At 43.2% G+C, this 236,599-nt stretch overlaps 7 protein-coding genes across 41 annotated transcripts; all 7 read right to left on the bottom strand.

The window, feature by feature from the left end:
- Positions 1-40,824: 40,824 nt before the first annotated feature.
- Positions 40,825-50,384, bottom strand: LOC139416495 (uncharacterized). Of its 2 annotated transcripts, XR_011635103.1 has the most exons (6): positions 49,727-50,384; positions 49,033-49,427; positions 47,488-47,648; positions 43,441-43,573; positions 43,007-43,307; positions 40,825-42,960 (listed from the first exon to the last, which is right to left on the bottom strand). XR_011635103.1 is itself a non-coding variant. In XM_071165168.1 (5 exons), exons 1-5 carry the CDS (start codon positions 50,040-50,042, stop codon positions 43,131-43,133), a joined length of 1,182 nt encoding a protein of 393 aa, XP_071021269.1. In that variant the 5' UTR covers positions 50,043-50,384; the 3' UTR covers positions 40,825-43,130. The 2 variants fall into 2 exon arrangements, 1 of the variants encoding a protein (XP_071021269.1); XM_071165168.1 differs by having other exon boundaries at positions 40,825-43,307.
- A 212-nt stretch (positions 50,385-50,596) lies between these two features.
- On the bottom strand, positions 50,597-92,150 carry LOC139416492 (ubiquitin specific peptidase 19). Of its 33 annotated transcripts, none has more exons than XM_071165144.1 (25): positions 91,804-92,150; positions 87,209-87,506; positions 76,092-76,220; positions 74,039-74,175; positions 73,326-73,850; positions 72,867-73,206; positions 72,483-72,642; positions 72,312-72,383; positions 72,086-72,201; positions 71,092-71,279; positions 70,717-70,912; positions 70,442-70,575; positions 70,113-70,286; positions 69,894-70,004; positions 69,262-69,372; positions 68,921-69,163; positions 68,690-68,808; positions 68,378-68,521; positions 58,714-59,054; positions 58,446-58,556; positions 58,074-58,290; positions 57,729-57,881; positions 56,205-56,371; positions 55,411-55,586; positions 50,597-52,122 (listed from the first exon to the last, which is right to left on the bottom strand). In XM_071165144.1, the coding sequence occupies exons 2-25, from the start codon at positions 87,360-87,362 to the stop codon at positions 51,982-51,984; spliced, it is 4,359 nt and encodes a 1,452-aa protein (XP_071021245.1). In that variant the 5' UTR covers positions 87,363-87,506; positions 91,804-92,150; the 3' UTR covers positions 50,597-51,981. The 33 variants fall into 33 exon arrangements, with proteins under 33 accessions (XP_071021245.1, XP_071021243.1, XP_071021240.1 ...); XM_071165142.1 differs by having other exon boundaries at positions 58,074-58,317; positions 91,804-92,146; XM_071165139.1 differs by having other exon boundaries at positions 50,597-54,241; positions 70,128-70,286; positions 91,804-92,146.
- A 398-nt stretch (positions 92,151-92,548) lies between these two features.
- On the bottom strand, positions 92,549-138,354 carry LOC139416490 (laminin, beta 2 (laminin S)). The gene is made up of 34 exons (XM_071165130.1): positions 138,126-138,354; positions 137,805-137,885; positions 116,612-116,781; positions 116,377-116,512; positions 113,895-113,968; positions 112,949-113,137; positions 112,668-112,731; positions 108,564-108,763; positions 108,279-108,399; positions 107,938-108,126; positions 107,508-107,687; positions 107,202-107,314; positions 106,596-106,675; positions 106,363-106,498; positions 106,102-106,260; positions 103,323-103,450; positions 103,027-103,162; positions 102,246-102,438; positions 101,991-102,134; positions 101,513-101,744; positions 101,244-101,413; positions 98,708-98,932; positions 98,356-98,573; positions 98,102-98,198; positions 96,414-96,786; positions 96,078-96,262; positions 95,669-95,910; positions 95,334-95,537; positions 95,034-95,178; positions 94,638-94,845; positions 93,961-94,102; positions 93,693-93,869; positions 93,453-93,612; positions 92,549-93,195 (listed from the first exon to the last, which is right to left on the bottom strand). The coding sequence occupies exons 2-34, from the start codon at positions 137,833-137,835 to the stop codon at positions 93,059-93,061; spliced, it is 5,358 nt and encodes a 1,785-aa protein (XP_071021231.1). The 5' UTR covers positions 137,836-137,885; positions 138,126-138,354; the 3' UTR covers positions 92,549-93,058.
- A 1,595-nt stretch (positions 138,355-139,949) lies between these two features.
- On the bottom strand, positions 139,950-193,413 carry LOC139416489 (laminin, beta 2-like). Its single transcript, XM_071165129.1, has 35 exons — positions 193,366-193,413; positions 181,475-181,546; positions 167,877-168,046; positions 165,217-165,352; positions 164,985-165,058; positions 164,594-164,782; positions 164,410-164,473; positions 164,066-164,268; positions 163,622-163,742; positions 163,275-163,463; positions 162,912-163,091; positions 162,697-162,809; positions 162,471-162,550; positions 161,929-162,085; positions 159,667-159,807; positions 158,945-159,106; positions 156,746-156,867; positions 154,581-154,701; positions 154,115-154,307; positions 153,277-153,420; positions 152,172-152,403; positions 151,633-151,796; positions 151,287-151,511; positions 150,852-151,066; positions 150,663-150,759; positions 149,590-149,962; positions 149,192-149,376; positions 145,933-146,180; positions 144,133-144,348; positions 143,797-143,941; positions 143,489-143,696; positions 143,147-143,288; positions 142,841-143,017; positions 141,203-141,368; positions 139,950-140,859 (listed from the first exon to the last, which is right to left on the bottom strand). The coding sequence occupies exons 2-35, from the start codon at positions 181,536-181,538 to the stop codon at positions 140,723-140,725; spliced, it is 5,553 nt and encodes a 1,850-aa protein (XP_071021230.1). The 5' UTR covers positions 181,539-181,546; positions 193,366-193,413; the 3' UTR covers positions 139,950-140,722.
- A 2,004-nt stretch (positions 193,414-195,417) lies between these two features.
- Positions 195,418-198,765, bottom strand: LOC139416488 (uncharacterized). Of its 2 annotated transcripts, none has more exons than XM_071165127.1 (5): positions 197,843-198,765; positions 197,411-197,530; positions 196,926-197,023; positions 196,270-196,367; positions 195,418-196,088 (listed from the first exon to the last, which is right to left on the bottom strand). In XM_071165127.1, the coding sequence occupies exons 2-5, from the start codon at positions 197,515-197,517 to the stop codon at positions 195,864-195,866; spliced, it is 528 nt and encodes a 175-aa protein (XP_071021228.1). In that variant the 5' UTR covers positions 197,518-197,530; positions 197,843-198,765; the 3' UTR covers positions 195,418-195,863. The 2 variants fall into 2 exon arrangements, with proteins under 2 accessions (XP_071021228.1, XP_071021229.1); XM_071165128.1 differs by having other exon boundaries at positions 195,770-196,088; positions 197,411-197,554; positions 197,843-197,937.
- Positions 198,766-203,115: 4,350 nt separating this feature from the next.
- LOC139416487 (phosphatidylinositol 4,5-bisphosphate 3-kinase catalytic subunit gamma isoform) lies at positions 203,116-210,611 on the bottom strand. The gene is made up of 11 exons (XM_071165126.1): positions 210,481-210,611; positions 208,272-210,279; positions 207,826-207,891; positions 207,429-207,654; positions 207,134-207,228; positions 206,123-206,269; positions 205,895-205,985; positions 205,677-205,807; positions 205,352-205,463; positions 203,960-204,117; positions 203,116-203,805 (listed from the first exon to the last, which is right to left on the bottom strand). Exons 2-11 carry the CDS (start codon positions 210,264-210,266, stop codon positions 203,548-203,550), a joined length of 3,279 nt encoding a protein of 1,092 aa, XP_071021227.1. The 5' UTR covers positions 210,267-210,279; positions 210,481-210,611; the 3' UTR covers positions 203,116-203,547.
- An 8,185-nt stretch (positions 210,612-218,796) lies between these two features.
- Positions 218,797-222,513, bottom strand: LOC139417565 (olfactory receptor 5AN1). Its single transcript, XM_071166803.1, has 2 exons — positions 221,553-222,513; positions 218,797-218,813 (listed from the first exon to the last, which is right to left on the bottom strand). The coding sequence occupies exons 1-2, from the start codon at positions 222,511-222,513 to the stop codon at positions 218,797-218,799; spliced, it is 978 nt and encodes a 325-aa protein (XP_071022904.1).
- Between the last annotated feature and the right edge of the window lie 14,086 nt (positions 222,514-236,599).

Raw genomic sequence — 236,599 nt, 5'->3', positions numbered from 1 at the left:
GCCTGTGGCAAATAAAAGAGCCAGCCCTGTGACCCTGTGGACGATTCAGCCGTGGGCAGCCGGCGCCGTGACATTTACAGCCAAGGCCAATGACAGGGGGTACTGGGGGGTGGGGGGTTGGAGGTCTAGGACAGCACGATCCACACACCAGCAGTACACCAAAGGTCCCTGCTTCCACTGGGGCTCTCAGGGTTCGGGTCGCACCGACTGAATGTCTAATTGGTACACAAGCATCGTTAATTATAAGAACAGAGAGAGCATGTGACAGAAATGGGTGTTGTGGAAAAGGAGAAAAATAGAATGAATGGGGAGGAGGAGAGAAATTGAGAGAGGGCAAAGTGAAGTAGACAGGTGAAAAAGAAAGATAGAGAGAAAACAGACAGAGATAGACAGATATGGGGAGATGTAGAGCAATCGTTAGAGGCCCGGAGGTGTGACGCTGGCTGAGTGCAGGAAGGGGTTTCTCCACCCAGAGAGAAAAGATGGACAGATATCTCTTCAGAGAGACCCTGTGTTTTTACAGTTCAGGAAGGATCAGGTCTTCTTCTGCAGAGCCTCTTATAAGTCCACAGGTGTATCTTCCACTAGCTCTAACACACCACCCACTGGGCACACACTGGTTGAATTAATGTTGCTTCCACGTCATTCCAATGAAATTAGGTTGAACCAACGTGGAAAAGACATTGAATTGACATCTGTGCCCAGTGGGCACACTCCAAGATGGGCCTCTCCTATTTACCTCTTCTGATAGGGCTTGTTGTTAGGTTACAATGTACCAATGTATCCCTGCAGCAGAGTACTAGATTTGTGTTAGTTCCTGAAAGTGTTCAGTAGAAACACACCAGATGGGCCGAGTCAGCTGAAGGAATGCAGGCTCAAAACTAGAACAGTTCCCACAGGATCGATTCCAAGAGGCCAGAGATGCTAGCAAACGCTTTTCCCCCCCTCGTAATCAGAGTAGGTGGATTTGAAATTAAGGATGAAAAGTGTAAAAGGATGCACACTTGTTGGTATTCCAGGGGCAGGAATCTGACTCTCCCGGTAGTCTCCTGAAGCTCTTCCTCAGTGGTAGGTGTAGTCCAGGGGTGATTGGAGGAGAAGCGGGGAGTTGTGTTGTGGCAGAAAAGGTCCTGGAGGAGCTTACCTAAGCTCTTACTCCTGCAGGAGGGTAAATCAAACAAGACAGAACAAGAGAAAAACAATCAATTAACTTGCAGGTAAACCGTGGAGAGATAAAATGAGGGAGAGAGATAGAATGAGAGAGAAAGAGAGCACCAGTAATTGAGTGCCTCCTCAGGTGGGACTACCTGTCATGTAATTAAATCAAGCTAAACAAATCCCAACAGAACGAACCACAGTGGAATAAACTCCCTTGACGACAACAGTCAGATGCACTTTTATGATTTCCCCACACAGATTGAAAAAGACATCAAAACACAATAGTAACGGGAAATAGTCTTGACTTCGTTCATTGGTACATATTTATTGCAACAATGTTCACGTGCCACTATATTTCCCGGTGGAGTGGGTCCTGGATATCACTGTTGGTTTTTTCACAAACCTTTTGAGCTGCTGTGTGTGACCTACTAGATAGATTGTCTTTGATGTGTCTCAATAGGTGAATTCAAAGCACTTGACTCTGCAGGCTCAGTCAAGGCCACTGATACTGAGATCAGTGCCATGACAACAACACTACCATTATGCCTTTTATATCTGCCTGGATCACTTAACATCTATTTATATGTCAGTTTATTTTACTCTTCAAAAAGAATATGTACTGTATATTATTACTGAAGAAATGTAATGTAAACAGTATCTTTAAAATGGCAGCTATTGCATTAAGAATCCCAGAGACTGTGGCGTGTGGAGTATGTATGGTACATTGGTTTGGATGTGCAAATACAAAACTTTGAGGGTCTTTAATGTGTAAATTCACCCTTTCAGGACTATACTCCTTTTGTTATCTTCGGACGCCCTTTCCCTCTCTCTTTTCATCCCTTTCTTTCTCTTCCTCCTTGCGCCGGCTGTGAACTCCCCCTCTCTGTTTGAGCAGACAGACAGCAGATAAAGACCCTCTGAAACGGGGAGAGAGTGAAAGAGAGACAGAGAAAGAGACAGGGAGAGAGATAGCTAGAGACAGAGGCAGGCTTCAGACCCAGAGAAGTCACACTTCCAACCGCTGAAACCCCATCAGACCCCAGCAGGGCGGCTCAGCTGCATATGATGTCAATGCCACAGTAATAAGCTGCGAGGCGACCCATACGGCGGGCCCATACGACAGGCCCAGCATACCCCTGGGCCCCTCCTGAGCATCACATCAAACTCATTCAGTCACGCATGCAGTTGATATTTTACCACTAGTACGGTTTTGTCAGGAGTACTCGACTCATATTTAGAGGGGAGCTTTGATATTCACACAAAAGACAAGAGTCAGTAGCCAGGATTGTGAAACAAATATGCATATTAATCTTGGTTCTGATTAATATTATCAATATGTACATTTGAATTGAGTTAAATGTTGAACTAATGATTAACTAATTGATGTGTATCTGAATTGCAGAGTGACTTGTTAATCAGGGGATCACTAAGTGAACCAGTATTATGAATCTCTTATTATTACTATTATGAGTCAGAATCTGGTCAACGGTATAAGCCATAATAATGTGCTATTGTTCATGTTGCCTCAGCCCTTGAAACCTCTTGTAGGCTACAGCAGGAGTAGAGGTCTTACTAAGCAGCCTCAGGAGGAGGATGTGTTTCACTTCCTGCCATAGACACAGAAAGTAGGGGTGCTGAGGCAGCTGCAGCACCCCCTGAAAAATCTAACAAATATACAGTACCAGTCAAATGGTTTGGAGACACCTACTCATTCAAGGGTTTTTCTTTATTTTGATTATTTTCTACATTGTAGAATAAAAGTGAAGACATCGAACCTATGAAATAACACATATGGAATCATGTACTAAGCAAAAAAGTGTTAAACAAATCAAAATATATTTTATATTTGAGATACTTCAAAGTAGCCACCTTTTGCCTTGATGACAGCTTTGCACACTCTTGGCATTCTCTGAACCAGCTTCACAATGTGGAAAATAGTACAAATAAAGACAAACACACCTCAACATCAACTGTTCAGAGGAGACTGTGTGTATGAGCAATGGACGTTAGACTGGTGTAAAGCTGTACTTTGGTCTGGAGTCCAAATGTGAGATTTTTGGTTCCAGCTGCTGTGTCTTTGTCAGACGCGCTGTGGGTGAATGGATGATCTCCTCATGTGTAGTTCCCACCGTAAAGCATGGAGGAGGTGGTGTGATGGTGCTTTGCTTTTGACCCAGTCTGTGATTTATTTAGAATTTAAGGCACACTTAACCAGCATGCTACCACAGCATACTGGCGCTTTACGGCATCCCATCGGGTTTGGACTTAGTGGGACTATCGTCTGTTTTTCAATAGGATAATGACCCAACTCACCTCCAGGCTGAGTAAGGACTATTTGACCAAGAAGGAGAGTGATGGAGTGCGGCATCAGATGATCTGGCCTCCACAATCACCCGACCTCAACCCAATTGAGATGGTTTGGGATGAGTTGGACCGCAAAGTGACGGAAAAGCAGCCAACAAGTGCTCAGCATATGTGGGAACTCCTTCAAGACTGTAGGAAAAGCATTCCAGGTGAATCTGGTTGAGAGACTGCCAAGAGTGTTTAAAGCTGTCATCAAGGAAAAGGGTGGCTACTTATCTCAAATATATTTAGATTTGTTTAACACTTTTTGTTACTACATGATTCCATGTGTGATATTTCATAGTTTTGATGTCTTCATTATTATTCTACAATTTTAGAAAATAGTAAAAAATAAAATAAAAACTTGAATGAGTAGGTATGTCCAAACATTTGTATATACAGTACCAGTCAAAAGGGGCAGCAGGTAGCCTAGTGGTTCGAGCATTGGGCCAGTAACCGAAAGGTTGCTGGATCGAATTCTCGAGCTGAAAAGGTAAAAATGTGTCATTCTGCCCCTGAGGTGTGCCACCTTAACCCACTGTTCCCCAGGCACCGAAGATGTGGATGTCGATTAAGGCAGCCCCCCGCACCTCTCTGATTGAGAGGGTTTGGGTTAAATGCGGAAGACACATTTCAGTTGAAGGCATTCAGTTTTTACAACTAAAAAGTTGTGCACTGGGCCTGTAATCGTCCTGTATTAGAGGACCGATATAGCCATCTGCAGCTTGGGAAAACTACTTCCCCCGGCTGTGGTTCCTGGTTAGGTTTTGTGAGGGCTTTTCTGTCTTCTCTTCAGAAAATGCACCCAGAGACAATTGCATAATTACTACAGCTGGCACCTTTCAAGACTAAAACTCAAAACGGTTAAACATTTTTACAACCACCTCATCATGGTTCTCCTCTGTCCCTCTGCAACAAACACCCCTCTCCTGTCCCTGCGTCCCTGCTGAGAGTCGTCTTACACAAGCCCCCCCCCCCCCCCCCCCCCCCGTGTCCCAGAGGGACTGAGCACAGCAAGGATCTGAGAGGAAGAAGAGCTTAAAAAAACAGTATCAAGAGAACAAGCCACAGGCAATACCAAGCTCAGAATATATCATATACAGATAAAACCTCAATAGTAATGATAGCCTACATGCGGTAACTTGAAAATTACACACACATTGACAGAGATATGCATGAGGGTTAAGTTCATTATGGAATGGTAGTAGAACACTGAAATGTGTTGCATATTGAAATCATTTGGGGGTAAATTATTTTCCACTGATCTGTGCAAATGAATGCGGAGAGACGGTAAATAGCTTCTTCTTTGAGTATGCATGCCTACAAGCTTGGTAGCTCTTCAGTTTCACAGGAGGTCCAAATATTGCAATCAAAGGAAATGTTAATGTTGCCAGCAAAAAAACACTTTATATCAACCCTGAAATGACAAAAAAATGTGATGGTATCTTTATAAATAACAAAAATGTCTATCTACATTGTCAGAAACCCTTTAACAGTTGGTATTACAGCATGTCCAAGAGCCTTCTGGTTCTCTGGGCTTGGCAACTAACATGCTGATGAGACAATCACAACCACTCTGGTCGATTTGGCTAAATGGAGATGCCCATGGAGGACTAATGTCTGTCAACTGTCTGGGCAGATCCAGCACATCGTAGAACTAATCAAAGCGTCTTCACAACGATCAGGCTGCCTCTTCCCCAAAGAAAAGAGTGATTAACAAATGGAGGGAACCAGCAGACACACACAAAGAGGATGGAGAATTTCAATTGAGATTAAAGTAGCGTGTGAAAAATCATTTACAGTCTGACAGTACACACACACACATGCATACACACACTAATTTATATTGTGAACGAGAGAAAGAGAGAAAGAGGAATGGAGGAGGGATATATGGAGAGAGACAGAGAGGGAATGAGTACAGGGGGAGGAAGAATGTGAGAGCTAAATACAAAGTGAGAGAACGTGTGAGAGAAAAAGATAGTGAGAGAGAGAGAAAGAAAGAGGAAAAGAGAGTGATATGATGAATGGTGAATTTGCAATTGAATTTGAGATAGAGAGAGGGACAGGGTTGTGACTATAGGAATTACAGCTATGGCCGGAAGTGACTCTTCGTAGAAAGTTAGGAGAGCATTTTAGCTACCCCTAACCTTTTTCCTAACCTGAACCTAATTCTCCTAAACTGCCACAAGAATTATCCTAACCTGCTACGAAAAAGTAACTTCCGGTCGTTGCTGTATTCCACCTAATCAGAACTGAGGAAGAGGTGGGAAGAAAGAAAGAAAAACATTTCTGATCACTGGACTCAGCTGTCACTCTAATGAAACAGCAGGAAAAATGGCCACTGGTACCCCTTAGGTCAACTGTCCAATCAGATGCTCCACTGACCAACACCATGAAGACAGCCCAATCCAGCCTTGGATAATCAGAACTGAAGGCCCTGGTATAACTCGCACCAAAGCAGCCACACAACAGCCTCATGACCCTCTAGGCTCACATACCGGCTGACAAATACCCATGAGCCAGAATAACACCTACGAGGGTTCACCCACCATCCCCATGATCCTAATCTCATCCGAAGTAAAGTAAAGTTTGCTGTGCAATCTACAGTATATCCCAGAATATAACAGTATTTCACTGAAGTCAATCAATCAAATGTATTAATCTATTTTTACACAAGCAGATGTCACAAAGTGCTATACAGAAACCCAGCCTAAAATCCTAAACAGCAAGCAATGCTGTTAGGTGTCAGGAAACAAACTTAGCTGAGAGAGAGATGGTCATTCTAAAAGTGCCCTCCTCTCAGTCCTGTATGTACAGCTGCAGGGGTCCTGATCCAACCCAGGATAACAAGAGGTATTTCCTACTGAGCCACTGAGACAGCCAAGAGATTAATCTCACTAAAAGAGGCTAAGAGAGAAAATGTAACATGTGCCCCAGCAAATATAAACTGTGATAGATACATCAGCAGGTTTGGCCATTTTCAGAGAACGATCCATTTATACAACCATGATATAGACTACAAGCTGTAACGTTAACCCCTCTCCTTATTCCACCTAATCAGATGTAGATTTACCTACTGACTTCATATCAAGTCTCATCGATCCCCTATCACTTGCATTGTGCGGTCTTTGTCATATTTGCTGTCATGGCATAGAGTGCAAGACTGAGACTTCACTGCTAACTGCATACGTATCAGACAGAGAGACAGGGAGAGAGAGAGGAAATAGGAGCTGTCATGTCTATGATACCACCACAGCTAAATATGTGGCCAACAGGGCACTTGCGGAGACAAAACACATTCCCTTCCACTGATCAAAATCTCTCTACAGAGAGCAAGCAGAACAGCACTGGCACTTTCTCTCTCGGCTGCAGCTTTTTGACATGACTGGGTGTCTAGGGACCTCAGATGTATTCCATTCAGATCATCTACTTCTGAACCTTGATATCCTAGATCTCATGTCCTCATTAAATAGATACAGGGAGGAAGGGGAGTGAGAAAGGAAGGGAGAGAAGAGAGAGGTGGACAAAGAGAGATAGAGGGAGGAATGATTTAGAAACAGCTGAAACCAACAGAGAGATACAGTAAGGATGGAATAGGAAAAGCAATGGGAGTCAACAAAATAGATGCATGAATCATCTTCTGTCTCCATAGTGTAGTGGGCTGGGGCTGTTAACCAAACACCACTAACGTTCTACTTTTACTACCCAGGCGAGAACGTACCCCCTCACCCTCTCGCTCACTCACTCTCGGGGCACTTTCTAATGGAACCCTAGGCTCCCAATGGGACTACCAACAAGCTGTCTAAGAGCAGCACAGAAACGCTGTATGCCTCTTGATTAATGAAGTTACCGGAGTTCCTGAGGGGAGGGGGGATAAAGAGCAAAATAAAGTGATGAAGCAAGCAGTTTTCTAACAACATTAATAATCACGCTGGGTTGAGCATATGCCCTGACAAACCTCATTTGAGAGGTAAAATATGCTATGGGAGAATTCAGTCCCCTCCTCTTTACAGCGTATCAATTCATTGGATACTGCATAACAATACACCTCACACCATCTGCAGCAGGGCAATTACACATTTCCCCAACAGATTGTACTGATAAACCAACTGAGATGTGTGTGTGTGTGTGTGTGTGTGTGTGTGTGTGTGTGTGTGTGTGTGTGTGTGTGTGTGTGTGAATGTTCATCTAAACCCGAGCAGTGTGTAGTAATTAAGAAGTCATGTTATAGGATTATCTTTTTAGAAACAGGTGTCATTCCTGATCGGGAAGGCAGAAATTACCATCTGCAACAGGCCCCTTTAAACCTTCTTTTAGCGGCTTCAAATAAAATAACATGTATTTGTAAAATACACAGTTTAAAATCAAATCAAAGTTTATTGGTCCTGTACTCAGATTTGCAGATGTTATTGTAGGTACAGCTAAATGCTTATGTTTCTAGCTCCAACAGTGCAGCAATACCTAGCAATACAAACATAATCCAAAAAAAATAAGAAACTGGAAATTAAGAAACATCAGAATGAGCCATGTCATAGTCTGGAATATAAATATACTGTATATACATATAATGGTGTGTATAGACAGTATGGACAATATATGAATAGAAAAGGTGTGCAAAGCAGTAGTTATTTAGGATGAGCCATGACTAGAATACAGTATATACAGTCGTGGCCAAAAGTTTTGAGAATGACACAAATATTCATTTTCACAAAGTCTGCTGCCTCAGTTTGTATGATGGCAATTTGCATATACTCCAGAATGTTATGAAGAGTGCTCAGATGAATTGCAATTAATTGCAAAGTCCCTCTTTGCCATGCAAATGAACTGAATCCCCAAAAAAACATTTCCACTACATTTCAGCCACAAAATGACCAGTTGACATCATGTCAGTGATTCTCTAGTTAACACAGGTGTGAGTGTTGACGAGGACAAGGCTGGAGATCACTCTGTCATGCTGATTGAGTTCGAATAACAGACTGGAAGCTTCAAAAGGAGGGTGGTGTGGAATCATTGTTCTTCCTCTGTCAATCATGGTTACCTGCAAGGAAACACGCACCGTCATCATTGCTTTGCACAAAAAGGGCTTCACTGGCAAGGATATTGCTACCAGTAAGATTGCACCTAAATCAACCATTTAGCGGATCATCAAGAAATTCAAGGAGAGCGGTTCAATTGTTGTGAAGAAGGCTTCAGGGCGCCCAAGAAAGTCCAGCAAGCGCCAGGACCGTCTCCTAAAGTTGATTCAGCTGCGGAATCGAGGCACCACCAGTACAGAGCTTGCTCAGGAATGGCAGTAGGTAGGTGTGAGTGCATCTGCACGCACAGTGAGGCAAAGACTTTTGGAAGATGGCCTGGTGTCAAGAAGGGCAGCCAAGAAGCCACGACTCTCCAAGAAAACATCAGGGACAGACTGATATTCTGAAAAAGGTACAGGGATTGGACTGCTGTGGACTGGGGTAAAGTCATTTTCTCTGATGAATCCCCTTTCCGATTGTTTGGGGCATCCGGAAAAAAGCTTGTCTGGAGAAGACAAGGTGAGCGCTACCATCAGTCCTGTGTCATGCCAACAGTAAAGCATCCTGAGACCATTCATGTGTGGGGTTGCTTCTCAGCCAAGGGAGTAGGCTCACTCACAATTTTGCCAAAGAACACGACCTTGAATAAAGAATGGTACCAACACATCCTCCAAGAGCAACGTCTCCCAACCATCCAGGAACAGTTTGGTGATGAACAATGCCTTTTCCAACATGATGGAGCACCTTGCCATAAGGCAAAAGTAATAACTAAGTGGCTCAGGGTACAAACATCGATATTTTGGGTCCACGGCCAGGAAACTCCCCAGACCTTAATCCCATTGAGAACTTTTGATCATCCTCAAGAGACAGGTGGACAAACAAAAACCCACAATTTCTGACAAACTCCAAGCATTGATTATGCAAGAATGAGCTGCCATCAGTCAGGAAGTGGCCCAGAAGTTAATTTACAGCATGCCAGGGCGAATTGCAGAGGTCTTGAAAAAGAAGGGTCAACACTGTAAATATTGACTCTTTCCATCAACTTCATTTAATTGGTCAATAAAAGCCTTTGACACTTATGAAATGCTTGTAATTATACTTCAGTATTCCATAGTAACATCTGACAAAAATATCTAAAAACACTGAACCAGCAAACTTTGTGGAAATTAATATTTGTCATTCTCAAAACTTTTGGCCATGACTGTACATAGTGGGTAAAACAGTATGTAAACATTATCCAAGTGACCAGTGTTCAATTACTCTATGTACAGTGCATTCGGAAAGTATTCAGACCCCTTGACTTTTTTCACAATTTGTTACGTTACAGCCGTGTTCATATACAAAAACAGGTTTTTAGAAATGTTAGCAAATGTATAATAAAAATTGAAATATGACATTTACATAAGTATTCAGACCCTTTACTCAGTACTTTATTAAAGCACCTTCGGTAGCAATAACAGCATAGAGTCTTCTTGGGTATGATGCTACAAGCTTGGCACACCTGTATTTGAGGAGTTTCTCCCATTCTTCTCTGCAGATCCTCTCAAGCTCTGTCAGGTTGGATTGGGAGCGTCGCTGTTTTTTCAAGTCTCCTCAGAGATGTCTGATCGGGTTCAAGTCCAGGCTCTGGCTGGGCCACTCAAGGACATTTAGAGACTTGTGCTGTGTCGTGGAAAATCAGTACTGAGAGAGACTTGGTCTTGGTCATTTCTTCAAACAATCATCTTTATTTAATATCGATTAATTATTGCAATAACGAGACCGTCAGCCCACCAATCTTGACTGACTGTTAGGCTGAGAGTCTAGCCTTTACAGACTATGCACTGTTTTTATATACCAAGATTGGGAAGGTTAGAAGTGACTGACTAAGCATAAGCCACCTCGGTTATCTACACAGGATGGTATTTTACTTAGTTTCCCAGATGCCAGGAAGATGAGACAATGAGGCATTGTTCTTAACTCTTCCAGGCTCTCTCTATCTCGAGTCACACACACCACATCTTCTCAATAGAATGCTAGCTTTCAGGATTTTATCACCAACACAAGTCAATTGTCAGCTTCAAGCTCTCTCTAGTAGAACCCATGTCCTCAACACCCAGACAAGCTGCAGGGTGTTAGAGTGGAGACCATAAAACCCAGCATTAGCAGGACAGAAATGTCTTACTGTTCAAACTTCTTGAGTGTAGGGGGCAGGATTTTCGTTTTTGGCAACAACAAAAAAACGTACCCATTTGAAACTGCCTATTTCTCAGGCCAAGAAACTAGAATATGCATATAATATAATGGGATAGAAAACACTCTAAAGTTTCCAAAACTGTCAAAATATTGTCTGTGAGTATAACAGAACTGATATTTCAGGCGAAAACCTGAGGAAAATCAAACCAGGAAGTGCAGTTTTTCCTGAAAGCTTTCTGTTCCATTGGATACCTTGCCTCCATTTAAAGGGATATCAACCAGATTCCTTTTCCTATGGCTTCCGCAAGGTGTCAACAGTCTTTAGACATAGTTTCAGGCTTTTATTTTGAAAAATGAGCAAGAAAGATAACATCGCATCAGTGGATAGTTGGGTGTTCGCAGAGTTTTGCTTGCGCAACAGAGTCGGGCAGCCATTGTCTCTCCCTCTCCTATTGAAAAAGTGACAGTCCCGGTTGATATATTATCGATTATATATTTTTAAAACAACCTGAGGATTGAGAATAAAAAAAACGTTTGACATGTTTCTGTGGACATTACGGATACTATTTGGAATTTTTGTCTGCGATGTCGTGACCGCTCGAGCCTGTGGATTTCTGAACATAACGTGCCAAACAAATGGAGGTATTTTGGATATAAAAATAATCTTTATGGAACAAAAGGAACATTTATTGTGTAACTGGGAGTCTCTTGAGTGCAAACATCTGAAGATCATCAAAGGTAAGCGATTAAATCTATTGTTTTTCTGACTTTCGTGACCAATCTACTTGGCTGCTAGTGTTTATAATATTTTGTCTACTGAAAGAGATGTTCTTACATAAACGCTTGTTATGCTTTCGCCGAAAAGCTGTACTGAAATCTGACACGCCAGGTGGATTAACAACAATCTAAACTGTGTTTTGCTATATTGCACTTGTGATTTCATGAAAATTAAATATTTTTTGTAATTTAATTTGGCGCGCTGCAATTCAGCGGGTGTTGATGAAAATGATCCCGCTAAAGGGATGGGTGCGTCAAGAATTAAGTAAATAATTGTTAAACAGTCAAGAAATAAAAGGTGAATACATCATTTTTCCATCACACCCAAAGCAACTCCTGCTTTGTCTTGGCTGTGTGCTTAGGGTCGTTGTCCTGTTGGAAGGTGAACCTTCGCAACAGACGGAGGTCCTTAGCACTCTGGAGCACGTTTTCATAAAGGATCTCTCTGTACTTCGCTTCATTTATCTTTGCCTCTGACTAGTAAGCATGATGCACCATGCTTCACCATAGCATTCCTTCAGACACAGCGTTCCTTCAGACGTGACACTTGGCATTCAGGCCAAAGAATTCAATCTGGGTTTCATCAGACCAGAGTTTCTCATGGTCTGAGAGTCTTTATGTGCCTTTTGACAAACTCCAAGCGGGCTGTCGTGCCTTTTACTGAGGAGTGGCTTCCATCTGGCCAATCTACCATAAATGTCTGATTGGTAGAGTGCTGAAGAGATGGTTGTCCTTCTGGAAGGTTCTCCCATCTCCACAGAAGAACTCTGGAGCTCTGTCAGAGTGACCATCGGGTTCTTGGTCACCTTTTGTTTGAAAAGTTTGTTGTTTGAAAGTGTATTGGAAAGCTAGCTAGCTTCTTAGTTTGGATCACACAAAGCAGTTGGCATCAGTTGCTGGGACTGCTGGTCTCTTTCCAGTGATCCTGCCGACCAAGGACCGGTCTGAGGAGCTATTTGGCGTTGCAGCTAGCCTAGCTGCTAGCTAGCTGCATATCAAGCTAGCGGGGTTTTCTTGAACGCAGCCCGCGACGTGGTTAGCCATCGTGGCTGGGACCGCAGATTGTCCCGGGTGTGTGGCTGTCTAGATCCGTGCTGTTTGTGGTTTTCAATTTTCCTCATGACCTGCCCTGTCTTGAACTGCGAGGAGTAACAGCGTAAACCTACGTTGCTAGCTACCATGACAAAGACCAAAGCTGACGGGAGTTACGTTGAGTACAGTGGTGTCTATCACACGTGAAGTATATTTTATTAAATTAACAAAAAGAGTCCTACAAGCATTTGTTTCAACAACAAGAAAATAGCTTCAAGTGTTTTGTCCAGTGGATTTTATTTATTAGTGGATTCTACTAATAAAAGCATGGACGACCTGACCAGAGGTACAGGACCTGAAGAACAGAATGTAGTTCTGTAAGTCATTGAGAAAGGTAAATCGGTTCTGTGTGTGAATCCATAATAACAATGACAGATAAATCAGACTAAAGGGACAATCAAGGCAGAACAACATGGTTTTGTTCGAAATTGCAGAATCTCCACATGAGACCTGCAGGACAAAGTGTCTGAGGACAAAGTGAGTCTGAGGACAAGGTGAGGGAAATGATCTCTGAGAAATTGAAGATGGAGCACAGGAAGATTGAGGTGGAGCGTGCCTAAAGTACTGGAAAACCCACCACCGGCCCAGGCCGATAGTGGTCAAGTTCCTGAGGTTCAAGGACAAGGTAGATGTTCTGGAAAGAGCCAAGAACTTGAGAGAAAAGTATATCTTCCTCAATGAGGACTATCCTGAAGCTGTGCGCCAGAAAAGGAAAGAACTGATCCCAGCCATGAAAGCTGCCAGAGTGCGTGGAGACATTGCTTACATCCGCAATGACAGGCCCAAGCCTATGGGTTCGTAGCTTCAACCCTGCAGCAAACACACACACACAAATGGATTAATAGACTACTGAATGTATATATTTTTCTCTTGCTTTATTTGCTCTTTTCAGTATTATGTCTATCTCTGATAAGCTACCCAGGAAAGGGCTGAAAATAGCCCATAATAAAATATGCAGCCTTAGAAATTAGGTTCATGAAATCAATAACTTGCTAACATCAAGAAACATTCGTATATTAGACATTTCCGAGACTCACTTAGATAATTAATGTGATGATACAGTTGAAGTTGGAAGTTTACATACACCTTAGCCAAATACATTTAAACTCAGTTTTTCAAAATTCCTGACATTTAATTCTAGTAAAAATTCCCTGTCTTAGGTCAGTTAGGATCACCACTGTATTTTAAGAATGTGAAATGTCAGAATAAGAGTAGAGAGAATGATTTCAGCTTTTATTTATTTCAACAAATTCCTAGTGGATCAGAAATGTACATAAACTCAATTCGTATTTGGTAGTATTGCCTTTAAATTGTTTAACTTGGGTCAAACGTTTTGGGTAGCCTTCCACAAGCTTCCCACAATAAGTTGGGTGCATTTTGGCCCAATCCTCCTGACAGCTGGTGTAACTGAGTCAGGTTTGTAGGCCTCCTTGCTCACACACGCTTTTTCAGTTCTGCCCACACATTTTCTATAGGATTGAGGTCAGGGCTGTGTGATGGCCACTCCAATACCTTGACATCGTTGTCCTTAAGCCATTTTGCCACAACTTTGGAAGTATGCTTGGGGTCATTGTCCATTTGGAAGACCCATTTGCGACCAAGCTTTAACTTCCTGACTGATGTCTTGAGATGTTGCTTCACAATATCCACATAATTGTCCTTCCTCATGAAGTCATCTATTTTGTGAAGTGCACCAGTCTCTCCTGCAGCAAAGCACCCCCACAACATGATGCTGCCACCCCCGTGCTTCACGGTTGGGATGGTGTTCTTCGGAGCACTCAAGCCTCCCCCTTTTTCCTCCAAACATAACGAGGGTCATTTTGGCCAAACAGTTGTTTTTTTGTTTCATCAGACCAGAGGACATTTCTCCAAAAAATACAATCTTTGTCCTCATGTGCAGTTGCAAACCGTAGTCTGGCTTTATTATGGAGGTTTTGGAGCAGTGGCTTCTTCCTTGCTGAGCGGCCTTTCAGGTGATGTCGATATAGGACTCATTTTACTGTGGATATAGATGATTTTGTACCTGTTTCCTCCAGCATCTTCACAAGGTCATTTTCTGTTGTTCTGGGATTGATTTTCACTTTTCGCACCAAAGTACGTTCATCTCTAGGAGACAGAACACGTCTCCTTCCTGAGCGGTATGACGGCTGCGTGGTCCCATGGTGTTTATAATTGTGTACTATTGTTTGTACAGACAAACGTGGTACCTTCAGGCGTTTGGAAATTGCTCCCAAGGATCAACCAGACTTGTGGAGGTCAACAATGTTTTTCCTGAGGTCTTGGCTGATTTCTTTGGACTTTCCCATGATGTCAGGCAAAGAGGCACTGAGTTTGAAGGTAGGCCTTGAAATACATCCACAGGTACACCTCCAATTGACTCAAATTATGTTAATTAGCCTATCAGAAGCTTCTAAAGCCATGACATTATTTTCTGGAATTTTCCAAGCTGTTTTAAGGCACAGTCAACTTAGTTTATGTAAACGTGTGACCCTCTGGAATTGTGATACAAGTGATTTATAAGTGAAATAATCTGTCTGTAAACAATTGTTGTAAAAAATACTTGTGTCATGCACAAAGTATAGGCCCTAACTGACTTGCCAAAACTATAGTTTGTTATCAAGAAATTTGTGGATTGGTTGAAAAACGAGTTTTAATATCTCCAACCTAAGTGTATGTAAACTTCCGACTTCAACAGTACATCAGTAGCAATACAAGGATATAACACCTAAAGAAGAGACAGAAACGCTTATGGGGGAGGTGTTGCTGTATATATTCAGAGCAACATCCCTGTAATGCTTAGAGAAGATCTTATGTCAAGTGTTACTGAAGTGTTGTGGTTGCAGGTTCACTTGGCACATTAAAAGCATTTTATTTTGGGGTGTTGCTATTGGCCACCAAGTGCTAACAGTCAGTATCTAAATAATGTGTGTGAAATGCTTGATAGTGTATGTGATGTAAACAGTGAGGTTGACTTACTTGGGGACCAAAACCATTGGATGGTTTTCATCAAGCTGTCCGCTCGAGAGGAAGCAGTGCCTGTAATCTGGTTCAGGCTATTAATCAACCTACCAGGGTGTTTACAAACACTACAGGAACAAGATCATCCACATGTATTGATCACATTTTAACTAATGCTGTAGAACTTTGTTCTCAAGCTGTATCCGTACCCATTGGATGCAGTGATCACAACATTGTGGGTATATCCAGGAAAGCTAAAATTCCAACAGCTGGTCCTAAAATAGTATATAAGAGATCATACAAAATATTTTGCTGTGACTCTTATGTGGATGTTAAAAATATTTGCTGGTCTGATGTGATTAATGAGGAGCATCCAGATGCTGCACTTGATGAATTTATGAAATGGCTTCTTCCAATTATTTATAAACATGCACCTGTTAAGAAACTGACTGTTAGAACTGTTAAGGCTCCATGGATTGATGAGGAATTTAAAAACTGCATGGTTGAAGGAGAAGGGGCAAAAGGAGTGGCTAATAAGTCTGCTTCACATCTAACTGGCTGATTTACAGCAAATTGAGAAATTATGTGAATAAACTTTATTATGAAGCCATGATCAATGATATAAAGAATGATGGAAAAATAAACTCCTTTATAACACTTTAAATTAAATGATGGGCATAAAGAAAAATTAAACTCCATCTTTCATCGAATCAGATGGCTTATTCATCACAAAACCATTTGATGTTGCCAATTATTTCAATTATTATTTCATAGGCAAGGTGGGCAAACCTAGGCAGGAAATGCCAAAAATGAACAGTGGGCAATTTTATTTATGCATTAAAAAAACAAATAATGAAAGAAAAGCATTGCAAGTTTGAATTTTGTAATGGTAGTGTGGGAGAGGTGGGGAAATTATTGTTATTAATCAATAATGACAAACCTCCTGGCATTGACAACTTAGATTGAAAGCTGCTGAGGATGGTAGCTGACTCTATAGCCATTCCTATCTGTCATATTTTTAATCTGAGCCAGGCCTGGAGAGAAGCCCAAGGATTGCTGCTACCCAAAAGTGATAAAGTGGCCTTTACTGGTTCTAACAGCAAACCTATAACCTTGCTGCCAGCTCTTAGCAAACTGCGAGAAAAATTGTGTTTGACCAAATACAATGCTATTTCTCTATAAACAAATTAACAAAATACTTTCAGCATGCTTATAGAGAAGGGCACTTAACATGTACTGCACTGAAAAAATTGACTGATGATTGGTTGCAAGAAATTGATAATAAGAAGATTGTAGGAGCTGTACTGTTAGATGTCAGTGCATCCTTTGATATTATTGACCATAACCTGTTGTTGAAAAAAACGTGGATTCGTATATTGTGGATTTAGAGCTATCTAATAGAACTGAAAGAGTTTCCTTTAATGTTTAATGCTTCTATAATGTCAAACGTGCAAAGTGTGGTGTACCGCAGGGCAGCTCTCTAGGGCTATTTTCTTTTTTTTTACCAATGACCTGCCACTGGCATTAAACATTTGTCCATGTTTGCTGATGATTCAAACATACACACATCAGCAACCACAGCTAATGAAGTCACTCCAACCCTTCAAGAGTTGCTGTCTGTTTTGGAATGAGTGGCCAGTAATAAACTGGTCGTGAACATCTCTAAAACTAAGAGCATTGTATTTGGTACCAATCATTCCTTAAGTGGAAATGAAAGGTGTGGCTGTTGAACAAGTTGAGACTAAATTACTTTGCGTTACCTTAGATTGAAAACTGTCATGGTCAAAACATATAGATTCAATGGTTGTAAAGATGGGGAGAGGTCTAGACGTAACAAAGAGATGCTCTGCTTTTTTGACACCACACTCCAAAAAGAAAGTTCTGTAGGCTTTAGTTTTGTCTAATCTTGATTATTGTCCAGTCATGTGGTCCAGTGCTGCAAGGTAAGACCCAGTTAAGGTGCAGCTGGCCCAGAACACAGCGGCATGTTTTGCTCTTAATTGTAATCAGAGGGCTGATATAAATACTATGCATGAATGTCTCTCTTGGCTAAGAGTTGAGGAGAAACAACTTACACACAGCTTTGACACACACTTATCCCCCCAGACATGCCACCAGGGGTCTTTTCACAGTCCCCAAATCCAGAACAAATTCAAGAAAGCGTACAGTATTATATAAAGCTATATATATATATATATATATATATATATATATATAAATAAAACTTCCTTCCATTGCATATTGCTCAAATAAACAGCAATCCTGGTGTCAAAAAACAGATAAAGCAACACCTCGCAGCACAAAGCCTCTCCACTTTTTGACCTAGATAGTTTGTGTGTATGCATTGATATGTTGGCTGTGTGTGCCTGTCCTTGAGAACTACTTTAATGAATATTTTACAGGCAAAGTGGACAAGTTGAGGAATGCTTTGATTCCAACTGATGGCTCCGTGTTATATACCCTTGTAAAATAATGTATCATGAAGGAGAGGCAATGCATCTTTGAATTTAATCAAGTAGAAAGGGAAGAGTTAGAAAGGATGCTGTTGTCTCTTTCGGATGGCAAGTCACCTGGTCCAGATAATCTTGATGCCAAATTGCTTAGAGTTACAGCCTATCAAATATCTACCCCAATCTCTCATATTTTTAATAAGAGCTTGATGTATGGGGTGTGCCCAGAAGTCTGGAAAGAGTCAAAGGTTATTCGACTACCTAAGGATAAAAAAAAATCTGCATTCACTGGTCCTAATAGTCGTCGTTTAAGCTTTCTGCCTGTGGTAAGTAAATTATTGGAAAGAAATGTATCTGTACAAATTAAGGATTATTTCTTATGTAATTGTCTGACAACGGGTTTCCAGCATGCATACAAAGGGCATTCTACGAGTACGGCCTTAGCACAAATGACAGATCCGTGGTTAAAGAGTATGGATGACAGGAAGTTAGTTGGTGCATTGTTGCTAGATTTCAGTGCCGCTTTTGACGTAATTGATCATGAACTGTTACTAGGTAAACTCAAATGTTATGGTTTTAAGTCTGCAGCTCTATCCTGGATGGAAAGCTATTTATCCAGGAGAAGGCAAAAAGTGTTCTTTAATGGTAGTTTTAAAAAAGTGAAGATATACACTGTGGAAGTTGCCTAGGCCCACTTCTCTACACTACCTTCACTAATGATTTACCTTCAGTAATGAACAAAGATGACTCCACAATGTATAGTGCAGCATAAGAATATAATGAGGTAACAGATGTAGCAGTGAGTGGGTTGGTGTCTGAGTGGGTTGATTTGAACACATTTCTAAAACTACATTTTGGTTCAAGATATATGCTTGTGTTAGCTAATGGTGATTCTAATAAAAATTACAATTGAATTTGTAGATGAATAGAACACTTTTTTTTACCTTTATTTACCTAGGCAAGTCAGTTAAGAACAAATTAGTATTTACAATTGTGTCCTAGGAGTGGGTTTGTTCAGGAGCAGAACGACAGATTTTTACCATGTCAGCTCAGGGATTTGATCTAGCAACCTTTCGGTTACTGGCCCAATGCTCTAACCACTAGGCTACCTGCCGCCCCACGCATATAGAGCAAGTGAAAAAAATGAAACTACCAGGCATTGCTTTATCTTGGTCCGAACACATAGATAATATAGTTATTAAGATGGTTAAGGGAATTGCTGTTACAAGAAAATGTTCAGAGGATGTAACATTCAGCACACTGAATCAGGTGATTCAATCCCTGGTCCTATCACACTTAGAGTACTGTCCAGTTATATGGTCATCTGCAGCAAAGAAAGATATCAAAAAGCTCCAAATGGCTCAGAACAGGGCTTCCAGATTATCTCTTCATTGCTCTATCCGTATGAATATTACCCAAATGCATCAGAATCTCTCATGGCGTCACGTTAAAAACAAATTACTATCCAGTCTTCTGATTTTCTTTCGGAATGTTATATTTAAAAAAAACTATTTTTCAGTCCAGTTAGTACATACTAGCAACATGCATAACCACCAAACCATACAGGCAAATTCAGGGCAGCTAAGACAACCCAAGTCAAGGACAAATCGGCCTTAAATCTACAGTTTTATATAGAACTATAGCTGAATGGAACTCTTTACCAATCCATATTTCTCATGCAAAAAGTAAACTGTCTACTTGTTGAATGTTTGAAGTCTTGATTGTGGTTGGTTGTAATGTCTTGTTAATTGGTGTTGGACCCCAGGAAGATCAGCTAGCGTTACGGTGTTAGCTAATGGTGATTCTAATAAAAATTACAAATTGTCTATTGATGTTCTGTATTATGTTTCATGTTTTGTGTGGACCCCAGGAAGAGTAGCTGCTGCTTTTACAACAGCTAATGAGGATCCTAATAAAATACCAAATACCAATTCCTCCCTGACCAAGACCCTTCTCCCCCGAATGCTCAGTTTGGCCGGAATGCCAGTCTAGGAAGAGACTTGGTGGTTCGAAACATCTTCCATTTAAGAATGATGGATGACACTTTGTTCTTGGGACCTTCAATGCTGCAGACATTTTTTGGTACCCTTCCCCAGATCTGTGCCTCGACACAGTCCTGTCTCGGAGCTCTACGGACAATTCCTTCGACGTCATGGCTTGGTTTTTGCTCTGACATGCACTGTCAACTGTGGAATTGTTGTGTGCCTTTCCAAATCATGTCCAATCAATTGAATTTACCAAATATGGACTCCAATCAAGTTGTAGAAACATCTCACGGAAGATCAATAGAAACAAGATGCACCTGAGCTCAATTTTGAGTCTCATAGCAAAGAGTCTGAATACTTATGTAAATAAGGTATTTCTGTTTCTCCAATGCAGCCTTGTCGATGACAGTAGGGGCGTGCTCCCCTGTTTCCTGTAGACCATGATCAGCTCCTTGGTTTTGCTGATGTTAAAGGAGAGGCTGTTTCCCTGGTGCCAGGGATCTGACCTCCCTGTAGGCTGTCTCGTTTTGCATTCAACGATCAGGCCCACCATCGTCTCATCTGCAAACTTAATGACGGTGTTGGAGTCATGTTTGGCCACGCAGTCATGGGTGTACAGGGAGTACTAACCCATTCCTTGGGGATTTCAATCAGGAAATTACAAGATCATCAGGAAATCCTTACAGGGAAAGCCTGGAATGTATCCACAATGGAGGGACATCTAACCATTCCTGTTGCAAACCCTCCAGCTGCTAAAAAGGATATGGTTGGCCACAGATATCCCTTTTAATTGGTTAAGCAATAAATTATGGCTGCATTTACAACCGATACGTCACAGTTTAACGCCACAATCTCAGCTACTATACCCGTTTCCCATGCCATGACTGAGCCTGAACACTATCTGCCCCTGACATCCTTGAAATTGGCATCAAAGCATCAGAGCATGGCTTCTAACAGAACTGTTATTAACGTGATGGGTTTGGGGTTCCGGTGGGTCACCGAGGGCTGGCAGAGACCAAGGGAGGGCAGGGTGGCAGGGTTAAGTGAGGGATGTGTACAGCCATACACCAGACCTCTCATACAGCCAGGAAGAGGCTTCACTAGAGGAGAGAGTCTGCTGTTCCTCTCTCTCACACACCACTAGGAATCACTAATTATGGTTCCTGGGTTTGGGCTCCTCTCGATAATCAAACCTGTTACTCATGTATTTATCCTAACAAAGAAAAAAGCATTTACTAAATGGCATATATTATATTACATCTCTATCTGTTGTGAGCAGATTTAATCACTACATTAATTAAGAGTAAGCAGAAAGTCTCTACTGAAAAACTATTTAGGGAAAAAATGTTTTTACTTAATCAGAAACCAAATTTTTCAACAAACAGGTTTTAAAGTGATTGTGATGCATCTCCATTTAGCAAGGATGTGGTGTACGAAAACTTACATCTCTCTCGCTCTCTCTCTCAGCGGTACCCACTATTTTTGTTCAAAGTTAGGGAGGAAGGGGACGGAGTTTTAGTTTCCTAAAAATCTAATCAAATGACATTTTATTGGTCACATACACGTGTTTAGCTGATATTGCGGGTGTAGCGAAATGCTTGTGTTTCTAGCTCCGACAGTGCAGTAATATCTAAGAAGTAATATCTAACAATGTCAGAACATATACCCAATACACACAAATATAAGTAAAGGAATGGAGTATATAAATATACAGAAGAGCAATGTCAGAGCTGCATAGAGATACAGTAGAATAGTACATACATATGAGATGAGTAATGCAAAATATGTAAACATTATAAAATGACGGGTGTTGACTAGTGTTCCATTTATTAAAGTGCCCAGTGATTTCAAGTCTATGTATATAGGCAGCAGTCTCTAATGTGCTAGTGATGGCTATTTAACAGTCTGATGGCTTTGAGATAGAAGCTTTTTTGCAGTCTCTCGGTCCCAGCTTTGATGCTGGGACCGAATGGTGTGGTGTGTGCGATGGCTTTGCAGCCTAGCGCAGAGACAACGCTGTCATTACAGCATGGATTCAGGTGTGTTCCTGAGAATGGAGTTAAGGTGGAGGAGGTTCTGCTTGTGGTTGGCGAACAGGTAGGAGCTGAATTTATACATTCTGCATCCAGAACGAACAAAGCTGTGGTTGTGTTCAAGAAAAGAGTACATTTAGTGGTTAGGCTAATTACTAGTGGAATATTTGTAAGGGACGTGTTGGTGCCAATTTCCCCTCTTTCAACTCCTTCGACAAGAGCGGTAGTTGCCAATCTGCCTCCATTTATTATAGATGTTCAAATCCGGAAAGAGTTGCTGTCGGCAGGTTTTCAGGAGCAGATGCCGTTAAGCATGTTGTTTAGTTCCAGAGGCAAATATTAATGTTTCTGAATAACATTGAGCAACAGTTAAACGTGCATTTTAAAGTGAGACATGGGGAGGGGCTCTACGCGAGGTTTGCTAGCACAGATAGTCTGCAGTGGATTGAGTGTGGGGATTTGGAGCATAAGAGGTTTGTGTGCCCACATAAAGGCCGTAGACAAGGTGAGGGTACAAGCGCCAGTGGGCAATATCGAGGTCAACATGCAGGGGGCCATGAGACGCAGGCAGCAGAGGTTGGGCCTAGTCATGCTATAGATGTTGGTGTAGATGAGGCTGGGTCAGGTCATGCTATCCACAAGTTTCCTGGGGAGGTTACTGGGGAAACGATTATGGGTGGCACTTCCGGCAGAAGTAGCTGTGGTATTTTTGGTTTTAGAAGCTAGCTAACTGGGATAAGCAATAATAAGATATTCACTCGCTGGATGATGAAATGTTACAGAGCTCGGGGACAACGTGGTTGTACATACAACCAGACAAAACTTAATGATTGGCTTAAATTGGAGTGTGTCGACCATAAACGTAAAACTAAATCACAATGTTCCTGTCAGATGGTACAGTTTCCATCACCTCCCAAAAGACGATGAAGCGAAAAGAAATTGGCTCAAAAATGTAAACTTAAAAAAGCCCCCGAAAAATGTGTGTGTTTGCTCGTTTCACTTTGTTGATAAGACGCCAACACAGGATAACACATACCCAATGCTCTTTCTGGGTTATGAGAGGCCACCAGAGAAGAGACGCCCCCTTAGCAGGAGGGCTGACAAACATATCACAAGAATAGGTAGGTCGACTAGTTTTGATCGTGTTTGTCTTCAGTTTTTGTTACTAGAATGTGACCACGGTCAAGGTCCTAAAAGATATCATAACCGCCATTGATAAGAGACATTACTGTGCAGCCGTATTCATCGACCTGGCCAAGGCTGTCGACTCTGTGAATCACCACATTCTTATCGGCAGATTCAACAGCCTTGGTTTCTCAAATGATTGCCTCGCCTGGTTCACCAAGCTACGGATTCAACAAAGTAAGTAAATATGCTACCGTACGTGACACGAGGACACTTCTTCACGTCATCTTCCCAACCATCACTTACGGAGGGTAAAGGTTGGCTAATATTACCCTTCTTGATCTCTGTCAGGTTGTGTTCCCACATCATTATTAGTTTGGCAAGCTCTTCATGAACGAATGAAGAAACCGTTTACTTCTGACCGGAAATAACACCCATAATTCACGCAAGGCATCATGGGACATGGGAAACTCACGGACAGATGGTGGTGTAGCTGAGTCTGGGTCTAGTCATGCTATAGATGGTGTTCGACAAAATGATAAAAAGTGTGGAGATGTTGCAGGAGATAAGGTGTGTCGGGGGGGGGGGGGGGGGGGGGGGGGGGGTCTGTATAGCTGGGGAAGATGGTTGGATATACGGTTGTAGAAGTGGTGAGGTTTTGGTTATTGTAATGTGTGGTGGTGTTGGTTATTGTAATGTGTGGAAGTATCATTAAAGAAAGACAAAAAGTCTCTCTCTCTCAGCATTAGACCATTCCATGGACATGTGTGACAGAAGATTTTGAGTGTCCCAGACTCCATCCTAGTGAATCCAATGATGGATATATAGGCCCAGCTCCATACAAGGGAATACCGTCACTCTTGATAAAAACAGCATTTACTACTGGCAATCTTCCCTGCATGGAGACTTCCACTGGAGTCTTACATCTAATGTCCATATGAAATAGGTTTGAACAGTCTGAAGACAACATTTAGAACATAAAACACCAGAGGGACTGAATCTTTCTACACCAGTGGAATAAGACTAAAATGTCATCTTTGAGGACACATCGGTTTCTGTCGTTTATCTGACAAGGGTATTTATAAAAACAAGACTAAAGTCTAGACATTAAGGCAGCTGTAGCATTTAAATAATCAACATACCCTAATTATAAAGTTTATCGTCAACATTTCGGAGATATATATATATATATATATATACAGTACCAGTGAAAAGTTCGGACATACATACTCACTTAAGTTTTTTAAAATTACTATTTCTACATTGTAGAATATAATAGAGGACATCAAAACTATGAAATAACACATATGGAATCATGTAGTAACCAAAATAATGTTAAACAAATCAACATATATTTAATATTTGAGATTCTTAAAAGTAGCCACCCTTTGCCTTGATGACAGCTTTGCACACTTTTGGCATTCTCTCAACCAGCTTCATGAGGCAGTCACCTGGAATGCATTTCAATTAACAGGTGTGTCTTGTTAAAAGTTAATTTGTGGAATTTCTTTCCTTCCGAATGCCAATCAGTTGTGTTGTGATAAGGTAGGGGAGGTATACAGAACTAGCCCTATTTGGTAAAAGACAAAGTCCATATTATGGCAAGAACCGCTAAACCAAGATGGCGTAGCAGTCAGACGTATTTGTCCTTCGTCTTGTCGTGTCCCATGTATATATCTTTTAATACATTTTTCTTCGCATATCTTTTTATATTTTTTCTAAATCTCAACTTCAAAAAAACTCTCCTGCAACCCGCCTCACCCAATGTGGTGTGGACCTGTTTTTCCTAAAGTATTTTTATTTACCTTGGAACCGGAATCCCCCAACAGAAGCTAGCCAGCTCACTAGCTACTAGCTAGTAGTCAACTAACCACTGCTAGCGGTCATCAGCTAACCTTTAGCTCGTAAAGCTCTCGGCAGTTTGTACAACGCGACTCAAACCAGAGCATTCCCGGACCTATTTTCTCAACATATCCCCGGATTCCTACCGCATACTCTGGACCTTTTCTGGATCACCGTAGCTAGCTAGCTGCTATCCGAGTGCCTACTCCTGGCTGACGTCGGTCCCGAAGCAAGCACCAATTAGCCTGGAGCAAGCCCATGCTAGGACCTCTCTCCCGGCTAAAGAGGCCCATCAGCCACTCCTGGACTACAATACCCGGACCCCTTCTACTGCCGGTACAGGGCATGGGACCCCGCCGATCCGTCACGACTGGACTACGACGTAATCTGCTCGAGGGGGTACTCAACTGGCCCCTACATCGCGACGTCCCCTGAATGCCCATCTGCTAGCTGCAGCCTGCTAGCTGTCTAGAGCATATTGGACTGTTAGCTGTAAAGATCCATCCAAGTTCTTGGGCCACTATACCCATTTTGCCAATTGGACTTGGACCCCTCTGCTACTGGGAACCCTACTAACCCATCACGACTGGTCTATCGACGTCACCGCACGTGGAGGCTAAAACAGACTTTCCTCCGTTGAGACGTCCCTCTAAGCCCTTATGCTAGCTTGCTAGCCCCGGCCTGCTAACTGTCTGAATCGCCGTGTCTCCAGCCAGCCCAACCACTCACTGGACCCCTACGATCAGCCGGCTACGCATGCCTCGCCCTAATATCAATATGCCTTGTCCTTTACTGTCCTGGTTAGTGATTATTGTCTTATTTCACTGTAGAGCCTCTAGCCCTGCTCAATATGCCTTAACCAACTATTTAGTTTCACCTCCCACACATGCGGTGACAATGCCTGGTTTAAACGTCTCTAGAGACAATATCTCTCTCATCATTACTCAATGCCTAGGTTTACCTCCAATGTATTCACATCCTACCTTCCCTTTGTCTGCACATTATGCCTTGAATCTATTCTATCGCGCCCAGAAACCTGCTCCTTTTACTCTCTGTTCCGAACGCACTAGGCGACTAGTTCCGATAGACTTTAGCCGTACCGTACCCTTATCCTACTCCTCCTCTGTTCCTCTGGTGATGTAGAGGTTAATCCAGGCCCTGCAGTGCCTAGCTCCACTCCTACTCCCCAGGTGCTCTCATTTGTTGACTTCTGTAACCGTAAAAACATTGGTTTCATGCATGTTAACATTAGAAGCCTCCTTCCTAAGTTTGTTTATTTCACTGCTTTAGCACACTCTGCCAACCCAGATATCCTAGCAGTGTCTGAATCCTGGCTTAGGAAGACCACCAAAAACCCTGAAATTTCCATCCCTAACTATAACATTTATAGGCAAGATAGAACTGCCAACGGGGGCGGTGTTGCAATCTACTGCAGAGATAGCCTGCAGAGTTGTGTCTTGCTATCCAGGTCTGTACACAAACAATTCAAGCTTCTACTTTTAAAAATCCACCTTTCCAGAAACAAGTCTCTCAACGTTGCCACTTGCTATAGACCATCCTCTGCCCCCAGCTGTGCCCTGGACACCATATGTGAATTGATTGCCCCCCATCTATCTTCAGAGCTGCTAGGTGACCTAAACTGGGACATGGTTAACACCCTAGCCATCCTGCAATCTAAGCTTGATGCCCTCAATCTCACACAAATTATCAATGAACCCACCAGGTACAACCCCAAATCCGTAAACATGGGCACCCTCATAGATAACATCCTAACCAACTTCCACTCCAAATACACCACTGTTGTTTTCAACCAAAATCTCAGCGATTTTCTCCAATCCCACCTCTACGCAGATGACACCATTCTGTATACTTCTGGCCCTTATTTGGACACTGTGTTAACAACCCTCCAGGCGAGCTTCAATGCCATACAACTCTCCTTCCATGGCCTCCAACTGCTCTTAAATGCAAGTAAAACTAAATGCATGCTCTTCAACCGATTGCTGCCCACACTTGCCTGCCCATCCAGCATCACTACTCTGGACGGTTCCGACTTAGAATATGTGGACAACTACAAATACCTAGGTGTCTGGTTAGACTATAAACTCTCCTTCCAGACTCACATTAAGCATCTCCAATCCAAAAGTAAATCTAGAATCGGCTTCCTATTTCGCAACAAAGCATCCTTCACTCATGCTGCCAAACATACCCTCGTAAAACTGACCATCCTACCGATCCTCGACTTTGGCGATGTCATTTACAATATAGCCTCCAACACTCTACTCAACAAATTAGATGCAGTCTATCACAGTGCCATCCGTTTTGTCACCCACCCATAGCATGCACTCCAGCAGGAATATCCCACTGGTCACCCCCAAAGCCAATTCTTCCTTTGGCCGCCTTTCCTTCCAGTTCTCTGCTGCCAATGACTGAAACTAACTGCAAAAATCCCTGAGATGGAGACTTATCTCCCTCACTAGCTTTAAGCACCAGCTGTCAGAGCAGCTCACAGATCACTGCACCTTTACATAGCCCATCTGTAAATAGCACATCCAAATACCTCATCCCCATACTGTATTTATCTTGCTCCTTTGCACCCCAGTATCTCTAGTTGCACATTAATCTTCTGCACACACTTCTACCATTCCAGTGTTTAATTGCTATTTTGGAATTACTTTGCCACCATGGCCTATTTATTGCCTTACCTCCCTTATCTTACCTCATTTACACATGCTGTATATAGACTTTTTCTACTGTATTATTGACTGTATGTTTGTTTATTCCGTGTGTAACTCTGTGTTGTTGTATGTGTCAAACTGCTTTGCTTTATCTTGGCCAGGTCACAGTTGCAAATGATAACTTGTTCTCAACTAGCCTACCTGGTTAAATAAAGGTGAAATAAAATAAAGAAATAAGCAAAGAGAAATGGCAATCCATTATTACTTTAAGATATTAAGGCCAGCCAATATGGAGCATTTCAAGAACTTTGAAGTTTCTTCAAGTGCAGTCGCAAAAACCATCAAGCGCTATGATGAAACTGGCTCTCATGATGACCGCCACAGGAAAGGAAGACCCAGAGTTACCTCTGCTGCTGAGGATAGGTTCATTGGAGTTAACTGCATCTCCAATTGCAGCCCAAATAAATGCTTCAGAGTTCAAGTAACGGTCACATCTCAACAGCAACTATTCAGAAGAGACTGCATGAATCAGGCCTTCATGGTCAAATTGTTGCAAAGGAACCACTACTAAAGGACACCAATAAGAAGAAGAGACTTGCTTGGGCTAAGAAACATGAGCAATGGACATTAGACCGGTGGAAATCTGATCTTTGGTCTGATGAGTCCAAATTTGAGATTTTTGTTTCCAACCGCCCTGTCTTTGTGAGACGCAGAGTATGTGAAAAGATCCTCTCTGCATGTATCGTAACCACCGCCAACAAGTGCTCAGCATATGTGGGAACTCCTTCAAGACTGTTGGAAAATCATTCCAGGAGAAGATGGTTGAGAGAATGCCAAAAGTGAGCAAAGCTGTCATCAAGGAAAAGGGTGACTACTTTGAAGACGATAAAATATAAAATGTAAAATTTAGATTTGTTTAGCACTTTTTTGGTGAAAAAAAACATGATTCCATGTGTGTTATTTCATAGTGATGTCTTCACTATTATTCTACAATGTAGACAACAGTACAAATAAAGAAAACCCCTTGAATGAGTAGGTCAGTCCAAACTTTTGACTGGTACTGTATATACAGGCTTTCCAAATACAAATGATACAGCAAAAGGTTCCTTGATTTGGACAATTTCACCATTTGCATTCACTGAATAACATGTATATAGTGTAGGAACTATGAACTTTTTTTAGAAAGCGTCATGATTGCACTGATTATAAGTACACAACAATGATTCTCCTTTTCTACCACAGAAGCAGTTTGGGACAGAACAGCAGGAACAGGTCCTATTCTGTGGCACACTCAGGCATTGTGCCATCCAGTTCTAGACTGATTGAGGGTGGTATTTAACAGCACAATGGGGACTCAGACACAACAATGCTTCTCTCCTACTATGTAAGACGGGCAGGAAAGCTGCGTGTCAAACTGTAGAAATAATTATGCAAATAAGGACAGTCTGAGCAGGTTATCATTACAGAACAGAACATATGGCAATTATCACAATGCGCTGACACTGTTACAGTAAAAGGTGCAATCTGTAACTGTTGTTGACAAATATTGCAATTGACTGAGTAAAAATAGCAGCGAGTGGCATTGATTGTGCTTACATAATGTAGTAGGAACATTGTCAATAGAAAACAATGGCCGCGTCCGAATACCCATACTAGCGTACTACATACTTAAACTATGCCTATGTACTCATCATTGCATACTATTTAGCACAAACCGTTTAGTAAAACGTATGCAGTATGCTACAGCCGCAATGCAGTAGCGACTCCTGACTGGCCGAGTAGGTGGGGCGGGGCTGAGTGCGGGTGGATTTGATCAAATTCAACAGACATGCGTCACATTAACCAGCCTGATAATGGCTCATTTTCAATTTGATTATTATTTTTTACTCTGAATAGAATAGGAATGGAGTTATAGGCCTACTCAGGCTGGTTATAGGCAGACTATCACATTGGACCTAAACCTTAGCCCATAGGGCCCATCTATTCTATTTAAAAAGGGCTGAAGATAGAAACCGATCATTTGGTTCCATTTCAACACAATTATTAGTGAAACCAAAGTGCTGTAACATATATGAATGCAATCAAATAGCCCAGTACACACACCAAAACTTTTCAAATGTTCAAATCAAAAGGCTATTGCACAGAAAAAAGTGGACAGTTCGGTGCATCGCAAATTCAAAACCGCTGGACTGGCTGTTTGAGAAGATTTGAATCTGAAGTAAATACCAAGATAGCGACTGTAGGTCAAAGCTGTGTGCTGGAAAACCTTGGTAGACATGGAGAAATAGGCATTTTTGTGCTCATGTGAATTTCCTTTTTTTTTTCCCCGGCTTCAGACCAATACCTATTCTCACTTAAAAAGTTTTGGGGTTTATAATAAACTAAAGCACTCATCATTGGGAACGAGATCATAATCACTGCTAAGGCTTGATCCATAATTTAGATGGTTAAATAGGTAGCGTAGCCTACTAAACTAAAACAATCCATGTATTCAAATCAAAACGCCTGATTAACATGACATCAGTAACACAAGCCAGAGTCCCCAATGAGAAAACACAAGCCCACTTTGGGTTGTGCCACTCATAGGAACTTCAAAAGTAGAGCAGTGCAGGCTGTGCATGAAGGTCAGAGATCATTGGACATTGTTTTTGATCAGATCATTACTGAGCCTGGCTGGGATAAAGATTAAATCACCCACAGCAGTGCTCTGAAACAGAAAATTAAGGATTTCATGTTACAAGTACATCAGCTGAAAGGTCATTTCCTGTAAAAACCTACCTATGCAATAGTCGTAGACGAGAGAGACTCAAAACTGTAAATGGAAACGTGTGTGCTGCATAGACTTAAGTCCAGTGGAGTAGACTACTGTATGACAGAGTCATTTACCAATTTGTCAGCATGAAAGAGAGGATGGTGGCATTCCTCTCCAAGTAGGGTGAGTCAACATGTTTTTCTCTTTGCACGCACGCACACACACACTGATTGATTGAACTGAAATGTTTTTGGTGTTTTAACATTTCTATTGTATTAGGCTGGGCATGTAGTTAATGTTTGTGTTGTCATCTTCGCTGTAAGATTATCCATTTCTGTCTGCGCACGATGATATTCATTGTTTTAGCTCGGTTTGTTTCATGTTTGCTTCCATCTTCGCCGCAAGATGGTCATATTTAACTATTTATCTAGCCTGAACTGTTGGCATATATTCTCCACATTTCTTCTAAATTGCACATATTATTTTTATGAGTCAGTGTGAATGTGCTCATTGAGATGCTGCCTCTGCCAGAGAAGTGCTGTCCAACTGTTGGTGCTGATAGCGGTAGGCCACGCTCTCCAGTAACTCTCCATGGTTCTGAATATATATTTAGAGTGCACTGTTTTTATGCACATCTTGGGGATACCACAGATTAACATGAGTATTCTGGTGGCTTCTCTATAGTTAGCCTACAACATCTCAAAGTAGAAGGGCATTGCGGTTACATTTCCCATAGGCTATTTTAATCTTGCTGCTTCAGAAACATTTTAGTAATGACATTATTACAACTTGAGCAAACAGGTGGGGAAATGAACTTTCCCAAATAACTAACTTGCATTTGACTGTGCTGTGTAGGTCATGTAACTGTTTGTTACATACAATATTACCTTTGTGGACTTAAATAAGACATATGTTACTCTCCGGTTTTAACTGTGATGAAACACAAAGGTACGAGGTTGATTTATTCCTCCACGGTGTGACGGTTGTCTTTTGGAACTGTTTTTAAACGAGGTAGACTGTGGCTTATCAGCCTTGTATTGGCTATCACAGTGCCCAATACATGCATTTCTAACGGGTTAGAGAGCAAACAACGCAATATCACAACATAGGCTGTAAAAAAATCTATATTCTGCTTGGCTTCCCCATTGATTTTACCGACTCACAGCTACTGGAATGGAAAGAGACAAACGTTACAAAACACCCAAAAGTTGAATGACATTCTGAGATTGTCAAGCCAAGCCTTCGATACTGGGTAAACCTACAAGGTAGGGAGGGATGTATGTTCTGTTTGTAGAGATTGTCCTAGTCTATTTATTGTGGTGTTGAAAACGCAAACCATGATATACTGCCCTTAGTCAGTATGCTTTGTTTATTGGTTGTGTGGTGCATTGGCACAGAAACCTGTTGGTGGAAAACTTGTTACATATATTTTATACAATTCTAAATATGGCATCAACATGTAGAACAGCTGACCTCCTTCTAGCTGATCATTGTGTGCAGCCGGCGCTGATCGTAGTGTAATGAAACAGGCAGGGAGAATGAGCTCGTCTGTGCTGGTCGGCGAACCCTCAACCTTCTGGCCTGTAGCCCTGTGTGGCATCGACTGTGCCACAAAAGCATGCTGAAGTGGCAATGTCGATATCCACATTTATAAACACAGAGTTACTAGAGTTATTGTTCTATGAGGGGGAGGGTGTGCAATTGATTTTGAAGTACATGGGGAGGGTCATGTGAAAATATTTGTAATGTTGGGGAGGGGGGTGCATTTTATTATGACACCTTGAGTTGTACCAGCCCCCCGCCCCCCAGTAAATGTCGATATGTCCCTAATCAGTGCAGAATCTCAAACAGCATTGATCCCTTTCACCATGTACATTTAATGTAACCTCAACTGCAAACCAGGTCATTTGGTTCTGCTATTAGATCAAGAAGTGATAATACATTAATGTTTTGTAGAAATATACCAAATATCTGACATTGTATTCCTATTTGAACTTTGCTCTGCTTTTAAATGGTTTAAAACGCATTGATAGACATTTGACAATTTAACCAAAAATACAACACTGTTTTTCCATTGTAATGTGGATGGGCTTTTAGATGGTGGTTGAAAAGACAGCGATAACACGTTGTAAATTCAACTAACTTGTGTCTGTCTTTTTGAGTGGGTGAATAGATGTCTCATTGATCAACGTCTCAACCAAATATTACCCAATTATCAGAGTTGAAATGGCATGGTGTGCCCAGTGGGCCACGATCCATCAAATCTCTCTAAAGCAGACAACGATGTGTGTATTTCACACCACGATCATTTTTCACAAGGGATGAAAAACACACGCCCAAGTTTTGTATTGTCAAAGTGCCCTAAGAGTGGCGCGGTTGCCAAAAAACGCACACATCGAATGCGTCTGCGCGTGAAATGTGGACAATGCTCATCACCAAATGTATAATGGATTCACGTTGCAGTTATAGCCTACCCTCGCATCAGAAGTCAAGCATAGCCTATTTGCGGCACACATACAATACAGAGATATATTAGCCATTTAAAACATGCAATTACACTGTGGGCTATAGCAGCTGAGTGTCACCTGAAACCTATTTTCCATTACTAAAGTAACCTAATAAAACACGAACTATAAGAAAAGTAGACAGGAAACAAAAATACAAAAGTTAAAACGCACAATACCGTGTTCGACTGCAAGGATATAAACCCAGTCACTGAGATGGTGAGTCCTCTGGACTCCACACTCGAAGAAGACAGTATGCGCCTGACAGAAATATTGTTCCCGTTTTAGTCTTCAGCAAAACCGACAGTGAGCAAGTCTTGGGCGCCTTTCCATTGGCTCACTATCGCTCGCTCTGCCCTCCTCCCAACTTCGTGCGCAACAGTATCTGAAAGGCGCTCTCGAGTTAATTAATATAAAACACATTTGTTGACCCTCTTCAACATTTACTCGTTATTTACTTTTCTTTATATTATTGTTCTCTCTGAATTGTCGGGAAGAGCCCCTAAGTAAGCATTTCACTCACTACACCTGTTGTTTACGAAGCACGTGACAAATAAAATTGGATTTGATCAGTCTGATACTTCAGGTGCAATTTATAGGCTACTCTCACCTAAACGTATTCTTTGGTTGGGAATTCCACATCAATGCGCAAAAGTTCGTGGTTTCCTCATAGTGATTGGTGTTACCTTATAATTTTTTTGAAATAGCTTATCAATAACAAAGACCATCGTGCATTGTTCTTTCAATCAATGATTGAATCTGTGAGTATATAACCTGAGCTATAGCGTGGGTCAGCTAACATTGTAGGTTATTGAGTCGCCATGAACATGCACAAACACAATCCATATTGTCATTTCCTTTAGCCTGGGGTGCATTTTGGAATGTCTACACAACCTTGGAGAGCAACAGTGAGCAATTCCATTCTTAGAATAATAATAAGCTACAACAAATGTATTCCCTGTGGTGATTCTCTGATGCTCAATAACTTCTACTTCAATCATACATTTTACTAGTTTGAAATCCGTTTTGCACATCTCATTTACAAAGTATACATTCACATGAGATTGATGAAAAGATATATAGCAAAATATCCATAATCTCCACTGCCCTCTTGAGGAAGTTAAAACCATGAGGTGGAGACCGGGGTAGGCTTTATAATGTTTCAGATCAACCCGTGTGTGTGTGTGTGTGTGTGTGTGTGTGTGTGTGTGTGTGTGTGTGTGAGATCGGAAAGATGGCGGAAGCGGTTGATGAAGTGGACTCAATCTAATGGCGGTATAATCAAGGAGAATTGGAATAATGTCCAAAAGAAAGGAAAACAGAGCAAAGTAGAGTACAGGGATGAGAATGTCACTTGGAGTGTACAGTCTGTAGATGAGGAGCAGCTGATCGAATTAACAATATTGAGGAATCCATGAGAGATTTCTAAACTGGTGGAGAAAATGCTGAGTCAAGTGAAGGCTGTGAGGATCAAGAGAGGCGGGCTTGTTTAGATGTTTTGTGCTTCTGAGGATCAGAAGAAATGTGTGTTGCATCTCACCCGATTTGATCAATTTGAAGTGTTGTGTGTGTCTCTTAGGAACAGGGCACCCCTCAAGGGGGTTATATCTGGAGTCTCATGGGAAGTAGATGTTGAAGAGATGAAAACTATTCCTGGTGTGTTTCATGCACATCGGATGAATCGTGTGGTGCATGAAGAAAAAGTCAATCTGTTCTTTAATTTTTTGATATGGAGTCTCTCCCTACTCAAGTGCAGTTAGGGTATATTAACTACAGAGTCAGAGCATTTATCCCAAGACCAATGCAGTGGGATCATTGTAAAGCTTTTGGTCATGTTTCAAGTGTTTGCAGAAGGGAGAAGCCGAGATTGTGCAAGTTGTGGAAAAGATCATGTGTTATAAAAGAGATGAAAATGTGACCTGTTGTGGTGGGAACCATGAAGCGTCCCCCCCCCAATGGTGAAAGAGAATGACGTGTCCAAAGTCAGGGCTTTCCAAAGCATATGCAGCAGCTGTTAAAAGGGTTGAAGGCGTGAATGCTGCACTTGAAGAGTCCAGGTGGTGGATAGGCTGCAGGGTTTGCCTTTCACCAGCAGGATCCTGACATTTTAAAGGTTAAGAAAGTGGACTTTGTGGCCTTTATAGCTATAGTGATGAATGGCACTGCCAAGGTAGAAAGAAGGTCCAGGAAGATATAAATCATTGTGGAAGCGGCGGAGCGATTCCTGGGGCACAAGCCAGGCCCTAATGCCTGAGAAGGGAGATATGGAGATTTAAAAGGAGGAAGAAGTGGGAGTTTTGTATTTGTCAATGTACTATTTTTATTTGGGTGGATTAAGTTAGTTTCACTATCACGTATGGATTTTCTTTTTACCTTGTTTTGGTTTCCACCCGTCCAGTTGGTGGCGGCAATACACCTTTTTGGGTTGTAGTCCGTCGTAAACCCACAGAAGAAGAAGAATGTGTGTGAGATGGAACAGTACTGTGTGGCTTGCGAGCTCTGACCCAACTTTTCTAATTTTGTGATTATTTTGCTGTTTATCTTAACTTTTTTTGCACAAACTGTATCTGCTATTAATTTCTTATGATCGAACAATAACTTTTGAACATCAATTCGGCAGATACTAACCTCAATTAGACTGCCTTGTGTAATTCCAACTCAATTTTCTGTCTACCCAAGAGGAAACACCGGCATTACAGAGGCAGAAGGGGAGTCCTGGTGGGAAAACTAGCCACCTCTTCCCTCCATTCTATTGGCCAATCAGTCACTTGATAATAAGATGAATGACCTCGAATTGCAGATTTGCTATCAACAGGACTCTCGTAACTGAAATATAATTTTATTTTCTGAAACATGGCTTTCGGACAAGATACCCCCATGGCCATCCAACCCCATGTATTCTCCATTCACCGAGCGGACAGGGCATTGCATTCAGGTAAATCGAGAAGAGGAGGGGGTATGCCTCTTCATCAACAGCAAATCGTGCACTGACTAGCGCAATAGATCTCTCGACCCATTGTTCACCCATCTTGGAATACCCGATGGTTAAACGCCAACCCTTCTACCTCCTGAGAGAGTTTTCAGCTGTTATTGTGACTGCTGTAAATATTCCACCCCAGGACAAGAAAAATAACAAGCTGGCATGTAAACTGTACCAGACTCTAAACAACCAGGAAACCACGCAACCAGGTTAGGGTTTGGCCGGGGTAGGCCGTCATTGTAAATTACAAATTTGTTCTTAACTGACTTGCCTAGTTAAATAAAGGTTGAATGAAAAATAAATAAATAAATAAAACCGGAGGTTGCTTTCCTTGTTGCTGGTGATTTGAATTCCTCAGCATTAAGACACCTGAGGCCAAACTTCCATCAATATGTCTCTGCCACTAGGGGCGATAAAGTCCTAGACCACTGTTAATATATCTAGAAGCAAGCATACAAGGACCTCCCTTGTCCCTCCTTCAGCAAATCAGATCATGACTCTATACTCCTGATCCTGTCTACAAGCAGAAGCTCAAAACAGGAAGTACCCATGACGTGCTCCATATAGAGAAATTGTCCTCCATATCAGAGGCTATGCTACAGGACTGCTTTGCTAATGCTGACTGGAATATGTTCCCGGACTCCGCCGATAGCATTGACGAGCTAACCACCTCAGTCACGGCTTCATTTGAAAATGCATCGCCGACGTTGTCCCCACTGTGAATGTTTGCTGCTTCCCAAGTCAAAAGCCCAGGGCTACCTATGGCTGAGGACACAAACAAGTACAAGAAGTCCCGCTACGACCTCCGCAGAGCCATCAGAAGGACAATATAGGAAGGAACAAGATGGAATCATGCTCCACTGCCCGCTGCATGTGGCAAGTGCTACAGTCCATTATGGTTTAAAGGATGACCCAGCCTTGATCTGCCCAACAATGCCTTCCTTACCAGACAAACTCAATGCATTTTATGCATACTTTGACAAAAACCATCCCCAGCATCTCGCTCTCCAAGGCCGTCGTGAGTAAAGGTTTAAAAATCAGGTCAACAGTCGGAAGGCTGCAGGGCCGGTATTTCAGGGCGTGTTTTCAGTGGGGTAGCCTAGTGGTTAGAGCGTTGGACTAGTAACTGAAAGGTTACAAGATCAAATCCCCAAGCTGACAAGGTAAAAATCTGTTGTTTTGTCCCTGAACATGGCAGTTAACCTACTGTTCCTAGGTCGTCATTGAAAATAAGAATTTGTTCTTAACTGACTTGCCTAGTTAAATAAAGATGACAAAAAAGAGCATGCGCAAAACAGCTGGCAGGCATATTCAAAGTTATTTTCAAACTCTACTTGTCCCAGTTTGTAATTCCTACATGTCTCAAACTGATCACCATCATTCCTGCTCCCAAGGAAAACTGCCACAATGACTACCAACCTGTAGCACACATCTGTAATCATGAAGTGATTTAAAAAGGCTGGTTATGGCACACATCAACACCATCATCCCAGACCAGGGATCATCAACTAGATTTAGCCGCAGGCCAATTTTTTCTTGAGCAGATGGTTGGGGGGGGGGGGCAGAACATAATTACAAAGAATTAGCAAATTGACCGCAAGAGTAGCAAACAGATATTTGACTAAAACAACATTTCAAACCTTGCTGACGTTATTGTACCTCTCTATTATGCGTGGGAATACTTGGGCACAGATTTCCAAAATCAAAATCACTTGGAACGGAAGCCCTGGTGTTTTTACAATCTTTCATGTCCAACAATGAAAACTGATATTTTTTTTTAAATACTTGAAAGAAAAAAAAATGCCCTGGAAACTTGGAGGGCCAAATAAAACCACAGCCAGTTGGGGAACCCTACCCAAGACACACTTCAATTTGCACACCGCCCCAACAGATCCATGGACGACACAATCTCAATTGCACTCCACACTGCCCTCACCCACCTGGATAAGAGGAATACCTATGTGAGAATGCTGAAAATCGACTACAGCTCTGCAGTCAACACCATAGTCCCCTTCAAGCTTGTCACCAAGCTTCTGACCTTTGGACTAAAAACTACCCTCTGCAACTTGATTCTGGACTTCCTGACTGGCCGACCCCAGGTGGTGAGGGAAGGCAACATCACTTTTGCCACACTGACCATCAACATGGGGGCCCCACAAGGGTGTGTGCTTAGTCCCCGACTGTACTCCCTGTTCACCCACGACTGCTTGGCCACGCACGACTCCAGCACGATCATCAAGTTTGCTGATGACGCAACAGTGGTAGACCTGATCACCTACGACCAGTGATCACTGGTCAGTGAAATGGCAGTGTGGTGCCAGGACAACAACCTCTCCCTCAACACCAGTAAGACCATGGAGCTGATTGTGGACTACAGGAAACGGGGGTGTGAACATACCCACATGGACCGGGCTACAGTGGAGTGGATCGAGAGCTTCAAGTTCCTCGGTGTCCAAATCACTAAGTTTTGGACAGCGCCTCTTCCCCCTCAGGAGGTTGAAAAGACTTGGAATAAGCCCTCAAATCCTCATAAATTCTACAGCTGCACCACAGAGCATGTTAGCTGGCTGCATCACTGCTTGGTATGGAAACTGCACTGCCCTCGATCGCATGGTGCTATAGAGGGTACGGACAGCCCAGTACATCATTTGGGGCTCCCTGCCATCCAGGACCTCTGTATCAGGCGTTGTGAAAGAAAGGCCTGAGAAATTGTTAAAGACTCCAGCCACCCAAACCATAGACTGTTCTCTCTGCTTCCGCATGGCAAGCGGTACTGGAGCAACAAGTTCTCTGCTGCCAATGACTGGAACGAACTACAAAAATCTCTGAAACTGGAAACACTTATCTCCCTCACTAGCTTTAAGCACCAACTGTCAGAGCAGCTCACAGATTACTGCACCTGTACATAGCCCACCTATAATTTAGCCCAAACAACTACCTCTTTCCATACTGTATTTAATTAATTTATTTATTTTGCTCCTTTGCACCCCCATTATTTTTATTTCTACTTTGCACATTCTCCCATTGCAAATCTACCATTCCAGTGTTTTACTTGCTATATTGTATCTACTTTGCCACCATGGCCTTTTTGCCTTTACCTCCCTTATCTCACCTCATTTGCTCACATCGTATATAGACTTGTTTATACTGTATTATTGACTGTATGTTTGTTTTACTCCATGTGTAACTCTGTGTCGTTGTATGTGTCGAACTGCTTTGCTTTATCTTGGCCAGGTCGCAATTGTAAATGAGAACTTGTTCTCAACTTGCCTACCTGGTTAAATAAAGGTGAAATAAAATAAATAAAAAAAACAAACAAGTCTGACACCAACAGGCTCTTGAACAGCTTCTATCCCCAAGCCAAGTAGCTAACTAAATAGCTAACAAAATGGATACAGACGGTCTGCATTAACCCTTCTATTTTTGCTCTGACTCTATGCACTCACAGATTCCTACACACTCCCACCCACACACAATTTGCTCTCTCACACACACACACACAACACGCACAAACATTCCTACTGACTCTACACACACTCACATACAATCATAATATATACTGCTGCTACTCTGTTTATCATGTATACTGATGCCTAGTCACCCTACCCCTATACATACAGTAACTACCCCTACCACTCCAGTATCCCTGCACATTGTAAATATGGTATTGGAACTGACCCTGTATATAGCTATTGACCCTGGAACTGACTGTATATAGCTTACTTACTTTCTTGTGTACTTTTTTTTATAATACTACTGATTACTGCATTGTTGGGAAAGAGCTTGAAAGGTTTCTTCACTGTACTTGCACATGACAATAACTTTAAACTTGAACCTAATGACACTCAAATGAAATGCGTCTCTAAATTCTCTTCCACATGGTAGCTTGTGTCAGTTCCAAACATTTTAAATTGCAAAATTTTTACCATTTCAAACCTAGTGCTAAATAAGCCCCTGTGCATTTTTTTATTTGGGCCTAAAATAAACAGCATAAAAGAAAGGCAAATCTTTCAAAGGGAAAACATGTACTGTAATGTATGTGATAGGCTATCATGCCATTTAGGTTTTATATTTATAAAGTTAATCTGACACAGGCTACAACTCAAATCTAATGATTTCCCTGGAGACCTTTACTTGGGAGTCAGGAGTTAAATGCAACCTCGTATTGTGAACAGACCATAAACCACAATGACCACAATGAGCACACTGGACATGCACACTCTACTGTACTCTGAGTGAGGGAGTCTCCCTACTGTACACACTATATCCTTATGTACATATTCTTTATCCCCTCACACTGTGTACAAGACAGTAGTTTTGGAATTGTTAGTTAGATTACTTGTTGGTTATTACTGCATTGTCGGAACTAGAAGCACAAGCATTTCGCTACACTCGCATTAACATCTGCTAACCATGTGTATGTGACAAATTTTTTTTGATTTGATTTGATTTGTTCTGCCCCATTTGGCTTGTAATGAAAGGACATAGCGTCTGCTGCTGCAATCAGGCAACAACAATGTCCATTACATCACATTAGCCAACCCTGTACATATTGTGCTGGAGATCAGAGAGGATGATTGGGTAAGCCCAGGCTGAAGAGTCTGCAGAGATAGGACCACAGTATTTCTTTCCAGTAACCAGGCAGTCAACTCCACAATAATGTTCCTTTCAGGTTACAAGTGTCCAGTCACATGTAGTGAGCTAACTATGTATTACAATGCCATTACTAATCTGTCTAAACTATTTTCCAGACTAAAATGCTCTAAGAACTATGTTTCACTAGCCTACACACACTTTGTTACCCAATGTACATTATTCGTGTTCACCATGTAGGCTGTTAATTGATTTTACATGTTCACTTAACTGTATCCAAAAGGCCTGAGGGGAAATCAATAGTGCTTTTAGATGACAGTAATACTCTGATCAATACTTGGTCAGTACACACACACACACACATACATTTTCTTCCACTCATGAGGTTTATTGAACACCACACAAGCTGATTGTTCAGAATGTTCATAATGAAACATACAAACATCGTCTTGCGTCAGGTGGCGTCACGCATACGCGTTACTCGTCCCCCAACTGACACTCAGTGCAGACGATTAGTCACGCTATCTGACGTAAGACAATGACATAAAAAAAGACACTAAGTATATTCAGATTCAAGCATTCAGACTGACTTTGTGAGTGCATGATAAGGTAACAGGTCAGTCGGTCCAACAGACAATCTGGCATCTGAATCGATCTCCCATCAAATGTGACTTTGCCTTAGCAACAATGCCCCATGTCACTTTTTGTATAATTGCAGTCAAAGGCCTGATTGTGCTTTTAAAAGGCGTCTGCATGCTTCCCAGCCAAAACAGTTTGTGCATATATAATGACGGCACTGGGGTGTTTTTGTTCGTTTTGGACATCAATTACGTTTTTTTTTCGGCTGTTCGGACACACAAAACAATGTTCTAGAGGCAAGCCAAAGTCAGTAGCCGAAGTCTACGCCTCTTGGTCGGTGATTGGTCAACTATAGGGACTCTAAGTCTTTGTTGTCATTCAACGAGACGACTCGTTTTCATGAAAAAAATTCTCATTGAAAAATACTGCACCAAACAGTTAAATGTAAAATTGCATGACTAAGATCTCCTTGGCAAAAACATAAAAATGAATGAACAATTTTTTTTTAGTTATTCTGACCAGTTTGAGGAAGTATATACAACTAGTGTCTCAAAATGGACAAAATACTATTGTTGCTTTTTTCAAGCAAAGGTCTTTTAAGGGAGTATGCGAGCACACTCATTCGGTTCTCCAAGCTGAGTTTGGCTAGGTGCTAGCTGAACTGAAGCATGCTGACGCCTTTATCTTCCACAATTACCCACATCCTGGTGATTGTGATGTGCTACTTTGAAAAGGTGTCTCAAATTTGCAGTAGTCAAACGCCACACTCCCTTCAAGCTTAAAAATATGCTAATACGAATCATTGATTCAACTTATATACTGAGTAAAAAACATTAAGGACACCTGCTCTTTCCATGAGACTGACCAGGTGAATGCTATGATCCATTATTGATGTAACTTAGGTTAAAGAAGGATTTTTAAGCCTCGAGACAATTGAGACATGGATTGTGTATGTGTGCCATTCAGAGGGTGGTGAAGTGCCTATGAACGGGGTATGGTATTAGATGCCAGGCGCACCATTTGGGTCAAGAACTGCAACGCTGCTGGGTTTTTCCAAGCTCAACAGTTTCTCGTGAGTATCAAGAATGGTCCACCACCTAAAGGACATCCAGAAAATTTGACAACTGTGGGAAGCATTGGCGTTCACATGGGCCAGCATCCCTGTGGAACACTTTTGACACCTTGTAGAGTCCATGCCCCGAGGGAAGGTGTCCTTAGTGTTTTGTACAGTCAGTCGGTGTATAGCGCTTTTCTAGACACCCAGAGAGCTTTACATTGTAACGGGGCCACTCACCTCATCCACCACTATGACAAACCTTCAAGAGAAAGCGTGACACACATTCCCTGGATATATACTTTTTATCCACATGAGAGCGCTTCAAAGAAAGTAAAGTCATTTTCAGTGCAAATAAACTCCAAACCACATAAACCCAAATTATATTAGGTCAAACTCATCCATTGTTTTGCCATGATAAATAGTCAAACAGTAATACTAATTGTGGTTAATATTAAAGTAATTTGTCTGTAGACTAGAGTATGGTTTAAGTTGTAACAGTTAGTCTTACTGCTCAACCACGCAGCTCTCTCTCTTTGTAATATTAGAAACATTCAAGTATGACCATTCAAGTCTTTTCTGAACACATTTTGGTATACATAAACAATGCCTTTATATCAATTACCATTTTTTTGTTTAAATATATATTAGAATTTAAAAACAGCAGCAAAATAATGCCTTCTACATATGCAATATATTGGTTGCCAGTGTCACACACCCTGAGAATATTGACCTTAGAGGACGAGTTGGAGCAACTGCAGGAGCTCCCCTTTACCTTCCACCTCCAGTCTACAGACCTGAGTTGTCCCAACCCCTTCTCACCCTGGACCTCTAGGCTACAGACCTGAGTTGTCCCAACCCCTTCTCACCCTGGACCTCTAGGCTACAGACCTGAGTTGTCCCAACCCCTTCTCACCCTGGACCTCCAGTCTACAGACCTGAGTTGTCCCAACACCTTCTCACCCTGGACCTCTAGGCTACAGACCTGAGTTGTCCCAACCCCTTCTCACCCTGGACCTCTAGGCTACAGACAAACCACTCTAGCCTGCCCCCTGCTGAAGGTTCCTGTCATAGTTCTCCTGGCAGATGCTGATGCGCTGGGTGAAGTACTCTGGGTTTGAGATGGCCTTGAGCAGGTCGTTCTGGACCAGACAGAGGTCATACAGCTCTGAGGTGGAGGCTGTGCGGGTCTCTGAGCCGTCTCGGTCTAGAAACACCTTCAGAACCATGGAACAAGAACAGAAACATGATATTTAAGGCAAAAAAATGATCGACAAGGGGAAACTAATCCACATCCATATGAGTATGCATAAACCATCCAAAAGCACATTAACCGAGGCAAAAACACACCTTTGGGTGGACAATGGTGTCTTTGTCATTCTGTCGAATGTTGTCATCGATGAAGATGTGCTGGACATCCTGGTCGAAGGGGTCCACCCACAGAGGTTTCCCTCCCAGGATGGAGTAGGTGTTCCTGGCCCACCTACAGATAGAGAGCCCAGTGTCCTGACTAGAGGTCGACCGATGAATCGGAATGGCCAATTAATTAGGGTCGATTTCAAGTTTTCGTAACAATCGGTAATCTGCATTTTTGAACACCGATCACGGCCGATTACATTCCACAAGGAGACTGCATGGCAGGCTGACTATGTGTTATGTGAGTGCAGCAAGAAGCTAGCTAGCATTAAACGTATCTTATAAAAACAATCAATCTTAACATAATCACTAGTTAACTACACATGGTTAATGTTGATGATATAACTAGTTTATCTAGCTTGTCCTGCGTTGCATATTAATTTATCATTGAATCACAGCCTTCTTCGACAAACGGGTGATTTAACAAGCGCATTCACGAAAAAAGCACTGTTGTTGCACCAATGTGTACCTAACCATAAACATCAATGCATTTCTTAAAATCAATACACAAGTATATATTTTTAAACCTGCATATTTAGTTAATATTGCCTGCTAACATGAATTTCTTTTAACTAGGGAAATTGTGTCTCTTCTCTTGCGTTCTGTGCAATAGAGTCAGGCTATATGCAGCAGTTTGGGCCGCCTGGCTCGTTGCAAACTGTGTGAAGACCAACTTCGCCAAACGGGGGATGATTTAACAAAAGCACATTTGCGCAAAAAGCGCAATCGTTGCACGAATGTACCTAAACATAAACATCAATGCCTTTCTTAAAACCAATACACAGTATATTTTTTCAAACCTGCATATTTAGTTAAAAGAAATCCAAGTTAGCAGGCAATATTAAACTAGGGATATTGTGTCACTTCTCTTGCGTTAATTGCAGAGTCAGAGTCAGGGTATATGCAACAGTTTGGGCCGCCTGGCTCGTTGCGAACTAATTTGCCAGAATTGTACGTAATTATGACATAACATTGAAGTTACATCAATAAGGGATCATAGCATTCACCTGGTCAGTCTGTTATGGAAAGAGCAGGTGTCCTTAATGTTTTTTACTCAGTATATAAGTCGAATCAATGATTCGTATTAGCATATTTTTAAGCTTGAAGGGAGTGCAATGTAACAGGCATATTCAGACTTATGGATGCCACCCGTTAGATAAAATACGGAACGGTTCCGTATTTCACTGAAAGAATAAACGTTTTGTTTTCAAAATGATAGGTCATTAATATGGTCAAATCCGGAAACTAAGGCTCGTATTTCTGTGTGTTATTATGTTATAATTAAGTCTGATTTGATATTTGATAGAGCAGTCTGACTGAGCGGTGGTAGGCAGCAGCAGGCTCATAAGCATTCATTCAAACAGCACTCTCGTGCGTTTGCCAGCAGCTCTTCCCTGTGCTTCAAGCATTGAGCTGTTTATGACTTCAAGCCTATCAACTCCCGAGATTAGGCTGGTGTAACCGATGTGAAATGGCTAGCTAGTTAGCGGGGTGCGCGCTAATAGCGTTTCAATCGGTGACGTAACTCGCTCTGAGACCTTGAAGTAGTTGCCGCGGCTTTTGTGGAGCGATGGGTAACGATGCTTCGAGGGTGGCTGTTGTCGATGTGTTCCTGGTTCGAGCCCAGGTAGTGGCGGGGAGAGGGACGGAAGCTATACTGTTACACTGGCAATACTAAAGTGCCTATAAGAACATCCAATAGTCAAAGGTACAGTGCCTTGCGAAAGTATTCGCCCCCCTTGAACTTTGCGACCTTTTGCCACATTTCAGGCTTCAAACATAAAGATATAAAACTGTATTTTTTTGTGAAGAATCAACAACAAGTGGGACACAATCATGAAGTGGAACGACATTTATTGGATATTTCAAACTTTTTTAACAAATCAAAAACTGAAAAATTGGGCGTGCAAAATTATTCAGCCCCTTTACTTTCAGTGCAGCAAACTCTCTCCAGAAGTTCAGTGAGGATCTCTGAATGATCCAATGTTGACCTAAATGACTAATGATGATAAATACAATCCACCTGTGTGTAATCAAGTCTCCGTATAAATGCACCTGCACTGTGATAGTCTCAGAGGTCCGTTAAAAGCGCAGAGAGCATCATGAAGAACAAGGAACACACCAGGCAGGTCCGAGATACTGTTGTGAAGAAGTTTAAAGCCGGATTTGGATACAAAAAGATTTCCCAAGCTTTAAACATCCCAAGGAGCACTGTGCAAGCGATAGTATTGAAATGGAAGGAGTATCAGACCACTGAAAATCTACCAAGACCTGGCCGTCCCTCTAAACTTTCAGCTCAAACAAGGAGAAGACTGATCAGAGATGCAGCCAAGAGGCCCATGATCACTCTGGATGAACTGCAGAGATCTACAGCTGAGGTGGGAGACTCTGTCCATAGGACAACAATCAGTTGTATATTGCACAAATCTGGCCTTTATGGAAGAGTGGCAAGAAGAAAGCCATTTCTTAAAGATATCCATAAAAAGTGTCGTTTAAAGTTTGCCACAAGCCACCTGGGAGACACACCAAACATGTGGAAGAAGGTGCTCTGGTCAGATGAAACCAAAATTGAACTTTTTGGCAACAATGCAAAACGTTATGTTTGGCGTAAAAGCAACACAGCTCATCACCCTGAACACACCATCCCCACTGTCAAACATGGTGGTGGCAGCATCATGGTTTGGGCCTGCTTTTCTTCAGCAGGGACAGGGAAGATGGTTAAAATTGATGGGAAGATGGATGGAGCCAAATACAGGACCATTCTGGAAGAAAACCTGATGGAGTCTGCAAAAGACCTGAGACTGGGACGGAGATTTGTCTTCCAACAAGACAATGATCCAAAACATAAAGCAAAATCTACAATGGAATGGTTCAATAATAAACATATCCAGGTGTTAGAATGGTCAAGTCAAAGTCCAGACCTGAATCCAATCGAGAATCTGTGGAAAGAACTGAAAACTGCTGTTCACAAATGCTCTCCATCCAACCTCACTGAGCTCGAGCTGTTTTGCAAGGAGGAATGGGAAAAAATGTCAGTCTCTTGATGTGCAAAACTGATAGAGACATACCCCAAGCGACTTACAGCTGTAATCGCAGCAAAAGGTGGCGCTACAAAATATTAACTTAAGGGGGCTGAATAATTTTGCACGCCCAATTTTTCAGTTTTTGATTTGTTAAAAAAGTTTGAAATATCCAATAAATGTCGTTCCACTTCATGATTGTGTCCCACTTGTTGTTGATTCTTCACAAAAAAATACAGTTTTATATCTTTATGTTTGAAGCCTGAAATGTGGCAAAAGGTCGCAAAGTTCAAGGGGGCCGAATACTTTCGCAAGGCACTGTATATGAAATACAAATGGTATAGAGAGAAATAGTCCTATAATTCCTATAATAACCTCAACCTAAAACTTCTTACCTGGGAATATTGAAGACTCATGTTAAAAGGAACCACCAGCTTTCATATGTTCTCATGTTCTGAGCAAGGAACTTAAACGTTAGCTGTTTTACATGGCACATATTGCACTTTTACTTTCTTCTCCAACACTTTGTTTTTGCATTATTTAATTGAACATGTTTCATTATTTATTTGAGGCTAAATTGATTTTATTGATGTATTATATTAAGTTAAAATAAAAGTGTTCATCGTATTGTTGTAATTGTCATTATTACAAATAAATAAATAAATAAATAAATCGCCCGATTAATCGGTATCGGCTATTTTTGGTCCTCCAATAATTGGCATCGGCGTTGAAAAGTCCTAATCGGTCGACCTCTAGTCATGACTACATCAACGAGACTGAAACTTTCACTGAGGACAATACAGAAAGAACTTCTCCATTAAAACTCAAACTTGGACTAAATTACTTATTGAAAGATGGATTTATGAGCTTGCCCGAAAACTAGGGCACCTCCAATACTCGAGTGCCTTCATTGGTGTGATTAGGCTAGCCACTAGTCTTTTGGGGAAAAAAGTCCACCTACCAGTCAAAATGGTCCTGGAAGCCCCCCAGGCACTGGACAGAGCTGAGGTACTGGTACAGGGCTCGCTCCCCGTCACGGGTCGACAGACGCTCCTCTGCCCGGGTCAGGACAGCCCCCTTCTTACTGCAGCGGATCTGGCCTGGCGTCTCATTCACACTCAGCTGAGGAGGGAGCAGAAAGAACACAGCTGGCTTTAGCATCTGTTATCTCTCTCTGACCAGCAGCGTATTAGAGATGTATCAGGTATCAGGTATCTAGCAGAAATGATGGAAATCCTCTAATTCAGCATAGCTATAATTTTAGAATCAGAGGAAACAATTAAGCTTACAGGTCATGCAAGTTCCAAACCTGCTAAATCAAATGATCTTCTTTCACAATCAATCTCTTCACCCTCAATCTCTTCACCCTCAATCTCTTCACCCTCAATCTCTGTGCCTTACACAAATAGCCCTTGACAGGAGACAGTTTGAATAAGTCATCATCTGGATGCTTCTTTTTTTATTGCAGCTAACTGTGTGTGCCGTAGCAGCCTTTGAGCCTCCTCCTAGCAGAAATCGATGTGTTCTGCTCCAGTAAACGAACAGGTACAAGATCACACTGAGGGGGCTGAGAAGAGACTGCAGGCACACTCTATACCCAGGGGAGTCGCACCACCCACCCTACATCTTACTGTGAATGACTTTCTGAACAGGGCACTGTTCCAACATCTGGGAACAAGTTTACAGATCAGATTTTTGACCCCTATATCCCACTGCCACAACCTCACAAACACAAGCCCAGATGCGCACACACACTAACTGTAGTCTTTCAGATGAAACAGACTTGGCCCAAGCTTAAAAATGGGTCTATAATTGTGATTGCGGTTGACCTCTTAAAATCAGGCAGAGGAGGAAGAACATAATTTCTCTCAAAGGACTATGACTCACTCTCAGTAGCACATCCACCTGTAACAGGGTGTCACCCTCTCAATGACAAGCTGCAACAGAGAGCAGCCCACAATGAGTAATGATTGCAAGTACTGGGCTATTTGCAGGTTAGATTACAGTAGTGATTATGATAAGAGCAATGTGCCCATTTAATATGGTAGCCTGTGAGTAAGAGCTTGGTAAAATGCCAGGACAACAGTCATTATTGCTATTGTCCTAGTGACACCACATCCAGCATCACACCCACAACCCAAAGCACTCATCAAAATGGTCAAAGACTCCAGTCACCCAAGTCACAGATATAGACTCTCTGCTACCGCACAGCAAGCGGTACCGGAGCGCCAAGTCTAGGTTCAAAAGGTTCCTTAACAGCTTCTACCCCAAGCCATAAGAACAATTAATCAAATGGCCACTATTTGCATTAACCCCCCTTTTTGTTTTTTTTCACTGATGCTACTTGCTGTTTATTATGCATAGTCACTTTAACCATACCTACATGTACAAATTACCTCAACTAACCTGTACCCCACCACATTGACTCGGTACCGGTATCCCCTGTATATAGCCTCATCATTGTTATTTTATTGTCACTTTTATTTTTTACTTTAATTTGATTTACCTTAAGTGCTGGAAGGTCAGGGAAGAGTGGGTGGGAGCCCTGAGTGAGGGCACGGGACACTGCAGACAGCACGCGGGGAAGGTCGGAGCCAAAAGTGCGGAACAGGATAGCAAAGTCCCTCCCTTCCGTCACCAGGTCTTTCAGTAGCTGGAAGAAAGAGGGCAAGATCCAGTGGTACAGCTGCCCATCCTCCCCCTTCACAGCCAGCTCCTTGTCCCCCTTCAGCTCCTTCGGCCATCGCAGCATCGCCAGGTGCTCATCCAGCACGCCCCGGAACCGCCGACCTGCAGTGGAGCTGGTGAAACCTGCCACCCGGCCAAACTGGGAGTAGTAGCTGACAGCGCCCTCACATGGTGGAAGTAGGGAAGGTGAGTCACTCATCCACATCCACTTACCTACAGAGCAGATAAAGAAGCAGGTGTTAAGCAATTGCACACAACAATGACATCACCATGGCAGGTAGGCACAGTAGTGACTCCACTTATTGAATTCTCATGTCATTTATAGAAAAAGGATAGAGGTGTGCCACTACATTGTAAGTGGTGCATTTGCTCCTTGAGAAATATGTTGTTTAATTTTCATAGACCACTACTTCAAATAAAAAACTGTCTACATGTAGGAACTAAGTGACCTTTTAGACTGAGGTCGCCTGGCCACTCAGAGGCTTGTTACTTATATTGCAACCTGGCCTTACCTTGTTTACTCATTTGTCCCCATGTCACTGTGGAAATAAAGTAATCCAAAGCTGCAATAGTTCCTTGACTTGTCACAGCATCAGACACCAAGATGGTGTTATTGAGGTCAACGTGAAGGACAAGCTTTTTCTTCTTTACACACAACCCATGAGGGACAGACACTGTTCGGGCTTCTTCAGTGGCACAGCAATCGTTCGCATTTCCTTTGGAGTGTGGAGTCGGGTGCTTATCTGTCGCCGGGTCATGTCCATTACGACTGTCCTCATTGTTTAGAGAAGCTGAGGGATGATCACCTGTCTTGTCGCAGTATGCCATTATGTGGCTCCACTCTCGAATTATCGGTTGTGGAAACCTGATTTTCTTTGACTAACGTTGGCTTGCTAACCAAGTTGTCATTGATAATAGCCAGAGGGTTAAGGCAAGTGACTGAAACCAGAACCTCTTCGTCCACACGGTAGCTGTATTTGTAGCTAACTAGCTACATGGCTATAAGACAGCTATTACACTTGTCAAAACAGGTTCTTTTTGCAAAACATATTTTAAAAGAGCTGTCTAAGTTGGTACAACTAGTCACATATAAATACCACACTCCGGCTTTTCCGTCGACGCCAGAAAATGTTTTTTACTTCCTTATTCTTTAACGCCGTTTCTTCTTCTCTTACTGTAGTGTGGCGTCTGCAAGTAAATACAGCAAGAAGCGCCATCTAGAGGAGCAGTGCAGGTTGGAGTACCAACAACTTCACAAAACATACACATACTGAGGCTAAAAAGAAATATCTGATTTGGTGAAAAATTAAACGTTCCCAAACTATTCTCTGCCAGGAAACTTCATTCACGTTACTACTGAATCAGTGTGTACACAAACAACCTTTTAGCGCTTCTCAAAAAAGGGTTTTATTTATATTAAACCATTTATTATATTCACAGCAGCATTCTCATTAATCCCAACTTTATATATGCAGTCCATTACAAAGGAAGGGAGGAGAGGGGTGTACAAGACAGTCCACTCAAACAGAAATAAAGATATGTAGCAGGAGAGGTAACCGCATTCTATTCTAGTGCTACTGTGTATCAACATGCACATTTCAGTGTATATCAAGCCGGTATCTTGCCAAAAATTGCATCCACAGGATTGGATAATTTACCAAGTAAAAATAAAATAAATCTAAAGGAAAGCAACTAAATCCAGGGGAGTATGAAAGTAGTAAACAGAAAGACAGTAACGTGTTAACTTAAAATGGTAGACTCGGTGAAATGACGTGGCCATAAGCAGCACCAGAGAGATGAGCGAGATGCAACACTTTAGTATTTATTAGGGACCCCACCATGCAACACTTTGCTCTCACACGGTCACACTGTATCTGCACGGGTTCGCTTCAGGCTGTTCACAGTGTGGTAGCCAAGGCCCCAAAACAGCAGAGAAACTTAGCCTAGTGCGGCCACACTCAGTTTCAGAATTAGACCCACTATGCCATTTACTCTCTGCATCTGTCACACCGCTGAGTCTACCTTAAATTTCTGCACCGTTACACTTTTACATCAATTGCTACAATTTCAACCCAGTTTACAGAATCCAACAGAAATTACAAAACACATCAGACCAGGCAATACCTCAATGAGAAGTATCAAATAAAAACAAATGCTTACACACACACACACACACACACATCTCCCATCCTCCCACCTCACGGTTTCCCCTCATTCACAACAGGTTGTTGTTCTGGGGGGGAAATTAGTTTGGTGTTGGCGACTTCCCTTTGTGACCTCTGAGCCAAAGCATGATCATGGGATAAATAGGTGTCATTTAAAGTGGCATTTTAGGGGATACCCAAACAAAGGTGCATTCTATCAGCCAACAATGGGCTGCAACCCAGAGGCTCTAGGACAACAGGAGTGTGGAGGCTTTTGTTGTATGTGCAAACATGCCATTTGTATGCGTGTGTGCGCTTAGTATGTGTAAGGAAATACATTGCATGGATATTACTACATTTACAGTATGAGTTGGTCTGGATCGGTTGTTGTGTAAATACAGATGAACGTGGAAAATGTGTGAGTCTGTCCACCGCATCTGTGGTGACGGGTACATGTGCTGGTCTTTCGGCCACAGAACCAGTTCTTTAATTTCTAGCATTGCACCAGTGAGGGACACCCTAAAGATGCCGAGTTAATTAGTAAGCACTGAAGTGTCTTTTACTGAGGAGAATATTTCCACAACTGGAACTTTACGCCGTGTCGGTGGCGCCTCAGCTATGCCCTAGTCCACCTCCTCCATGTTGCTGTAGGACGGAGTAGCACATTCTCCAGAGTGTGCAAACAGCTCAGAGGTCACTTCTGGGATCAGCGGCGGGGGTCCTTCAGGGTCCAGGTCTGTCCCAAAGAGGGCCTGGCTAGAGGCCTGTAAAATAAACCAGTGTAAATCAATCATGCCTTTTCTGGACCAGCTCCCTGACAGGAAGACCAGACCTGTCTGTAAACAATGCAAAAGCAAAAACACTGGACTGACAGTCTGACCACTCCTTGCAGCAAAAATAAAAGCTGGGAAAACATAATTTCCCTGTTTGAAATAATATCTGAAAGATTCCCGACAGTAACTGATTGAAAAATAATATTAATTAACACAGCATAAGGTTGACAATTTAAGTGCTTGTTTATTGGAGCATCATTGAGATTGAAGTACCTGAACAAATTGCCGGGGAAATGCATTTCTTTTTAAATAATAGCAACTATTCCAATGACAGAGCGCTCTTAAAAGGAAAAATCTACCTAAAATCTATCTTTTGGCATTTATTTCATTCGTCCATTGTTGATATAGTCCCAAAATGTTTTGCATGTCAGCGATTACATTTTCAAGATGCATCTTTCAAAATACAGCCAGTATAATTCATTGTAAGAATGAGATGAAATACATACTGCATACCATCACGGTTGCATAAATCAATGTATATGTGCCCGGACACATACTGGGAATTTAAAGCAGATATAGTGACTAGACTCAGCTCTGAAAACACACCTACAAGGGAGAGACATGACAGAATGCACTGTGAAATCCCTAAGACTTGAACATATCACTACAACACTGTTACAGGGCGTAGTCTATATACCAGCAGCACCGATAATCATGAAACGTTGGAGCAACTTATATTGAGAGACGGAAAGCCTCTGTCCTAGTGTCATTAAATCCCTGCTAAGCTAGGAACTGTTTAAACTGTACATTAGTGCACTTTAGAGGGTGCTTCTCAAACAGTCATACAGCTCGGACATAGCTAGCTACTTCAAAGTGTAATGCAAAGCAGCACATTAAAAAGGTTGCTTCTGCTTTAATGGCTTTCATGAAACAAAGAGAAAACAGTTCCAATACAAGTATGACAGGGATAAGTCAAATTAATGGGCAGAAATAAACAAACCTGCTGAATTAAGAGCTGTTGACTACATATAATCAGCAACGTGACAAACAGGAAAAAGCTAAGGCATTTAATAGCTTAGTGAGTCTATAACACTATTCATTGAGAAGGCAAAAACACAATGTTAACTGTCTTCAGGCTACAGTACAAAGTCATGATTGTTCAAGCAAGCAGATATCGCCAACATACAAATGACCAGGGTGGTGTTAAGGAGGACATTTCTGAGTGCAGTTCTACCCCTTATTATTACAGTAGTACTTCAACGCTATAGCCTTCAAGTCATCTCAGCAGCATTACTTGTGCAAAAGATGGGCCTATCCATTTCTAAATGTGCATTTCAAATTTTAGTACAAAAAAACCTACATGGTGAGAGACTTGGGAGGAACACAAATAAAGGGGAGAGTACAGTTGAGACCTGTTTTGGTATGTTGAACTAGAATATAGGGTAGTTTAGAAGGGCCTAAATTATGGACTGCAGTACGCAACAAAAAAAGTCAACTAGGCAAAGCCATGCTGAGCAAAGTAACTATTTTGTTTAATTGAACCTTTATTTAACTAGGCAAGTCAGTTAAGAACAAATTCTAGTAGCAGCTCAGTCGGTTTCTCTTTAACGATGCATAGAATTGATTAAAGGATATCATGTGTATACTTTTGTTTAATTTCAAAGTGTTTAGCAGAATGTTAATTTATAGGCCATCTACAAATACTAAACAATAAAACAAATATATAAATAATGGCATAGACAATTTAAAGTGCAATAAATTTGACTTAATTTCTCAGTGTATAAGCTTTCATGTGCATCTGTATTGGGGTGTGAATGTAATGGGGTGTGAGACTGGCCACTTAGCCCCAGTTGGCTCAGTAGAGCAGGGGGTAGATCAGGTCCAGGAACAACGCTAGCAGAGCAGCCAAGGTGCCCAGGACCAAATATCGTACGCAGTCATCATCGGAATAATCTGAGATCCTTTGGCGCCGCCGTCGCACCTGCCCCTCCACCCCCTCCTCCTCCCTCCTCCTGGCTGCTCTTCTCCCCAGGCTGGTGCGGAACAGGCCCCGGGGGCCCTCTTCAAGACCCTCTTCTTCCTCCTCCAGTTCCTGCCATATTAGAGAGGCCTGCGATGGCGGAAACCTGTGTCAGCTTCTGGGAAAGGCTTGGTTCTAAAGCACAGTCCCCTCACCACAGCCAGACTTCCAGGGGCAGGGGTCGGCAACAGGTGGTTTCTTTTGGCCACCCAAAGGGGAGGGGGGGAATTCAGCATAATCAATGATTGAAATGATTGTTTGAAAAGAACAATCTCTTTGTGGACTTAGTTGTAGTCAATTTGCTTTGTAAATTATGTTCCGGCCCCCCGACCATCCACTTTGTCAAAAATCGTCCAGCAGCTGAATGGAGTTGCCTACCCCTGCCATAGGGTCAAGGACAAGCCAGACTCTTTCAAGGAATACATTACTGCGGTTCTGACTAATTAACCAAGACGCCCCTCACTCATTCACATGGCATACACAGCATGAGGACAGCTCAGAGCGATGTGAGAGGGGTGCTTTTCTCATAAGAGTTAGCCAATATATTAATTAAATCACACATATTTAGACAGATTCCAACCCCCCAATATAAACTAATGAGTTCAAGAGAAAATGTACCATACACCCAATCTTTCTCATAGGCATGAACAGACCACTTGCACAAAAGTTTGACTTGATGGTGAATACACACAGCCCCAACTTATTAATTCTGGCAATGAACTTCGTTTTCAGCATTTGGACAGAATACAATACATCTTAAATGCCAATACAGATCAGACCAAAGAGTCAGGAGAAAGCCAATGTCTGTCACTTCAAAATTGTGCATAGGACAATAAGTTGTTAGTGTGAACAGATTTTTCTCCAAGCACCTATTCAACTTAGAAACAGCTGGTCTTGTATCAAACACTTTTGATGAACAAACCAATGGCCTTGAGAGCAATGAAATTAGATTAAACCTCTTACTCTCATCCATAGCTTTAGAAGCAGACACACACATTATCCCCTTGGCATCGGAGATCATTTCTCTAAAAGGACCACAAGCAAGCGATCAAATATCTCCCCATGAAGAGGAATAGATTAACACAGTACTACATTTCTTACTCAAGTGGTGAACATGTAATAAAAAAATGACAATATACCCCAAGAAAGTTTCATTGAATATACTCCTGCTGCACTACACCTTGAAGATGCTTTCCTCCTACCACCATATAGTGGATCCTGGGGAGGGGTCTCTGAAAGGTAAAGATGGGCACTCTCACCTGGCTGGCGGTGGCTCCTGCAGCGGTGGGGGACTCGACCCCGAGGGGCCCTAGGAAGCGAGGTGGTCGTTCCACGGGGGAGTTGCGGCGGCGGTAGAACAGCACGTAGGCGTAGCGTGTCACCACCTGGTTCTCCTCAACTGTCGTCACTGTGCTGTCATCAAACAGACGCCAGCCTGGGCAAGAGAAAGGACGAGGAGTTTAGTTTAGTTCTCCCCCCCCCCCCAAGTACATTAGTATGAACAAAACACAAGAAACATATGTTTAAACCAATGTTTGCCATGGACAGAAATACAATATACACCGAGTATACAGTACCAAACATTAGGTACACCTTCCTAGCAGAGTTGCACCCCCCCTTTGCTCTCAGAACAGCCTCAATTCATCAGGGCATGGACTCTAAATGGTGTTCCACAGGGATGCTGGCCAATGTTTACTCCAATGCTTCCCACAGTTGTGTCAAGTTGGCTGGATGTCCTTTGGGTGGTGGACCATTCTTGATACACACGAGAAACTGGTGAGCTTGAAAAAACCCAGCAGCGTTGCAGTTCTTGACACAAACCGGTGCGCCTGGCACCTACCCTGTTCAAAGGCACTTAAATCTTTTCTCTTGCCCCTTCATGTCTCAAGGCTTAAAAATCCTTCTTTAACCTGTCTCCTCCCCTTCATCGACACTGATTTAAGTGGATTTAACAGGTGGTCTGAGTATCCCTCACCTGGTCTGAGTATACACTGACAATTTGTTGTATCCTCAGTGTATACTAATGTGAAGCCTATTTCAGTCAACCACTCACCGACATCACTGCGCTGGCTGTTCTGGGCACTGGGCAGGCGTGCGTAGGCTGTGTAGTGACCTCCGATCATACCCCCGTAGTGATTAATGACAGCATAGAGGTCATAGATTGGCGGCTGCTGCATGTCATCCTTCTGACCAATACAGAACTTACTGAGGTCCAGGTTCCTGAAAGACAAGAAAACATGCCGTGAAACCTTGTCGTATGAGGGAATTCAACCCAAGTCATCGAGTAGTGTGAAGGGTAGTATAAAGGGTGTGATATATTAAAGGGATAGTTCACCCAAATTACACAATTATATATCGGTTTCTTACCCTGTAATCTATGGACAAGGTATGACAGCAATCCATGCTTTGGTTTAGTTTCCCTGGCACCGTTTCCACGTGCTAAAGTTTTAGCATTTGTGGCACAAATCCCATTCAAGTCATGGGACAGATGAGAGCATTTTTTTATGCATTATCTTCAAATAATCTCTCCACAATCAATGAGACACTTTTGGATGATTTAGACATGAGCAAAAAATGCTAGTAGCAGTCCCACGGCTTGAATGGGATTCGTGCCACAAATGCTAAAACGTTAGCGTGTGGAAGTGCCAGAAAACTAAACCAAAGCATGGATTGCTGTAATACCTTGTCCATAGACTGCTTACAGGGAAATTAACTAAATATCTTGGAATTTTAATTGATGACGGCCTCTCTTTTAAATTGCATATTCAACAACGTACAAAAAAAAGTGAAGCTGAAATTGGGATTTTATTTTAGGAATAAGGCATATCTTTATTTTGAAGCCAGGAGGCGGCTAGTATCAGCTACATTTATACCTTTACTAGACTATGGGGATATTTTATATATGAATGCTTCCTCTCAGTGTTTGAGATCAATTGACACTCTTTACCATGGCACTTTGAGATTTATTTTAAACTGCAAAATCCTTACGCACCACTGCACTTCGTATACCAGGGTTGGCTGGCCTTCTCTAGTCACTCGTAGGCTCAGTCACTGGTATACTTTTATTTACAAAGCCATTTTGAATTTACTACCTTATTATTGTTCAGAAATGTGGTGGGTACTCTCTTCGTTCGCTGTACGTTATCCTGCTAACTGTTCCAAATGTCCCAAACTGAATTTGGTAAAAGGGCTTTTATGTACTCTGAGCCATCTTCTGGGAACACCTTCCAAAATACTTTTAAACTGGAAGAACTTGTCCCGAATGGTGTTTTTAAATCACTGATGAAGGATTTTGAGGCTGATTCCCTGACCTTTTAATTTGCTGTTTTATACTCTTGTGAATTCAATGGTTTTTACTAGATTACTTGTAGTTTTTTCATGTTGTCTGTCTGTAATCATTTGTAATGACTTGGTGCTGCCTATCTTGGCCAGGGCGCTCTTGAAAAATAGATTTTAATCTCAATGAGCCCTTCCTGGTTAAATAAAGGTAAAATAAAATAAATAAAAAAGGAAACCAATGAGTAATTTTGTTATTTGGGTGAACTGACCCTTTAACGTCTGTGTATGTCATTTTTACCTGACAGGGAAGTCGACCATGTCGTTAATCTTGTCCCTCCAGATGAAGCTGCGGAAGGAGAAGCGCTTGAGCTGGATGATGAGGACGTTGGGCAGACGCCACAGCAGCAGCTGCTTGGAGGCTTCCCTGTGCTGCTGGCACTTTGGACAGTACCTGAGAGAGAGAGAGAGAGAGAGAGAGGAGCGGGAGAGTTCCTGTTAGCTTTGTAATCCATCAAAACAATTGCGAAATCAGTAAGAGAACAATGACGATGTTCACTGTGCATCATCACTTTATGTGACTGTAGGGCCACATTTGAGTATGTGCGCGTGTTAGTGTATGTTGATATGTGTGTGTTGTTCCTACCATGCCTCCTCTGGTGCCAGCACCTCAGGCCTAGTGAAGAGGTTAAGGCACTGCTCCAGGGTGAAGTGTCCAGCCCTGGCCGTCTCACTGACCGACCCAGGGTCCTCCTTAAAGTCCAGCTCCTTGGACCGGACCAGCACATACTCCTTGAGACGCTCGTTGTTCTTCCACACTAGTGCCAGGGTGGATTCGTCAGGGAGGTCCAGAACAGCCTCTTCTGGAGGAGGGACAGACATGACAAACACTGAAAAATACATATTGTAAACGGAATAATGTTGAATAATACACAGCAGATCAATGCGTTTCTGCTTTGTCTTACATTAGGAGTAAAGGATGGGTATGGGATAGTGACCTATCAGGCCCTTGTCTTACCCCTTTCCTCCAGTTTCTGCTCCTTGCTGTTGGAGTCGAGGATGGAGATGTAGAACTGAGAAACGTGGCTGGATGCAGATTCTGATGGTTGCTGGTAGCCTGTCACTGCAGCTAGACACACAAACAGTAGAAAACACAGTCACAAATCACAGAGTGACAGGATTAAACAATGAAAGATATCTATGGTCAGGTGAAAAATCGCATGGAAAAAGTGGAAGTTAAAAACAATATTATCGATAACTCAATGACAGACTATGCTTGCCTTTACCTTCTGGCCTGACAGCCTTCTCACAGGAGGTCTCCTTCTCTCCCTCGGGGTCCTGGGAGCAGGAGGAGGGCTCAGAGAAGCCAGAGTCTATGGTGCTGGTGGAGAGGGCGTCTGGATCTCCGGCTGGGTGTGCTGAAGCCTGGGCTGTTTCTAATGGAGACTCAGGGACCAGAAAGGGGCTCTCCTGATCAGAGTCCCCCACCCCATCGCCCCTAGCTTCATCCCCTGGCCCCACACCATCATGGGTCTCTGCTGGAGGGGGGAGGTCAACACGGCACTGGGTGCCCTCTGGGGACGTTCTGCCAGACTGGAAGGGAGGCTGGAACACGTTCACTGAATACCTACACAGAGAGATGGGGAAAGGGGTGTGAACATAGGAATCAGTGACAGTCCAACAATGACACAATTAGCATGTTGTATTGACTAGGGATGTGACAAATGTAAAAATGTTAAAATGTTTAAACTGCCATTTTTGCATTATTTAACCACCTAGAGTTGACCTCCATGCCCCCGCTGAAATCTAATTAGCATAATAAAAATATGTCTGATTAAGCTAGAGGTATGTTTTTGTATGGGCTCATCTAAAAACGGTACAACCAATCAACCTGTCTGCAGCATCCGAACAGTTTGGCTACACTCTAATAAGACCACTCTATGGAAGTCTGAGACTGACGAACGCGCGTACGTGTCGGTTGTTTTGCTTTAGGACCCCCAAAGTCTCACAAAACTCATCTGTAGGTAGCCCGGTACCACGGATTACAAAGGAAAAACCAGACACGTCGCAGACTCCGACATCTTCCTCCTGGACAAGCTAAACACATTCTTTGCCCGCTTTGATGAAAACACAGTGCCACCGACGCGGCCCGCTCCCGAAGACTGTGGGCTGTCATTCTCCGTGGCCGACTTGACTAAGCCATCGGAGTGTTTAGGGACATATTCAATCTCTTCCTATCCCAGTCTGCTGTCCCCACTTCAAAATGTCCACCACTGTTCCTGTACCCAAGAAAGCAAAGGTAACTCAACTAAATGACTATCGCCCCATAGTACTCACCTCTGTCATCACAAAGTGCTTTGAGAGGCAAGGATCATATCACCTCTACCTTACTCCATAGACCCACTTCAATTTGCATACCGCCCCAATAGATCCAAAGACTACGCAATCGCCATCACACTGCCCAATCCCATCTGGACAAGAATGCGGTTCATGGACTATAGCTTAGCATTCAACACCATACTACCCTCCAAGCTCATCATTAAGCTTGGGGCCCAAGGTCTGAACCCCGCCCTGCACAAATGGGTCCTGGACTTCCTGACAGGGCACCCCTAGGTGGTGAAGGTTGGAAACAACACCTCCACTTCGCTGATCCTCAACACAGGGGCACCCTCCTGTACTCCCTGTTCACCCATTACTGCGTGGCCAAGCACACCTCCAACTCAATCGTCAAGTATGCAGACGACAACAGTAGCAGGCCTGATTTCCAACAATGACGAGACAGCCTACAGGGAGGTGAGGGCCCTGGGAGTGTAGTGCCAGGAAAATAACCTCTCACTCAACGCCAACAAAACAGCAGAGGGAGTACCCCCCTGTCCACATCGATGGGACCGCAGTGAAAAATGTGGAACGCTTCCGTGGCGTACACATCCCTGACAATCTGAAATGGTCCACTCACACAAACAGTGTGGTAAAGAACGCACAACAGCGCCTCTAACCTCTGGAGGCTGAAGAAATTCACCTTAGCCCCTAAGACCCTCACAAACTTTTACAGATGCACCATTGACAGCATCCTGTCGGCTGTATCACCACCTGGTACTGCAACTGCACTGCCCGCAACCACAAGGTTCTGCAGAGGGTGGTGCGTCTGTCCAACGCATCACCGGGGGCAAACTACCTGCAGCACCCGATGTCACAGGAAGGCAAAAAAGATCAACTACTCGAGTCACGGCCTTCTCACCCAGAATGCGAGGTCAGAACAGGTGCATCAAAGCTGGAGCCAAGAGACTGAAAAACAGCTCCTATCTTAAGGCCATCAGACTGTTAAATAGCCATCACTAGCCAGCTACCAAAAAGTTACTCAACCCTGCACCTTTAAGGGCACTGCCCTAAGGATATAGACATGGAATCACTGGTCACTTTAATAATGTTTACATACTGTTTTACTCCTTCATATGTATTTACTGTATTCTAGTCAATGCCATTCCAATATTACTCGTCCTAATATTTATGTATTTCTTAATTCATGTTTTTTTCTTTTACTTTGAGATGTGTATTGTTAGATACTACTGCACTGTTGGAGCTTGGAACACAAGCGCTTCGCTATATTTGCAATAAAACCTGCTGAATATGTGTATGTGATCAATAACATTTTATATGGATTTACTAGTTAAAACATTTAATGGAAGTATTTTTGGAAGTAGTTTGGTGCCAAAACAATTGGTTAAATATGGAGTAGAAAATTAACAATTCCAGACAATTAAAATAAATATATATATATTTTTTTTATATACACTAGAGTCAAAAGTTTGGACACAACGACTCAAAGGTTTTTCAATATTTTTTCTACATTGTAGAATAATAGTGAAGACATCAAAACAATGAAATAAAAAATCATGTAGTGACCAAAAAAAGTGTTAGATATAAATATATTTTATATTTGAGATTCTTCACAGTAGCCACCCTTTGCCTTGATGACAGCTTTGCACACTCTTGGCATTCTCTGAACCAGCATGGCTACCACAGCATTCTGCCATCCCATCTGGTTTGCGCTTAGTGAGACTATCATTTGTTTTTCAACAGGACAATGACCCAACACACATCCAGGCTGTGTAAGGGCTATTTGACCAAGGAGGAGAGTGATGAGTGCTGCATCAGATCACCTGGCCTCCACAATCACCTGACCAAATTGAGATCGTTTGGGATATTGGACTGCTGAGTGAAGGAAAAGCAGCCAACGAGTGCTCAGCATATGTGGGAACTCCTTCAAGACTGTTAGAAGAGTATGCCAAGTGAAGCTGGTTGAGAGAATGCCAAGAGTGTGCAAAGCTGTCACCAAGGCAAAAAAAATGATTTTGCTTCCATCTGTCAATTTTCAGATTGAAATATTTTGCAACTATAACTTCCATAAAATGTACAAATAAATTGGCAATATTGTATATAAATACTTTATTTGTAAAATTTGATCTCAACTCTGTCAACTACACCTACCTTATACGTCGTTCTTGATAGCATGTTTCATGCGGAACTTCAACTACTATTTTTTTTTCTAAAACTCTCCATGTTGAATCATATCATTCAAAAGCTTGTTTAGCGGAGCATAGCGTTAACTAGTCCATACATGGCTATCCTTTGTAGACGTAGTGTGTCGCGCTAAAAGATGAGTAATTTCCTGACATTAGGTCCTTGTGTAATGTGATATTGTACCTCCTAGCCCAATTGTCCTTTGTTTATTATTTATATATACACACACTTGTGTTCCCACATGTACTTCCTATATTGATTGGTTGTTCATAAAAAAGAAAAAAAGAAAAAAAATCCTGACATCTGATTGGTTACTGGTATTTAAAGACCCTATCCGGCAACCTGATTGGTTCCTCCGTGAAGAAGAATCAACGTAAAGAGAGACAAAATCTCAAAGAATATACCTACAGTATGTGAATAAAAATAGGCTCGCTCCGTTAGCCAATGTCAGAAAAGCAGTTAATGAAAGAAAAAATGAGCCTGATCCGCTGATTGAGGCAGTGGCAGTACAGGTAGAGGAGGAAAATGGAAGTAGCCCGCAGCAACGCATTGAGACGCAAATGAGTTGAGATGAAGATGACAACTAGCAGCGATCAACCAGACAGCCAACAGTGGCTTTTATTCCACATCTCAAATAAATCAACTTGTACATGATTTGATTTGCCCTAAGTGTCTAAACACTGGACTGAAAATCACCATAGACTTCACCAACCAGTGATTCTGTAATTCTGTCATGATAGAATGTGCAGACTGAAGTTGATCGTGATACATTTAGGAGGAGTGTTTACACTTTCTCCAGGCTACAGGAGTGCTCCAGGGGAGATGTAGCATTACAAATATAAATATGTGAGGATGGTTCTTCTAGCCCACAAACTTGGACTTGGTCATGCAGCGCTGATGAAAATAAGCAAAGTCCTAGGGATTCCTTCCCTGCGTCTCAGCTCATATGAGAGAAATGAGAGGTAAATACAACGGGAGAGTGGCCCATTATTGTCAGGTGACTTGCTGTGTATACATAATATTTATTTCCTTGCTCCAGCAAATCTATTCAAAGTTAATAAAACAGAGTGATAGGAAAACAAACTATACAATGAGACTGTCACATAGGCCTACAGTGTCATAGGGCTGAAGCCTAATGCAGGGATGCAAACTGGTGAGGGCCCAAAAAGGTGACCCCCTTATTTTTGCGCTGAAACATCCCTACTAAACAAATCCCTACTAGGGGGAAGTGCAGGTTTTAACTAATTAAACAAAGAATATTATATACATGATCAGTCTGTATAAAATAGTGGTTAAGGTGAACCTAACTCAAAACCAACAAAATTAAAGAAAGCAATCCAATATTTGTTGCCTAGACTTTACTGCAAATGACAAGTCTTGAGAAGAAAAAAAACAATACACTAATATTGCAGTTAGCCATGACAGCCTAATACAATATAACACTTGTGACCACACAAATATTGCACAAACATTTTAAAAAGTATAAATTGTCTCATTCTAACAAGCATTCTATTTTCACTCTATTATAGTGGCCACTATAGACAACGATCAAGTGCACAAGGGTACACGTGTGCAAAAATAACATTCACAGAGTTTTAAAAAGTGGATAATCCCCCCCTCACACGTGTTAATGTCTAGTTCAACACAACAAAAACAAAATCTTTGGGCTACACTGCACATTATACACTTTCTGCCTGTGGACATCTGTTCTACAATGTGCCAGCAAAAGTGAGAAAGAGGGAAAGTGTGTGGTGGTCCTTTCACCTATATAGAGGCATCCAGCTTAAACTTCGAGGCCCCTTTTTTCTCCACTTCCTGTCTGAATAACTTTCCCAAAGTAAACTGCCTGTATCTCAGGCCCTGAATCCAGGATATGCATATAATTGGTACCATTGGAAAGAAAACACTTTGAAGTTTGTAGAAATGTTAAAATAATGTAGGAGAATATAACAATAGAAAAACCAACCGGAATCTTTTTTTTGGGGGGGGGGGGGGGGACCATCCTCTTAGAAATGCAAGAGTAAGGTTAGCTCCCTGGATGCAAATCCTATGGCTTCCACAGGGTGTCAGCAGTCCATGTTCAAGGTTTCAGGCTTGAAATATTAGTTTAGCAGAAGGACAGTCTTGGAAAGTTGTGTTTGCGGGCGCCATTAAGAAATTACGCAGCTGCTAAAATCGGTTTCCTATTGAACATACTTCTTTCCGTAAGAAATATTATAGTTTGATTACATTTTAGGGTATCTGAGGAGTCAATATAAACGTATTTTGACTTGTTGAAACAAAGTTTAGGGGACTTTTTGGGATATAAAGAAGGATTTTATCTAACTAAATGACACTACATGTTATGCTGGGACCCTTTGGATGATAAATCAGAGGAAGATTTTCAAAAAGTAAGTGAATATTTAAATCGTTATTTGTGAATGTATGAACCCTGTGCAGGTGGAAAAATATTTTAATGTGGGGCGTCGTCCTCTACTGTAAATCGGAATTTCAGCCGATAGACACTTATATGTACCTAAATGTTTAATATCCATAATTTCTATGATTATTTATTTGAATTGCCAGCCCTCCAGTTTTACCGGAAGTTCTCCCGCTAGCGGGACTCCTATCCCTAATTAAGCCAGGCCCAGCACCAGCTAAACTTGATCCCCGAATCCACTTGTTTAACAAGCAACGTCTCATTTTCACCTAATTCTTTCATTCTGAAAATTAACCAAATTAACCACATACTGTTAGTTAACAGATAGTGGTTAGTTCGTTAGCTAGTTAACATTTCACACAGATTGCCAGGGTCCAGTAAGCAACTAATGCGTTATAACTTGAGGAACGGCAAGGAGTCATATACCAGTTAATACTATAGCGAATTGGTTAGATTACTAATGTTAGCTTATCTGATGTTGTAACTTCAGCTAGCTAATGTTAGCTGTGTGGCTTTATTAGCAAGCAAATTTTCACACCATAAACTCAATTATTTGATCAGGTGAGTTGGTTAATGTTGCTCAAAATGTATCTGGCTAGCTAACAGAGAATTCGATCCAGCTAGCAAGATACTTAACAATGCTAATACTTGTTCCACCACACTTTCTCCCTCACCTCAAACTTTCCAAATGCCAGATGTTTTTCGGTTACAGCTCTCCGTGGTCAGGCTTCTTACCTACCTCTTCGTTATCGTTCAGGGATCGCGCTGCTGTAACTGCCTTTCTACTCTATGCTGTCTTTCCAGAGTGCGCTCTGATGCTGTAACTAGCAAATTGGTCGTCTCTTCTCTCTTCAGTCACTTGTTGCGCTGCATTCTGTTGTTAAGTAAACGATTGGCTGAGCCTTAGATACAGCCAGTACTGCTCCAAACGCTCATCACTCGTTAGCTTACAACCAGTAGTGATCCAACCCCCCCCCACAAAAAAAACTTTTCTCATGGGATCTACACGAATCAGGTAGGTCACATAATTTTGGATTCAAAATGGCGAATTTCGCCGAAAGGTGACTAGTTTGCATCCCTACTAATGTGATTAGTGAGAAATTAGCTTTACATAAAGTAAATACATGCTGATATGCTAATATTTAGTCCTGCAGTTATGTCTGTAATGTTGACAGACATGAGTACTGTTCCCCCCCACGTTAGTTGCAGAGATTCAGAGAGGGCTAGTCAATGGAGAGCGCTGCAAAGATAATTAGAAGAGCATACACAGATATAGACCCAGACAGACAGCAGGTAGCCTAGTGGTTAGAGCGTTGGGCCAGTAACCGAAAGGTTGCTAGATCGAATCCCCAAGCTGAAAAGGTAGAAATCTGTCGTTCTGCCCTGGAACAAGGCAGTTAACCCACTGTTTCTAGGCTACCATTGTAAATAAGAATTTGTTCTTAACTGACTTGCCTAGTTAAATAAAAGGTTAAATAAAAAAATACATTAAAAAAATTGCAGAGTTGCTGAAGGAGGATGACAATGCCATCATAGACATGAATGTATCCTTTGATGGCACTTGGCACAAGAGAGGATTCACTTACAACTGCGGGATAGGTCTGTGCATTGGTGCTGGTACCAGCGAGCCATGGAAAACGGTGAATATCCACCCTATCACTAAAACTTTCGTATCCATCAATTTTTTTTTATAGATGTTGCACAGAAAATGGTCCCTGTTAATCATAGGATGTCAAATCATAACGTCCTCAAAAGAATGTAGCGCGGAGGAACCCAGAATGTAAATGAATGTCTGAACTTTGTAATATGGTCGCGATGCCCCAAAACTGTCTTTGTGGGCAAAACCCGCATTGACAGGGCAGCCAGTACGGCAGTAGCCACATTCAATGAGGGAGTCACTGCTATAACAAATGCAATGAATACAATTGTGCATTGACAGCACTTTGGTGACACTGGAGCAATCAGAGAGGAGTTGTGAGAGCCGATGCTGCTTCAATGGAGTGTGCCAAGCGTAGGAACAGGTCCCATGACTCAGTCAAGCAAGTAAAGCGTCACCAGCAACAACTCATTGGGCCTTACATATGGGGCAGGCATAGACAATTAATGTTCTGCACATTTCAACAGCCATACAAAATCCTTGTATGTGACAAATTGAGCAAAGTGATGAGAATTTGCCCAAAACTTCATATTTGCCCAACAGACCAGTATTCAAAGCATATGCTCTATTGATTGAAACAAATGTATTAAACGTGCCAATGTATTTGTAAAAGGTATATTTGATGTTTATTTGTCAGTTTAGAAGTGATCTATGAATAAGAGTTTAATTAAAATGTGACATATTTATGGAAAGTACCATTTTAATTGCATTAGCCTATCTTTATTGGACGTACATTCCCATTATTCCACACACAGGTTCTTAGGTCTTATACAGTGGGGCAAAAAAAGTATTTAGTCAGCCACCAATTGTGCAAGTTCTCCCACTTAAAAAGATGAGAGAGGCCTGTAATTGTCATCATAGGTACACTTCAACTATGACAGACAAAATGAGAAAAGAAAATCCAGGAAATCACATTGTAGGATTTTTAATGAATTTATTTGCAAATTATGGTGTAAAATAAGTATTTGGTCAATAACAAAAGTTTATCTCAATACTTTGTTATATACCCTTTGTTGGCAATGACAGACAGCGGTCAAATGTTTTCTGTAAGTCTTCACAAGGTTTTCACACACTGTTGCTGCCCATTCCTCCATCATCCATTCTGGTGTCCTTTGACAGCTCTTTGGTCTTGGCCATAGTAGAGTTTGGAGTGTGACTGTTTGAGGTTGTGGACAGGTTTCTTTTATACTGATAACAAGTTCAAACAGGTGCCATTAATGCAGGCCTCTTAAAGAAGAAGTTACAGGTCTGTGAGAGCCAGAAATCTTGCTTGTTTGTAATTGACCAAATACTTATTTTCCACCATAATTTGCAAATAAATTTATTAAAAATCCTACAATGTGATTTTCTGGATTTCTTTTCTCATTTTGTCTGTCATATTTGAAGTGTATCTATGATGAAAATTACAGGCCTCATCTTTTTAAGTGGGAGAACTTGCACAATTGGTGGCTGACTAAATACCTTTTTGCCCCACTGTAGGCAGACTTTACGAGGCTCTAAAAAAATATATATTGTGTCATTTTGTGTAAATATATGCAAAATATGCATCCGTCATACATACATGAAGTGTTTTTTAAATAATTCCATGAAATGACAATATTTTGATAAAATGATCTGTAAAAGCCTGACCATTGATTGTCTTATCACAAAAGCATTCTGCCTTGAAGCAATATGTTAAAAACGGATTCCCATAATAAGCAAATTAGCGCATATTTAAGGGCAGTTTGTCTCATTTGCATAAAACTTGTAATACAATAATATATTGTATTTGTGTATACTTTCAACTGGTAAAGATTCAGTCTGATGAGAGTAAAGAAAAAAAATCCCTATTAGCCTATGGTGCCTGGCCTTAACACTTTTTTGGCTACTACATGATTGCATGTTGATTTATTTCATAGTTTATGTCGTCACTATTATTCTACAATGTATTGCCATACAGAACTTCAATGCTGTCGCTTCACTGTCTAACTCTCTGCCATTCTTCCAACTTAACGATGAAGTGCGGATCGCTTTCTATCCCTGGCAACTATTAACAACGATGACATGCTTTCTATCCCTGGTAACTCATTTGAAAGATGCATATCTTCTCCTACTAACATACAGCATTGTTGTGTTAGGCATTTCTTACGATGTACATATGATGATAATCGGGACCTGTTAATGGTATTTTGCAATAACTGCACTGTGATTTTACATTTGTAAAAAAATGTTTTATCAGTTTCAGGCTAAGAATTTTGTTCTTTCTTTCTTCAAATTAATTTAAATGTCACACCCCCAGTATTGGCATCTATATTTGGTTTTTATAAAGAGCAGCATTCATATCATCCATCGACTGGGGAGATCCCAGTGGTACCTTGAGTATCCTTCCAGCAGCTGGGACAGACGGGCGTAGGTGAGTCTGGACTCAGGGACGCTGACCAGGAAAGGAAGCCCCACGTTCTCCATGTTGGGGTGACACAGACTCTTGTGGTTGGACCAGTGATTTTTCTGGCAAGCCCTGAAACATGAAGAAAAAAAGTTTGGTTTTTCATGAGTTAGGAATAATTTAGGAGACAAAGGGAAATAGTTGTGAAATAGTTATCCTGTGTCATTGTGTTTTTATTGGTAGAGAAACTCAATTGCCTCGCAACATTAGTGCCAGCTGACATTTAGTGTGTTGACTCACTGATTGCAGTAGCCCACGCGGTAGCAGCGGGTGCAGCGTTTCAGCTTCTCCTCCTCTGAGAGGGGAGGCTTCAGGCAGGCAGCACACTTCGAGATGGGGATACTGGGGACCTGAGGCCTCTGGAGGGGGGACAGACCCACAGATGTGACTTAAACACAGATACTAGGTACTTCTGTCATAGTTACGTATGGCTTAAAATAGGAAGGCTAGGGAATTGAAGGTTCCGTTTACCTGCTGGACTCTGAGCACCACCACCCTCTCCTTGGCCAGCTCTTTAGACAGCACCTCAAAGCAGAAGAGCATGTCTGAGGAGGAGACCGTGTCCAGGGAGTGGGAGGGAAGGAAAATCCTGTGGAAGCGACTCTTCACCACCTCTGCCAGTCTCAGGTTCTCTGCCTTGATCCTCACACTCCGAGAGATCGACTCCAGGACCTCGGCTGTGCTCGAGTTCTCTTTACTCACACTCACCAGGAACTGACACACACAAGGTACGAGAATCAGAGTAAAAAGAGAGTAATGAAATAAATCTGTAAAATAAAATAAACTGAAACCATCTGAACAACTCATCTTACCTTGATGGGTTTCTTATGAGGCTCTTTAGCAAAGTAGAACACGGTGAGGACCTTCTGCTTCTGGGGCAGGGGCACGGGCAGGTAGAGGAAGGGGTCAAAAGTTATGGAAACCTTGAGAGAGGGAGAGGAGAAAGACATATGACCTTTACAAAACATACAGGTCAGAACAGTAGCACTGGGAATTAGATTACTGAGTTTTAGTGCTCCCTATCGCACCACTGAAGAAATAAGTTAGTTCCACTCTGCCACACAGCCAGCCAGCCATCCACACAGTAAATGCTTCTGATGGGTCCATTTCCTCTATTATTAAATCAGGTTTTCCTGCATCTCAGCCTGATAGCCAGGCCCCCCGAGTCTCTCATTATCTGCATCATATTAAAACTGCCATTATCACGGTGCCTTTGGAGCAGACATGCCTAAAACAACAGTCAGGGTATGTATTCAGGAGTGGACGGTCGCAGCAACAGAGGTACTATAGTATCATCCCTGTGAGTTTGAGTGATGTATTCTAAGACTAACAAAAAAAATCCCATCTCCAGCCTCAATACGAAACACACTTCAATACAAACACCTAGATATGTTCAGACAGGTGAGTGTTGCTTGGGAATTGCAATAATTCCTCTGTCTCTTACCTTGGAGCACATAGGGCAGACAAGCTTGGACTTGTACTGGCCCTGGAAGAGGTCCACAATGAACGAATCGTTCCTCATCTTGTGCCTCTGCCACGCCTCCTCCGCCACCACCTATTACGTCACAACCACACCATCATGTCATTTTCCAGGACAATTGACCTCAAGGGAACAGTGACACAGCAGTCATCAATGTGGATATGCAAATGGTGCTGCTCAAACCTCTATTTCACCCACCTCGTCCAGCCGTCCGTCTGAGTCCACCGTCTCTGTGTAGGGCTTGTTCTGGATGCGGTTCAGGTCCTCATGGAGACCATCCAGGAGGAAGGCCATGAACTCTTGGGCATCGTGCTGGGCATAGCCTGTGAACTGGCTGGCCTTACTGGCCACGATCGCCTGGGGGATAAAAGATAAAACATCAAGTTGAGAAGACTAAAGGGAGAGGCTGTACTAAACCCGAATACTGCCGGTGTTAATCCATGTAGAAGGCATGATGGTTAAAATAACAAGAGGGGGTTAAAGATGGGACTCTCAAAAGAGTGGATTGTCACCTTTAACTTGGAGGGCTGGAAAGCATGGTGGGTACCCTTCCACAGAGCCCGCAGCAACACAGCGAACCCGATGGCCAGCCGACCACCCGTCCCCAATGGGTTATTACAGTTGATCTCAGTTTCAAACGCCCGGTCTGCACATAGGGGGAAGAGAACACAGTTCATTGTTTAATATCAATCTACAGCAACAGATACTAGCATATGCACATTACAAGATATATTTCATAAAAGTAAAATGTGATCAACTTAAAGAATGAAGAGTAGGGAAGACTGACCATGAAAGTAGTCCCTGAGTTCACGGGTGTTTGACAGAGACTGGATGACGCTGTTCATGAAGCATGTGTTGCCCAGGTTAACCAGGCCTGTGAAGCCTGGCACACACACCTTCTCCTCCTCCTCCTCCTCAACACTGCGCTCGCTGCCAGCAGGAGGCGCGTGGGTCATGGGCTGGACCATACACGTGGGCTTGGGCTGAGGGGGAGAGGCCGAGAAACAAAGGGATGAAATACCAACCTTCAAGGCTCAAAGGATAGCGTGATAAAGAAAACAAATTCCTTCCCCCTACTCATTTCCAAATCACCACCTCAATCACTTCAAACAGTTTCCCTTTTTGGCCCATTCTCTCACCATCTCGTCCTTGTCCAACTCACCGTGACTGCAGGCTCCTGTTTGATAGGGGCATGGTCTGAGACGGTACGGGCGGACACATTGTCCAGGCCTCCGTCTTCTGCCCGGGGGGGCTCCTCCTTGGCAGGGAGGGTGTGCTGGCTGCTGCCCGGCTGACTAGTCTGAGATGACGGCCCGGAGGGCACAGCAACCTTGGCGCCCCCCACTGCACCTTAAACAGAGGGGGATGGAGCTTGTGGTCAACGACAAACGACTGTCAGGACCAAGAGAAGAACAATTGCATACGGCCGATGAACTGAGTATTCATTCATCGAAGTACAAACATTATATTGTCTGCTTGCTGTGTATAGATAAGAGCAACTTGTACAAGTACCACCAACTGCATCTAGGCCTACTAGTATTGTAAACTATATCAAAATATACCAGTGCCAGCACAACAACAGATATTAGAAGTTAAGGACATAGAGCAACACTGCAGTGCCTAGGCTAAGACACCCAGAGACCCGTTGGGTTGGGAGAGCAGCAGACGGGACTGAGGCACACATATTGAGTTACTGGATTAGTTTCAGTGCTCAGATTCCTGTCTGGAAGTGCTGTCTTGAGTGTACACACCCACACGCCTGCCTATCACCCTAATGAACACACAGTCAGGCATGGCACACATACCCATATACACACAAGGTCCACACACAAATCCTGGTATCAACCCTCCCATGTAATTCACATGCTTACAGACATATCAGGATTAGCCTTAATGCTTTACTAGAATATTGGTTCAACTGAAAACGTATCCGTGTGCTTTCCAAAACAGCGATATAAAGTAAGTCAGTGAATACATTTGTGTGGAAGTAATTTTGTACCAACATAAAGTATTGTAAGTCAGTGAATAAATGTGTGTGAAAGTAACTGTGTGTAATGTTTATAAGGGATGCTATATTTCAAACTGTGTGATAGCTAGTGTAATAGATGTGTGTATAGTGGTTGCAGTGTGCAGTAGAAGCCAGGCAGCAGGAAGACCTTGTGTAGCGGGGGCCTCTAGGCCCCCCCAGCGCTGGCTGTGTCTCTTCTTCAGAGTGATGTCTATCCGGGACGGGGTGAAGGAGTACGTGGACTGCTCAGGCTGGATGAGGTTCCTGCAACATTGGATCACCGCTTGTGAAAGTCATGATCTCATTGAGAGCCAAGGGCCCAATTCACATATCAATAGAAACTCCACACACCAAATTCAACTTAAAAGTCTTACCTGAGTTTGACTTGCCACTTAAAAACTGTATTCGCTCCACAGTCAGCATGAAGGCGCAAGAAATTTGCATCGCTGTTAGAAAGGGAAGATAATTCAGTAAACCAGAAATGCCACTAAAATCCCATTAAATTTGCAAAGGCCACAGGTGAAAAGTCAAAAGGACCAAGTTACCTGGTCTGGAAGAGTAGGGTGAAGTCCTGTTCTCTGAAGATCACCCTGGCCGTCTCTCTGCAGATGCTCTTCATGTAAACGTTGACCACCATTAGGTCTGTGCCTTTCTCGTACGAGTCGTTCTTCACAAAATTGAGGTTCACCATTGGCTCTGGAACTGCTAAAAGATAACCGCAGGCAGGCTACGTTTCAGATCACTTCGGACCTCAAACCTCAGTCCAGAATTTATCCTCACTGCAACTGATCTGTCCATTTCACTTACAAACCACAGTTCTATAGTCATCTTCTGCCTAGAGCTATCCTGACGAATGAATGACGTGACAAAAAGCACATTTCAATCATATTTGTGAAATACCAGTTTCCTTTTGACCCCAGTCTACTGACCTTCCAGCTGCTTAATCTCCAGAGATTCCTCTTTAGACTGGTCCTTCTTCTCCTCCTCTGTACTGCTGGTGAACTCTGCCTGCTTGCTTGGTGTTGCAGTCACAGGCGCCCCTGATCCTGACTGCTGGGTTGGTGTTAGAGTGGCCTGGTCAGCCCCATCCTTGGACTTTCTCACTACAGTAGAGGATTCGGTCCTCTCAGCCTCAGCCTCCCCTTGCCTCTCTGTTCTGTTTGTGGAGTCTTCAGCCTTGTGGCTGCTCACAGCACTGGACACAGTGGCTGACGGTATGCGTTCCTCTCCTGCCCGAGCCTTGAAATCAGACTCTGGGGACTTCTCCAGCTGAAACAAGAATGGGCTTTACAAATCAGATCGAGAGCAGCAGATACTCAAACACATTTGAACCCACACAGTACTCGGTGCCTGGTGAGATGCTACAGTTTAGAGAAACGGGGACTAACCTGAACTTTCATGTCCTGCTGTGTGTGGGTGACGGCTATCTCGGGTGTTGTACACTCATGAACGTTGCCTAGCCTCTCAGCACGATTGTCACCAGCTGTATACGTCTGGGGGTCCCGGCCAGTGGGAGTAGTGGTGTGCGGTTTCCCATTGGCTGTGGACTTGGGGTGTGTATCCCTGGGTGTCTGTGAAGTAGGATCCTTGGAGGGACAGACGGTGCGCTTGGCACTAGGCTCCTGAAGCAGGTCCCCTTTACTGAGAGGCTTGGTCTCCTCATCTTCTGTAGCCTTCACCCCAGATTCTGGTCTGTCTGCTGCTGGTTTGTTCTTCATGGTGCGTTTGACACCTCGCTCAACTTTGCCACGTCTCTGTTCGCTCTGTGCCGGCGGAGCAGACGGCTGGGTGGACAGTTTGGGCTTATCTGCCGTCTCAGGGACAGATTTCTCTGGCTTTACCACAGGCGGTGGTTTCTGCTCTTTGCCGTTCTTGGCTTGCACGTTCACAGGCTCCTTCTCCTTTTTAGTTTGCTACAGGGAGAAGAGACAAAATAGTTTTTTTGTACGCATTTATTTTGAAATTGTGTTGAAACCGTCGCAAGGGATAGGCAATAGGCACATTTAAGGTTGGCAGCTGATGCTTTTCAATGAAAGAACCATAAAGCTAAACGACAGGAAGGAGACAAGAAGGAGGCAGGGAGGGCAGCAGGCAGACTCACCTTAAGGGAGGGCCAGGAGTGAAAGGGGATCTTCTTGTGCATGACCAAAAGCAGGAAGCCGTACTTCTCTTTGTACTGCACTTTGCTGCAGGAGCCCTCAATCTCCTCATGCAGGTGACAGTCCCACTGGCGCCCATCTGAAGAGAGAGCAGTGGGCCATCAGACTTGTGCTAATGCTGCACGTTCACAGTGAAAGACTAATGCCACGCAAGCACACGCAGCTCAAACACACACAAACACGTAAAAACACTAAAATAATAATTCAAACACCATCTTAGCACACGCAGCTCAAACACACACACACACACACGTAAAAACACTAAAATAATAATTCAAACACCATCTTAGCACACGCAGAAAGGTACACTGCCTTGCACAAGTATTCATCCCCATTCGTGTTTTTCCTATTTTGTTGCATTACAACCTGTAATTTAAACAGATCTTCATTTAGATTTCATGTAATGGACATACACAAAATAGTCCAAATTGGTGAAGTGAAAATGTGAAAAAATAACATTTGTAAAAATTCTAAAAAAATTAAAACAGAAAAGTTGTGCGTGCATATGTATTCACCCCTTTGCTATGAAGCCCCTAAATAAGATCTGGTGCAACCAATTACCTTCAGAAGTGACATAATTAGTTAAATAAAGTCCACCTGTGTGCAATCTAAGTGTCACATGATTTGTCACACGATCTCAGTATATATATATACACCTGTTCTGAAAGGCCCCAGAGTCTGCAACACCACTAAGAAAGGGCACCACCAAGCAAGTGGACCATGAAGACCAAGGAGCTCTCCAAACTGGTCAGGGACAAAGTTGTGGAGAAGTACAGATCAGGGTTGGGTTATAAAAAAATATCCGAAACGTTGAACATCTCACATCAGCCATTATTTAAAAAATTGAAAGAATATGGCACCACAACACACCTGCCAAGAGAGGGCTGTGCACCAAAACTCACTGACCAGGCAAGGAGGGCATTAATCAGAGAGGCAACAAAGAGCCCAAAGATAACCCTGAAGGAGCTGCAAAGCTCCACAGCGGAGATTGGAGTATCTGTTCATAGGACCGCTTTAAGCCGCACACTCCACAGAGCTGGGCTTTACGGAAGAGTGGCCAGACAAAAGCCATTGCTTAAAAATAAGCAAACACGTTTGGTGTTCGCCAAAAGCCATGTGGGAGACTCCCCAAACATATGGAAGAAGGTACTCTGGTCAGATGAGACCAAAATGTATCTTTTTGGCCATCAAGGAAAATGCTTTGTCTGGCACAAACCCAACACCTCTCATCACCCCGAGAACCATATCCCCACAGTGAAGCATGGTGGTGGCAGCGTCATGCTGTGGGGATGTTTTCATCGTCAGGGACTGGGAAACTGGTCAGAATAGAAGGAATGATGGATGGCGCTAAATACAGGGAAATTATTGAGGGAAACCTGTTTCAGTCTTCCACAGATTTGAGACTGGGATGGAGGTTCACCTTCCAGCAGGACAATGACCCAAAGCATACTGCTAAAGCAACACTTGATTGGTTTAAGGGGAAACATTTAAAATGTCTTTGAAGCCCAGACCTCAATCCAATTGAGAATCTGTGCTATGACTTAAAGATGGCTGTACACAAGCGGAACCCATCCAACTTGAAGGAGCTGGAGCAGTTTTGAAGAAGGGACAAAAATCCCAGTGGCTAGATGTGCCTAGCTCATAGAGACATACCCCAAGAGACTTGTAGCTGTAATTGCTGCAAAAGGTGGCTCTACAAAGTATGGACTTTGGGAGGGTGAATAGTTATGCATGCTCAAGTTGTTTGTCTTATTTTGCATCTTCAAAGTGGAAGGCATGTTGTGTGAATCAAATGATAACACCCCCCCCCCCCCCCAAAAAAGAATAATATTTGAATTCTAGATTGGAAGGGAACAAAATAGGAAAAATGCCAAGGGGGTGAACACTTTTGCAAGCCACTGTCTTACATGTACAATCGTCACATACACTTAAGCAGAAGACATGTAGGCGGCCTAGTTAGTTTCAGATGTGTGTTTGTATAGCTTGTTATCTCACCTGGGAAGCAGGCCTGACAGTCTGTGTCAGTGAAGGTAGTGGTGACGTCCTCCACACTCTGAACCCCCTCTCCACAGCGCAGCCTCACTGTCACCTCATTCGCATTCTGCTTCCAGTCCACAAACACATCTACACAGCACCGAGCAGACAGAAAATCTATCAGAGGAATAATTGCACACTCAGCATATCAGAGAGCACCTTCAAAATAGATTCTGTAAGAAGAACAGCATGTCCTGTGACTGTGCTCGGCAAATAAACAAATCAAAAAGCAAGTCAGCCTACAATGGTCTACAACAGATGAACAGACTTTGTTGGAGGACTACATTGATACCTTTACAATTACCACTAGATCAAGATCAAAGTAATTTATTCATCAGAAAAAAAACTCCTAAATATACTGCATCTACACAAGAGACAGATCTACAGAAATGCACACAACACTGAATCAACTTCTTGGGACAATATAGGCCTTAGACAAAGAGGAACCTACTACTAAATAGTAAACTAAGCCTTAAAGATGCTGCCGCCCCCCGAAATGACAGCTGGTCAAAACACTCAAAATAAGATTTGAATAATCATCTTTCTGGCAACGACAAACCGGAATCAGAAATGACAACAAACATTGGAAATGCCTTGGCTTGTCTACACTGTACCTTTCGTCATAGTGAAGCTAGAGTGTCGTCGGTCATGCATGTGCCATGTATGAGTTCAATTCAGTCCAAGGTGCTCACGTTCACCACTACTACAGACTATGCCTTGTTTATTCTCCCTCTCTATGGCTCTCACACACACACACACCTCTCTCTCCCTCACGCTCTCTCACACACACAGCTGCTGTAAATAAAAAGGTCACAGGCAACACCAAACCCTCTACAGCTGGGCTCCTAGTCGGGTTGTATTCCATGCGACACTAAACTCTGCTACGGTCCACTATGAGATCACTGTAGCATTGACATTTTTTGTTCTAATTTGAACTGCCAACCCACTTTACCAATTGGCTAGTCTGTGGTGTCATTTGTATTTTCTGTACATTTTTGAATGGCCTGTCACTGATTATCAGGGCCTGTCTACCAGCCACAGTGGTAGCTAGGTTTTTTACCAAGCAAAGAATTATTTTTCAAACTAACTATAAAAAAAATATATATATATATTTTTTTTAAAGGAGGAGCAGGCTTAGTAACGTTTCTAAAACCAGGAATGTATTACTAATAAGAAGTTATATGGTATATCGCTCAATTTAATATTTTGTGAACCGAGTCTTTTAGCCAAAATATCAGACAAAAATGTTCAGCCGCCCCTTTAAGGTTACCATGACACCGGGGCCACTCCGGCAGTGTAGGATTATATTTAGAGAGTTTTAGACCCTCCAGCGACTTTTAACGGTATATGATTCTTGCGACAAATTCAGCTACTTTTCAGCAGACCCGGAGCCAGAACGAATCTACGTGGCAGTTATGAAGCACTAGCCCCTGCCATATGAACACACTGATACACTGCGATCCATTCAGTGGTGGCTAAAGAAATTAACATATAACCCAGAGATACGCTTACTGCTGCATTGACCTATAGGCTATAACTTCTATAATCAACTAAGTAAAATACATAAGCCTGAAAGCCGACTAATAAAAACTGCTAAAAAAATAACCTGAAAAAAAAATAGTCTGCCTCCCTTTCCGTCGGTTCTGACTTAGCTATTGGTAGTGAAGTTCAACATGGTATTAAATCACCACAGGGTCCGGCCCAAAGCGGTGCTAACGAACTTTCAAGATTGTATCAACTAACCTATTCCGGGTCCTCAAAGTTTCCTGCGCCAGTGAGCTCAGGACAGAAAGCTGTTTTATGACATTTCCACTGGATATTGTGATCATCAGATCATGATATTCTTCTATTTACATTTAATATTTTAGTCATTTAGCAGATGCTCTTATCCAGAGCAACTTACATTAATGAAGTCATATGTTTTCATACTTTTCATACTGTGGGAATCGAACCCACAAACTTGGCGTTGCAAGAGCCATGCTCTACCAACTGAGCAACACACGGCACACCGAAGCTTGGTGATTATCAAGGCCAGAAGTGTTGGCAAGATTTTTCAAATTCTGAGAAATGATTCCATGTGTCATTTCAGTTTTTTATGTCTCCACTAATTATTATACAATGTAGAAAATAGTACAAATTAAGAAAAACCCTTGAATGAGTATGTGTGTCACCAGAGAAAGCATCCGAGCAGCGGAACAGCGCCCTTCTATACGTAGCCCATGTACCTGATGCGGTCACGCCAGAAAGAGCATGACATGCCATACTCTTTTGGTCCGGACAGCATCAAATACATGGTCTACACATACTGAGACAGAGAGGCGCTGTTTAGCTCGCTAGGATGATTTAATTGAGTGATTGGCCTTTGTTGACGAGCGTCTCGGTCAAATAAATAATCATTATTATGTTTGGACTGGCAAGGTGGTACGGTAGGGCGGGCCAGGCCCCTTAAGGCGCGCCCATAACGCTGGCCCTGCTTTTCAGGCTTTCTTTGGAGAGTTTTAGCACAGAGGCTTTCTATGGTTTTGATTGCATTTAGTGACTTTTCCCACTCAAATCTGCTGCAAACGAGAGTGTGAGAAGCTGTCTGTGCAACAGAAGTCACAGCAACGGTGCACACACAGGCAGAGAAGTACAAGGCGAGGGGGTATGTGGTGGGAGAGTGGGTAGAAAACGCTATGCCGGGGACCACAGTAAGGAAAATGTGTGCGGTGATGTTGGAGCAACAAAACCTCATCTAGCGACAAATAAAGGAGCCAATAGCGGATCTCATTGAAAAATAGTTGGTAACACTGCACTTGAGTCATCACATGTGCCTGTAAAAAATCTGACTAGTAGATGTCAACGACATCTTCACCAGCAGTGGAAGCAAACTCAAATGCAACCTAACTTGTGATCAAAAAGTAGATGTACAAGAACATAAGGATAAAGTCTCACTTGAGTAGTTTTCCAACTTATATCCCTGTGCGCATTGGTTCTAAAAACAAATGGTTTAGCACTTCACTCACAGTGAGCACACCCCCCCCAAACAGTCAGTGTTGCTGTGCGAGGTGGGATACAACCGTAGGATTCATATTTCTTAGTGCATTTACCAGATATGAAACAAAATGTCAGAAATACTTTGAAAACAGCTACTGCTGCTATAAAATCACAACTCTCACATGTGACCATACTTGACTTTTAAAATGTTATTGACATTTTATGAAATGCTTGCACTCCAGACCCGTCAACGTGGCTGGTGAATAAGACATTCTTACCCACCAATGACAAAATCGACCAGTGAGTGGCAGGTGTTCATTTTAGGCCCAGCTTACTAGGCACATAGTGCCAGATAGATAGACAGTAATACGTGTGTTACTCCAAGAACATGACAGAAATAGGGAATGTGCTTGGTGAGAATCAGTGAATGGCATAGACCGGCTATTCTCAAACGGGGGTACGCGCAATGCCGTACCTTGTCAAATAATTATCACGCAATCACATTAACTGTTACTCTCTCACTCTTGCACAGACGTTTAGAAACGGAACATGACAATTTGAAAAATAAGCCACGGAAGTTTTTTGAGCGAGAATTTAGACGACTTTCGAGTAGTAAAACAAATCTAATTTTATTGGTCACATACACATGTTTAGCAGATGTTAATGCAAGTGTAGCTAAATACTTGTGCTTCTAGTTCTGACTGCGCAGTAAAATCTAACAAGTAATCTAAGAATTTCACAACAACTACCTTATACACACACACATACAAGTGTAAAGGAATGAATAAGAATATGTACATATAAATATATGTATGAGCGATGGCCGTGCGGCAAGATGCAGTAGATGGTAGAGAGTACAGTATATACATATGAGATGAGTAATGTAGGGTATGTATATATTATATAAAGTGGCATTGTTAAAAGTGACTTGTTATACATTTATTACATCCAATTTTGAATTATTAAAGTGTCTAGAGATTTGAGTCAGTATGTCAGCAGCAGCCAATCAATATTAGTGATGGCTGTTTAACAGTCTGATGGCCTTGAGATAGAAGCTGTTCTTCAGTCTCTCGGTCCCAGCTTTGATGCACCTGTACTGACCTTGCCTTCTGGATGATAGCAGGGTGAACAGGCAGGGACTCGGGTGGTTATTGTCCTTGATTATCTTTTTGGCCTTCCTGTGACATCGGGTGGTGTAGGTGTCCTGGAGGACAGGTAGTTTGCCCCGGCTGATATGTTGTGCAGACCTCACTACCCTCTGGAGAGCCTTACGGTTGTGGGCGGAGCAGTTGCCTTACCAGGTGGTGATACAGCCCGACAGGATGCTCTCGATTGTGCATCTGTAAAAGTTTGTGAGTGCTTTTGGTGACAAGCCAAATTTCTTCAGCCTCCTGGAGGTTGAAGAGGTGCTGTTGCGCCTTCACCACACCGTCTGTGTGGGTGGACCATTTCAGTTTGTCTGTGATGTGTACGCCGAGGAACTTAAAACATACTACCCTCTCCACTACTGTTCCATTGATGTGGATAGGGGGGTGTTCCCTCTGCTGTTTCTTGAAGTCCACAATCATCTCCTTAGTTTTGTTGACGTTGAGTGTGAGGTTATTTTCCTGACACCACACTCCGAGGGCCCTCACCTCCTCCCTGTAGGCCGTCTCATCGTTGTTGATACCAAGCACGCAGTCATGGGTGAACAGGGAGTACAGGAGAGGGCTGAGAACGCACTCTTGTGTGGCCCCAGTGTTGAGGTTGAGCGGGATGGAGATGTTGTTTCCTAGACTCACCACCTGGGGGCGGCCCGTCAGAAAGTCCAGGACCCAGTTGCACGGAGCGGGGTCGAGACTAGAGGTCGACCGATTAATCGGAAGGCCGATTTCAAGTTTTCATAATCGGAAATCGGTGTTTTTGGACACCGATTTGGCAGATTGTTTATTTTATATCCTTTAGTTAACTACGCAAGTGAGTTAACCTCTCTGCGCACGGAACCCGGTAGCGGGATGAAATTTGACAACATACGGTGATCGCTACATAAATAGTCATATTAAACATTCATGAAAATACAAGTGTCTCACATGTTTCGAAAGCCTAGAATCTAGCAAATCAGATTTAAAAAAGGATTGACTGCGAAAGAATACGATGCGATTATCCGAGGATAGAGCCCCATAAAAAACAACTATTTCAACCAGCACAGGCGTAACAAAATCAAACTGTTTAAATAAATTAAATAAATCGTTTACCTTTGACGATCTTCCTCTGTTTGCAATCCCAATGCTCATTGTTACACAATGAATGGTCTTTTATTTGATAAAATAAATTTTTATAGCCTAACACGAAGCATTTTGTGAACCGCTTGTGTCGTGAATTCCGTCTCATTCCAATTTCGACAACAGACTCGAGGTAAATACACACAAAAAACGTGACTTTTCCAGTCATGTTTGGTTTCATTGCAATCAACTGGTTTGTTTGTAACACAACCAAAACTGATGGGTCATTTCGCGGGACGTATTGACTGAAAGAAACCGATTTGAAGACAACAAGTAATGACATCATTGTGCACCAATGATTTGCCCGCTGTTTCGTTGATTGACTGTATTTCAACCCAATGACCACTGATCGTCTTGAAATCTAGCTGGGTAGATAGCCAATGAGCTGAGGTAAACGGCAATATGTAATGTTTGTGTGTTGGAAGACCAACCCATGTAGTAAACTCCGGCATAAAGAGGGTCATTCGCCATTGAAGTTTCATACTGGAAAGAGCAACACATGTTGCACACAGCATTGTTTTGGTAAAGCGCATATTCAGCTGTTTATATATCGATCAGTAAGGCGACTAAATCAGGGAAAGCTAAATCTAGATATACACACAATTTTAGAAGAAATTGATCGAGGACGATTCATTTAGCGACTCCCAAATGGAGGAATATTTTTTTAACAGAGGGGACATCGTTTTGGACTGGTAAGTTCTTCTCATGCTAATGCCGTTGTTTGAAATTAATAATATAGAATATTATTTGTGAAATGAAATAGCCTATTTGAGGCTGTTGATGGGATGGCAGGCCCACAACAATGGCCAAAGTTAGAAAACTATACACAAAATACCAAAATGGTTATTCCATTCAAAATGCATAACTTCACCAATTTGGCCACTTGGGTACATTTGGGCTACTTGTGTGGGACACCTGGGTGACTTCATGATAAATGTCATGTAGCACACTCATTTTGGAAGTTATCATTCTGAAACTTTGCACAAGTACTGTTGCCCTCTTATGTTTTTCACTGAATTGTCCCCATCATCCTATCTGAATGTTTGTTTTATCTTGTTCATTTTAAAGATGATAATACAATGAAAAAAAACATACGTATTTTTATTGTATTATCTAAACCAGATCTATTGTGTTATATTCTCTTACATTCTATTCACATTTACACATACTTCAGAGTGTTTTCTTTCAAATGGTACCAAGAATATGCATATCCTTGGTTCTGTGCCTGAGCTACAGGCTGTTAGATTTGGGTATGTCTTCAGGCGGAAATTGAAAAAAGCAGGGGGTAGCTCTAAGAGGATTTATTAATAAAGAACTTATTTTCAATGGCGGCCTAGGAACGGTGGGTTAACTGCCTTGTTCAGGGGCAGAACGACAGATTTTTACCTTGTCAGCTCAGGGGATTCAATCTTGCAACCTTACAATTAACTAGTCCAACGCTCTAACCACCTGATTACATTGCACTTCACGAGGAGACTGCCTGTTACGCGAATGCAGTAAGAAGCCAAGGAAAGTTGCTAGCTAGCGTTAAACTTATCTTATAAAAATCAATCAATCATAATCACTAGTTAAACTAGTAATATCATCAACCATGTGTTATCTAGTGTATTGTTGCTCCAATGTGTACCTAACCATAAACATCAATGCCTTTCTTAAAATCAATACACAAGTATATATTTTTAAATCTGCATATTTAGTTAATATTGCCTGCTATCCTGGCTCGTTGCGAACTCTGTGAAGACTATTTCTTCCTAACAAAGACAACCAATATCGCCAAACGGGGGATGATTTCACAAAAGCACATTTGAGAAAAAAACACAATAGTTGCACGACTGTACCTAACCATAAACATCAATGCCTTTCTTAAAATCAATACACAGAAGTATATTTTTAAACCTGCATATTTTGCTAAAAGAAATCCAGGTTAGCAGGCAATATTAACCAGGTGAAATTGTGTCACTTCTCTTGCGTTCATTGCACGCAGAGTCAGTGTATATGCAACAGTTTGGGCCGCCTAATTTGCCAGAATTGTACGTAATTATGACATAACATTGAAGGTTGTGCAATGTAACAGGAATATTTAGATTTATGGATGCCACCCGTTAGATAAAATACTGAACGATTCCGTATTTCACAGAAAGAATAAACGTTTTGTTTTCGAGATTATAGTTTCCGGGTTCAACCATATTAATGACCTAAGGCTCATTTCTGTGTGTTATTATGTTATAATTAAGTATATGAATTGATAGAGCAGTCTGACTGAGTGATGGCAGGCACCAGCAGGCTCGTAAGCATTCATTCAAACAGCACTTTTGTGCGTTTTGCCGGCAGCTCATCGCTGTGCTTCAAGCATTGTGCTGTTTATGACTTCAAGCCTATCAACTCCCGAGATTAGGCTGGTGTAACCGATGTGAAATGGCTAGCTAGTTAGCGGGGTGCGCGCTAATAGCGTTTCAATCGGTGACGTAACTCGCTCTGAGACCTTGAAGTAGTTGCCGCGGCTTTTGTGGAGCGATGGGTAACGATGCTTCGAGGGTGGCTGTTGTCGATGTGTTCCTGGTTCAAGCCCAGGTAGGGGCGAGGAGAGGGACAGAAGCTATACTGTTACACTGGCAATACTAAAGTGCCTATAAGAACATCCAATAGTCAAAGGTATATGAAATACAAATGGTATAGAGAGAAATTGTCCTATAATTCCTATAATAACTACAACCTAAAACTTCTTACCTGGGAATATTGAAGACTCCTGTTAAAAAGGAAACACCAGCTTTCATATGTTCTCATGTTCTGAGCGTTAGCTTTTTTACATGGCACATATTGCACTTTTACTTTCTTCTCCAACACTTCGTTTTTGCATTATTTAAACCAAATTGAACAAGTTTAATTTATTTGAGGCTAAATTGATTTGATGTATTATATTAACTTAAAATAAGTGTTCATTTAGTATTGTTGTAATTGTCATTATTACAAATAAATAAATAAATACATTCGGCCGATTAATCGGTATTGGCTTTTTTGGTCCTCCAATAAATGGGTATCGGCGTTGAAAGATCATAATCGGTCAACCTCTAGTCAAGACCCAGGGTCTTGAGCTTAATGACGAGTTTGGAGGGTACTATGGTGTTAAATGCTGAGCGGTTGTCGATGAACAGCATTCTCACATGGGTATTCCCCTTGTCCAGATGGGTTAGAGCAGTGTGATTGCGTCGTCTGTGGACCTATTGGGGCGGTAAGCAAATTGGAGTGGGTCAGGTAGGGTGGAGGTGATATGATCCTTAACTCGTCTCTCAAAGCACTTCATGATGACGGAAGTGAGTGCTATGGGGAGATAGTCGTTTAGCTTTCTTGGGAACATGAACAATGGTGGCCCTCTTGAAGCATGTGGGAACAGCAGACTGGGATAAGGATTGATTGAATATGTCCGTAAACACACCTGCCAGCTGGTCTGCGCATGCTCTTGAGGATGCGGCTAGGGATGCCGTCTGGGCCGGCAGCCTTGCAAGGGTTAACATGTTTAAATGTTTTACTCACGTTACTCATGTTGCGGTGAAGGAGAGCCCTTTGGTTTTGTTTGGGCCGTGTCATTGGCACTGTATTGTCCTCAAAGCGAGCAAAATAGTTTTTTAGTTTGTCTGGGAGCAAAACATAGTGGTCCATGACGGGGCTGGTTTTCTTTTTGTAATCTGTGAGTGACTGTAGACCCTGCCACATACGTCTTGTGTCTGAGCCGTAGAATTGCGACTCTACTTTGTCTCTATACTGACGCTTAGGTTGTTTGATTGCCTTGCGGAGGGAATAGCTACATTGTTTGTATTCAGTCATGTTTCCGGTCGCCTTGCCATGATTAAAAGCAGTAGTTTGCGCTTTCAGTTTTACGCGAATGCTGCCATCAATCCACGGTTTCTGGTTGGGTAAGATTTTAAATAGTCACCGTGGGTACAACATCACCGATGCACTTGCAAATAAACTCGCTCACCGAATCAGCGTATACATCCGTTGTTGTTGTCGGAGGCTATCCGGAACATGTCCCATTCCACGTGATCGAAGCAATCTTGAAGCGTGGAACCAAATTGGTGAGACCAGCGTTGAATAGACCTGAGCACGGGCGTTTCCTGTTTTAGTTTCTGTCTATGGGCTGGGAGCAACAAAATGGAGTAGTGGTCAGATTTGCCGAAAGGGGGGTGAGGGATGGCTTTGTATGCGTCGCGGAAGTTAGAGTAGCAATGATCCAGAATAATGCCAGCCCGGGTAGTGCATTTGATATGCTGATAAAATATAGGGAGCCTTGTTTTCAGATTAGCCTTGTTAAAATCCCCAGCTACAATAAATGCAGCCTCAGGATATGTGGTTTCCAGTTTACATAGAGTCCAATGAAGTTCTTTCAGGGCCGACAAGGTGTCTGCTTGGGGGGGAAAAACACGGCTGTGATTATGCGGTCAGCATTTGATTGTAAGGAACAAAAAGGACTTGAGTTCCTGTATGTTGTTATGATCACACCACGACTCGTTAATCATAACAGAGATGTTTGTTTCTGTCGGAGCGATGTGTGAAGAAACCGGGTGGCTGTACAGACTCTGATAACGTATCCCGAGTGAACCATGCTTCCGTGAAACAGAGAATGTTGCAATCTCTGATGTGATACAACCTGGAATCGAACCAGGGTCTGTAGTGACGCCTCTAGCACTGAGATGCAGTGTTTTAGACCACTGCGCCACTTGGGAGCCCCAAATGTACTGTGTAAATTGTTCAAAGTAGTAATTGTGCATAGTGTTCTAATGGTTTGTTAAACTTTGAAAACATCTGGGAGTTTTTTGGCATACATTTTCAAGTAAAAAAACTTCAGAGTCTCAGCGTAATACCGTTTCTGTGGAATTGCCTGTAGCTAGATGAGGCAATAGAGGAGGACACTGTGTGGGTAGGTAGAGACTCACACTGGCCGGCCCTCTGAATTGATTGGGCTCATGTTCTGGTTGGAGAGAGCTGACCAGAGAAGCACAGCAGCTCTTGTGACCTTGACAAGGCATGTTTCCCTGTGGCCGGCCTTACACCAGCTAGGATTACAAATCTTCAGCATTAAGCAGAGAGCAGCAACATAAACGGCCAGTGACCATGCATGAGCTCACAACATCAGCACTCACATCTTACTTTCAAACACAATACATAGGCAAAAGCTGCTGTACATTTGTTTCCTCAGCTGTGTGTCTTGTACTAGACATCATTCGTACTCAGTATAATATTTTCACGTTCTTCTTCAAGTGGTTATGGGAAAAGTGATAATTCCTGCATTAGCATTTTTACCTCTTAGTAAACAGATGATCTTATAAATATTAAAGCATTATATTTTCTACATACATTATATCTGGTTTTAGGCGTTTAAGTTTATACTGAAAACATTTTTTTTGTCCGATTTTGGGAGTGGCAGAAACAATTTAGCTAAATGAATATTGGAGAAACACTGGAAAGTGACACCTTGTAAGACAAAGAAAATACCTCCAAGGCCCATAACACATTATGTTCTGTTCTATATACTACAATAAAAGAGAAGGCTGCAAATGACAAACAACTTACTGGAGGATGCAAAAATATATACATATTTAGCCAAATGTAATGTATCAAAAGTCCTTTAGGAACCACAAACGGGGAACTAAGCAGCACTCCCCATAGATGACACAAAGTAAACCTGAAGTACCCTTCACCACCACTAGTTATCCCCATTGTATAGTCAGGTTTATGCATTGAGGCTCAACACAACAAATAGGCTTGCTCACAGCAAACACTGCACACATTGCTAATAAAGCAACACCTCCTGCTTTACCACACCGAAAATATCTAATCTCCAACCTTTCTTGTGCTCTGCATTGTCCCCTGCTGCTGCTGCTCGCTTGGCCTCCCTGCTCTCTTGGTTGGCCCTGTCCTTCTGCTTCTTCTTACTGGTGGTGTCATCGGGGCTGCGCTGACCCCCATTCCGCCGGCCTGATTCAGTGCTGCTGGCCATCTTCAGGCACTTAGCGCTCACGGGACGCCCGTCGCCTGCGTCGCTGCTGCTGGGGTCTGGTTCTGAGGTGTGCCGCTTTCTGCCCGGTCCAGCTATCTTGGCGATGTAACAAGTTAGAACTCTCCCAAAACAGAATCAAGGGGCCTGAATAGAGTCAGGAGACCAACACAGTTATCAATGAGTGTTGCAGAGCTACATCATGAATAGAGGTCGACCAACTAAACGGAATGTCAGATTAATTAGGGCCGACTAAGTTTTCATAACAATCGGAAATCTGTATTTTTGGGGCGCCGATTTTTTTTATACCTTAATTTAACTAGTCAAGTCAGTTAAGAACACATTCTTATTTTTAATGACAGCCTAGGAACGGTGGGTTAACTGCCTTGTTCAGGGGCAGAACGACAGATTTTCACCTTGTCAGCTCTGGGATTCAATCTTGCAACCTTACGGTTAACTAGTCCAACGCTCTAACCACCTGCCTCTCATCACTCCACAAGGAGCCTGCCTGTTACGCGAATGCAGTAGAAGCCAAGGTAAGTTGCTAGCTTATAAAAATCAATCAATCATAATCACTAGTTATAACTACACATGGTTGATGAGATACTAGTTTATCGAGCGTGTCTTGCGTTGCATATAATCGATGCAACACTAATTTAACAAAAGCGCATTTGCGAAAATCGTATCAATCGTTGGACGACTGTACCTAACCATAAAACACCAATGCCTTTCTTAAAATCAATACACAAAAGTATATATTTTTAAACCTGCATATTTAGCTAAAAGAAATCCAGGTTAGCAGGCAATATTAACCAGGTGAAATTGTGTCACTTCTCTTGCGTTCATTGCATGCAGAGTCAGTGTATATGCAACAGTTTGGGCAGCCTGGCTCATTGCAAACTAATTTGCCAGAATTTTACATAATTATGACATAACATTGAAGGTTGTGCAATGTAACAGGAATATTTAGACTTATGGGTGCCACCCGTTAGATAAAATACCGAACGGTTACGTATTTCACTGAAATAAAATGTTTTTTTTCCCCGGAAATGATAGTTTCCGGATTAAACCATATTAATGACCAAAGGCTCGCTCTGAGACTTGGAGTAGTTATTCCCCTTGCTCTGCAAGGGCCGCGGCTTTTGTGGAGCGATGGGTAACGCTGCTTCGAGTGTGGCGGTTGTCGATGTGTTCCTGGTTCGAGCCCAGGTAGTGGTGAGGAGGGGGACGGAAGCTATACTGTTACACTGGCAATACTATAGTGCCTATAAGAACATCCAATAGTCAAAGGTATATGAAATACAAATGGTATAGAGAGAAATAGTCCTATAATTCCTATAATAACCTCAACCTAAAACTTCTTACCTGGGAATATTGAAGACTCCTGTTAAAAAGGAACCACCAGCTTTCATATGTTCTCATGTTCTGAGCGTTAGCTTTTTTACATGGCACATATTGCACTTTTACTTTGTTTTTGCATTATTTAAACCAAATTGAACATGTTTCATTATTTATTTGATTTACATTGATGTATTATATTAAGTTAAAATAAGTGTTCATTCAGTATTGTTATAATTGTCATTATTACAAATAAATAAATAAAAAATAAATGTATATTTTTTTTGCCTATTAATAGGTATCGGCCTTTTTTGGTCCTCCAATAATCGGTATCGGTGTTGAAAAATCATAATCGGTCGACCTCTAGTCATGAAGAGTGTCATTTATGCAGTTGGGCCCCAAGTTCAGACCCCGTTTAAAGACATGTTCCAGTACTTTGGCGACTAGTAGGTATTTTTTTACCTCCTGATTTGGGCTGGATGTGTCAACACGTAGTTCATATATGCATAATCTATAAGCAGAATTACAGTCTTACCTCAATTAGCCACAGAATCTGTAGTTTAAAGAGTGTTTTATGGAAGCAGTGAGCCGCCGTTTTCCCTACATTTAACCCCACGTGGGCCAGCCCACAAGCAATTGAAGTTTCAGCCTCTTGCCATTTGAGTGACAGCTAGCAAGATACACACACAGTAGTGTGAGATAGAAAGCAATGACATGGTGCACATATCTGCATGTTTGTGATGTAATAGCACAGAGTTTCTAAACCCAGAAGCGCAACATCGTCAATAAGAGAAGTGAAAAATTCTTCATTAGTTGTTCATTTTCTCAAAATCTAAAAGGCACAACCTAGATTCAAGACAATGTCTTAAGTAGTTGAACATGTTAATACTCCAAAAGTGTTAAAGTTACACCTTTTTATTTTCGTCACAAACAACTTTGTATTGAAGGAGTGCCTTTGATTTGACGGCCTGCACATTAAATCAAATTTTGTTGGTCACATACACAGTATAGCGCGAGACGACCATTAGACTCAATGATGCATTTCTGCACATGAGCTTAGGTAACCAATGTCGCCATGACATTGCCTACAAGTGTGATCATGGATTTCTATTGGAGAAGCAATTTCTGCCCATCTTCAATAGTAGGCCATTTTCACAGACCCCCTTTGGCTACTTTCAGAACTACTGGCTAAAAAGTATACAAAAGTACCGGATAATATCTTTAAGTTGAATGCACTAACTGTAGCTAAGTCACTCTGGAGAAGAGCTCCTGCTAAATTACTTAAATGTAAATGAAGTGTAAAATGAACCCTCACCCCTTTCAGATTAAACTATTTAATTCCAAACATTTCCTTTATATTAATCAGATTGCATTATCTCTGCAAACATTCCTTGCATCCATTATTTTATTTAACTAGGCAAGTCAATTAAGAACAAATTCTTATTTTCAATGACAGCCTACCAAGAGGCAAAACACCTCCTGTGGGGACAGAGGCTAGGATTAAAAATGTAAATGTTGGACAAAACACACATCACGACAAGAGGCACCACAAGCGCACAACACTACATAAAGAGAAACCTAAGACAACGCCACAACATGGCAGCAGCACAACATGGTACAAACATTGTTAGGCTCAGACAAAAGCACAAAGGGCAAAAAGGTAGAGACAACAATACAACTGTCAGTAAAAGTGTCCATGATTGGGTCTTTGAATGTAGAAATGGTGATAAAACAGTCAATTGTTTGTGTTTCTTGCAGCTCGTTCCAGTCGCTATCTGAAGCGAACTGAAAAGAGGAGCGAAACTGGGATGTGTTCGCTTTGGGGACCTTCACAGAATGTGACTGGCATCACGATCGCTGTATGTGGAGGATGAGGGTATTAGTAGGTATCTCAGAGGGGAGTGAGGCCGAAGAAGGTTTTTATAAATAAGCATCAACCAGTGGGTCTTGCGCCAGGTATACAGATATGTCCAGTTTACAGAGGAGTATAGAGTGCAAAGACGAGTCCTATAAGGTGCATTGGTGGAAAATCTGATGTCCCGAATGGTAAAGAACATCTAGTCTCTCAAGCATAGTCACTTTAATAACTCTACCTACATATTACCTCAACTAACCAGTGCCCATTGACTCTTTACCGGTGCTCCCTGTATATAGCCTCGCTATTGTTATTTTACTGCTGGTCTTTAATTATTTGTAACTTTTTTTCTTCTGATTATTATTTTTTTACTGCATTTTTGGTTAGGGGGCTTCTAAGTAAGCATTTCACTATATGGCTACACCGGTTGTATTTGGCGCACGTGACATAACATTTGATTTCATCTGTAAATTATGTCTCCGTAATCTAGCATGGGTAAAATTAATCAGGATTAGTTAGTATTATCTAGCTACTAGAAAGTTAAACCGATTGGTGGTGGCTGTCTAATTTTGCTACAAAAAAAAAAAACAATGTCACATATCTAGCTAACGTTAAATATCTTGAACGTTTTGCCTTGGCTGTTGCAACCTGGATTGTTAACGTCAGTCAATGTGGCTAGCAAATCTCTACCTTTTTGGTACAATGCTGGCTAACTACAATATCTAAAAAGTAACTAGTTATGTTTAACTTTACAAATTGCATTTGGCTATAGCTAGCTCCCTAGTTAACGTTACACCTTGATGTACATTTCTGCCACAGCCTATTTATCCTCAATGTAATGGCGTCATGTTGCTGCGGCAAGTCAGCTAGCTACTGTAGCTACATCACGTTAGCTATCTAGCATACTAAAATAAGTTACTTGGCTGTCAATGATCATTGGCAAGTCAAGTTGTTCAATAATCAGATAATTCAACATTAAAATGTGAACATGTGATCTCTCATGTCATTAATGACAGGAATAGCTAAATTGCCAATGTAACGTGAGTCGGCTAACGACGTTACTAGCCAACGTAGCTCGTTAACGTTACTCAACTAACAGTTTAACGTTAGCTAAGCTAACAACAGTTAGCCATCTTTAGTTTGTTGGCCAGCTAACGTTCGTTATGTTGACAAGCTAGATAAACAATGCATATTGACAATATCACCTCATGCCTTGTTATAATAAAATGTAAATTGTGGCGGACTACTTACAAAACGTGTATAATTTGGAGTATGGTCTCCGGGTCTTTGGACACAATGCCGGTGAGTCCGTAACGTTACTTCTTCAGTCCTCGCTAAGCTTAATGCAACAGCCGCGGGCCTCTGCTCATCCCTGCTTGCAATCGAAACCCCGTACTCCGGTGTTTCTCGAAAATTCTCTTTATCCAGGACCCATTATATATATACCGAATATATAAATCAAATAAATGTGACGTAAATTACAACAAATCTATCAATCGCTTCAACCTACTTTACCGGCCCCCGCGCAATGACTCGCACTTTGTTTAGGAACAAAAACAGTCCAAACCGAAATCCACTCTGAAGACTAGGCACTTCCTGAAGGCAGCACTGTAGCTACCAAACCCTCACCATGTGATCAAGGTTTTCTTGGTTAGTTCTACAGACGGCTATGCAAGCAGGGAATGCGATTACTAACACATTATTCTTCTTCTATCATGGCGGTTCACAAACAATCGCTTAAATGAATTTCGCCGTAACACATGATTATTATAGGGAGGTTATTATAAGGGGATATTTAATAGGATATGACATTTGTTGACATCTTCTCCTCAGGGGATCAATACCGCTCTCCCCACCATGGCAATGTATGTTGAATGTGTGTAGCGATGGTGTTCCGGTCACACAATTTCAGTTTCTCGAATGGAGGGTGGAAATGTTTTTTCAATGTCTATTTTCAGAACAGTTCTGTCCATTACAAAAAAAAATATACAAACCATTTAATGTATGTAGGTTTTAATGAGCATATTCATCCATCATTGATCCAGGTGAGATATCAGAAACTATGTCAAAGTGACCTTTCATCCAGTGGGTAGGGTACACAACTTTTATTCATTTTTTTTGTTTATCCAGAACAAAGTATTCATACATATTTTTTTGGGCTTCTTTATATTATGAATGTGTCAGGGTTTTGGGGGGTGATCTGAGTTTTGGGCCAAACATGTGCAAAGGTCTGTAACTTGCATGCACACATTAACACATTTTAATTGAAATGTCACGTGGAGGCACTTCTATCCTTCAGTTGAAAGTCACACAGTAATACACAATGTGGCCACACAATGTTATATTAGTTGTGTGAAATCTCACAATCAAAAAGGCACGGTTACACAGTGTAGTCGGACAGGCACCTCCAGGGCGAGGTGCATAGTGTACAGGCTCAGCGGTGTGAAACAGGAGTAGTTTCATATAGTGTCTGTCAGTGTTGGTTTGACCAGCCAGGTCCTGGCTGTTACTGACAGGTGTTGTAGATCTGGATCTGTTTGTTGATGTCGTTGAGGATAGCCTTCATCTTGTCTTCTAGGCCGTCCAGCTGCTGGGCTTTGCCCTCCAACGTTTTCTGGTTCTCTTCATAGTCTTTCTCTAGCTCTGTGGATATAAAGTATTGTCAAGTTTATATTTTAAATGTTTCGTCTTAGAATAACCAGGACTGCTGGCTGACAGACCTACATTTTGGTCTCTGGTCAAAGAACAATCAGACAAATTCAGACAATACAGTGACACTTTTTAACCACAAGAGGGCAATGTTGCCTTCGCTATTCTCCAAGGTTAGAGTGTGAAAATCGAAAGTAACGCTGCTTTAAAACAAAGGCGGCCCAGTTCCCTCCAGGGTCCCTCCTACACACCTGCTAGTCTCTGGAGCTTGTTCTGGGCGTCCTTCAGTAGCTCTTTGGCTTCGTCTCTTAGGCGCTCTGCTTTCTTCTTCGCCTCCTGGACGGTCTTGGCTTTCGTGTCCACCAACTCCTGCACTGTGTGATACTTATCCATCAGCTCGCCATCTAAAATCTGAGAGAAAGAAGACTGCATAATCAGTAACAGACACGGTATTACAGTCACAAATATACACAAATAAACAACACACACACCTGCTTAGCCTCATTGGCTTTGTCCCGTGCCATAGTGGCTGTCTCCTCAGCTCGAGCTGCTGCCACGCTGTTGTGGGCACGTTTGAGCTTCAGAGCATTAATCTCCCGACCTAGGTTGCCCATGCGGTCCATGGCATCATTCAAGTCATGTTCACTGCTGGAGGTCTCAGACTCAATCTAAAAGCAGGGGAAACATCAGGAATGTATTCTCTTTTGATCCCTTCATCACATCAAACTGCATGCAGATGGTGTCCACACACTTGAGTACCTGTGCTAGTCGAGCTTCCGTTTCCCCAATGTCAGCCCGAGCCCGCTGTATGGCCTTCTCTGCTGTGGCCTGGGCCTTCTTAGCATCCTCAAGTGCCTGTTTTACTGTCTCTGCTGTGGATTTCACCCCCTCTGCCCGATTCCTACATAACGGAAACACATGTCAGAATCAGGAGCGTCTTGCTCTGCTGAAACATTTCCTTTGACATGCCACAGCTATAATCTACACAGTGTACAAAACATTAAGAACACCTTCCTAAGATTGAGTTGCACCCTTTTGCCCCGAGAACAGCACAATTCGCCGGGGCATGGACTTATAAGATGTCAAAAGCATTTCACATGGATGTTGGCCCACGTTGGGTGGTGGACCATTCTTGATACACACGTGGAAGTTGCAGTTGCAGCACTTACTACCGTACCCCGTTCAAAGGCACTTAAATCTTTTGTCTTACCCATTCACTCTCTGAATGGCACACATACACAATCCATGTCTCAAGGTTTAAAAATCCTTCTTGAACCCGTCCCCTTCCATTCATCTGCAATGATTGAAGTGGATTTAACAAGTGACATCAATAAGGGATCATAGCTTTCACCTGGATTCACCTGGTCAGTCTATGTCATGGAAATGTTGTGTACCTTCAGTGTATAACCCTCTACATACAAGGCACACACACACACCTGGCCTTCTTGGCCTCCTGCAGCAGCTGCTCTGCTTTGCGCACATCATCCTGTGTCTGTTGCAGAATGGCGTCTACGTTGGAGAGGCTCCGGACCCGGTCCTTGATCTCCTCTGCCAGGTGTCTGATCTGCTGTGGTGAGGCTGGGATGGACAGCTCCAGGACACGGTTGGCAACCGTCTCAATGCTGTCTGGATCCGCACCCTCCTCTGCAAGGAGATGGATAGTCAGATCAGCACAGATATTTTTGATGTTGATTGGGAAGTTAACACTTAGTGATGATGCTGATCATGATGATGATCCCGAGTTTAAGATAAATTGCTTTTATGATCCCATGTAGACAAGGACCTTACTGTTCCTCGAACATCTGAATTTTCTATCACTTTAGCCAACTCACGCATGAGGAAGTCCCGGATCTGCTTGATGAGGTCCCGCAGGTCATTGTTGGAGCGCTCCACCTTGTTCTTGGTGTTGGTGGCCTTGTCCAGAGCTGCCTGGGCTTTACTCTTCGCCTCCTCTGCCTTGGTCTTGGCATCTGCAACCTGAGAAGCCCTCAGAATCAGGGATAACTGTTAACAAGTACCCTTATGCTGTAGGTCATACAGTTGTATGCATTAGTGGCATGCCGCAATAGATTTTCCAGGTCTCCATTTCCTGTCAAGACAGTGTTGGTTTAGGTACACTTAGTGTAACTGACCTTGTGGAAGAGCTCCTCTACCTCCCCCATGGCTTTGTTCAGCTCTTTCTCTGCGTGCTTGGACCTCTCCAGGGCGTTATCTGCCATTGCTACGGCACCGTTGCAGTTCAGGCCTCCGCAGTGCCTATTCCCCCCATCGTCACGGCAACCTGCTCCTCCGCAAAGGCTCTCTGCACAGGGGGCATCGCCAGGGGTCCCACAGACCTGATCAAAGGTGGTGAGGGTGGAACATGTATCAGATTACTACATTTGTTTATAACTTTGCCTGAACTCTTCTTCTGATCTTGTGCTGTTTAAGGGGTTTAATCCAATCAGACAGATGATGCATGCTTCACCTTCTCATTGATCTTCTTCATGTCCAGGGTCTGAGCCTTGGCATTGAGGTCCCCCAGGGCTCGCTTGTTGGCAGCGTTCTTACGGTTGAAGTCATCTTTCTTGGCAGAGATGAGGCGTTCTGTCTTGCGGCGTGTGTCTGCTGATTGGCTAACAGTGCTGGGCGTGGTGGTGGTGGACTGGTTGGCTCGCCGCTCTGCATCACGGGACTTGTTATAGGAGCTGCGGATGCTGTCATATGCACCTGGAGGAAAGAGAGTGCCAAATAATAATAACAACACATTTAATACTACATTTAACTAATATTTTTTAAGTATTTCAAAAAAATATAACATTAATAACATCAGTCATTAGGGCATTTTGTATCCCAGAAACCCTATGTTGGAAGGGGGAAATGAAGTCTCTGCTCACCCAGGAAGTTGGAGTTCTTGAGGATGTCCAGTTGACGGTGGAGCTGATCTGAGGTTAGGTTTAGCTGTTTGGCCTCTCTCTCCAGAGCACTGAGCTCATTACTGGCCTCAACGTTGCTGTTCTGCACACTGGTCAGGTCTCCCTCCAGACGATTCAGTGTGTCTGTGGTCTCACCTATCTGAGACCTGCAGGAGAAAGGGATAGGAAATTACAGTTAAACTCCAAAACTGGAGGAGAGGCATATTTATGGTGAATCTTTATGCAAACTGAAAGTCTATCTGTGTATGTGTATTGTTATGTACAGTATAATACAGTGTCTGTGTGTATGTCTTGTACCTGAGGTCTTCAATGAGCTCCATCAGGCTGCTGACTGCCTCTGCGGTGGTGTTGCGGGCGTTGACGATGCCCTGGGCCTGTGCCAGCTTCTTCTCCAGGTCTCTGAAGGCCTTCTCATAGGCTCCAGTCAGGCCCGTGGTCTGGATCTCTTGAGCCCGCTCCGACAGGGTCTTGGTTCGGACAGCCAGGTCCTGCACCACCCGGTCCCAGTCCCCAAAGCACTGATGGCAGGGCTGGCAGTTAGGGAACTGGCCTGAGAAGCCCCTCGCACACTGGTCACAACGCACACCTGACACCCCCTGCTGACACACACAGTGGCCTGACTTCTGGTCACACTGGGATGTCTCTATGCCCCTGGGGTCACAGTCACAGACTGAGCGAGATAGAGAGAGAGAAAGTGAGGGACTGTTAGTATACAATGCATTTGGAAAGTATTCAGACCCCTTGACTTTTCCACATTTTGTTATGTTACAGCCTAGGTTTTTAGAAAGTTTAGCAAATTTATTTAAAAAAAATTAAATAATAATACTTATGTAAATAAGGTATTCATACTCTTTGCTATGAGACTCGAAATTGAGCTCAGGTGCATCCTGTTTTCATTGGTCATCCTTAAAATTGGAGTCCACCTGTGGTAAATTCAATTGATTGGACATGATTTGGAAAGGCACACACCTATCTATTTAAGGTCCCACAGTTGACAGTGCATGTCAGAGCAAAAGCCAAGCCACGAGGTTGAAGAAATTGTCCGTAGAATTCCGAGACAGGATTGTGTCGAGGCACAGACTTGGGGAAGGGTAACAAAAAATGTCTGCAGCATTGAAGGTCCCCAAGAACACAGTGGCCTCCATCATTCTTAAATGGAAGAAGTTTGGAACCACCAAGACTCTCCCTAGAGCTGGCCGCCCGGCCAAACTGAGCAGTCAGGGGAGAAGGGCTTTGGTCATGGAGGTGACCAAGAACCCGATGGTCACTCTGACAGAGCTCTACAGTTCCTCTGTGGAGATGGGAGAACCTTCCAGAAGGACAACCATCTCTGCAGCACTTCACCAATCACGCCTTTATGGTAGAGTGGCCAGACAGAAGCCACTCCTCAGTAAAAGGCACATGACAGCCCAAGAAGACTTGGGGCTGTAATCGCTGCCAAAGCTGCTTCAACAAAGTACTGAATACTTATGTAAATGTGAAATTTACAGTTTTTATTTTGAATAAATTTGCACAAATTTCTAAAAACCTGATTTTGCTTTGTCCTTATGGAGTATTGTGTGTATAGATTGATGTGGGGGAAAAAACTATTGAACACATTTTAGAATAAGGCTGTAACATAACAAATGTGAAAAAAAGTAATGGGGTCTGAATACTTTCCAAATGCACTGTATGTCAACTGCTGATATTTTGATGCCACACTTATAACACGTTCCATGACTCATGAATAACACCTTCCATGACTCATGAATAACGCCTTCCGTGACTCATGAATAACACCTTCCATGACTCATGAATAACACCTTCCATGACTCATGAATAACACCTTCCATGACTCATGAATAACACCTTCAATGATTCATGAATAACACCTTCCATGACTCATGAATAACACGTTCCATGACTCATGAATAACACCTTCAATGATTCATGAATAACACCTTCCATGACTCATGAATAACACCTTCCATGACGTTAAAGCTGACCTCTGCACTGGATCCTGGGGTCTCCCCAGTAGTTCTCTTGGCAGTCTGTGCAGGTCTTTCCACCGAATCCATCACGACACTGACACTTTCCAGTGAACTGGGGCACAGGGAGGTCAAACATGAGCATGAGGTCACAGAAGAGGTCTGTCTCATAATTACACTATAATCATTTCGCTACACTCACAATAACATCTGCTAACCATGTGTATGTGACCAATAAAATTTGATTTGATAATGGAACCACACACACACACCTCGTTGCAGGCCGAGTTGACAGCATTGTTGGGGTCACAGCCGCAGGCCTCACAGCCCCGCCCACTAGCCAGGTTCCAGTAGTTGGGCTTACAGTGGTCACATGTCAGGCCGATGGTGTTGGGTAAACACTGGCACTGCCCCGTGGCACGCTGGCAGACACACTCATCCCGCGCTGTACACTGGGTATGCTCTGTGCCCAGGAAGCTACAGGTGCACTCTGGGGAAGCATACAGAAGAAAATAGATTGAACCTTTACTAGGGTGCACAACACATTGTTTCAATGCAACATTCCTAAAATGAATGGTTCTTAGGTTTTCTGGTGTGTCACGTGATGTGTCAACAGAGACTCACTTCTGCAGTTGCGTCGCGAGGCGTCTCCATAGTAACCGCTCTTGCACACGCCACAGTCCGGTCCCTCTGTGTTGTAGAGACACTTCTTACACTCTCCTGTCCGCCGGTCACACGCATCCAGATCTGACATGTCAATGTTATTACTGCACCTGCACGGCTGGCACCGCCCACCTGGCTGGGAGGGGTTACCGTAGTAACCAGGGGCGCACTCCTCACACCGGGAACCTGTGACCAATAGGAAAAAAGGTTGAGGGAGAAGGTGTGACATTTTTGAAAAGAAAGAGTACTTCAGTGGAATATCTCATGTTGAGATTGAGGTATTTATTGGCTGGGTGATGGATATAAATTACTTCATATTTCCAAGTATTTCCAAACTGTTTTCCAGTGGATTTAAGTGAGAGGGTTACAGTGTGACAGCTTCTGCGAACAGAGAGTCATGTGCTGTGTGTGATACCTACCTCAGTGACTATCAGTAAAGTGATTATCAGAATGTTACTCAAACTGTACACATCATGTTATAAACTTAATTCGTTTTGATATTTTATTATTGTGCAATGGTATTATATCTTGGGTTAAAAGGGAGTTGGTTACCCAGGAGATTAACAGTGATTAGTGAGGATCTCTGTGATCACACTGTTGCAAAGTGGATTATGTTCAGTCTTTCGGCAGACATCGTGAACAATTAGCTTTTCTCACAAAGAGCCTGTCAGGATTTGGCCAGGATTGTTCCGGTTTTGGCCACTAGATGCCCCCATTGTGCTTTTTGACCCTTTTGTTTTCCCTTTTTTCCAGTTATTATTTGCACCTGTGCCTCGTTTCCCTTGAATGTATTTAAACCCTTAGTTTTCCTCAGTTCTTTGCTCTGTGTTTGAATGTTAGCACCCAGCCCCAGCGATGCTGTGAACATTTGTTGCTCCAGTTGGACTCGCTTGTGGTACTCTGTTTTTGTTCTAGTTGATTTATTTTTGATTATCTTTTGAGGCTTTTTCCTGCTGTACCTACCACCTTGTGGATTTACCTTTTGACTTGGATTACCTTTTTCTCTTGGAATTACTTTTGACGTTGTGGATTTATATTTTTGCCTGAAGAACTTTCCTTTTTACTTAAAACACCGTCTCAAGTACTGCTGTGTCTGCCTCATCTTCTGGGTTCTGCCGACTATTAGTTTGCTAAGTGACTGTTTCTCACACCGGAGACCCGAGTTCATAACCGGGTCGTGACAGAGCCCATATCATCTTAAGATGGATTCAGAGGAAGGGAGACATACTTGCAATTTTTGAGTCCAGCTGACGGCTGCAGGGGGCAGAGTATGCTGGTGTGGGAGGGGGCTGACTTTTGGGTCTGAGACAACTTACAGCTGCTGGTCTTGTGGTCTCTCCAGCATACTCTTCCCCCTGCAGCCATTAGCTGGACAAAAAAATGGGAAGTACTGTATTCTAAACCATTTAACAGACAAGATTTCCTCAACTGATTGATAAAGGGGCATTGTGATACTATTTTGTTTTTAGGTGATTCATTGTGTCTTTGTTTCTTTGTGTCTTTGCGGAGCCAACTAAATATATTGAATAAAAGGATATGACACAGACGGGGCTGTTGATGGTAAGTAGGTTTACAGTAAAGCACATCATATTGAGCTCATTGCAGCAAAGCTGTCTAAAGCAGAGTAGGCAGAATGCTTGTTTGTCTTTCTGTCACAGGCTCACAGTGGATGTGAATGTACAATAGGTTGGCGTAATCTCACAGCTTCAGCTTGTCTACTATGACTGATATACCTGTTACTGTCTTTTGTGTCTGCAACAGAGGCAGAGAATCACAAGGCAAAAGGCAGCGTGGCAGAGATGTTGTTGTTATCAGCTGGTTGACTGTTTGGCTGCTTTAGTGCCTGTGTAAGCCAGCAGGAGTACCAAGCACTGACTGTATGTGCCCAGTATAACATTATAGTTGCTATACACAGGAGACACTGTAGAAGTTGACCCAGACCCAGTGTCGGCCATCCAACTCAAACACAGTTATTTGTGTTATACAATCAGCCAACTTATTCTTGGTCAGTTCTTGGGAGCTCCATATACTCTGAGGCAGGAATGCACTGTGGCACAGCACCATAGGTGGGTGGGGTGCTGAAGCCATGCAGGTGGCAGGGGGGGGGGGGTTGGTAAGGAGGGTGGGGTCACCATCACTACTCACGCTTGAAAGAACCCTCGGAGCGCTTAACCATCCCCCCTGTGCCAAGTTGGGTAAGGGAGGAAACAACACACATTATCATTCCACATTTTTCAGGGTAGGATAAACGTTCTACGAGAGAAGTGTCTATTTGTCTCACCAAAAGACCCACCCTGGTGAATGACTTGGAATGTCACACCATGGACATTTCCCTGAGTTAAATCACAGTACATCATCAACCCTAGGAAGCATCTGCTCATTCATGCAGACATGATCAAACTGTTCTTTGTCCACTTGTCTGGCTGACAAAGAGGAGGAAGAACAGTAAGGAGAGAGAGAAGACACCTCAATGGAGAAATGGAGGTGTGGGTTGTACCTGTGTATCCTTGGTTACAGTTGCAGACCACCTGTCTGTTGCGGTTGTCCTGGTAACAGGAGGCAGCGAAGTGGCGTCCGCTGTTTGGGCCATCTGGGCAAGGGCAGGCCCGACATTGGTTACCCATACCTGTGCCCAACACTGGGTTGCCGTAGTAACCGTTGGCACACCTTGAAATACAGCAATAGCAGTATGCTTGTCAATAACATTACATTGGCTACCTTAATACTTATTCAAGATTCCCCACTGTCCCCGTGGTGAAGCCTAACCTGTCACATTTGTCCCCTCCAGTGTTGTCCCTGCAGTTGAGACAGGCTCCGGTCCTCTGGTGGCACTCCTCAGCATGTCCATTACACAGGCATCGCTTACAGTTGGGGAAGCCCCAGTGTCCTGCCTGGCAGCCATCGCACCGCTGGCCGAACGCACCCGGGCGGCACGGGCACTGCCCAGTCAACTGGTCACAGGACCGAGTGACCGCACCTTCCAGATTGCACTCACATGCTAGAGAGAGGGAGGGTGGGAGGGAGAGAGAGAGATTTATTGGAAAGTATAAATCAAGAGAGGAGTGGGTCAGTAGGTAATGAGGCAGCAGGGGGCGCCACCAGTACAGTTGTTCACATAAGTGGGATAGACAGACTGTACAATCCAATGCACCTTTGCAGAATAAACTATTTGTGTACCCTACAGGATAACACCAGGAGTTTTGCCCTTACTCTTTGTGCGGTTGACTGGGGTTACGACACTAACCGTTACATCCTGCAGGTCCAAAGCCGTACGTCCCAGGAGCACACTGGTCACAGCGAAGTCCAATCACGTTTGGCCTACAGCGACACTGACCTCCGTGCGTGTCACACACTGAGCTGACTGAGCCCTGGGGGTCACACAGGCAAGCTGTGAAGAAGAAAGACGTGATGAAAACGTTTTCATTTCATTGTGAAAATAATTACCAGGCATCCTTGATGATAGCAGATCGTGATTATGTGTACCCCTGAAATGACTTACGCAGGGCTCCATGGTTAATGATGGCTGACATGCTGGTGATGAGTTTGGCACAGACGTTGCTGATCTGGGGGCGTGTCACGCTCTTGGCCCCCTCGTGGCAGCGGTAGCGCTCGTAGCTCTGCTTCCTAGCGATGGAGGCGGGGTCACCGCCAATGAACATCTCCAGGGAGGAGTAACGAGGGATCAGGGAGATCTGGAGAGGAAGCAGGGAGGAGTATTAGCTGGATTGCATAAGAAGAACACAATTAGAGAGAGAGGGAGAGAGATAAAGAGAGAGATGTGCAGACAAGCATAATTTATTGAGTACGTTTCTTAAAATGTTATATCATTTACTTTGTAATTGTTGCCCTTTTTTAATTGATAGTTACAATCTTGTCTCATCACTGCAACTCCCCAACGGGCTCGGGAGAGGCGAAGGTCAAGTCATGTGTCATTCGAAACATGACCCGCCAAGCCGCGCTGCTTCTTAACACACTGCTCACTTAACCCGGAAGCTAGCTGCACCAATGTGTCAGAGGAAACACTGTTCAACTGATGACCGAAGTCAGCTTGCAGGTGCCCGGGCCGCCACAAGGAGTCGCTAGAGCACGATGAGCCAAGGAAAGCCCCCCCAGCCAAACCTTCACCGAACCCAGACGACAGTGGGCCAATTGTATGTCGCCCTATAGGCTCCCAGTAACGGCCAGCTGTGACACAGCCTGGGATCGAACCCCCGACTGTTGTGGAGCCTTAGACCGCTGCACCACTCAGGAGGCTCAATTTGTTGAGTCTTGATACTCACAGAGTCCACTAAAATGTTGGCAGCGGTTGTACCAAGAATGAGAATACTGTTCCCATCCAGATAGCGACTGAACTCAAAGCGAAGAGTGTAGCTCACTCCTCTCTCCATGCATACAGGTGGAGGCAGCACGACAAACCTGCAGCAAACACACACACCACACACAAGAAAATACTAACTTTTAGGAAAAGCAAAATCCACCATGTAGTAACATCCAATTACGCAAGTGTATCACCGTCACCTGAGCCAGACACAAGGGCACTGTATATTCCGTAGTGAGGTGTGTGTGAGTTTCTCACCTGGATCCTGCAGGCAGGGACACAGTGAGCATGTCGTCTGCAGGGATGGTGTTTCCACAAGGGCTGCTGGTGGGAATGGGCCCTGGCCGAATGATCGTCACACGGACCTCCCCCCAGTCCCGTGGCATCTAACACAAGACATACACACACCACAATAACAGTCATATACAGTTACACACTGTGCACATCCAGAAAACAGAGGGGTGTGTGTGTGTGTGTGTGTGTGTGTGTGTGTACACGTATGCACAGTTGAAGTCTGAAGTTTACATACACTTAGGTTGGAGTCATTAAAATAAGTTTGTCAACCACTCCACAAATTTCTTGTTAACAAACTATGGTTTTGGCAAGTCGGTTAGTTCATCTACTTCATGCATGACACAAGTAATTTTTCCAACGATTGTTTACAGATTATTTCACTTATAATTCACTGTATCACAATTCCAGTGGGTCAGACGTCTGGTTCATCCTTGGTAGCGATTTCCAAATGCCTGAAGGTACCACGTTCAGCTGTACAAACAATAGTACGCAAGCATAAACACCATGGGACGGCACAGCCGTCATACCGCTCAGGAAGGAGACGCATTCTGTCTCCTAGAGATGAGTGTACTTTGGTGCAAAAAGTGCAAATCAATCCCAGAACAACAGCAAAGGACATTGTGAAGATGTTGGAGGAAACAGGTACAAAAGTATCTATATCCACAGTAAAACGAGTCCTATATCGACATAACCTGAAAGGTCGCTCAGCAAGGAAGAAGCCACTGCTCCAAAACCACCATAAAAAACCCAGACTACGGTTTGCAACTGCACATGGGGACAAAGATCGTACTTTTTGGAGAAATGTCCTCTGGTCTGATGAAACAAAAATAGAACTGTTTGGCCATAATGAACATCGTTATGTTTGCATTCGTTATGTTTGGAGGAAAAAGGGGGAGGCTTGCAAGCCGAAGAACACCATCCCTACTGTGAAGCACGGGGGTGGCAGCATCATGTTGTGGGGGTGCTTTTCTCCAGGAGGGACTGGTGCACTTCACAAAATAGATGGCATCACGAGGGAGGAAAATTATTTTGATATATTGAAGCAACATCTCAAGACATCAGTCAGGAAGTTAAAGCTTGGTCGCAAATGGGTCTTCCAAATGGACAATGACCCCAAGCATACTCACAAAGTTGTGGCAAAATGGCTTAAGGACAACAAAGTCAAGGTATTGGAGTAGCCATCATAAAGCCCTGTCCTCAATCTTATAGAACATTTGTGGGCAGAACTGAAAAAGCGTGTGCAAGGAGGCCTACAAACCTGACTCAGTTACACCAGCTCTGTCAGGAGGAATGGGCCAAAATTCACCCAACTTATTGTGGGAAGCTTGTGGAAGGCTACCAGAAACGTTTGACCCAAGTTAAACAATTTAAAGGCAATGCTACCAAATACTAATTGAGTGTATGTAAACTTCTGACCCACTGGGAATGTGATGAAAGAAATAAAAGCTGAAATAAATCATTATCTCTGCTGTTATTCTGACATTTCACATTCTTAAAATAAATTGGTGATCCTAACTGACCTAAGTCAGGGAATTTTTACTAGGATTAAATGTCAGGAATTGTGAATTGTTTAATTGTATTTGGCTAAGGTGTATGTAAACTTCCGACTTCAATTGTATATGTGTATGTGTTAGGCTTGGGCGGTATACCATATATTGTCTCCTTGTTCGGGCGGCGTTTGGCGGTTGACGTCACCGGCTTTCTAGCTACCACCGATCCACTTTTAATTTTCCATTTGTTTTGTTTTGTTTCACACACCTGTTTTCAATCCCACAATCACCTGTTCATTATTTAACCCTCTGTTCCCCCCCCATGGTTTTTGTGAGTGATTGTTTATTTGTATTTTCAGTCTGTCATGGTGTACGTGGATTTGTTACTTTGTATATTTTACCTTTTGAGTAAAGTACGTTTGATTACTCATTTCTGCTGTCCTGCGCCTGACTCTCTACACCAGCTACACCCAGGGCCCATTACATATATACCATATGTTTTTCAATAAAATATTACATTTGCAGCTACTTTTTTATTTAATATCTGCAGTGCAATACGGATATAAAGCAGATTGCGTTCTTCATTTCACCTGTCACATTATTTTAAATGATGAAGCTTACCATAGTTCTCCAGAACAGTTGAGCCAGTCCCATGTTTGTTTGTAAGCAGCACAACGGGAGAAGGTGAGCTGGTGAGTCCACAGCGCTCTCTCGGCGAGTCTCTGTTGTGCAGCGCACATGAGGTGATGAGCAATTCATTACTACATTACATGTTTGCCATCAGTTATCTTATAATGGCTTTCTGCCAGAAGTCATTTTTTTCCTACTCGCCTTTTCTTCTCCTCCGTTCTTCTCCCATCTGCTCTGTGTACACATGCTGCTCTTCCTTCCGAAAAGCATGCATCACAACTTTTTTCATTTGCAATTTCTCTCGTTCACTTCAGCTTGTAAATGTCCACACTACTACTAGCTATGCTTGTATAACTTTACGAGCTGGATTTGCCTGTCTTTGCAATTCATTTATGTTAGTTTTCGCTCGTTAGCATTTAGCATCTACGTGATTTTGCTATTCGTTCTGTGCAAATTTTGTTAGCATTCTGGTAATAGAGGCCCAAGGGCTTTTCTTGCGTTTTACCTCCCCCGCGTGTGCTATGCTCGTAACAGCGTAAATCCTGGTATGAGAGAAGGACGGTATGACGATTTGAACATCTGAATACCGCCCAAGCCCAGTATGTGTGTGACTAGGCACTAACCTGTGGCTCATAGCGGATGAGGAGGTCGTACTCCATGGAGTAGGGGATGTTGTTGATGGAGAACTCCAGGCTGCTGCCCTCTGGGACCTTGGCAAACCCAGTGCCAGTCCAGGTGGCAGGGCGCCCAGGCTGGTGCTCCCTCTGTTCCACACTGCAGCCCTGGACACACACAAATACCATCAAGCATTCACACAAAGTAGACAGTATAAACAATGCAAATAAGGGTCCACCCCAGTCTTATCTATAACAAGAAGTAGTTACCTGTCCCAATATGGCCAGCTCAGCCTCATAGGTATAGTGGTCCAGAGCCATGAAGTACCACCCAGACTCCACCTGGGTACATTGACGGCCCATCATATGACTACGACAGCGGCACTGGCCATTCTCCATAGAGCAGCTGGGGAAGACGCATAAGAAATCTATGCAGTAAGCATGTAACCCGTCGACAGCACCCCCAACCCAAAACATCTTCCCGCGGCCACTCTGTCACTTACTGGTTATCTGTGGCTCCGCCCACATCACAGTCACAGTCTCTGCAGCCATTCATGTCATGACTCAGTGCCCAGTGTTCTGGCTGTGGGTAGACAGACAGGCAGCTGTTAGCACCAGACAGATGACATTCCTGACGACATCAGCCAGGGTTACTGGACCTTACATCATAGGTAACTACTCAGATACCTCAACCAGGTGTTCCTAGCTCCAAAATGAGATACTGTAGATACATGCTGCCTATCAAAGTACAGGCTGGTAGAGCTTAAGTTATGGGTGCAAAATAGTGGTTGTCTGTTCATGACTTTAAAACAAGCCTTTATGCAGCTTATGAGAGTTTAGGATCCACTTCGTCCGGACTACAGCTGACCATTTTTAGCATGCTGTAACCTACACCAACCGGAGAGGCCTGACATCCCTGGGCTACATTTAGATATGAAGCCCCAAGCAGGGCTTTACATTCCTGGGTATTGTTACTGGCACGGCAAGGAAGTTATGTGAGTGACAGGGGGATGTGAATGTACGTATGAATGAATGAATGAATGGAAAGAGAGAGAGAGAGAATCTCTGTGTGTTATGGTTAGGAGAAGGAGGCTCTCCTGGAGCCTTACCAGACACAGGTCACAGCTGCGTCCGGTGACCAGTCGCTTGCAGAAGCAGTCCCCGCTCACAGGGTCACATTTTGGGCTCTCTGACACAGTACCCCTGGGGTCACACTGGCAGGCTGAGGGGGGCAGAGCAGGAATTATAGGGGCATGGGAACACAGAAATGTGGCACATGATTTTATTCAAAGCACTGAGAGAGATTAACAAAAGATTGCTCCAAAATCTCTAACATAACCACACAAAATGAGGGTCATTTGGACAATCAGTTCAATTTGTTAGAATGATTCATGATTATGCTCCTCTCCACTCACGTTGGCAGCCGCGGGGGTTTGCTGCACTCAGGCCAAAGAAGCCAGACTTGCATTTGTCACAGCGATGCCCTTCCACGTGGTCCTTACAGCGGCACTGCCCAGCGATCATGCCCAGGGATGGCTCGTCATGCCCGTCACAGATGCCCCCATTCAGGGAACCATCAGGATCACAGTCACAGGCTGGTAGAAGGAAGACAACAAACATCCTGTTAAACTTAACAAACATAACCTTACAGTAGTACGTACTACCTAGAAAACATGTACACACTCACATCTAATGGACATAAAGTGGTACCAGGGTTTCAAACGTGAAAATAACCTGTACACGTACATACCTATGCCATCACTCATACACAGTATGATATTGTGAGAAATACACACACAGTTCCTGTGCCCCAGTTCTGAGAAGCGGTCGACACCCTCTACTCACCAGTACAGACCCCGGGGTCTCTGATGTCCCTACTGAGGTCCTTGTAGTAAAATGGTTTACACATCTCACAGTTGCGTCCCATGGTGTTGTGGAGACAGTGGTCACAGACGCCACCGCCGGCATTGCCCGTGGCCAAGTAAACCGCCATGTCAAAGTGACAGTGGTTGGAGTGGCCGTTACAGTTACATTCTAAGAGAGACCAAGGGTACAGATAACAACATAGTCAAGATTCTCATTCCTTTGATTATGACCTATGACTGGTGTGTTCATAATAATAATCAGTGATGTTAGGAGAGGAGTAAGAGACGTTTCTTGTTATGGTGTGGTACACCACCACTCACTCTTGCAGGCGTTGGTGTTGCGTCCCTCAGCCGGTCTCCAGGGCATGTCACTATGGAAGTCATCACACAGCTCACAATTCAGACCCTTCGTGTTGTGCTTGCAGACACACCTCCCATGGACCTGGGGGACAGGGAGGCTGAATTACACAAATCACAGAGAATTCTAAACAAAACCTCCCATTCTAACTCCCCTCTGCACAGATGCCTCTGCTTTCATACACAGCAATCTATATAGGGCAGTCTTCCTCCATACAACTAAGGGCAGTTCTGTGTCCCTTTACTCACCATGCCCTCCTCATCCTTGATCCCATCGATGGGGGCACACTCGGAGGCGTGGCCATAGCAGAAGCAGTTGCCGCGGACGACCAGCTCGTACATGGCATAGTAGTACTTCTCCTTGATCTCCACGCGGGAGTCCAGCAGGTTATCTCCCAGAGTGTGCAGCTTGGTGAAGTTCACACGCAGGTTAGTGATCTTCAGCTGGTCTTCAGGATGCAAGAGGAAGAGAAGAGAGGAAGGGGGGGGAGAGATTAGGAGATATACAACAAGCTATTTGAACATCCAAATGAATACTTCAAAGTCAAAAGGAAAGGTTCCAGATACACCATTAATTATCCATTAACCCCAACCCCCACCACAGACATAAGCAGAGACACTCTCCCCCGTAAAAGGAAGAAGTCAAGGCCAGCCGAGCATGACATCGCTGAAGGGGGCCGGGGGGGGGGGGGGGGGGGGGGGGACTGAAAGGGGCATGGAGGGTGTTGTTAGGAGACTTGAGTTGCGTCCCAAATGGTACCCTATTTCCTAAATACTGCACTACTTTTGACCAGAGCCTTATGGGCCCTGGTCAACAGTAGTGCACTAGAAAGAGAATCAGGTGCCATTTGGGACGCACCCTTGATAAACTCTCACAGAGGGGCGGTAGGTTGCTACTGTGCACAGAACATTCCCTGCTGTCAGTCACATTCCAGCTGTTCACTAGGAAACAATACACAAAATGTATAATTTGACCAAATATTTATGAAGAGGTCATCACTTCATGGAGTCTATGAAGGAAGAAACCACATGGAAGAGTGGAAAGCAAGTTAGGTCCAAAAAAACGGATTTTCCCCAATGGCTCATCTTACCCCTACAGACTAGAGAGAGATGCGCTGCAGACAGCATGTGGAATCAATCAGCACTCTCTCTCTCTCCACTTAGTGCTTATCTCTCTCCACACAGTGGTTCAACACAAACAAATGGAGAACAAGTCACACCTCTATGCGAAAAAGCGGTGTTTTGGGGGCGGCTACCTTCACTGTACTCCTAAGAAACACTTAGTATTCTTTGTGTTGTTACTTCCATTACCTACCTTCATTTGACTCACATACAGTGCAGGAGTTATTGTTTCATTCAACTAATGTTAGAGAAGAACATAGAAAGAGATTAGTGGAGTTCCTCTGTTATATTCTTCTACACTGAAAATGAGAGAGAGGGGAGAGCGGCAGAGCAGCCTCAAATCCGGGCCCTATCAGTACTCCTGGCCTCTGTTATCTGAGCGTATCCTTTCTCACACACAGAAGGGCCCTGTTCTCTAGACCTTGACAGGAAAAACACCACTCCCTTTCTCACAAACCAGTGGGACAATAAGTTCCACTGTTCCACAGGACTTTGGGGAATATCAGGCTGTTGCCAGGGCCACAATATGCCATGTCCAACTCTTATGAGTATCAGTCAAGCCACTGGCAAAGTCATTTCATTGTTATTATTAACATACTAATGTACCTCCTGCTAACAGCTCCCCCAACTTCCCTGACAGGATTACCTCTATCAGGACAGAGCCGTCCGTCTTTAAACTCTCTAGCTGTGGATGAGCTCTGCATTGGAAAGTGCTCAAACTAAATCATAGGCATTCTGTAACGGTATACACCCGACATCCAGGCTTCATTTTAACTCCCTCCTCTCAGACATCCTCCCTCCATGTCGATATTCTGTGGCACACTAGCAGATTAAACTGCCTCCTTTACAGCAGGAACACATCAGGTTTCAGCACTTTAATTACTAAACCCCCTCAAAATGTGTCTCTCTGTCAAACCCGAGCTAAAGCCGATACAGAGTGAGAGCTCTTTATCTATGCATAGTCACTTTACCTGTAAGGTTCTGCTTTTCTTTTCTTAGTCAACCTTGTGTTCTGTTTCTTTGTGTTCTGGAACGTAGCCCTGTTTCTTTGTGTTCTGGAACGTAGCCCTGTTTCTTTGTGTTCTGGAACGTAGCCCTGTTTCTTTGTGTTCTGGAACGTAGCCCTGTTTCTTTGTGTTCTGGACCGTAGCCCTGTTTCTATGTGTTCTGGAACGTAGCCCTGTTTCTTTGTGTTCTGTAACGTAGCCCTGTTTCTTTGTGTTCTGGAACGTAGCCCTGTTTCTTTGTGTTCTGGAACGTAGCCCCGTTTCTTTGTGTTCTGGAACGTAGCCCCGTTTCTTTGTGTTCTGGAACGTAGCCCTGTTTCTTTGTGTTCTGGAACGTAGCCCTGTTTCTTTGTGTTCTGGAACGTAGCCCTGTTTCTTTGTGTTCTGGAACGTAGCCCTGTTTCTTTGTGTTCTGGAACGTAGCCCTGTTTCTTTGTGTTCTGGAACGTAGCCCTGTTTCTTTGTGTTCTGGAACGTAGCCCTGTTTCTTTGTGTTCTGGAACGTAGCCCTGTTTCTTTGTGTTCTGGAACGTAGCCCTGTTTCTTTGTGTTCTGGACCGTAGCCCTGTTTCTTTGTGTTCTGGAACGTAGCCCTGTTTCTTTGTGTTCTGGAACGTAGCCCTGTTTCTTTGTGTTCTGGAACGTAGCCCTGTTTCTTTGTGTTCTGGACCGTAGCCCTATTTCTTTGTTCTGGAACGTAGCCCTGTTTCTTTGTGTTCTGGAACGTAGCCCTGTTTCTTTGTGTTCTGTAACGTAGCCCTGTTTCTTTGTGTTCTGGAACGTAGCCCTGTTTCTTTGTGTTCTGGAACGTAGCCCTGTTTCTTTGTGTTCTGGAACGTAGCCCTGTTTCTTTGTGTTCTGGAACGTAGCCCTGTTTCTTTGTGTTCTGGAACGTAGCCCTGTTTCTTTGTGTTCTGGAACGTAGCCCTGTTTCTTTGTGTTCTGGAACGTAGCCCTGTTTCTTTGTGTTCTGGAACGTAGCCCTGTTTCTTTGTGTTCTGGACCGTAGCCCTGTTTCTTTGTGTTCTGGAACGTAGCCCTGTTTCTTTGTGTTCTGGAACGTAGCCCTGTTTCTTTGTGTTCTGGAACGTAGCCCTGTTTCTTTGTGTTCTGGAACGTAGCCCTGTTTCTTTGTGTTCTGGAACGTAGCCCTGTTTCTTTGTGTTCTGGAACGTAGCCCTGTTTCTTTGTGTTCTGGAACGTAGCCCTGTTTCTTTGTGTTCTGGACCGTAGCCCTGTCTTTCATTTTTGTTCATTGATTTCACCTGTGTTCATTTCTCACCTGGTCTCATCAGCTCCCTATTTAGTTCACTTCTTTCTGTTTACATGGTTGTGAATTATTGTTTGTTTTTGACTGCATACCTGTGTTTGACCATTGCCTGCCTGTGGCCACGATTTCTGCGGACGCTTGATAAACATCTGCCGTGCTCTGTGCGTGACTCTACACCTTTTTCTCCCTGAATATTCATTGCATTACCTCTACCTACATGTACATATTACATCAATTACCTCGACTAACCTGTACCCCGGCATATTGACTCTGTACCAGTACCTCCTGTATATAGCCTCGCTATTGTTATTTTACTGCTGCTCTTTAATTATTTGTTTTTTACTTATCTAAAAAAAAAAATACTTAACACTTAAAACTGCGTTGTTTGTTACGGGCTTGTAAGTAAGAATTTCACTGTAAGGTCTACTACACCTGTTGTATTCGGCGCATGTGACAAATACATTTTGATTTGAGAGCTCCCATTAGATGTACCTTAAGGGTGCACTAATGAGTGACACAGTCTAAGGTTCCCTTAAACAAGTGCAGGGCAGTAATGAGCATGGCAGTGTGCTAGCTACTCATTCAGAGTGTCTGTCTGGACAACATGGAACATCCAGGTTAAGGGTCAGGGTCAATCCATACCTTGGTTTTATTAAGAACAGAACCTCCCCTGTCACTACTTAGGGAAGGCTGCTCTTACTCCTGGGGAAACGGTGAAGTCATACCAGTCAAAATAGAAGGGACAGCTTGTGTGGGGGAGAGAGAGCAGCTGGTCTTCACATCCCGCTAGGCTTCAGAGCGCAGACTGTCATGTGCCATTCTGTTTAGGTGTTGTGCTGTACTGAAATTATACGGTAGGGTGGCAGTCACTGTATCATGTCAGCGGTGTGAGTTTGGCTTAACATGGGGGGGGGAAGTGGTTGCTAGTTGTGGTGACTGGTGAGTGTATCTTACTCTGAATGTTGGGGCTGTAGGGGTCCTCAATGTGGATGGCAGGGTCCAGAACTCTGTAGATTGCCTGGAGGAAGAAGAGGGACAGGACAGGTGGTTGAATGCCATTTTAATGTATGTGTACAACTGTAGTAACCTAGTCAGCACAACACATTGAAATGACACATTTTCAATGTCTATTCAAACAAATGTGTCTTTTCAACCAAAAATAAGTATTTTCAACATCTTTCCAATGTCTTGTGGTCATTGGCTAGGGATAAATCCCTCTTAACTATCAGACTCACCTCTCCCTCTGTGGACGGCTCGATGTCAGAGTAGCGCGACTCACAGATGACGTCGTCTACTTTGCGTAGGGGTCCCTTAGATACCCCGGGGAAGACCGAGGCACAGTCGTAGGCAAAGTAGCGGTACACCTGCCAGTTACGTCCAAAATCTGCCGATCGCTCAATCACCATGGCTGCTGGGCGAAATGTCTGTGTGCCAGGAGAGGGATGTGATGTGTGTTGTTGCTCATTTGAAGACACAGAAAATGTTTATATACTGCATAGATTTGACACACTGTTTAAGGCAGGGGTCTCCAACAGGTTGATCGTGAGCTACCACATATGAGTAGCTCGCCAAACAATTCTGAAAGTACATGCAATTTTCATGTGTTCCACCACAAACTGTCATAAACAAATCTCACAAGTATCCCGACACCACAAGCTCCAAGCTACTATCTAACTGAACATTGACATTATCCCACCCCTGGTTAGCCACTAATGGCTTAAAAAGACCAACCTAACACTATCTGCCAATTAATTTCCAGCAATATTGCCTCTTTCTGTCTGTGTGGTGCAGGCGTTTGTCCATCACTCCATGTGTAGCCAGTTGATATGATAACCATCTTGTGGGTTGACAGAAATGGGGGAAAAAAGGGGAATTAGACAAAGTATTCTGATGTGATTTAAGCATTGACATCAACTTAGAATATCCAATTTCGCTGTTTCTCTATGAATAACTGTAATACAAAACAAAACATCATTTGGGGAAGAAATAACAGATTTTATAGGGCCCCGTTAGTTGTTTATTAATCATTATTTTACCAGGTATATTGACAGACAATACAGTGCACTACTTTCTCTTGTACACTAAAGAGCCGTAGCTAGTGACATGTTTATTAAGTAGCTGTCATGATAGAAAAAGTTGGAGACCCCTGGTCTAAGGTTTACTAAGTGCTCTATGTCTAACCTTGAAGATCATGATAAGATGAGTAAAATGGAATTCTGCCTCAAGGTCCAGCTGAATGAAGACATCAGGCTTTCCTGAAGACAAAACGAGAGGGATGGAGGGAGAGAGAGAAAGGATGAGAGAGGGCATGTCAAGCTTTATGTTGTTGCTATTACATCTATAATGTGTGCACTCAATCAACCTGTCAATCTGTCTGTTACAAGAAATGCAAACCCGTGTTTTCACCAGTGATAACTCAACTACCAGCTGTGAAGGATGCCCCTGTCCGTCTCTTGGCTTGAGTAATGGCATCTGAACAGGAAAAAGCATTCTCGTCTTGGCTGGAGATGTGGTCGTCCACATGGGTAATCCCACACACTTCCTGAGCATGATCCATCCTTTAGAACCACTCGAGTTGGGCCATTATTCACAATGAATTGGTAGAGAAGAAGTCTGAAGTTCCAATAGTAGTGTAGGGGGTTCTGCCTTCTGTCCCCTTCTAGCAGTTGGAACATTTAACTGCTACAGCATATAAATAACATAATAACCACAGTAAATAGTCCCGTCAGAAATGTCTATATGCCACAACGTAGCTCAAAGGGAAATCTCTGAGAACACCCTAAACACATGCTCATAAAGCTAAGTGTTTGAGGATCCTTTCCCCATCTCCAAATGTAGTCTGAAGTGAATACAAACAGCAGGAAGACAACAGTAAAAATCGTAACTCTGCACATGAAAAAACGAGAGAGGTAATGACAGAGTACAGCTTCCAGGGTTGGCACCTCAACATTAACATCACTAGCTATCTACCCCTCAGGCAGGCTGTGGTGTGGTGTGATGGGAGCCAGGCCTGTGGAAAAGTAACACAATAAAATAAAAAAGACTCTGGAAATAACAGAGAGAGAGTCTCACAAATCTTCTGAAGATTCATGCAATCATAAACCAACCTGACACACACACAGTGTAAATACACACAGGGACACATTGGTGAGTAAGAGGTCAAACTGGATTTCGGCCATTGGGTCTGTGCTGTAGGCTGTGAACCATAACCTGCACTCCTTAACGAAAGGCTAATCAGGAAGGAAACGGAGGCAGGGGAAAGGAGAGGCAGGGTGTGCTAGAGCCAATGAGTCAAGTTGGAGGAGAGGAAGAATGAGGAGGAGAGAGAAGCAAAGAGAGGGAAAGGGCAAAGGAAGGGAAACAGAGATAGAACTGGAGAGTGGGAGAGGGGTCACAGCAAATAGTTTAATTTGTGTTTCTCCCATTACCGCTGTTGTGAGGCTTGGCTAACGGAGAGCAATTAGTAACTGGTACACTCTACTAACGGAAACAACCCACTCGCACATCCTTCTAGTAGCCTACTTAGTACCACTTCAAACAGAGTAGAAGTGGCACAAGCTGCTCTACAGAACAGTGGATAAGGTACCCACCCAACCTAGCCTTCCACTCCAAGCCCTTAAGGAACTAAGTGAAGGAAGGGGCCTCACACCAGAGGGACACAGGGACAGTGGTCTACACACATGTAGCACAAGCAGCCCACTGTGCTCCATGTCACATACTCTAAAGCCCTGCTAGAAACGCCATGGAGACTGGGAGTAAAAATAGTGACTGTTCCCTGTCCCCCACCTCTCAGTGTTCGACATAGAGTACAGGCAGTGCTATACTGGTCCACAGTAGTCAATCACTCAGAAATAGACCTGAAATGGGGCTTTTGTTTGCAGTGATGTGGGCTCTGTATTAACAATGAAGAAGGAGAATTGCTCAGCTGGTGTCTTGAAATCCATTCTCCAAATCTAATTTTCTATCCCTCCCTCAATGTACACCCTCTCACTCTTTCTCTCACTCTTTCTCTCCGGCTCCCAATCTTCCTCTGACCCCTTCCGTCCCTCCCCACCCTCCTTTCCTTTCCTCTCTTCTCTTTCTCGTTCCTCCCTTTGTTGACGTGCCAGGGTACAGCCTGCACTGTTATTATCCCCATACAAACAGCTGTGGGCCTGTGGCTGGTCTGGGTCCGGTCCAGGCAGAGTAAAGTAGGCTACTACAGAGAACAGAGGGTGATTTAGTGTGATGGAGGCCATGGACCTCTGGGCTTTGAAGGCCCTTCAGAACAGAGCTACCAGAACTCACTGTAAGGACGCACTGTGGCTTCCAGGATCGTCGGCCCCATCTCTCTCCCCCATATCTCACCCTCTCACTACTGCTTCCTTTTATGATCCACTCATGATCTCTCCCTCTTCCACTCTCCCCTCTCTTTCTCGGTCTCTGAACAGACCTGTTATTAATAGTAGTAACCAAGATTAGGCCTCTAATAATACAGATGATATGGATTCTGTATGAGTTCATACCACTGACAGCTGCATGTTGGGGGTATGTCATGTAACCGAAGGCAGGGGACACAAATAGACGACAAATCTGTTTTAACACTGCTTCTCATAAAATCAAAGGTTCACTATTTAAACATGGATATAATTGCAACCTCTATGAATGCAATCTCAATTCTCACCATTCTCCGACTGCCACCATGACTTCTTGCGGTGTGGTTTGAACGTGGTGATGACGTTCTCAATGCGGTGACTGATGGTGTTGTAGACAGGATCATATGGGCGGCGAGAGTCACACTGGAAACATTTCTTCTCATCCTACAGGGGTCAGAGGTGACACAGGTCAGAGGTCGAACTGAAGCTCAGGACAGAGAGAGGTAGGGGGAGTGAGAGGATGTTGGAGACCCACACACACACCTGTAAGTGACTGACGATGCAGTAGGGGTCTTTCTTCCTGGAGCCGCATGTAGATGATGCCTTCAGGCTCTTCTCACGGCCCACCAACAGGTCTCCTGTTGCCGGGTAACAGCTGCCATGGGTACAGCCGTGGGCGTGGTCTGGCTCCAGGGCAGTGGCATATGCCAGGGCTGGAGAAGCGAGGAAGGAAAGGAGGTTAAGGACAGGAAACAACATCACAGCAGGGGGATGTTATTGCAGTCACTTAGAGTGAAGAAAGAAAGACAATGGTTTCGCTAGACGGATCACTCCTCTGTCTTAGAAAACAAATCACTCTCTCTCTCTCTCTCTCTTTCTACGACATTACCACAAACTCTAATCAGTACAGGAAAAGGACATCAAGAGAGGAAGCAAGCCTACGTTTAATCCTGAGACTAAAGCTGAGCCCAACTAAAGCTGCTGCTAGCCCACCTGCAGCTCAACAGTCAATGTTTAAATAATAGGAGTAACAATGTTGAAAAAACACTTAAAGAGATTATCTTTTGGGGGAATATGTTAGCAGTGCCTCTCTCTCCTGAAGTCCAAAACGGTTGACCTGACATGAAGTTGGAGACTTTTATCTCCCTCACCAACTTCAAACATCTGCTATCTGAGCAGCTAACCGATCGCTGCAGCTGTACATAGTCTATCGGTAAATAGCCCACCCAATTTACCTACCTCATCCCCATACTGTTTTTATTTATGTACTTTTCTGCTCTTTTGCACACCAGTATCTCTACCTGTACATGACCATCTGATCATTTATCACTCCAGTGTTAATCTGCAAAATGTTAATTATTCGCCTACCTCCTCATGCCTTTTGCACACAATGTATATAGACTCTCCTTTTTTTTCTTTTTTTTTCTACTGTGTTATTGACTTGTTAATTGTTTACTCCATGTGTAACTGTGTTGTCTGTTCACACTGCTATGCTTTATCTTGGCCAGGTCGCAGTTGTAAATGAGAACTTGTTCTCAACTAGCCTACCTGGTTAAATAAAGGTGAAATAAAAAATAAAAATAAATAAAATGGGGCCCTACAGCCGCTAAATCTGGAAGCGAACCCAAAGGTCAACTAGGAGGTCAACGAGGTCAGGTTCTGACAGCACAGCAGGAAAGTATGTGTGTATGGGTGTGCGTGTGAGCATGTGAGCTTGTGTGTGTCTTTTTGTGTTAGTTTGTGTGGGTGTGTCTGTGCATGCATTTTCGTGTTCGTGTGACTCAGTGGATGAACTGTGTGTGGGGTGTTTGAAAATAGCCCAACAGTCGTCAAGCAGTCCAGTCAACATCCTGAAATATATTCCTAGTGAAGCGCCAGTGGGACGGGGAGACACTCAGTCTAAAGAGCAGGGCCAGGGAGGTCTGTCTGTCTGTCTGTCTGTCTGTCTGTCTGTCTGTCTGTCTGTCCCTGTCTGTCTGTCTGTCTGTCTGTCTGTCTGTCTGTCTGTCCCTGTCTGTCTGTCTGTCTGTCTGTCTGTCTGTCTGTCTGTCCCTGTCTGTCTGTCTGTCTGTCTGTCTGTCTGTCTGTCCCTGTCTGTCTGTCTGTCTGTCTGTCTGTCTGTCTGTCTGTCTGTCTGTCTTGTCTGTCTGTCTGTCTGTCTGTCTGTCTGTCCCTGTCTGTCTGTCTGTCTGTCTGTCTGTCTGTCTGTCTGTCTGTCTGTCTGTCTGTCTGTCTGTCTTGTCTGTCTTGTCTGTACAGAAATAAATCCGTACACAATGGATCAACATTCCGTATTCTGCTGCGTTATTACGATTTTAGGACAGCTTTGGATTGTGAGTGTCCTAGGAAAAGTCCTGAGGAGATTTCACAGAGACGATCAACAAAAACATGACACTCTCTAGAGGAAACCTGTGTTTGCCTGGCATACAGACAAGTCTCACACTGGTACCACTGCCAGGCACTGAACACACACACACACACACACACACACACACACACACACACACACACACACACACACACACACACACACACACACACACACACACACACACACACACACACACTCACACTCACACTCACAAAAACACACACACACCACAGTGATACACTTGGCATTCAGTCAACGCATAATAATGACTGTACCTTCGAAAATGTCTTGGTCATATGTTTCCTATGCCAACAGTGCATTTGTGTACACAGACAATGATGGGAATATGCTCAACACTTTTCTTTGAGTAAGGATATCCCCTCAACACGGAGGACATGTTATCTGAATGCTGTAGTAATGTTATCTCAGTTCCCTTTCCTGTTGCCAGGAAACTTCTGTGGTAAATCAAGCTAGGCCTGTGTAATTATGCTGTAACCCCAAAAATCTGCCCTCAACAATTACTTAGCCAATTAACAATAGAAGAACAGAGATAAGCAAGGCTTTTTAAAACAAAAAAAGCTAAACCAAACTAAATGGCCTGAGACATAACTGCACAGGAAACTTTTCCTTATTTTTCTGAAAAGGCCAAAGTCTTCAGTCATGAGGGGTATATAGAGAGGAGGGGAGAGAGAGAGAAGAAAGAGTGAGATGTGAAAAGAAAAAGGAAGAGAGAGGGGGGAGAAGGAGAGGGAGAGAGATGGGGGGAGAGAGAGCGAGAGATGGAGAGAAAGCCGATGAGTAAATACAAAGCCTCTGTAGTGACATAGCAACATGATATCTATTTTGGTCGTTGGCACACACTCAAAGGTGTGTGTATAAAGAGAGAGAGAGGAGATGGAAGGGGGGAGCAGAGAGGGCTGATGTACAGACTATAATTTCAGGGCCTCTCCTAAACTCTTTTATCTTGTCTCTGTCTTGTCTGTCTCTGTTGGAGAGCTTTCACAGACATCCCATACCCCTGTCTCAGTCCCTGGACAGAGGCTGAGGGAGTTGACATCACAGTCCCTCCAGAACACAACAAGATTGGCTCACCAGGTTATATATAGTTATAACATCAGTCAACTGAAAGTATTTATTTCATTTCAGTATTTATTAAGGGTGAGAGTTATTTTGATCAAAGCACAACGTGTGAGAAGAGAACCTGTACGCCTATTTGATGATTAACCACCCTCTTTCTGTCAAGTAAGTCATATGGAAATTGGTTTGAACAAATTAAATTCCCACTTGATGCTTTAATAACGAGCATATTTGGAATGTTTGATTTCAACCAGAGAGGATGGAAAGGGATGGTTGACTAAGCAGCAGTGTGTCCATCTCATCTCAGCAGCTCTCTCTTACTCTCTGCCATGCTCTCCTCTTACCCATACATGGACAGGCAGTGAGGAATGCAGGCTGATCAGCTGAGAGGGGGGCGTACCTCTGAGCTAATAAAGACTAGCCTAGCCACAGACCAGGATAGGTTTTTATTTGCTTAGCCACAAAACAGGAATTGTATTAGCCTAGCCACATACCAGCAGAGGTTGTATTAGCCTAGCCACAGACCAGGAGAGGTTCTATTAGCCTAGCCACAGACCAGGAGAGGTTGTATTAGCCTAGCCACATACCAGGAGATTACACAAGTGAGCTTAGCCACAAACAATAGATTCTGCTGTACAAGTCAACTGTTGAACGTAATGCTAACAAGAAGAAACATCCTCCCCTTTTGAGCAGAAATAAGGAGATCAAATCCATTAAATGTGCTCTAAACTGACCATCGTTATAAATCTCAGTCAACATGCTGTTCCATCTTGAGTGATTCTCTCCTCTTCCCTGGGCTATGACTGGAACTCCACTGCACTATGCACTACTAATGTGATTTATTATGTGTATAATAATAGTTATTTCCATCTCTTCCCAAAACAAGTGTAATGAGTTTGGATTGGACAGCTCCCAGCATCCTCTCTGTTCTGCATTCAGCCTTGCCAAGGCTAATCTCCCTGTAATGGCCTGGACCACTACACAAAGAGAGAGGGATTTTCTCTTACCCCCTCTCTCCCTCACTGCCTCTCTCTCACAATTCTCTTCCTCAATCTCTCGATTCTTCATTCAATCTCCCTCTCCCTTTTTTCTCCCATTGTCTCGCTCTCTCATCTTCTCTCTATTTTCTCTGTCTTTCTCTCTCTCTCTGTCTGTCAGTGTGGTATGTACTGTACTATAAGCATCTATGTGAAGCCCCACTGCCTGTCCTGGCACGCTCTGGAGATATGGGATTAACACCGCTGTCAGCTTTGTTACACTGCTGTGTCTGTCAGCTTTGTTTACACTCCTGTGTCTGTCAGCTTCGTTCCACTGCTGTGCCTGTCAACGTTGTTACACGACTGTGCCTGTCAGCTTCGTTCCACTGCTGTGCCTGTCAACGTTGTTCCACTGCTGTGCCTGTCAGCTTTGTTCCACTGCTGTGCCTGTCAGCTTTGTTCCACTGCTGTGCCTGTCAACGTTGTTCCACTGCTGTGCCTGTCAGCTTTGTTCCACTGCTGTGCCTGTCAACGTTGTTCCACTGCTGTGCCTGTCAGCTTCGTTCCACTGCTGTGCCTGTCAACGTTGTTCCACTGCTGTGCCTGTCAACGTTGTTCCACTCCTGTGTCTGTCAGCTTCGTTCCACTGCTGTGCCTGTCAACGTTGTTCCACAGCTGTGCCTGTCAACGTTGTTCCACTGCTGTGTCTGTCAGCTTCGTTCCACTGCTGTGCCTGTCAACGTTGTTACACGGCTGTGCCTGTCAACGTTGTTCCACTGCTGTGCCTGTCAGCTTTGTTACACGGCTGTGCCTGTCAACGTTGTTACACAGCTGTGCCTGTCAACGTTGTTACACGGCTGTGCCTGTCAGCTTTGTTACACGGCTGTGCCTGTCAGCTTTGTTACACAGCTGTGCCTGTCAGCTTTGTTACACAGCTGTGCCTGTCAACGTTGTTACACAGCTGTGCCTGTCAACGTTGTTACACGGCTGTGCCTGTCAGCTTTGTTACACAGCTGTGCCTGTCAACGTTGTTACACGGCTGTGCCTGTCAGCTTTGTTACACGGCTGTGCCTGTCAGCTTTGTTACACAGCTGTGCCTGTCAGCTTTGTTACACAGCTGTGCCTGTCAGCTTTGTTACACAGCTGTGCCTGTCAACGTTGTTACACAGCTGTGCCTGCCAACGTTGTTACACGGCTGTGCCTGTCAGCTTTGTTACACAGCTGTGCCTGTCAGCTTTGTTACACAGCTGTGCCTGCCAACGTTGTTACACGGCTGTGCCTGTCAGCTTTGTTACACAGCTGTGCCTGTCAACGTTGTTACACGACTGTGCCTGTCAGCTTTGTTACACAGCTGTGCCTGTCAACGTTGTTACACGACTGTGCCTGTCAGCTTTGTTACACAGCTGTGCCTGTCAACGTTGTTACACGGCTGTGCCTGTCAACGTTGTTACACGGCTGTGCCTGTCAACGTTGTTACACGACTGTGCCTGTCAGCTTTGTTACACAGCTGTGCCTGTCAACGTTGTTACACGGCTGTGCCTGTCAACGTTGTTACACGACTGTGCCTGTCAGCTTTGTTACACGGCTGTGCCTGTCAACGTTGTTACACGACTGTGCCTGTCAGCTTTGTTACACGGCTGTGCCTGTCAACGTTGTTACACAGCTGTGCCTGTCAACGTTGTTACACGGCTGTGCCTGTCAACGTTGTTACACGACTGTGCCTGTCAACGTTGTTACACGGCTGTGCCTGTCAACGTTGTTACACGACTGTGCCTGTCAGCTTTGTTACACGGCTGTGCCTGTCAACGTTGTTACACGACTGTGCCTGTCAGCTTTGTTACACGGCTGTGCCTGTCAACGTTGTTACACAGCTGTGCCTGTCAACGTTGTTACACAGCTGTGCCTGTCAACGTTGTTACACGGCTGTGCCTGTCAACGTTGTTACACGACTGTGCCTGTCAACGTTGTTACACGGCTGTGCCTGTCAACGTTGTTACACGACTGTCTGCCACCGAGTCACTTTCTTCTGTTTCTTCTACTTTTCCTCAACTTTCAATAAAGATTTTTGCCACTTTGTTTTCCTAGGAAGGCTTAGCTGGAGGATTGTAAAAAAATAGACCCCCGGTCATTGTCCCCATAGTGAGAGGAACAGGGACTTGACATGTCACTGCTTTGTGTTAGGAAAGAGACAGGAGGGATGGCGATGTGACATCAAGACAACACATTCCAATCTGACTGGGTGACAGAGACAAGAAAGAGTCTGCTCTCAGCATCTTCCTAGGAGTAAACACTGGAACCAATCATGAAGACAAACACACTCGCATTCAGTACACAAATACACACTCATAGAAGATTAAAGGGAGATTTTTACCGCCAAAAAAAGAGAGCTTTGGAGATGATGCTACTGTACATCTAGAACACTTGCTTTTAGGATAGTTGATGGCAGCATTTTGAGCTGTTGGAGCACCTTGCATGGGACGTGAGGGAACAGAATCAGAATAGCACTGCAGACAGATAAACGTCCCTGCACGGCATACAGTACCTGACCTGACTGTGAGTGTGTGTTTGAGAACACAGATAAGTATAGAACTGGCCCAGAGCAAACTAGCCTCCACAGGGCAGGAGAAAGTCAACAGACTTTTATTTTTAAACCCTCCTGCTAATTAGTTTACATTCGGTCTATCCTGCTTTCTTTCCCTCCTCTCTCGCTCTCTCTGGTCTCTTCTAATGATCAGTCTACTCCCACATCCAGAGAAGGGTGACTCTCTACTCCTTCTTCTCCTCCCTTCCAGCATGGACTTCTGGATACAACAGGTCTAGCTAGACTTTACAGTGAAATGCTTACTTACAAGCCCTTAACCAACAATGCAGTTTTAAGAAATAACCTAAAAAAAGGCAAGAGATAAGAACAACAAATAATTAAAGAGCAGCAGTAAATAACAATAGCGGGTCTATATACAGGGGGTACCGGTACAGAGTCAATGTGCAGGGGCACTGGTGTCAAGGTAATTCAGGTAATATGTACATGTAGGGAGAGTTATTAAAGTGAATATGCATAGATAATAACAGAGAAGCAACTGCGTAGAATGAGGGGGGCAATGCAAATAGTCTGGCTAGCCACTTGATTAGCTGTTCAGGACTTATGGCTTGAGGGTAGAAGCCTCTTGGACCAAGACTTGGTGCTCCGGAACCGCTTGCCGTGCGGGAGCAGAGAGAACAGTCTATCACTAGGGTGGCTGGGCCTTCCTCTGACACTGCCTGGTAAAGAGATCCTGGATGGCAGGAAGCTTGGCCACAGTGATGTACTGGGCCGTATGCACTACCCTCTGTAGTGCCTTGCGGTCTGAGGCCGAGCAGTTGCCATACCAGGCGGTGATGCAACCTGTCAGGATACTCTCGATGGTGCAGCTCTAAAACCTTTTTAGGATGAGGACCCATGCCAAATCTTTTCAGTCTCCTGAGGGGGAATAGGTTTTGTCATGCCCTCTTCATGTCTGCCTTGGTGTGCTTGGGCCATGTTAGTTTGTTGGTGATGTGGATGCCAAGGAACTTGAAGCTCTCAAACTGCTCCACTACAACCCCCTCAATGAGAATGAGGGCGTGCTTGGTCCTCCTTTTCCTGTAGTCCACAATCATCTCCTTTGTCTTGATCATGTTGAGGGAGAGGTTGATGTCCTGGAACCACACGGTCAGGTCCCTGACACAGGCTGTGTCATCGTTGTTGGTGATCAGGCCTACCAATGTTGTGTCATCAACAAACTTAATGATGGTGTTGGAGTCGTGCCTGGCCATGCAGTCAGGGAGTACAGGAGGGAACTGAGCACGCACCCCTGAGGGGCCCCCGTGTTGAGGATCAGCATGGCGGATGTGTTGTTACCTACCCTTACCACCTGGGGGCGGCCCGTCAGGAAGTCCAGGATCCAGTTGCAGAGGGAGGCGTTTAGTCCCAGCGTCTTTAGCTTAGTGATGAGCTTTGAGGGAACTATGGTGTTGAAAGCTGAGCTGTCGTCAATGAATAGCATTCTCACGTAGGTGTTCCTTTTGTCCAGGTGTGAAAGGGCAGTGTGGAGTGCAATAGAGATTGCATCATCTGTGGATCTGTTGGTGCGGTATGTAAATTGGAGTGAATCTAGGGTTTCTGGGATAATGGTGTTGATGTGAGCCATGACCAGCCTTTCAAAGCATTTCATGGCTACAGATGTGAGTGCTACAGGTCGGTAGGCATTTAGGCAGGTTACCTTAGTGTTCTTGGGCACAGGGACTATGGTGGTCTGCTTGTAACATGTTGATATTCCGGACTCAGACAGGGAGAGGTCGAAAATGTCAGTGAAGACACTTGCCAGTTGGTCAGCGCATGCTCGGAGTACACGTCCTGGTAATCTGTCTGGCCCTGCGGCCTCGGCTGCGGAGAGCATGATCACACAGTTGTCCAGAACAGCTGATGATCTCATGCATGTTTCAGTGTTACTTGCCTCGAAGCGAGCATAGAAGTTATTTAGCTCGTCTGGTAGGCTCGTGTCACTGGGCAGCTCTTGGCTGTGCTTCCCTTTGTACTGTAGTCTGCAATAGTTTGCAAGCCCTGCCACATCCGACATGCGTCGGAGCCGGTGTATAACGATTCGATCTTAGTCCTATATTGACTCTTTGCCTGTTTGATGGTTCATCGGAGGGCATAGCGGGATTTCTTATAAGCTTCTGGGTTAGAGTCCCGCTCCTTGAAAGCGACAGCTCTACCCTTTAGCTCAAAGTAAATGTTGCCTGTAATCCATGGCTTCTGGTTGGGGTATGTACGTACGGTCACTGTGGGGATGACGTCCTCGATGCACTTATTGATAAAGCCAGTGACTGATGTGGTGTACTCCTCAATGGCATCTGAAAAATTCCGGAACATATTCCAGCCTGTGCTAGTAAAACAGTCCTGTAGTTTAGCATCTGCTTCACATGACCACATGAATATTTAATTTAATGTGTTATTTAAGTTTCCCTGCATTAAAATCCCTGGCCACTAGGAGCGCCGCCTCTAGATGAGCATTTTCCTGTTTGCTTATGGCGGTATACAGTTCATTGAGCGTGATTTTGGTGCCAGCATCAGTCTGTGGTGGTATGTAGACAGTTTAAAAAAGTACAGATGAAGACTCTCAGTAGATAGGGTGGTCTACAGCTTATCATGAGATACTCTACCTCAGGTGAGCAAAACCTTGAGACTTCCTTAGATATCGTGCACCAGCTGTTGCTTAAATATATGCATAGGCCTCCACCCTGTGTTTTACCAGAGGCTGCTGTTCTATACTGCCGATAGTGTATAACCCGCCAGCTGTATGTTCTTAATGTCGTCGTTCAGCCACGACTCGGTGAAACATAAGATATTACAGTTTTTAATGTCCCGTTGGTAGGATATATGTGCTTTCAGTTCGTCCCTTTTATTTTCCAGCGATTGAAGGTTAGCTGTCAGGACAGAAGGCAAAGGCAGATTAGCCAAACGTCGCCTGATCCTAACAAGGCACCCTGATCTTTTTCCACTATATCTCAGTTTCCTTCTCCTGCAAATGACGGGGATCTGGGCCTGGTCGGGTGTCTGTAGTATATCCCTCCTATCCGACTCAATGAAGAAAAACTTTTTGTCCAATTTGAGATGAGTGATCGCAGTTCTGATGTCCAGAAGCTCTTTCGGTCATCAGAGATGGTAGCAGCAACAACATTATGTACAAAATAAGTTACAAACCATGCAGAAAAACAAACAAAATAGCATAGTTGGTTAAAACCTGTTGGGGCTAGGGGGCAACATTTTCACTTTTGGATGAAAGGCGTGCCCAGAGTAAACTGCCTCCTACTCTTTCCCAGATGGGAATATATGCATATTATTATTACTGGCGGATAGAAAACACTCTGAAGTTTCTAAAACTGTTTGAATTATGTCTGTGAGTATAACAGAACTCATATGGCAGACAAAAACCTGAGAAGAAATCCAAACAGGAAGTGAGACCTCGATTTTGGAAACAGTGCCATTTGAAGTCCAGCTTAGATATGGATGAGAATGCACTTCCTAGGGCTTCCACAAGATGTCACCGTCTTTAGATTCTGGTTGTATGATTCTACTATAAAGGAGGGGCTCATAATAGCTCTTTGAGTGGGTGGTCTGGCAGAAAGCCTCGGTCTCATTGCGCACGGTCACGAGAAAGTGTTCTTCCGTTCCAATGCGTTTCTTCAGACAATGAAATTCTTCGGTTGGAACCTTATTGCTGATTAATGTTTAAAACATCCTAAATATGGATTGCATACATCATTTGACTTGTTTCTACAACCTGTAACGGAACTTTTTGAGTTTTTGTCTGGAGGAATTGCTTGTGCTTTTTGAGGATTGAATGCTGGGCTGAACAAGCTAACAACAAGTGGCTAAATGATGGGCTTTATGGAACAAATCAGTCATTTATTGTCGAACTGGGATTCTTGGAACTTCCTTCTGATGAAGATATTCAAAGGTAAGTGAATATTTATAGTGTTATTGTAGCTTCTGTTGACACCAAAATGGCGGCTATTTCTTTGGGTTCTGAGTGCCGTTCTCAGATTATTATTTTTCCGTAAAGTTTTTTTGAAATCTGACACAGCGGTTGCATAGAGGATACGTTTATCTTTAATTCTGTGAATAACACTTGCATCTTTTCTCAATGTTTATTGTGAGTATTTCTGCAAAATCACCAGATGTTTTGGAATCAAAACATTACTGCATGTAACGCGCCAATGTAAACTGAGATTTTTTATATATATGCATATATATGCATATTATCGAACAAAACACACAATACATGTATAACATGATGTCCTATGAGTGTCATCCGATGGAGATAATCAAAGGTTAGTGATTCATTTGATCTATATTTCTGCTTTTGTGACTCTATCCTTGGCTGTGAAAAATGTCTGTGTGTTTTTGAATTTGGTGGTGATCTAACATAAATATATGTTGTGTTTTTGCTGTAAAACATTTTAGAAATCGGACACGATGGGTAGATTAACAAGATGTTTATATTTCATTTGCTGTATTGGACTTGTTAATGTGTGAAAGTTAAATATTTCTAAAGAATATTTTTTGAATTTCCCGCGCCACCTTTTCAGCTGAATGGGAGGGGGTGTTCACTTTAGGGGACTCCTTGCCATAACAAGTTTAAGAGCCGATAAGACGGCAGCCATCAACACCAGCGCCGTCATCTCACTGCAGATCGTGATTCCCCAGGGGAGGGGAGAGGTGTCACAGGCAGGCAGGCAGATTGGCTGAGCGGGGATGGAAAGCAGAACTCCCGAGTGGCCCACGTTGCCACGGTGCTGCGCTGAAAGAGCCTGTCTCCTTACTTACCCAGCCGTAAGAATAACTACGCCTGCCACTGAGAAGCATCTGCTCCTACTGGGTGTAAAACACTGGTACTTCCACCTCGGGAAAAAGCCGAGGACCACCAGACAGGTGAGCATGAGAGACCAATGCTGGATACACAGCAGTTGCCCATGGTCTGGCTGCCCCGGTTCCGTTACCAGAACCTGACATAACATAAAGCCCAAGCCCCATGTCTCTGACACCAGTCCCCAGAGTCCTATGACTGCCCCAGACCTATGCCATCCCCTATGGTACTCCCAGGTCCCAGACCAACTCCCAGGCACCAGCCCCTGGCCATGTTGCTGAGTCTAACTCTAAGGCGAAGTCAGACATATGTGCAGCAGATGTTGGGTGCAGCCAGCCAGTCAAGTGGCTGTGGGTTTGATTTACATACTGATTACTGCACTTGGTTTGCCTCCTCACCAGCTGGAGTGACGAACGAAGATTCAGTCAACTTCTCCATTCGATCTAGGGACCGAGCGGATGTGAACATGAGCTAATTACACTCACATAAATGTGTTTCTACTTAGAAAGTACATAGGGGATTTGTCATTTTGTTATACTCCAGTCTCCTGATACATTTTATCAGGGAGACAATCAAAGACTTTTGTGTAAATCTGTCTGGTATTTAAATCGATTTCCTGTACAATCTTTGAATAACTATGGGATTAGATAAAGTGTGTGTGTGTGTGTGTGTGTGTGTGTGTGTGTGTGTGTGTGTGTGTGTGTGTGTGTGTGTGTGTGTGTGTGTACTGTACATCTGAGCCTGAACATAACTCCGTTCCTATGTGTAACGGTAAGAAGCCATTTCTCTTTCCCCTTAGGTTGAACCAAGATGAACAGCTGGCCCTTCCTATGCCTTGGAATGCGGCAGGTAGCCTAGTGGTTAGAGCGTTGGACTAGTAACCGAAAGGTTTCAAGATTGAATCCCCGAGCTGACAAGGTAAGATTCTGTGGTTCTGCCTCTGAACAACTAGGCCCTAGGCCCGAAATTGAAAATAAGAATTTGTTCCTAACTAACTTGCCTAGTTAAATAAAGATTAAATAAAAAAAACTGAGGAATGACCTGGGTAAGGCAAGTGTCTGACATCCAGAACGCCAGACCATTCCTGCCATTTCTGTCCAGGTAATCCCAGAAACAGTGAGATGAGAAATGGAGCAGGGAAGACCTGAGAGATCTCACTTCCAGACCACTGGAACATACAGTGACTTCGGAACGTATTCAGACCCCTTGACTTTTTCCACGTTTTGTTATGTTACAGCCTTATTCTAAAATGGACAAACAAATATATACACTACCGTTCAAAAGTTTGGGGTCACTTAGAAATGTCCTTGTTTTTTTTAAATAAATACATTTTTTTTGTCCATTAAAATAACATCAAATTGATCAGAAATACAGTCTAGACATGAAAGTTGTTTATGACTATTGTAGCTGGAAATGGCAGATTTTTAATGGAATATCTACATAGGTCGTACAGAGGCCCATTATTAGCAACCATCACTCCTGTGTTCCAAAGGCACGTTATGCTAGCTAATCCAAGTTTATCATTTTAAAAGGCTAATTGATCATTAGAAAACCATTTTGCAATTATGTTAGCACAGATGAAAACTTATAGAATTTGAAGAAGCAATAAAACTGACCTTCTTTAGACTGGTTGAGTATCTGGTACATAAGCATTTGTGGGTTCGATTACAGGCTCAAAATGGCCAGAAACAAATAACTTTCTTCTGAAAGTCGTCAGTCTATTCCTGTTCTGAGAAATTAACGCTATTCCATGCGAGAAATTGCAAAGAAACTGAAGATCTCGTACAACGCTGTGTACTACTCCCTTCACAGAACAGCGCAAACTGGCTCTGACCAGAATAGAAAGAGGAGTGGGAGGCCCCGTGCACAACTGAGCAAGAGGACAAGCACATTAGAGTGATTAGTTTGAGAAACAGACGCCTCACAAGTCCTCAACTGGCAGCTTCTTTAAGAAGTATCCGCAAAACACCAGTCTCAATGTCAACAGTGTCATGATGTGCCCTGGGGGGAGGATCATAGCCCCCCCCCTCTCTCTTTCTCTACAGTTTATGACAGTTGTAAATACTCTGCTTCTGGGTCTGTAGTATTGAGATTGGAATGTGTGATTGTGGGACACAGAGAAATCTACACACAATACCCCATAGTGACAAAGCGAAAACAGGTTTTTAGAAAGTACTTCGATCCTTTACTATGAGACTAGAAATTGAGCTCTGGTGCATCCTGTTTCCATTGATCATCCTTGAGATGTTTCTCCAACTTGATTGGAGTCCACCTGTGGTAAATTCAATTGATTGGACATGATTTGGAAAGGCACACACCTGTCTATATAAGGTACCACAATTGACAGTGCATGTCAGATCAAAAACCAAGCCATGAGGTCAAAGGAATTGTCCGTAGAGCTCCGAGGCAGGACTGTGTCAAAGCACAGATATGTGAAGGATACAAAAAGCTTTGAAGGTCCCCAAGAACACAATGGCCTCCATCATTCTTAAATTAAAGAAGTTTGGAACCACCAAGACTCTTCCTAGAGCTGGACGCCCGGCCATACTGAGCAATTGGGGGAGAAAGACCTTGGTCAGGGAGGTGACCAAGAACTCCATGGTCACACTGACAGAGCAGTTCCTCTGTGGTGATGAGAGAAACTTCCAAACATCTCTGCAGCACTCCACCAATCAGGCCTTTATGGTAGAGTGGCCAGACGGAAGCCACTCCTCAGTAAAAGCCACACGACAGCCCACTTGGAGTTTACCAAAAGGCCCCTAACGAATCTCAGACAATGAGAAACAAGATTATCTGGTTTGATGAAACCAAGATTGAACTCTTTGGCCTAAATGCCAAGCGTCACTTTGGAGGAAACCTGGCAACATCTCTATGGTGAAGCATGGTGGTGGCAGCATCATGTTGTGGGGATGTTTTTCAGTGGCAGGGACTGGGAGACTAGTCAGGATCAAGGCAAAGATGAAAGGAGCAAAGTGCAGAGAGATCATTGATGGAAACCTGCTCCAGAGCACTCAGGACCTCAGACTGAAGGTTCACCTTCCAACATGGCAACGACCCTAAGTACACAGCCAAGAAAACACAGGAGTGGCTTCGGAACAAGTCTCTGAATGTCTTTGAGTGGCCCAGCCAGAGCCTGTACTTGAACCCGATCGAGCATCTCTGGATAGACCTGAAAATATCTGTGCAGCAATGCTCCCCATCCAACCGGACATAGAGAGGATCTGCAGAGAAGAATGGGAGAAACTCCCCAAATACAGGTGTGCCAAGCTTGTAGCGTCATACCCAAGAAGACTCAAGGCTGTAATCGCTGCCAAAGGTGCTTCAACAAAGTACTGAGTAAAGGGTCTGAATACATACGTAAATGTGATATCTCAGTTTTTAATTTTGTATAAATTAGCAAACATTTCTAAAATCTGTAACCAAACAAAAGGTGAAAAAGTCAAGGGGTCTGAATACTTTCAGAAGGCACTGCACCTTTAGCCAATAGGGGAAGACATTCACCTTCTGGCCCCCTGTTCACAATTTCCCATAATCAAAATCCACATGTAATGCCAAAGTAAGCAAGCCAACTCAGCACTCCCTATGGGGGTATCTTGAAATCAGTCAATTACAGGTGAGCACTGACCTGTCTTTTTATAACCACACATAAACCTCATCTGGGTTTAAAGGTGAGTGGTTTTACGAGGCAACCGTCTGTCCCTATGATTATAACTGGGGCAGTGGAGACTGGAGACTGTGCAGGGAGAGGGAGGGCGGTGTTAGAGGGACATTGGTTGACTGACCATCCTCCTCAGGCACCATGCAATGAACTTCATGGCCACTCTTAAAGTGGCAATCAGTAGAATATATATAATGTGTGTGTGTGTATATATATATATATATATATACTGCTCAAAAAAATAAAGGGAACACTAAAATAACACATCCTAGATCTGAATGAATGAAATATTCTTATTAAATACTTTTGTCTTTACATAGTTGAATGTGCTGACAACAAAATCTAATCAAATCAAAAATTATCAATGGAAATCAAATTGATCAACCCATGGAGGTCTAGATTTGGAGTGACACTCAAAATTAAAGTGGAAAACCACACTATAGGCTGATCCAACTTTGATGTAATGTCCTTAAAACAAGTCAAAATGAGGCTCAGTAGTGTGTGTGGCCTCCACGTGCCTGTATGACCTCCCTACAACGCCTGGGCATGCTCCTGATGAGGTGGCGGATGGTCTCCTGAGGGATCTCCTCCCAGACCTGGACTAAAGCATCCGCCAACTCCTGGACAGTCTGTGGTGCAACGTGGCATTGGTGGATGGAGCGAGACATGATGTCCCAGATGTGCTCAATTGGATTCAGGTCTGGGGAACGGGCGGGCCAGTCCATAGCATCAATGCCTTCCTCTTGCAGGAACTGCTGACACACTCCAGCCACATGAGGTCTAGCATTGTCTTGCATTAGGAGGAACCCAGGGCCAACCGCACCAGCATATGGTCTCACAAGGGGTCTGAGGATCTCATCTCAGGACCTAATGGCAGTCAGGCTACCTCTGGCGAGCACATGGAGGGCTGTGCAGCCCCCCAAAGAAATGCCACCCCACACCATGACTGACCCACCGCCAAACCGGTCATGCTGGAGGATGTTGCAGGCAGCAGAACGTTCTCCACTGCGTCTCCAGACTCTGTCACGTCTGTCACATGTGCTCAGTGTGAACCTGCTTTCATCTGTGAAGAGCACAGGGCGCCAATGGCGAATTTGCCAATCTTGGTGTTCTCTGGCAAATGCCAAACGTCCTGCACGGTGTTGGGCTGTAAGCACAACCCCCACCTGTGGACGTCGGACCCTCATACCACCCTCACCGTTTGAGCAGACACATGCACATTTGTGGCCTGCTGGAGGTCATTTTGCAGGGCTCTGGCAGTGCTCCTCCTGCTCCTCCTTGCACAAAGGCGGAGGTAGCGGTCCTGCTGCTGGGTTGTTGCCCTCCTACGGCCTCCTCCACGTCTCCTGATGTACTGGCCTGTCTCCTGGTAGCGCCTCCATGCTCTGGACACTACGCTGACAGACACAGCAAACCTTCTTGCCACAGCTCGCATTGATGTGCCATCCTGGATGAGCTGCACTACCTGAGCCACTTGTGTGGGTTGTAGACACTGTCTCCTGCTACCACTAGAGTGAAAGCACCACCAGCATTCAAAAGTGACCAAAACATCAGCCAGGAAGCATAGGAACTGAGAAGTGGTCTGTGGTTACCACCTGCAGAACCACTCCTTTATTGGGGGTGTCTTGCTAATTGCCTATAATTTCCACCTATTGTCTATTCCTTTTGCACAACAGCATGTGAAATGTATTGTCAATCAGTGTTGCTTCCTAAGTGGACAGTTTGATTTCACAGAAGTGTGATTGACTTGGAGTTACATTGTGTTGTTTAAGTTTTCCCTTTATTTTTTTGAGCAGTGTGTGTATATATATATATATATATATATATATATATATATATATATATCCCAGAAGAGTGGAGGCTGTTATTGAAGCAAAGAGGGGACCAACTCCATATTAATGCCCATGATTTTGTAATAAGTTGTTCAACGAGCAGGTGTCCACATACTTTTGGTCATGTGTGTGTGAATATATAAATAATGATTTTAGTAAAAAAAAATATATATATATTTTATTTATTAATATTACTATTATGAGTTATTTTTTTTCTTCTGCATTGTTGGGAAGGACTGGTAAGTAAGCATTTCACGGCATTTCACCTGTTAACGAAGCAGGTGACAATTAAAATTAGAATGTTTATTTTAAACAAAAACAAAGTATCCTCACCACCCATTTCTGTAAAAAGCTGAGGAACGGAGCTGGAGAAATACAACCGCTCAAATGTATAGTCAGAAATATGGTTGCAAGGATTGAGCATCCACGATATCAACATTATAGTTTTAAACATGTCCTGAGGCTATATTGTGTTTGTTTATATGTACTTCGTTTACAAATATTGGAGTAAAACAACCTTATATTTTGGGTTCTGACAGGTTACAACAGTAGAACTAAACTCATGAGGCATTTATAGGTTATATTCTTCAAGAATCAATGGGTACATATCTTACATTTCTAAGTTAAAAACTGGATATACCAACTGCAGATTGCTTTAAAAACAGGTGCGTAAGTAACTGCCTGTGAGTGTTTTTTAACAAGACGCACGACAGAACCTGTCATTATGCAAAGAGCTTGGCTGTAGATATATACAGCAGTGAGATGAAGAGGCAGAAGCTGGACAGGCCTGGAGGGGCCACACAGTCCAGGCTTTCTCCTACCCTCCCCAGGGGCCTTGTCTGTTCTGTTTCTTAGAGTAAGATCAGAAGAGAAAGCAGCCCATCAGAGAACGTAGAGGAAGTGCTTCTTTCCTAGAAAAAAATGATATTTGCAGAGTAGAGAAACAGCTAATGGGAACACTGTGGGCACTGTGGTTAAAGCTTGAGAAACACACATGATCTTATCAGGTTTCACATGCAAGTCCACAGCAAGACGGGGCTATGGCCAGCGGAGAGAGTAAGGGCAAGGTAGAACATATAGAAATACTAACCTTCAAACATACACCCACTGTTTCAAGTGACAACTGGTAGGAAGCAATGCTAACTTTTACGTGTCGCATTGTGTTTACACTCTTAACTTCAAGTGCACTCACGTTGTACATCTACAAGTCTCTGCTAGGTAAAGCCCCGCCTTATCTCAGCTCACTGGTCACCATAGCAGCACCCACTCGTAGCACGCGCTCCAGCAGGTATATCTCACTGGTCACCCCCAAAGCCAATTCCTCCTTTGGTCGTCTTTCCTTCCAGTTCTCTGCTGCCAATGACTGGAACGAATTGCAAAAATCTCTGAAGCTGGAGACTCACATCTCCCTCACTAGCTTTAAGCACCAGCTGTCAGAGCAGTTTACAGATCACTGCACCTGTACCTAGCCTATCTGTAAACAGCCCATCTACCTACCTCATCCCCATACTGGTATTTATTTATTTATTTTGCTCCTTTGCACCCCAGTATCTCTACCTGCACATTCATCTTCTGCCGATCTACCATTCCAGTGTTTAATTGCTATATTCTAATTACTTCGCCACCATGGCCTATTTATTTCCTTAACTTATCTCATTTGCACTTACTGTATATAGAATTGTTGTTTTCTTTTGTTCTACTGTATTATTGACTGTATGTTTTGTTTATTCCATGTGTAACTCTGTGTTGTTGTATGTGTCGAATTGCTACGCTTTATCTTGGCCAGGTCGCAGTTGCAAATGAGAACTTGTTCTCAACTAGCCTACCTGGTTAAATAAAGGTGAAAAAAAAAAATAATAATAATAATAAAAAGTACACAACCAGTCATTATCGATGATATACAAGCCCCAAAACACAGTGCACAATAGGCACTGTGGTAATCTAAGATGATAGCCATGACAGATCAGGGGGAAAGCTATGAGCTCTTACTGATGTCACTTGCTAAATCCACTTCAATCATTGTAGATGAAGGGAAGGAGACCGGTTAAAGAAGGATTTTTAAGCCTTGAAACAATTGAGACATGGATTGTGTATGTGTGCCATTCAGAGCGTGAATGGGCAAGACAAAATATTTAAGTGCAACGCTACTGGGTTTTTCACGCTCAACAGTTTCCCATGTGTATCAAGAATGGTCCACCACCCAAAGGACATTCAGCCAACTTGACACAACTGTGGGAAGCATTTGAGTCAGCATGGGCCAGCATCCCTGTGGAACACTTTTGACACCTTGTAGAGTCCATGCCTCGACGAATTGAAGCTGTTCTGAGGGAAAAGGGGATGCAACTCAATATTAGGAAGGTGTTCCTAATGTTTTGTACACTCAGTGTATATGAACTACACTGGGGTCAGATTAAACATGTGGATACCAATAATGCCAGTCTCCTCCTCCTCCTCCTTTCACAAAGAAAAGTCCCTGCCCACGGGAGGGAAACCTAACCACCCCTCTCTCTCTCTCCTTCCCTCTTCCTCTCGCTCTCTCTCCTTCCCTCTCTCTCTTCCTCTCTCTCTCCCTCTGGTTGTGGCAGTTGGCTTTTACTGGCCCATTGTTCTGGAATCCACCAAGTTCCGGAGTCTCTGCTCACAGAGGGGCTCAGGATCACACAGCTCCCGGCCCTGGGCGCCAGACCGTGCCTGTCGCTCACCTGCCTGCCCGCCCTCACTCACACTCACACATACACCCACACAAGTCTATGGAGAGCAGCGATAGCACACACAAAAAAACACACACCAGTGCTCCAGGAGACTATGAGAATGCTGTGTAAGACAGGATTTAGTTCTATAGTTTAAGCAAAGCTTCTGTCCTTTTTCATGTGAGCCTAATCACTCATCACCAGCGTACAGCCTTTCAGAGGAAGATTTATTTAAAAAAACAGTTTGTTCAGCCTTTTTGGAACCTTATTTTTCTTCTCTCCTTTCTCTCGACAGTAACGAACGTCCCTGTTCAGGGTCTTTCTTAACACTGCTGCTGATAACTTTTGACAACTCACTAAATTAGAGGCTCACATGTAAAATCCCCTGCTAGTCTTTTCACAATGTTTGGGTGGAGAATACAGTGATACAAATGACCCAATGATTATAACCACCATTTCACCACCTGTCATTCACTGGCTGTCAATCAGCAGTGGTCCCACCCACCCATAAGACCTCCAGTTAAATTTAGAGGGTGAGACAGGAGCCTCAGCTGCCAGCAATGACCAATAGAAAATAGATCCCCCCCCCCCCTTTAAAATCTCCAGACCTCATCATATAGCATCTTCAGAGGAGGAGGAGAAAAGAGGAGACAAGTGAAAGGGAGAGGAGGAGCAAGAGAAGAGCTGAGCCTTGTTGTCTGTGATCAGCCTGGCCCTTTTACCCACTCATGTAGAGCAATTAACCTAGGCTGGCCCATGACCTGAGGGGATGGAAATGAACCCTGACCTCCAGGAGGTCACTCTGTATCTCTATAATGACAGGCTGCTGGTTAGACAACACTCATAGAATCCTCTAACAAAGATCTGTCCTCAGCTGAAGGTTTAAATAAAGCTTCAACATGTTAGGAAGAGCAACAACAAACTGCATAACCCCTATGGCAAACATGAATCAGCTGATATATGGGCCTATAGATTAAAAACTGTACACAGCCAAATCAATCAGGTACCATTATGATGTGATCTAAATGCGAGGGAATCTATTTTTCTGAGAACTTTGTTGTGCCCTATTTACCTCTAATCTCACCCAATCACCCCTCATAAACACACACACACACACACACACACACACACACACACACACACACACACACACACACACACACACACACACACACACACACACACACACACACACACACACACACACACACACACACACACAGTGATGCTGTCCTAGGGGGGGTATGGATTGTCTCTATTTGCGGATTCAGCTGGGCTGTTTTAAGAGGACCATAAACAGAGTTGATGGTTAGCCTCCCCACAGCGCAGAGTGCCTCCCAGGGACCTCCAACACCACCCAGGAAGGTCCGGAGGGGAATTTAACACCAAGAACAGTTGCCTGGTTGTGAACAGTGAAGAATCCTCCAGAGAAGAGAGGAAGTCCCCCAAAAGAAGCAGGCTATCTTGTCTCAGAGCTGGAGACAGTAAACAACCCTCTGCCTCTCTTTTTGTCCCAACCATCAGCCATGTCCAGCATCTGTCCATTTGTTTAAATCATGAATGCTTGAGGTACACACATTTTGCTGTGATTGTAACATATGAAGTCTGCATCACAAGTTCACAACACATCTATTCAACAAAGACACAACCACAGAGCAGTTCTCAACTTATGCCCTTTTCATTGCATGACTGTCATACGAATATGTTCATTGCCTTCAAAACACTGTGCACAAGGCTACTTACCACATATGAACATTACCAGTGATGCGTGCATGGTTTTATGTTCATGGGTCAGTCCCCTTTGACTTGTTCAGTAGATTCAGCCTGAAAATGTTACGTAGAAATAGCCTGGTATGAATAATGTCACACGTTAACTCAATCAATACAAAAGACAGAGCTATTTTGATTCTGCACTTATTTATTAAAAAGAAAAAAACTTTTAAAAAACTGATACGGCATTAGAATATAACGTTTGCTGGTTGGAAAGTGGGTTTAATAGCATAGTTAAACTATAATAAACAACGTCAGAGATAAAACAAATTAATTCATTAAAAAGACACTTACACTTTAATATTAGTAGGTTTGATCCCCCTGTCTTTTAAATCAACACGAATCCATACGATTCCCCCTGTTTCATTTGAGCGGAGTTGGCAGTATAATCGGAAGCCTGACCACCACTCTCCAAAGTATTTGATATCTGACGACCACTCTCCGAAATTCTGTCCCGAGTCTCGTTTGATGGAAACTCCGCTGCGGAGTTTCGTTTCGTAGGAATGGACCCTAGAGCGATTCTGACTGCTTATTGTAGTGTAATAACATCAAAGCAAAATCCACTATTCAAATGTTTTAACATGAACTATTAAACGGTTTTAACATTAATTATGACTACGATGCTGCATAAACGTGTGACTTTGATCAAATCAAAAGTGGGCTGAAGATTCAGATAATAATTTCGCCATGATTGATACACATATAATGACAGTAGACTCAGATGGTTCTGGCTGCCGAGTCTGGACCATGAAGAAGTTAGTGAAGTTAATTCAAGTAGTGTGTAAAGTCCACCACCGGTTTTCAGAAGACCCTAGTGTCAGAGAGAATAGATGTGCGCCTTGGAAACAGGAATGCGCGCTCTGGGGAGAACGGATTAGGTTCCCTTTGATTGCTTCAGTGAACAATCCATGCGGCGCACATAACCACCTACTACACTTACCATCCCACTCTTCGCAGGCTTTAAAAAAAAGCAGATGTTTCCAGTTTTTAGGGATACAGTATTTTCAACCTAACTTATTTCCCCCGAAAAAACGGAAGTGGGGATTCCACTCAGGTGTCTTGTTAGGCCTACTACGTTATGTTAACCATCACCAGACCATGCTCCTTCCCAACAACAGGTGGTTGGAAAAAATCCTGTTCATTTGGTTGTAATTCCTACAAGCATTTTAATGAATTTGAACATGTTTTCAGACAGAAAACAACATTGCATCTTATGATTAGACATGTTATAGATCTCTATTAGGCTATTCGATTTTCATAATGGTTAGACAACATACAGTGTGTGTAACAATGTTAGCTCATCCTGAAACATGCCTCTGGATATATCGTCAACGTGTGATATTACATACGCTCTCTGTGGACAGTCAAGCTTTTTATTTGACCCCTAAACCTGGGCCACCATGTAGCGCGTGTCTCTCTCGCTCTCTCTCAGGACTGGGGGAGGGAGAGAATTTTGACCCCCTAAACCTGGGCCACTATGTAGCGTGTGTCTCTCTCGCTCTCTCTCAGGACTGGGGGAGGGAGAGAATTTTGACCCCCTAAACCTGGGCCACTATGTAGCGCGTGTCTCTCTCGCTCTCTCTCAGGACTGGGGGAGGGAGAGAATTTTGACCCCCTAAACCTGGGCCACTATGTAGCGCGTGTCTCTCTCGCTCTCTCTCAGGACTGGGGGAGGGAGAGAATTTTCACTCAATGAGCACAATTAATGCACACTGAACGTTAAGACACACACACACAGTTGAGGTAGGTAGAAGCCTCAATGCATTCTCACAAAGTAGCAAGGGAGAAGCAAACTACAAAAAGCCCCAACCAACATATGAGGTTAACTAACACAAAGAATGAAACCAACAAAGGCTGGCCGAAAGGCTTCTGGCCTCATCTCAACAACAAGAAATCCTCCTCTTACAAAGATCCTGATTGCCCACACCTTAGTAAAGCTTTCTGGCAGAGCACATCATCTAAAGCAGTTGCTGCTGCCCCCTGGGGGTGAGGGGTAATACTCATTACACATTAGTATGTTGTCCATCAATGTGCCTAAACTACATATGCCCAACATGAAGGTGGACATGAAGGTGGACATGAAGGTGGACATGCCCAACAAAAAACTTCAACATTATATCAAATGTTGATATACATTTATTTTTCATAGACGTCTGTTTCAATTATACATCAACGGGGCTGAAATTTGTGTAGAACATGTTTTGTTTGTGTGAGCGACCGTGCGTGTGTTTGTTTTTGTGTGTAATGTATATGTGTGGCTGACGAAAAAGTATTTTCTGAATCAAAATGTAACATCTGTCACTCCTAGGTATCACATATGACTTTTACGATATGTCTGTCATATTGTACATATACTTACTGTAGTCAGAATAATGAAAAATAATTCCTGAAAGGGCATTTAATTGGTCAAAAGAACATATTCCTCGGTAAAACATTCTCTCTGATCTCTTTTCTTCAACTAATTCAAAAGTCAATCTACCTTGGAACACGAAACATGTTTCATTGGTCCATATCCAGTTGTCGTGTTCCAGACATAGCTACACAACAAACTTGTGCAGATGGCATCATGTCAAAACCATGAAATGAATGATTGAGAGTTACTGACAGAAGCAGATGACCTATGTAGTGCAGACAGTTCTACTGACAGTTTTACTGGCATATTCACAACATCAGAAGGAGCTCCCTGCTATGTTCCAACAGACTACAGCTGTACAGTACACATGACCCAGTGTTCCTCCCATCACTAACAGTTACCTTATTTCTTATTTTTTTGTGATAATATTTTTTATTAAATTCCTTTCAAATTTGACAGAGAGAGAATGGGAATGAAGCACCAGTGGTACATTTTCATGAATACAGTTTTTCTCTCCTACATCGTTCAATCCACATGATCAGTTACAGTTGTTGTATGTCTGCACCTGCTTTCGTATGGCCTCCCGAGCTTCCGTGGCGTTCCTCTCCAGCTCTCCTAACTCGCTCTGCTGGTCCAGCATTTTCTGCTCATTATTACGGAACTTCTTCTCAAGCTCTGAAACAACAGAACAACAGAGAACAGATTATAGGAAGACAACAATAGAGTGACATTCTTTGAAAAGCTTAGCTGCTTCTCAAATGGCACACTAGTCCCTATATAATGCCCTACTTTTGAACAGTGCCCTATGGGCCCTAGTCAAAAATAGTGCACGATGTAGAGAACATCCAGTTTCGACCACATCTGCATACAAAACCAAAGACACTATGTTGATATTGTTTAGCCATGGACTACTCTTAACCCTGATTACTCTTCATGGTTTCATACTGCTCTATCTACACCTGTTGAGTATGTATTCTGTGTCATACGCTTGAGAGGGCAGTACAGTAACGTTACATACTCCGTAGCGTTTCTATGCCCTTGTTGGCCTTAGTGAGCAGGTCTTCAGCCTCCTTCTTGATCTCCTTGGCCCTCTGATTGACGTTCCCCAGGCCCCCCGAGGCCCCGCCCAGAGAGTCCACCTTCATCTGCAGTTCCTTGTACCGATCCTCCGTTTCATTCAGCCTCTGGAGCACAACCAGACACATAGAGCAACAAGTCAACGTGCGGGACCACATGGATATCTATTGTCAAAATGAATAAATTGCCACGGCAGAATTTCTGTAGTTCAATGCTTCCCATGGCTCCCCCTTCTGGCTATTGGGATAAAATTCATAGTGTGGTTTATAAATGTATATGGCAAGGTAAAAGAACAAATGAACACACTTACAAATAGAGAAAGACGCAGGAAGACTATCCGTACCAAACTTTAAATTGTATTACAAGGCACTAGAATTTTGTCTCTTCCTAAATCGATTTAGACATGATTCTTCTGTCCCCTGAGTATGGAGAGAAATATGGTGTTTCCTATTGCTCTGGAAGAGGTGATCAACACTGACACTGTATATTTTTGGTGCAAATTGAAAAACAAAGTAACTGGGAATCAAAATGGCATGCCCATACTACAATATTTCACAATAATGCCTTGCGATCTGGAGGGCACCCTTTTACAACCCTTCAACGTTCCAAATGTGGAATCCTTACCCTTGCTGACATCATGGAGAGTAATGGTTGAGAACATTCCAAGATTTGAAAGACACATACACATTACCAGGCAAATCCTTTTTTCTATATTTACAACGTAGGTGAGCTATGCTGGTTTATGGAGTCCCTTGGGGAAACCAACTACCAAACCCTCCAATGATGGGATTTATAAATACATGATCTGGGCTCCCGAAAGGACTGATCTATATAATATATAAACTACTTTTGGAAGCTCATATTCTAAGCTAGCCCTTAAAGAAGTATGGTCCGGGTACAAACTCATACAAACGAACAACAACTAACAGACACACAAACAATGACAGACCTGCATGCTCAACACCTCATCCCTAGTGTCTGCATTATTATTTGTCACTTGGCTTGAAATGGTATCAATGTGTTTTTCTCTGTCGCCCATGCTATTTCGTATATATTCTTTCCAGATGAGTGATCCGAAGATAATCGTCCAGCCCATTGGGTATCTCACTACACCCCCATATAACATGTCTTGAAATATGCAGACAGACGGATTACAAGTTTACATTGTAATACTTCTGACAGAAAACGGTCTAGCTCCGCCCACAACTTCCGGACTTCATAGCATTAAACAAAAGCATGGATTATTGAGTCTTAATTAGTTTTACACTTAGGGATATCTTTGTATGTATTTCTTTGATTATTTTGGTACCTGTAACCTCCCCCCCTTTAAAAATAAAGACTAAATCAAATAAAAGGTTGGTCACAAAAAAGCATGGAGGACCACAACCAGGACACACTCATCCAAACACACACTTATGCCAGCACGCAGGCAAGTACACAGTCACGGATGCACACACGCACACACACACACACACACACACACACACACACACACACACACACACACACACACACACACACACACACACACACACACACACACACACACACACACACACACACACACACACACACACACCTGCTCCAGTCCCGATGCTGCATCAGTGGCATTTTCGGCCTGGTTCTTGGCATCTTTGGCCATCTCCCTGTTCTGATCGGTCTTAGTTTTTAGTGCCTCTACCCCCATCGACAGGTTGGCCAGTCGCATCATAGCATCCATCTGCTTGACCTCCAGATCCAGAAGATTCTCCTCCACCTGCACGGGGACACAACAAGATAGATAACAGATTGAAAAACACACACACACACACACACACACACACACACACACACACACACACACACACACACACACACACACACTGTGGTGTGGACAGTAGTGTACCATTGCGGTGGTGTTCCTGGTGCTGTTCAGGTTGTTCAGGGCATGGTCCAGGGCTTTGGTTGCTTTCTGAATAGCCTTTTCAGACGCATCCAACGCCTGCTTAGTCGTGTTGGCTGTGTCCTTCACTCCTTCTGCTCGTGTCCTTCAAACACACACAGGACATGTGTGAGACCGAGAGCTCTGCTGTTCTACGAAAACACTCTCTGTGCATGTCCAGTGTTCCATGTTCTATCACATAGGCTAATAACAGAGTAACTACTGCTGAACAGACAAAGATCATCATCACTGATGTCGGAGTCTATACGTCTAAGTCTAATAAACCTCGCTTTGCCTCTGTCTTACTTGGCATCCTTAGCTCGTTTGAGCAGCTCCTTGGCCTGGTGGAGTTGCTGGGAGGTGTGGTTGAAGACCCCTTCTACATCTGTCAGGTTGTTAATGTTGTCTTTAATCTGTTGGACCATGCTGTCCAGAGTGGTTCTGTTGACAGGAAGAGATATGGCCAGCACCTGCTGAGCCACCTTCTCTATGCTCTCTGGGTCCGCACCCTCCTCTGTACACAACACACAGTGGAGAAGGACCATGATCAATTTCATATCATAAGACGTGTCCACAGAGAGAAGTTATCTGAAAGGTTACTGGCATTAACAAACCAGTCAGGAAATCTTTGATCTTCTGAATGAATTCCTTGAGTTTTTTATTGGAGTTTTCAAATAAGTCCTTCTTCTTCTGGGCTTTGTCCAGGGTGTCCATGGCTTGATTCTTCACATCCTGGGTCAGCATAGCAATGTCCTGGAGCTGGAAACATAGAACTGGGGATTACGGTATATGCAACACATATACAAAACATGCTAGGCTTACAAGAGCGCTGACAAACACATAATACATCCCCTTTTAGAGAAGTTAAACGGCAGATTTTGCTCAGCGATTCAGCTTACAGTACATGCATGCAGAGGTATAGTACAAGTGAGATATTTAGGCAGACAGACCTTCTTAGCCATACCCTGGAGATCCTCACTGGCAGCAGTCAGGTTGTCTGTGACATCATTGGCATGTTTCAGTCCCTTTAGGGAGGCGCTAACAGTCCCGTCACACCCGTCCCCTCCACACACCCGCCGGCCGTCATTGTCACGACAACCAGCACCCCCACATGGGCTGTCGTGACATGTGCCATTGGAGCTGGCATTGGAATGGCCACCACATACCTGGAAAAAAAACAACAACACAGGTGGGGTCAGAGTCAGACACAGAGAGCTACAGGGTACATACCTTTTAGTGTTGAAAGAGTTCCACGTAGAACTTTGTATAAATGAAAGAGTTCCACGTAGAACTTTGTGTTAGTGAAAGAGTTCCATGTAGAACTTTGTGTTAGTGAAAGAGTTCCACGTAGAACTTTGTGTTAGTGAAAGAGTTCCACATAGAACTTTGTCTTAGTGAAAGAATTCCACGTAGAACTTTGTATAAGTGAAAGAGTTCCACGTAGAACTTTATATTAGTGAAAGAGTTCCACGTGGAACTTTGTGTTAGTGAAAGAGTTCCACGTAGAACTTTGTGTTAGTGAAAGAGTTCTACATAAAAGTTTGTATAAGTGAAAGAGTTCCAAGTAGAACTTTGTGTTAGTGAAAGAGTTCCACGTAGAACTTTGTATTAGTGAAAGAGTTCCACGTAGAACTTTGTATTAGTGAAAGAGTTCCACATAGAACTTTGTATTAGTGAAAGAGTTCCACGTAGAACTTTGTATTAGTGAAAGAGTGCCACGTAGAACTTTGTGTTAGTGAAAGAGTTCCACGTAGAACTTTGTATTAGTGAAAGAGTTCCACGTAGAACTTTATATTAGTGAAAGAGTTCCACGTGGAACTTTGTGTTAGTGAAAGAGTTCCACGTAGAACTTTGTGTTAGTGAAAGAGTTCCACATAAAAGTTTGTATAAGTGAAAGAGTTCCAAGTAGAACTTTGTGTTAGTGAAAGAGTTCCACATAGAACTTTGTATTAGTGAAAGAGTTCCACGTAGAACTTTATATTAGTGAAAGAGTTCCACGTAGAACTTTGTATTAGTGAAAGAGTTCCACGTAGAACTTTGTATTAGTGAAAGAGTTCCACATAGAACTTTGTATTAGTGAAAGAGTTCCACGTAGAACTTTGTATTAGTGAAAGAGTGCCACGTAGAACTTTGTGTTAGTGAAAGAGTTCCACGTAGAACTTTGTATTAGTGAAAGAGTTCCACATAGAACTTTGTATTAGTGAAAGAGTTCCACGTGGAACTTTGTGTTAGTGAAAGAGTTCCACGTAGAACTTTGTGTTAGTGAAAGAGTTCCACATAAAAGTTTGTATAAGTGAAAGAGTTCCAAGTAGAACTTTGTGTGAGTGAAAGAGTTCCACAATAGAACTTTGTATTAGTGAAAGAGTTCCACGTAGAACTTTATATTAGTGAAAGAGTTCCACGTAGAACTTTGTATTAGTGAAAGAGTTCCACGTAGAACTTTGTATTAGTGAAAGAGTTCCACATAGAACTTTGTATTAGTGAAAGAGTTCCACGTAGAACTTTGTATTAGTGAAAGAGTGCCACGTAGAACTTTGTGTTAGTGAAAGAGTTCCACGTAGAACTTTGTATTAGTGAAAGAGTTCCACATAGAACTTTGTATTAGTGAAAGAGTTCCACGTAGAACTTTGTATTAGTGAAAGTGTTCCACTTTCAACCCCTCAAAAAATATTTTCAGAGGGTTCCCCTTCCGGGGTCAATTTTTTAACCCTTTATGGCTATAGGTAGCACCTTATTTTCTAAGAGTGTACCTTGTGGCTCAGGTGGTGGACTTTCTTGTCTACGTCCTGGGCTTTGTTCTGCAGCTCTGACAATGATTTCTTCTGGGCCGCCACCGTGCGCAGGAACTTATCCTGCCTCTTGTTCAGGAGGTCCTCGGTGTGTGCGCGTGTTGCTTTAGACTCCTCCACAGGGCTGAAAGGACCAGACACTGAGGCGTTGCACTTCTGTTGAGCCTTCTGGGACTCACTGTAGTACTTCTTCACATTGTCAAACTGATCTGGGACGGGACAAGAACAAGGAGAAAGACATGAATGAAAGAGACTAACTGAAGAGTAAATAAATGTGTATATGTGCCAGTGTGGGTACCTTTGTATGTGCACTACATCTTAATGTGTGTGTTTAATTATACTAGAAGTCCCCATAAGAATAGTAAACATACAAAAAGTGGACCAATAGGGGGCATTTTGTTAGTCCCTACAATAGGGCTGGGCGATATGGCCAAAATCTCTTATCCAATATAGGTAATTTCCTATCCCGATAATGATACATATCACAATATAGCACATTTTCTGTAAATTCAATGAATAAATAGTTTATTTAAAATGACCACATATTTCCTATTACATTTTGAATTATACTGAAGAAATAAAATGTAACTTACTCATATTTGATTATTTCTCCTTTTATTTAGAACCTTTGTGCACATTTTCAATTAAGCAGGTAACAAAATATAAAATATTAATACAATATATAAATAATAAATAAAATAAATAAAATACAATCTAAAAAAGTAAATGGTAAACACTTCAACTATAGTTACAAACAAAATAAATATAGGCCTAAAAAAAATATATATACAGTTGAAGTCGGAAGTTTACATACACTTAGGTTGGGAGTTTTTCAACCACTCCACAAATTTCTTGTTAACAAACTATAGTTTTGGCAAGTCGGTAAGGACATCTACTTTGTGCATGACACAAGTAATTTTTAACAATAATTGTTTACAGACAGATTATTTCACTTATAATTCACTGTATCACAATTCCAGTGGGTCAGAAGTTTACATACACTAAGTTGACCATGCCTTTAAACAGAAAATGATGTAATGGCTTTAGAAGCTTCTGATAGACAAATTGACATAATTTGAGTCAATTGGAGATGTACCTGTGGATGTATTTCAAGGCCTACCTTCAAACTCAGTGCCCCTTTGCTTGACATCATGGGAAAATCAAAAGAAATCAGCCAAATTGTAGACGTCCACAAGTCTGGTTCATCCTTGGGAGCAATTTCCAAGTACCCGAAGGTACCACGTTCACAATAGTACGCAAGTATAAACATCATGACACCACGCAGCCGTCATACCGCTCAGGAAGGAGACGCGTTCGGTCTCCTAGAGATTAACATACTTTGGTGGGAAAAAGTGCAAATCAATCCCAGAACAACAGCAAAGGACCTTGTGAAGATTCTGGAGGAAACAGGTACAAAAATATCTATATCCACAGTAAAAACGAGTCCTATATCGACATAACCTGAAAGGCCGCTCAGCAAGGAGACACTGCTACAAAACCGCCATAAAAAGACAGACTACAGTTTGCAACTGCACATGGGTACAAAGATCGTACTTTTTGGAGAAATGTCCTCTGGTCTGATGAAACAAAAATAGAACTGTTTGGCCATAATGGCCATCATTATGTTTGGAGAAAAAAGGGAGAGGCTTGCAAGTCGAAGAACATCATCCCAACCGTGAAGCACGGGGGTGGCAGCATCATGTTGTGGGGGTGCTTTGCTGCAGGAGGGACTGATGCACTTCACAAAATAGATGGCATCATGAGAACGGAAAATTACGTGGATATATTGAAGCAACATCTCAAGACATCAGTTAAAGCTTGGTCGCAAATAGGTCTTCCAAATGGACAATGACCCCAAACATACTTCCAAAGTTGTGGCAAAATGGCTTAAGGACAACAAAGTCAAGGTATTGGAGTGGCCATCACAAAGCCCTGACGTCAATCCTATAGAAAATGTGTGGGCAGAACTGAAAAAGCGTGTGCGAGCAAGGAGGCCTACAAACCTGACTCAGATACACCAGCTCTGTCAGGAGGAATGGGCCAAAATTCACCCAACTTATTGTGGGAAGCTTGTGGAAGGCTACCTGAAACGTTTGACCCAAGTTAAACAATTTAAAGGCAATGCTACCAAATACTAATTGAGTGTATGTAAACTTCTGACCCACTGGGAATGTGATGAAAGAAATAAAAGCTGAAATAAATCATTCTCTCTACTATTATTCCCACATTTCACATTCTTAAAATGAAGTGGTGACCTAAGACAGGGTATTTTTACTAGGATTAAATATCAGGAATTGTGAAAAACTGAGTAAAATGTATTTGGCTAAGGTGTATGTAAACTTCCAACTTCAACTGTATATATTTTGGGGGCTTTCCTGTTTTGCATGTTATTTTGGCATTAATATGTTTCACATATCAATTTGCATTTGGTACCTTGGGTCAAGTGTTAGCACCAACTCATGAAACCCCCATTTCTCGGCCGTGTAGATTGGGGCGATGTAAGTTGTAACAGCAGCTGTTATCTCCTTCCATCTTCGTGATTCTTTACCATATAGTGTGCCGCGGGCAAAAGCCTTTTGCAACGTCTGAGTCGGGGGTTTGTTTTGAGCACTCAACTGTACTTTTTTGGGTCTCATCTGTACTGTTTCACATGATTCTTGCGTAGGTGGTGAAAGAGGTTAGTGGTGTTTGAGCCTGTTGTCGCGACCGGCCTGGAGCATATTTAGCTGTGGACAGTTTTCTGGTCCGTGTCAGACTTTTCATACCCAAACCACGTCAATTCGACCGTTTTAGGGTTAGGAGCTAGGGTTAGTTTTAGGGTTAGGAGCTAGGGTTAGTTTTAGGTTTAGGAGCTAGGGTTAGTTTTAGGGTTAGGAGCTAGGGTTAGTTTTAGGTTTAGGAGCTAGGGTTAGTTTTAGGTTTAGGAGCTAGGGTTAGTTTTAGGGTTAGGAGCTAGGGTTAGTTTTAGGGTTAGGAGCTAGGGTTAGTTTTAGGTTTAGGAGCTAGGGTTAGTTTTAGGGTTAGGAGCTAGGGTTAGTTTTAGGGTTAGGAGCTAGGGTTAGTTTTAGGTTTAGGAGCTAGGGTTAGTTTTAGGGTTAGGAGCTAGGGTTAGTTTTAGGGTTAGGAGCTAGGGTTAGTTTTAGGGTTAGGAGCTAGGGTTAGTTTTAGGGTTAGGGTTAGGTGACTGGGGAAGAAGAGCGGGTCAAGAGGAAGGCATTACCTTGGAAACCAGAGCTGAGGTTGTTCTCCTGTTTTTGGCGGTGGTGCATCAGAGTGGTGTTGAGGTCCCTGAGTTCTCTCTCCATCTGGGTCAGGTTCTGCCTTAGTACCTCGTCCTGCACCGCTGTCCCATTCAGCTCCCGGGCCACACCCATCAAACGTCCGTCAGTCAGAGCTATCTCTGCTCTGGAATGCCACATAGTCGTGTTGAACATCTGACTTCTCATATGACTCAGTCCATAGTCAGTGGGCATTGTCATTTTCACACAGAATCCTGTTTTATGTATGTACTTTATGTCAGTATGTCATCAGTGGATTGAACTGCTCTATACTGCAAGAGGTCAAAGAGCACTTCCAGTCTAGTGCCACCTACAGTACAGTACAGTATGACGCTGTTACCTGAGGTCATCAATGGACTGGCCAATCAGCTGGTGTAGTCTGTCCCAGTCTCCGTCTCGGATCAGGTCCTGTACCTGGGCCAGTTTGTTCTCCAGCTCGAGGATGCGTTTGTCGCCCACGCCGGGCGTCTCTCCGCTCTCCAGGATCCTCTGGATGTCGTAAAGGATGTGGTCCAGGTCCCGGCGGATCATACACACTGCGTCGTCCCACAGCTCAAAGCAGGGGTGGCACCGGACACACTTAGGGAATACCCCGGTGAACCCGCGGGCACACTCGTCACACCGCCGCCCCACCGCCCCTTCCCTACACTCACACACCCCTGTCACACGGTCACACTGGGCCATCTCCGAGCCCAGAGGGTGACAGTTACACTCTGAGGGAAGAGGGAGAGGGAGTAGAGATGGAGAGGGAGTAGATAGATGGAGAGAGATAGAGTAAGAAGATGGAGAGGGGGAGAGAGATGGAGAGGGAGTAGAGAGATGGAGAGGGAGTAGAGAGATGGAGAGAGATGGAGAGGGGGAGAGAAATGGAGAGGGAGAGAGATGGAGAGAGAGATGGAGAGGGAGAGAGATGGAGAGGGGGAGAGAGATGGAGAGGGAGAGAGAGATGGAGAGAGATGGAGAGGGGGAGAGAGATAGAGAGGGAGAGAGAGATGGAGAGGGGAGAGAGATGGAGAGGGGGAGAGAGATGGAGAGGGGGAGAGAGATGGAGAGGGGGAGAGATATGGAGAGGGAGTGAGATGGAGAGGTGAGAGAGATGGAGAGGGAGAGAGAGATGGAGAGAGATGGAGAGGGGGAGAGAGATAGAGAGGGAGAGAGAGATGGAGAGGGGAGAGAGATGGAGAGGGGGAGAGAGATGGAGAGGGGGAGAGACATGGAGAGGGGGAGAGACATGGAGAGGGAGTGAGATGGAGAGGGGAGAGAGATGGAGAGGGAGAGAGAGATGGAGAGAGATGGAGAGGGGAGAGAGATACACATGAATATATACATAGTGAATATGAAGATGGCAGTAATGCAGAATATAGAATTAAAGACAGACTCTGAAAAGCTTATTGAACTGTGTCATGTGATCACCTTCACACTGCACACGTGGGTCTCCCCAATGGAACTGCTCACACTCAGTGCACTGCCTTCCCCCAAAGCCTTGCTGACAGTGACACTGTCCACTAAACTACAGGCAGACAGAGAGAGGGATACCACTGATAAAGTAAAGTACATGAAACAAAAGTATGTAAAACTGCCTTTCCCAACTATAGGGCCTACCATGTTGCAATGTGATCCCATAGCGTGCAGAGGGTGGCAGCCACAGCGCTCACACCCTCTGTCTGTACCATAGTTCCAGTAGTCGGGGGCACACTGGTCACAGTTGTGGCCGACCACGTTGTCCCGACACGGGCATGCTCCTGTCTGTCTGTCACAGTGGCAATGACCGTCAGTGCAGTAGGACTGCTGTGTACCTGCTGTTACACATGTGCAACCTGCAGATGGAATAAGACACAAATGTCAGACGCAATACAACACTCACAGAGCAGAGAAGGTCGTACTCTATACTGTAGCGCATGTGCCCTGCAGACACGTATCATCACCAATGACAATGGTTTGTTTCCAGTGAGCATGACCAGTCCCTTACACAGATAAGAAAACACAGAGACAGAACTCAAAGGAGGTTCAACCATCTATTGTCATGGAGTAACTCACGCCTGCAGTCCTGGGCCAGGGCGTTGCCATAGTAACCAGGTTTACAGTCGGAGCAGGAGGCGCCGTCCGTGTTGTACAGGCACCTCAGGCATTGTCCTGTCCTGGGGTCACATGACTCTGGGTCCTGGGTGTCGATGTTGCCACTGCACTGGCACGGGAGGCACTGCCCGCCTGGGTGCTCAATGTTGCCATAGTAACCAGGGGCACAGCGTTCACAGCGAGGGCCTAGGGTAGGGGAGGGGTTAGGTTAGAATTTAGGGGTTAGGTTTAGGTAAATAAGTGAAATGCCGATAAACCAAGCTGGGATGCATTTTTTCATGAGCTAAACTGTATCATTGGGACTCACCTGTATAGCCCTGTTTACAGTTGCAGAGGATCTGATTGGATGAGATGTCCGTGTGACAGGAGTCTCCATTGGAGTGTCCACTTCCTGGGATCCCAGGACAGGGACATGGTCGACAGTGATCTCCAGACCCCAGCACTGGGTTCCCAAAGAAACCATTCACACACCTGAGCAGGGAGGGACAGAACATGTGCATTTGAGTATTGAGCATTACCCATCATCACAATATTATCTATTGGACTATTACTGATCAAACAACTATCTGATCCAACCACACTACCAATCACTACCCTGTCTATCTCACTCCCACTGCCCACCTTTCACAGTACTGTCCATCAGTGTAGTCTCTGCAGGTCTGGCCCTACCCTGTCTATCTCACTCCCACTGCCCACCTTTCACAGTACTGTCCATCAGTGTAGTCTCTGCATGTCTGGCCCTACCCTGTCTATCTCTCTCCCACTGCCCACCTTTCACAGTACTGTCCATCAGTGTAGTCTCTGCATGTCTGGCACTACCCTGTCTATCTCTCTCCCTCTGCCCACCTTTCACAGTACTGTCCATCAGTGTAGTCTCTGCAGGTCTGGCACTCCCCTGTCTGCGGGTTGCAGTCATCAGTGTGACCGTTACACTGGCATGGCCTGCAGCTGGGGAAGCCCCACTGGCCAGGCTGGCAGTCTGAACACTGGCGCCCACTGGCCCCCTGTCTGCACGGGCACTGCCCCGTCACCGGGTCACACTGGTGTCCCAGAGAGCCCTGGGAATGGCAGTCACAGGCTGTGAAGGGAGGGGGAGAAAGAGAGGGGAGAGGAGGGAGAAAAAGAGGGAGAGGGAGAAAGAGAGAAGGGGAAATAGTATTTTGGATGATGTGTGAGGTTATCCAGTGTTTGACACACACAAGATGTAGCACCTGCCATATATAGTATATAAACTGAGTGTACCAAACATGTACTTTCCATGACTGACCAGCTGAATTCAGGTGAAAGATATGATCCCTTATGTCACTTGTTAAATCCACTTCAATCAGTGTAGATGAAGAGGAGCCTCTTAAAGAAGAAGTTACAGATCTGTGAGAGCCAGAAATCTTGCTTGTTTGTAGGTGACCAAATACTTATTTTCCACCATAATTTGCAAATTAGAAGAAGCATTTCAAGGTCCTGGAGTGGCCTAGCCAGTCTCCAGATCTCAACCCCAAAGAAAATCTTTGGAGGAAGTTGAAAGTCCGTGTTGCCCAACAACAGCCCCAAAACATCACTGCTCTAGAGGAGATCTGCATGGAGGAATGGGCCAAAATACCAGCAACAGTGTGTGAAAACCGTGTGAAGACTTACAGAAAACGTTTGACCTCTGTCATTGCCAACAAAGGGTATATAACAAAGTATTGAGATAAACTTTTGTTATTGACCAAATACTTATTTTCCACCATAATTTGCAAATAAATTCATAAAAAATCCTACAATGTGATCAAACAATTTTTCTCATTTTGTCTGTCATAGTTGAAGTGTACCTATGATGAAAATTACAGGCCTCTCTCATATTTTTAAGTAGGAGAACTTGCACAATTGGTGGCTGACTAAATACTTTTTTGCCCCACTGTATATATTAAACAAAGATATGATTCATGACTGAAAGATGCCAGTGCTCACTCACCAGTACAGCCATATGGTCCAAAGCCATAGGTGCCAGGTGCACATTGGTCACACCGTTGTCCAATCACGTTGGGTTTACAGCGACACTGACCTCCGACCCTGTCACACTCAGCACTGAGAGACCCCTGGGGGTCGCACTGACATTCTGTAAGGAACATGAGAGGAGAAGAAAAGTGTTTAGTCAAACAAGCCATGGGTGATGGCATACGGAGACCATATCAAATGGTGTTACAACAGAGTTACATTCAGTGTTGCCAATTTAGCAACTTGGTCGCTATGTTTAGTAAGTTTTTAGGCCACTCCAGCGACTTTTATTGGTAAAAGAGGCTAGTGACAAATGCACTACTTTTCAGGCTTCTTTTGAGGAGTTTTGCCACCGAAAATGCCTATGGTTTTGATAGAATTTAGTGACTTTGAGTGGGAGAAGCTGCAACAGAAGTCACAGCAACGGTGCACACACAGGCAGAGAAGCACAAGGGGAGGGGGTGCGTGGCGGGAGAGGGGGGCGAAAACGCTACGTCGGGGACCGCAGCAAATTGATGCTGTGACGTCGTCGCAAAACGCAATCTAGCGACTTCTAGCGACAAATCAAGGAGCCAACAGCGATTCTTACTGAAAAATTGTTGGCAACCCTGGTTACATTGTGTTACTGATCACAGTGCAGCTTGTAGTAGTAGATTGGTAAGTAAAGTGATTCAATAGTTGGACCGGAGAAGTATTTGATACCCAGTATTCGATAAGAAGGCATTAATGGAGGCGTTGCCTAATGTTCCCTTTCCTTTGATATTTGACCCCTGACCCCCCGGTTCAGTGTGCGGCTGTGCTGAGTGTCCACTCACGCAGAGCTCCGTCATGCAGGATGGCAGAGATGCTGCAGATGAGCTTGGTGCACATCTCTGCCAGCATGGGCATGGGCATGGCCATGAAGGAGTCCAGACACATGTAGCGCACCATCTCATCACGGCGCTCCTCCGCCGCAGGGTCGTTACCCTGGAAACCAAGCAGCTCCGTGTACTTGGGGATCAGCACCAGCTGGGGAGGAATGGAGGGATGAAAGGTAGTAAAGAAGGTGAGTGAGAGGTGAAAGGAGGTGAAATGTAAAGTGAATTTGGAACCTATTGCGGTCTTACGCTTAATGTAAGTGCACTTTTGTATTCAGACCACTAGGTTGCGGTATCTGGTCAACAGTTATTATCACATCACTGCTGATTGTTCCCTCACACACATAAAACGGTCATTTTGCTTCCTGTTTTACATGAGCTCCATCTAATGCGGGGCTGTCACGCCAGAGTCTGACTGACTCACTGAATCAACAAGGATGAAAGCGGTCAGGTGTCTCTGGGACACTCCGTGGCGCTGGAATCTGATGGCCACGACATAACGGTTACTGGGCTCAAAGCAGAAAGGCCTGGGCATCTGGACATACCTGTTGGGTCACACAAAGAGATTATCTTAGCAGACACTCTGATATGACATTGTTCTCGTGTGAGTTGTGACACAGCCGTATGGCCCTTTAAAGATGAAAAGAAATACAGCCAGAAATAAAGAAGTGAAAGAAATCAAAGCTAGCCTTGTCACCAGATGACGCACAGACCTTGGCAGCAGCTAATGGAGATCCATAATACAAAAACACATTCACGCCCACAAACACTATACAAACACAAATACTCACCCACAGACACTATACAAACACACATAGTCACCCACAGACACTATACAAACACACATACTCACCCACAGACACTATACAAACAAACATACTCAAGCACAGACACTGTACAAACACACATACTCACCCACAAACACTATACAAACACACATACACACCCACAAACACACATACTCACCCACAAACACTATACAAACACACATACTCACCCACAGACACTATACAAACACACATACTCACCCACAGACACTATACAAACACACATACTCACCCACAGACACTATACAAACAAATATACAGTAGGGACAGTGACAGGATGAAACAGGGAGGTCTGGGACCCCTTGATTGAAAGAGACAGATGAACAGTCTCTGTCAGAGGGCCTTTCTCCTCCTGCTCTTCAACACTGGTAAACAGACGACAGAAGGAGACACAGACGGGGTAACAAAAAACCTATCCATTGTGTGTTTTTTAGATGTGCTGCATTCCACAGAAACTAATTGCACACAAATAATTGAGAACAGGTCTTTGAGTTCATAAAGAGGAGGAGTTTATACCCCACCACCCCTTTAATCGCTCTACTCTCAACAAAGACTGTGTGATCCAGTCTACCAGTCACTGTATGCCTAGTGCCCTCCTTGTTTGCCCTCTCTGCCCTCGCATCCTGTCTGACTTCTGACTCGCTGTCTGTGTTTTGGGTCACTTTGCTAATTGGTTCTGCCTGAGGCGCCAATCATAGAGCAGAACAGCAGGGGGAGCCACGGTCCAGTGAGCCAGTAAGATCCGGGCGAGGGAACGAACTCTTCACTGAAGTTAATTCTAAGGGAAGTTTCTCAACATGTATAGGTTGGTTGACCAGAGAATAGCCGGGGTAGAGACCATACTAGGCAGGTAAAAACAGAGAGGTAGACCGTCAGAGAGTCTTTATTAGATGGGGTGGAGAAGGAGAGGAAGAATTGGACTGGCCTGTCTCCATGGTGATGGTTGACAGAGTGTGAGAGAATGAGTGTGGACAAAGAGCATGCTGCAGGACAGACAAGTCCATATACAGAGGAATGTGGTGGCAGGACTATTTCCCAAAGCAAAGTTCAGAGGAACGGAACACAACAAGGTCTACATCTTTATTGCTGATAGCAGTGTACTGTATATTACCTGTAATCAAGTACATGTTCTCCTATTCACTGTCATTGTGAACAGCCATACACACAGGGAACATTTTCTCTGCACAAATCATTCATGCGTTATCTTCTGGCAAGCTTTTATCTTAACCATCTGCAATCTCAAGGATGCGCTCAGCTAAATACATGTAAAAGGAACTCAGTGAACCGACAGCGACTTGCTCTCACCTAGACTGGGCGTTTTCACGGTTACTCAATCTCAATACACTATCAATTTACTTTAACAGAAGAATGTGCTCGCACGCCCATGTGTTTGGCCAGAACGAAGTTACAGGAGACAGTATATTGGCTCCTCTGTATCCTAACAGTGAAATATCCAAAATACCCCTTCAGGAATGTTGTGAAATCCTTAGTTACCAGATGATCAGCTGGATAGTAACCATTGCTAGAGGTTTAGATAATATAATAGGAGTCACTGTTAGATTTATACCTGGGTAATAAGCAAAAGACCACACACACACTGACATACAGGTTGGCACACGTTAATGACACATATATGGGAAACATACACAACAATTAAAACCTCTACTAAAACTCTCTCTCTCTCTCACCCTAAAACTCTCTCTCTCGCATGCACATGAACGCACACACACGTACACACACATGCTGTTGGTATCAGTAGTACCTCCTGTTGTGCGGCAGGGTGACAGTGTAGAGCTGTTCAGTGGGAAGCAGGTTGCCACAGCGGGAGCTGGTGGGCAGCAGCAGGGAGGTAACACTCACTATGGCCTCCCAGTCCTCAGTAGACTACACACACACATAACAGACAGTGTTTTAAAGGTAGGAAGCATCATTTGTTTTACACTGTTCCATTGTTACACTGTTGCAATGTTCCTGCACTGACACCCTTGTCTTTTCTTACCAGCACCGGCTTTGATGGTGTCTGCTTTATTGAGGAATGGTTTGACTTACTATGACTGTGATACGTGGTTATCCCACCTAGCTATTTTAAGATGAATGCACTAAGTTGCTCTGGAGAAGAGCCTCTGCTAAATGACTCAAATGTAAATGTCAAATGTAATCACAATGATCAATACCGACTACCCCCTGTGGGGTAATAAAATGAGGGAGACGACATTCAGACATTTTATTTCAGATAGTGTAATCTTGTCATACTGTAATATTGTACGTTGGGCTTGAATTAAGGTGCCATTCTGAAAGTATACAGACCCCTTCACTTTTTCCACATTTTGTTTCGTTACAGCCTTATTCTAAAACGGATTAAAAATATATATATATAAATACATCTATCTATACACAATAACCCATAATGACAAAGCAAAAACAGGTTTATCACATTTATATAAGTATTGACCCTTTACTAAGTACTTTGTTGAAACACCTTTGGCAGCTATTACAGCCTCGAGAGTTCTTGGGTATGACGCTACAAGCTTGGCACACCTGTATTTGGAAAATTTCGCCCATTCTTCTCTGCAGATCCTCTCAAGCTCTGTCAGGTTGGATGTTTCTGTGTTTCTGTCAAGCTCTGTCAGGTTGGATGTCAGCCGCTGCACGGCTGGTTTTAGGTTTCTCCAGAGATGTTCGATCGGGTTGCTTAGGGTCGTTGTCCTGTTGGAATGTGAACCTTCGCCCCATTCTGAAGTCCTGAGCGCCCTGGAGCAGGTTTTCATCAAGGATCTCTCTGTACTTGGCTCTGTTCATCTTTCCCTCGATCCAGTCCCTGCCACTGAAAACATCCCCACAGCATGATGCTGCCACCACCATGCTTCACCGTAAGGATGGTGCTGGGTTTCCTCCAGACATAATGCTGCCACCACCATGCTTCACCGTAAGGATGTTGTCGGGTTTCCTCCAGACATGATGCTGCCACCACCATGCTTCACCGTAAGGATGTTGTCGGGTTTCCTCCAGACGTCATGCTTGGCATACAGGCCAAAGAGTTCAATCATGGTTTCATCAGACCAGAGAATCTTGTTTCTCATGGTCTGAGAGTCCTTTAGGTGCCTTTTGGCAAACTCCAAGCGGGCTGTCATGTGCCTTTTACTGAGAGGTGGCTTCAGTCTGGCCACCATAAAGGCCTGATTGGTGGAGTGCTGCAGCGATGGTTGTCCTTCTGTAAGGTTCTCCCATCTCCACAGAGGAACTCTAGAGCTCTGTCAGACTGACCATTGAGTTCTTGGTCACATCCCTGGCCAAGTCCCTTCTCCCCTGATTGCTCAGTTTGGCCGGGTAACCAGCTCTAGGAAGAGTCTTGGTGGTTCCAAACTTCTTCCATTATTCTTCCAAGAATAATGGAGGCCACTGTCTTCTTGGGGACCTTCAATGCTGCAGAAATATTTTTGTACCCTTCCCCAGATCTGTGCCTCGACACAATCCTGTCTCGGAGCTCTACGGACAATTCCTTCGACCACATGGCTTGGTTTTTGCTCTGACATTTACTGTCAACTGTGGGACCTTATATAGACAGGTGTGTGCCTTTCCAAATCATGTCCAATCAATTGAATTTACCACAGGTAGACTCCAATCAAGTTGTAGAAACATCTCAAGGATGATCAATGAAAACAGGATGCACCTGAGCTCAATTTCGAGTCTCATAGCAAAGGGTCTGAATACTTATGTAAGTAAGGTATTTCTGTGTTTTATTTGTAATACATTTGCAAGCATTTCTAAAAGCCTTTTTTAACTTTTTCATTATGGGGTACTGTGTGTAGTAGATTGATGAAGAATACAATTAATTGAATCATTTTCAAAATATGTCTGTAACGTAACAAAATGTGAAAAAATTCAAGGGGTCTGAATACTTTCTGAATACACCGTATATGGTTAATTGTAGGGAAGACATGTAGGAACTCTGAGAGTGTACCTCTGGCTCATAGCGGATCATGATGTCATACTCCATGGCATGGGGGATGTTGTCTATTGTGAAGACCAGTCCAGCGCCATCCTTGACCCGGGCAAAACCAGGCCCAGTCCAGGTGACCATGTGACCCTGAGATCTCTCCCTGTGAACACTCCTTACATCAGGCTGGAACACACACATAGAAGATGACCCGTGAACAAACCCGATTAACTGGACCCTCACAGTCAACAGGTGTACATTCCTGCCTGCATACTGAACTATGCCAACAAGAGGAGTCAAATGAACAGCATCTAAAACAGCCCTGTTTCGTCATCCTTGACAGGTAATCTAGTCTGTGGTGGAGGAGAGAGACTATCCAGGGAGCAGGTTAAACAAACACATACCTGTATGGACCGTATGGTTGGACTCAGATTCCTGCTGTCAAGCCCTGGTTGCCTGCGCCCACAGCCCCATAACCACCTGACTGGTCTATGGAATATGTCTTTGTGGAGACATTCTCCACTATCTCTACCATGCGCGGGCCACTTTCACTGAGATATATCAGCAGAGCTCTTTAAAGTGCATTGAAAAACCTAAACATCCCAATCGCTCTGTATGTGATAATGTAATCATTCAACCGATATGAAAGCGCTTTGACGTGGTTCAAGGCAAAGGGAAATCAGAGGGAACCATAGAGGTCAGTAGTAGTATTTATTTATATGAAGGGAACAGACAGTGAGTGTTACCGTTTGCTGCAGCTGGCGGATGCGTCTCAATGCTGCCCTCTGCTGCTGGGTGGTGGCGATGCGTCTGTGGCGTCTGTGTCTCCTCAGCTGGTTGTTGAGGTGCTCCACACAGTCAACCTCAGCCTGGGGCCTGGCTTTGCCCTGGGGAGAGGAAAGGTGGAGGAGAGGATTAGTTCAACTGATTTACTGACTACCGACTTTATAGACTTATCATACATGCCTTGCTAGGAGCAGAATAGCTGTACCTTGGCTAGGCTGAAACGAGTGACCATGAGGATATTAAATGGAAACTTTTACATTCATTCCAACAGAGAGAGAGAGAGAGAGAGAGAGAGAGAGAAAGAAAGAAAGAAAGAAAGAAAGAAAGAAAGAAAGAAAGAAAGAGAGAGAGAGGGTGCATGTATGTGGGAGAGAGAGAAAGAGGCAGAGAGCTGTGGCTTTGTGTGTGTGTATGTGTGTGGCAGGCAGCACTAACTCTCTGTGACAGGCTGGCATCTCCTCTACCGTCTGATCTTTTTCCGGGTCACTTCAGCTCTGGGCCAGTGTCATAGCTCTGAGTGTCTGTCTATGAGCTACTGTGCTCCGCTCTGTCTGCAGGCCCACTGCACACTACTACTGTAGCTAACAGACAAAACATACGCCAGCCAACACTCGCTGATCTGACCTCTGATATGCACAACATGCTGCCACCCTCATCTAATGCAAGGTCGCCCTCAAAAGAGTACAGTTTGAATGACGCTACGAAATCTGAGAAAACCTGATCAATCAATCAAATGTATTTTATAAAGCCCTTTTTACATCAGCAGTTGTCACAAAGTGCTTTACAGAAACACGGCCTACACAGCAAGCGATGCTGAAGCACAAGCACAATGGCTAGGAAAAACTGCCTGATCTAGGAAGAAACCTAGAGAGGAACCAGGCTTAGAGCTGATGCTAAGCATGAACGGATGACATGTCAATAAAAAGAGACACCAGGAAATTAAAACATATAATCAGTATCATGTTAGCTAGAGAGAGAGGGGATGTGGTGCAAGAGAGAATAATGTTTATTATCACATGACCACCCCTGACCCCTGATCCCTGACACCACATTATAATAAATCAAGTTTTCAAAAGTGACAACACACTAACCCCTGAGTCCAGCTACTGCATGACCCACAATCCCCTGGTCCTGCACTCTATTGTACTCTAAAAACAGATTCCTACATAGTATATCTCATACTTTCACATTCCTTATTTAAATTTATCTTTTGTTGGGGATGTTGAGGCTTGTCCTGGGGGAAGTGAGGAGACAGGAGGTATGATATGAGATAATATAACAGAGGCCTGCTGCCTGCAGCCGTTGTCTGTCTGTCTGTCTGATGTGTTCTGTTCTGTTCCAGCAACTGTCTGGGTGACTAGGGAGGGGGCCTGTACACGCATCAGGTAATCTGATTGAGCAATCTTACTCTCACATGGGTTGGAGTACAGAGAGGAGTGTAAACCCCTTTACCTGTGGGAGCCAGACTATCAGTACCTTCCATAGTCCACAAACACACGCACGCACGCACGCACGCGCGCACGCACGCACACACACACACACACACACACACACACACACACACACACACACACACACACACACACACACACACACACACACACTCCTGAGCCGTGGGTCTGCCCACACAGAGACACATTCTCCTGGTCTGATACCCATCTCTCTGGCTCTGCCTGTACCTGCCAGGCACAGCTAAACGCAGTCAAACATCACAACAGGACACAGATACAGATACAGACATCAGATAGTGTTCCACACAGAGACTTAGCAGAACCGACACAGACATACAGTTTCCAATCCACTACGAACGACCTTGAATATGAAATAATACAGTGAAATCTCCTTATGTTAACAACTTGTGCCCAAGACCAAACATGGAAAAGTTGAGTCTGAAAACCACATCGCACTGATATAGAATCACAAGGTCGGAGAGTATATCAGTGAAAGGTGCTTACACACACTATTTAAAGCTCAAGAGAAAGTACCAAATCCACAGAAAGACCTTTCACTTCCTAACAGTCCTATAAATAAAGACTTAACATATTCCAAGGCAAGGACATAATATTCAAGGTTTGGACATTTAGCAGTGAAGCAGGCGAGAGCTGTGAACAGCAAACACTGGTATGCTTTTAAGAACTAAATTCACACTAGACTATACTCAATTTACATCTATCAATAGTGCCCTATTGTACAGTTGTTCTGTTTGCACTGTGTGTGCTCACCGGGAGGTTGTGGTCACTAGGGGAGTGGCCAACGGCGTCCTCTGCCTCGTATTTGTAGTAGTCCAGCGGGGCACAGAAGTACCCAGGCTGCACGTCAGAACACTGACGACCAATCAGGTGCCTCCTACAGTCACACTGGCCATTTTCAACCATACACCTGTGTACAGACAGACATACAGTACACACAGACATCATAGCCTGGTTCATTCACAACTCACCAGTCAAGAAACAGTAAGAAAGATAGGCACGTACGATTATTCCATTTAACACCTAATAATGAAGACTTGTACCACACTAAGTGGTAAGTCCCGTTCAGTGTTATTAATCACACACACACACACACACACACACACACACACACACACACACACACACACACACACACACACACACACACACACACACACACACACACACACACACACACACACACACACACACACACACACACACACACACACACACACACACACACACACAGTGAGCGAGAGAGAGAGAGAGAGAGAGAGAGATAAGCAATTCTCCTGAAACGTCAGACGTACCTGTTGCTGTAGGCTCCACCAAAGTCACAGTCACAGGCTCGGCAGCCTGCTAGGTCATTACCGAGACCCCAGTACTCCGGCTAAAGGAGAGGACACACACAACATGGCGACCGCATCCTCAGAACCGAAACGCAATCCTTACAAGATGGTAGACGAGGCATCAGAATAGGCACGGCGTGTGAGATGGTAGACGATGGGTCTATAAAGAGCACAGGGCCAGTCTTACCAGACACTGGTTGCAGTAGCGGCCTGTGACGTATCTCTTACAGGAGCAGTCCCCACTGATCTGGTCACATGGTGCTCCCAGCATTATGGTCCCACGAGGGTCACAGTTACACGCTGAGAGAAACAAACAGTAGACACATATATGGTTTACACTGTCTGTGGCAACACACACACACACACAGAGATGCATACACAGGTTAAGGTATACACACTCACGTTGGCAGCCATGTGGGTCGTTGTGGGCCAGGCCGTAGTAACCCTCCTTGCAGTAGTCACAGCGGGTGGCCTTAACGTTGAGCTTACAGCGGCACTGCCCGGCGATCATGCCCATGTCCAGGTCTGTGTGGCTGTCACACACACCTCCCTCCATGGAGCCCACAGGATCACAGTCACACGCTGCGGAGAGGAAGAGTGTGAATAGGACGATATAGAGAGACAGAGAAACAGTCACACAATGAGAGTGGTGTGCAGAGAGACCACGATGGGTCAAAAGTGAGTCGCCCATCTACACTGTATTACCATAAACACATGGTATGTGGTATACATTAGATTGAAGTATTCTACTCCAGGTTTGCTCACCAGTACAGACCCCGGGGTCTCTGATGTCCCTGCTGGGGTCCTTGTAGTAAAATGGTTTACACATCTCACAGTTGCGTCCCATGGTGTTGTGGAGACAGTGGTCACAGACGCCACCGCCGGCATTGCCCGTGGCCAAGTAAACCGCCATGTCAAAGTGACAGTGGTTGGAGTGGCCGTTACAGTTACATTCTAAGTAAAGAAGCAAAAAAAATCACAAACATCAGAAATGGTGCAACATGTTGTTTCTGCGGCTGTGTGTATCCTGTAGTGTTACTTCTACGTCTACTGTAGGGTTGGACAACATTGACAGATTCCTCCCACTCCAAGTGAGTAAAGTTTAGTCTCACCTCTGCATGTGTGAGGGTCGTTGGCCTCGGCTGGGCTCCAGGCCAGGTCGTTGTGGAAGTCTCTGCAGCGTTCACAGTTTAACCCCTCAGTGTTGTGTTTACACACACATCTCCCATGGATCTGACCAATCACAAAAAGAAAACATGACAGCTGCCATTGTCTCTTGGACATTTACCACAGTCATCGGCATATGCAATGACCAAGAGTTCCCACACAGAGACAACATATGACATTTTCATTTTGTCATTTAGTAGACGCTCTTATCCAGACAGATTTACAGGAGCAATTAGGGTTAAGTACCTGGCTCAGGGGCACATCGGCAGATTTTACCAGCGACATTTGAGTTACTGGCCCAAAGCTATTAACCGCTAGGCTAGCTGACACAAACCGAGGTGTAAAAAGAGTTGGAGACTGGATATTTTCTATGCCTCGGTCCTACCCACCATGCCACTGTCCCTGGCATCAACCCCTGGTACGGGGGCACACTCTGAGGCGTGTCCGTAGCAGAAACAGCTGCCCCTCACCACCAGCTCATACAGGGAGTAGTAGTACTTCTGCAGAACGTCAGAGCGCCGGTCCAGCAGGTTATCTCCCAGGGTGTGCAGCTTGGTGAAGTTGATCCGCAGATTGGTGATCCGCAACAGCTCTGCCGAAAAAAGGAATGTTCACACAAATCTTTCATTATGTCAATTAATGGAGTCCAAATAAATGGATAGTTTTTAGGTTACTTCCAGTAGTCCTCAGATTGTCCTCTTAATTGATCTAATTTCTCAAGTATTTGCCTCACCTTGAATCTCCAGACTGTATGGGTCTTTCACATGTATGGCAGGGTCGAGGACTTTATAAATGACCTGCAAGAGAAAAGAGAGTAAACGAGAGTCATCTCACAGCTCAGATAATCAGCAAATGCAAATTTCTTCATCTACAGAAGGAAACTCCATCGTTGTCCCTAACTCGCTTCATGGCCTCACCTCTCCTTCCGTGGAGGGCTCGATGTCAGAGTATCTCTCCTCACAGATCACATCATTGATGTAGTGGAGGGCGTGGCCGGGCACGCGTGGGAACGTCTTGGTGCAGTTGTAGGCAAAATAACGGTACGGTCTCCAGGAGCGACCAAAATCAGCCGAACGCTCGATCAGCATGGCTGCCGGGCGGAATGTCTTGGGAGAAAGAGGTGGAACAGCCGGAACAGAATTCAGGAACAGCTGGGACTTATTCTGAATGATTCATGTGACAGTTATTACAAGTCTGTTCTATTGGTAGTAATATGTTTGGAGATAGTTTGGATTCCTGTCTCTTGGATATTACTCATCAAATTCCTGAGCTGGCATCAGACAGCAGCACACACACACATACTCTCACCTTAAACTTCATGATGAGGTGAGTGAAGTGGAATTCTGCCTCCAGATTAAGTCTGATACTGACACCCTCCTCTCCTGTAGGGAATAAATCACACAAAACATAATGAGAGATTATTACAGCTGAGAGACACACACACACACACACACACACACACACACACACACACACACACACACACACACACACACACACACACACACACACACACACACACACACACACACACACACACCGTTGACGGACTGCCACCATGTGAGGTCTTCGTTGCTGTCCTTGAGTTGGATGACGTTCTCCACGCGGTGACTGTTTTTGTGGTAGTACGGGTCATAAGGCCGCTGAGAGTTACACGCAAAACACTTGTCCAATTCCTACAGGGAGACATAATCAGAAGGTGTAACAGTATGTTTACACCAGATGACCCCAATTGGGATTTGTTTACTTTGTTTAGACATGTTCCTTAAATTACGACATTCGGTTGACGTGTGTATCTAGGAGTTTGACACCACCAACAGGAAAACCCTGGTTGCCTATGGAAACTCGAAATGTAGGTCGGCCACCCATTTGCAAGTCACAATGGCAGCTAGCGGGACCGGAGCCAGGCAGTGATAACATGGTCCCCTGGATCATAGTCTTAATTACTGTGGAGCGGATTGGGTGGATAGTGACCATGCAGAGAGGACGTGAGGGGGGCATGGAAAACAGCCAGAGCCGGGTCTCTTAACTAGGTTGTTGTTAAGGGAGATTACGCTTCTAACAACACTTATGTGAAAGGATTGCGGGGAGAAATCAATAGGAAAGCATAAAGTGTGTATAAGTAGGTGGGTTCCCCAACACATGCACATGACTGTCCCACCAGCTTTAAACCCTAAATCTCCTTTTCACACCCTCATTTAGGACCTCGTCTTATAAAAGTATTCCTCTCTTCAAGCTAAGGCTACCATCTTACACTGATCCTCCATCGCCAAACCTCTCTGCCTCTCCTCACATCTTAGACGTATTGACCTCCCATTAGTTAAGCTCGGCGGACACTCAAATTATAACTAGCACTCATCAGCACTCATCTAAGACGTTGATTTGACTGATCTTCATTGACACAGGAAGATGGTGGTTTATGAGTGTCTCAGCCTACTGGCTCCTTCCTCCTCCTCCATGCTCCCCCATCCTTGATCTAGTGGAAGCTGGGCTAGCGTTAAAGCTTTAGTTCCAGTCCATCAGGTGGGTCGTGGGGCCAGACGGGAGCCCCTCTGATGGAGAGTAACAACAAACAGCCCATAGGAAGATTACTGCAGATCAATCCCCAGGCCTGGACTTGGCCCAGACACTACACTGACATCATCAGATTACTGTAGGACCAGCCACTACACTGACATCATCAGATTACTGTTTGACCAGCCACTACACTGACATCATCAGATTACTGTAGGACCAGCCACTACACCGGCATCATCAGATTACTGTAGGACCAGCCACTCCACTGATATCATCAGATTACTGTAGGACCAGCCACTACACTGACATCATCAGATTACTGTAGGACCAGCCACTACACTGACATCATCAGATTACTGTTTGACCAGCCACTACACTGACATCATCAGATTACTGTAGGACCAGCCACTACACTGACATCATCAGATTACTGTTTGACCAGCCACTACACTGACATCATCTGATTACTGTAGGACCAGCCACTACACCGGCATCATCAGATTACTGTAGGACCAGCCACTACACTGACATCATCAGATTACTGTAGGACCAGCCACTACACTGACATCATCAGATTACTGTAGGACCAGCCACTACACTGACATTATCAGATTACTGTAGGACCAGCCACTACACCGGCATCATCAGATTACTGTTTGACCAGCCACTACACCGACATCATCAGATTACTGTAGGACCAGCCACTCCACTGACATCATCAGATTACTGTAGGACCAGCCACTCCACCGGCATCATCAGATTACTGTAGAACCAGCCACTACACCGGCATCATCAGATTACTGTAGGACCAGCCACTACACCGGCATCATCAGATTACTGTAGGACCAGCCACTACACCGGCATCATCAGATTACTGTAGGACCAGCCACTACACCGACATCATCAGATTACTGTAGGACCAGCCACTACACCGGCATCATCAGATTACTGTAGGACCAGCCACTACACCGACATCATCAGATTACTGTAGGAAGATACAGGAAGTGACCAGTAGCTGCATTTGTTACAAAATGAATTGAACAGGCAAACGTTTTTTTTAATCATACTTTCTGTGCACATATCACTACAGTTGTTGTAAAAAGAAAACCAGGACAAAATGAGTACAACTACTGAAAAATAAGAAAAAACGCAGTGGAATGTTTAGAACTGATTGAGACAGGGGTATTTGGTGTGGGCCGGTGAAGTAGCAGTTGAGTGATTTGACTGACAGATGATAGTTCCCACCTGGAGCTACAGTATGAGGGGCTGTCACTATGTCCCGCCCTGCGCTAAGAGCCATTCCACAGTCACCACCTGTCAATCATGTAACCCTATAACACTCCGCAATGTGTTGCCGTATCTGCTGCCCACAATGAGGTAGAACACACACATGCAGACTTCAAGTCAACATGTGTCAAGGATGGAGGGATGTAGGGAGGGGTGGGAGGAGGGAGGGAGGCAGGATGCGCTGTACACCTGGGACATTGAGACATTGGGAGGCTTGGCAGTCAAGGGGGACACACTTAGAGATGGAAACAGACAAGCCCCTCACCCCACTGGATATCCTGACTTCTACTGAGAGACATGACCAATTGTGGGGTGGGGTAAGACGGATAATGGGGTCTTATTTCCAACACAGGTTTAGGTTCAAGTCCAGGTGTGTGTGCGTGTGTGTGTTCTCACCTGCAGGTGGCTGACTATGCAGTAGTGTTCAGGCCCATGAAGACCACAAGTGGAGGTGGCGCTGAGATTAATGGCTCGGCCAATCAACAGGTTGCCTGTTGCCGGGTAACAGCTGCCCTCCATGCAGCCATGCGGGCTGGAGGGGAGCTGCTGTCCCACAACACTCAGAGCTGAGGGGGGATTGAGGACAAGGGAAGAGGAAGGAAAATAACACAAAACACCTCCAGATTAGTTCCTATATCATTTATAAAGCATATGGATTGAAGAGTTCAATATTATGGAGATCGGAGACATAAAGAAATGACATATACACAGTTATACTCAGGTATCATGTTATATTTGCGGTCTGTAAAGAGAACTTAAGGGTAATGACTTCATGCTTCGTGACTGGAGACAATGGGCTTGTCTTTCCACAGGAGTGATATCTGTATCACTAAGAGCATAGTGTTTACAGTGTTCAGTCAGCAGGCAGGACCAGAGGATGAGCTCACTCTGCATACAGCCACTCCTGTACGCTACGCTAGGTGCGTTACAGTCCCACCCTGCCTGGGAAATCACAGGAAAACATCTCTGTTTTCCATCATAGACAATTCTACAGTGGTTACTGGGTTATTACTAGCGTTGGGGAGTAGCAAAATACATGTAACAGGATGACATATTTTCTATGTAAACGCAGTAACTGTTTTCCGTTGCAGATCTGTAGTAATTGTCATGACAGACAGGGCAGATAGAGTCCGTGTCAAGTTAACTAATGTAAATTGTTAAGGTTGTGCGCTACTGGTACGAAGTCAGGTGCAGGAGAGCAGTGAGTTGTGATCAGGCACACTTTTATTTGGCAACAGCACAAAAGACAGACGCAACTGCGTCCAAAATCCTCCAGCCACAGGTAAAAGTCAATAAGTGCGACAACACTCACAAATATACAAATATATGACAAATACATACAACGGGTCGAAATACGATACCCGGGGAAAAAAACAGTCTGGCGCATCACACTAAACACATAACAAAACAATTTCACACAAAGACATGGGGGGAAACAGAGGAATAAATGCATGCAGTGTGACTAGGGAATGTAAACCAGGTGTGCAGGGAACAAGACAAAACAAATGGAACAATGAGAAAATGGAGCGGCGATGGCTAGAAAGCCGGTGACGTCGACCGCCGCCTGAACAAGGAGAGGAGCCGACTTCGGCGGAGGTCGTGACAGTAAATAATGGTATCACATCAGGTTACATAGGGGTCGTTCCATTTCCATCCCTTTTTGAGCACCCCTTTTGTTTTGAACAAAACTTTATACATATTTGCCCACGGTAGAAATGGTCAGAAAGTCACTTTTAAGACCTGAATACCAAAACATTTAGGAGATATAGATGCTCAAAGTTGACCTTTTTCTACATACCCCCTTAGCCTGGCTGACACGACTCACATGGTGAGCGAGGAAGACCTGACGCACTGGTCTGGACAGGAGGCCATTGTAAATGCAGTATTCGGTCAGAGTTGTGCTTATTTCTGGCTGAGCTTTGATCAGTTCTCTGAGATGTAAAATGTTTTCCTGGGGGGTTGAGACCTCACGGTTTTTGGATTTCAAAATCCAACAGTTGTATTGAAAGGGGGTGGCACTTAGGCGTGTGCGGCTGCCCATGTGGGTGTTTGAGTGAGATAGACACAAAGGAGAACCAATCAGTAAAAAAGCACAGCCCCCTTCATTATCCATGCATCATGCCAACAACGTCAAAACAGCCTTTCCGGACTCTGAGGTCAGGAGACCTACCATGAGAAATCCAATGTCTTCATCCCTGGAAAAGTCTGATACCATTTAAAGCTTACAAACTATTTAACATTTTCTTGAAACAAATGTTATTTTTAATACAAATAATATCATTGTTTTACCTTTAACATCAATCATGTAAAAACGCATAAACTACGATATTCTTCATTTTCGCAAATGTTGTAGCTTAGACTATGCTACAGTTGTTAGTGTTTTTCCCACCATCGGTTGAGACACAGCATGCTCTTGAATACAGGATGGAAGTCCACACATGTTGACTTGAATGGGAATATCAGTTGTTTTAAATTATAATTTCAATCTTCCATAGGAAATCTAATGAAATCGTAGAAGAGATTCCTATTTAAGTTGACGGTTGGCGGACCGTATTCAAGAGCATGCATGTGTCTCAACCATTTATCTTTTCCAGTAATGAAGACATGGATGCTTTATGGTAGGGTGGGGTATGCAAAATGGGTCAACTTTGAGCACCTCTATCCTAAATGTTGTGGCAGTCAGGTCCAGAAAGTAACGTTCTGACCACTTCTACCATCAGCAAATATGTCTGGAAAGTTTTGTTCAAATCAAAAGGGGTGTGGTCAAAAAGGGATTGAAATCTAATGGACAAGGGTCAAATTGCTTTACTGCCCTTAAGCCAGGAGTCTGAGGTGAACATTGAAGAGAGGTAAATAAATCACTGATTCCCCTAAGCTGTCTCTAGGACACTGCTTGGACTCTCTCACATACTACTGCTAGTGCTGCTTCGGGCTCCTCACAGCTGAATGGTGACAATAAATGTTGTTGTCGTTATTGCGACCTCATCTTTAACGCACTGCCATAACCTGTGAACTATGAACTGCACAGCTCCTTCTGCACCTGGAGGAGACCCTTGTGTTCAAGGTAGCTGCTGTTCAGAAGGGGCCAGGGCCACTGCAGAATTACCCTATTATTACACCCTGTTGTCCCTCTCACCCACATAAATGTTGTCTACACGTCACGGACTGTGAAAACCCACTCTCATCATGGTTGAGAGCAACAAGAGAGGAAGTGAGAGTGATTGGGTGAGGGGAATTTTAAAAAAGGCCAAGAGAGAAAGAGTGAAGAGGTAGGAAGGGGGTGACAGAGAAAAGAAAGGGGGGGATGGATGACTTTCTACAGAGCGGGAGAAATAGAGAGGTAGCTAGAGATGTGTAAAGAGATACAGAGATTGCTGGGGCCCCTTTCAACATCAGAGGCCCAGGTGACATCAAACACACAGCATGTTGGGACACGACGGAGGTGGAAGGTGTGATGTGGAATTAAAACATCCTGTGTTACCCATGAGAAATGAAGTATATCATATTTCCCATAGACACCCAGTCATTAGGGCTTGATAAGGAGAACCAAGTAAACATAGGGCTGAGTCTGAAATGTCTAAGTGGAAATTACAAGCTTCAGAAACCTTCTCCTGCAACAGGGTGATCAAATGAAGATCCTTTACCTGTGCCATGTTGAAGTCAAATATTTAACTGAAGCAGATTCCCTGAATTCCAGTAAAGGAGAAGTAAAGCATTCACACAAGGCACTGGGCCTTAACCTGAGACTTTCAGCTACTCGCACACATGTACAGGTACAGTAAAGCTGCAGTTAAATCAAAGTGTGACCTTTGGAATGTTGATATCTGCACATATCCGACTCTCCCTGGGCAAACAGAAAAGTCTGTTTAGGAGTGCTGTACATTAGCCCACAGAGAATACCTGAAGCTCACCAGAGATGTAGGACAAAGATAGCGGGGGGTGGGAGTGACTGTGACGCCTAGGACCCCTCCCTGGCTGTGACAAGATATCTCTGACCGTGATGCAGAGTCTAATGGCTTCTCTAAGCTGCAATGTGGGCATGTTGCATGACTGGACATTTGAAGGGGAAATCTTCTGTATCTCAGTGTGTTGAATTGTCCACCTCACTATGATGACAGTATGTGGTGTTGGAGTTATATCTTCCCTTATGACTTTTCTATTTTCTCACCGATGTTGAAATATATAGTGCACCTAGTCTGGGTTTTGGCTGATAATTACAAGACACCACTGCAAACGGGTGCTCTGTTTGCAGACAACACACAAATATCATTTTTCTAAATAGACTTCTTAGACTTGACAGTGATGTCAAGCCCCCTCCTCTCTGGTGGGTGATACGATATCTGTAATATATCCTTTACCTTGTTTTCTCCTGCACCGACTAGCAAAGAGAACGTGTGTGCATGTATGTATGTGTGTGTGTGTGTGTGCATGTGTTGTGTAAGAGTGTACTTGGGGAGGGCCCTGGTAAAGCCACCCTAGGGTCTGCTTTCACCTACTCTGTTATTGCATTCATCTGTCTTTTCCCCCCCAAAAATGACAGCAATAACAAAAACATACACTTCAAAGACCATTTCAAATCCGACCTAAGCACCCATTGTTTAATACACAGCAGACCAGTGTAGACACTGTTGTCCCTTCTGCTCAACGCCTCTTCATGTTTTAATTCTTAAAACTCAAGGTACAGCTGCTCACGAAAGTCACTGAGGAAATAGACACATATAAAGTAAAACTACCATTTACATCACGGGGTCTCAAGTAGCACCTCTTTAGCTCATTCCCGACGACATGTGTGAGAACGTTACTGTTAGATCGGGTCCTAATGCTAACGTATTGGAGCGTGCAGAGAAAAACACAGGGCTTTCGTAGGTTTCAAAACTGCTGTTGACAACAGCTGGTTTCTCAGTCTGATTAGAGCGTTGGTCAAGCACGTGTCTGTACACCGCCCGCCACATAGCTACACACACACGCATGCCGAAGAAGGAAGGCGTAGGCAGACACACACTTGCCCAACATCCCATCTCCCTTCTGTCCCGGGTGCTACAGTAAAAATGCAGGGAGACTGCGAGAGGGGAAACATGTATTTATTAAGAAAAACATTCCAGGTGTCAGACACAGACTGTTCCAAACACTCCGCCCCATCCCACAATGCCCCTGTGCAGAGGTAGAACATGTGTGTTGGAGTGTGGAGGGCCCGTCCAACATGCTCTGTGGTGCTTATCTCTATACGGGCTGGGACAGGGGACCAGGGAGGGCAGAGGAACCAGGCTTAGGCAGTCAGGCTGACAGCATATGGATCCTCCACGCTACTGGGCTTCAGTAGTATAGCTGTCTTTCCTCTGGGAGTCCAGGCTTAATCCACACACTACCTGACACTTTCTTAGCCACTGGAATGGAGCACTGAGCTGAGCAGTGAATCCATTGCCTGCTATGGCCAGGACCTATCAACCTCTGTTTCCTCTACTGGATCTAACACTGTTAACTGTGCTCAGAGATCATCACTCCATAGGCTATTCATCAGTTGGTCCACTGCTCTCATAACTGTCATTGTTGCCCCATATCCAATAACAGCAGCTCCTACAAGCTGTCTCTGAATCCTCACTCCCAATTTTTTATTTTTTATTTTATTTAACTAGACGAATCAGTTAAGAACAAATTCTTATTTTACAATGACGGCCTACCCCAAACCATTCCCCTAACCCGGACGACGCTGGGCCAATTGTGCGCCACCTTATGGGACTCTCGATCACCGCCGGTTGTGATACAGCCCAGGATCGAACCAGGGTCTGTAGGGATGCCTCCAGCACTGAGATGCAGTGCCTTAGACCGCTGCGCCACTCAGGAGCCCAAGTGTACTGGTCAAGCATACAGTATCAGAGCTCCAGTGATCTGTTGGATTTGAATCCAGTCCCTTCAGGTCCCTCTCTTCTCTGTCACCATATTCCAGTCAGTGGAATGGCCTCCCAGCACTAAAGCCCAGTGTGTCACTCACGATACTGTCATCATTAGACAATCCCATGAATTGATGGATTGTGAGTCAGATAACTATAGGGCTCCGTGCTGTGATTGGAAGATTTGTACACATTCTCACTGATAGTTAATTTAACATTGAACAGGACCAGTGGGGGCTGCTGAGGGTAGAATGGCTCATAATAATGGCTGGAATAGATTAAATGGAATGGTATCCAAAACATGGCTTTCATGTGTTTGATACCATTCCATCCATTAAACTCCATTCCAGCCATTATTATGAGCCGTCCTCCCCTCAGCAACCTCCACTGAACAGGACACAGTCTAGAAAAAATCCTGTTCTGTATTGATTGTACAGTAGGGCAGAACATAGCAAAGCACCAACTGATACAGATTGAAGGTAAGAGGTAACACTTTCACACACTTCCAATACATGTTTCCAGTTACAGTCATTAACAGAGAATATGACCCAGATTCCTGACTGCAGGGGAATGAGGAGAAAAGGGCACATATCCCAGAATACCTAGCAGTCTGAACTTTGTGCCAGTGCCACCCAGGGAAGGAGGGAGAGGGAGGGTTTAAGAAAATCACAAGACCCGGTAATCTGTCTTTAACTGGATTAGAGCTGAGTTCCTGGGAAAGAAAAGATGACGCCCAGGTGGAAGAGAAGAGGAGTGTTGAACGGCTGTCTGGCTCCTGGGCTGGGAGGACAGACAGACAGTAGTCACCGGAACACACTTCATACCTCACTGGCTGCATATACTGTATGTGTGTGTGGACCGGGCTCCTCTGTCAAAACACACCTCAGTCACCAATGAACCCTGAAGAGGCCCATTCTGACAACCATACAGAGACAAGAGCTGCTGCTAGTAATCATTTGCCAGACATTCCAGAAATGCCCCAAATTCTGTTGGATTTAAATAACAGAATCTTAACCTATGAGATTACTGAATATTGTACCTTTATTTAACTAGGCAAGTCAGTTAAGAACAAATTCTTATTTTCAATGACAACCTAGGAACAGTGGGTTAACTGCCTGTTCAGGGGCAGAACGGCAGATTTGTACCTTGTCAGCTCAGGGGTTTGAACTTCCAACCTTCCGGTTACTAGTCCAACGCTCTAACCACTAGGCCTAGGTTGTGTTACATGACCAGAGAAGTTGAAAAATAATCATTCAGAGCATCAAAGCTTTCAGTGCTCACTGTTCTGGCATCTTAAGTTATGGTGGTAGAACCCTGTCATACAGAGGGAACCCCTGAATTCTGTCATTCTCAGGTTCCATCCATTCAACCCTGGTTGTCAAGATATTTTACAGAGAACTCCAATACCTTTTGTGTGTTGTATAGCAATTACCTCATACATTACGTAAACAACGGGTGGAGCTGCAAGTGCAAAGCTATACAGAACCATTACTGCATCAGATCTCGCCTGAACAGCTGTCTGAGGAGTGGCTCCTCTTTTGTAGTAAGAGACTGGTGAAAGTCAGCAGAACAATGGCAGCAACACAGTAAAGCAGAGCTACATAAAACTCAACCTGCGCTGTGCTGCGCTGCTCTGGAGGAAACACCATACCCACCTGCGGTTTAGCGCCCTGTGCTACAATAAAATAGTTCCAGTACATCACGTCAGACATTCTTTGAATCTTTTAGTACCTGTGTTTCTAAAATGTGTCAAGACATCACATTACATGAATGGCTGTCTATAGTCCATCTCTCTGTAATAAACTTTTGTCTCCTTAATAACATATGAATATGTAAACAACTCATGAAACATCAACTCATTTTCTGTCGACTAAACATTCCCTTGTTTCTTCAATGTTAACTAATCTAACCTAAGGTGATAGACTGTCAGTCACCTTCATAGCTGCAGCGGGGTTATTCTGCCACATTATGCAGGCTATGTGTTAATTACTGCACATACAGTGCCTTGCGAAAGTATTCGGCCCCCTTGAACTTTGCGACCTTTTGCCACATTTCAGGCTTCAAACATAAAGATATAAAACTGTATTTTTTTGTGAAGAATCAACAACAAGTGGGACACAATCATGAAGTGGAACGACATTTATTGGATATTTCAAACTTTTTTAACAAATCAAAAACTGAAAAATTGGGCGTGCAAAATTATTCAGCCCCCTTAAGTTAATACTTTGTAGCGCCACCTTTTGCTGCGATTACAGCTGTAAGTCGCTTGGGGTATGTCTCTATCAGTTTTGCACATCGAGAGACTGACATTTTTTCCCATTCCTCCTTGCAAAACAGCTCGAGCTCAGTGAGGTTGGATGGAGAGCATTTGTGAACAGCAGTTTTCAGTTCTTTCCACAGATTCTCGATTGGATTCAGGTCTGGACTTTGACTTGGCCATTCTAACACCTGGATATGTTTATTTTTGAACCATTCCATTGTAGATTTTGCTTTATGTTTTGGATCATTGTCTTGTTGGAAGACAAATCTCCGTCCCAGTCTCAGGTCTTTTGCAGACTCCATCAGGTTTTCTTCCAGAATGGTCCTGTATTTGGCTCCATCCATCTTCCCATCAATTTGAACCATCTTCCCTGTCCCTGCTGAAGAAAAGCAGGCCCAAACCATGATGCTGCCACCACCATGTTTGACAGTGGGGTTGGTGTGTTCAGCTGTGTTGCTTTTACGCCAAACCTAACGTTTTGCATTGTTGCCAAAAAGTTCAATTTTGGTTTCATCTGACCAGAGCACCTTCTTCCACATGTTTGGTGTGTCTCCCAGGTGGCTTGTGGCAAACTTTAAACAACACTTTTTATGGATATCTTTAAGAAATGGCTTTCTTCTTGCCACTCTTCCATAAAGGCCAGATTTGTGCAATATACGACTGATTGTTGTCCTATGGACAGAGTCTCCCACCTCAGCTGTAGATCTCTGCAATTCATCCAGAGTGATCATGGGCCTCTTGGCTGCATCTCTGATCAGTCTTCTCCTTGTATGAGCTGAAAGTTTAGAGGGACGGCCAGGTCTTGGTAGATTTGCAGTTGTCTGATACTCCTTCCATTTCAATATTATCGCTTGCACAGTGCTCCTTGGGATGTTTAAAGCTTGGGAAATCTTTTTGTATCCAAATCCGGCTTTAAACTTCTTCACAACAGTATCTCGGACCTGCCTGGTGTGTTCCTTGTTCTTCATGATGCTCTCTGCGCTTTTAACGGACCTCTGAGACTATCACAGTGCAGGTGCATTTATACGAAGACTTGATTACACACAGGTGGATTGTATTTATCATCATTAGTCATTTAGGTCAACATTGGATCATTCAGAGATCCTCACTGAACTTCTGGAGAGAGTTTGCTGCACTGAAAGTAAAGGGGCTGAATAATTTTGCACGCCCAATTTTTCAGTTTTTGATTTGTTAAAAAAGTTTGAAATATCCAATAAATGTCGTTCCACTTCATGATTGTGTCCCACTTGTTGTTGATTCTTCACAAAAAAATACAGTTTTATATCTTTATGTTTGAAGCCTGAAATGTGGCAAAAGGTCGCAAAGTTCAAGGGGGCCGAATACTTTCGCAAGGCACTGTATCTACCTCAAATTCCTCATACACCTACCTGCACATTGATCTGGTACTGGTACTACCTGTTTATAGCTCCATTTTTGTGTGTTTTACTCCTCTTGTGTTACTATTTTTGTTTATTTTGTATATATATATTAATCTGCATCGTTGGGAAGGGCTTATTAGCAAGCATTTCACAGTTAAAGCTGCAATACGTAACTTTTTGGGAGACCCAACCAAATTCACATAGAAATGTGAGTTATAGATCTGTCATTCTAATTGAAAACAAGTCTACGAAGCGTTAGATCTGTTCTACTTGTGCTATTTCTATGCTTCCCGGTCTTAAGTTAGTTTTTTACGTATTTTAGTTTCAGTTTTGTACACCAACTTCAAACAGCTGAAAATGCAATTATTTTTGGTTATGGAAAAAATATTTCACAGCGGTTTAGATTGATTGTAATGATTATCTACACAATACTAGCTTGTTTTGTCACATAAACTGAAATTAGGCTTTTCGAAATTCGAATTTTAGCAACCAGGAAATATCTTTAAGTCGCCACCCTTTGTATTTGGTGCATGTGACAAATCAAATTTGATTAATTGATTTGAGGAAAGTGGTGCATCAGTCTGTATGTGCAACTGCTGCAGGGCACAGAGACTGGGCTTTCTCTGCTTTCTCACACTGCTGGTAATGAAGTTGTGCTCTAATAGCCCTCCCTTTCTCTATCACCCCTTTCTTTCGAATATGGACACTAATGAGCTTTTCTTACTCTCACACCCTTGCTGTGCTCTCTCTTTTCTCTATGTAGTATACAACCACCAATTACTGACCTCTGTCTTCCTTCTCCTCCTCTTCTCCCTGTTATACCCTCCTCGCCTAGTCTCTCTTACTTCCACTTCCTTATAGCCTTGATTTTTGGCTGCATAAATATGGGATATGTTAAATAATCAAATCCTTCAAACTTTAATTTCAGTGTGCTGTGCAATAGGATTCTCCAGACCCCAGGGCTAAACTGTCTGATCTAATTCTTATCCGACCCACCCCTGGAGAGAGGCAACAAAAAAGCAGTGGTTCTGTTTGAGAAATAGAAGCTTGCCAGCTCACCTTGGCAAGCTTCTATTTCTCAAACAAAACCACTGGTTGGAAGGAAGGGAAAGTAGGAGAGACTAGGCAAGGAGGGTATAACGGGCAAGGAATTTACCACATTAGTCTCCGGCTTCATTAATAAGTGCATCGACGACGTAGTCCCCACAGTGACCGTACGTACATATCTTAACCAGAAGCCATGGATTAAAGGCAAAATCCACATTGAGCTAAAGGCTAGAGTGAAGCTTTCAAGGAGCGAGACACAAATCTGGAAGCTTATAAGAAATTCCGTAACGCCCTCTGAAGAACCATCATTTTTCAAGTAGACCACTTGAGTTCCTGTACCCAAGAACACCAAGATAACCTTTCTAAGTGACTATCGCCCCGTAACACTAACATCTCTATCCCTGAAATGCATTGAAAGGCTGGTCATGGCTCACACCAACACCATCATCCCAGACACCCTGGACCCACTCCAATTCGCATACCGTCCCAACAGATCCACATATGATGCAATCACTATTGCACTCCACAATGCTCTTTCCCACCTGGACAAAAGGAACACCTAAGTGAGAATGCTGTTCATTGACTACAGCTCAGTGTTCAACACCATAGTGCCCTACAAGCTCATCACTAAACTAAGTATCTGGGATTAATCACCTCCCTCTGCAATTGGGTACTGGACTTTCTGATGGGCCGCCCCCAGGTGGTGAGGGTATGCAACAACACATTCACCACGCTGACACTCAACACAGGTGCCCTTCAGGGGTGAGTGCTTAGCCCCTTCCTGTACTCCCTGTTCACCCACAACTGTGTGATCGCACACGACTCCAACACCATCATTAAGTTTGCTGACGAAACGACAGTGAAAGGCCTGATCACCGACAACAATGAGACAGCCTACAGGGAATCGATGGGGCTGTAGTGGGCACGATCGAGAGCTTCAAGTTCCTCGGTGTCCACATCACTAAGGACCTTTCATGGTTCAAACACACCAACACAGTTGTGAAGAGGGCACAACCATGCCTCTTCCCCCTCAGGAGGCTGAAAAAATTTGCCATGGGCCCTCAGATCCTGAAAAAGTTATACAGCTGCACCATCGAGAGCATCTTGAATGGTTGCATCACCGCTTGGTGATACACACGCAACTGACTGGCATCCGACCTCAAGGTGCGTACGGCCAATTACATCACTGAGGCCGAGCTCCCTGTCATCCAGGACCTCCATAACAGGCAGTGTCAAAGGAAGGCCCTAAAAATTGTCAAAGACTCTAGCCACCCAAGTCGGTCTGTTCTCTGTGCTACCGCACGGTAATTGGTACCAGAGAGCCAAGTCTGGGACAAAAAGGCTTCTGAACAGCTTCTACCCCAAAGCCATAACACTGATGAACAGTTAATTAAACGGCTACCCAGACTTTCTGCTTTTCTCCCCCACCTACATGTACATAGTACTTCAATCAATCACCTAATCAAACCTACATGTACATATTACCTCAATTAATCACCCAACTACCTCGTAACCCAGTACACTGACTTGGTACCAGTACTCCCTGTATATAGCCTGTATATAGCCTTGTTATTGTTATTTTATTGTGTTACTATTTTATTTTTATCTATTTGTTAATCTTCTACTTTTTAACTGCATTTTTGGGAAAGGGCTCGTAAGTAAGCATTTCACGTTAAAGTCTATACTTGTTGTATTCGGCGCATGTGACAAATAAAAGTGTCTTTGATTTGATTTGAAAGAACCACAAACACAGGGTTCTGAGCAAAGTAAGTTCAGACATTACACTGCAAAAATATACTGGGTTAAAAACAACCCAACCTTAACATGTGATAACCTGGGATGACATTTACTCTCCCGGGAAGCCAAAAAGGACTATCTTAATGGCTTACACAAGTGTACTAAGCCACGCCTCCATAACCCAGCATCAAAAACCCAGCATCAATATCCCAGCAGTTTTGTAAAGAAAACAACCCATAAGCGACCCAATGCCTGCAACCCAGCAACACAGAATTTCTTTGAGTGTAGTGTGACTGGAGGAGTGGAGACAACAGTGAGTTGTTGTGGCCTGTGGGACTCTTATGTATAGTACAAGGTCATCAAGGCCTGTTTCCAAAACCAGATGCCTCAAACTATTGTTGTCCTCCAGTGTGGGAGTCTACGGCATAATATGCCCATAGCTGATTCAGGTAAGTAAGCGTTGGAAAATGAGTATTTTCAATGGTCAATAAACTCATGAAATACAACATTCATCCTGGTGTTCAGGGTAAGCAGCTGATTCTGAGTGACAAACATCAACAATACATATTTCAACACTGAGAGTATTTGTGTACTCAGAGCGCTGTGGTTCTGGATGGGGGTGATGAGAGGACTGTAGTCAAGTCGCCCCTCTCTCTGGTGGACAGTTTCCCCTGTCTTTTGTGTGTACCTTTCATCGGTGAGTAGAAAGCAGAGCCGCTCACACACAATACTGTTAATTGAACGTCTTCAGAGAGGGCGCAGCCATGTGTGTCAACAGTTAATGACAGAGGAGGGAAAACACGAGTGTGGATAATAAAAGAGTCAGGAGAGAGAAAGGGGAGCCATGTCTGTCTGTTGACAGGACCAATAATAACACAATGTCTGAGGGGCTGTTTAGAATCAAGGTCTATAGAGTTAATATACAGACATACAGGTGTAGAATCTTAATTTGATCACCCTGTTGCAGGGGAACTTTCCTGCAATGGAAAAACATTTTTATTTTGTTTATTTTGTAATGTTTTTTTTTTGTTTTTTTGGGGGGGGGACATTTAAATGTGTAGTGTATTTTAGGTTGAACCTTTTAATGCAGTGGGCTAAATCAGGGTCACACTGAGTGTTTCTTGGTAGTCTTAAACAAATCTACTTTGAAACAAAAGTATACACCTCACACACATGGTTATGTGTATAAGACACCTGTACCCCATCAGATATAGAGTTGAAATGTATTACATTTTGAGTTTGCATCTCAATATTACACTTCATATAGATCACAGAAGACTGAAATAACAAAACCGTTTGACAAAGAAAAAAGATTATGTTTAATAATTATTTAATTATGAAAAATATTAATAAGATTCCTCCCATGAAGCTACTGGGTCATTTGACTGCAGGAAAGGGCAACAAAGGCTTCTGAAGTTGTTAATTTCCACTTTGAAATAACGACAAACGTACCAACCCTAACATAAATGTCCATAATGTCCATAATCCACATAATAATTGACATTTCCTGTTGCTGCAGGATTATTTTCCTGCTGTAGCAAACTGGCTCAAACTAAGATCCTACATCTATATTGTCTGCGATGTGTTGCTCATCTGCCACCAAGATAGATAATACATCACCTTCGAGACCTACTGTAATACAGTGTTTACAGAGAGCAGGATCAAACTGAAACTTCCACTCACCTAAAATAAATATTCCCAGATATGCAGCCATGGCGGATGTCAGTCGAATTTGACAGAAGGCCATCCGGAAGGCTGAAACACAGAGTAGGAGAGAGTATGTGTGAATAAGACAAAATAGACTTGGTCTTTTTGGTCTTCAATGTCATAATATCATAATTTTGCATCATAATACACAATGATACTCTATTGAAACGCTGGAGGGCCCAACAATTTATACCAATAAATCCATTAGGAAATGTGTGTATGTGCTGCTGACCCTAACACACTGGACCTCAGGGGGTCAGGGGTGCCTCTGTGACCGTGTCGTGACACTGTGGAGAGAAAGGAGTTGTGTGTGCACAGTCTCCACAAACACAGCTCTAAGGACTGAATGTGACCGAGCATGTTCCCTACAGATCTGCGCGTGGGAACACAGATTACAGATGTCCAACTATTCTAATCTGACTTGGCTCAAACAAATTAAAGTTGTTGTCAAATAGTACTACATCCTACCAAGTGACAATAGTACAATTTCTAATACTTTTTTCAATATGCGTTAACATGGCAAATTTTTTTTAAACATAATCCCACCAGCAATCCTTCAAACAAACCTTCAATACAGAACACTGTACATTTGCATCTGTAACAGATTAACATGTACTAGTAGTGAGGCCGAGGGATGCCGGTACCACACAGTGATGTCATATCCATTGTACAGGGATAGCTAACTCCCCGTGCTGCTGTTCTCATATGGCCAATGACCATACCTGCATGACTCCTCTATAATGCAGAATAACAAGAGGAAAATGTAACAATCCCAATAAAATAAAAAACTCTGCAGTGTTACAATCCCAATAAACTCAGCAAGCTGAGTATTGACAAGTAGAGCGGGGAAAAGTCAAAGAAAACAACAAGCGGCTATTGCACTGCGGAGTTCCCTATCACTGCTTGGTTCCCTACCTACTGCAGCTTGGGGACAGAGGGGCTGGGGGCTGGCTGGCTGGTGGGTCTCTCTGTGGGTATAAACCCTTGAGAGGATCAGGGCCCCTCACTGCAGCCACTCCACTCTGCTGAAGAGTGTCCAACACTGGGACAGCACAGCTCTGCATCATAATGCCACTACCACAGTTTCCCACCAACATAAAACAACCACAGGGAGAACAGTTAAAAGCAAATTAAGTGATTTTAACACAGCAGACAGTTTTCCACAGAAATAAGACAACATGCTACAGAAACCTGCCAGTTTACCACAGAAACAAGACAACATGCCACAGAAACCTGCCAGTTTACTACAGAAACAAGACAACATGCCACAGAAACCTGCCAGTTTACTACAGAAACAAGACAACATGCCACAGAAACCTGACAGTTTACCACAGAAACAAGACAACATGCCACAGAAACCTGACAGTTTACCACAGAAACAAGACAACATGCCACAGAAACCTGACAGTTTACCACAGAAACAAGACAACATGCCACAGAAACCTGACAGTTTACCAGACACACTTATCTACCGCAGAATGCCAATTCAGTATCTCACAAAGTTACATCTACCATAAAGTACAACAAATTCACCATAATGAAAATATAATAACATAAATCTCTGATATTATGTGTTTACAAAAATGGAGTGCCCGTATGCAAAAAAATACTCAAATAGATTTTTTTTTAAAAGTGCAACACACTAGCAGACCTGACAAAGTTCTCAAACTTTACTTCTGGGAATTACCAGGGACCTCACGAAACCATATTATCACGATACATAGGTGCCGATGTATTGCGATTCAATACTGCGATTTTATTGAAATTTGATGTTCCAAGCATATTGCTCACTATATGCCTGCTGCAGAGTGACAAGAGAGACCATGAGAAAGTGTGTTTTGATCGGTCCTGGAAATAAAAGAGAGAAAAATATTGTCTCACTATTTTAAAAAAAGATGGAGAGCAAGCTATAGGATGAAAAATACAGCAGGTACAGCCGCGTAGCGCTACCTAGCAAAAACAAATTGGAGTCAAAGTATCAATATAATATCATCCAAAATAATATTGCGATATGTAACTGTGTCGATTTATTCCCCCATCACTATCAAACCTGTTCAGACAAACAATCCGACACAACATCTGTTAGGTCCAACTTCTGAAAAGTGTCTATACAGAGTAATAGCATAAATAAGATCTAAGTACTCACACAGCCACGCAAGTAAACTCAGTCCTCTCTGTGGTGAGAAGCTTTCTGCAGGCTGGTTCACTTTTAGTGTGCGTGTGTGTGTGTGTGTGTCTGTGCGCGCAGTGTGGACAGCGATTCTTATTCAAATTCAGCTGTCACTCTGAGAGCCACTGTGTGAAAGGGGAAATGGTCTCTAGGCAGGCGGAATGCACTGCCCCACTTTTTTGTGTGTGTGTGTGGGGTGGGGGGGGGGGGGGGGGGGGGGTTGAGTTGGGATGGAGGGGAGGAAGGAGGGAAGGAGAGAGGGAGGGGTTGGGGCGCTGTGTTGGCTGTCCCTGGGCCGTCGGTGCAGGGACACCCCCTCCCATCCAAACTGACCACCAGAGAGACGACACAGGACCTCCGGTCCAGGGAAAAATAACCTGCTGAGTTTGTGGCATAAGTACTTCCTGTTGCAGACAGGGTTGTCCCTGTGCACTACATGACATAGGAATTACAACTTAACTAACTAAGAAGTTGAAATGAGGAGAGAAAATAAAAACATGCTCTATATTTTCATTGGATGAAATAAGAAGATACCCCACAACCTTGAAGGTTGAACTGTGTTACTTTAGCACAATGTGGCACAACAACTTTAAGTTGATACAGTAAGTCTCGATCAATAGGACATACAGTAGTTGACTAAACTCTGACAAAGTCAGAGAAACTGTGGTTTCAATATAATTAAATCCTAGTTCCAGGTGGGAGGGACTCTCATATACCATGCCTAACCCTTTAACTGTCTCTTCTTCATAAACATGTCGAACATTAAATTACTATTACTAACAACTCAAATAAGAACTTCCAATATTTTTGTTAAACTTTATGTTTATTTGGGGACTAACAGAGCTCTACCAGGCTGTTGAGAAGTCAAAAGAGGGTCATACCAGCAATGCCATATTAGAATGGCAATTTGCATTATATTTTTGTTCTTCTCAATAATACTACAAAAATGACTTTAGGTCTGCTTCAATGGCTTTTTTAGGTAGGTAAGCATCATTAAATGAGTAATTATGATAATTGTGCACATCCAAACATGAATATTCAATTACATTGAAATGAATATGTTTAGAGTATAGAGTGCAATGTCTATCAAAATGGTTTTCTTACATTTCAAATTATCCAGATTCTTCCACCATCTTTCCCACATATTCCAACTGCATTTTTAGATACTAAATTACAAAGTGCTTTAATTACTATTATAGGCGTTATTTTATAGGCAAACTTAAAGGCCCTTCTGAATATTGATTAAATGACTCCATGGGTCAATTTATGTCACCTAATATAGTGTGGTTTCAACAATTCAATCCTATTTTTCACCAAAATAATTTTTTATAGAAAATATACATACCATATTAGTTCACCATACTTGTCACTGACATATCAACCCCCCGGATGAGCACATTTAAAATATATATTACTTTTAGCCTTTTTACATTTTAAATATTTATTTGCATATTTCTACTCTTCAAGGTCTCTACTAACAGGAAATGTGCAATATTTATCCATCACCAACTGAATTCCTGCCGTTTATCCCATATCTTTGGTGACTGATTTGGAGTTTTCTTACAGACCTCTGAGTGGGCAAAGTCAGAGTGCCACAACACTGAACTGCAGCAACCCAAAACGATGGATACAAATTATGTTAATTGCTGCAGGAGGGCTGGGGGAGTTGACCAATCAAGTTAAGGTGAAGATTTGTTTTCATATCTACTTCTAACTCCATTGCCAAACATGCTCTACCAGCCGGTTGAGGGCTAAAGCAGTGGTCACCAACCCTTTCTGAGTCAAGATCACTTTCTGAGTCCAAATGCAAGCTGAGATCAACCGCTCAGATTTGGTATTTTATATGAGTTAAAAAACGTAAGTCTGTGCAACATTACCCTTTTAAAAACAGTTCTGTAGCAATGAGGTTTGTGCAGTAGGCTAGGCTATAGGCCCAATACATTATCACAGCATATTAGCTTTACTTGAATTGCTCTGCCAATCCATTGTTGTTCGGACCATTAAAAAAAAATATATATATAAACATTTTGAGGTAGACGATATGATCACACCGGTAATAGATCAGTTGTTGTATTACTTGTGAGGCACAGCTGAGTGAACATACATTTAAGAAATGTGTTTTTTATTTGTATTTTACTGGGCTGATGGATGCCTGCGCATCTGACGGTCAGTCTCAGCGGAGGGTTAGAGCAGCAGACTGAGGGTCCGCCTCTCAACGTCCCTCCGCTCTCCCTTTCCTCTGCTGACGCTGAGCAAAAAGGGACACCGTCTTCCAGCTGATGGCAAAACTGTAGTCGCACCGCACAAATCCATGTTGTTACTCCTATGAACAGAGAAGGTGAAATATTCCTCTGCTAATAATAACAGAGCAAGCCTATCGATACACTTTCCTACTCATTCATTACAGCTGAAGTGCTGGTTGCAGCACGAGTGGAAGTAGGGAAGAACAAACATGTTCATGACTTATAAAAGTGTTGAATAAAAAGTGAGGACAGCGCTGAGTAAGCACTTAAACATGAACTCACTGAGAACAACAGCAGCACATGGCTGTATTAATTGACAGTTGATCTCAAGTCATGGTTTTAAAAGTTTTGAAATCTCACAGTATCAACTTTGCTGCGATCAACTTTGATCGCGATCAACCTGTTGGTGACCACTGGGTTAAAAGGTTAAACCTTTGTATGAGATGGCAGTAAGGTTGTGTGTCAACCAGCCAAACCACAGAAACCACACAACGGAACAAAGCCGCCCTCACATTCACTGCTCTGTGGTTACATGACCTTTGACCCTCGCTATGAAAGGGCACTGAGATGGAGTCCAATGCGGGGCAACCGCAGCAGATTCAGAACCTGAGGAAAAGTGATTTCATAAGCATGTCGCTATGGTCTGATCTTGATCTTGCATGTGTTTTTTTGTGCCAAAAAGTGTGTGTGTGTGTGTGTTGACATTGAAAACATAATGGTAACCCGATCGAGTCCCAATCAAGACAGAGATGTCTATAGCTCACCTGTTTACAGACTAGTGGGGAGGGGATAACAATACCAACTACATTCTCTCTGTGAATCAAAATGCCAATTCAATGGCTCCACAGAGGACCTCTGCACTTTGAATAAAAGAGCAATACATGACCTCATTCATCCTTCCGTCAAAATAGGTATTGAAAGACATCCATCCTAAGGGTGGTGGTGGTACGGTAAAGCACAGCGAACACACAGGTCAAAACCCCCTCAACACTATATTCTTTCTGCTAGCCTTTTATCCTGAACTTCCAAGAACATGTCCAGGCCTCTGGCCTAGACTACAGTAGAGTGAAAAACACGGAGGGTCTTAAAGTAACTGTCCAGTTTTTCCAGATTTCTATGAAATATTGTCTATAATTAATTGCAATATGAGTGAAATAGTTTTCCTTCCATTTTTATGAAGTATGTTAAAAAGCAGCTCTTCTGTGTTGGCATGGTGTGGGCGTACCCCAACAACAGAATACTGTGGGTCATTAAAAATATTCATGCGAGTAGACTGATTGGCCAGCTCGTCCTCCTCAGTTTTTAAGTGTTTTTTTCTCAAATGTATGCTTTGAACAAAAATATGAGTCAACAGCATTATTTGGGTATGTTAACAGAATATGAACTTTAAAAAGTGACATTTTCACTGGACAGTTACTTTAAAACAAATCCAGATAATAGTGTCATACTTCAGTTCAGTTCAGTTCAGTATACTCAGTGCACGCGCACACACACACACACACACCGACACACACACATATTTTAATAGGAGGGAGACATGCGGTTGGAACAGTGCTCACCGCTATGCCTCCCCAGTAAAAGTCAGATGAAAGATAAAGTAACCTGGGGACACTAGACAAAATAATCCCTGGCTTTCATATCCTAGAACACAATAATGATAAGCCTTGTGTGTGTGTGTGTGTGTGTGTGTGTGTGTGTGTGTGTGTGTGTGTGTGTGTGTGTGTGTGTGTGTGTGTGTGTGTGTGTGTGTGTGTGTGTGTGTGTGTGTGTGTGTGTGTGTGTGTGTGTGTGTGTGTCATGTAGACGGAATACCAGCTGTGTTTTCATGGACAAATAGTGCTTCAGAACAGTACTGAATGAAATGTACACATCATAATGAACTTGTTTCGATAGCAGCGGTGCATAGGCAACCATTCAATAACACATTTCTTTAAAGTTGCACTAAGCAGAAATCGCTCAGCCATTTCCTGGTTGCTAAAACCATAATAGTTATGAGGCAAAATAAGCTAGAATCATTGTACCATCTAAACCGCTGTTAAATATATTTTCCATAAGCAAAAATATTGTATTTTCAGCTGTTTGAAGTTGTTGTACAAAACCAAAAGTAAAAAAAAAGCAAAAACTGAACTTAAGAACAAGCGTAGAAATAGCGCACATAGAACAGATCTACTGCTTCAAATACTTGCTTTCAAGTAGAATGACAGACCTATAACTCACATTTCAGTGTGAATTTGGTCAGGTCGCCCAAAAAGTTACATTTTGCCACTTTAACTGTCCTGAGTCAATGTTCACTGCGACATAATTCAAAGAAAGGTTAACACCTAAAATAACTAATTATGTCAGTCTGACTTATTTCTTATTAACTGACCAGATGATCCATTCTGTATACGGCCATCAGATCAAAAGTAAAAGGACAGGCAGAGGCAAAAGGAGTGACAGCAGGCCAAGTACGACAGAGCTTGGCAACATCAGGTTGCTGCTCACTCACATTAGGTCATGATGGAAGAGTCTCTCTCTTTATAAAGGCACGTGACTCAGCGTGGCAACCTTCACAGACAACATGGTCCAAATTCAACGCTGAAACAACGTCAATGAAACATTAACAGTAAAGGAGTCAAATGGTAAGTGATTAGGATCAGTGTTTAGTCTCTGGATGACCCTCAGGACATTTAAACCCCTTTCCAGAGCTGACCTGAGACCTGCTATCTATCACTAACCCAAACATACTGCTGTGAGTCCTTGAACAAACTAGTAGCCTACAGATTGTATGTCATTGTTAACCTGTTTGTACTTAATGCACTTTGACTCTTTGTACTGTAAGTAAAACTATGACCAATAACCTGTCTAGATTTCCCCTGATCAAATAGACCTCTCCATACAGTACGGCTGGGAAGGAGACAGACCACCCAAAAGTGACATCCCCAACAGAAGGAATCAGTATAGCTATGTAATGATTAAAACCCCACTTCAAATACTTTATAATCCCCTGAGAACTTCAAACATACACTACTGGAAACACAGGAGCCTCTTCCCTGACAAACTACATGACATAATCATATACCGTCTGCATGGCAACTTCTGTTGTGTCTTCAACAGGGTTACGATTAGAGCTGCGATTGATATATGACGATTTTCCTTCCAGAAATAAAAAGACATCTCCAGGTTTAAATCCAGGATCATCTGAAATTGTCACGCTCTGACCATAGAGAGCCTTTGTTTCTCTATGGTATAGTAGGTCAGGGCGTGACTGGAGGGTATTCTAGTTTATATTTTCTATGTGGGGTTCTAGTTTAGTCTTTCTATGTTGGTGATTTGTATGACTCCCAATTAAAATCATTGTTGATAATCGTTGTCTCTAATTGGGGAACATATTTAAGTAGCATTTTTCCCACCTGTGTTTGTGGGATATTGTTTATGTGTAGTTGCATGTTAGCACTCCATTGTCGTCACGTTTTGTTTATTCTTTATTGATTTGTTGTGTGGTTCACTTACTTTAAATAAAAAAGATGTGGAACCCAGATCACGCTGCACGTTGGTCCGAGTATGCTTCCAACGATCGTGACAGAAATATCTTTCTCTGCCGATCTCCGCAGTAGCCTAATTGGCCCAAGTCTTCAATGATGCAGACAGAGTGTATCTGTATGACAGACATACAACAACTTGTTTGTGTCCTTCCATTCCCCTTAACGGTAATGATCTGTATCAGATCCAGCGTCTCAATGCAAGCTAACTAAGCCGCTGCAGGTAAAGACAAGACCACCACTACCACATACAGAATAAGTAATACAATATACAGGTAACTGCTAAAATAAAGGAAACACCAACATAAAGCGTCTTAAAAGGGTGTTGGTTCACCACAAGGCAGAACAGCTTCAATGCACCTTGGCATAGATTCTACAAGTGTCTGAGACTCTATTGGAGAGCAGCGACACCGTTCTTCCACGAGAAATTCCATAATTTGGTGTATTGTTGATAGTGGTGGAAAACACTGTCTCAGGCACCACTCCAGAATCTCCCATAAGTGTTCAATTGGGTTGAGATCTGGTTACTGAGACGGCCATGGCATATGGTTTACATTGTTTTCATGCTCATCAAGCCATTCAGTGACCACTCGTGTCCTGCGGATGGGGGTATTGTCATCCTATGGGGGCATAGCCATTGTCCGGCCTTCGAGATCTCCACTTGGTCATTTTGTACATATATATTAGATTATGTAACATGTGCCCATCTCATTGATATGAAAGGATTAAAGGTACACAAGTTGTTTATGAAATAGGTCACTGGAATTATTTCTACGGCAACCGCGCGTCCTGTGTGTAATGGTCACATGGGCACGTGTTCCAACAGTTTCCAACATGTTTTTTTTTTTTTTTTTACTGTTGCCTACGTTTTACCTTGAACCCATTTGTACGTACATCATCCTTTATGACCACATGTACCTCTGGGATTAATTCAAAAGTGAATTGATTAGTTTCCACACCCAATGGTCATGTGAGGTGAAATGTGTGCATTCTGGGACGTGAGCACTCATTCTGTTCGACCTGACGAAGATCCGCTTTGGATCGAAACGTGGTCAGTAAAGCAGTGAATTGGGAGCTTAAACAGTATGCGGCCCTTCCTGATCTTTACAGGCGGCATAGCCGCGGTAGACAAAATAATGGCCTGCCCAGCATTTTCATACATGACCCTAAGCATGATGGGATGTTAATTGCTTAATTAACTCAGGAACCACACCTGTGTGGAAGCACTTGCTTTCAATATACTTTGTATCCCTCATTTACTCATTTAGTGTTTCCAATAGTTTTGCCGTTACCTGTACATTCTCCTATCTCTTTGTAATAATTTGTTGAGCTATGGCTCATTACAATGATAAATATTCAAGACATTTTCAAAGATGTGCTCTGTGTCTGGGCTGAAGTTGAGGGCACTTTAGGGACATGTAGCTTAAAGACTACTGCCTCTGACTTTCTGTCAAATGGATTATAACCGAAGTTGGTGAATTCTAAGTGTATGCACAACGCCATGATGCATATCAGTTGTTCAGTCACCAAGAGAGAAGATAGTAAGACTTCATTTCCAGAACATCAGGGTGAGCATATGTGTATTATTCTATTCATTTGTCTTTATTCAGAGTTACCAGGAGAAGACAACGGCTTGGACAGCTTACATGGGAGACAGGCAGAGTATTTTGACAGCTCCTTCACAAAGGGGTGTGGCCGCAAGTTTGAATGGTTTCCTGTTATTAGTGAGATATATTTCAGACGCAATCAGGCATTTCCCTGGAGATTAGAATCAGCTCAGATCATCAGAGGATGTGCATGTGCGTGCGTCTGTGCGAGCATGTGTGTGTGTGCGAGTGTGACTTTACTGATAATTAAATGGATTTCCTAAAGATCCCTTTATCAAAGAGTTAAGATTACATCTTCTGTGAAGACAGACTAGGCCTCAACTGTGAGTCATGTATTATTCCATCAGACAGCTTTAATCACATGGTTTTGCCAAGGGTACATTACATTATTTGACAGACAGGGGCTTATCTTCAATTATCTCTTTACATTGTAGCTGAACAGCTGTCTGGAGTCACACTGTAAGCCGAATCAAAGCCAGATGTAATTGAGAGACTAATCACTAATACAAGTCCCAAGTCCCATGTCAGGAGGAAACAAGGGGGTGATTTCAGTCAAGGAACATGATTAAGTTTGAATCACAACCCCAGAGAGAATCTCAAATATCAAAGACATATTGATACAGTGTTTTTGGGCTTTGGAAGGGGCCCCTCTCCAGACACTAGCTCCACAGAGCAGAACAGGGCAACGGCTGAGGCAGCAGGTGCTGACGGGCTGGGATGAGAGATGAGGCTGACGCCCTCCCAAGGGCTGCTTGGGGCAGCAAGACTTGCAGATCTCTTGAACCCCTTAGGTTAGTGACACACACAGCAGTGGAGCTAAATACCAACCAGGAGCTGATTAAACTTATACTAACTAAGCCCACAGACAGAGGCCATGGAAACCTTTCAGATGCTTAAACAGTTGCCTGGCTACCCAAACTCCTTGCTCCAACCAAACGCTACGCCACACCCATGGACGTTAGTGGCTTCTCTGCAACGAGTCTGTATCTGAGTACCTATCTGAAGATTTCCAGACGGGAAATTCATTTTAGACCGTATGATTGGTCCCAGAAACCGGGTTGAACCAGAGCCAGAACACACGTGGGTAAAGCAGCGTTTGAAAATTTGTCATTGGCTTTGATATTCTGATTGGTTAGAGATGATCCAATCGCTGATGACTTTGTTTTGTACAACACACCTCCTTTTGACATCACCACAAATGACTTCAATGATGGCTGTCTCGGACTGAAGTCTATAGCGAACGGTAGAGCTGCGGAACAATTCAGTTGGAGTCGTGAGGCAATCCAAACAGTGCCATTGATTGGGAACATTTGCAAATTAGTGCCAGCAGGGTCCACAAATCTAAGAGTGATGGTCAATTTTGTCCAACTCATGTTACAGTTAACAGACAAAAAAAAGTAAGAAGAATGTATAAGGGCTATTTTCCAGCTAAAGCCTCATGTCATAGAATAGTCCTACATATACATTGGGGATTCCCTAATCAATCTAAAAATCTTTACTGTGACTGAAAGTGATTGAACAGGAGGTCCCCCTTTCAATGTTCATTTGAGTAGCTTCCTAATCCCAGTGGAATGTGTGAAATGGTGTCAGTAATCTGCTCGCCCTGACCCTGTGGCCAGTGGAGTGGCAGAGGGCCATGCACAGCACAGAGCAGAGCTGCTCTGGTGTCAAGCAGTAATAAAACAGGAACAAGGTATCGTGTGAACCGAACAGCAAATATAAGGAAGAAGTTAAAAATGGGTATAGAGAAAGACCAAACTCCTGGAAAATTGTATACTTCAGTGAATGTTCATGAATGTCATTATTTGCATAACTACTGTAATTTTCCTTCAATTTTTATCTCAACTTGCCTTGTTCCCTGTACTAAAATCTCAGTCAGCAGACCAGGGGTTAGGACTGGGAGCTGGAGTGTTGGCCTATGATCTTCCTATCTACCATATCTTTCGGTGACAATATTTGACCACAGATGACGAGATACCTCTGCAGCTCCTGATTGTCAATATCTGATTATCCATAGCAAGCTGAATCACTTTATGTGTTATGCTCTAAGTTACAGGCTACCAAATATCCATCTGCATGAAAACTAGATGCAAACTATGGAAGTTATTACATTGATTATAATGAGTAGGATACAGTACCTCCCATAAATCACTAGCCTATTCTGTAAACTTCCTCAGGGTTCTACAAACACAGGTTCAGGATAAACGGTCGCATAACAGCAGTTATTTATTACCGTCAACGACCGATAAGTGTTTGAGAAATAAAGAGGGCAGTGAGGTTTAATTCTACAGCTAAAACGAAAGGTAAAAATGTGCAGTAGTCTCACCTGCTCACCACTTTCTCTGATCCACTGTCTCTGCTTCCTAGCCCACCTGTATGAGTCCTGTGTACAGTTTGGTCTGCAGTCCAGTACTGCACAGAAAGGAGGAGGAGTAGAAACCAGCGTTTATCAAAGTGAATATATATTTATATATATATATGTAGGCCTACCCTACTGTACAAACAAGGTAGGTTTCTGTTAGGTATGGGCGCCACCCTGACGCTATACTGACTGGGCTACAGTACTACACCGTTCAACCCCCGACATCGACGTCTTTCAGTCAGGTATCAGGTAGGTTAAAGGCTGACGTTAAGACGACAGAAATGTTACCTTATCGTGCAGGACATCAACGTTAAACTTGGAAGAAGAAGAACAAAGGCTCGGTTTGTTTGATACACATTGCAATGCCCTAAACCTAGTTCATTATAATTTCCCGTAATAGTCACTTGCTCCTTTTCCCACCTGCCTCTCTCTGTCTGTAATCTTTCTACAAATATTAATTTCCCGCTCCTCCCCAATAACTCTGACCAGGACAGGTATCTGCCCAGTCGTTACAAATTTAGAATCAGAAATGGAAATAAGAGGGGGGGGGGGGGGGTTGAACATGTTTCATTTCTTCATTTCCCGTGATAATTCTTAATAGTTCGGTTATGGGTCATTTCCTTTGTCAGAAATCATTTTGTATTTGCTTTTTTAGTGCCTCCATGTAAGCCTGTTGTAGGTACTGCAGCTGGGTATTTTGTTATGAGGAATATAAACATCTTTATAGAATGATGATGACAAAAGCCATCAACAAGCTCATTATCTGGTGCCAGCCAAATCTGACTGGGAGATAAACCTCAGAAAACAGACTTCTGCAGAGCACAGGAACAAGAGAGCAGTCTGTTGTTCAAGGGGCAGATGGGGGTGATATTGTGTGGGGATGGGTAGTGTGGTAAATCTGTTATGTAGTTTGCTGTTCATTACTGTATTGATTTATTGTATTAGGTTTGGAGTTGTCCCCATCACAGACAAATACAACTTAGGATCCATAACCAAGTCCTTCCCCAGCATACCTCACATTCCCTTCCACTAAAGGATTCCCTCATCATAACACCAACACGGTAGAGAGAGCTGTTAGAGCTAGCTGGACCAGGGATTGTTATAAATATACCTCCTCCTCCATTCCCCTCCACCCTAGGTGTAAAAATATGTTAATGTGACAGGTGAGGGCAAAGAATGGATTTATTGGTTTGGTTTGTGAGGGTCTATTAATTCATTGTTTTTTGAGGGTCAAATTGCTATTTTGGAGTAACGTTCATAACTCAGCTCCGTACATACAGTAGTCCGTAGGACTGCAAAATGTATTATATTTTGTATTATGTAGTGTATTTTTAGGATTTATGGGCACAGGGCTATATAGGTCTGAATTCCACACTTCCGTGAAGTCAGTGGCAGTATTGGCACAGTTAATAAATGATGGACGGACACCATCACACGCGCCCCTCTCCCACCACCCATCTTCCTTCCTGCTTCAGGGATGTCAAATTGTGGGTTTTGGGGCTGTAATTTCACAGAGCTGTACTCTTCCAGGTGATTGATGCATGGCAATGGTTAGGGAAAATTGACCACTGTGAAATCTAAAGTACCTTCTTGCTTTCATACTCATCGTGTTTGGCTGCAATCAGACGTTTATGTTTAGTGTGTTTATCATTTGGGCCTGCATACCACCAATCAGGAGCCTGGCATGGAGGCTCGTTGCCCTGAGAACCGGAGCAGTGAGTAGTAGGATTCAATGATGTGTCTATAACAGAGGTCAGGGGCCATTGGAGAGTGCTGAGTTGACATATTTCAGGTTCCAGCCATGGATGCACAATCACACTCACACACTCTTCCACATCCAACCATACAAGCACACAAACATACAGTATAAAGCAATGCTCTTGAGTGAAGATGCTTCATAGCTCTTTTCATTCAGGTGACAGTTTATGGTATCCACTTAGATTACATTTAGGATCAATATGGGGATTTTGATTGATAATACTTATTATTATTTTGGACATTGAATGATTCAATCAATTACACTTGCCACTTGTCACTTTTAATTACAAACTCACAAAATTATACACAGTTTCACAAATAAAATAATGACTATTTGTTGAAAACTATGAGTGGAAATTATAGAAATGCAATTTTGAAAGTACAGCTTGTCATATTAAAGTGAAAACTACCAGCATAAATTCAACTAAACATTCATCCTCTTAATCTGGGACTGCCCTCTTGTGGAAGATTTGTCCCAGCATTACACACAAATTCAAATTTCACTGACACAAATGGATTTTTGTTACAATACGAATAACACAGCATAAGCACATTTAATAACACAAATATAAAAAGATACATGATACTCTGACCCAAGATTGGTCTCTACATCTGATTTAAATGATTTTCAATTCGCAAGGCTTTTGGAAGTAGTTATAGTAGTTATATTACCAATAGTAATAGCTAATGCTTATTTAATAATGCTAGGTTTCCCTTCGCCTGTTTATTTGTGAGATAGGTAGGTAACTATGTGGTCCCTCAAGCTCCTCCAGGTCATCTAGGAGCAGAGCTGGATGGTTGAGGGAGAGAACATGGGCAGAATAAGCCTGGTGGAGCTGGGCCAGGTTGAACATATACCTGACCCCTGCCAGGTGCTGTAGGTGACCCCGCTCTCTCTGTACATCCTGGTTCCCAGAGGCTTTCACCAACTGTGGACAAAGGGACAGGAAAGTGAAGTCATAGCTGTCTATGAGAAATATCAACCTCAAACATATTTTGTTCTGCATTTTTATCCCTGACTTTTGCTGACAATGTGACCCTGACCAGGAACCGCTCAGGGGCATTACTCATTAGTACTTATTAGCCAGTGTAATGAATAATTAGCCTGACCTCAAGAGACTCAGATTCCTCCTCCTCCTCAAGGTCTCTGAGTCGTCTGGTGGAGTGTTCTCTCAAGGTGTCCCACAGGGCCTCAGCACTCACCTCATCTGACACACAATCAATCAATCAAATGTATTTTAGAAAGCCCTTTTTATAGCTCTTTTTACATCAGAGCTTTAACGATCCCCAGCCTAAAACCCTAAAGTCCAAGCAATGCAGAGACAGAAGCACAGCGGCTAGCAAAAACTCCCTAGAAGCCAGGAACCTAGGAAGAAACCTAGAGAGGAACCAGGCTCTGAGGGTTGGTTCTTCTGGCTACACAACACAATAAATACATAACACAGAGGCACACTGGTCACATGAAAAGCTACATACAACACACTGCAAGACACTAGATGGCAATTAATACATTAGCAGTGGGAATTAGTCTGTTGAAACACTAGGCTGGATAATGGGACTTTTCAGAAAGGTGAAATGGTGGACCTCACAGTGCATGCTTAGCTGGGCTGTACCACTTCCTCCCGCTCCAGTTAGAACACACTTGAATGCCTTCTGGAAATGTTCCAACCAGTTGCACCACCAAAAAAGGGGACATTTGCATACATCATTTGCATACAACATTGTCACCTAAAAGGGAAGATGTACTTTTGTATTATAACAGTTACCTCCCATGTTCTTCATCAGTAGTGTGTACCAGGTGGGTGAGGAAGTGTGGACAGGAGATGGGTTGAGGAAGTACTCAGCTGTCTCCTTCCCGAACAGCCTACCGAGAGACAGCAGCTGATCAAACAAACACACACACAGTACATACACACACACACCATGCCCTCAGTATATCAACCCATACTTGCATCACACAAACAAACACTTCCGTCCAATTATATTGCCCACATTATATAAAAGAGCAGTGTTGTGGGGATTGTATGATACCCACAGAGATGAATTCATGCATTCTGAAAAAATACCCTGAGAAGACATACAATTCACACCCATAAACACTAATTCACTAATAATTATCTGTAAGTAAACAGATATAATTGGTACATTTAACATCCACACAGTATGCATATGGTTCCAATATACTGTATGTGCAGCATACAGATCTACACTCACTTACTTTAACCCAAAGAAACACACGAACATCCAGTACCTGTGCAGGTAGAGGCAGTAGTCCTGTTCAGTTCCAGCCCCAGTGTTTGGTTCAGATAGGCTGTGACTGCTCCCCAGAACATCTGTCTCAATACCCTCTGTGCTCATATCGACAGGGAAGCTGAACAGGCACAGGGATGGAGTCCTCAGTCAACACCATATTATTTGGTTGAAGGTATTAGTTATTTTCTGTCATTTCCAACTCATCTGTCTTCTATAATCTATACCCAGCGTAACAGCAACAAAGATAAACATCAAAGTCATCACACATCAGAGATCGTGCACTCCCTCATCTCTCCCGTCTACAGGAAGAATTACACAATCAAATCCCTAGCTGTTCTGTCCTCATTTAACACTGTGCTCATTATCACATGAAATAGAGAGGTGACAGGACCTCACCAATTCAAACAGATAGCTAATATGTAAAACCTACCTCTGTATTAGGTGATGAAAGCTGCTGTGCGGGGCCGTGTGTGTGTGTGCGCAGTTTCCTGCTGGGCTGTTTTCAACTAAACAGAGAAACGCCTCTGTTTCACATCAGTGGTCAGTGTAGAGACACTGCATCTCTCAGCAGCTCCACAGGGCCCTGTTACTCTAGGGGCAGCGGGGTGTTGTTACGCCCACAGAGAGGTGATGGTTGCCAGGCTGCGGGGAGCACCTAATTCCCCTTGTTGGAAGAGAATACAAAAGCTCTCCTGACTCTCAATCACTCTCTCACTGTCTCACATCCTGTCAGATGGAGAGACCTCCATCTGACAGGATGTGTGTGTGTGTGTGTGTGTGTGTGTGTGTGTGTGTGTGTGTGTGTGTGTGTGTGTGTGTGTCTGTTCCAGTCTAATTATTAACCAAGACTGCGCGCCCAAACTCGCCCTGTTAATCCCAAACCAATCACTAGTCAAAAGGTAACAGAATAGATACATTAGTGAGAGACGACAAGAGAGGGGGTGAGAAAGTCATCTTACATTACGGGCTGAGTAAGACAGAAAGCCTGATTGGAAGAAAAACACGACAAGCAGTGAATACCATAATTAAATCAATTCAGAAACAGAAAGAAAGTAAGAAACCACTAGTCAGATTTGTCACACAAGTAGCATACAGACTATCACATGCAAACACTCTGCTTTGATCCACTCCATTTTCCCCATGCCAAAATTGTTGTGGCATTAAATGTAACCGTTTCAACTAAATGTTAGACCAGTAATGACATATCTCTGCCCCTCTATAAATAAATTAAAACATCTACCTAGCCCTAGGCAGTGTTGCCATAAAATGAGATTCTGGAGATAGCTGGAACGGTTTGATGGCTGAGGTCTCCCTTTCTCTCTGTGTTGACTAAGAGGTGCCATGCCCCTTCAACATAACTGATTTAAAATGGTGCTAGAAAGCCCCAGTCCACTCTGAACACCAGAGGAAATCAGTCATGCTGGGAAAAGGCAAAGGTCGCAGATCCCAGGCAGCATCTGTCACATCCCTGGAAAGTGGAAACAGAAGGCCAAATAAAGGCCAGCAATAGTCTAAACAAAAATGTGACTATATAGTCGGTAAAGAAACGTATGCCCATATAATAGTGTCTTACAATGAACTGTGTAGATGTTTGATGATCATGATGTTTGTATTACCAATAGAGAAGATTTAGGCAAATGAGGATACCTAGTTAGTCGTACAACTAAACGCATTCAACTGAAATGTGTCTTCCGCATTTAACCCAACCCCTTTGAATCAGAGAGGTGCTGGCAGATGCATTTCTCTCAATGTTATGTCCTATAATTAACGATACTTTCCTCATTAATATTAAGTCATTTTGGCTTGGCTAATCTATCAGTGGCGTTTCCCTCCAAAATATAGGCTGATTGTGGGGCCTTCCGTACCCCTGCAGTAGCCCCCCGTCATGGGGGGGTCAGAGGACGCTGCACCATGTCATAACAGGTTAGCCACGGGCCGCTGCAGCTCAAAGCAGGGACCCTGCAAGAGAACACGACCGTGAAGACGAACATGCAGACCATCACATACAGTATATATTCATTATCTTTCCCATTCCCTCTGGTAATGACATATAGAAACCAAGGGTATCCATGTAGGTCAACAAGGAGGATTCATTCCGGAAGGATGCAAACAATGAGAGATCTGAGGCTGGAGAAAATCTAAAAAAATCTATGGGGCTCATTATTCTCACATACAATATAATTATGTCTTGATCAATCACTCAACTAGTTCATTCTGATTTCATTCTCAATCTTCACCTGTGCTCATATGAATGGATATTCACAGGCAGTGTCTCGCCCCCTAATAACATGCCCCACCACTGCCCCACCCTGCGGAGCGTTCTCATCTCCACGTGGTGACAAAGACAGGTTGTGATGGGGGAGGGCAGGAGATCTAGGGCAGTGGTCTCAAATTATAACGCCCTGGCTACCAGCATGTCTAGCATAGCATAGTGCACAGTATATCATTAGGACAAACCCATTTAAAGTGACCATCAAGACTTGATTATTACTGTTATTTAGCCAGTAGCTATCACATATTTAACAAAATGATGCAAAAGTAGGCTACATTTTTCATAATAATTGCACATAGATTGAAGGCTGCTAGGACAAAACAACTGAGAAAATTCTGACAACCTAGTAATTACACACCATAGATATTTCAGTCAAAACAGATCTCTCCTCTTATGCTGTCAGAAATAATGGCACGAGCAGGGCCTGTAATGGTTATTTAGTCTTTTTAATCCTTCATACAGGGTATATTGGTCTACATCCTGTTCTGTGCTATTTAATCATTGAAAATAAATAAAGTTACTTCGGTTACTCTAGGTCCATTAAAAAAAACTATTTGATTTGCACCCAAATGCTGTTGTTATACATTAGAAAAGTGAGTAATTGGACCGTGACTCTCGTCATTCTATCCTTGTTTCATATATCTATAGATGGAACATCATTTGTGAAACAGGGAGGGAGATCAATTTCAACTTGGCCTCCGTAACTTGTCCATCACACCTGTCCATCTCTCACAAGGAGCAGTGACCACCATGTGAGACCTTAGAGGACCTTCACTAAACACACCCCAGCCTTGGTTACTCTGATTAGTTTCATATATCTATAGTTATAATCATACCTTTAAGGTTAATCTCTCACAATAACCACCATGTGAGAATCCTCTAGAGGCCATGACTATAATCAAACAAACAAACCCTTGTAAGGAAGACAGTGGAGGAGTATTGATTCAAGGAAAGCAATCAACTCTAAAACAACAACACCCAGCTTCAGTTTCTCTCAGACAGCCACCTCCTTGCCCAGTACAGAGTCCAACACCCTGCACAAAGCCGCAGCATGCCATGGCAACACACACTGTGCCACCCCTGTGACTCACACACATTTCTTGCTGGCACACCGCTGGTATTGTTCTGAGAAAAGCCCCTGAATGGTGACCTAAAACTGAACTATCTAATGAACGGCACCTCTGTTTTAATATCCAGCTCACTGTAACTCTGTCAACGTGCTATGGCGAGAGGATATAGTCCTTCTTGCCCATACTGTTACTCTTCTACATGGATGGACACCCATAGACTTCAATTACTAAATACAACCCCATTTTCATATTTCGCTAGAACTGGACATCCTAGAAGAGAGACATGTACTTACCCCTTGATGCAGTAGGCAGAGTGGTGGCGGTGGTGTCTGAGCTTTGTCTGGTGGCGTGGGCAGGGGGCACCCAGTGCTCCAGAACAGGGCCAGTGCCAGGTCAAACCACTAAGCAGCTCTGACACAGTGACACAGAAACACTACACTAAAGGGAGAGGGAGGGAGGGGGGGGAGTTAACGAGAGGGACAATATAGAAAAGGACAGTAGAGAACATAGAAGTGATGAGGAAAACTAAAAACTAGTATTTGTGGGAAATTGTTTCAAAGGAGACAGATAGATGGATGAAAAAGGCGATGAAGGAGCGAGCTAAGCGACCAGGATCGTTAAAAGAGAGCATCAAATAGAGGGAGGAGAGGGAGTAGAGGAGGCAGGTCCATGCTGCCCCCCTTCACCTCACCACTGTACCCCTAAGTGCCCTAGTCCTACTATCACATGCAGGCTCTCTGTGAGGCTCCACCCACACAGCTTTAATTAACTCTCAAAATGAGGGTTTCTGAGAAACAATCCCTGTCTGCATCATGATGCCATGCTGCCATATTGCCTGTCACTACAGTAGGCCTACACATACAAGTGACGGACAAACATGTACACAAATAGATTAGACCCCCTCACACACACTACATTGTATATCTGTACTAATATACATGCATAACCTCACTATCTCTCACTTCCTTTAGTCACTTTCTTTACTAACACTCACGGTCAATGGTACATAACATATTGTGTCATTCCGGAGTCACTTTTATTGTAAATAAGAATAGAATATGTTTCTAAACACTTCTACATTCATGTGGATTCTACACTGAATAAAAATATAAATGCAACATGTAAAGTGTTGGTCCCATGTTCCATGAGCTGAAATAAAAGATCCCAGAAATGTTCCATATGCACAAAAAGCTTATTTCTCTTCAATTTTGTGCACACATTTGTTAAGATAAGATTATCCATCCACCTGACAGGTGTGGCATATCAACAAGCAGATTAAACAGCATGATCATTACACAGGTGCACCTTGTGCCGAGGACAATAAAAGGCCAATCTAAAACATGCAGTTTTTTCACACAACACAATGCCACAGATGTCTCAAGTTTTGAGGGAGAGTGTAATTGGCATGCTCACTGCAGGAATGTCCACCAGAGCCCATTGCCAGATAATTGAATGTTCATTTCTCTATCATAAGCTGACTCTATTGTTGTTCTAGAGAATTTGGCAGTACGTCCAACCGGCATCACAACCGTAGACCACGTGTAACCACGCCAGCCCAGGACCTCCACATTTGGCTTCTTCACCTGCGGGATCGTCTGAGGGAGCTGTGGTCCTGAGGAGTATTTCTGTCTATAATAAAGCCCTTTTGTGGTGAAAACTAATTCTGATTGGCTATGACTGGCTGCCAAGTGAGTGGGCCTATGCCCTCCCAGCTCCACCCATGGCTGCACCCCTGTCTAGTCATGTGAAATCCATAGATTAGGGCCTAATTCGTTTATTTCAATTGACTTATTTCCTTAAAAGAACTGTAACTGAGTAAAATCTTTGAAATTGTTGAATTTTTATATTTTTGTTCAGTATACCATGATTACGAAGTCTTGAATTAATTAATAATGATGAGAGAGAAAGTTATTTGTGTGAGACAGACACACAAGTATCAAACCCCCAAGACATGCTAACCTCTCACCATTACAATAACAGGGGAGGTCGGCATTTTATATCAAACCCACAAGACATGCTAACCTCTCACCATTACAATAACAGGGGAGGTAGGCATTTTGGGGGGCTATGTTATTTGCGTGTCTATGACTTTCTCCCTTATCATTATTCACGATTCATTCAGGATTATCTGTAATCATGGTAGCATCCACATTAATGTAGAAGTGTTCAGAAACATATTCTATTCTTATTTACAATAAAACTGACTCCAAAATGACACAATACATGATTTACCATTCATTTCTATTGGGCATAAAATAATCTGAAACACAACCAAAACAAACAGCAAATGCATCCAACAACTTTTTAGAGTCACATGCTTGATGTAATCATTGTGTGCTGGGAATACGGGACCCAGTACTAAACTTTAGACTACTTTAATACACATAAGTTAATTTTTTCCAATAATTTGGTCCCCTAAAATGGGGGTACCATGTACAAAAAGTTCTGTAATTTCTAACAGTTCCCCCGATATATTAAAGCTGACAGTCTGCACTTTAACCTCATAGTCATTGTATCATTTCAAATCAGATATCATTAAGGAAGTAATACATTGTCCGCATGCTATCATACCAATTTATTCGAATCAACACAATTTATTCTAGTCAGCTGGAGCATATTGCACAGATGGAGAACAGCAACCCTCCCTCATGCAGGATTTGAATTTGGCCTGACACTTGAGTACTACATCCTGTCAATGCCAGTTTGTTGTGTAACACCTGATTCTGTTGGGTTTAAAAACAAATGACAAAATCACATGAATCTCAGGCATAAATGGGCTTCTGGAAGTTGGTTCTACTTAATGCCAGCCAACATGTGGATCCACCAGTTGGCTTGAACTGTCCAGCCCAGTTCCTCGCACTTTGCTATCTGCTGGTGGAAGTGGTCCCGTGCGTTGTCCTCCCCCTTGTCGTCCTGCAGTGCGTCCCGGAGGTAGCGCATGTCCTCTGCAGCACTGAGCTCAGGGATCCCCGTCAAGAGCATGAGGGAGAAGAGGGTCACCAGCAGGCGAGAGTGGGAGCGCAGGGACAGGTAGGCCTGGGTACATGTGTCCTGCAAGTGGGGAGAGAATAACCACTCGTTTGACACAACCACACAAACATACACAAACTCAGAAGACAAGGTTAGACAAAATAATAAATAACTCCAGCAGTTATTTAGTCTTCACATTTAAAAGAAAGTGAGGAGCTTCAGATAGGCCGCTTACCCTGAACTTCTGGAAGTAGAGACTGGGTTGACCTTTGATCCTGCCCATGACATAGAGGAAGTCAGGAGTGAGGACAAAGGGGACCCTCTCCCTGCTAACCCCCAGGAACCGTTTGGTGTTCCCCAGGATGTGGCCAAAGTCAATGTGAAACAGATTCCCTTTGGAGCAGAAAAACATGCTTTACATTTATAACACTCCACTCACCATATCAAGAGGACAGTGAATCAATCAACAAAATGTATTTTATAAAGCGCTTTTTACATCAGTCGTTGTCACAAAGTGCTTTACAGATACCCAGCCTAAAACCCCAAACAGCAAGCAATGCAGATTCAGAAGGGACAGGATATGAAAAAGGACAGGATATGAAAAAGGACAGGCTGTTTCATTGAGACTGATGACCTTGCCTTGATTTTTTTTTTTACATTGCAGGTACTGCATGTAAAACGTTTTATATAGAAAACAGTTGCCACTGGCAACTAAATGTACATGCCTCAATCAGCTTAGAATACATACATCATCTTTATTTTGGTCTTTGAATACTGAGCACAAAATAGATTTTGTCAAACAAAAAAACAGATAATGCAGAAAAGGTGAACCTGACATGAGTGAAAAGGTCACCAAAGACGTATATCTAGTGCTGTGTTACTCAACCATGTTCCCTTAAGGCCCACTGTGAATGTTTGAGCAGCTTGGCAAAATTAACTGCAGTTAGTACATCTAATTGGTGCACTAATTAGTCACACAACACACAAATGGTTAATGACAAATCAACAACAAATGTACATATTTTGAACCATTATAATTATTTATATTGGTACATTTTTCACATTTATGTTAAGGATTCTTGTTAATGGAAGTTATTTGTCAAAATGAAAACATGCATAGTGCAATTCATTGGATTCAATTAGGTTGTCAGTACCGGACTAGGCTCTAGGGCTGCTAAAACGAAATAAAAACACTGGAGAATATTGAACCAATGGATGCGTCTATTTTTTCCCAATCCATATGTGTGATGGGTCGGTCTGCACTCAGGCTACAATGGAAGGTTACTGTTGCGTGGGAAAATAAATATGTTTAGGCTTCTATGCCTTCATCAGTGCTCTACAAGCACTGGTACGGACTGATGAAGCCATATAAGCCAAAATATGTGCTGTTTTCTGTTTAGAATGTTTTTGTGCTTTGCACTAGCACCTTTTGCTATTCTTTCGAGCGTGTATCAAATTAGGTTTATTTTTGCATCTCGGCATCCTTTGTATTCCTTTTCATGGTTTGAGTGCGAGCACCTAGAATGCATTCATCACATATTGGGGGGACAAAATAACACTCTTTTATGCTGTGTCTTCCATTCTTCTTTTCTGTTAGTGAAATGTAAAATACTATTCTCATTCTTACCTTGGTCTGTAATCATGATGTTGTCATTGTGGCGGTCCCCTATCCCCATCACATACGTGGCCACGCAGTATCCAGCACAAGAGTTAACAAACCTCTCCATAGCCTGATAGTGCTGAGATTAGGTGGGAGAAGGTCAGGGATTTGTAAAAGCATGAGCATAAAATGTCACAATGTCACTGGGCAAAAGCGAAATGACTTCTGTACAGCCTCTCATAAACTACAGTATCATGTCTAAGATTGAAAAGGGATTTGTGGAGATAGGAGGTATAGCTATTGATCCATATTGAAATTAGGGAAGAAATTGTGGTATTTATGTGTTATTTACAATCTCTTGGAGTGGACACTTCCCCCTGAGCCACTCAAACAGGGCATCGTTCTTGAAGGCTCCTGTTGTGCCTCCTTGGATCCTCTGCAGGGCAGCAATGGTGACGGCATCTCTCACAATCTCTATCATGCCTGAAAACAGATAAGTAAGTGGTTATCAATGATTGTGACACAGTGCATTTTCAATTAGAGACTGAATATTGAACTATTGTTAATGACCTATATTGTATCCTGTAGAGATGCAACCATAGGGCACAAGATTCAGATCCAGTGATTTCTCCTGCCATATAGAATCCATCACCACCAGTGTCTGGAAACATCATACAAATTGATCAATCAACTATAATCAAACATTACCTAACAATTAAATAAAAATAAGTTTTAAGTTATATAATGACTTTTGTCATGCCGTATTTTCCACCGATCATTGAGCTAGTCTTTACTCACCTGAATCACCAGCATGTCCTGTCGGAGGTCATCCCCCTGTTTGAAGATGATGCCTACAGGGGGACCAGAGGGGCATGGAGAGTCCATGGAGGAAAACTCAAGCCACAGAGGCTTCTTCTTGGAGGCCATAACCTTGCACCTGTCCAGCTTGAGTTGTGGGGATTGGAGGATTGGGAATGGGATTGGCCAGAGGGAAGTGACTGTTAACATATTATAATATGAAATGACAACCAACAACACTATTTATTAAAGGTCATGAACAGTCAAAATCATGTTTTTCATGAACCAACACCGGAGAAGGCCAACATCAGAGAAGGCCAACATCGGAGAAGGCCAACATCGGAGGTGTGTTTGCAGAGGGGCGTGGTTTACATAGCTAGTTAGCTACTCTACTGGTGCCAAAATTTGACTGTAGGGTGTCAGCAAATATAATTAAAATGTTACACTTCATCTATGGCAAAGATACTTATGTTTTCCTTTTGATTTGTGTCTAGTGTTTGCTAGTTACTGGCTAGCTAGGTCTTTAGCCAGCATGGAACAAAATAGCAGGGAAGGATCGTTCAACATTTAACGCAGTTGTCATGTCAACATATCCATCACTGCTGCTGTAAACCGCATCACAAGAGACATGTCAAATTGGAGATATACATTTTTTTACACAATTGATGCAATTTCAATGTTGTTTGAGTTGATTTGTTAATAACCAAATTTGAATGACATAATTTTACTGCAACATTGCTCACTACACTATATCCAAGGTTCTTGACATAGGCGTTTCAAAGAGCTGTCAGTCAATGCGAGCTCATGAATATAAGCTCCACACCCACTCAACCTGTCTTTTCAAACTTCCTGGTACATCAAGTTCAATTTCACCTGAGAACTCATTGAAGTTAGAGTGTAAAATACATGGGGGGTTAGAATCACAGTAAGTTGTTTTTGTGACCCTGACAGCAACAACACATTCTGGCTAAAATGTCCCTTCCTGCCATACAGACACTGAATTAACCTTACCAGGATTCTGCCTGCTCTGATGCGTGGGTCAAAGGGCACTTGGAAGTCTGATGGGAGATTACATGTCCTCAGGAGCTCCTGAAGCTTCTGGGCAGCTGGGGAACAAACAATCTGTTACCAGCTTTATATGATTCGATCAAATTTGATTTTCTAACACTCCAAAGGCAAGTGTATGAACATTCCAATGTTCACAGTAATATATTTCTTCCACTCTGACCCAACGGAATTTGTTCTATTTATATTCTATGACATGTTCTATGTTCTACATCCCAGTGGAGCCAGACCATAACCCCACCTGTGGATGGGAGGTCCGTCTTGTCAGGGTAGAGTCTCTTGACCACACTGGCCACCTCATGTAGTGCCTCCACAGCCTGCACCTGGTTGATGAAACTGCTCAGCATGGCCTGGCCACAGCCCAGCAGGTAGGCCTCTAGCACCACAGCCATACGCTGACGGAAGAACGGGCAGCCCTCCACCTCACTGCGCAGGTACCAGAAAAAGAAGTGGCCAATCCTCTTGCTCTGTACGCCAGAGGAAAGTTAATTGAAGTATATCTTACTATAGATAATGTATGTTATTTATGCATTACAAGCATAGCAGGGTACAGGTTCACTCCTGTGACCCCAATAAATCACACTCAATAAATTCCTTGGAAACTAAAACATAGAAGTTCACACACACATGTCACATACTCTGAGAGCCCTTTGGATGAGGAATCTAGCCAGGAAGCTGTCATGGTAAGGCTCCACTTTGAGAGTCTATGAAAAGAGAGAAATAATAACACAATACTGTAAACAAACATCCCAGTGTGCACAGTGAAAACTATGTCAATGTTTGCTGAGCAACATGAATGAGTGACTTCTTGGTAACAATTGTTACTCCTTTGTATTCTACCAAACAAAATGTTATGCTACGTGCACCAAATACAATGGATGTAGACTTAACAGAGAAATGTTTGCTTACAATACAATTGTCCAGTTCTAAGAAATGCCAGGTAATAACCAGGCTGTAAAATAACATTTTACCCATAGATATCCGATAATTAAAGACTTATTTCAAATAGTTGTTTTCAATGTACAGAAGGACAAATCAATCATTTGATTCCATCTATTACATATTTGTCCCCTGTTCAACGTACCTGCACCAGCTGCAGCAGATACTTCAGCATCTCATCATTAGACAAGCTCTCCAGTCTCTGGACAGCCAGCTTCCTGACCCTCTCATCAGCAAAGTCCACACTGAGCAGCTCCAGGGCCACGGAGACATCCAGGTCTGGGGGTTCCCAGTGACTCAGCAGCCAGTGGACATCCTGCACAGAGCTGGGTCTTAGCCAGTCTACGCTGCGCAGGAACTGGGGGAGGTTGGAGGCATACTGGACACTCTCCTCCCTGAACCTTCTCAGACGGGCCCTGTCTGTGGTCACTGGGGACGAGGAGGATCTGGCAAACGTGTCGCTCGCGATGGGAGACAGGCTTTTATCAGATAAGCTGGAGTTGGGTGAGGATGAGGGGAAAGACTGACCAAGAGGGGAGCAGGATCCAGGGGAGGTTGTGCTGTGAGGGAGAACCACAGGGAAACTGTAGCGGTCCAGGAGGAAGGTGATAGCCATGGATTCTGCCACGTCTGGGTTGGTGGCAGAGGAAAGCTTATCCGCCTTATAGGTAAAAGCCTCTTCCTCCAGCTCGGGATAGGCCCACATGTGAAGGGTGTGTGGCCCTTGGCTGAGGACGGACCTGTGGTCTATCAGAAGGAGATTCACAAAGTACAGCAGCTTTCCCTTCCCTCTCTGGTAGTCTGGAGCTTTAAGACCAGAGGCTGGGGACTTGAATTCCTTTGTTGCGGCGCTATCATGGGTGCAAGCATTGATGGTCAGGCCCAGCTTAGCTCCACGGGGAAGATCCCTGAGGAGGATATCAAACTCCAACCACTCGTTCCACAGAACTTCATCAGCAAAGGCCTTGGGTGTGGAACAAACAGAGGTTACCACCTTGCTCCCGTAGAGGATAGAGGCCTCCACGTGGATGAACTGAGGAGGCTTGCCAGGGGGTTGGGGTATGTCGAAGCCCAGGAGCTTCACTCTGAACTTGCGGTTGCAGTCCCAGAGTGAAATCATGAGGATGTCATCCACATCCTTTCCCTCCAGGGCCAGCTCCTCATGGGAGCTGGAAAGCCCAGTGAAGCTGTCCACAAGGGGCCAGTCTTCGGCCCTCACAGTGTCCTCATCAAGCTGCGCCATGGGGACCACAGACAGATGAAGCGCCTGCATGGACTTCAGACACTGCCGTACCCACAGGGAGTCAGAGAAAGGGAAGTCTCCAGAGAGGAACTCCTCCCTGCCACAGACCTTGAGAACCATGTCACCAGACTCACATTCCAGAGCATGGTCTACCATGATTTCTCGGAAGACCTTTATGAGACCTTCAGGTGTTATATTAAAATCCACCTTTACACTGAAGCACACGTCATTGTGATGCATGGTGACTGATATCTTTCGGCTGAGCTGTTCCTCCTGGACTTTTGGGAAGGGGGCTGAGGTGGTCCATGGCTCTGTTGCATAGGCCCTGGCATCCCGCCTTCTTAGCTCTTCCTGGCGTGGAGAAGCCAGCTTCCTGCGTGTGAAGCTGAGCTCGCCGAGCCTATTTGCTGCTACTGTATCCAGGTCATGGCCAATCAGGTTGACCAGGGTACGGTGGTGGCTCTGCCTCTCCTCTGTGTCATCTGGCTGAGGCGACACCACTATGCAAGCTACCTGCCGTCCCCGGGAATCACGTGACCATGGTACATCCAGAGTCCGGAGAACCTGGCAGTCGTCAAAGATCTCATACCAGTCCTCTCCCTTGGGGTAAAGCAGTATGAACTTTTCAGGGTCCAACAGGCTTAATGGATCAGGATGGCAGTTCAGTTCTTGAGTTTGCATGCAGATACGAAGACGTAGCTGATGTACACTGCATTGTGCTGGTAGCCTCGCCACTACCAGGACTTTCTCTTGCCTCTCCCCAGCCTGGAGGCCCTTACCTGGGCGTAACTCACAGATGAACTCCAGGCTGTTCTCAGAGCAGCTGGCTCCAGACGTATCTGTTGCAAAATCTGCATATTCCCTGATGCCTTGACCAGAGTTTGATTCAGTCGCCATTCAATCTCCTAGACTAACAAGAAAAACAATGACCTAGAATTAAAAGCTTTTCTCGTTTTGATACTGTGCATAGACTGCACGCTCACAGACACACAATGGCCTACACATAATTCCCACCTTTCAATGAGACAGTTAATCTAAAATTGTAGATTAGAATGACATCTTACTTGATGATAGAAAGCTTTACTTTCAGATGAACTATAAAAAATCTCACCTGAACAGATTTGTCCTTCCTAGTTCCTTTACCACAGCAACAATGAACGACTGACTCCGTGTGTACGTAGTTAAATAAAACATTCCCCTTCTGTAATTCTTGGATACTTCCTCATTCCTTTTTGAGTTGCTACCCATAAGTCAAGTCAAAGAGAAATAAATCCTTGTAATGGCCTGATAAGGAGTTCCTCTATTGTGGTGTGATAAGAGTTTACTGTCAACTGATAGGTAACCTAACAGAGGAAGCATTACCAGTAAGGTCCCTGTGGATTGAAACATGCACGCATGAAAGCACAGAGACGATAACAAAGCATTTGTACATTTGTGCAAACCTGTTTAGCTTGTTGTTACTCATAGGTCAAATGCTTTCCATCCTGGCATGCAAAATATTTTTTAGTTCGTGTATTTTCATACTTGGTCCCTTTCAGCCAATTTGTGTGAACAGTTCTCTTAATTTTTTGTGCAGTGTGACCACTCCAAAGGAACTCTGACTACTCAAAAGAGCCCCCGAAGCGAACCGAAGTGAGACCACTAGTTCGGTTCCGAGTTCGGTTCGCTTGAATTCCTCGGTTCGGTTCCCTTTTTTAGGGCAATGTGAACACAAAGCTCATCAGATTCACTTGTCATTGTTCCCGTACCCAGAGTGTGAATTACGGGAGAGTTAGGTTCCTAAATTTAGACATGAGCTCCTCTAAAGGCAACAAAAGTCAAACTTTGTGGAGGTCTCTTTGAGTTGCACCCCACCCATTCTTCTGCCCTCAGAACAGCCTCAATACATCAGGGCATGGACTCCACAAGGTGTCTAAAGCATTCCACAGGGATGCTGGCCTATGTTGACTCCAATGCAGTTTGGGTGGTGGACCACTCTTGATACACACGGGAAACTGTTGAGCGTGAGAAACCCAGCAGCATTGCAGTTCTTGACACAAACCGGTGCGCCTGGCACCTACTACCATACCATTGCCCATTCTCACTCTGAATGGCACACATACACAATCCATGTCTCAATTGTCTCAAGGCTTAAAAATCCTTCTTTAATCTGTCTCCTCCCCTTCATCTACAATGATTGAAGTGGATTTAGCAAGTGACATCAATAAGAGATAATAGCTTTCACCTGGTTAGACTATGTAATGGAAAGAGCAGGTGTTCTTAATGTTTTGTATACTCAATGTAATTCGTACTCTGCCTGCACCACACTAGACTACTGCAACACCTTTCCCCTTGCCATAACCCCTCACATTGGTGCCACAAAAGAGAGAACATGATGATGTGCTCATTTTGGCTGTTGATTAGTGATTGTCAAGGATGAACAGATATTCCAAAATCTATGTGGAGCTTTAGTTCAAGATTACTTGTTTGCAATATGTGATCTATAGGCTACGAGAGCTTCATACGCTGTTTATTGATTGTGGGGTTTGAATAGTGTGAGAAGACAACAGCATATTTGGTGAGAATCACAACAAAGGGTGCAACGTCAACTCTTGCTCTTAAAGGGGCAGTAGCCTACATTGGGAGTACAATTTTCAATAACAGCATTATTTAATATGCAGTTATGATTCTTCTATTTGTTCTGAGATTGATTATTTTAAAGAGGACTACAGTATATGTGAAAACACCCTCTGTGAGCAGCGACCACACTATCACCTGATCGTGCAAGGAAATTAATGAAAAGGAAAACAGCCACAGTGAGAATGCCTTACAAATGGTTACATTGTAGCTAACAATTGCAGCTGTCAATGTACATTTAGATTTCTAATGTATTCATCTTATCTTTTTTACATGTTGTCATAGTGCTCCTGACGTAATCACTTCAACTTCTAACATATCCTGATAATAGTGGTTGAGAATCCACTATTAACTTACTTTATGGCTTCAGGAGATTAATTAGAGTACCATGGTAACAACACAATACAGCCCCTGGCTTATACACTGTATAGGCAGATGAGGCAGATCTGAAATGACCTGGGGTCTGTTCTTGTCTTGGCTCTCATTTCTCACATTGTTCTCAAATGACTATAGCATTAAATCAAGGCAAGTCTTAAGTTCATCGTCAAATGTTAGCCGAGTCTTGTTTGGCCAGCTTTATGTGAGCCAGTTTGAGACTACAGAGGCTGGCTCACAAGGCTAGGGTAATAAGGGTAATAAAACTCTTTAAGATCGGAACCTTTAAAAAAAATATATGCCTAAAATGACATACCCAAATCTAACTGCCTGTAGCTCAGGACCTGAACCAAAGATATGCATATTTTTGATACCATTTGAAATTAAACACTTTGAAGTTTGTGGAAATCTGAAATTCTGTAGGAAAATATAACACATTAGATCTGGTAAAAGATAAAACAAACAAAAAAACAGCCGTTTTCTGTTTTAATTTCTTCCATCATCTTTGAAATGCAAGAGAAAGGACATACAATAAGATGGGCAGAAAGATTAAATTCTTGATAATCTAACTGCACTGCCCAATTTACACTAGCTATTACAGTGAAAGAATATGCTATTGTTAGAGGAGAGTGCACAATTTTGAACATGAAAAGTTATTCATAAACAAATTAGGAACATTTGGGCAGTCTTGATACAACATTTTGAACAGAAATACAATAGTTCATTTATTCAGTCTAAAACTTTTCACATATATTCTAAATTGCACCTGGGCTGGAATAATACATTATGGCCTTTCTCTTGCATTTCAAAGATGAGGGTACAAAAAGATACAAAAGAACGGTTGGTTGTTTCTTTGTATCATCTTTTAGCAGATCTATTGTGTTATATTCTACAACATTCCTTTCACATTTACATAAACTTCAAAGTGTTTCCTTTCAAATGGTGCCAAGAATATGCAGAACCTTGCTTCAGAGCCTGAGCTACAGGAAGTTAGATTTGTGTATGACATTTTAGGCGAAAATTGAAAAAAAGGGGCGAATCCCATTAAGTAAAAAAATAAATCTCAAAAAGATAGGTGTCAAAATTATTGGCACCCCTAAAGATTATTATAAATAAAAACAATTAAATCTGCATTAACATTCTACTTTTTAAAATTAATCCCAATTTAAGGAACTGTATTGTGGGGTATAAAAATGAGGTAAAACACATGTAAAATCCCTTTTACATGTGGCAAAGAACTTACAAACTAAAAGAGACAAATGGGTGTTGACCTTCATAAATCAAGCAATGGGTACAAAAAAAATGCTCAAAAAACAAATATACCACCTACCACTATTAAGGGAAGAATTATTGGAACAGTGGTAACCTTGCCTGGTATTGGATGCATGAGGGTTCGGGAGGCAAAGAAAAATCTAAGGGCCAAAGTTGGAGAATTATAGAACTTGGTCTCATCTTCGGGTCACTAAGTCTCCAAATCTACAGTTAGACACCACCTCCATGACAATAAGCTCTTTGGAAGTGTTGCCAGAAAAAAATAACTTTATTGAGAGAAACTAAGAAATGGAAAGGCCTAGAGTTAGCTACACGGCATTGGTGCTTGAATTGGAACCACTAATATGGTCAGATGACATCAAAATAGAGCTTTTGGCCCTAAGCACACATCAAAATTCACAAAGAAATGGTTCATTGACCACAAAATCAACATCAACAGTTTCCGGACCTGAACCCCATTGAAAACCTGTGGTTTGAATTGAAGGGGACAGTCCATATCAGCAGACAAAGGATATCAAGGACCTGGAAAGGTTCTGAAAGGAGGAATGGTCTAAGTATTCCAATGTATTCTTAATTTTTTTTTATTTATTTCACCTTTATTTAACCAGGTAGGCAAGTTGAGAACAAGTTCTCATTTACAATTGCGACCTGGCCAAGATAAAGCAAAGCAGTTCGACACATACAACGACACAGAGTTACACATGGAGTAAAAGAAACATACAGTCAATAATACAGTATAAACAAGTCTATATACGATGTGAGCAAATGAGGTGAGATAAGGGAGGTAAAGGCAAAAAGGCCATGGTGGCAAAGTAAATACAATATAGCAAGTAAAACACTGGAATGGTAGATTTGCAATGGGAGAATGTGCAAAGTAGAAATAAAAATAATGGGGTGCAAAGGAGCAAAATAAATAAATAAATGAAATACAGTAGGGAAAGAGGTAGTTGTTTGGGCTAAATTATAGGTGGGCTATGTACAGGTGCAGTAATCTGTGAGCTGCTCTGACAGTTGGTGCTTAAAGCTAGTGAGAGAGATAAGTGTTTCCAGTTTCAGAGATTTTTGTAGTTTGTTCCAGTCATTGGCAGCAGAGAACTGGAAGGAGAGGCAGCCAAAGAAAGAATTGGTTTTGGGGGTGACTAGAGAGATATACCTGCTGGAGCGTGTGCTACAGGTGGGAGATGCAATGGTGACCAGCGAGCTGAGATAAGAGGGGACTTTACCTAGCAGGGTCTTGTAGATGACATGGAGCCAGTGGGTTTGGCGACGAGTATGAAGCGAGGGCCAGCCAACGAGAGCGTACAGGTCGCAATGGTGGGTAGTATATGGGGCTTTGGTGACAAAACGGATTGCACTGTGATAGACTGCATCCAATTTGTTGAGTAGGGTATTGGAGGCTATTTTGTAAATGACATCGCCAAAGTCGAGGATTGTTAGGATGGTCAGTTTTACAAGGGTATGTTTGGCAGCATGAGTGAAGGATGCTTTGTTGCGAAATAGGAAGCCAATTCTAGATTTAACTTTGGATTGGAGATGTTTGATATGGGTCTGGAAGGAGAGTTTACAGGCTAACCAGACACCTAAGTATTTGTAGTTGTCCACGTATTCTAAGTCAGAGCCGTCCAGAGTAGTAATGTTGGACAGGCGGGTAGGTACAGGTAGCGATCGGTTGAAGAGCATGCATTTAGTTTTACTTGTATTTAAGAGCAATTGGAGGCCACGGAAGGAGAGTTGTATGGCATTGAAGCTTGCCTGGAGGGTTGTTAACACAGTGTCCAAAGAAGGGCCAGAAGTATACAGAATGGTGTCGTCTGCGTAGAGGTGGATCAGAGACTCACCAGCAGCAAGAGCGACCTCATTGATGTATACAGAGAAGAGAGTCGGTCCAAGAATTAAACCCTGTGGCACCCCCATAGAGACTGCCAGAGGTCCGGACAGCAGACCCTCCGATTTGACACACTGAACTCTATCAGAGAAGTAGTTGGTGAACCAGGCGAGGCAATCATTTGAGAAACCAAGGCTGTCGAGTCTGCCGATGAGGATGTGGTGATTGACAGAGTCGAAAGCCTTGGCCAGATCAATGAATACGGCTGCACAGTAATGTTTCTTATCGATGGCGGTTAAGATATCATTTAGGACCTTGAGCGTGGCTGAGGTGCACCCATGACCAGCTCTGAAACCAGATTGCATAGCAGAGAAGGTATGGTGAGATTCGAAATGGTCGGTAATCTGTTTGTTGACTTGGCTTTCGAAGACCTTAGAAAGGCATGGCAATCTCATGAAACATTTTAGAAAAAGTCTCAGTGCCATTAATCTCGCAAGGTGAGGGTGCCAGAGTATTGTAAACAGTTGTGTAAGTATAAAATAATAGAATAAAAATATATATAATTTGGAGCATGCAATATAGCTCAGTATTTGTATTATTTATTTTATTACGTTTTTTTTGCTCATCTTTATCAGTTGCCAATCATTTTGCACCTAACTGCAGTTAATTTACAACACTACATTATAGAAATCTACTAAGAAGATCATGTTGATAGACATTTTAATTATACTTGTGCTTTATTGTTGTTATTCGTATAACATCATTGTCGGTGTCGGTATCTTTATGTTAAGGTTAGGTTTCGGGGAAGGGTTAGCTAACATGCTAATTAGCTAAAATAATAAAGTTGTCCATAATGAGTGTCCATAATGAGAGTCAAACATGCAACCTTTGGGTTGATAGACGTTCGCATTATATGCCCACCCATTTACCCAGGTGGATAGACATTTGTTATATGCCCACCCATCCACCCAGCACGACTTTCGTTTTTTTGCCATAAGTAATCTTCTGGCTTATGTAACCATACCAAACGTAATTTATGTTTACTGTGGATGTATGTTTACTGTGTTATATCTAGTCTATGAGACTAGGCTGAACACACAAACGCCACACACACACACACACACACACACACACACACACACACACACACACACACACACACACACACACACACACACACACACACACACACACACACACACACACACACACACACACACACACACACACACACACTCAGATTTTGATGCCAGCAGGGTCTTCCCACCAATTTAGAGCCTTTTGAGAAGTATAACTTGGTAAAACATGGCTCACTCCCACCATATTTTTTCCCTTCAGCCCTGACATTCAAACTGCACTTCTCTAGACCCGAGGTTATCACATCCATCCAGTTGATCCAGCTGGAATGACTGTTTTAGCATTTGGGCATAGTTGTTGGTGGAGCAGTGTCCATGTTTATGCAATAACGGGCATGTAACACTAGGGGGTCCAAGAGAGTTTCAATGGCTCTGCAGAAGAAGAGAGGACATTTGTAAAATAGCAGCAGGTCAAATTATTCCTAAATTCTACCAGGCAACAGGGTAGTGATTGCAATGAGAACCACTACAACCCATTTGTAAATAGACAATGATCAATTATCATGCAATATCCACTGACACTCTCATCTGCATGAAAATAATAAAATAAAATAAAAAAATGTAACAAGGCAAGTCAGTTAAGAACACATTCTTATTTACAATGACGGCCGAGGAACTGTGGGTTAACTACCTGTTCAGGGGAAGAACAACAGATCTTCACCTTTTCAGCTTGGGTATTCGATCTAGCAACCTTTCAGTTTTTGGCCCAACGCTCTAACCACGAGCATACCTGCGGCCCCACAATACATCTTGCAAATTAGGGTTCAAATCAGGGTTCTGGCCGCCCGCGGGACAAATCCGGCCCACCAGCAATATTATTTGGCCCTCCAAATTAATTATTTTCTTCATACAAAAAAAAACATTAAAAAAAATATCGGAACAGAGATGCAAAAACTCCCAAATGCGATTTCCCAATAAGGAAGTTACACAACCTAAATAATGCAAAAGTTAGATTTTAATTTAACCCTTATGCTTCGCTGAAAATAATTTTACGTCCATTGTGGTATGGGTCAGATTGACTCGCACAGTTTAAACACACTCAAGACAGTAAAAGAGGAAGTAAACACATCCAAAACTTTATTTAGAAAGAAATAAGAACATTTGATTTCAAAAACTCTATATTTAAGAACTATTTGTTAAACATATTTCCTTTCTCACAAACAAGCATTTTCTGTTTGGAGCTCTTTGAGTGTTTGTGTCAGAGATGTGCTGCTCTCGCACAGAGAAGGAGAAGCTTGGGAATGCTCCTTTTCACACAAACATAATTATAAAAGTGCAACCAGAACCAGTCAAAACAAAGTACGTCAGACACTTGTTAATTTTGTACCTGTGCAAATATCGATACACATGAAAGCCTCCGGGTCAAAATGACCCACCACATATTTGTATACAAAAACTACACACACACTCCACAACACAGTGTCCACATTTTGAAGTTAGGTTCATGACCCTGAATGAGGAAAAGTAATTTAATTGAATGGAGAAAGACGCTAACTAGTAATTTAGACAAGTCAAAGGTGGAAATTCATCAAATTGAACCGCAACATAAGGGTTAATTCACAAGGAGAGAGAATGCAGGAGACTATTAAAGCATGCAATGGAGCATATTGTGGTGCTGTAACGTACACCTGCAACCACAGAGCAATCCATAGGAGGTGAACAGAGCCTGGTGCTGAAAATATAGCTAACTTGCTATGCAAGTGTTGCACAGCAACAGATGGAGAAATCCTACATCAGTCGAGTAATTCATTTCAACAATAATCTTGACTTTACAAATAACAAGAGGGCTTAATTGGAGTCTCTTCCGAACCTAGACCTTTATAAAAAATAATTTATCAGGCTGAGGTAGGCTATGAGGCATAACAGCATCTTTCACAATACATTTTTAAAAATTACTAATGTTACGTGGGATTTTTTTTATTAGGCTTATTTACAATTGCAACTGGCCAAAAACACAGCATCCTACATAAAACAATCAATTAAAGAAAAAAGCAAATGTCTGTATCAAGGCACAAGAGGAGACCCAGATGCACACACAGGAGGCAGATGGTAGGAGTCTTAGAATGTTTATTTATCCAAAGGGGTAGGCAACAGAAAAGTCAAGGACAGGAAAAAGGTCAAAACCAGATCAGAATCCAATAGGTACCGAAGGGCAGGCAGGATGATCAGGCAGGCAGGAAAGTAGCGCAGAGTCAAGTGGGGGTCAGAACCGGGAGAACTCTAAAAAGAGAATAGCACAGGAGTACGCAAAAAAAACCACACTGTTAACTTGACTAACATACAAGACGAACTGACACAGAGAGACAGGGAACACCGGGTTAAATACACTGGGGAAAATAAGTGACACCTGGAGGGGGTGGAGACAATCACAGGAACAGGTGAAACAGATCAGGGCGTGACAACTGTATCGGGATAGCTTGTTCCTGTAACGACAGAACAAACTGTCACTTTGATGCCTAAATATCTGTGGATAAGCATTCATAATGTTAGTATTTAGTAATTACAGTCATATAGGCACCAAGTTAGTTACATTTCCCCTTGGACACGATCTTGTGGATGTCGCGTGAGATGGATGTGATTTTGATACATAGGCAGTCCTCGATTGATTTATGAGAAAGCAAGTTCCTGTCGTTAATCTATACTGCGTTCAAATAGGAAAATTAGGACTCGCAGGCGTAAATCGATCCAAACATTGTTAGCAAATAAAATGCACGTCTCTTTGTGCTGTATTCCTCTGAGCATACCACCCAAAACGCTAACAAAGACACTGCACCCCTGAGATGGCTCGATGTCTGGAATTCAATTAGTTCATTTTGAATTGCGGCCTCATTCAGCGAGGGTATCGTTTTCTTAGCACGGGAGGATAATTATCCACCTGGGCAGACTTTGAAAGCATCACGTACAAACGCAATGATATCCTTGGGCATGCTGTAGTCATCAAATCTGGTGGAGAAGTTGTCTGGTCCCTCTGCCTGGCGTTCTTCATTGTGCTTAAGTGCAATAGCCTAACAAATGAAAATCAAACAACTCAAGCTTCCTAGTAAAGGTCTCACGCTTTTCCCTCTTCCTTATAACTGCAGATTTATTAACCCGTTCAAGTGACAGAATTGGTCAGCCAAAAAAGCCATGTGTGTAGCTTGCAGTTAACGCTCCTGTCTGGAGCGGGAGGCCACTTTTAAAGTTCCATGTTTAGATTCATAATGACGTCTGATATTTAATTATTCGCAAACGGCGTCATTTTCATTGTAAATAAGACACTGGCTTGGCATTGGGAAAATACGGTAAGATGAACACATATCTCTGTACATCCTTCCCTGAAACTTCGATTTTCATTGTCCACCTTTCTTTTGATACTTTTTGAGAGCACATTTTCCCCTGCTATCAATCTAATTGTTCTGAACGAATGTTGACGTTAAAAATAATGGTGTAACATACAGTAGCCTACGTATACCTGTTTTCCCCACCAATCAATGCACAGAGAAATAGACAAAGATAATAATTGAATAGAGCCATGGAGCTTTTATGACCGTATTCAGATCGAAATTATTATATTATTGTCACTGAGTTTATTTATATGTACTAATCCGATGTGTTTAACAGTTTGTTTCATTTGTAGTGTAGGCCTATTCATTGTGCTAATTACTAATTATGTTCTGGCCCGCCGACTATTAGCTCAGAAACAATTTGGACCGAGGCCAAACCTAGTTGATGAACACTGCAGTAGATTATTATGTTTGAAAATGGGGCAGGACAATCCGTTGATGAATAAACCCTGACAACAATCATTTATACTACAGATTGTGTATTAATCAGAAGTGCATAAAACAATATGGGTTCATTATGTGGTCTTTCAATGAAACTGAAATAGAATATAAATATATAAAATCTATTCCCAATTATGCCAACAGATTAGTTTTAAAACATGTTTAATGTTATTCAAATAATAAACGGAAATTGGATGTTGAATTTGAATAATTCAGATGTGATCATCTGAAAATCACCTGACCTTGTGTAATTTGAGCAAAAATAACTATAAACAGCAAGTGAGTATGTATCAAGGCTGATGGAACATGCTATGACAGTTTCTATCCATTTCTATCCAAGAAATCCCACAAAGAGAAATCAATAAATGAAATACCTGGACAAGAAGGCAGCTGCTCCTGTAATAAAATGAAAACAATCATACTCTCAGAACATTAAATAAAATATACAACAAAACGGTCATCTAGGACTTTAAACATGTACCCACATCACTGTTATTGTCTCATCCTCACTGCTCCTAATAATTGCTGGAACGAAGCACATGGAATGGCACCAAAAACATGGAAACCATGTGTTTGATGTATTTGATACAATTGCACTTATTCTGCTCCAGCCATTACCACAAGCCCGTCCTCCCCAATGAAGGTGCCACCAACCTCCTGTGAAGTCAGTATTTGTGTTTAGTGAGTCTGCCAGATCAAGGGCAGTAGGGATGACAACGCATTGTATTGATAGGTGCATCAATTGGACCATATTTCTGTCCTGCCTGAGCAATCGAAAGGTAACTTTTGGGTGTCAGGGAAATGTATGGGAGTAAAATGTACATATTTTATTTAGGAATGAAGTGGAGTAAAAGTAGTCAGAAATAGTAAAGTACAGATGCAACAAGTGATTTGACTTAAGTTTGATTTAGTTACCTTACCACACTATTGAGAGCCACTCATGATGAGATATTGAAAGAGCATACAGCAAAAGAATGAGAACCTTGTCAATGAAAAGAAATGATTAAAATACAATATCAAGTGCCTCAGTTTACACTACACAAACAATATACCAATAACAGTCGGTATAATATTATAAAACTGGTCATTTTGGTCCCTACTGTACTCTGTCCTTACTATGTATCCTTGATAACCATTGTACATTTCCTTCCCAGGTTTTTATCTCTCCTCCCAACTTCAATGCTCCTCATCGTACCTCTCCTCAGTTGCCATATCTGGGAGACACAAGTCCTGCCCATGTCTAGCTCAGGGCGTTCACCCTTCCACCAGAAGAGTCTGGGCAACGCCTGACGCACCTCCCAGTTGCGGAGGCCATAGATGAGGGGGTTGATGCAGGGAGGCACCAGGATGAGAGCCAGGAGGGAAATGTGCAGGGTGCCGGCCGACAGCGAGGTCCCAGCCCCAGAGAGAGTCGTCAGGGGAGCCATCATGGCCCCTGTGCCCTCCAGCTCCCACAGAGCATCTGAGGTGATCTTGAGGAACATAGGGAGCAGCTGCAAGAACAGCATCCCACAGTAGAAAAGCACAGTGTTGCGCGCCCGCGTGTTCACCGTGTTGAAGGGCACCACAGCGTTGCGGGCGTCCTGGTACATCCGCACATAGGCAAAGAAGTAGCTGAGGAGGCAGAGCAGGGTGATGATGAAGCCCACCAGCTTGCGGGTGATAGCCGCTGCCCTGGGGAAACCCATGTGGCGTTCCACTGTGTCAGGCTCACATATGAGTCCAGAGGTTGCTGTGCCATATCCCCCCTCCCCCAGGTGTAGTAGGGTGATGTTAATGCAGCCAACGCTGATGGACAAGACCCAGGTGAGGCTGATAGTGAGGCGAAGGCGCAGTGGGGTGAGGATGGACAGGTAGTGGATGGCATGGCACACATACAGGTATCGCTCAATGGCCATGCAGGTGATGGTGATGAGTGTGCAGAAGATACAGGTGCTGCCTGTGAAATACTGGATGAGGCACCAGGTGTCGAAGTTCATTGTCCTTCTCTGCCATAAGCAGTGAGTCACAAACGGGCCCAAATTGATGGTTTGCACAATGTCACTCAGAATCAGGTTCTTCAACAGGGCATAGCGTGGCTCCCAAGACAGGTCCTCTGAGCGTCCAAGTCCCAACAAAGTGAATCCGTTAAGAGCCAAAGAGAGGATGGTGAGCATCAAGAACACACAAATCAGCACATTTACTTCAGTATCAAATGGCATCATGGACAAAAAGAGGCATCCACCGAGGTCGAAGATGTGATTGTCATCCGTCCTGTTCTCGAAAGGTTGCGCAATGCATGGACCGGTACGGTTGAACACCTGACTGGAATTCATGATTTAGGAACTCATGTGCCATGGCCTAGCTGAGCGCAATGTTTTATTCTCTCTCTCTCTCTCTCTCTCTCTCTCTCTCTCTCTCTCTCTCTCTCTCTATCTGTATCGATCACCCGCTTGCGCGCTGGAGAAGGATGCTAAGGCTGTGCGTTACATAAAATCCACCTGTAGAATCAGTGGTCGCAGACTTTCATGTTATCTGTTGCTAATTTAGCTACAGTCCCTTGTAGGCTACATGTTTAAATGTATATTTTATTTAGTATACTTTCATTACTCATTTGGTTTCTTTTTGTCTTAGGCTATAAGCTACAGTTACACCTTCAACTCAAATTGTAAAGACATTATATCAATGGCTCCATAATCAATTGATCTTTGTGGGTTTGATAATACATTATAACAACAGCATCATCATCACCATCCTTGTAATTATCATTGTCATTATCTACTAGCCTTCTATATACAAATGGATTTGCTTGATTTTACAATGGCTTAAGTAATTGTATTGAATATATTCTCGTTTGGTTATAAATAGAAAATCCACTATCTTAAAAAAGCTGTATCTCATCTGTGGCAGCTGTGTGCATATAATTACTTACTTATTACTATGTAATTCGAAATGATGCGTCAGAGTTTGTGTGTAACTAGTTTTCAAAACAATTTATTTGATAATGAAAATCATTATCAAAGGTTTATCTTATTTGTAGGCGTAGTTCAAATCTATACTCTCAGCAATCCTACACATCAATTGGGTCAATGCACCAAAAGAGTGCATTTTGGGTAGTCTAACTTGCTAACAAAACACAAATTGTGTTGACCATATCAGGGTTGATGATTTAATCTTAAATAACCATAAATTCCCTTGCAAGTTTACATTTCTAGCCTATGTATGGGTAACACAGTTGACTTGTTATGCTCGATTCACACTTTTCCACCACAAAACGCCCAAAAAGAGTAGAACCAGCTCACCTGCTTTTACTCTATGATTTGACTATTAGATGTTTCTTTTGAATATTTTTTTTTAAAGGAGTAGTAATATTAAAACGAGTGTTCAGTTCACATAATAAGTTTGACCTTAAAATGAGGGATAAATGTAAATTAATCACCGATCACATAATTTTTTATATTTTTTATTTAACCTTTATTTAACCAGGTAGGCAAGTTGAGAACAAGTTCTCATTTACAACTGCGACCTGGCCAAGATAAAGCAAAGCAGTTCGACACATACAACAACACAGAGTTACACATGGAGTAAACAAACATACAGTCAATAACACAATAGAGAAACAAGTCTATATACAGTGTGTGTAAATGAGGTAGGGTAAGGGAGGTAAGGCAAAAAATAGGCCATGGTGGCGAAGTAAATACAATATAGCAACTAAACACTGGAATGGTAGATGTGCAGTAGATGAATGTGCAAAGTAGAAATACTGGGGTGCAAAGGAGCATGATAAATAAATAAATACAGTAGGGGATGAGTTAGTTGTTTGGGCTATTTACAGATGGGTTATGTACAGGTGAAGTGATCTGTGAGCTGCTCTGACAGCTGGTGCTTAAAGCTAGTGAGGGAGATAAGTGTCTCCAGTTTCAGTGATTTTTGTAGTTCGTTCCAGTCATTGGCAGCAGAGAACTGGAAGGAGAGGCGGCTAAAGGAGGAATTGGCTTTGGGGGTGACCAGTGAGATATACCTGCTGGAGCGCGTGCTACGGGTGGGTGCTGCTATGGTGACCAGTGAGCTGAGATAAGGGGGGACTTTACCTAGCAGGGTCTTGTAGATGACCTGGAGCCAGTGGGTCTGGGAACGAGTATGAAGCTAGGGCCAGCCAACAAGAGCGTACAGGTCGCAGTGGTGGGTAGAATATGGGGCTTTGGTGACAAAACGGATGGCACTGTGATCCAATTTGTTGAGTAGAGTGTTGGAGGCTATTTTGTAAATGACATCGCCGAAATCGAGGATCGGTAGGATGGTCAGTTTTACGAGGGTATGTTTGGCAGCATGAGTGAAGGATGCTTTGTTGCGAAATAGGAAGCTAATTCTAGATTTAATGTTGGATTAGAGATGTTTGATGTGAGTCTGGAAGGAGAGTTTATAGTCTAAACAGACACCTAGGTATTTGTAGTTGTCCACATATTCTAAGTCAGAACCGTCCAGAGTAGTGATGCTGGACGGGCAGGCAGGTGCGGGCAGCAATTGGTTGAAGAACATGCATTTAGTTTTACTTGTATTTAAGAGCAGTTGGAGGCCATGGAAGGAGAGTTGTATGGCACTGAAGCTCGTCTGGAGGGTAGTTAACACAGTGTCCAAAGAGTAATAAACTAGCAAAGTTGTGGGGCTTGCTATAGCTCTGTAAAAATATCTTGTGGTAGTGGAAGAAGTTTAAAAAGTTGCACTTTAAATAAATGATTAGAATAGTGAAACTATTTCAATTGCTTATCCTTTGTAATTGTGGTCCGTAGTTGTGGTCAGTCGTTGTTTGGTTCAGTGGTTGTGTTGTAAATAGTTTTGTGGTTGTGGTCAGTAGTTGTGTGCACACCAGTTAGTATAACATGTTACAAATATTATGGTATTAATTTGTGGATGTCCATCATACATTTCATGTGATGTTACAAATTAGAATTCATATGACATTTTTATGAATTTTCAAAAGTTAGGTTATGAATTTGCTAAACGTATTTTATGTTACGAATTCCAATCTAATGTTAGCAAGTTAAGGTTATTAGTTAGGTTAAATGGTTAAGGTTAGGGAAGGGTTAGCTAAGTAGCTGCAAAGTAGCTCAAAAGCAGTAAGTAGTTGATAAGTTGCTAATTATCTAAAATGCTAAAGTCCGTGATGAGATTTGAACACACGCTCGACATCCGCATAACACGGCTACCCATCCACTCTGACCAACCACGCCCTTTCGTTTTTGCCTTAAGTAACCTTCTGTCTTATGTAACCATACCAGACGTAACATATCATACTAATTTCAGTGTCTCAGATATACATTTTACTATGTTATGTCGAGTCTACGAGAGCAGGCTGCCTACCCAGGCCCAATTGCTTCTGCCAAATTTAAGATCCCGGCCCTGCCTGAAACCCAAAATCAGAAATAACTTCCTCCACTAATAAATCCATTAGCTGCTCCTCTCTGTCTCGATTTCTCCCTGCATGCAAGCAGTCCACTCTGCATACACTCTGCTCATGGTGGCTCACAGTGTGTAGGTTTCCATAACAACAGCTTTGCTTGGGATGCTCTGCTCAATGAAGAGATGTGAGAGCTGTTGGCTACTTCTCATCCCTCTAAATTCCGGCAAAACTCAAGGAACATTATTATTTTTTGTTAAATAAATCTCTCCTGCTTTATATTTTTGACGAGGTTGAAGCACTTCTGACACCATGTTGTGATCTTAGTCAGATATGAGTGTGCTGTGCAGAAGAGCACAAGTAAATGACTAACAAAATGTTAGTGATCAATTTAGTGATACTCGAGTCCTACCTGTACCCTAGCCCGATGTATAATGTTGGGGCCCGTCGGGCTCGGGTCGGGTAGCAGAGCTCTACTAGTGAGCATTAGAAATCTTAGCGCTAGCTGTTTGGTCCAAAACAGATTCACAGATCATGGGAATTTGTCAAGCAATGAAGATGTTCTCTCCCTCCGAGTTAAGTGTTGCTAGGCAACAGTAGCCTTGGCAACACTGCTAAAGCCATTGTGAAAAACATGCTAGCAAACAACAAAGTTTTTGTTTTAAACTAAATAAATACTGCACTATGACCCACAAAACGTATTTGCTAGATTCATGATAGTGTTTTTTAATTTATTTTATTTCACCTTTATTTAACCAGGTAGGCTAGTCATTTGCAACTGCGACCTGGCCAAGATAAAGCACAGCAGTGTCAACAGACAACACAGAGTTACACATGGAGTAAACAATTAACAAGTCAATAACACAGTAGAAAAAAAAGAGAGTCTATATACATTGTGTGCAAAAGGCATGAGGAGGTAGGCGAATAATTACAATTTTGCAGATTAACACTGGAGTGATAAATGATCAGATGGTCATGTACAGGTAGAGATATTGGTGTACAAAAGAGCAGAAAAGTAAATAAATATAAACAGTATGGGGAAGAGGTAGGTAAAATTGGGTGGGCTATTTACCGATGGACTATGTACAGCTGCAGCGATCGGTTAGCTGCTCAGATAGCAGATGTTTGAAGTTGGTGAGGGAGATAAAAGTCTCCAACTTCAGCAATTTTTGCAATTCGTTCCAGTCACAAACAAAGTGACTGGAAGGAAAGTGAACTTCAAAATGTGATGTAGTTTTATTGGAATCTGCAGCTGTTGTTGGTAAGTAATGCAGTTGATGGGTTACTAAAACAGCTCATTCTATTGATTGGTCGAAGCTATTCCTAGAAGTGGAAGATTTGTGTCTGACTGTTTGGGGGGAAACGAGAGTTGTTTGCCAAAAGTTACAGGAAATGTTGTTGATGCAGTTACTAAAACAGCTGTAACTTATTATCAGAATAATATATTTTTGTTAAAACGCCAGATGAGTAGCAGAGAAGTTAACAAAGACTGTCTAAGTTGTTGCAAAGCAGTCAAAGTAGCTGATTTGTGTCAAAAGTTGCATTATTGCATTTACAGTGAATGGAATATTGGAAGTAATTCATTAGAATGTTGAGGAAATGCCATTAAAGTGAACAAAGATTGACAAAAAGAAGGGCAAACAAAATACAAGTAACTCAGTCCTGACCAGTCTACAAGTTTTAACTTTTGAACTGCGTTTCTATCTTAAACGGTGTAGGAGTTGAGTGCTAAAGAATAACTACTTAGTTATTATTATGTCGATGATTTAAGTTGGGGCTTTTGCTTCGCAAGCCCCACAATAAGAATCTTCACACATGACTGTGAAAGCTACAAAATAACAAGGACTTTACATTTATGTATACTTAGGTGGTTAACACTAGAAAATCCAGGCCTTGAGGGACCACCCTTTGAGCCAACGAGGAGTAATTTTGACTCAAACATTGTAACAGTCTAATAAATACATTTCATATATGCTATTGGAAAAATAAACCTTTGGTTGTATTTATGAAGGTCTTGGGGAACATCAGAATACAAAAATATATATTATTTCAAAGAACACTAGCATTTCCATTATTTTATGTTACTGTAGGCTATCTGTTGCCATGTGCTTCATGGAAAAAGTCATATTTTGAAATAGAGCTCATATCTTCAATTTTGAGAATTATTTGGCAATGGGTAAGGGTTTTCTAAACCTCATAATCTGCTCTTTCTGATGCTACAGTTGAAGTCGGAAGTTTACATACACCTTAGCCAAATACATTTAAACTCAGTTTTCCACAATTCCTGACATTTAATCCTAGTAAAAATCCCATGTCTTAGTTCAGTTAGGATCACCACCTTATTTTAAGAATGTGAAATGTCAGAATAATAGTGGAGAGAATGATTTATTTCAGCCATCTATCTTGTGACGTGCACCAGTCACTCCTGCAGCAAAGCGCCCCCACAACATGATGCTGCCACCCATGTGTTTCACGGTTGGAATGGTGTTCTTCGGCTAGCAGGCCTCCCCCTTTTTCCTCCAAACATAACGATGGTCATTATGGCCAAACAGTTCTATTTTTGTTTCCTCAGACCAGAGGACATTTCTCCAAAAAGTACGATCTTTGTCCCCATGTGCAGTTGCAAACCGTAGTCTGGCTTTTTTATGGCAGTTTTGGAGCAGTGGATTCTTCATTGCTGAGCGGCCTTTCAGGTTATGTTTTACTCTCGATATAGATACTTTTGCACCTGTTTCCTCCAGCATCTTCAAGGGTCCTTTGCTGTTGTTCTGGGATTGATTTGCACTTTTTGCAGCAAAGTACGTTCATCACTAGGCGACAGAACGCCTCTCCTTCCTGAGCGGTATGACAGCTGGTCCCATGGTGTTTATTCTCGCATACTATTGTTTGTACAGATACCTTCAGGCATTTGGAAATTGCTCCCGAGGATGAACCAGACTTGTGGAGGTCTACAATTTTTTTCTGCGGTCTATGTAAACTTCTGACCCACTGGTATTGTGATACAGTGAATTATAAGTGAAATAATCTGTCTGTAAACAATTGTTGGAAAAATTACTTGTGTCATGCACAAAGTGGATGTCCTAACCGACTTTCCAAAACTATAGTTTGTTAACAAGAAATTTGTGGAGTGGTTGAAAAATTATTTTTAATGACTCCAACCTAAGTGTATGTAAACTTCCGACTTCAACTGTATATAGAAACCAAAACGTCTTTCCTGCATGTGACTGCGATTTGAAAATGTCACTTTTTGGCACTCTGGAAAAAAATGACGTCCTCTTAACACTGCTTATAACCCAATTCTGTTTGTGATATCAACATTCTTACAACATACACAAAAGTATGTGGACACCCGTGACTTTCAACATGGCATCATCATAGGATGCCATCAGTTCGTCAAATTTCTGCCCTGCCCGAGCTGCCCCGGTCAACTGTAAGTGCTGTTATTGTGAAGTGGAGACATCTAGGAGCAACAACCGCTCCGCTGCGAAGTGGTAGGTCACACAAGCTCACAGAACGGGACCGTCGAATGCTGAAGCATGTAGCGTGTACAACATCGTCTGTCCTCAGTCGCAACACTCACTACCGAGTTCCAAACTGCCTCTGGAAGCAACGTCAGCACAATAACTGTTCGTCGGGAGCTTCATGAAATGGGTTTCCATGGTGGAGCAGCTGCATACAAGTCTAAGATCGCCATGCGCAATGCCAAGCGTCAGCTGGACTGGTGTAAAGCTCTCCCCCATTGGACTATGGAGCTGTGGAAACAAGTTCTCTGGAGTGATGAATCATGCTTCACAATCTGGCAGTCCGACGGACGAATCTGGGTTTGGCGGACGCCAGGAGGACACTACCTGCCCCAATGCATAGTGCCAACTGTAAAGTTTGGTGGAGGAGGAATAATGGTCTGGGGCTGTTTTTCATTGTTTGGGCTCGGCCCCTTAGTTCCAGTGAAGGGAAATCTTAACACTACAGCATAAAATGACATTGTAGACGATTCTGTGCTTCCAACTTTGTGGTAACAATTTGGGGAAGGCCCTTTCCTGTTTCTTGTTTCAGCATGACAATTCCCCCCGTGCACAAAGCAAGGTCCATACAGAAACGGTTTGTTGAGATCGGAGTGGAAGAACTTGACTGGCCTGCACAGAGCCCTGACCGCAACCCAATCGAACACCTTTGGGATGAATTGGAACACAACAGAAAAACAGAAAAGCCCATAGATGTAGCTAGCTATGTGCTCTATTGGGTAAATAAATTAAACAAGCTCCAGTAGGCTAATCTTTTTGAGTGTGAACTGTATTACTGTACTATATTCTATTATACTGTATGATATGGACTGGAATTATGCACAACTTTCAAACCATGATAAATCAGGGAGAAAACATGCAATTCTGGTGCAGCACATGCGGCATACAAAGTTACAGGTATAGGCTTGCAAATTTAGTTGGAATTTTGAAATACAAAAGCCCTATTTGTATAATCAGTAATAGGCTGATGCATAAAGTATTTACCGTTCATAATATTTCCCCTAATGTTATTAGCCTACCTCCTCTTTCTCTCTATTGTTGCTTCATTCCTTCCTCGCTTTCAACAGTTAAATGAAATCATTTTCTTTGTCATTATCTTCATCATTCTAATGACATCCTTGAATAATATAGGACTAGAATTAGATGTAAAAGGCTTTCACATCACTTCACAAAGATTGAATGGTTATGGATCTGAATAAATAACTGCTATAGCCTACCGCCATCGCGCGTTCGCTCTTCTTTCAAACACCCCATGAGTTCTATTGGCTGTTGTATATAACATTCAGTAAACAAGAGCTTGCTTCCCCTCTTCGAATAGTCTATTGGTATAAGCAATTCAAAAAAATTATGTTCAGCAAGCTGTTCTAGTCTAGCTTTTCCTGCACGGGACTCCAAGAGCATGGGACTCCAAGAGCATGGGACTCCAAGAGCATGGGACTCCAAGTAATGTTTTTTTGACCTCTACGGGATCGGTGTACCCCCCCGCGGGACAGTTAAGCTAACATAGCCTAATGTGATTAGCATGAGGTTGTAAGTAACAAAAAAAATCCCAGGACATAGACATATCTGATATGGGCAGAAAGCTTAAATTCTTGTTAATCTAACTGCACTGTCCAATTTACAGTAGCTATTACAGTGAAATAATACCATGCTGTTGTTTGAGGAGAGTGCACAATTATGAACTTGAAAATGTATTAATAAACCAATTAGGCACATTTGGGCAGTCTTCATACAACATTTTGAACAGATATGCAATGGTTCATTGGATCAGTCTAAAGCTTTGCACATACACTGATGCCATCTAGTGGCCAAAATCTAAATTGCACCTGGGCTGGAATAATACATTATGGTCTTCCTCTGGCATTTCAAAAATGATTGTGCAAAAAAAAAAAAAAAAAAAAATCTTTGTGTTATCTTTTACAAGATCTAATGTGTCATTTTCTCCTATATAATTAGACTATGCTGCAGCAAATGTAGGCCTACCTGTCACAATGCTGAGATGGGCAGTCTGTCCCCACCCTCATCCATCATGCAGAGGCCGTAGAGAAGGCAGATTTAGACATCGCATATAGTTTAATAATTTAATTTCATGACATGCTGTTCATATAAATAATTTATTATAATTTACCGGTTTCTCGCAGTTATTTATCCCGGGAAAAGGGAGTGGTAAATCTCGGTAACCGGGTTCCCGCCATTCAACCCTCATTTCCAACTGGACATTAAAACCAGCGTTCATTTACGGACAGTGTTGAATATAGGCAAAATGAGAATAGGCTAAATTGAAATGTCCCTTGCCTCAAATATCCTGTTTTGCCATTTTAGTATTGTGCACAAGTTGCTAGGCAGAAATGTTAGGCATAAATGCAAAAGATTTTGCCTATGTTTGAGCAGTCTTTCCCAACTCCAGTCCTGGAGTACCCCTTGGCAGCACACCTTTTTGTTGTAGCCCCTGGCTAATTTGTATAAATAAAATGTCATATGAACATATTCAAACATAGAAAAGGGGTGGCCAACCCTCTTGGAGAGCTCCCTCTAGGCAGCATATTCTACAGTCCTACAGTATTTTAAAGGGATAGTTCACCCCAAATAATTACATATTCACATGTTTGTTTCTTATGGACAAGGAGAGACTGCAATCCATCCTATGGTTAGCCACTGCCACCAACCGTTGATATTAGCATTTTCTAACCAAAAACCAATGTAATTCCATGTCCCCCAGTTAGCAAACTCTAAATGTCACGCCCCAATAATCTCAAAGTATCTTCAAATCAAGTCATGACATTTTTAAGTGGGGGTTCAACTGGAAAATGATCCTGAATACACCCGACCTGGGATTTCTAAACATGTTTATTCCAAATGAACCACCGGATTCTTCCTTCCACTTGATGGAGAGGCATTTACAGCTTATTGTTTCATCATGGACAATGTGGGCGTCATGACAGCAAAGAAACCCAGCTGTCTCCATGACAACAATAAGGTTAGCTGCTTATTTAATTAACACACTTAATCAAAATAGGCACAGAAAATATATACTGTACTTCACACAATATAATAATGGATTTGATACAGTATATTGCCTCTTCTAGTCCTACTCTTTGTCCTCTTGCTTATAAATACAACATTGACTCCTGTGGGAGGCAACTAACTGTCAGTCCACAAAGCTGTCTCCTAGGACTGGGAAGTGTGAAAGGGACAGAGGGGAGGAATACACATGCCTCCCCTAGCCTTATTTAGTTTGGAACGTCATGTGGTAGGTCTCGAGCTTCCAGCTGCTTTACTTGGAAATGTCCAAGAATAGAGTGAGAAAAAGAGGAGGATGGGGAGGGGTTTAGGGAAGGGGAGAGAGAGTGAAGATGAGGCAGGGTGAAGGCATCGGGATCAGCTGGTTCCGTCTGTCAAGGATAGATAAGACACTTGGACTAGCAGAGGTGATATCAGTGGTCCCAGAAATGGAGGCAGCAGAGGAAGGAGAGAGGAAGGAGAGAGAGAGGAGAGAGGGAGGATAGAGGAGGGGATGTGTTAACTGAGCCCTCTCCTTGGTATGAGGGAAGGAGGAGAAAGATAGACTCCGACTGCTATTTACGAGGTAGGTTGGATGATTAGAAGCCAAACAGACAGGTGTGTTGTTACAATATGGGTAGCTCAAAATCCGTGATGATAGGTCACTGAATCTGCACCTGGTACACAAAGACCTTGTTTTCCTAACCATGTCACACAGTAGTATACTGCATACTTGTGAACCACACTGCACAAGGGAAACGTAGATAAAGACTTCATATGTGGACTTCATCATTTGACATTCACTTTCACGCACCGATTAAGATCATTGCCCCAACAGTAGCCCTTTCCTGCAGTCAGATGACCCAGTGGCCTCATGGGTGGAATGTTATTAATATTTTTCATAATTTCCTAATTAATAAACATTTTTTTTTTTTTTTCATGGAGAAAATCTGGTGTTTCTGGTGTGTCTATGTCAAGCAGCTTTGTAATATTTTATTGGGATGTGAATTCAAAATGTATACATTTCAACTCTATATCTAACATGTACAGGTGTCCTGTTTTTTTAAGGCCATAACCATGTGTGTGAGTTGTATACTTTCTGTGTCAAAGTAGATTCGTTTAAGGCTACCAAGAAACACTGTGCGACCCTGATTTTGCACACTGCAGTAAAAAGTTAAGGACAGCCTTTGTGCCTTAAAAAGTTAAGGCACAAAGGCTGTGTTTACAGAGCCACCCTAAGAACCCAATTCTGATTAATCCTTTTTTTCTGTCCACACTTAGTTTTGAATGTGACCCATATCAAATTTGCGCATTCACACTGATGCAGTCTCTGAAGTAGGACACAGATGCAATACTCATTTCCTGTAATTGTTCCTTTAAATCTAGGGGTAGTTGTCTTGGTACTGGCAGAACATGTGGAAAAAGCAACAAAAAAAAGCCACAAAAAAAATCCATCTGGACTGAGGTCGCATATGGAGCTTCAGAATTGTTTCAGGTTTCAGATCCACATATGGATGTGGTATAAATCTGAACTGAAAAGATCAGATTCCATGAGGTTGTTTATTTTTTACACATTAGTGAAATGATAAGATAGGTATCAAATATGCCAAATAATTAGCAAAAGATCTGAACTCGGTTGCCTGTGTTAACGCAGCCAAAGTATTGTTGGACAAATTGTCTGTGACAAATTGACTAGTGATGATTCCTATTGTAATTTTGAGGCTGTTTAAATATCTAAATGTATTCAGCTAGGGACTCTGTTGTTGCTGTGCCTGTACAAAACCCTCTGACTAAAGCAATGAAGGAGGTTAAATAGAGTGGTTTCATTTACTGTAATATACAATGAGTGTAAAAAACATGAGGAACACCTGCTCTTTCCATGACATAGACTGACTAGGTGAATCCAGGTGAAAGCTATGATCCTTTACTGATGTCACTTGATAAATCCACTTCAATCAGTGTCGATGAAGGGAAGGAGACAGGTTAAAGACAGATGTTTAAGCCTTGATACATGGAGTGTGTATGTGTGTCATCCTGAGTGAATGGGCAAGACAAAATATTTAAGTGCCTTTGAACAGGGTATGGTAGTAAGTGACAGGCGCACCGGTTTGTGTGTGTCAAGAACTCTCACACTGCTGGGTTCTTCACACACAACAGTTTCCCGTGTGTATCAAGAATAGTCCACCACCCAAAGGGCATTCGGCCAACTTGACACAACTGTGGGAAGCATTGGAGTCAACATGGGCCAGCGTCCCTGTGGAACGCTTTCCACACCTTGTAGTCCAAGCCCCGGCGATTTGAGTGTGCATGTGCAAACTGACTTCTCTTTGTAATATACAGTCATATACAGGTACCTGCCAAAATAAAGTGTCTTAAAAGGGCACTGGGCCACCAGAACACAGATTCTATAAGTGTCTGGAACTTTATTGGAGGGATACCTTTGGTGTTTTGTTGATGGTGGTGGAAAACAAAGTCTCAGGCACCGCTACAGAATCTCCGATAAGTGTTCAAATGGGTTGAGATCTGGTGACTGAGACACACACACCCTTTAAACCCATAATGCTCCTTTGAGACCTCTCTTTCAAAGTCACTGAGATCTCTTCCAGCCATGGTAGCCAAAATAATGGGAAACTGGTCAACCTAAGCATGATGGGATATTAATTGCTTAATTAACTCAGGAACCACACCTGTGTGGAAGCACCTGCTTTCTGTTATATATATATATATATATATATATATATATATATATATATATATATATATATATATTTAAATTTAATTTTACCCTTTTTTCTCCCCAATTTCGTGGTTTCCAATTGTTAGTAGTTACTATCTTGTCTCATCGCTACAACTCCCGTACGGGCTCGGGAGAGACGAAGGTCGAAAGCCATGCATCCTCCGAAACACAACCCAACCAAGCCGCACTGCTTCTTAACAGAGCTTCCAACCCAGAAGCCAGCCGCACCAATGCGTCGGAGGAAACACCGTGCACCTGGCGATCTGGTTAGCGTGCACTGCGCCCGGCCCATCACAGGAGTCGCTAGTGCGCGATGAGACGAGGATATCCCTACCGGCCAAACCCTCTCTAACCCGGACGACGCTAGGCCATTTGTGCGTCGCCCCATGGACCTCCCGGTCGCAGCCGGCTGCGACAGAGCCTGGGCTCGAACCCAGAGTCTCTGGTGGCACAGCTAGCACTGCGATGCAGTGCCCTAGACCATGGAAGCACCTGCTTTCAATATATACGTTGTGTCCCTCATTTACTCAAGTGTTTCCTTTATTTTGGCAGCTACCTGTACGGTACATTCGGAAAGTATTCAGACCCCTTGACTTTATCCACATTTTGCTATGTTTTTAAATGTAAAAAATCCTCATCAATCTACACACAATACCCCACAATGACAATTCAAAAACAGGTTTTTAGAAACAGAAATACCTTACTTACATAAGTATTCAAACCCTTTGATATGAGACTCAAAATTGAGCTCAGGTGCCTCCTGTTTCCATTGATCATCCTTGAGATGTTTCTACAACTTGATTAGAGTCCACCTGTGGTAAATTCAATTGATTGGACATGATTTGGAAAGGCACACACCTGTCTATATAAAGGTCCCACAGTTAAAAGTGCAGGTCAGAGCAAAAACCAAGCTATGAGGTCGAAGGAATTGTCCGTAGAGCTCCGAGACAGGATTGTGTCAAGGCACAGATTTGGGGAAGGGTACCTGAAAATGTCTGCAGCATTGAAGGTCCCCAAGAACACAGTGACCTCCATCATTCTTAAATGGAAGAAGTTTGGAACCACCAAGACTCTTCCTAGACTGGCCACCCAGCTAAACTGAGCAATTGGGGGAGAAGGGCCTTGGTCAGGGAGATGACCAAGAACCCGATGATCACTGACAGAGCTCCAGAGTTCATCTGTGGAGATGGGAGAACCTTCCAGAAGGTCAACCATCTCAGCAGCACTCCACCAACCAGGCTTTTATGGTAGAGTGGCCAGACGGAAGCCACATTCATCAGATTATCTGGTCTGATGTAACCAAGATTTAACTATTTGATCTGAATGCTAAGTGTCACATCTGGAGGACACCTGGTGAAGTATGGTGGTGGCAGCATCATTCTGTGGGATGTTTTTCAGCGACAGGAACTGGGAGACTAGTCGGGATTCGAGGTAAAGACGAAAGGAGCAAAGTACAGAGAGATCCTTGATGAAAACCTGCTTCAGAGCGCTCATGACCTCAGACTGGGGTGAAGGTTCACCTTCCAACAGGACAATGACCCTAAGCACACAGCCAAGACAACGCAGGAGTGGCTTTGGGACAAATTTCTGAATGTCTTTGGGTGGCC

Source organism: Oncorhynchus clarkii, chromosome 9 (assembly GCF_045791955.1).
Source record: "Oncorhynchus clarkii lewisi isolate Uvic-CL-2024 chromosome 9, UVic_Ocla_1.0, whole genome shotgun sequence".
Classification (NCBI taxonomy): domain Eukaryota; kingdom Metazoa; phylum Chordata; class Actinopteri; order Salmoniformes; family Salmonidae; genus Oncorhynchus; species Oncorhynchus clarkii.
Note: the sequence above shows the minus strand (reverse complement) of the source record. Positions and strands in the feature narration are given on the sequence as shown.

What these genes read in the sequence shown, in the direction of transcription:
- LOC139416495 (XM_071165168.1), bottom strand. Translation starts at nt 50,042, where the DNA reads ATGGCATACTGCGACAAGACAGGTGATCATCCCTCAGCTTCTCTAAAC. An exon ending in GGGACAAATGAGTAAACAAG is followed by an intron (nt 49,428 to 49,726) that starts GTAAGGCCAGGT and finishes TCTGCTCTGTAG; the next exon opens with GTAAGTGGATGTGGATGAGT. An exon ending in CTGACCTTCCAGCACTTAAG is followed by an intron (nt 47,649 to 49,032) that starts GTAAATCAAATT and finishes CTCCCTCCTCAG; the next exon opens with CTGAGTGTGAATGAGACGCC.
- LOC139416488 (XM_071165127.1), bottom strand. Translation starts at nt 197,517, where the DNA reads ATGAGCACAGAGGGTATTGAGACAGATGTTCTGGGGAGCAGTCACAGC. An exon ending in TACTGCCTCTACCTGCACAG is followed by an intron (nt 197,024 to 197,410) that starts GTACTGGATGTT and finishes GTCTCTCGGTAG; the next exon opens with GCTGTTCGGGAAGGAGACAG. An exon ending in AGGAATCTGAGTCTCTTGAG is followed by an intron (nt 196,089 to 196,269) that starts GTCAGGCTAATT and finishes CTTTGTCCACAG; the next exon opens with TTGGTGAAAGCCTCTGGGAA.
- LOC139416487 (XM_071165126.1), bottom strand. Translation starts at nt 210,266, where the DNA reads ATGGCGACTGAATCAAACTCTGGTCAAGGCATCAGGGAATATGCAGAT. An exon ending in TCATCCAAAGGGCTCTCAGA is followed by an intron (nt 207,655 to 207,825) that starts GTATGTGACATG and finishes TCTGGCGTACAG; the next exon opens with AGCAAGAGGATTGGCCACTT. An exon ending in GACGGACCTCCCATCCACAG is followed by an intron (nt 207,229 to 207,428) that starts GTGGGGTTATGG and finishes TTTGTTCCCCAG; the next exon opens with CTGCCCAGAAGCTTCAGGAG.
- LOC139416489 (XM_071165129.1), bottom strand. Translation starts at nt 181,538, where the DNA reads ATGGCCTTCTGTCAAATTCGACTGACATCCGCCATGGCTGCATATCTG. An exon ending in CAGTCCATTGATGACCTCAG is followed by an intron (nt 149,377 to 149,589) that starts GTAACAGCGTCA and finishes GTGGCATTCCAG; the next exon opens with AGCAGAGATAGCTCTGACTG. An exon ending in GATCAAAGATTTCCTGACTG is followed by an intron (nt 143,697 to 143,796) that starts GTTTGTTAATGC and finishes TGTTGTGTACAG; the next exon opens with AGGAGGGTGCGGACCCAGAG.
- LOC139416490 (XM_071165130.1), bottom strand. Translation starts at nt 137,835, where the DNA reads ATGCACGCATCACTGGTAATGTTCATATGTG. An exon ending in AGCTGGCCATATTGGGACAG is followed by an intron (nt 106,261 to 106,362) that starts GTAACTACTTCT and finishes GTGTGTGTCCAG; the next exon opens with GGCTGCAGTGTGGAACAGAG. An exon ending in CTGTAACCAAGGATACACAG is followed by an intron (nt 98,933 to 101,243) that starts GTACAACCCACA and finishes TATTGGTCACAG; the next exon opens with GTTCCCGGTGTGAGGAGTGC.
- LOC139417565 (XM_071166803.1), bottom strand. Translation starts at nt 222,513, where the DNA reads ATGCTCACCATCCTCTCTTTGGCTCTTAACGGATTCACTTTGTTGGGA.
- LOC139416492 (XM_071165131.1), bottom strand. Translation starts at nt 87,362, where the DNA reads ATGGCCAGCAGCACTGAATCAGGCCGGCGGAATGGGGGTCAGCGCAGC. An exon ending in AACAGGAGCCTGCAGTCACG is followed by an intron (nt 70,913 to 71,091) that starts GTGAGTTGGACA and finishes TCTCCCCCTCAG; the next exon opens with CCCAAGCCCACGTGTATGGT. An exon ending in TCTGCCCTATGTGCTCCAAG is followed by an intron (nt 69,373 to 69,893) that starts GTAAGAGACAGA and finishes CCCTCTCTCAAG; the next exon opens with GTTTCCATAACTTTTGACCC.